This window comes from Haliotis rufescens, unplaced genomic scaffold (assembly GCF_023055435.1).
Source record: "Haliotis rufescens isolate VD_foot unplaced genomic scaffold, xgHalRufe1.0.p SCAF_14, whole genome shotgun sequence".
NCBI classification, from domain to species: Eukaryota; Metazoa; Mollusca; class Gastropoda; order Lepetellida; family Haliotidae; genus Haliotis; species Haliotis rufescens.
Genome location: NW_025963824.1, coordinates 19,178,394 through 19,466,751, shown reverse-complemented (window position 1 = coordinate 19,466,751; position 288,358 = coordinate 19,178,394). Strand labels below are relative to the sequence as shown.

The following is a 288,358-nucleotide window of genomic DNA, read 5'->3' as shown; positions in this document are numbered from 1 at the left end:
CACTCACAAAATGTGAAGTTGAAAAAATATATACTATTTTTGGTTTGATTTTGTTTGGGAGAGATGGAACGCAGACCCAGACATAAATGAAGTGCACACCAGTCCACACGATTGCATGATCAGGTAAGTTTACAACCACTAATAATTTTAAGTACTAATAACAGCTGGCACTTCAACACAAGCAGGTGTCTTGTAAACTTGAATTCATCCGTATAAATTCCACTTTAGTTGAAACATGAAAATAGTTGACTGTGTGTATGACACTAGACTATGGCCTTCACTTTGTGGAATAATTATTAACAATTAAAACGCGATAGAAATGAAATTATTTACAATTTAGTGTGCTCATCGAGGACAAGGGAGACAACTTTCAAGAAAACACTCACAAAATGTGAAGTTGAGAAAATATATTGTATTTTTGGTTTGATTTTGTAGGGGAGAGATGGAACGCAGACCCAGACACAAATGAAGTGCAACACCAGTCCACACGATTGCATGATCAGGTAAGTTTACAACCACTAATAATTTTAAGTACTAATATCAGCTGGCACTTCAACACAAGCAGGTGTCTTGTAAACTTGAATTCATCCGTATAAATTCCACTTTAGTTGAAACATGAAAATAGTTGACTGCGTGTATGACACTAGACTATGGCCTTCACTTTGTGGAATAATTATTAACAATTAAAACGCGATAGAAATGAGATTATTTACATTTTAGTGTGCTCATCGAGGACAAGGGAGACAACTTTCAAGAAAACACTCACAAAATGTGAAGTTGAGAAAATATATTGTATTTTTGGTTTGATTTTGTTTGGGAGAGATGGAACGCAGACCCAGACACACATGAAGTGCAACACCAGTCCACACGATGCATGATCAGGTAAGTTTACAACCACTAATAATTGTAAGTACTAATATCAGCTGGCACTTCAACACAAGCAGGTGTCTTGTAAACTTGAATTCATCCGTATAAATTCCACTTTAGTTGAAACATGAAAATAGTTGACTGTGTGTATGACACTAGACTATGGCCTTCACTTTGTGGAATAATTATTAACAATGAAAACGCGATAGAAATGAGATTATTTACATTTTAGTGTGCTCATCGAGGACAAGGGAGACAACTTTCAAGAAAACACTCACAAAATGTGAAGTTGAAAAAATATATACTATTTTTGGTTTGATTTTGTTTGGGAGAGATGGAACGCAGACCCAGACATAAATGAAGTGCACACCAGTCCACACGATTGCATGATCAGGTAAGTTTACAACCACTAATAATTTTAAGTACTAATAACAGCTGGCACTTCAACACAAGCAGGTGTCTTGTAAACTTGAATTCATCCGTATAAATTCCACTTTAGTTGAAACATGAAAATAGTTGACTGTGTGTATGACACTAGACTATGGCCTTCACTTTGTGGAATAATTATTAATAATTAAAACGCGATAGAAATGAGATTATTTACATTTTAGTGTGCTCATCGAGGACAAGGGAGACAACTTTCAAGAAAACACTCACAAAATGTGAAGTTGAGAAAATATATTGTATTTTTGGTTTGATTTTGTTGGGGAGAGATGGAACGCAGACCCAGACATACATGAAGTGCAACACCAGTCCATACGATGCATGATCAGGTAAGTTTACAACCACTAATAATTTTAAGTACTAATATCAGCTGGCACTTCAACACAAGCAGGTGTCTTGTAAACTTGAATTCATCCGTATAAATTCCACTTTAGTTGAAACATGAAAATAGTTGACTGTGTGTATGACACTAGACTATGGCCTTCACTTTGTGGAATAATTATTAACAATTAAAACGCTATAGAAATGAGATTATTTACATTTTAGTGTGCTCATCGAGGACAAGGGAGACAACTTTCAAGAAAACACTCACAAAATGTGAAGTTGAAAAAATATATACTATTTTTGGTTTGATTTTGTTTGGGAGATGTGGAACGCAGACCCAGACATACATGAAGTGCACACCAGTCCACACGATTGCATGATCAGGTAAGTTTACAACCACTAATAATTGTAAGTACTAATATCAGCTGGCACTTCAACACAAGCAGGTGTCTTGTAAACTTGAATTCATCCGTATAAATTCCACTTTAGTTGAAACATGAAAATAGTTGACTGTGTGTATGACACTAGACTATGGCCTTCACTTTGTGGAATAATTATTAACAATTAAAACGCGATAGAAATGAGATTATTTACATTTTAGTGTGCTCATCGAGGACAAGGGAGACAACTTTCAAGAAACCACTCACAAAATGTGAAGTTGAAAAAATATATACTATTTTTGGTTTGATTTTGTTTGGGAGCTGTGGAACGCAGACCCAGACATATATGAAGTGCACACCAGTCCACACGATTGCATGATCAGGTAAGTTTACAACCACTAATAATTTTAGTACTAATATCAGCTGGCACTTCAACACAAGCAGGTGTCTTGTAAACTTGAATTCATCCGTATAAATTCCACTTTAGTTGAAACATGAAAATAGTTGACTGTGTGTATGACACTAGACTATGGCCTTCACTTTGTGGAATAATTATTAACAATTAAAACGCCATAGAAATGAGATTATTTACATTTTAGTGTGCTCATCGAGGACAAGGGAGACAACTTTCAAGAAAACACTCACAAAATGTGAAGTTGAGAAAATATATTGTATTTTTGGTTTGATTTTGTAGGGGAGAGATGGAACGCAGACCCAGACACAAATGAAGTGCACACCAGTCCACACGATGCATGATCAGGTAAGTTTACAACCACTAATAATTTTAAGTACTAATATCAGCTGGCACTTCAACACAAGCAGGTGTCTTGTAAACTTGAATTCATCCGTATAAATTCCACTTTAGTTGAAACATGAAAATAGTTGACTGTGTGTATGACACTAGACTATGGCCTTCACTTTGTGGAATAATTATTAACAATAAAAACGCGATAGAAATGAGATTATTTACATTTTAGTGTGCTCATCGAGGACAAGGGAGACAACTTTCAAGAAAACACTCACAAAATGTGAAGTTGAAAAAATATATACTATTTTTGGTTTGATTTTGTTTGGGAGAGATGGAACGCAGACCCAGACATACATGAAGTGCACACCAGTCCACACGATTGCATGATCAGGTAAGTTTACAACCACTAATAATTTTAAGTACTAATATCAGCTGGCACTTCAACACAAGCAGGTGTCTTGTAAACTTGAATTCATCCGTATAAATTCAACTTTAGTTGAAACATGAAAATAGTTGACTGTGTGTATGACACTAGACTATGGCCTTCACTTTGTGGAATAATTATTAACAATTAAAACGCGATAGAAATGAAATTATTTACATTTTAGTGTGCTCATCGAGGACAAGGGAGACAACTTTCAAGAAAACACTCACAAAATGTGAAGTTGAGAAAATATATTGTATTTTTGGTTTGATTTTGTAGGGGAGAGATGGAACGCAGACCCAGACACAAATGAAGTGCAACACCAGTCCACACGACGCATAATCAGGTAAGTTTACAACCACTTACTTACTTACTTACTTACTTTGGAGATTTAACGTGCGCTTTCCGACTGATGCGTATTTCGCACACGGGCCCGGCCAGGCCATTTAATGTGTTTCCGAAAGGGGCGAAGGTGGTCTGTGGAACCCAAGAGGGGGGTTTTAGGGGTTGCTTATATAGAATTTGGGAATTTTGAGATTTGGAATAGATGCCGATGGGATTGGGGAGGAGAACTAAGGGAGCTGGGTATGGTGGATGTTTGTTTGTTTATGTGATTTTGATTTGGTGAGTTATTGTGTTTTTAGATGCGTTTTATTAGTTCCGTTTTGATTAAGAATACGCCTAAGGCCTTGAAGTTTTCTAGTTTATTTTGTGGGTTTAGAATTGCTTCTAGAGTTAGAGCCTTGTTTAGATTGAGGGTGGTTTGTAATGCGTTTCGATGTGTTAGGTAGTGTGTGCAGTGGATGAGTGCGTGTTCTGGGGTTTCTGGTTGTTTGCAGTGTGGGCAGTTACCTGTAGTGTGTTTTTTGAAATTTTTTTGGTGGTTATTTAGGTTGGTGTGTCCTGTTTGGAGTTTAGTGATTACTCTGTCGATTTTTTTGGATGGATGGAGAATTTTTGGTTTGGTTAGTGGTTTGCTGAGCACTTTTTTGATTTGGCTATTTGAGTTTAGATATAGGTTATGCCATTTTTTGGTGATTTTTTGCTTGTTTACACTTTTAATTTCTGATTTTGAGATGGGTAAGTTTAAGCTTATTTCTGGGATTTTGAGGGATAGTTTAGTTGCTTTATCGGCGTTTTCATTACCGTATATTCCTACGTGGGCGGGTATCCACAAGAAGGTTATTTGTTTGCCTGCCTTAGTTAGGTCGTTGGAGCTTTTAAGTATTTGATTTATTAATTTAGGTCGGTTTTTGGTATTTTTGTTTTGGATGGCTTGCAGTCCACTTAGGGAGTCGGTAAGTATTAGGATTTTTTTGTGGTTTTTGGATTCTTGATTATGGAGGGCTGAGGCCATGCCCATTAGTTCTGCCGTGAATATTGATTGGTTGTTTGGGAGTCGGAAGGATTGTGTAGTTTTAGTTGGTTGTGTGGTATGGACTCCGAAACCTGTGTGTTTGGAGGTCGGATCTGAGGATCCGTCCGTGTAAATGTGACACCAATTTGGCCAATTTTCGTGTATGTATGCTAGTGTGGTAGTTTTAGCTATGTTTGGGTCGGTTTGTTTATTTATTTGGCTAGCTAGTGTTGTGTCTATTTTGGGTATTTTAAGTTTAGGGGTGAAGATATTTGATTGTTTGCAGTTTTGTTTAAGATTTTTAATTTGGTGTTCATTTAGGTAGTTTGTTATTCTTTGGGATATTGGGGTAAGTAAGGGGTGTTTACGAGCTAGAGCTTGGTTTTTGGGGCTGATGTTTTGGTTTATTAAGTTTTGGATGAGAGGGTTTGATTGGGACGCGGCCCAGAAATTTAAGCTTAGCTGTTCCCTGCGTAGACTTAGTGGCATTTCTCCTGTTAAGGCCTGAAGTGAGGTGTAGGAGGTGCCATGTTGGGTGCGTGTAATTAGTTTGAGAGCCTGATATTGTATTGAGTCAAGTTTTTTAGATAGAGAGTTGTTTAGGGTGTTGTATATGGCGCAGCCGTAGTCTAGTTTTGATCTAATTAGTGATATGTAGAGAGAGAGGAGGGTATCTTTGGATGCTCCCCAGTTAGAAGCAGTTAGGCATCTTAGGGTGTTTAGGTCTTTACTGCATTTAGTTGTTAGGTTTTGGATGTGAGCATCCCAGGTGAGATGTTCATCGAAAATAAGTCCTAGGAATTTGGTTTGTTTTTGAAATTTGATTGTTTGATTGTTTAGCTGGAGGATTGGGGAGGCGGGTTTCATGTTTTTATGTTTGAATACTATTCCTGTTGTTTTTTCTGAGTTAAGGGAGAAGCCCCATTTGTCAGCCCACTGTTGTATTTTATTAAGAGATTTTTGGAGTAAATTTTGGACCATGTTCATGCTTTTAGTGCGAATTTTGATGTGTTTACTTTAGGGGATAGGCCCTCGAATAGATCGTTTATCATTATATTGAAGAGGGTGGGGCTGAGGATACTGCCCTGTGGAGTACCATTTTCTAGGGGACATTGGTCCGATAGAGTTTGGTCTATACCCACGGTTATTTTACGATTGTTTAGGAAGTCCTGGATGTAGTTTATTATCTGACCTTTGAGTCCTATTTTTTTAAGTTTTTGTATTAGCCCATCGTGCCATACCATGTCGAAAGCTTTAGAGAAGTCTAAGAAGATGCCTGTGGTATATTGTTTATTTAGCTGTCCTGTCTTAATATCTTGTTCTAGTCGGGTAAGGTTATCTAGGGTTGAGCGGCCAGGAGTGAAACCGCTTTGATCTGGGTTTATGATGTTATTTTGGGTTAAGTAATGTTGTAATCTATTTTTAGCCATTGATTCCATTACTTTACATAAGTTTGAAGTTAGGGATATTGGTCTATATGAGTTAGCTTGATTAGCTGGTTTATTAGGTTTAGGGATTGGTATGACTAGGGCCTGTTTCCAGGGAGTAGGAACCTGTCCGTTTAGGTAGATGAGATTGTATAGTTTGAGTAGTGCCTGGAGTAGTTTTAGGGGGAGTTTTTTAATTATTTGGTAAGAAGTTAGGTCTAATCCTGGGGCTGTGCCCTTTTTTTTTTTTGGATTACGTAGAGGAGCTCCTCCATTGTGTAGGGTTGATTTATTTCTAGATTGTTATTGTTTGGTTCTTTTGTGGGTTTGTTTTCTGTTTTAAGTTTATCTTGGAATTTTTTACTGAAGTTGGTGTTACTGCTAACGGCCGAAAAGTGGTTGGCGAGATTATTTGCTTTTTGGGCGGGGTTGGTTGAGTTGTCAATGTTAGGGTTTTTTTTATGTCGTTTTAAGCCTCTGATGGCGTGGATTTTGCGCCAGACCGTTCTGGCATCTGTACGGTTATTTATACCTTCGCAGAATTTTTTCCAGTCTCTACTTTTGGCTATTTGGACTAGTTTTTGAACCTGGTGGTTTAGTTCGTGGGCTATGTTTAAATATTTGTAGTCGCGTTTTGCTTTATTGAAGGCTGATTTACGTTTTCGTCTAGTCTGTTCTATTTCCTCATTCCACCATGGTACCGTCGGTTTGCCTGTCTTAGATGTTTTGAAGGGGATGGAGGTTTTGGCTGCGTTTATTATATAGTCTGTTAGGTTTTTACAATAGGTTTCTGGATCATTATTTTCTATTTCGTTTAGGTTAGCTTCGTTGCAGATATCTTGGAATTGGTCCCAGTTAGCTTTATTGTAATGGAATTTTGGTTCTTGGTTTTCTGTTTGGATTGGTACGTTTGTATTTCCTATGGTTATGTTTATGGGGAAGTGGTCACTACCTAGCGGGACGTCGTGCACTTCCCATTGAGTACTTTGGGCTAGATCTGCGGTGCATATGGTTAGGTCGATAGCCGACATTTTTTGGTTTATCTTATCGTACCTCGTGGGTTGGTTGCTATTAAGGAGTACTAGGTCGTTTGTTTCTATCCATTCGGAGATTAATTTGCCATGATTATCTATTTTATCATCTATGCTCCATGTAGGATGGTGAGCGTTAAAGTCTCCTAGGAATATAGTAGATTTATCGCTTATTTGGAGTAGTTTGTTTAGATCCTCAGGATGGACTTTTTGTTCCGCCCAGTGGTAAATATTTATGATGTTTATGTTTCGGTTATTTAATGTGATTTTAATGCCGTTGGCTTCTAGGTTTGGCGTGTCTATTTTTATTTCTTCGTAATTTATATCTTCCCTGATAAATATGATTAGTCCTCCTGCGGCTCTTCTTGTTTTCGGTTTAGCTCTGTCAGTTCTAACTGAGTTGTAGTTAGGTAGTGTGAATTTGGATTTTTTTGAGAATTTGGTTTCCTGTATACAAGCAATGTGAGGGCCTTTATTTAGTTTAAATTTAGTTTTTAGTTCATGGCCGTGGGAGGTGAGTCCGTTGGCGTTCCACTGAAAAATATTTAGTCCTTCGAATATTGGGTTCGGGTGATTGGTGATTTATTTTTTATTTTTTATTTTATTCGGTGAGTTCTTTTAGATGGAGGTTAAAGAGGAAGAAGGGAAGATCGGTTAATTTTAGATTGAAAGCTACTTTGTAGAAGGATTTCATGCTAGCTTTTGGTGAGTTTTGACTATGCATGTATGCTAGGAGTAAGGTGAGGTTGTTTAGGTTTTGGGTGTTGGCTGGTTGGGGAGTTTGGTTTGTTTTAGTTGGAGTAGTGTCTATTGTTTCCTCAGTAGTGGACAAATCTTCGTCATCGGTTAGATTAGGTTTAGCTGATTGAGTTTCCATGGGGGAGGCATGTGATGTGGAGGATTGTGAAGGTGTTTGTGGGATGGGTGTAGCTGATGATTTCATAGTGTTTGTGTTTTGTTGTTGTGCTTGCTTGTGGGAGAGCGTTGTTACCATATTGGCTGTAGGGTGCTTGGATGAGGGTCGTGTTGTGGTGGTCATTTTGAGGTTTGTTTTGCATGCGGGGGTTGATGTTTTGGCTATGTGAGATGTGGGAGGGTTCGTGGTTGGTTGAGTGGCTGCTTGTATGTGTGAGGTGGGTGCGGTTTCTCGGTAGGGGCCCCAGACAGAGCTGTCGGTTATGGGTGTGGTGTTTGTTTGTGGGATGGTGTTTGGGTGTGGTGTAGGGAGGAGTGGTTTAGATGCAGGTGTAGCAAATTTTCGTGTTTGGATTTTAGCCGTGTCTATGTTTATGTGTTTGTTGGCCTGCTGGGTGAGTGTGTGTCTGTATGGGCATTGGTTTGAGAGTGAAGTGTGTTGGGTGGATTTGCAGTGGATGCACCAGGGTGTGCATGTGCCTGGGCAGACTGTTTGTGCGCATTTTTTACATTTAGTTTTACGGTATGTGCATTGGGAGGCAGTGTGGTTGTATTTGAGGCACTTTGTACATTGCTTAACCTGCTTTATATAGGGTTTGACTTCTAAGTTGGTGTGGGCTCCGAAGGATATGTGTTTGGGGGCTTCAGGGAATTTAGCGGTCTTTTTGAAGTTGATTATGACAATGGAGGTTGGGACCGTTTTTCCGTTTCTAGTTGAGGTTATTCTACGCGTGCTGGTGATTAGGGGTTGAGGGTTTTGGTCTTGGTTTATGTTAGCTTCTAGAGAGTATAATTGTAAGTCCTCAGTTGTTTCCCTTGGGTTAACCCTAATTACGCCTCGTGTATATTGTTGCCAATTAGGTGTTTGTTTCATTACTGTGACGTGGAATATTTGAGTTATTTTATTTGCTGCGTTGTAAGATACAACCACTAATAATTTTAAGTACTAATATCAGCTGGCACTTCAACACAAGCAGGTGTCTTGTAAACTTGAATTCATCCGTATAAATTCCACTTTAGTTGAAACATGAAAATAGTTGACTGTGTGTATGACACTAGACTATGGCCTTCACTTTGTGGAATAATTATTAATAATTAAAACGCGATAGAAATGAGATTATTTACATTTTAGTGTGCTCATCGAGGACAAGGGAGACAACTTTCAAGAAAACACTCACAAAATGTGAAGTTGAGAAAATATATTGTATTTTTGGTTTGATTTTGTTGGGGAGAGATGGAACGCAGACCCAGACATACATGAAGTGCAACACCAGTCCATACGATGCATGATCAGGTAAGTTTACAACCACTAATAATTTTAAATACTAATATCAGCTGGCACTTCAACACAAGCAGGTGTCTTGTAAACTTGAATTCATCCGTATAAATTCCACTTTAGTTGAAACATGAAAATAGTTGACTGTGTATGACACTAGACTATGGCCTTCACTTTGTGGAATAATTATTAACAATTAAATCGCTATAGAAATGAGATTATTTACATTTTAGTGTGCTCATCGAGGACAAGGGAGACAACTTTCAAGAAAACACTCACAAAATGTGAAGTTGAAAAAATATATACTATTTTTGGTTTGATTTTGTTTGGGAGATGTGGAACGCAGACCCAGACACACATGAAGTGCACACCAGTCCACACGATTGCATGATCAGGTAAGTTTACAACCACTAATAATTGTAAGTACTAATATCAGCTGGCACTTCAACACAAGCAGGTGTCTTGTAAACTTGAATTCATCCGTATAAATTCCACTTTAGTTGAAACATGAAAATAGTTGACTGTGTGTATGACACTAGACTATGGCCTTCACTTTGTGGAATAATTATTAACAATTAAAACGCGATAGAAATGAGATTATTTACATTTTAGTGTGCTCATCGAGGACAAGGGAGACAACTTTCAAGAAAACACTCACAAAATGTGAAGTTGAGAAAATATATTGTATTTTTGGTTTGATTTTGTTGGGGAGAGATGGAACGCAGACCCAGACACAAATTAAGTGCAACGACAGTCAACACGATGCATGATCAGGTAAGTTTACAACCACTAATAATTTTAAGTACTAATATCAGCTGGCACTTCAACACAAGCAGGTGTCTTGTAAACTTGAATTCATCCTTTTAAATTCCACTTTAGTTGAAACATGAAAATAGTTGACTGTGTGTATGACACTAGACTATGGCCTTCACTTTGTGGAATAATTATTAACAATTAAAACGCGATAGAAATGAGATTATTTACATTTTAGTGTGCTCATCGAGGACAAGGCAGACAACTTTCAAGAAAACACTCACAAAATGTGAAGTTGAGAAAATATATTGTATTTTTGGTTTGATTTTGTTGGGGAGAGATAGAACGCAGACCCAGACATACATGAAGTGCAACACCAGTCCATACGATGCATGATCAGGTAAGTTTACAACCACTAATAATTGTAAGTACTAATATCAGCTGGCACTTCAACACAAGCAGGTGTCTTGTAAACTTGAATTCATCTGTATAAATTCCACTTTAGTTGAAACATGAAAATAGTTGACTGTGTGTATGACACTAGACTATGGCCTTCACTTTGTGGAATAATTATTAACAATTAAAACGCTATAGAAATGAGATTATTTACATTTTAGTGTGCTCATCGAGGACAAGGGAGACAACTTTCAAGAAAACACTCACAAAATGTGAAGTTGAAAAAATATATACTATTTTTGGTTTGATTTTGTTTGGGAGATGTGGAACGCAGACCCAGACACAAATGAAGTGCACACCAGTCCACACGATTGCATGATCAGGTAAGTTTACAACCACTAATAATTTTAAGTACTAATATCAGAAGGCCCTTCAACACAAGCAGGTGTCTTGTAAACTTGAATTCATCCGTAGAAATTCCACTTTAGTTGAAACATGAAAATAATTGACTGTGTGTATGACACTAGACTATGGCCTTCACTTTGTGGAATAATTATTAACAATAAAAACGCGACAGAAATGAGATTATTTACATTTTAGTGTGCTCATCGAGGACAAGGGAGACAACTTTCAAGAAAACACTCACAAAATGTGAAGTTGAAAAAATATATACTATTTTTGGTTTGATTTTGTTTGGGAGATGTGGAACGCAGACCCAGACATACATGAAGTGCACACCAGTCCACACGATTGCATGATCAGGTAAGTTTACAACCACTTACTTACTTACTTATATTAGGGGATTTTACGTGCGCTTTCCGACTGGAGCGTATTTCGCACACGGGCCCGGCCGGGCCATTTAGTGATATAAAAGGGGAAGCGAGAAGAGTGCAACCAAGGAGGGGGGTTTAGTGGTTGCTTATATAAAATTTTGAAATTTTGAGTTTTTTGAAGACATGCCTTGGGGGAGTGGTTGGGACTAAGGGAGTGTGTGGGGGTGAGTTGTTGTTTTTAGATGTTTAGTGTTGGTGGTTTAGTGAATTTTTAGATACGGTTTATTAGGTCTGTTTTGGTTAGGTAAATGCCTAGGGCTTTGAAGTTTTCTATTTCATTTTGGGGGTTAAGGATAGCTTCTAAGGTAAGAGCTTTATTTGGATTTAGGTTGGTTTGTAATGTTGTACGTTGGGTGAGGTAGTGGGTGCAATGTAGTAGTACGTGTTCTATTGTTTCTGGGTGAGTGCAGTGTGGGCACTTCCCGTTTGCGTGTTTTTTTAGTTTTAGAAGGTGGTTATTTAGTTTGGTGTGTCCTGTTTGGAGTTTGGTGATTATTCTATCGATTTTTTTGGAGGGATGGAGGATTTTTGGTTTGGTAAGGGTTTTTTTGAGGATTTTTAAGATTTGGGTTTTTGTGTTTTGATAGAGGTTATGCCATTTTTGGGTGATTTTACGTTTGTTTATACTTTTGATCTCTGCTTTAGATATTGGTAGCTTAAGGCTTATGTCTGGTATTTTTAGGGATTGTTTTGCGGCTTTGTCTGCGTTTTCATTCCCGTATATTCCTACGTTAGCTGGTATCCAGATAAGTATCCAGATAAGTATGTCTGTGCCTGCCTCTGTTAGTTTGTTTGCGCTTTTGAGAATTTGGTTTATTAATTTGGGGCGGTTTTTGGTGTTTTTGTTTTGGAGGGCCTGAAGTCCACTTAGTGAGTCTGAGAGTATTAAGATTTTTTTTTGGTTTTTAGTGTGATAGCTGTGGAGCGCCGTGGCGATACCCATGAGTTCTGCGGTGAAGATGGATTGGTTGTTTGGGAGTCGGAAGGATTGAGTATTTTTAACTGGTTGGGCTATGTGGACTCCGAAACCTGTGTGATTTGTGATCGGATCAGCGGATCCGTCTGTGTATATGTGACACCAATTTGGCCAGTTTTGATGAATGTAAGCTAGTGAGGTGGTTTTAGCTAGGTTTGGGTCAGTTTGTTTGTTTATTGTGTTGGCTAAGGATGTGTCTATTTTGGGGATTTTAAGTTTTGGGGTGAATACGTTTGATTGTTTGCAGTTTTGTTGTTGGTTTCCTATTTGGTGTTCGTTATGGTAGTTTATTATTCGTTGGGATATTGGAGTGAGTCGAGGGTGTTTCCTAGTTAGTGCCTGGTTTTGGGGACGTATGTTTTGGTTTAGCATGTTTTGGAGAAGGGGGTTTGAGTGAGATGCTGCCCAGAAGTTTAGTGTTAAGTGTTGTCTACGTAAATTTAGTGGCATTTCTCCTGTAAGGGCCTGCAGTGATGTGAGGGAGGTGCCATGTTGGGTTCGTGTTACTAGTTTGAGGGCTTGATATTGTATTGAATCTAGTTTTTTGGTTAGGGTTTCGTTTAGGGTATCGTATATGGCACAGCCGTAGTCTAGTTTAGATCTGATTAGGGATGTGTAGAGGCTGAGGAGGGTATCTTTAGAGGCTCCCCAGTTGGAGCCGGTTAGGCATCTTAGTGTGTTTAGATCTTTGCTACATCTGGTGGTTAGGTTTTGGACGTGAGCATCCCAGGAGAGATGCTCGTCGAAAATTAGTCCTAGGAATTTAGTTTGCTTTTGAAAATTGATTGGTTTATTGTTTAGTTTGAGGATAGGGGTGGCCTGTCTCATACTTTTGTGTTTGAATACTATTCCTGTAGTTTTTTCGGAGTTTAGGGAGAAGCCCCATTTGTCTGCCCATTTTTGTATTTTGTTTAGGGATTTTTGTAGTAAGTCCTGAGATGTTAAGATACTTTTGGAGCGGATCCAGAGGGCTCCGTCATCCGCAAATTTTGAGGTGTTTATTTTGGGGGATAAGCCATCAAATAGGTCGTTTATCATTATGTTAAAAAGTGTGGGGCTAAGAATGCTGCCTTGTGGGGTGCCGTTTTCTAGGGGACACTGCTCCGACAAGGCCTGGTCTATACCCACTGTAATTTTGCGGTTTTGGAGGAAGCTTTGGATGTAGTTAACGATTTGACCTTTAAGTCCTATTTTTTTAAGTTTTTGGATTAATCCGTTATGCCATACCATATCAAAGGCTTTAGAGAAATCCAGAAAGATGCCTGTTGTGTATTGTTTGTTTAGTTGACCGGTTTTAATATCCTGTTCGAGACGAGCGAGGTTATCTAGGGTGGAGCGGCCAGGAGTGAAACCGCTTTGATCTGAGTTTATTATGTTATTTTGAGATAGATAGTGTTGAAGTCTATTTTTGGCCATGGATTCCATTACTTTGCAAAGGTTTGAAGTAAGAGAAATTGGTCTATAAGAGTTAGCTTGGTTGGTTGGTTTACCGGGTTTCGGGATAGGTATGATTAGCGCCTCCTTCCAGGGGGTTGGTACATGGCCTTTTATGTAGATTAGATTATATAGTTTGAGTAGTGTCTGGAGTAGTTTAGGGGGGAGTTTTTTTAATATTTGGTAGGAGGTTAGGTCTAGTCCTGGGGCTGTTCCCTTTTTCCTATTTAGGAGTACATAGTTGAGTTCTTCTATTGTGTACGGCTGATTTATTTCTAGGGCGTCATTATTTGGGTCTTGGCTAGGTTTGGTTTCTGTTTTAAGTTTTAGTTGGAATTTGTCACTGAAATTGTTATTACTGCTTGTGGCCGAAAAGTGGTTTGCTAGGTTGTCTGCTTTTTCGCTAGGAGTTGTTGAGTTATTTATGTTAGGTGTCTTTTTGTGACGTTTTAGGCCTCTAACGGCGTGGATTTTACGCCAGACCGTTCTGGCGTCTGTGCGGTTGTTTAATCCCTCACAGAATTTTTTCCAGTCTCTAGTTTTTGCTATTTTAACTAGTTTTTGTACCTGGTGGTTTAGTTGGTGAGCTACTGGTATGTGGTTATGGTCGCGTTTGGCTTTGTTGAAGGCTGTTTTACGTTTTTGTCTAGTTAGTTCTATTTCCTCGTTCCACCAGGGTACAGAGGGCCTACCCGATTTATTGGTTTTTTTAAAGGGGATTGCGCTTTTGGCTGCGTTTATTATGAAGTCCGTTAGGTTTTGGCAATATATTTCTGGGTCACTATTTTCTAGTTCTACTAGGTTAGCTTGGTTGCATATGTCTTGGAATTTATCCCAGTTAGCCTGGTTGTAGTTAAATTTGGGTTCTGAACTTTCGGATTGATTTGGGACGTTAGTGTTTCCTATGGTTATGTTTATGGGGAAGTGATCACTTCCTAGGGGGGCGTCGTGAACTTCCCATTGGGTACTTTGAGCTAAGTCTGCTGTACATATGGTTAGGTCGATAGCCGACATGTCTTTATTGTTTTTATCGTATCTGGTAGGTTGGTTGTTATTTAATAGTACTAAATTGTTTGTTTCTATCCATTCTGATATTAGTTTGCCGTGATTATCTAGTTTATCTCCCGTGCCCCAGGAAGGGTGGTGGGCGTTGAAGTCTCCTAGAAAGATGGTAGATTTGTTGCCTATCTTTTTGAGTATGTTTAGATCCTCCGGTTGGATTTTCTGTTGTTGCCAGTGGTAAATGTTTATGATGTTTATTTTTTGGTTTTTAAGGGTGATTTGGATACCATTGGCTTCTAGGTTTGGGGTGTTTATTTTGATTTCCTCGTAACTTATGTCTTCTCTAATTAGTATTAGTAGACCACCTGATGCTCTAGTTGTTTTGGTTTTAGGTCGATCATGTCTGACTATGTTGTAGTTTGGTAGGTAGAATTTGGATTTATTGCTGAATTTGGTTTCCTGGATGCACGCTATATGGGGGTCCTTGTTTTAGTTTAAATCTAGCTTTTAGTTCGTGGCTGTGGGAGTTAAGCCCGTCCGCATTCCACTGAAAGATATTTAGGCCTGTCATTATTTGGGCTTTTAGTGTTTGGAGATTATGGTTTTATTGTTTGTTTTGATTGTCTATAGTCCTGCGGTTGCTGTTGAGTAGTTTGTTAGAAATTCCTTGTAACTTTGAGTGGTCAGTTTTAGGTTTAGGGCTACTTTGTGAAGATTTTTGGAGCTAGCCTCTGGGTTTATTTGTTTGAGCATATAGGCCAGTAAGATTGTGATGTTGTTTAGTTTGGAAGTTATGGGGGTTTGGGGTTGAGATTGGATTTTGCGTTTGCGGTTTTTAAATTTTTTAGGTGCTGATCGGGTAATTTCAATTTCGTTTGCATTATCTTCAGAATCGTATTCGTCTTCGTCTATATTGCTTTGGTTTACCTCCTCACTCTCCATGGGGGTTGTTTGTGTGTTTGGTGGTGCTTGCGTGTGCGTGCTGGGTATGTCCATGGGTTGAGTGCTGTTTGTGTCTTCGGGTAGTGCTTGCTCGTGTGTGGTTGTTGTTGCCCTGGTGGCTGAGGGTTGTATGGTGTTGGGTAGGGTTGAGGCGTGTGAGGTGCGGTTGGTTTTGCTTGCGGGTGTGGATGCAGCGAGTGGCTGCGGTGTGGCGAAAGTTTGGGGGTTGCGTGGGTGGTGGTTGAGTGTGGTTGTTGCTTGGGGGATTTCCTTGGTGATGCCATCACATGGGGTTTGTAGGTGTCGGTCGTTGTTTGGTTGCGGTGTGGGTAAGAGTGGATTGTTTGTATGCTGTGTTTGTTTTCTTGTTTGGAGTTTGGCCGAGTCAATGTCGATGTGTTTGTTGGCCTGTTGGGTGAGGGTGTGTCTGTGGGGGCATTTGTTGGAGAGAGAGGAGTGGTTAGTCGTTTTACAATGTATGCACCAGGGAGCGCAGGCTCCTGGGCATTGGGTTTGAGCACAAGTCCTACATTTGTTTTTTTTTAATGTACAGGCGTTAGCAGTATGATTGTATTGTAAACAGTTTGAGCATTGTTTTACTTGCTTAATGTAGGGTTTAACCTCTAGTTTAGTAGAAGCGCCGAAAGAGATGAAGTTTGGGGCTTGAGGGTATTTTTCTGATTTCTGAAAGTTTATGATAACAATTGGTGTGTTTGTAGTTTTGCCGTTTCTGTTTGAAGTTATTCTCCTTTACAACCACTAATAATTGTAAGTACTAATATCAGCTGGCACTTCAACACAAGCAGGTGTCTTGTAAACTTGAATTCATCCGTATAAATTCCACTTTAGTTGAAACATGAAAATAGTTGACTGTGTGTATGACACTAGACTATGGCCTTCACTTTGTGGAATAATTTTTAACAATTAAAACGCGATAGAAATGAGATTATTTACATTTTAGTGTGCTCATCGAGGACATGGGAGACAACTTTCAAGAAAACGCTCACAAAATGTGAAGTTGAGAAAATATATTGTATTTTTGGTTCGATTTTGTTTGGGAGAGATGGAACGCAGACCCAGACACACATGAAGTGCAACACCAGTCCACACGATGCATGATCAGGTAAGTTTACAACCACTAATAATTTTAAGTACTAATATCAGCTGGCACTTCAACACAAGCAGGTGTCTTGTAAACTTGAATTCATCCGTATAAATTCCACTTTAGTTGAAACATGAAAATAGTTGACTGTGTGTATGACACTAGACTATGGCCTTCACTTTGTGGAAAAATTATTAACAATTAAAACGCGATAGAAATGAGATTATTTACATTTTAGTGTGCTCATCGAGGACAAGGGAGACAACTTTCAAGAAAACACTCACAAAATGTGAAGTTGAGAAAATATATTGTATTTTTGGTTTGATTTTGTTGGGGAGAGATGGAACGCAGACCCAGACACACATGAAGTGCAACACCAGTCCACACGATTGCATGATCAGGTAAGTTTACAACCACTAATAATTTTAAGTACTAATATCAGCTGACACTTCAACACAAGCAGGTGTCTTGTAAACTTGAATTCATCCGTATAAATTCCACTTTAGTTGAAACATGAAAATAGTTGACTGTGTGTATGACACTAGACTATGGCCTTCACTTTGTGGAATAATTATTAACAATTAAAACGCGATAGAATTGAGATTATTTACATTTTAGTGTGCTCATCGAGGACATGGGAGACAACTTTCAAGAAAACGCTCACAAAATGTGAAGTTGAGAAAATATATTGTATTTTTGGTTTGATTTAGTTTGGGAGAGATGGAACGCAGACCCAGACATAAATGAAGTGCACACCAGTCCACACGATTGCATGATCAGGTAAGTTTACAACCACTAATAATTTTAAGTACTAATATCAGCTGGCACTTCAACACAAGCAGGTGTCTTGTAAACTTGAATTCATCCGTATAAATTCCACTTTAGTTGAAACATGAAAATAGTTGACTGTGTGTATGACACTAGACTATGGCCTTCACTTTGTGGAATAATTATTAACAATAAAAACGCGATAGAAATGAGATTATTTACATTTTAGTGTGCTCATCGAAGACAAGGGAGACAACTTTCAAGAAAACACTCACAAAATGTGAAGTTGAAAAAATATATACTATTTTTGGTTTGATTTTGTTTGGGAGATGTGGAACGCAGACCCAGACATACATGAAGTGCACACCAGTCCACACGATTGCATGATCAGGTAAGTTTACAACCACTAATAATTTTAAGTACTAATATCAGCTGGCACTTCAACACAAGCAGGTGTCTTGTAAACTTGAATTCATCCGTATAAATTCCACTTTAGTTGAAACATGAAAATAGTTGACTGTGTGTATGACACTAGACTATGGCCTTCACTTTGTGGAATAATTATTAACAATTAAAACGCGATAGAAATGAGATTATTTACATTTTAGTGTGCTCATCGAGGACAAGGGAGACAACTTTCAAGAAAACGCTCACAAAATGTGAAGTTGAGAAAATATATTGTATTTTTGGTTTGATTTTGTTTGGGAGAGATGGAACGCAGACCCAGACACACATGAAGTGCAACACCAGTCCACACGATGCATGATCAGGTAAGTTTACAACCACTAATAATTTTAAGTACTAATATCAGCTGGCACTTCAACACAAGCAGGTGTCTTGTAAACTTGAATTCATCCGTATAAATTCCACTTTAGTTGAAACATGAAAATAGTTGACTGTGTGTATGACACTAGACTATGGCCTTCACTTTGTGGAAAAATTATTAACAATTAAAACGCGATAGAATTGAGATTATTTACATTTTAGTGTGCTCATCGAGGACAAGGGAGACAACTTTCAAGAAAACACTCACAAAATGTGAAGTTGAGAAAATATATTGTATTTTTGGTTTGATTTTGTTGGGGAGAGATGGAACGCAGACCCAGACACACATGAAGTGCAACACCAGTCCACACGATTGCATGATCAGGTAAGTTTACAACCACTAATAATTTTAAATACTAATATCAGCTGGCACTTCAACACAAGCAGGTGTCTTGTAAACTTGAATTCATCCGTATAAATTCCACTTTAGTTGAAACATGAAAATAGTTGACTGTGTGTATGACACTAGACTATGGCCTTCACTTTGTGGAATAATTATTAACGATAAAAACGCGATAGAAATGAGATTATTTACATTTTAGTGTGCTCATCGAAGACAAGGGAGACAACTTTCAAGAAAACACTCACAAAATGTGAAGTTGAAAAAATATATACTATTTTCGGTTTGATTTTGTTTGGGAGATGTGGAACGCAGACCCAGACATAAATGAAGTGCACACCAGTCCACACGATTGCATGATCAGGTAACTTTACAACCACTAATAATTTTAAGTACTAATATCAGCTGGCACTTCAACACAAGCAGGTGTTTTGTTAACTTGAATTCATCCGTATCAATTCCACTTTAGTTGAAACATGAAAATAGTTGACTGTGTGTATGACACTAGACTATGGCCTTCACTTTGTGGAATAATTATTAACAATAAAAACGCGATAGAAATGAGATTATTTACATTTTAGTGTGCTCATCGAAGACAAGGGAGACAACTTTCAAGAAAACACTCACAAAATGTGAAGTTGAGAAAATATATTGTATTTTTGGTTTGATTTTGTTTGGGAGAGATGGAACGCAGACCCAGACACACATGAAGTGCAACACCAGTCCACACGATGCATGATCAGGTAAGTTTACAACCACTAATAATTTTAAGTACTAATATCAGCTGGCACTTCAACACAAGCAGGTGTCTTGTAAACTTGAATTCATCCGTATAAATTCCACTTTAGTTGAAACATGAAAATAGTTGACTGTGTGTATGACACTAGACTATGGCCTTCACTTTGTGGAAAAATTATTAACAATTAAAACGCGATAGAATTGAGATTATTTACATTTTAGTGTGCTCATCGAGGACAAGGGAGACAACTTTCAAGAAAACACTCACAAAATGTGAAGTTGAGAAAATATATTGTATTTTTGGTTTGATTTTGTTGGGGAGAGATGGAACGCAGACCCAGACACACATGAAGTGCAACACCAGTCCACACGATTGCATGATCAGGTAAGTTTACAACCACTAATAATTTTAAATACTAATATCAGCTGGCACTTCAACACAAGCAGGTGTCTTGTAAACTTGAATTCATCCTTTTAAATTCCACTTTAGTTGAAACATGAAAATAGTTGACTGTGTGTATGACACTAGACTATGGCCTTCACTTTGTGGAATAATTATTAACGATAAAAACGCGATAGAAATGAGATTATTTACATTTTAGTGTGCTCATCGAAGACAAGGGAGACAACTTTCAAGAAAACACTCACAAAATGTGAAGTTGAAAAAATATATACTATTTTCGGTTTGATTTTGTTTGGGAGATGTGGAACGCAGACCCAGACATAAATGAAGTGCACACCAGTCCACACGATTGCATGATCAGGTAACTTTACAACCACTAATAATTTTAAGTACTAATATCAGCTGGCACTTCAACACAAGCAGGTGTTTTGTTAACTTGAATTCATCCGTATCAATTCCACTTTAGTTGAAACATGAAAATAGTTGACTGTGTGTATGACACTAGACTATGGCCTTCACTTTGTGGAATAATTATTAACAATAAAAACGCGATAGAAATGAGATTATTTACATTTTAGTGTGCTCATCGAAGACAAGGGAGACAACTTTCAAGAAAACACTCACAAAATGTGAAGTTGAGAAAATATATACTATTTTTGGTTTGATTTTGTTTGGGAGATGTGGAACGCAGACCCAGACATACATGAAGTGCACACCAGTCCACACGATTGCATGATCAGGTAAGTTTACAACCACTAATAATTTTAAGTACTAATATCAGCTGGCACTTCAACACAAGCAGGTGTCTTGTAAACTTGAATTCATCCGTATAAATTCCACTTTAGTTGAAACATGAAAATAGTTGACTGTGTGTATGACACTAGACTATGGCCTTCACTTTGTGGAATAATTATTAACAATTAAAACGCGATAGAAATGAGATTATTTACATTTTAGTGTGCTCATCGAGGACAAGGGAGACAACTTTCAAGAAAACACTCACAAAATGTGAAGTTGAAAAAATATATACTATTTTTGATTTGATTTTGTTTGGGAGATGTGGAACGCAGACCCAGACACACATGAAGTGCACACCAGTCCACACGATTGCATGATCAGGTAAGTTTACAACCACTAATAATTTTAAGTACTAATATCAGCTGGCCCTTCAACACAAGCAGGTGTCTTGTAAACTTGAATTCATCCGTATAAATTCCACTTTAGTTGAAACATGAAAATAGTTGACTGTGTGTATGACACTAGACTATGGCCTTCACTTTGTGGAATAATTATTAATAATTAAAACGCGATAGAAATGAGATTATTTACATTTTAGTGTGCTCATCGAGGACAAGGGAGACAACTTTCAAGAAAACACTCACAAAATGTGAAGTTGAAAAAATATATACTATTTTTGGTTTGATTTTGTTTGGGAGATGTGGAACGCAGACCCAGACATACATGAAGTGCACACCAATCCACACGATTGCATGATCAGGTAAGTTTACAACCACTTACTTACTTACTTATATTAGGAGATTTTACGTGCGCTTTCCGACTGGATCGTATTTCGCACACGGGCCCCGCCGGGCCATTTAGTGAGATAAAAAGGGAAGCGAGATGGGTGCAACCAAGGAGGGGGGTTTAGTGGTTGCTTATATAAAAATTTGAAATTTTGAGATTTGGAAGACATGCCTTGGGGGAGTGGTTGGGACTAAGGGAGTGTGTGGGGGTGAGTTGTTGTTTTTAGATGTTAGTGTTGGTGGTTTAATGAAGTTTTAGATACGATTAATTAGGTCTGATTTGGTTAGGTAAATGCCTAGGGCTTTGAAGTTTTCTATTTTATTTTGAGGGTTTAGGATTGCTTCTAAGGTAAGAGCTTTATTTGGATTTAGGTTGGTTTGTAATGTTGTACGGTGGGTGTGGTAGTGGGTGCAATGTAGGAGTACGTGTTCTATTGTTTCTGGGTGAGTGCAGTGTGGACACTTCCCGTTTGCGTGTTTTTTTAGTTTTAGAAGATGGTTATTTAGTTTGGTGTGTCCTGTTTGGAGATTGGTGATTATTCTATCGATTTTTTTGGAGGGATGGAGGATTTTTGGTTTGGTAAGGTTTTTTTTGAGGACTTTTATGATTTGGGTGTTTGTGTTTTGATAGAGTCTATGCCATTTTTGGGTGATTTTGCGTTTGTTGATGCTTTTGATCTCTGCTTTACTTATTGGTAGCTTTAGGCTTATCTCTGGTATTTTTAGGGACTGTTTAGCGGCTTTGTCGGCGTTTTCATTTCCGTATATTCCTACGTGGGCTGGTATCCAGGTGAGTACTATGTTTTTGCCTGCCTCTGTTAATTTATCTATACTTTTGAGAATTTGGTTTATTAATTTGGGGCGTTTTTTGGTGTTTTTGCTTTGGAGGGCCTGGAGTCCACTTAGTGAGTCTGAGAGTATTAGGATTTTATTTTGGTTTTTAGTGTGTTGGCTGTGAAGGGCCGTGGCGATACCCATGAGTTCTGCGGTGAAGATGGATTGGTTGTTTGGGAGTCGGAAAGATTGCGTATTTCTTATTGGTTGGGCTATGTGGACTCCGAAACCTGTGTGATTTGTGATCGGATCAGCAGATCCATCTGTGTAGATGTGACACCAATTTGGCCAGTTTTGATGAATGTAGGCTAGTGAGGTGGATTTAGCTATGTTAGGGTCAGTTTGTTTGTTTATTGTTTTGGCTAAGGATGTGTCTATTTTGGGGATTTTAAGTTTTGGGGTGAATACGTTGGATTTTTTGCAGTTTTTGTTGTTGGTTCCCTATTTGGTGTTCGTTGCGGTAGTTTATAATACGTTGGGAAATTGGAGTGAGTAGAGGGTGTTTCCTAGTTAGTGCCTGGTTTTGCGGACGTATGTTTTGGTTTAGGAGATTTTGGAGAAGAGGGTTTGATTGAGAAGCTGCCCAGAAGTTAAGTGTTAAGTGTTGCCTACGTAGGTTTAGTGGCATTTCTCCTGTGAGGGCCTGAAGTGACGTAAGGGAGGTGCCTTGTTGGGTACGTGTGACTAATTTGAGGGCTTGGTATTGTATTGAATCTAGTTTTTTGGTTAAGGTTTCGTTTAAGGTATCGTATATGGCACAGCCATAGTCTAGTTTGGATCTGATTAGGGATGTATAGAGGCTGAGGAGGGTATCTTTAGAGGCACCCCAGTTTGAGCCGGTTAGACATCTTAGTGTGTTTAAATCTTTGCTACATCTGGTGGTTAGGTTTTGGACGTGGGCATCCCAGGAGAGATGTTCGTCGAATATTAGTCCTAAGAATTTAGTTTGTTTCTGAAATTGGATTGGTTTATTGTTTAGTTTAAGGGTAGGGGTGGCCCGTCTCATACTTTTATGTTTAAATACTATTCCTGTGGTTTTTTCAGAGTTTAGGGAGAAACCCCATTTATCGGCCCATTGTTGTATTTTGTTTAGTGATTTCTGTAGTAAGTCCTGGGATGTTAAAATACTTTTGGAGCGGATCCAGAGGGCTCCGTCATCTGCAAATTTGGAAGTATTTAATTTAGGGGATAAGCCATCAAAGAGATCGTTTATCATTATGTTGAATAGTGTGGGGCTAAGAATGCTGCCTTGGGGCGTGCCGTTTTCTAGTGGACACTGGTCCGACAAGGCCTGGTCTATACCCACTGTGATTTTACGGTTTTTAAGGAAGCTTTGGATGTAGTTTATGATTTGACCTTTTAGTCCTATTTTTTTAAGTTTTTGGATTAGCCCGTTGTGCCATACCATGTCGAAGGCTTTGGAAAAGTCCAGAAAGATGCCTGTAGTATATTGTTTATTTAGTTGTCCTGTTTTAATATCCTGTTCTAGACGTGCTAGGTTGTCTAAGGTTGAGCGGCCGGGAGTAAAACCGCTTTGGTCTGAAATAATTATATTGTTTTGGGTTAAGTAGTGTTGGAGTCTATTTTTTGCCATGGATTCCATTACTTTGCATAGGTTAGAGGTGAGCGATATTGGCCTATAGGAATTTGCTTGGTTGGTTGGTTTACCGGGTTTAGGGATGGGGATAATAAGAGCTTCTTTCCAAGGGTTTGGAACCTGGCCGTTTAGATAAATTAGATTATAGAGTTTTAGTAGTGACTGGAGTAGTTTGGGGGGGAGTTTTTTGATTATTTGGTAGGAAGTTAAGTCTAGACCTGGGGCTGTACCTTTTTTCCTATTTTCAAGTACGTGGTTTAGTTCTTCTATTGTGTAAGGTTGGTTTATTTCTAGGTTGTTATTGTTTGGTTCTTGGATAGGTTTGGTTTCTGCCTGGAGTTTTTGTTTGAATTTATGGCTGAAATTGTTATTGCTACTTGTGGCCGAAAAGTGGTTTGCCAGGTTATTTGCTTTTTCGCTGGGAGTATTTGAGTTGTTTATGCTAGGCGTTTTTTTTTGTTTTTTTAAGCCTCTGACGGCGTGGATTTTGCGCCAGACTGTTCTGGCATCTGTGCGATTATTTAGTCCCTCGCAGAATTTTTTCCAATCTCTGGTTTTTGCTATTTTGACTAGTGTTTGGACTTGGTGGTTTAGTTGGTGAGCTACTGGTATGTGATTATGGTCGCGTTTGGCTTTATTGAAGGCTGATTTACGTTTTTGTCTAGTTTGTTCTATTTCCTCGTTCCACCAAGGTACAGAGGGCCTACCTGATTTATTTGTTTTTTTAAAAGGGATTGCGCTTTTGGCTGTGTTAATTATGAAGTTGGTTATGTTTTGGCAATATATTTCTGGGTCATCATTTTCTATGTTTTGTAGGCTTACTTGATTGCAAATATCTTGGAATTTGTCCCAGTTAGCTTTGTTGTAATTAAATTTGGGCTCTGAGCTTTCGGTTTGGTGGGGGACGTTAGTATTGCCTATGGTTATATTTATTGGGAAGTGGTCACTTCCTAGGGGGGCGTCGTGAACTTCCCATTGTGTGCTTTGAGCTAGATCTGCTGTGCAGATTGTTAGGTCGATAGCCGACATGTTATTATTGCTTTTATCGTACCTAGTGGGTTGATTATTATTTAGAAGTACTAGATCGTTAGCCTCTATCCATTCTGAAATTAGTTTGCCGTCGTTATCTAATTTATCCCCCGTGCCCCAGGAGGGGTGGTGGGCGTTAAAGTCTCCTAGGAAGATGGTTGATTTGGTGCTTATTTGTTTGAGAGTATTTAGATCCTCCGGTTGGATTTTTTGTTGTAGCCAGTGGTAGATATTTACGATGTTTATTTTTTTGTTTTTTAAGGTGATTTGGACGCCATTGGCTTCTAGGTTTGGGGTATTGACTAGGATTTCTTCGTAGTTTATGTCCTCTCTGATTAGTATAATTAGGCCTCCCGATGCTCTTAGTACTTTTGATTTAGGTCGGTCTAGTCTGACTGTGTTATAGTTTGGAAGATTGAATTTTGATTTGCTTGAAAATTTGGTTTCCTGGATACACGCTACATGTGGTCCCTGTTTAAGTTTAAATCTAGCTTTAAGTTCGTGGCTGTGGGAGTTAAGCCCGTCCGCATTCCACTGGAAGATATTTAGGCCTGTCATTATTTGGGCTTTTAGTGATTGGAGATTATGATTTTGGTTTTGGTTTTAATTTATAGTCCTGCGGTTGCTAGGGAGTAGCTTGCATAGAATTCTGGGTAGGTTTGGGTTGTAAGATTTAGTCTACGTGCTACTTGGTGTAGGTTAGTGGCTTTAATGCTTGGTTTGATTTCTTTCAGCATGTAGACTAGTAGGAGTGTAAAGTTATTTAGTTGGGTAGTTAAGGGTGTTTCGGGTTCAGGTTGAGTTTGAGGTCTGCGTTTGCGATTTTTGAGATTTTTGGGGGCTGATCGTGTTATATCATTTATGTTATGCTGAGTTTCGGTTTGGGAGTCATCTAAGTTAATTAGATTAGTGTCCTCACCATCCATGGGGGTTGTTTGAGTGTTTGGTTGTGTTGGAATGAGCGTGCTGGGTATTTCAATGGGTTGAGTTATGTTTGTGTTTTCGGGTGTTGCTTGCTCGTGTCTGGTTGTTGTTGCCCTGGTGGCTGTAGATTGTATGGTGTTGGGGTGGGATATGGCAGGTATGGTGAGTTTTGGTTTGCGTGCGGGAGTAGATGCAGAGAGTGGTTTAGGTGTGGCGAATGTTGGCGGGTAGTGTGGGGTTTGGGTGTTTGTGGCTGTTGCTTGTGGTATTTTCATGGGGATGCCGTCAAACGGGCTCTGTAGATGTGGTTCGTTGTTTGGTTGTGGTGTGGGTAGCAAGGGTGTTCTTGGATGCGGTGTCAGTTTTCGTGTTTGTAATTTGGCCGAGTCGATTTCTATGTGTCTGTTGGCCTGTTGGGTGAGGGTGTGTTTGTGGGGGCATTTGTTGGATAGTGAGGAGTGGTTTGTTGTTTTGCAGTCAATGCACCAGGGAGTGCAGGATCCTGGACATTGAGGTTGAGCGCAAGTTCTACATTTACAACCACTAATAATTTGAAGTACTAATATCAGCTGGCACTTCAACACAAGCAGGTGTCTTGTAAACTTGAATTCATCCGTATAAATTCCACTTTAGTTGAAACATGAAAATAGTTGACTGTGTGTATGACACTAGACTATGGCCTTCACTTTGTGGAATAATTATTAATAATTAAAACGCGATAGAAATGAGATTATTTACATTTTAGTGTGCTCATCGAGGACAAGGCAGACAACTTTCAAGAAAACACTCACAAAATGTGAAGTTGAAAAAATATATACTATTTTTGGTTTGATTTTGTTTGGGAGATGTGGAACGCAGACCCAGACATACATGAAGTGCACACCAGTCCACACGATTGCATGATCAGGTAAGTTTACAACCACTAATAATTTTAAGTACTAATATCAGCTGGCACTTCAACACAAGCAGGTGTCTTGTAAACTTGAATTCATCCGTATAAATTCCACTTTAGTTGAAACATGAAAATAGTTGACTGTGTGTATGACACTAGACTATGGCCTTCACTTTGTGGAATAATTATTAACAATTAAAACGCGATAGAAATGAGATTATTTACATTTTAGTGTGCTCATCGAGGACAAGGGAGACAACTTTCAAGAAAACACTCACAAAATGTGAAGTTGAGAAAATATATACTATTTTTGGTTTGATTTTGTTTGGGAGAGATGGAACGCAGACCCAGACACACATGAAGTGCAACACCAGTCCACACAATGCATGATCAGGTAAGTTTACAACCACTAATAATTTTAAGTACTAATATCAGCTGGCACTTCAACACAAGCAGGTGTGTTGTAAACTTGAATTCATCCGTATAAATTCCACTTTAGTTGAAACATGAAAATAGTTGACTGTGTGTATGACACTAGACTATGGCCTTCACTTTGTGGAATAATTATTAACAATTAAAACGCGATAGAAATGAGATTATTTACATTTTAGTGTGCTCATCGAGGACAAGGGAGACAACTTTCAAGAAAACACTCACAAAATGTGAAGTTGAGAAAATATATTGTATTTTTGGTTTGATTTTGTTGGGGAGAGATGGAACGCAGACCCAGACACACATGAAGTGCAACACCAGTCCACACGATGCATGATCAGGTAAGTTTACAACCACTAATAATTTTAAGTACTAATATCAGCTGGCACTTCAACACAAGCAGGTGTCTTGTAAACTTGAATTCATCCGTAGAAATTCCACTTTAGTTGAAACATGAAAATAGTTGACTGTGTGTATGACACTAGACTATGGCCTTCACTTTGTGGAATAATTATTAATAATTAAAACGCGATAGAAATGAGATTATTTACATTTTAGTGTGCTCATCGAGGACAAGGGAGACAACTTTCAAGAAAACACTCACAAAATGTGAAGTTGAGAAAATATATTGTATTTTTGGTTTGATTTTGTAGGTGAGAGATGGAACGCAGACCCAGACACACATGAAGTGCAACACCAGTCCACACGATGCATGATCAGGTAAGTTTACAACCACTAATAATTTTAAGTACTAATATCAGCTGGCACTTCAACACAAGCAGGTGTCTTGTAAACTTGAATTCATCCGTATAAATTCCACTTTAGTTGAAACATGAAAATAGTTGACTGTGTGTATGACACTAGACTATGGCCTTCACTTTGTGGAATAATTATTAACAATTAAAACGCGATAGAAATGAGATTATTTACATTTTAGTGTGCTCATCGACGACAAGGGAGACAACTTTCAAGAAAACACTCACAAAATGTGAAGTTGAGAAAATATATACTATTTTTGGTTTGATTTTGTTTGGGAGATGGAACGCAGACCCAGACATACATGAAGTGCACACCAGTCCACACGATTGCATGATCAGGTAAGTTTACAACCACTAATAATTTTAAGTACTAATATCAGCTGGCACTTCAACACAAGCAGGTGTCTTGTAAACTTGAATTCATCCGTAGAAATTCCACTTTAGTTGAAACATGAACAAAGTTGACTGTGTGTATGACACTAGACTATGGCCTTCACTTTGTGGAATAATTATTAATAATTAAAACGCGATAGAAATGAGATTATTTACATTTTAGTGTGCTCATCGAGGACAAGGCAGACAACTTTCAAGAAAACACTCACAAAATGTGAAGTTGAAAAAATATATACTATTTTTGGTTTGATTTTGTTTGGGAGATGTGGAACGCAGACCCAGACATACATGAAGTGCAACACCAGTCCACACGATTGCATGATCAGGTAAGTTTACAACCACTAATAATTTTAAGTACTAATATCAGCTGGCACTTCAACACAAGCAGGTGTCTTGTAAACTTGAATTCATCCGTATAAATTCCAATTTAGTTGAAACATGAAAATAGTTGACTGTGTGTATGACACTAGACTATGGCCTTCACTTTGTGGAATAATTATTAACAATTAAAACGCGATAGAAATGAGATTATTTTCATTTTAGTGTGCTCATCGAGGACAAGGGAGACAACTTTCAAGAAAACACTCACAAAATGTGAAGTTGAGAAAATATATTGTATTTTTGGTTTGATTTTGTTTGGGAGAGATGGAACGCAGACCCAGACACACATGAAGTGCAACACCAGTCCACACGATGCATGATCAGGTAAGTTTACAACCACTAATAATTTTAAATACTAATATCAGCTGGCACTTCAACACAAGCAGGTGTCTTGTAAACTTGAATTCATCCGTATAAATTCCACTTTAGTTGAAACATGAAAATAGTTGACTGTGTGTATGACACTAGACTATGGCCTTCACTTTGTGGAATAATTATTAACAATAAAAACGCGATAGAAATGAGATTATTTACATTTTAGTGTGCTCATCGAGGACAAGGGAGACAACTTTCAAGAAAACACTCACAAAATGTGAAGTTGAGAAAATATATACTATTTTTGGTTTCATTTTGTTTGGGAGATGTGGAACGCAGACCCAGACATACATGAAGTGCACACCAGTCCACACGATTGCATGATCAGGTAAGTTTACAACCACTGACTGACTGACTGATATAGAAGATTTAACGTGCGCTTTCCGACTGCAGCGTATTTCGCACACGGGCCTGGCCAGACCATTTAGTGTATTCCGAGAAGGGTGAAAGTGGTGTGTGCAACACAAGAGGGGGGCTTTTAGGGGTTGCTTATATCGATTTTTGAAATTTTAAAATTTGGAATAAATGCCGAGGTGGATGGAGGAGGGAACTAAGGGAGCTGGGTGAGGTGGGTATTTGTATGTTTATTGGATTTTGGGTTGGTAGATTAATTAGTTTTTAGATGCGCTTTATTAGGCCTGTTTTGATTAGGAATACGCCTAGGGCCTTGAAGTTTTCTAGTTTATTTTGAGGGTTTAGTATTTCATCTAGAGTAGGAACCTTATTTAGATTGAGGTTGGTTTGTAGTGTGGTTCTGTGTGTTTGGTAGTGGGTGCAGTGGATGAGTGCGTGTTCTGTGGTTTTGGGTTGTTTGCAGTGGGGGCAGTTGCCTGTGGTGTGTCTTTTAAGTTGTTTTAGGTGGTTATTTAGGTTCGTGTGTCCTGTTTGGTGTTTTTACAACCACTAATAATTTTAAGTACTAATATCAGCTGGCACTTCAACACAAGCAGGTGTCTTGTAAACTTGAATTCATCCGTATCAATTCCACTTTAGTTGAAACATGAAAAAAGTTGACTGTGTGTATGACACTAGACTATGGCCTTCACTTTGTGGAATAATTATTAATAATTAAAACGCGATAGAAATGAGATTATTTACATTTTAGTGTGCTCATCGAGGACAAGGGAGACAACTTTCAAGAAAACACTCACAAAATGTGAAGTTGAGAAAATATATTGTATTTTTGGTTTGATTTTGTTTGGGAGAGATGGAACGCAGACCCAGACACACATGAAGTGCAACACCAGTCCACACGATGCATGATCAGGTAAGTTTACAACCACTAATAATTTTAAATACTAATATCAGCTGGCACTTCAACACAAGCAGGTGTCTTGTAAACTTGAATTCATCCGTATAAATTCCACTTTAGTTGAAACATGAAAATAGTTGACTGTGTGTATGACACTAGACTATGGCCTTCACTTTGTGGAATAATTATTAACAATAAAAACGCGATAGAAATGAGATTATTTACATTTTAGTGTGCTCATCGAGGACAAGGGAGACAACTTTCAAGAAAACACTCACAAAATGTGAATTTGAGAAAATATATACTATTTTTGGTTTGATTTTGTTTGGGAGAGGTGGAACGCAGACCCAGACATATATGAAGTGCACACCAGTCCACACGATTGCATGATCAGGTAAGTTTACAACCACTAATAATTTTAAATACTAATATCAGCTGGCACTTCAACACAAGCAGGTGTCTTGTAAACTTGAATTCATCCGTATAAATTCCACTTTAGTTGAAACATGAAAATAGTTGACTGTGTGTATGACACTAGACTATGGCCTTCACTTTGTGGAATAATTATTAACAATAAAAACGCGATAGAAATGAGATTATTTACATTTTAGTGTGCTCATCGAGGACAAGGGAGACAACTTTCAAGAAAACACTCACAAAATGTGAAGTTGAGAAAATATATACTATTTTTGGTTTGATTTTGTTGGGGAGATGTGGAACGCAGACCCAGACATACATGAAGTGCACACCAGTCCACACGATTGCATGATCAGGTAAGTTTACAACCACTAATAATTTTAAGTACTAATATCAGCTGGCACTACAACACAAGCAGGTGTCTTGTAAACTTGAATTCATCCGTAGAAATTCCACTTTAGTTGAAACATGAAAAAAGTTGACTGTGTCTATGACACTAGACTATGGCCTTCACTTTGTGGAATAATTATTAATAATTAAAACGCGATAGAAATGAGATTATTTACATTTTAGTGTGCTCATCGAGGACAAGGGAGACAACTTTCAAGAAAACACTCACAAAATGTGAAGTTGAAAAAATATATACTATTTTTGATTTGATTTTGTTTGGGAGATGTGGAACGCAGACCCAGACATACATGAAGTGCACACCAGTCCACACGATTGCATGATCAGGTAAGTTTACAACCACTAATAATTTTAAGTACTAATATCAGCTGGCACTTCAACACAAGCAGGTGTCTTGTAAACTTGAATTCATCCGTATAAATTCCACTTTAGTTGAAACATGAAAATAGTTGACTGTGTGTATGACACTAGACTATGGCCTTCACTTTGTGGAATAATTATTAACAATTAAAACGCGATAGAAATGAGATTATTTACATTTTAGTGTGCTCATCGAGGACAAGGGAGACAACTTTCAAGAAAACACTCACAAAATGTGAAGTTGAGAAAATATATTGTATTTTTGGTTTGATTTTGTTTGGGAGAGATGGAACGCAGACCCAGACACACATGAAGTGCAACACCAGTCCACACGATGCATGATCAGGTAAGTTTACAACCACTAATAATTTTAAATACTAATATCAGCTGGCACTTCAACACAAGCAGGTGTCTTGTAAACTTGAATTCATCCGTATAAATTCCACTTTAGTTGAAACATGAAAATAGTTGACTGTGTGTATGACTCTAGACTATGGCCTTCACTTTGTGGAATAATTATTAACAATAAAAACGCGATAGAAATGAGATTATTTACATTTTAGTGTGCTCATCGAGGACAAGGGAGACAACTTTCAAGAAAACACTCACAAAATGTGAAGTTGAGAAAATATATACTATTTTTGGTTTGATTTTGTTGGGGAGAGGTGGAACGCAGACCCAGACATATATGAAGTGCACACCAGTCCACACGATTGCATGATCAGGTAAGTTTACAACCACTAATAATTTTAAATACTAATATCAGCTGGCACTTCAACACAAGCAGGTGTCTTGTAAACTTGAATTCATCCGTATCAATTCCACTTTAGTTGAAACATGAAAATAGTTGACTGTGTGTATGACACTAGACTATGGCCTTCACTTTGTGGAATAATTATTAACAATAAAAACGCGATAGAAATGAGATTATTTACATTTTAGTGTGCTCATCGAGGACAAGGGAGACAACTTTCAAGAAAACACTCACAAAATGTGAAGTTGAGAAAATATATACTATTTTTGGTTTGATTTTGTTTGGGAGATGTGGAACGCAGACCCAGACATACATGAAGTGCACACCAGTCCACACGATTGCATGATCAGGTAAGTTTACAACCACTGACTGACTGACTGATATAGAAGATTTAACGTGCTCTTTCCGACTGCAGCGTATTTCGCACACGGGCCTGGCCAGACCATTTAGTGTATTCCGAGAAGGGTGAAAGTGGTGTGTGCAACACAAGAGGGGGGCTTTTAGGGGTTGCTTATATCGATTTTTGAAATTTTAAAATTTGGAATAAATGCCGAGGTGGATGGAGGAGGGAACTAAGGGAGCTGGGTGAGGTGGGTATTTGTATGTTTATTGGATTTTGGGTTGGTAGATTAATTAGTTTTTAGATGCGCTTTATTAGGCCTGTTTTGATTAGGAATACGCCTAGGGCCTTGAAGTTTTCTAGTTTATTTTGAGGGTTTAGTATTTCATCTAGAGTAGGAACCTTATTTAGATTGAGGTTGGTTTGTAGTGTGGTTCTGTGTGTTTGGTAGTGGGTGCAGTGGATGAGTGCGTGTTCTGTGGTTTCGGGTTGTTTGCAGTGGGGGCAGTTGCCTGTGGTGTGTCTTTTAAGTTGTTTTAGGTGGTTATTTAGGTTCGTGTGTCCTGTTTGGTGTTTTTACAACCACTAATAATTTTAAGTACTAATATCAGCTGGCACTTCAACACAAGCAGGTGTCTTGTAAACTTGAATTCATCCGTAGAAATTCCACTTTAGTTGAAACATGAAAATAGTTGACTGTGTGTATGACACTAGACTATGGCCTTCACTTTGTGGAATAATTATTAACAATTAAAACGCGATAGAAATGAGATTATTTACATTTTAGTGTGCTCATCGAGGACAAGGGAGACAACTTTCAAGAAAACACTCACAAAATGTGAAGTTGAGAAAATATATTGTATTTTTGGTTTGATTTTGTTTGGGAGAGATGGAACGCAGACCCAGACACACATGAAGTGCAACACCAGTCCACACGATGCATGATCAGGTAAGTTTACAACCACTAATAATTTTAAGTACTAATATCAGCTGGCACTTCAACACAAGCAGGTGTCTTGTAAACTTGAATTCATCCGTATCAATTCCACTTTAGTTGAAACATGAAAATAGTTGACTGTGTGTATGACACTAGACTATGGCCTTCACTTTGTGGAATAATTATTAACAATAAAAACGCGATAGAAATGAGATTATTTACATTTTAGTGTGCTCATCGAGGACAAGGGAGACAACTTTCAAGAAAACACTCACAAAATGTGAAGTTGAGAAAATATATACTATTTTTGGTTTGATTTTGTTGGGGAGAGGTGGAACGCAGACCCAGACATATATGAAGTGCACACCAGTCCACACGATTGCATGATCAGGTAAGTTTACAACCACTAATAATTTTAAGTACTAATATCAGCTGGCACTTCAACACAAGCAGGTGTCTTGTAAACTTGAATTCATCCGTATAAATTCCACTTTAGTTGAAACATGAAAATAGTTGACTGTGTGTATGACACTAGACTATGGCCTTCACTTTGTGGAATAATTATTAACAATTAAAACGCGATAGAAATGAGATTATTTACATTTTAGTGTGCTCATCGAGGACAAGGGAGACAACTTTCAAGAAAACACTCACAAAATGTGAAGTTGAGAAAATATATACTATTTTTGGTTTGATTTTGTTTGGGAGATGTGGAACGCAGACCCAGACATACATGAAGTGCACACCAGTCCACACGATTGCATGATCAGGTAAGTTTACAACCACTAATAATTTTAAGTACTAATATCAGCTGGCACTACAACACAAGCAGGTGTCTTGTAAACTTGAATTCATCCGTATAAATTCCACTTTAGTTGAAACATGAAAAAAGTTGACTGTGTGTATGACACTAGACTATGGCCTTCACTTTGTGGAATAATTATTAATAATTAAAACGCGATAGAAATGAGATTATTTACATTTTAGTGTGCTCATCGAGGACAAGGGAGACAACTTTCAAGAAAACACTCACAAAATGTGAAGTTGAAAAAATATATACTATTTTTGGTTTGATTTTGTTTGGGAGATGTGGAACGCAGACCCAGACATACATGAAGTGCACACCAGTCCACACGATTGCATGATCAGGTAAGTTTACAACCACTAATAATTTTAAGTACTAATATCAGCTGGCACTTCAACACAAGCAGGTGTCTTGTAAACTTGAATTCATCCGTATAAATTCCAATTTAGTTGAAACATGAAAATAGTTGACTGTGTGTATGACACTAGACTATGGCCTTCACTTTGTGGAATAATTATTAACAATTAAAACGCGATAGAAATGAGATTATTTACATTTTAGTGTGCTCATCGAGGACAAGGGAGACAACTTTCAAGAAAACACTCACAAAATGTGAAGTTGAGAAAATATATTGTATTTTTGGTTTGATTTTGTTTGGGAGAGATGGAACGCAGACCCAGACACACATGAAGTGCAACACCAGTCCACACGATGCATGATCAGGTAAGTTTACAACCACTAATAATTTTAAATACTAATATCAGCTGGCACTTCAACACAAGCAGGTGTCTTGTAAACTTGAATTCATCCGTATAAATTCCACTTTAGTTGAAACATGAAAATAGTTGACTGTGTGTATGACACTAGACTATGGCCTTCACTTTGTGGAATAATTATTAATAATTAAAACGCGATAGAAATGAGATTATTTACATTTTAGTGTGCTCATCGAGGACAAGGGAGACAACTTTCAAGAAAACACTCACAAAATGTGAAGTTGAGAAAATATATTGTATTTTTGGTTTGATTTTGTTGGGGAGAGATGGAACGCAGACCCAGACACACATGAAGTGCAACACCAGTCCACACGATGCATGATCAGGTAAGTTTACAACCACTAATAATTTTAAATACTAATATCAGCTGGCACTTCAACACAAGCAGGTGTCTTGTAAACTTGAATTCATCCGTATAAATTCCACTTTAGTTGAAACATGAAAATAGTTGACTGTGTGTATGACTCTAGACTATGGCCTTCACTTTGTGGAATAATTATTAACAATAAAAACGCGATAGAAATGAGATTATTTACATTTTAGTGTGCTCATCGAGGACAAGGGAGACAACTTTCAAGAAAACACTCACAAAATGTGAAGTTGAGAAAATATATACTATTTTTGGTTTGATTTTGTTGGGGAGAGGTGGAACGCAGACCCAGACATATATGAAGTGCACACCAGTCCACACGATTGCATGATCAGGTAAGTTTACAACCACTAATAATTTTAAATACTAATATCAGCTGGCACTTCAACACAAGCAGGTGTCTTGTAAACTTGAATTCATCCGTATAAATTCCACTTTAGTTGAAACATGAAAATAGTTGACTGTGTGTATGACACTAGACTATGGCCTTCACTTTGTGGAATAATTATTAACAATTAAAACGCGATAGAAATGAGATTATTTACATTTAAGTGTGCTCATCGAGGACAAGGGAGACAACTTTCAAGAAAACACTCACAAAATGTGAAGTTGAGAAAATATATACTATTTTTGGTTTGATTTTGTTGGGGAGAGGTGGAACGCAGACCCAGACATATATGAAGTGCACACCAGTCCACACGATTGCATGATCAGGTAAGTTTACAACCACTAATAATTTTAAATACTAATATCAGCTGGCACTTCAACACAAGCAGGTGTCTTGTAAACTTGAATTCATCCGTATCAATTCCACTTTAGTTGAAACATGAAAATAGTTGACTGTGTGTATGACTCTAGACTATGGCCTTCACTTTGTGGAATAATTATTAACAATAAAAACGCGATAGAAATGAGATTATTTACATTTTAGTGTGCTCATCGAGGACAAGGGAGACAACTTTCAAGAAAACACTCACAAAATGTGAAGTTGAGAAAATATATACTATTTTTGGTTTGATTTTGTTGGGGAGAGGTGGAACGCAGACCCAGACATATATGAAGTGCAACACCAGTCCACACGATTGCATGATCAGGTAAGTTTACAACCACTAATAATTTTAAATACTAATATCAGCTGGCACTTCAACACAAGCAGGTGTCTTGTAAACTTGAATTCATCCGTATCAATTCCACTTTAGTTGAAACATGAAAATAGTTGACTGTGTGTATGACACTAGACTATGGCCTTCACTTTGTGGAATAATTATTAACAATAAAAACGCGATAGAAATGAGATTATTTACATTTTAGTGTGCTCATCGAGGACAAGGGAGACAACTTTCAAGAAAACACTCACAAAATGTGAAGTTGAGAAAATATATACTATTTTTGGTTTGATTTTGTTGGGGAGAGGTGGAACGCAGACCCAGACATATATGAAGTGCACACCAGTCCACACGATTGCATGATCAGGTAAGTTTACAACCACTAATAATTTTAAATACTAATATCAGCTGGCACTTCAACACAAGCAGGTGTCTTGTAAACTTGAATTCATCCGTATAAATTCCACTTTAGTTGAAACATGAAAATAGTTGACTGTGTGTATGACACTAGACTATGGCCTTCACTTTGTGGAATAATTATTAACAATTAAAACGCGATAGAAATGAGATTATTTACATTTTAGTGTGCTCATCGAGGACAAGGGAGACAACTTTCAAGAAAACACTCACAAAATGTGAAGTTGAGAAAATATATTGTATTTTTGGTTTGATTTTGTTTGGGAGAGATGGAACGCAGACCCAGACACACATGAAGTGCAACACCAGTCCACACGATGCATGATCAGGTAAGTTTACAACCACTAATAATTTTAAATACTAATATCAGCTGGCACTTCAACACAAGCAGGTGTCTTGTAAACTTGAATTCATCCGTATAAATTCCACTTTAGTTGAAACATGAAAATAGTTGACTGTGTGTATGACTCTAGACTATGGCCTTCACCTTGTGGAATAATTATTAACAATAAAAACGCGATAGAAATGAGATTATTTACATTTTAGTGTGCTCATCGAGGACAAGGGAGACAACTTTCAAGAAAACACTCACAAAATGTGAAGTTGAGAAAATATATACTATTTTTGGTTTGATTTTGTTGGGGAGAGGTGGAACGCAGACCCAGAAATATATGAAGTGCACACCAGTCCACACGATTGCATGATCAGGTAAGTTTACAACCACTAATAATTTTAAATACTAATATCAGCTGGCACTTCAACACAAGCAGGTGTCTTGTAAACTTGAATTCATCCGTATCAATTCCACTTTAGTTGAAACATGAAAATAGTTGACTGTGTGTATGACACTAGACTATGGCCTTCACTTTGTGGAATAATTATTAACAATAAAAACGCGATAGAAATGAGATTATTTACATTTTAGTGTGCTCATCGAGGACAAGGGAGACAACTTTCAAGAAAACACTCACAAAATGTGAAGTTGAGAAAATATATACTATTTTTGGTTTGATTTTGTTTGGGAGATGTGGAACGCAGACCCAGACATACATGAAGTGCACACCAGTCCACACGATTGCATGATCAGGTAAGTTTACAACCACTAATAATTTTAAGTACTAATATCAGCTGGCACTTCAACACAAGCAGGTGTCTTGTAAACTTGAATTCATCCGTAGAAATTCCACTTTAGTTGAAACATGAAAAAAGTTGACTGTGTGTATGACACTAGACTATGGCCTTCACTTTGTGGAATAATTATTAATAATTAAAACGCGATAGAAATGAGATTATTTACATTTTAGTGTGCTCATCGAGGACAAGGGAGACAACTTTCAAGAAAACACTCACAAAATGTGAAGTTGAAAAAATATATACTATTTTTGGTTTGATTTTGTTTGGGAGATGTGGAACGCAGACCCAGACATACATGAAGTGCACACCAGTCCACACGATTGCATGATCAGGTAAGTTTACAACCACTAATAATTTTAAGTACTAATATCAGCTGGCACTTCAACACAAGCAGGTGTCTTGTAAACTTGAATTCATCCGTATAAATTCCAATTTAGTTGAAACATGAAAATAGTTGACTGTGTGTATGACACTAGACTATGGCCTTCACTTTGTGGAATAATTATTAACAATTAAAACGCGATAGAAATGAGATTATTTACATTTTAGTGTGCTCATCGAGGACAAGGGAGACAACTTTCAAGAAAACACTCACAAAATGTGAAGTTGAGAAAATATATTGTATTTTTGGTTTGATTTTGTTTGGGAGAGATGGAACGCAGACCCAGACACACATGAAGTGCAACACCAGTCCACACGATGCATGATCAGGTAAGTTTACAACCACTAATAATTTTAAATACTAATATCAGCTGGCACTTCAACACAAGCAGGTGTCTTGTAAACTTGAATTCATCCGTATAAATTCCACTTTAGTTGAAACATGAAAATAGTTGACTGTGTGTATGACACTAGACTATGGCCTTCACTTTGTGGAATAATTATTAATAATTAACACGCGATAGAAATGAGATTATTTACATTTTAGTGTGCTCATCGAGGACAAGGGAGACAACTTTCAAGAAAACACTCACAAAATGTGAAGTTGAGAAAATATATTGTATTTTTGGTTTGATTTTGTTGGGGAGAGATGGAACGCAGACCCAGACACACATGAAGTGCAACACCAGTCCACACGATGCATGATCAGGTAAGTTTACAACCACTAATAATTTTAAATACTAATATCAGCTGGCACTTCAACACAAGCAGGTGTCTTGTAAACTTGAATTCATCCGTATAAATTCCACTTTAGTTGAAACATGAAAATAGTTGACTGTGTGTATGACTCTAGACTATGGCCTTCACTTTGTGGAATAATTATTAACAATAAAAACGCGATAGAAATGAGATTATTTACATTTTAGTGTGCTCATCGAGGACAAGGGAGACAACTTTCAAGAAAACACTCACAAAATGTGAAGTTGAGAAAATATATACTATTTTTGGTTTGATTTTGTTGGGGAGAGGTGGAACGCAGACCCAGACATATATGAAGTGCAACACCAGTCCACACGATTGCATGATCAGGTAAGTTTACAACCACTAATAATTTTAAATACTAATATCAGCTGGCACTTCAACACAAGCAGGTGTCTTGTAAACTTGAATTCATCCGTATCAATTCCACTTTAGTTGAAACATGAAAATAGTTGACTGTGTGTATGACACTAGACTATGGCCTTCACTTTGTGGAATAATTATTAACAATTAAAACGCGATAGAAATGAGATTATTTACATTTTAGTGTGCTCATCGAGGACAAGGGAGACAACTTTCAAGAAAACACTCACAAAATGTGAATTTGAGAAAATATATACTATTTTTGGTTTGATTTTGTTGGGGAGAGGTGGAACGCAGACCCAGACATATATGAAGTGCACACCAGTCCACACGATTGCATGATCAGGTAAGTTTACAACCACTAATAATTTTAAATACTAATATCAGCTGGCACTTCAACACAAGCAGGTGTCTTGTAAACTTGAATTCATCCGTATAAATTCCACTTTAGTTGAAACATGAAAATAGTTGACTGTGTGTATGACACTAGACTATGGCCTTCACTTTGTGGAATAATTATTAACAATTAAAACGCGATAGAAATGAGATTATTTACATTTTAGTGTGCTCATCGAGGACAAGGGAGACAACTTTCAAGAAAACACTCACAAAATGTGAAGTTGAGAAAATATATTGTATTTTTGGTTTGATTTTGTTTGGGAGAGATGGAACGCAGACCCAGACACACATGAAGTGCAACACCAGTCCACACGATGCATGATCAGGTAAGTTTACAACCACTAATAATTTTAAATACTAATATCAGCTGGCACTTCAACACAAGCAGGTGTCTTGTAAACTTGAATTCATCCGTATAAATTCCACTTTAGTTGAAACATGAAAATAGTTGACTGTGTGTATGACTCTAGACTATGGCCTTCACTTTGTGGAATAATTATTAACAATAAAAACGCGATAGAAATGAGATTATTTACATTTTAGTGTGCTCATCGAGGACAAGGGAGACAACTTTCAAGAAAACACTCACAAAATGTGAAGTTGAGAAAATATATACTATTTTTGGTTTGATTTTGTTTGGGAGATGTGGAACGCAGACCCAGACATACATGAAGTGCACACCAGTCCACACGATTGCATGATCAGGTAAGTTTACAACCACTAATAATTTTAAGTACTAATATCAGCTGGCACTTCAACACAAGCAGGTGTCTTGTAAACTTGAATTCATCCGTAGAAATTCCACTTTAGTTGAAACATGAAAAAAGTTGACTGTGTGTATGACACTAGACTATGGCCTTCACTTTGTGGAATAATTATTAATAATTAAAACGCGATAGAAATGAGATTATTTACATTTTAGTGTGCTCATCGAGGACAAGGGAGACAACTTTCAAGAAAACACTCACAAAATGTGAATTTGAGAAAATATATACTATTTTTGGTTTGATTTTGTTGGGGAGAGGTGGAACGCAGACCCAGACATATATGAAGTGCACACCAGTCCACACGATTGCATGATCAGGTAAGTTTACAACCACTAATAATTTTAAATACTAATATCAGCTGGCACTTCAACACAAGCAGGTGTCTTGTAAACTTGAATTCATCCGTATCAATTCCACTTTAGTTGAAACATGAAAATAGTTGACTGTGTGTATGACTCTAGACTATGGCCTTCACTTTGTGGAATAATTATTAACAATAAAAACGCGATAGAAATGAGATTATTTACATTTTAGTGTGCTCATCGAGGACAAGGGAGACAACTTTCAAGAAAACACTCACAAAATGTGAAGTTGAGAAAATATATACTATTTTTGGTTTGATTTTGTTTGGGAGATGTGGAACGCAGACCCAGACATACATGAAGTGCACACCAGTCCACACGATTGCATGATCAGGTAAGTTTACAACCACTAATAATTTTAAGTACTAATATCAGCTGGCACTTCAACACAAGCAGGTGTCTTGTAAACTTGAATTCATCCGTAGAAATTCCACTTTAGTTGAAACATGAAAAAAGTTGACTGTGTGTATGACACTAGACTATGGCCTTCACTTTGTGGAATAATTATTAATAATTAAAACGCGATAGAAATGAGATTATTTACATTTTAGTGTGCTCATCGAGGACAAGGGAGACAACTTTCAAGAAAACACTCACAAAATGTGAAGTTGAAAAAATATATACTATTTTTGGTTTGATTTTGTTTGGGAGATGTGGAACGCAGACCCAGACATACATGAAGTGCACACCAGTCCACACGATTGCATGATCAGGTAAGTTTACAACCACTAATAATTTTAAGTACTAATATCAGCTGGCACTTCAACACAAGCAGGTGTCTTGTAAACTTGAATTCATCCGTATAAATTCCACTTTAGTTGAAACATGAAAATAGTTGACTGTGTGTATGACACTAGACTATGGCCTTCACTTTGTGGAATAATTATTAACAATTAAAACGCGATAGAAATGAGATTATTTACATTTTAGTGTGCTCATCGAGGACAAGGGAGACAACTTTCAAGAAAACACTCACAAAATGTGAAGTTGAGAAAATATATACTATTTTTGGTTTGATTTTGTTTGGGAGATGTGGAACGCAGACCCAGACATACATGAAGTGCACACCAGTCCACACGATTGCATGATCAGGTAAGTTTACAACCACTAATAATTTTAAGTACTAATATCAGCTGGCACTTCAACACAAGCAGGTGTCTTGTAAACTTGAATTCATCCGTAGAAATTCCACTTTAGTTGAAACATGAAAAAAGTTGACTGTGTGTATGACACTAGACTATGGCCTTCACTTTGTGGAATAATTATTAATAATTAAAACGCGATAGAAATGAGATTATTTACATTTTAGTGTGCTCATCGAGGACAAGGGAGACAACTTTCAAGAAAACACTCACAAAATGTGAATTTGAGAAAATATATACTATTTTTGGTTTGATTTTGTTGGGGAGAGGTGGAACGCAGACCCAGACATATATGAAGTGCACACCAGTCCACACGATTGCATGATCAGGTAAGTTTACAACCACTAATAATTTTAAATACTAATATCAGCTGGCACTTCAACACAAGCAGGTGTCTTGTAAACTTGAATTCATCCGTATCAATTCCACTTTAGTTGAAACATGAAAATAGTTGACTGTGTGTATGACACTAGACTATGGCCTTCACTTTGTGGAATAATTATTAACAATAAAAACGCGATAGAAATGAGATTATTAACATTTTAGTGTGCTCATCGAGGACAAGGGAGACAACTTTCAAGAAAACACTCACAAAATGTGAAGTTGAGAAAATATATACTATTTTTGGTTTGATTTTGTTGGGGAGAGGTGGAACGCAGACCCAGACATATATGAAGTGCACACCAGTCCACACGATTGCATGATCAGGTAAGTTTACAACCACTAATAATTTTAAATACTAATATCAGCTGGCACTTCAACACAAGCAGGTGTCTTGTAAACTTGAATTCATCCGTATCAATTCCACTTTAGTTGAAACATGAAAATAGTTGACTGTGTGTATGACTCTAGACTATGGCCTTCACTTTGTGGAATAATTATTAACAATAAAAACGTGATAGAAATGAGATTATTTACATTTTAGTGTGCTCATCGAGGACAAGGGAGACAACTTTCAAGAAAACACTCACAAAATGTGAAGTTGAGAAAATATATACTATTTTTGGTTTGATTTTGTTTGGGAGATGTGGAACGCAGACCCAGACATACATGAAGTGCACACCAGTCCACACGATTGCATGATCAGGTAAGTTTACAACCACTAATAATTTTAAGTACTAATATCAGCTGGCACTTCAACACAAGCAGGTGTCTTGTAAACTTGAATTCATCCGTAGAAATTCCACTTTAGTTGAAACATGAAAAAAGTTGACTGTGTGTATGACACTAGACTATGGCCTTCACTTTGTGGAATAATTATTAATAATTAAAACGCGATAGAAATGAGATTATTTACATTTTAGTGTGCTCATCGAGGACAAGGGAGACAACTTTCAAGAAAACACTCACAAAATGTGAAGTTGAGAAAATATATTGTATTTTTGGTTTGATTTTGTTTGGGAGAGATGGAACGCAGACCCAGACACACATGAAGTGCAACACCAGTCCACACGATGCATGATCAGGTAAGTTTACAACCACTAATAATTTTAAATACTAATATCAGCTGGCACTTCAACACAAGCAGGTGTCTTGTAAACTTGAATTCATCCGTATAAATTCCACTTTAGTTGAAACATGAAAATAGTTGACTGTGTGTATGACTCTAGACTATGGCCTTCACTTTGTGGAATAATTATTAACAATAAAAACGCGATAGAAATGAGATTATTTACATTTTAGTGTGCTCATCGAGGACAAAGGAGACAACTTTCAAGAAAACACTCACAAAATGTGAAGTTGAGAAAATATATACTATTTTTGGTTTGATTTTGTTGGGGAGAGGTGGAACGCAGACCCAGACATATATGAAGTGCACACCAGTCCACACGATTGCATGATCAGGTAAGTTTACAACCACTAATAATTTTAAATACTAATATCAGCTGGCACTTCAACACAAGCAGGTGTCTTGTAAACTTGAATTCATCCGTATAAATTCCACTTTAGTTGAAACATGAAAATAGTTGACTGTGTGTATGACACTAGACTATGGCCTTCACTTTGTGGAATAATTATTAACAATAAAAACGCGATAGAAATGAGATTATTTACATTTTAGTGTGCTCATCGAGGACAAAGGAGACAACTTTCAAGAAAACACTCACAAAATGTGAAGTTGAGAAAATATATTGTATTTTTGGTTTGATTTTGTTTGGGAGAGATGGAACGCAGACCCAGACACACATGAAGTGCAACACCAGTCCACACGATGCATGATCAGGTAAGTTTACAACCACTAATAATTTTAAATACTAATATCAGCTGGCACTTCAACACAAGCAGGTGTCTTGTAAACTTGAATTCATCCGTAGAAATTCCACTTTAGTTGAAACATGAAAATAGTTGACTGTGTGTATGACTCTAGACTATGGCCTTCACTTTGTGGAATAATTATTAACAATAAAAACGCGATAGAAATGAGATTATTTACATTTTAGTGTGCTCATCGAGGACAAGGGAGACAACTTTCAAGAAAACACTCACAAAATGTGAAGTTGAGAAAATATATACTATTTTTGGTTTGATTTTGTTTGGGAGATGTGGAACGCAGACCCAGACATACATGAAGTGCACACCAGTCCACACGATTGCATGATCAGGTAAGTTTACAACCACTAATAATTTTAAGTACTAATATCAGCTGGCACTTCAACACAAGCAGGTGTCTTGTAAACTTGAATTCATCCGTAGAAATTCCACTTTAGTTGAAACATGAAAAAAGTTGACTGTGTGTATGACACTAGACTATGGCCTTCACTTTGTGGAATAATTATTAATAATTAAAACGCGATAGAAATGAGATTATTTACATTTTAGTGTGCTCATCGAGGACAAGGGAGACAACTTTCAAGAAAACACTCACAAAATGTGAATTTGAGAAAATATATACTATTTTTGGTTTGATTTTGTTGGGGAGAGGTGGAACGCAGACCCAGACATATATGAAGTGCACACCAGTCCACACGATTGCATGATCAGGTAAGTTTACAACCACTAATAATTTTAAATACTAATATCAGCTGGCACTTCAACACAAGCAGGTGTCTTGTAAACTTGAATTCATCCGTATCAATTCCACTTTAGTTGAAACATGAAAATAGTTGACTGTGTGTATGACACTAGACTATGGCCTTCACTTTGTGGAATAATTATTAACAATAAAAACGCGATAGAAATGAGATTATTTACATTTTAGTGTGCTCATCGAGGACAAGGGAGACAACTTTCAAGAAAACACTCACAAAATGTGAAGTTGAGAAAATATATTGTATTTTTGGTTTGATTTTGTTGGGGAGAGGTGGAACGCAGACCCAGACATATATGAAGTGCACACCAGTCCACACGATTGCATGATCAGGTAAGTTTACAACCACTAATAATTTTAAATACTAATATCAGCTGGCACTTCAACACAAGCAGGTGTCTTGTAAACTTGAATTCATCCGTATCAATTCCACTTTAGTTGAAACATGAAAATAGTTGACTGTGTGTATGACTCTAGACTATGGCCTTCACTTTGTGGAATAATTATTAACAATAAAAACGCGATAGAAATGAGATTATTTACATTTTAGTGTGCTCATCGAGGACAAGGGAGACAACTTTCAAGAAAACACTCACAAAATGTGAAGTTGAGAAAATATATACTATTTTTGGTTTGATTTTGTTTGGGAGATGTGGAACGCAGACCCAGACATACATGAAGTGCACACCAGTCCACACGATTGCATGATCAGGTAAGTTTACAACCACTAATAATTTTAAGTACTAATATCAGCTGGCACTTCAACACAAGCAGGTGTCTTGTAAACTTGAATTCATCCGTAGAAATTCCACTTTAGTTGAAACATGAAAAAAGTTGACTGTGTGTATGACACTAGACTATGGCCTTCACTTTGTGGAATAATTATTAATAATTAAAACGCGATAGAAATGAGATTATTTACATTTTAGTGTGCTCATCGAGGACAAGGGAGACAACTTTCAAGAAAACACTCACAAAATGTGAAGTTGAAAAAATATATACTATTTTTGGTTTGATTTTGTTTGGGAGATGTGGAACGCAGACCCAGACATACATGAAGTGCACACCAGTCCACACGATTGCATGATCAGGTAAGTTTACAACCACTAATAATTTTAAGTACTAATATCAGCTGGCACTTCAACACAAGCAGGTGTCTTGTAAACTTGAATTCATCCGTATAAATTCCACTTTAGTTGAAACATGAAAATAGTTGACTGTGTGTATGACACTAGACTATGGCCTTCACTTTGTGGAATAATTATTAACAATTAAAACGCGATAGAAATGAGATTATTTACATTTTAGTGTGCTCATCGAGGACAAGGGAGACAACTTTCAAGAAAACACTCACAAAATGTGAAGTTGAGAAAATATATTGTATTTTTGGTTTGATTTTGTTTGGGAGAGATGGAACGCAGACCCAGACACACATGAAGTGCAACACCAGTCCACACGATGCATGATCAGGTAAGTTTACAATCACTAATAATTTTAAATACTGATATCAGCTGGCACTTCAACACAAGCAGGTGTCTTGTAAACTTGAATTCATCCGTATAAATTCCACTTTAGTTGAAACATGAAAATAGTTGACTGTGTGTATGACTCTAGACTATGGCCTTCACTTTGTGGAATAATTATTAACAATAAAAACGCGATAGAAATGAGATTATTTACATTTTAGTGTGCTCATCGAGGACAAGGGAGACAACTTTCAAGAAAACACTCACAAAATGTGAAGTTGAGAAAATATATACTATTTTTGGTTTGATTTTGTTGGGGAGAGGTGGAACGCAGACCCAGACATATATGAAGTGCACACCAGTCCACACGATTGCATGATCAGGTAAGTTTACAACCACTAATAATTTTAAATACTAATATCAGCTGGCACTTCAACACAAGCAGGTGTCTTGTAAACTTGAATTCATCCGTATCAATTCCACTTTAGTTGAAACATGAAAATAGTTGACTGTGTGTATGACTCTAGACTATGGCCTTCACTTTGTGGAATAATTATTAACAATAAAAACGCGATAGAAATGAGATTATTTACATTTTAGTGTGCTCATCGAGGACAAGGGAGACAACTTTCAAGAAAACACTCACAAAATGTGAAGTTGAGAAAATATATACTATTTTTGGTTTGATTTTGTTTGGGAGATGTGGAACGCAGACCCAGACATACATGAAGTGCACACCAGTCCACACGATTGCATGATCAGGTAAGTTTACAACCACTAATAATTTTAAGTACTCATATCAGCTGGCACTTCAACACAAGCAGGTGTCTTGTAAACTTGAATTCATCCGTAGAAATTCCACTTTAGTTGAAACATGAAAAAAGTTGACTGTGTGTATGACACTAGACTATGGCCTTCACTTTGTGGAATAATTATTAATAATTAAAACGCGATAGAAATGAGATTATTTACATTTGAGTGTGCTCATCGAGGACAAGGGAGACAACTTTCAAGAAAACACTCACAAAATGTGAAGTTGAAAAAATATATACTATTTTTGGTTTGATTTTGTTTGGGAGATGTGGAACGCAGACCCAGACATACATGAAGTGCACACCAGTCCACACGATTGCATGATCAGGTAAGTTTACAACCACTAATAATTTTAAGTACTAATATCAGCTGGCACTTCAACACAAGCAGGTGTCTTGTAAACTTGAATTCATCCGTATAAATTCCACTTTAGTTGAAACATGAAAATAGTTGACTGTGTGTATGACACTAGACTATGGCCTTCACTTTGTGGAATAATTATTAACAATTAAAACGCGATAGAAATGAGATTATTTACATTTTAGTGTGCTCATCGAGGACAAGGGAGACAACTTTCAAGAAAACACTCACAAAATGTGAAGTTGAGAAAATATATTGTATTTTTGGTTTGATTTTGTTTGGGAGAGATGGAACGCAGACCCAGACACACATGAAGTGCAACACCAGTCCACACGATGCATGATCAGGTAAGTTTACAACCACTAATAATTTTAAATACTAATATCAGCTGGCACTTCAACACAAGCAGGTGTCTTGTAAACTTGAATTCATCCGTATAAATTCCACTTTAGTTGAAACATGAAAATAGTTGACTGTGTGTATGACTCTAGACTATGGCCTTCACTTTGTGGAATAATTATTAACAATAAAAACGCGATAGAAATGAGATTATTTACATTTTAGTGTGCTCATCGAGGACAAGGGAGACAACTTTCAAGAAAACACTCACAAAATGTGAAGTTGAGAAAATATATACTATTTTTGGTTTGATTTTGTTGGGGAGAGGTGGAACGCAGACCCAGACATATATGAAGTGCACACCAGTCCACACGATTGCATGATCAGGTAAGTTTACAACCACTAATAATTTTAAATACTAATATCAGCTGGCACTTCAACACAAGCAGGTGTCTTGTAAACTTGAATTCATCCGTATAAATTCCACTTTAGTTGAAACATGAAAATAGTTGACTGTGTGTATGACACTAGACTATGGCCTTCACTTTGTGGAATAATTATTAACAATAAAAACGCGATAGAAATGAGATTATTTACATTTTAGTGTGCTCATCGAGGACAAGGGAGACAACTTTCAAGAAAACACTCACAAAATGTGAAGTTGAGAAAATATATTGTATTTTTGGTTTGATTTTGTTTGGGAGAGATGGAACGCAGACCCAGACACACATGAAGTGCAACACCAGTCCACACGATGCATGATCAGGTAAGTTTACAACCACTAATAATTTTAAATACTAATATCAGCTGGCACTTCAACACAAGCAGGTGTCTTGTAAACTTGAATTCATCCGTATAAATTCCACTTTAGTTGAAACATGAAAATAGTTGACTGTGTGTATGACTCTAGACTATGGCCTTCACTTTGTGGAATAATTATTAACAATAAAAACGCGATAGAAATGAGATTATTTACATTTTAGTGTGCTCATCGAGGACAAGGGAGACAACTTTCAAGAAAACACTCACAAAATGTGAAGTTGAAAAAATATATACTATTTTTGGTTTGATTTTGTTGGGGAGAGGTGGAACGCAGACCCAGACATATATGAAGTGCACACCAGTCCACACGATTGCATGATCAGGTAAGTTTACAACCACTAATAATTTTAAATACTAATATCAGCTGGCACTTCAACACAAGCAGGTGTCTTGTAAACTTGAATTCATCCGTATCAATTCCACTTTAGTTGAAACATGAAAATAGTTGACTGTGTGTATGACACTAGACTATGGCCTTCACTTTGTGGAATAATTATTAATAATTAAAACGCGATAGAAATGAGATTATTTACATTTTAGTGTGCTCATCGAGGACAAGGGAGACAACTTTCAAGAAAACACTCACAAAATGTGAAGTTGAAAAAATATATACTATTTTTGGTTTGATTTTGTTTGGGAGATGTGGAACGCAGACCCAGACATACATGAAGTGCACACCAGTCCACACGATTGCATGATCAGGTAAGTTTACAACCACTAATAATTTTAAGTACTAATATCAGCTGGCACTTCAACACAAGCAGGTGTCTTGTAAACTTGAATTCATCCGTAGAAATTCCACTTTAGTTGAAACATGAAAATAGTTGACTGTGTGTATGACACTAGACTATGGCCTTCACTTTGTGGAATAATTATTAACAATTAAAACGCGATAGAAATGAGATTATTTACATTTTAGTGTGCTCATCGAGGACAAGGGAGACAACTTTCAAGAAAACACTCACAAAATGTGAAGTTGAGAAAATATATACTATTTTTGGTTTGATTTTGTTTGGGAGATGTGGAACGCAGACCCAGACATACATGAAGTGCACACCAGTCCACACGATTGCATGATCAGGTAAGTTTACAACCACTAATAATTTTAAGTACTAATATCAGCTGGCACTTCAACACAAGCAGGTGTCTTGTAAACTTGAATTCATCCGTAGAAATTCCACTTTAGTTGAAACATGAAAAAAGTTGACTGTGTGTATGACACTAGACTATGGCCTTCACTTTGTGGAATAATTATTAATAATTAAAACGCGATAGAAATGAGATTATTTACATTTTAGTGTGCTCATCGAGGACAAGGGAGACAACTTTCAAGAAAACACTCACAAAATGTGAATTTGAGAAAATATATACTATTTTTGGTTTGATTTTGTTTGGGAGATGTGGAACGCAGACCCAGACATATATGAAGTGCACACCAGTCCACACGATTGCATGATCAGGTAAGTTTACAACCACTAATAATTTTAAATACTAATATCAGCTGGCACTTCAACACAAGCAGGTGTCTTGTAAACTTGAATTCATCCGTATCAATTCCACTTTAGTTGAAACATGAAAATAGTTGACTGTATGTATGACACTAGACTATGGCCTTCACTTTGTGGAATAATTATTAACAATAAAAACGCGATAGAAATGAGATTATTTACATTTTAGTGTGCTCATCGAGGACAAGGGAGACAACTTTCAAGAAAACACTCACAAAATGTGAAGTTGAGAAAATATATACTATTTTTGGTTTGATTTTGTTGGGGAGAGGTGGAACGCAGACCCAGACATATATGAAGTGCACACCAGTCCACACGATTGCATGATCAGGTAAGTTTACAACCACTAATAATTTTAAATACTAATATCAGCTGGCACTTCAACACAAGCAGGTGTCTTGTAAACTTGAATTCATCCGTATCAATTCCACTTTAGTTGAAACATGAAAATAGTTGACTGTGTGTATGACTCTAGACTATGGCCTTCACTTTGTGGAATAATTATTAACAATAAAAACGCGATAGAAATGAGATTATTTACATTTTAGTGTGCTCATCGAGGACAAGGGAGACAACTTTCAAGAAAACACTCACAAAATGTGAAGTTGAGAAAATATATACTATTTTTGGTTTGATTTTGTTTGGGAGATGTGGAACGCAGACCCAGACATACATGAAGTGCACACCAGTCCACACGATTGCATGATCAGGTAAGTTTACAACCACTAATAATTTTAAGTACTAATATCAGCTGGCACTTCAACACAAGCAGGTGTCTTGTAAACTTGAATTCATCCGTAGAAATTCCACTTTAGTTGAAACATGAAAAAAGTTGACTGTGTGTATGACACTAGACTATGGCCTTCACTTTGTGGAATAATTATTAATAATTAAAACGCGATAGAAATGAGATTATTTACATTTTAGTGTGCTCATCGAGGACAAGGGAGACAACTTTCAAGAAAACACTCACAAAATGTGAAGTTGAAAAAATATATACTATTTTTGGTTTGATTTTGTTTGGGAGATGTGGAACGCAGACCCAGACATACATGAAGTGCACACCAGTCCACACGATTGCATGATCAGGTAAGTTTACAACCACTAATAATTTTAAGTACTAATATCAGCTGGCACTTCAACACAAGCAGGTGTCTTGTAAACTTGAATTCATCCGTAGAAATTCCACTTTAGTTGAAACATGAAAATAGTTGACTGTGTGTATGACACTAGACTATGGCCTTCACTTTGTGGAATAATTATTAACAATTAAAACGCGATAGAAATGAGATTATTTACATTTTAGTGTGCTCATCGAGGACAAGGGAGACAACTTTCAAGAAAACACTCACAAAATGTGAAGTTGAGAAAATATATTGTATTTTTGGTTTGATTTTGTTTGGGAGAGATGGAACGCAGACCCAGACATACATGAAGTGCAACACCAGTCCACACGATGCATATATCAGGTAAGTTTACAACCACTAATAATTTTAAATACTAATATCAGCTGGCACTTCAACACAAGCAGGTGTCTTGTAAACTTGAATTCATCCGTATAAATTCCACTTTAGTTGAAACATGAAAATAGTTGACTGTGTGTATGACTCTAGACTATGGCCTTCACTTTGTGGAATAATTATTAACAATAAAAACGCGATAGAAATGAGATTATTTACATTTTAGTGTGCTCATCGAGGACAAGGGAGACAACTTTCAAGAAAACACTCACAAAATGTGAAGTTGAGAAAATATATACTATTTTTGGTTTGATTTTGTTGGGGAGAGGTGGAACGCAGACCCAGACATATATGAAGTGCACACCAGTCCACACGATTGCATGATCAGGTAAGTTTACAACCACTAATAATTTTAAATACTAATATTAGCTGGCACTTCAACACAAGCAGGTGTCTTGTAAACTTGAATTCATCCGTATAAATTCCACTTTAGTTGAAACATGAAAATAGTTGACTGTGTGTATGACACTAGACTATGGCCTTCACTTTGTGGAATAATTATTAACAATAAAAACGCGATAGAAATGAGATTATTTACATTTTAGTGTGCTCATCGAGGACAAGGGAGACAACTTTCAAGAAAACACTCACAAAATGTGAAGTTGAGAAAATATATTGTATTTTTGGTTTGATTTTGTTTGGGAGAGATGGAACACAGACCCAGACACACATGAAGTGCAACACCAGTCCACACGATGCATGATCAGGTAAGTTTACAACCACTAATAATTTTAAATACTAATATCAGCTGGCACTTCAACACAAGCAGGTGTCTTGTAAACTTGAATTCATCCGTATCAATTCCACTTTAGTTGAAACATGAAAATAGTTGACTGTGTGTATGACTCTAGACTATGGCCTTCACTTTGTGGAATAATTATTAACAATAAAAACGCGATAGAAATGAGATTATTTACATTTTAGTGTGCTCATCGAGGACAAGGGAGACAACTTTCAAGAAAACACTCACAAAATGTGAAGTTGAAAAAATATATACTATTTTTGGTTTGATTTTGTTTGGGAGATGTGGAACGCAGACCCAGACATACATGAAGTGCACACCAGTCCACACGATTGCATGATCAGGTAAGTTTACAACCACTAATAATTTTAAGTACTAATATCAGCTGGCACTTCAACACAAGCAGGTGTCTTGTAAACTTGAATTCATCCGTAGAAATTCCACTTAGTTGAAACATGAAAATAGTTGACTGTGTGTATGACACTAGACTATGGCCTTCACTTTGTGGAATAATTATTAACAATTAAAACGCGATAGAAATGAGATTATTTACATTTTAGTGTGCTCATCGAGGACAAGGGAGACAACTTTCAAGAAAACACTCACAAAATGTGAAGTTGAGAAAATATATTGTATTTTTGGTTTGATTTTGTTTGGGAGAGATGGAACGCAGACCCAGACACACATGAAGTGCAACACCAGTCCACACGATGCATGATCAGGTAAGTTTACAACCACTAATAATTTTAAATACTAATATCAGCTGGCACTTCAACACAAGCAGGTGTCTTGTAAACTTGAATTCATCCGTATAAATTCCACTTTAGTTGAAACATGAAAATAGTTGACTGTGTGTATGACTCTAGACTATGGCCTTCACTTTGTGGAATAATTATTAACAATAAAAACGCGATAGAAATGAGATTATTTACATTTTAGTGTGCTCATCGAGGACAAGGGAGACAACTTTCAAGAAAACACTCACAAAATGTGAAGTTGAGAAAATATATACTATTTTTGGTTTGATTTTGTTTGGGAGAGGTGGAACGCAGACCCAGACATATATGAAGTGCACACCAGTCCACACGATTGCATGATCAGGTAAGTTTACAACCACTAATAATTTTAAATACTAATATCAGCTGGCACTTCAACACAAGCAGGTGTCTTGTAAACTTGAATTCATCCGTATAAATTCCACTTTAGTTGAAACATGAAAATAGTTGACTGTGTGTATGACACTAGACTATGGCCTTCACTTTGTGGAATAATTATTAACAATAAAAACGCGATAGAAATGAGATTATTTACATTTTAGTGTGCTCATCGAGGACAAGGGAGACAACTTTCAAGAAAACACTCACAAAATGTGAAGTTGAGAAAATATATACTATTTTTGGTTTGATTTTGTTTGGGAGAGGTGGAACGCAGACCCAGACATATATGAAGTGCACACCAGTCCACACGATTGCATGATCAGGTAAGTTTACAACCACTAATAATTTTAAATACTAATATCAGCTGGCACTTCAACACAAGCAGGTGTCTTGTAAACTTGAATTCATCCGTATAAATTCCACTTTAGTTGAAACATGAAAATAGTTGACTGTGTGTATGACACTAGACTATGGCCTTCACTTTGTGGAATAATTATTAACAATAAAAACGCGATAGAAATGAGATTATTTACATTTTAGTGTGCTCATCGAGGACAAGGGAGACAACTTTCAAGAAAACACTCACAAAATGTGAAGTTGAGAAAATATATACTATTTTTGGTTTGATTTTGTTTGGGAGATGTGGAACGCAGACCCAGACATACATGAAGTGCACACCAGTCCACACGATTGCATGATCAGGTAAGTTTACAACCACTAATAATTTTAAGTACTAATATCAGCTGGCACTTCAACACAAGCAGGTGTCTTGTAAACTTGAATTCATCCGTATAAATTCCACTTTACTTGAAACATGAAAAAAGTTGACTGTGTGTATGACACTAGACTATGGCCTTCACTTTGTGGAATAATTATTAATAATTAAAACGCGATAGAAATGAGATTATTTACATTTTAGTGTGCTCATCGAGGACAAGGGAGACAACTTTCAAGAAAACACTCACAAAATGTGAAGTTGAAAAAATATATCCTATTTTTGGTTTGATTTTGTTGGGGAGAGGTGGAACGCAGACCCAGACATATATGAAGTGCACACCAGTCCACACGATTGCATGATCAGGTAAGTTTACAACCACTAATAATTTTAAATACTAATATCAGCTGGCACTTCAACACAAGCAGGTGTCTTGTAAACTTGAATTCATCCGTATCAATTCCACTTTAGTTGAAACATGAAAATAGTTGACTGTGTGTATGACACTAGACTATGGCCTTCACTTTGTGGAATAATTATTAACAATTAAAACGCGATAGAAATGAGATTATTTACATTTTAGTGTGCTCATCGAGGACAAGGGAGACAACTTTCAAGAAAACACTCACAAAATGTGAAGTTGAGAAAATATATACTATTTTTGGTTTGATTTTGTTTGGGAGATGTGGAACGCAGACCCAGACATACATGAAGTGCACACCAGTCCACACGATTGCATGATCAGGTAAGTTTACAACCACTAATAATTTTAAATACTAATATCAGCTGGCACTTCAACACAAGCAGGTGTCTTGTAAACTTGAATTCATCCGTAGAAATTCCACTTTAGTTGAAACATGAAAAAAGTTGACTGTGTGTATGACACTAGACTATGGCCTTCACTTTGTGGAATAATTATTAATAATTAAAACGCGATAGAAATGAGATTATTTACATTTTAGTGTGCTCATCGAGGACAAGGGAGACAACTTTCAAGAAAACACTCACAAAATGTGAATTTGAGAAAATATATACTATTTTTGGTTTGATTTTGTTTGGGAGATGTGGAACGCAGACCCAGACATATATGAAGTGCACACCAGTCCACACGATTGCATGATCAGGTAAGTTTACAACCACTAATAATTTTAAATACTAATATCAGCTGGCACTTCAACACAAGCAGGTGTCTTGTAAACTTGAATTCATCCGTATCAATTCCACTTTAGTTGAAACATGAAAATAGTTGACTGTATGTATGACACTAGACTATGGCCTTCACTTTGTGGAATAATTATTAACAATAAAAACGCGATAGAAATGAGATTATTTACATTTTAGTGTGCTCATCGAGGACAAGGGAGACAACTTTCAAGAAAACACTCACAAAATGTGAAGTTGAGAAAATATATACTATTTTTGGTTTGATTTTGTTGGGGAGAGGTGGAACGCAGACCCAGACATATATGAAGTGCACACCAGTCCACACGATTGCATGATCAGGTAAGTTTACAACCACTAATAATTTTAAATACTAATATCAGCTGGCACTTCAACACAAGCAGGTGTCTTGTAAACTTGAATTCATCCGTATCAATTCCACTTTAGTTGAAACATGAAAATAGTTGACTGTGTGTATGACTCTAGACTATGGCCTTCACTTTGTGGAATAATTATTAACAATAAAAACGCGATAGAAATGAGATTATTTACATTTTAGTGTGCTCATCGAGGACAAGGGAGACAACTTTCAAGAAAACACTCACAAAATGTGAAGTTGAGAAAATATATACTATTTTTGGTTTGATTTTGTTTGGGAGATGTGGAACGCAGACCCAGACATACATGAAGTGCACACCAGTCCACACGATTGCATGATCAGGTAAGTTTACAACCACTAATAATTTTAAGTACTAATATCAGCTGGCACTTCAACACAAGCAGGTGTCTTGTAAACTTGAATTCATCCGTAGAAATTCCACTTTAGTTGAAACATGAAAAAAGTTGACTGTGTGTATGACACTAGACTATGGCCTTCACTTTGTGGAATAATTATTAATAATTAAAACGCGATAGAAATGAGATTATTTACATTTTAGTGTGCTCATCGAGGACAAGGGAGACAACTTTCAAGAAAACACTCACAAAATGTGAAGTTGAAAAAATATATACTATTTTTGGTTTGATTTTGTTTGGGAGATGTGGAACGCAGACCCAGACATACATGAAGTGCACACCAGTCCACACGATTGCATGATCAGGTAAGTTTACAACCACTAATAATTTTAAGTACTAATATCAGCTGGCACTTCAACACAAGCAGGTGTCTTGTAAACTTGAATTCATCCGTAGAAATTCCACTTTAGTTGAAACATGAAAATAGTTGACTGTGTGTATGACACTAGACTATGGCCTTCACTTTGTGGAATAATTATTAACAATTAAAACGCGATAGAAATGAGATTATTTACATTTTAGTGTGCTCATCGAGGACAAGGGAGACAACTTTCAAGAAAACACTCACAAAATGTGAAGTTGAGAAAATATATTGTATTTTTGGTTTGATTTTGTTTGGGAGAGATGGAACGCAGACCCAGACATACATGAAGTGCAACACCAGTCCACACGATGCATATATCAGGTAAGTTTACAACCACTAATAATTTTAAATACTAATATCAGCTGGCACTTCAACACAAGCAGGTGTCTTGTAAACTTGAATTCATCCGTATAAATTCCACTTTAGTTGAAACATGAAAATAGTTGACTGTGTGTATGACTCTAGACTATGGCCTTCACTTTGTGGAATAATTATTAACAATAAAAACGCGATAGAAATGAGATTATTTACATTTTAGTGTGCTCATCGAGGACAAGGGAGACAACTTTCAAGAAAACACTCACAAAATGTGAAGTTGAGAAAATATATACTATTTTTGGTTTGATTTTGTTGGGGAGAGGTGGAACGCAGACCCAGACATATATGAAGTGCACACCAGTCCACACGATTGCATGATCAGGTAAGTTTACAACCACTAATAATTTTAAATACTAATATTAGCTGGCACTTCAACACAAGCAGGTGTCTTGTAAACTTGAATTCATCCGTATAAATTCCACTTTAGTTGAAACATGAAAATAGTTGACTGTGTGTATGACACTAGACTATGGCCTTCACTTTGTGGAATAATTATTAACAATAAAAACGCGATAGAAATGAGATTATTTACATTTTAGTGTGCTCATCGAGGACAAGGGAGACAACTTTCAAGAAAACACTCACAAAATGTGAAGTTGAGAAAATATATTGTATTTTTGGTTTGATTTTGTTTGGGAGAGATGGAACGCAGACCCAGACACACATGAAGTGCAACACCAGTCCACACGATGCATGATCAGGTAAGTTTACAACCACTAATAATTTTAAATACTAATATCAGCTGGCACTTCAACACAAGCAGGTGTCTTGTAAACTTGAATTCATCCGTATCAATTCCACTTTAGTTGAAACATGAAAATAGTTGACTGTGTGTATGACTCTAGACTATGGCCTTCACTTTGTGGAATAATTATTAACAATAAAAACGCGATAGAAATGAGATTATTTACATTTTAGTGTGCTCATCGAGGACAAGGGAGACAACTTTCAAGAAAACACTCACAAAATGTGAAGTTGAAAAAATATATACTATTTTTGGTTTGATTTTGTTTGGGAGATGTGGAACGCAGACCCAGACATACATGAAGTGCACACCAGTCCACACGATTGCATGATCAGGTAAGTTTACAACCACTAATAATTTTAAGTACTAATATCAGCTGGCACTTCAACACAAGCAGGTGTCTTGTAAACTTGAATTCATCCGTAGAAATTCCACTTAGTTGAAACATGAAAATAGTTGACTGTGTGTATGACACTAGACTATGGCCTTCACTTTGTGGAATAATTATTAACAATTAAAACGCGATAGAAATGAGATTATTTACATTTTAGTGTGCTCATCGAGGACAAGGGAGACAACTTTCAAGAAAACACTCACAAAATGTGAAGTTGAGAAAATATATTGTATTTTTGGTTTGATTTTGTTTGGGAGAGATGGAACGCAGACCCAGACACACATGAAGTGCAACACCAGTCCACACGATGCATGATCAGGTAAGTTTACAACCACTAATAATTTTAAATACTAATATCAGCTGGCACTTCAACACAAGCAGGTGTCTTGTAAACTTGAATTCATCCGTATAAATTCCACTTTAGTTGAAACATGAAAATAGTTGACTGTGTGTATGACTCTAGACTATGGCCTTCACTTTGTGGAATAATTATTAACAATAAAAACGCGATAGAAATGAGATTATTTACATTTTAGTGTGCTCATCGAGGACAAGGGAGACAACTTTCAAGAAAACACTCACAAAATGTGAAGTTGAGAAAATATGTACTATTTTTGGTTTGATTTTGTTTGGGAGAGGTGGAACGCAGACCCAGACATATATGAAGTGCACACCAGTCCACACGATTGCATGATCAGGTAAGTTTACAACCACTAATAATTTTAAATACTAATATCAGCTGGCACTTCAACACAAGCAGGTGTCTTGTAAACTTGAATTCATCCGTATAAATTCCACTTTAGTTGAAACATGAAAATAGTTGACTGTGTGTATGACACTAGACTATGGCCTTCACTTTGTGGAATAATTATTAACAATAAAAACGCGATAGAAATGAGATTATTTACATTTTAGTGTGCTCATCGAGGACAAGGGAGACAACTTTCAAGAAAACACTCACAAAATGTGAAGTTGAGAAAATATATTGTATTTTTGGTTTGATTTTGTTTGGGAGAGATGGAACGCAGACCCAGACACACATGAAGTGCAACACCAGTCCACACGATGCATGATCAGGTAAGTTTACAACCACTAATAATTTTAAATACTAATATCAGCTGGCACTTCAACACAAGCAGGTGTCTTGTAAACTTGAATTCATCCGTATCAATTCCACTTTAGTTGAAACATGAAAATAGTTGACTGTGTGTATGACTCTAGACTATGGCCTTCACTTTGTGGAATAATTATTAACAATAAAAACGCGATAGAAATGAGATTATTTACATTTTAGTGTGCTCATCGAGGACAAGGGAGACAACTTTCAAGAAAACACTCACAAAATGTGAAGTTGAGAAAATATATACTATTTTTGGTTTGATTTTGTTTGGGAGATGTGGAACGCAGACCCAGACATACATGAAGTGCACACCAGTCCACACGATTGCATGATCAGGTAAGTTTACAACCACTAATAATTTTAAGTACTAATATCAGCTGGCACTTCAACACAAGCAGGTGTCTTGTAAACTTGAATTCATCCGTATAAATTCCACTTTACTTGAAACATGAAAAAAGTTGACTGTGTGTATGACACTAGACTATGGCCTTCACTTTGTGGAATAATTATTAATAATTAAAACGCGATAGAAATGAGATTATTTACATTTTAGTGTGCTCATCGAGGACAAGGGAGACAACTTTCAAGAAAACACTCACAAAATGTGAAGTTGAAAAAATATATCCTATTTTTGGTTTGATTTTGTTGGGGAGAGGTGGAACGCAGACCCAGACATATATGAAGTGCACACCAGTCCACACGATTGCATGATCAGGTAAGTTTACAACCACTAATAATTTTAAATACTAATATCAGCTGGCACTTCAACACAAGCAGGTGTCTTGTAAACTTGAATTCATCCGTATCAATTCCACTTTAGTTGAAACATGAAAATAGTTGACTGTGTGTATGACACTAGACTATGGCCTTCACTTTGTGGAATAATTATTAACAATTAAAACGCGATAGAAATGAGATTATTTACATTTTAGTGTGCTCATCGAGGACAAGGGAGACAACTTTCAAGAAAACACTCACAAAATGTGAAGTTGAGAAAATATATACTATTTTTGGTTTGATTTTGTTTGGGAGATGTGGAACGCAGACCCAGACATACATGAAGTGCACACCAGTCCACACGATTGCATGATCAGGTAAGTTTACAACCACTAATAATTTTAAATACTAATATCAGCTGGCACTTCAACACAAGCAGGTGTCTTGTAAACTTGAATTCATCCGTAGAAATTCCACTTTAGTTGAAACATGAAAAAAGTTGACTGTGTGTATGACACTAGACTATGGCCTTCACTTTGTGGAATAATTATTAATAATTAAAACGCGATAGAAATGAGATTATTTACATTTTAGTGTGCTCATCGAGGACAAGGGAGACAACTTTCAAGAAAACACTCACAAAATGTGAAGTTGAAAAAATATATACTATTTTTGGTTTGATTTTGTTTGGGAGATGTGGAACGCAGACCCAGACATACATGAAGTGCACACCAGTCCACACGATTGCATGATCAGGTAAGTTTACAACCACTAATAATTTTAAGTACTAATATCAGCTGGCACTTCAACACAAGCAGGTGTCTTGTAAACTTGAATTCATCCGTATAAATTCCACTTTAGTTGAAACATGAAAATAGTTGACGGTGTGTATGACACTAGACTATGGCCTTCACTTTGTGGAATAATTATTAACAATTAAAACGCGATAGAAATGAGATTATTTACATTTTAGTGTGCTCATCGAGGACAAAGGAGACAACTTTCAAGAAAACACTCACAAAATGTGAAGTTGAGAAAATATATACTATTTTTGGTTTGATTTTGTTTGGGAGATGTGGAACGCAGACCCAGACATATATGAAGTGCACACCAGTCCACACGATTGCATGATCAGGTAAGTTTACAACCACTAATAATTTTAAATACTAATATCAGCTGGCACTTCAACACAAGCAGGTGTCTTGTAAACTTGAATTCATCCGTATAAATTCCACTTTACTTGAAACATGAAAAAAGTTGACTGTGTGTATGACACTAGACTATGGCCTTCACTTTGTGGAATAATTATTAATAATTAAAACGCGATAGAAATGAGATTATTTACATTTTAGTGTGCTCATCGAGGACAAGGGAGACAACTTTCAAGAAAACACTCACAAAATGTGAAGTTGAAAAAATATATACTATTTTTGGTTTGATTTTGTTTGGGAGATGTGGAACGCAGACCCAGACATACATGAAGTGCACACCAGTCCACACGATTGCATGATCAGGTAAGTTTACAACCACTAATAATTTTAAGTACTAATATCAGCTGGCACTTCAACACAAGCAGGTGTCTTGTAAACTTGAATTCATCCGTATAAATTCCACTTTAGTTGAAACATGAAAATAGTTGACTGTGTGTATGACACTAGACTATGGCCTTCACTTTGTGGAATAATTATTAACAATTAAAACGCGATAGAAATGAGATTATTTACATTTTAGTGTGCTCATCGAGGACAAGGGAGACAACTTTCAAGAAAACACTCACAAAATGTGAAGTTGAGAAAATATATTGTATTTTTGGTTTGATTTTGTTTGGGAGAGATGGAACGCAGACCCAGACACACATGAAGTGCAACACCAGTCCACACGATGCATGATCAGGTAAGTTTACAACCACTAATAATTTTAAATACTAATATCAGCTGGCACTTCAACACAAGCAGGTGTCTTGTAAACTTGAATTCATCCGTATAAATTCCACTTTAGTTGAAACATGAAAATAGTTGACTGTGTGTATGACACTAGACTATGGCCTTCACTTTGTGGAATAATTATTAACGATAAAAACGCGATAGAAATGAGATTATTTACATTTTAGTGTGCTCATCGAAGACAAGGGAGACAACTTTCAAGAAAACACTCACAAAATGTGAATTTGAGAAAATATATACTATTTTTGGTTTGATTTTGTTGGGGAGAGGTGGAACGCAGACCCAGACATATATGAAGTGCACACCAGTCCACACGATTGCATGATCAGGTAAGTTTACAACCACTAATAATTTTAAATACTAATATCAGCTGGCACTTCAACACAAGCAGGTGTCTTGTAAACTTGAATTCATCCGTATAAATTCCACTTTAGTTGAAACATGAAAATAGTTGACTGTGTGTATGACACTAGACTATGGCCTTCACTTTGTGGAATAATTATTAACAATAAAAACGCGATAGAAATGAGATTATTTACATTTTAGTGTGCTCATCGAGGACAAGGGAGACAACTTTCAAGAAAACACTCACAAAATGTGAAGTTGAGAAAATATATTGTATTTTTGGTTTGATTTTGTTTGGGAGAGATGGAACGCAGACCCAGACACACATGAAGTGCAACACCAGTCCACACGATGCATGATCAGGTAAGTTTACAACCACTAATAATTTTAAATACTAATATCAGCTGGCACTTCAACACAAGCAGGTGTCTTGTAAACTTGAATTCATCCGTATAAATTCCACTTTAGTTGAAACATGAAAATAGTTGACTGTGTGTATGACTCTAGACTATGGCCTTCACTTTGTGGAATAATTATTAACAATAAAAACGCGATAGAAATGAGATTATTTACATTTTAGTGTGCTCATCGAGGACAAGGGAGACAACTTTCAAGAAAACACTCACAAAATGTGAAGTTGAGAAAATATATACTATTTTTGGTTTGATTTTGTTTGGGAGATGTGGAACGCAGACCCAGACATACATGAAGTGCACACCAGTCCACACGATTGCATGATCAGGTAAGTTTACAACCACTAATAATTTTAAGTACTAATATCAGCTGGCACTTCAACACAAGCAGGTGTCTTGTAAACTTGAATTCATCCGTATAAATTCCACTTTAGTTGAAACATGAAAAAAGTTGACTGTGTGTATGACACTAGACTATGGCCTTCACTTTGTGGAATAATTATTAATAATTAAAACGCGATAGAAATGAGATTATTTACATTTTAGTGTGCTCATCGAGGACAAGGGAGACAACTTTCAAGAAAACACTCACAAAATGTGAAGTTGAAAAAATATATCCTATTTTTGGTTTGATTTTGTTGGGGAGAGGTGGAACGCAGACCCAGACATATATGAAGTGCACACCAGTCCACACGATTGCATGATCAGGTAAGTTTACAACCACTAATAATTTTAAATACTAATATCAGCTGGCACTTCAACACAAGCAGGTGTCTTGTAAACTTGAATTCATCCGTATCAATTCCACTTTAGTTGAAACATGAAAATAGTTGACTGTGTGTATGACTCTAGACTATGGCCTTCACTTTGTGGAATAATTATTAACAATTAAAACGCGATAGAAATGAGATTATTTACATTTTAGTGTGCTCATCGAGGACAAGGGAGACAACTTTCAAGAAAACACTCACAAAATGTGAAGTTGAGAAAATATATACTATTTTTGGTTTGATTTTGTTTGGGAGATGTGGAACGCAGACCCAGACATACATGAAGTGCACACCAGTCCACACGATTGCATGATCAGGTAAGTTTACAACCACTAATAATTTTAAATACTAATATCAGCTGGCACTTCAACACAAGCAGGTGTCTTGTAAACTTGAATTCATCCGTAGAAATTCCACTTTAGTTGAAACATGAAAAAAGTTGACTGTGTGTATGACACTAGACTATGGCCTTCACTTTGTGGAATAATTATTAATAATTAAAACGCGATAGAAATGAGATTATTTACATTTTAGTGTGCTCATCGAGGACAAGGGAGACAACTTTCAAGAAAACACTCACAAAATGTGAAGTTGAAAAAATATATACTATTTTTGGTTTGATTTTGTTTGGGAGATGTGGAACGCAGACCCAGACATACATGAAGTGCACACCAGTCCACACGATTGCATGATCAGGTAAGTTTACAACCACTAATAATTTTAAGTACTAATATCAGCTGGCACTTCAACACAAGCAGGTGTCTTGTAAACTTGAATTCATCCGTAGAAATTCCACTTTAGTTGAAACATGAAAATAGTTGACGGTGTGTATGACACTAGACTATGGCCTTCACTTTGTGGAATAATTATTAACAATTAAAACGCGATAGAAATGAGATTATTTCCATTTTAGTGTGCTCATCGAGGACAAAGGAGACAACTTTCAAGAAAACACTCACAAAATGTGAAGTTGAGAAAATATATACTATTTTTGGTTTGATTTTGTTTGGGAGATGTGGAACGCAGACCCAGACATACATGAAGTGCACACCAGTCCACACGATTGCATGATCAGGTAAGTTTACAACCACTAATAATTTTAAGTACTAATATCAGCTGGCACTTCAACACAAGCAGGTGTCTTGTAAACTTGAATTCATCCGTAGAAATTCCACTTTAGTTGAAACATGAGAAAAGTTGACTGTGTGTATGACACTAGACTATGGCCTTCACTTTGTGGAATAATTATTAATAATTAAAACGCGATAGAAATGAGATTATTTACATTTTAGTGTGCTCATCGAGGACAAGGGAGACAACTTTCAAGAAAACACTCACAAAATGTGAAGTTGAAAAAATATATACTATTTTTGGTTTGATTTTGTTTGGGAGATGTGGAACGCAGACCCAGACATACATGAAGTGCACACCAGTCCACACGATTGCATGATCAGGTAAGTTTACAACCACTAATAATTTTAAGTACTAATATCAGCTGGCACTTCAACACGAGCAGGTGTCTTGTAAACTTGAATTCATCCGTATAAATTCCACTTTAGTTGAAACATGAAAATAGTTGACTGTGTGTATGACACTAGACTATGGCCTTCACTTTGTGGAATAATTATTAACAATTAAAACGCGATAGAAATGAGATTATTTACATTTTAGTGTGCTCATCGAGGACAAGGGAGACAACTTTCAAGAAAACACTCACAAAATGTGAAGTTGAGAAAATATATTGTATTTTTGGTTTGATTTTGTTTGGGAGAGATGGAACGCAGACCCAGACACACATGAAGTGCAACACCAGTCCACACGATGCATGATCAGGTAAGTTTACAACCACTAATAATTTTAAGTACTAATATCAGCTGGCACTTCAACACAAGCAGGTGTCTTGTAAACTTGAATTCATCCGTAGAAATTCCACTTTAGTTGAAACATGAAAAAAGTTGACTGTGTGTATGACACTAGACTATGGCCTTCACTTTGTGGAATAATTATTAATAATTAAAACGCGATAGAAATGAGATTATTTACATTTTAGTGTGCTCATCGAAGACAAGGGAGACAACTTTCAAGAAAACACTCACAAAATGTGAATTTGAGAAAATATATACTATTTTTGGTTTGATTTTGTTGGGGAGAGGTGGAACGCAGACCCAGACATATATGAAGTGCACACCAGTCCACACGATTGCATGATCAGGTAAGTTTACAACCACTAATAATTTTAAATACTAATATCAGCTGGCACTTCAACACAAGCAGGTGTCTTGTAAACTTGAATTCATCCGTATAAATTCCACTTTAGTTGAAACATGAAAATAGTTGACTGTGTGTATGACACTAGACTATGGCCTTCACTTTGTGGAATAATTATTAACAATAAAAACGCGATAGAAATGAGATTATTTACATTTTAGTGTGCTCATCGAGGACAAGGGAGACAACTTTCAAGAAAACACTCACAAAATGTGAAGTTGAGAAAATATATACTATTTTTGGTTTGATTTTGTTTGGGAGATGTGGAACGCAGACCCAGACATACATGAAGTGCACACCAGTCCACACGATTGCATGATCAGGTAAGTTTACAACCACTAATAATTTTAAGTACTAATATCAGCTGGCACTTCAACACAAGCAGGTGTCTTGTAAACTTGAATTCATCCGTAGAAATTCCACTTTAGTTGAAACATGAAAAAAGTTGACTGTGTGTATGACACTAGACTATGGCCTTCACTTTGTGGAATAATTATTAATAATTAAAACGCGATAGAAATGAGATTATTTACATTTTAGTGTGCTCATCGAGGACAAGGGAGACAACTTTCAAGAAAACACTCACAAAATGTGAAGTTGAAAAAATATATACTATTTTTGGTTTGATTTTGTTTGGGAGATGTGGAACGCAGACCCAGACATACATGAAGTGCACACCAGTCCACACGATTGCATGATCAGGTAAGTTTACAACCACTAATAATTTTAAGTACTAATATCAGCTGGCACTTCAACACATGCAGGTGTCTTGTAAACTTGAATTCATCCGTAGAAATTCCACTTTAGTTGAAACATGAAAATAGTTGACGGTGTGTATGACACTAGACTATGGCCTTCACTTTGTGGAATAATTATTAACAATTAAAACGCGATAGAAATGAGATTATTTACATTTTAGTGTGCTCATCGAGGACAAAGGAGACAACTTTCAAGAAAACACTCACAAAATGTGAAGTTGAGAAAATATATACTATTTTTGGTTTGATTTTGTTTGGGAGATGTGGAACGCAGACCCAGACATACATGAAGTGCACACCAGTCCACACGATTGCATGATCAGGTAAGTTTACAACCACTAATAATTTTAAGTACTAATATCAGCTGGCACTTCAACACAAGCAGGTGTCTTGTAAACTTGAATTCATCCGTAGAAATTCCACTTTAGTTGAAACATGAGAAAAGTTGACTGTGTGTATGACACTAGACTATGGCCTTCACTTTGTGGAATAATTATTAATAATTAAAACGCGATAGAAATGAGATTATTTACATTTTAGTGTGCTCATCGAGGACAAGGGAGACAACTTTCAAGAAAACACTCACAAAATGTGAAGTTGAAAAAATATATACTATTTTTGGTTTGATTTTGTTTGGGAGATGTGGAACGCAGACCCAGACATACATGAAGTGCACACCAGTCCACACGATTGCATGATCAGGTAAGTTTACAACCACTAATAATTTTAAGTACTAATATCAGCTGGCACTTCAACACGAGCAGGTGTCTTGTAAACTTGAATTCATCCGTATAAATTCCACTTTAGTTGAAACATGAAAATAGTTGACTGTGTGTATGACACTAGACTATGGCCTTCACTTTGTGGAATAATTATTAACAATTAAAACGCGATAGAAATGAGATTATTTACATTTTAGTGTGCTCATCGAGGACAAGGGAGACAACTTTCAAGAAAACACTCACAAAATGTGAAGTTGAGAAAATATATTGTATTTTTGGTTTGATTTTGTTTGGGAGAGATGGAACGCAGACCCAGACACACATGAAGTGCAACACCAGTCCACACGATGCATGATCAGGTAAGTTTACAACCACTAATAATTTTAAGTACTAATATCAGCTGGCACTTCAACACAAGCAGGTGTCTTGTAAACTTGAATTCATCCGTAGAAATTCCACTTTAGTTGAAACATGAAAAAAGTTGACTGTGTGTATGACACTAGACTATGGCCTTCACTTTGTGGAATAATTATTAATAATTAAAACGCGATAGAAATGAGATTATTTACATTTTAGTGTGCTCATCGAAGACAAGGGAGACAACTTTCAAGAAAACACTCACAAAATGTGAATTTGAGAAAATATATACTATTTTTGGTTTGATTTTGTTGGGGAGAGGTGGAACGCAGACCCAGACATATATGAAGTGCACACCAGTCCACACGATTGCATGATCAGGTAAGTTTACAACCACTAATAATTTTAAATACTAATATCAGCTGGCACTTCAACACAAGCAGGTGTCTTGTAAACTTGAATTCATCCGTATAAATTCCACTTTAGTTGAAACATGAAAATAGTTGACTGTGTGTATGACACTAGACTATGGCCTTCACTTTGTGGAATAATTATTAACAATAAAAACGCGATAGAAATGAGATTATTTACATTTTAGTGTGCTCATCGAGGACAAGGGAGACAACTTTCAAGAAAACACTCACAAAATGTGAAGTTGAGAAAATATATACTATTTTTGGTTTGATTTTGTTTGGGAGATGTGGAACGCAGACCCAGACATACATGAAGTGCACACCAGTCCACACGATTGCATGATCAGGTAAGTTTACAACCACTAATAATTTTAAGTACTAATATCAGCTGGCACTTCAACACAAGCAGGTGTCTTGTAAACTTGAATTCATCCGTAGAAATTCCACTTTAGTTGAAACATGAAAAAAGTTGACTGTGTGTATGACACTAGACTATGGCCTTCACTTTGTGGAATAATTATTAATAATTAAAACGCGATAGAAATGAGATTATTTACATTTTAGTGTGCTCATCGAGGACAAGGGAGACAACTTTCAAGAAAACACTCACAAAATGTGAAGTTGAAAAAATATATACTATTTTTGGTTTGATTTTGTTTGGGAGATGTGGAACGCAGACCCAGACATACATGAAGTGCACACCAGTCCACACGATTGCATGATCAGGTAAGTTTACAACCACTAATAATTTTAAGTACTAATATCAGCTGGCACTTCAACACATGCAGGTGTCTTGTAAACTTGAATTCATCCGTAGAAATTCCACTTTAGTTGAAACATGAAAATAGTTGACTGTGTGTATGACACTAGACTATGGCCTTCACTTTGTGGAATAATTATTAACAATTAAAACGCGATAGAAATGAGATTATTTACATTTTAGTGTGCTCATCGAAGACAAGGGAGACAACTTTCAAGAAAACACTCACAAAATGTGAAGTTGAGAAAATATATTGTATTTTTGGTTTGATTTTGTTTGGGAGAGATGTGGAACGCAGACCCAGACACACATGAAGTGCAACACCAGTCCACACGATGCATGATCAGGTAAGTTTACAACCACTAATAATTTTAAATACTAATATCAGCTGGCACTTCAACACAAGCAGGTGTCTTGTAAACTTGAATTCATCCGTATAAATTCCACTTTAGTTGAAACATGAAAATAGTTGACTGTGTGTATGACTCTAGACTATGGCCTTCACTTTGTGGAATAATTATTAACAATAAAAACGCGATAGAAATGAGATTATTTACATTTTAGTGTGCTCATCGAGGACAAGGGAGACAACTTTCAAGAAAACACTCACAAAATATGAAGTTGAGAAAATATATACTATTTTTGGTTTGATTTTGTTTGGGAGAGGTGGAACGCAGACCCAGACATATATGAAGTGCACACCAGTCCACACGATTGCATGATCAGGTAAGTTTACAACCACTAATAATTTTAAATACTAATATCAGCTAGCACTTCAACACAAGCAGGTGTCTTGTAAACTTGAATTCATCCGTATAAATTCCACTTTAGTTGAAACATGAAAATAGTTGACTGTGTGTATGACACTAGACTATGGCCTTCACTTTGTGGAATAATTATTAACAATAAAAACGCGATAGAAATGAGATTATTTACATTTTAGTGTGCTCATCGAGGACAAGGGAGACAACTTTCAAGAAAACACTCACAAAATGTGAAGTTGAGAAAATATATTGTATTTTTGGTTTGATTTTGTTTGGGAGAGATGGAACGCAGACCCAGACACACATGAAGTGCAACACCAGTCCACACGATGCATGATCAGGTAAGTTTACAACCACTAATAATTTTAAATACTAATATCAGCTGGCACTTCAACACAAGCAGGTGTCTTGTAAACTTGAATTCATCCGTATAAATTCCACTTTAGTTGAAACATGAAAATAGTTGACTGTGTGTATGACTCTAGACTATGGCCTTCACTTTGTGGAATAATTATTAACAATAAAAACGCGATAGAAATGAGATTATTTACATTTTAGTGTGCTCATCGAGGACAAGGGAGACAACTTTCAAGAAAACACTCACAAAATGTGAAGTTGAGAAAATATATACTATTTTTGGTTTGATTTTGTTGGGGAGAGGTGGAACGCAGACCCAGACATATATGAAGTGCAACACCAGTCCACACGATTGCATGATCAGGTAAGTTTACAACCACTAATAATTTTAAATACTAATATCAGCTGGCACTTCAACACAAGCAGGTGTCTTGTAAACTTGAATTCATCCGTATCAATTCCACTTTAGTTGAAACATGAAAATAGTTGACTGTGTGTATGACACTAGACTATGGCCTTCACTTTGTGGAATAATAATAAACAATAAAAACGCGATAGAAATGAGATTATTTACATTTTAGTGTGCTCATCGAGGACAAGGGAGACAACTTTCAAGAAAACACTCACAAAATGTGAAGTTGAGAAAATATATACTCTTTTTGGTTTGATTTTGTTTGGGAGATGTGGAACGCAGACCCAGACATACATGAAGTGCACACCAGTCCACACGATTGCATGATCAGGTAAGTTTACAACCACTAATAATTTTAAGTATTAATATCAGCTGGCACTTCAACACAAGCAGGTGTCTTGTAAACTTGAATTCATCCGTATAAATTCCACTTTAGTTGAAACATGAAAAAAGTTGACTGTGTGTATGACACTAGACTATGGCCTTCACTTTGTGGAATAATTATTAATAATTAAAACGCGATAGAAATGAGATTATTTACATTTTAGTGTGCTCATCGAGGACAAGGGAGACAACTTTCAAGAAAACACTCACAAAATGTGAAGTTGAAAAAATATATACTATTTTTGGTTTGATTTTGTTTGGGAGATGTGGAACGGAGACCCAGACATACATGAAGTGCAACACCAGTCCACACGATTGCATGATCAGGTAAGTTTACAACCACTAATAATTTTAAGTACTAATATCAGCTGGCACTTCAACACAAGCAGGTGTCTTGTAAACTTGAATTCATCCGTATAAATTCCAATTTAGTTGAAACATGAAAATAGTTGACTGTGTGTATGACACTAGACTATGGCCTTCACTTTGTGGAATAATTATTAATAATTAAAACGCGATAGAAATGAGATTATTTACATTTTAGTGTGCTCATCGAGGACAAGGGAGACAACTTTCAAGAAAACACTCACAAAATGTGAAGTTGAGAAAATATATTGTATTTTTGGTTTGATTTTGTTGGGGAGAGATGGAACGCAGACCCAGACACACATGAAGTGCAACACCAGTCCACACGATGCATGATCAGGTAAGTTTACAACCACTAATAATTTTAAGTACTAATATCAGCTGGCACTTCAACACAAGCAGGTGTCTTGTAAACTTGAATTCATCCGTATCAATTCCACTTTAGTTGAAACATGAAAATAGTTGACTGTGTGTATGACACTAGACTATGGCCTTCACTTTGTGGAATAATTATTAACAATTAACACGCGATAGAAATGAGATTATTTACATTTTAGTGTGCTCATCGAGGACAAGGGAGACAACTTTCAAGAAAACACTCACAAAATGTGAAGTTGAGAAAATATATACTATTTTTGGTTTGATTTTGTTTGGGAGATGTGGAACGCAGACCCAGACATATATGAAGTGCACACCAGTCCACACGATGCATGATCAGGTAAGTTTAAAACCACTTATAATTTTAAGTACTAATATCAGCTGGCACTTCAACACAAGCAGGTGTCTTGTAAACTTGAATTCATCCGTATAAATTCCACTTTAGTTGAAACATGAAAATAGTTGACTGTGTATAACACTAGACTATGGCCTTCACTTTGTGGAATAATTATTAACAATTAAAACGCGATAGAAATGAGATTATTTACATTTTAGTGTGCTCATCGAGGACAAGGGAGACAACTTTCAAGAAAACACTCACAAAATGTGAAGTTGAGAAAATATATACTATTTTTAGTTTGATTTTGTTGGGGAGAGGTGGAACGCAGACCCAGACATACATGAAGTGCACACCAGTCCACACGATGCATGATCAGGTAAGTTTACAACCACTAATAATTTTAAGTACTAATATCAGCTGGCACTTCAACACAAGCAGGTGTCTTGTAAACTTGAATTCATCCGTATAAATTCCACTTTAGTTGAAACATGAAAATAGTTGACTGTGTGTATGACACTAGATTATGGCCTTCACTTTGTGGAATAATTATTAACAATTAACACGCGATAGAAATGGGATTATTTACATTTTAGTGTGCTCATCGAGAACAAGGGAGACAACTTTCAAGAAAACACTCACAAAATGTGAATTTGAGAAAATATATTGTATTTTTGGTTTGATTTTGTTTGGGAGATGTGGAACGCAGACCCAGACATACATGAAGTGCACACCAGTCCACACGATGCATGATCAGGTAAGTATACAACCACTAATAATTTTAAGTACTAATATCAGCTGGCACTTCAACACAAGCAGGTGTCTTGTAAACTTGAATTCATCCGTATAAATTCCACTTTAGTTGAAACATGAAAATAGTTGACTGTGTGTATGACACTAGACTATGGCCTTCACTTTGTGGAATAATTATAAGTAATTTACACGAGATAGAAATGAGATTATTTACATTTTAGTGTGCTCATCGAGGACAAGGGAGACAACTTTCAAGAAAACACTCACAAAATGTGAAGTTAAAAAAATATATACTATTTTTGGTTTGATTTTGTTTGGGGAGATGTGGAACGCAGACCCAGACATACATGAAGTGCACACCAGTCCACACGATGCATGATCAGGTAAGTTTACAACCACTAATAATTTTAAGTACTAATATCAGCTGGCACTTCAACACAAGCAGGTGTCTTGTAAACTTGAATTCATCCGTATAAATTCCACTTTAGTTGAAACATGAAAATAGTTGACTGTGTATAACACTAGACTATGGCCTTCACTTTGTGGAATAATTATTAACAATTAAAACGCGATAGAAATGAGATTATTTACATTTTAGTGTGCTCATCGACGACAAGGGAGACAACTTTCAAGAAAACACTCACAAAATGTGAAGTTGAGAAAATATATTCTATTTTTGGTTTGATTTTGTTTGGGAGATGTGGAACGCAGACCCAGACATACATGAAGTGCACACCAGTCCACACGATGCATGATCAGGTAAGTTTACAACCACTAATAATTTTAAGTACTAATATCAGCTGGCACTTCAACACAAGCAGGTGTCTTGTAAACTTGAATTCATCCGTATAAATTCCACTTTAGTTGAAACATGAAAATAGTTGACTGTGTATAACACTAGACTATGACCTTCACTTTGTGGAATAATTATTAACAATTAAAACGCGATAGAAATGAGATTATTTACATTTTAGTGTGCTCATCGAGGACAAGGGAGACAACTTTCAAGAAAACACTCACAAAATGTGAAGTTGAGAAAATATATTGTATTTTTGGTTTGATTTTGTTTGGGAGATGTGGAACGCAGACCCAGACATATATGAAGTGCACACCAGTCCACACGATTGCATGATCAGGTAAGTTTAAAACCACTTATAATTTTAAGTACTAATATCAGCTGGCACTTCAACACAAGCAGGTGTCTTGTAAACTTGAATTCATCCGTATAAATTCCACTTTAGTTGAAACATGAAAATAGTTGACTGTGTGTATAACACTAGACTATGGCCTTCACTTTGTGGAATAATTATTAACAATTAAAACGCGATAGAAATGAGATTATTTACATTTTAGTGTGCTCATCGAGGACAAGGGAGACAACTTTCAAGAAAACACTCACAAAATGTGAAGTTGAGAAAATATATACTATTTTTAGTTTGATTTTGTTGGGGAGAGGTGGAACGCAGACCCAGACATACATGAAGTGCACACCAGTCCACACGATGCATGATCAGGTAAGTTTACAACCACTAATAATTTTAAGTACTAATATCAGCTGGCACTTCAACACAAGCAGGTGTCTTGTAAACTTGAATTCATCCGTATAAATTCCACTTTAGTTGAAACATGAAAATAGTTGACTGTGTGTATGACACTAGATTATGGCCTTCACTTTGTGGAATAATTATTAACAATTAACACGCGATAGAAATGGGATTATTTACATTTTAGTGTGCTCATCGAGAACAAGGGAGACAACTTTCAAGAAAACACTCACAAAATGTGAATTTGAGAAAATATATTGTATCTTTGGTTTGATTTTGTTTGGGAGATGTGGAACGCAGACCCAGACATACATGAAGTGCACACCAGTCCACACGATGCATGATCAGGTAAGTATACAACCACTAATAATTTTAAGTACTAATATCAGCTGGCACTTCAACACAAGCAGGTGTCTTGTAAACTTGAATTCATCCGTATAAATTCCACTTTAGTTGAAACATGAAAATAGTTGACTGTGTGTATGACACTAGACTATGGCCTTCACTTTGTGGAATAATTATAAGTAATTTACACGAGATAGAAATGAGATTATTTACATTTTAGTGTGCTCATCGAGGACAAGGGAGACAACTTTCAAGAAAACACTCACAAAATGTGAAGTTAAAAAAATATATACTATTTTTGGTTTGATTTTGTTTGGGGAGATGTGGAACGCAGACCCAGACATACATGAAGTGCACACCAGTCCACACGATGCATGATCAGGTAAGTTTACAACCACTAATAATTTTAAGTACTAATATCAGCTGGCACTTCAACACAAGCAGGTGTCTTGTAAACTTGAATTCATCCGTATAAATTCCACTTTAGTTGAAACATGAAAATAGTTGACTGTGTATAACACTAGACTATGGCCTTCACTTTGTGGAATAATTATTAACAATTAAAACGCGATAGAAATGAGATTATTTACATTTTAGTGTGCTCATCGACGACAAGGGAGACAACTTTCAAGAAAACACTCACAAAATGTGAAGTTGAGAAAATATATTCTATTTTTGGTTTGATTTTGTTTGGGAGATGTGGAACGCAGACCCAGACATACATGAAGTGCACACCAGTCCACACGATGCATGATCAGGTAAGTTTACAACCACTAATAATTTTAAGTACTAATATCAGCTGGCACTTCAACACAAGCAGGTGTCTTGTAAACTTGAATTCATCCGTATCAATTCCACTTTAGTTGAAACATGAAAATAGTTGACTGTGTGTATGACACTAGACTATGGCCTTCACTTTGTGGAATAATTATTAACAATTAAAACGCGATAGAAATGAGATTATTTACATTTTAGTGTGCTCATCGAGGACAAGGGAGACAACTTTCAAGAAAACACTCACAAAATGTGAATTTGAGAAAATATATACTATTTTTAGTTTGATTTTGTTGGGGAGAGGTGGAACGCAGACCCAGACATACATGAAGTGCACACCAGTCCACACGATGCATGATCAGGTAAGTTTACAACCACTAATAATTTTAAGTACTAATATCAGCTGGCACTTCAACACAAGCAGGTGTCTTGTAAACTTGAATTCATCCGTATCAATTCCACTTTAGTTGAAACATGAAAATAGTTGACTGTGTGTATGACACTAGATTATGGCCTTCACTTTGTGGAATAATTATTAACAATTAACACGCGATAGAAATGGGATTATTTACATTTTAGTGTGCTCATCGAGAACAAGGGAGACAACTTTCAAGAAAACACTCACAAAATGTGAATTTGAGAAAATATATTGTATTTTTGGTTTGATTTTGTTTGGGAGATGTGGAACGCAGACCCAGACATACATGAAGTGCACACCAGTCCACACGATGCATGATCAGGTAAGTTTACAACCACTAATAATTTTAAGTACTAATATCAGCTGGCACTTCAACACAAGCAGGTGTCTTGTAAACTTGAATTCATCCGTATAAATTCCACTTTAGTTGAAACATGAAAATAGTTGACTGTGTGTATGACACTAGACTATGGCCTTCACTTTGTGGAATAATTATAAGTAATTTACACGCGATAGAAATGAGATTATTTACATTTTAGTGTGATCATCGAGGACAAGGGAGACAACTTTCAAGAAAACACTCACAAAATGTGAAGTTAAAAAAATATATACTATTTTTGGTTTGATTTTGTTGGGGAGATGTGGAACGCAGACCCAGACATACATGAAGTGCAACACCAGTCCACACGATGCATGATCAGGTAAGTTTACAACCACTAATAATTTTAAGTACTAATATCAGCTGGCACTTCAACACAAGCAGGTGTCTTGTAAACTTGAATTCATCCGTATAAATTCCACTTTAGTTGAAACATGAAAATAGTTGACTGTGTGTATGACACTAGACTATGGCCTTCACTTTGTGGAATAATTATTAACAATTAAAACGCGATAGAAATGAGATTATTTACATTTTAGTGTGCTCATCGAGGACAAGGGAGACAACTTTCAAGAAAACACTCACAAAATGTGAAGTTGAAAAAATATATACTATTTTTGGTTTGATTTTGTTTGGGAGATGTGGAACGCAGACCCAGACACACATGAAGTGCACACCAGTCCACACGATGCATGATCAGGTAAGTTTACAACCACTAATAATTTTAAGTACTAATATCAGCTGGCACTTCAACACAAGCAGGTGTCTTGTAAACTTGAATTCATCCGTATAAATTCCACTTTAGTTGAAACATGAAAATAGTTGACTGTGTGTATGACACTAGACTATGGCCTTCACTTTGTGGAATAATTATTAATAATTAACACGCGATAGAAATGAGATTATTTACATTTTAGTGTGCTCATCGAGGACAAGGGAGACAACTTTCAAGAAAACACTACAAAATGTGAAGTTGAGAAAATATATTGTATTTTTGGTTTGATTTTGTTGGGGAGAGATGGAACGCAGACCCAGACACACATGAAGTGCAACACCAGTCCACACGATGCATGATCAGGTAAGTTTACAACCACTAATAATTTTAAGTACTAATATCAGCTGGCACTTCAACACAAGCAGGTGTCTTGTAAACTTGAATTCATCCGTATCAATTCCACTTTAGTTGAAACATGAAAATAGTTGACTGTGTGTATGACACTAGACTATGGCCTTCACTTTGTGGTATAATTATTAACAATTAACACGCGATAGAAATGAGATTATTTACATTTTAGTGTGCTCATCGAGGACAAGGGAGACAACTTTCAAGAAAACACTCACAAAATGTGAAGTTGAAAAAATATATACTATTTTTGGTTTGATTTTTTTGGGAGATGTGGAACGCAGACCCAGACACACATGAAGTGCACACCAGTCCACACGATGCATGATCAGGTAAGTTTACAACCACTAATAATTTTAAGTACTAATATCAGCTAGCACTTCAACACAAGCAGGTGTCTTGTAAACTTGAATTCATCCGTATAAATTTCACTTTAGTTGAAACATGAAAATAGTTGACTGTGTATAACACTAGACTATGACCTTCACTTTGTGGAATAATTATTAACAATTAAAACGCGATAGAAATGAGATTATTTACATTTTAGTGTGCTCATCGAGGACAAGGGAGACAACTTTCAAGAAAACACTCACAAAATGTGAAGTTGAGAAAATATATTGTATTTTTGGTTTGATTTTGTTTGGGAGATGTGGAACGCAGACCCAGACATATATGAAGTGCACACCAGTCCACACGATGCATGATCAGGTAAGTTTAAAACCACTTATAATTTTAAGTACTAATATCAGCTGGCACTTCAACACAAGCAGGTGTCTTGTAAACTTGAATTCATCCGTATAAATTCCACTTTAGTTGAAACATGAAAATAGTTGACTGTGTATAACACTAGACTATGGCCTTCACTTTGTGGAATAATTATTAACAATTAAAACGCGATAGAAATGAGATTATTTACATTTTAGTGTGCTCATCGAGGACAAGGGAGACAACTTTCAAGAAAACACTCACAAAATGTGAAGTTGAGAAAATATATACTATTTTTAGTTTGATTTTGTTGGGGAGAGGTGGAACGCAGACCCAGACATACATGAAGTGCACACCAGTCCACACGATGCATGATCAGGTAAGTTTACAACCACTAATAATTTTAAGTACTAATATCAGCTGGCACTTCAACACAAGCAGGTATCTGGTAAACTTGAATTCATCCGTATAAATTCCACTTTAGTTGAAACATGAAAATAGTTGACTGTGTGTATGACACTAGATTATGGCCTTCACTTTGTGGAATAATTATTAACAATTAACACGCGATAGAAATGGGATTATTTACATTTTAGTGTGCTCATCGAGAACAAGGGAGACAACTTTCAAGAAAACACTCACAAAATGTGAATTTGAGAAAATATATTGTATTTTTGGTTTGATTTTGTTGGGGAGATGTGGAACGCAGACCCAGACATACATGAAGTGCACACCAGTCCACACGATGCATGATCAGGTAAGTTTACAACCACTAATAATTTTAAGTACTAATATCAGCTGGCACTTCAACACAAGCAGGTGTCTTGTAAACTTGAATTCATCCGTATAAATTCCACTTTAGTTGAAACATGAAAATAGTTGACTGTGTGTATGACACTAGACTATGGCCTTCACTTTGTGGAATAATTATAAGTAATTTACACGAGATAGAAATGAGATTATTTACATTTTAGTGTGCTCATCGAGGACAAGGGAGACAACTTTCAAGAAAACACTCACAAAATGTGAAGTTAAAAAAATATATACTATTTTTGGTTTGATTTTGTTTGGGGAGATGTGGAACGCAGACCCAGACATACATGAAGTGCACACCAGTCCACACGATGCATGATCAGGTAAGTTTACAACCACTAATAATTTTAAGTACTAATATCAGCTGGCACTTCAACACAAGCAGGTGTCTTGTAAACTTGAATTCATCCGTATAAATTCCACTTTAGTTGAAACATGAAAATAGTTGACTGTGTATAACACTAGACTATGGCCTTCACTTTGTGGAATAATTATTAACAATTAAAACGCGATAGAAATGAGATTATTTACATTTTAGTGTGCTCATCGACGACAAGGGAGACAACTTTCAAGAAAACACTCACAAAATGTGAAGTTGAGAAAATATATTCTATTTTTGGTTTGATTTTGTTTGGGAGATGTGGAACGCAGACCCAGACATACATGAAGTGCACACCAGTCCACACGATGCATGATCAGGTAAGTTTACAACCACTAATAATTTTTAGGACTAATATCAGCTGGCACTTCAACACAAGCAGGTGTCTTGTAAACTTGAATTCATCCGTATAAATTCCACTTTAGTTGAAACATGAAAATAGTTGACTGTGTGTATGACACTAGACTATGGCCTTCACTTTGTGGAATAATTATTAACAATTAAAACGCGATAGAAATGAGATTATTTACATTTTAGTGTGCTCATCGAGGACAAGGGAGACAACTTTCAAGAAAACACTCACAAAATGTGAAGTTGAAAAAATATATACTATTTTTGGTTTGATTTTGTTTGGGAGATGTGGAACGCAGACCCAGACACACATGAAGTGCACACCAGTCCACACGATTGCATGATCAGGTAAGTTTACAACCACTAATAATTTTAAGTACTAATATCAGCTGGCACTTCAACACAAGCAGGTGTCTTGTAAACTTGAATTCATCCGTATAAATTCCACTTTAGTTGAAACATGAAAATAGTTGACTGTGTGTATGACACTAGACTATGGCCTTCACTTTGTGGAATAATTATTAATAATTAACACGCGATAGAAATGAGATTATTTACATTTTAGTGTGCTCATCGAGGACAAGGGAGACAACTTTCAAGAAAACACTACAAAATGTGAAGTTGAGAAAATATATTGTATTTTTGGTTTGATTTTGTTGGGGAGAGATGGAACGCAGACCCAGACACACATGAAGTGCAACACCAGTCCACACGATGCATGATCAGGTAAGTTTACAACCACTAATAATTTTAAGTACTAATATCAGCTGGCACTTCAACACAAGCAGGTGTCTTGTAAACTTGAATTCATCCGTATCAATTCCACTTTAGTTGAAACATGAAAATAGTTGACTGTGTGTATGACACTAGACTATGGCCTTCACTTTGTGGTATAATTATTAACAATTAACACGCGATAGAAATGAGATTATTTACATTTTAGTGTGCTCATCGAGGACAAGGGAGACAACTTTCAAGAAAACACTCACAAAATGTGAAGTTGAAAAAATATATACTATTTTTGGTTTGATTTTTTTGGGAGATGTGGAACGCAGACCCAGACACACATGAAGTGCACACCAGTCCACACGATGCATGATCAGGTAAGTTTACAACCACTAATAATTTTAAGTACTAATATCAGCTAGCACTTCAACACAAGCAGGTGTCTTGTAAACTTGAATTCATCCGTATAAATTCCACTTTAGTTGAAACATGAAAATAGTTGACTGTGTATAACACTAGACTATGACCTTCACTTTGTGGAATAATTATTAACAATTAAAACGCGATAGAAATGAGATTATTTACATTTTAGTGTGCTCATCGAGGACAAGGGAGACAACTTTCAAGAAAACACTCACAAAATGTGAAGTTGAGAAAATATATTGTATTTTTGGTTTGATTTTGTTTGGGAGATGTGGAACGCAGACCCAGACATATATGAAGTGCACACCAGTCCACACGATGCATGATCAGGTAAGTTTAAAACCACTTATAATTTTAAGTACTAATATCAGCTGGCACTTCAACACAAGCAGGTGTCTTGTAGACTTGAATTCATCCGTATAAATTCCACTTTAGTTGAAACATGAAAATAGTTGACTGTGTATAACACTAGACTATGGCCTTCACTTTGTGGAATAATTATTAACAATTAAAACGCGATAGAAATGAGATTATTTACATTTTAGTGTGCTCATCGAGGACAAGGGAGACAACTTTCAAGAAAACACTCACAAAATGTGAAGTTGAGAAAATATATACTATTTTTAGTTTGATTTTGTTGGGGAGAGGTGGAACGCAGACCCAGACATACATGAAGTGCACACCAGTCCACACGATGCATGATCAGGTAAGTTTACAACCACTAATAATTTTAAGTACTAATATCAGCTGGCACTTCAACACAAGCAGGTATCTGGTAAACTTGAATTCATCCGTATAAATTCCACTTTAGTTGAAACATGAAAATAGTTGACTGTGTGTATGACACTAGATTATGGCCTTCACTTTGTGGAATAATTATTAACAATTAACACGCGATAGAAATGGGATTATTTACATTTTAGTGTGCTCATCGAGAACAAGGGAGACAACTTTCAAGAAAACACTCACAAAATGTGAATTTGAGAAAATATATTGTATTTTTGGTTTGATTTTGTTGGGGAGATGTGGAACGCAGACCCAGACATACATGAAGTGCACACCAGTCCACACGATGCATGATCAGGTAAGTTTACAACCACTAATAATTGTAAGTACTAATAACAGCTGGCACTTCAACACAAGCAGGTGTCTTGTAAACTTGAATTCATCCGTATAAATTCCACTTTAGTTGAAACATGAAAATAGTTGACTGTGTGTATGACACTAGACTATGGCCTTCACTTTGTGGAATAATTATAAGTAATTTACACGAGATAGAAATGAGATTATTTACATTTTAGTGTGCTCATCGAGGACAAGGGAGACAACTTTCAAGAAAACACTCACAAAATGTGAAGTTAAAAAAATATATACTATTTTTGGTTTGATTTTGTTTGGGGAGATGTGGAACGCAGACCCAGACATACATGAAGTGCACACCAGTCCACACGATGCATGATCAGGTAAGTTTACAACCACTAATAATTTTAAGTACTAATATCAGCTGGCACTTCAACACAAGCAGGTGTCTTGTAAACTTGAATTCATCCGTATAAATTCCACTTTAGTTGAAACATGAAAATAGTTGACTGTGTATAACACTAGACTATGGCCTTCACTTTGTGGAATAATTATTAACAATTAAAACGCGATAGAAATGAGATTATTTACATTTTAGTGTGCTCATCGACGACAAGGGAGACAACTTTCAAGAAAACACTCACAAAATGTGAAGTTGAGAAAATATATTCTATTTTTGGTTTGATTTTGTTTGGGAGATGTGGAACGCAGACCCAGACATACATGAAGTGCACACCAGTCCACACGATGCATGATCAGGTAAGTTTACAACCACTAATAATTTGAAGTACTAATATCAGCTGGCACTTCAACACAAGCAGGTGTCTTGTAAACTTGAATTCATCCGTATCAATTCCACTTTAGTTGAAACATGAAAATAGTTGACTGTGTGTATGACACTAGACTATGGCCTTCACTTTGTGGAATAATTATTAACAATTAACACGCGATAGAAATGAGATTATTTACATTTTAGTGTGCTCATCGAGGACAAGGGAGACAACTTTCAAGAAAACACTCACAAAATGTGAAGTTGAGAAAATATATTCTATTTTTGGTTTGATTTTGTTTGGGAGATGTTGAACGCAGACCCAGACATACATGAAGTGCACACCAGTCCACACAATGCATGATCAGGTAAGTTTACAACCACTAATAATTTCTAAGTATTAATATCAGCTGGCACTTCAACACAAGCAGGTGTCTTGTAAACTTGAATTCATCCGTATAAATTCCACTTTAGTTGAAACATGAAAATAGTTGACTGTGTATAACACTAGACTATGGCCTTCACTTTGTGGAATAATTATTAACAATTAACACGCGATAGAAATGGGATTATTTACATTTTAGTGTGCTCATCGAGAACAAGGGAGACAACTTTCAAGAAAACACTCACAAAATGTGAAGTTGAGAAAATATATTGTATTTTTGGTTTGATTTTGTTGGGGAGAGATGGAACGCAGACCCAGACACACATGAAGTGCAACACCAGTCCACACGATGCATGATCAGGTAAGTTTACAACCACTAATAATTTTAAGTACTAATATCAGCTGGCACTTCAACACAAGCAGGTGTCTTGTAAACTTGAATTCATCCGTATAAATTCCACTTTAGTTGAAACATGAAAATAGTTGACTGTGTGTATGACACTAGACTATGGCCTTCACTTTGTGGAATAATTATTAACAATTAACACACGATAGAAATGAGATTATTTACATTTTAGTGCGCACATCAACGACAAGGGAGACAACTTTCAAGAAAACACTCACAAAATATGAAGTTGAGAAAATATATACTATTTTTGGTTTGATTTTGTTTGGGAGATGTGGAACGCAGACCCAGACATACATGAAGTGCACACTAGTCCACACGATGCATGATCAGGTAAGTTTACAACCACTAATAATTTTAAGTACTAATATCAGCTGGCACTTCAACACAAGCAGGTGTCTTGTAAACTTGAATTCATCCGTATAAATTCCACTTTAGTTGAAACATGAAAATAGTTGACTGTGTGTATGACACTAGACTATGGCCTTCACTTTGTGGAATAATTATTAATAATTAACACGCGATAGAAATGAGATTATTTACATTTTAGTGTGCTCATCGAGGACAAGGGAGACAACTTTCAAGAAAACACTCACAAAATGTGAAGTTGAGAAAATATATTGTATTTTTGGTTTGATTTTGTTGGGGAGAGATGGAACGCAGACCCAGACACACATGAAGTGCAACACCAGTCCACACAATGCATGATCAGGTAAGTTTACAACCACTAATAATTTTAAGTACTAATATCAGCTGGCACTTCAACACAAGCAGGTGTCTTGTAAACTTGAATTCATCCGTATCAATTCCACTTTAGTTGAAACATGAAAATAGTTGACTGTGTGTATGACACTAGACTATGGCCTTCACTTTGTGGAATAATTATTAATAATTAACACGCGATAGAAATGAGATTATTTACATTTTAGTGTGATCATCGAGGACAAGGGAGACAACTTTCAAGAAAACACTCACAAAATGTGAAGTTAAAAAAATATATACTATTTTTGGTTTGATTTTGTTGGGGAGATGTGGAACGCAGACCCAGACATACATGAAGTGCAACACCAGTCCACACGATGCATGATCAGGTAAGTTTACAACCACTAATAATTTTAAGTACTAATATCAGCTGGCACTTCAACACAAGCAGGTGTCTTGTAAACTTGAATTCATCCGTATCAATTCCACTTTAGTTGAAACATGAAAATAGTTGACTGTGTGTATGACACTAGATTATGGCCTTCACTTTGTGGAATAATTATTAACAATTAACACGCGATAGAAATGGGATTATTTACATTTTAGTGTGCTCATCGAGAACAAGGGAGACAACTTTCAAGAAAACACTCACAAAATGTGAATTTGAGAAAATATATTGTATTTTTGGTTTGATTTTGTTTGGGAGATGTGGAACGCAGACCCAGACATACATGAAGTGCACACCAGTCCACACGATGCATGATCAGGTAAGTTTACAACCACTAATAATTTTAAGTACTAATATCAGCTGGCACTTCAACACAAGCAGGTGTCTTGTAAACTTGAATTCATCCGTAGAAATTCCACTTTAGTTGAAACATGAAAATAGTTGACTGTGTGTATGACACTAGACTATGGCCTTCACTTTGTGGAATAATTATAAGTAATTTACACGCGATAGAAATGAGATTATTTACATTTTAGTGTGATCATCGAGGACAAGGGAGACAACTTTCAAGAAAACACTCACAAAATGTGAAGTTAAAAAAATATATACTATTTTTGGTTTGATTTTGTTGGGGAGATGTGGAACGCAGACCCAGACATACATGAAGTGCAACACCAGTCCACACGATGCATGATCAGGTAAGTTTACAACCACTAATAATTTTAAGTACTAATATCAGCTGGCACTTCAACACAAGCAGGTGTCTTGTAAACTTGAATTCATCCGTATAAATTCCACTTTAGTTGAAACATGAAAATAGTTGACTGTGTGTATGACACTAGACTATGGCCTTCACTTTGTGGAATAATTATAAGTAATTTACACGAGATAGAAATGAGATTATTTACATTTTAGTGTGCTCATCGAGGACAAGGGAGACAACTTTCAAGAAAACACTCACAAAATGTGAAGTTAAAAAAATATATACTATTTTTGGTTTGATTTTGTTTGGGGAGATGTGGAACGCAGACCCAGACATACATGAAGTGCACACCAGTCCACACGATGCATGATCAGGTAAGTTTACAACCACTAATAATTTTAAGTACTAATATCAGCTGGCACTTCAACACAAGCAGGTGTCTTGTAAACTTGAATTCATCCGTATAAATTCCACTTTAGTTGAAACATGAAAATAGTTGACTGTGTATAACACTAGACTATGGCCTTCACTTTGTGGAATAATTATTAACAATTAAAACGCGATAGAAATGAGATTATTTACATTTTAGTGTGCTCATCGACGACAAGGGAGACAACTTTCAAGAAAACACTCACAAAATGTGAAGTTGAGAAAATATATTCTATTTTTGGTTTGATTTTGTTTGGGAGATGTGGAACGCAGACCCAGACATACATGAAGTGCACACCAGTCCACACGATGCATGATCAGGTAAGTTTACAACCACTAATAATTTCTAAGTATTAATATCAGCTGGCACTTCAACACAAGCAGGTGTCTTGTAAACTTGAATTCATCCGTATAAATTCCACTTTAGTTGAAACATGAAAATAGTTGACTGTGTATAACACTAGACTATGGCCTTCACTTTGTGGAATAATTATTAACAATTAACACGCGATAGAAATGGGATTATTTACATTTTAGTGTGCTCATCGAGAACAAGGGAGACAACTTTCAAGAAAACACTCACAAAATGTGAAGTTGAGAAAATATATTGTATTTTTGGTTTGATTTTGTTGGGGAGAGATGGAACGCAGACCCAGACACACATGAAGTGCAACACCAGTCCACACGATGCATGATCAGGTAAGTTTACAACCACTAATAATTTTAAGTACTTATATCAGCTGGCACTTCAACACAAGCAGGTGTCTTGTAAACTTGAATTCATCCGTATAAATTCCACTTTAGTTGAAACATGAAAATAGTTGACTGTGTGTATGACACTAGACTATGGCCTTCACTTTGTGGAATAATTATTAACAATTAACACGCGATAGAAATGAGATTATTTACATTTTAGTGCGCACATCGACGACAAGGGAGACAACTTTCAAGAAAACACTCACAAAATATGAAGTTGAGAAAATATATACTATTTTTGGTTTGATTTTGTTTGGGAGATGTGGAACGCAGACCCAGACATACATGAAGTGCACACTAGTCCACACGATGCATGATCAGGTAAGTTTACAACCACTAATAATTTTAAGTACTAATATCAGCTGGCACTTCAACACAAGCAGGTGTCTTGTAAACTTGAATTCATCCGTATAAATTCCACTTTAGTTGAAACATGAAAATAGTTGACTGTGTGTATGACACTAGACTATGGCCTTCACTTTGTGGAATAATTATTAATAATTAACACGCGATAGAAATGAGATTATTTACATTTTAGTGTGCTCATCGAGGACAAGGGAGACAACTTTCAAGAAAACACTCACAAAATGTGAAGTTGAGAAAATATATTGTATTTTTGGTTTGATTTTGTTGGGGAGAGATGGAACGCAGACCCAGACACACATGAAGTGCAACACCAGTCCACACAATGCATGATCAGGTAAGTTTACAACCACTAATAATTTTAAGTACTAATATCAGCTGGCACTTCAACACAAGCAGGTGTCTTGTAAACTTGAATTCATCCGTATCAATTCCACTTTAGTTGAAACATGAAAATAGTTGACTGTGTGTATGACACTAGACTATGGCCTTCACTTTGTGGAATAATTATTAATAATTAACACGCGATAGAAATGAGATTATTTACATTTTAGTGTGATCATCGAGGACAAGGGAGACAACTTTCAAGAAAACACTCACAAAATGTGAAGTTAAAAAAATATATACTATTTTTGGTTTGATTTTGTTGGGGAGATGTGGAACGCAGACCCAGACATACATGAAGTGCAACACCAGTCCACACGATGCATGATCAGGTAAGTTTACAACCACTAATAATTTTAAGTACTAATATCAGCTGGCACTTCAACACAAGCAGGTGTCTTGTAAACTTGAATTCATCCGTATAAATTCCACTTTAGTTGAAACATGAAAATAGTTGACTGTGTGTATGACACTAGACTATGGCCTTCACTTTGTGGAATAATTATTAACAATTAACACGCGATAGAAATGAGATTATTTACATTTTAGTGCGCACATCGACGACAAGGGAGACAACTTTCAAGAAAACACTCACAAAATATGAAGTTGAGAAAATATATACTATTTTTGGTTTGATTTTGTTTGGGAGATGTGGAACGCAGACCCAGACATACATGAAGTGCACACTAGTCCACACGATGCATGATCAGGTAAGTTTACAACCACTAATAATTTTAAGTACTAATATCAGCTGGCACTTCAACACAAGCAGGTGTCTTGTAAACTTGAATTCATCCGTATAAATTCCACTTTAGTTGAAACATGAAAATAGTTGACTGTGTGTATGACACTAGACTATGGCCTTCACTTTGTGGAATAATTATTAATAATTAACACGCGATAGAAATGAGATTATTTACATTTTAGTGTGCTCATCGAGGACAAGGGAGACAACTTTCAAGAAAACACTCACAAAATGTGAAGTTGAGAAAATATATTGTATTTTTGGTTTGATTTTGTTTGGGAGAGATGGAACGCAGACCCAGACACACATGAAGTGCAACACCAGTCCACACAATGCATGATCAGGTAAGTTTACAACCACTAATAATTTTAAGTACTAATATCAGCTGGCACTTCAACACAAGCAGGTGTCTTGTAAACTTGAATTCATCCGTATCAATTCCACTTTAGTTGAAACATGAAAATAGTTGACTGTGTATAACACTAGACTATGGCCTTCACTTTGTGGAATAATTATTAACAATTAAAACGCAATAGAAATGAGATTATTTACATTTTAGTGTGCTCATCGAGGACAAGGGAGACAACTTTCAAGAAAACACTCACAAAATGTGAATTTGAGAAAATATATACTATTTTTAGTTTGATTTTGTTGGGGAGAGGTGGAACGCAGACCCAGACATACATGAAGTGCACACCAGTCCACACGATGCATGATCAGGTAAGTTTACAACCACTAATAATTTTAAGTACTAATATCAGCTGGCACTTCAACACAAGCAGGTGTCTTGTAAACTTGAATTCATCCGTATAAATTCCACTTTAGTTGAAACATGAAAATAGTTGACTGTGTGTATGACACTAGATTATGGCCTTCACTTTGTGGAATAATTATTAACAATTAACACGCGATAGAAATGGGATTATTTACATTTTAGTGTGCTCATCGAGAACAAGGGAGACAACTTTCAAGAAAACACTCACAAAATGTGAATTTGAGAAAATATATTGTATTTTTGGTTTGATTTTGTTTGGGAGATGTGGAACGCAGACCCAGACATACATGAAGTGCACACCAGTCCACACGATGCATGATCAGGTAAGTTTACAACCACTAATAATTTTAAGTACTAATATCAGCTGGCACTTCAACACAAGCAGGTGTCTTGTAAACTTGAATTCATCCGTAGAAATTCCACTTTAGTTGAAACATGAAAATAGTTGACTGTGTGTATGACACTAGACTATGGCCTTCACTTTGTGGAATAATTATAAGTAATTTACACGCGATAGAAATGAGATTATTTACATTTTAGTGTGATCATCGAGGACAAGGGAGACAACTTTCAAGAAAACACTCACAAAATGTGAAGTTAAAAAAATATATACTATTTTTGGTTTGATTTTGTTGGGGAGATGTGGAACGCAGACCCAGACATACATGAAGTGCAACACCAGTCCACACGATGCATGATCAGGTAAGTTTACAACCACTAATAATTTTAAGTACTAATATCAGCTGGCACTTCAACACAAGCAGGTGTCTTGTAAACTTGAATTCATCCGTATAAATTCCACTTTAGTTGAAACATGAAAATAGTTGACTGTGTGTATGACACTAGACTATGGCCTTCACTTTGTGGAATAATTATAAGTAATTTACACGAGATAGAAATGAGATTATTTACATTTTAGTGTGCTCATCGAGGACAAGGGAGACAACTTTCAAGAAAACACTCACAAAATGTGAAGTTAAAAAAATATATACTATTTTTGGTTTGATTTTGTTTGGGGAGATGTGGAACGCAGACCCAGACATACATGAAGTGCACACCAGTCCACACGATGCATGATCAGGTAAGTTTACAACCACTAATAATTTTAAGTACTAATATCAGCTGGCACTTCAACACAAGCAGGTGTCTTGTAAACTTGAATTCATCCGTATAAATTCCACTTTAGTTGAAACATGAAAATAGTTGACTGTGTATAACACTAGACTATGGCCTTCACTTTGTGGAATAATTATTAACAATTAAAACGCGATAGAAATGAGATTATTTACATTTTAGTGTGCTCATCGAGGACAAGGGAGACAACTTTCAAGAAAACACTCACAAAATGTGAAGTTGAGAAAATATATTCTATTTTTGGTTTGATTTTGTTTGGGAGATGTGGAACGCAGACCCAGACATACATGAAGTGCACACCAGTCCACACGATGCATGATCAGGTAAGTTTACAACCACTAATAATTTGAAGTACTAATATCAGCTGGCACTTCAACACAAGCAGGTGTCTTGTAAACTTGAATTCATCCGTATACATTCCATTTTAGTTGAAACATGAAAATAGTTGACTGTGTGTATGACACTAGACTATGGCCTTCACTTTGTGGAATAATTATTAACAATTAACACGCGATAGAAATGAGATTATTTACATTTTAGTGTGCTCATCGAGGACAAGGGAGACAACTTTCAAGAAAACACTCACAAAATGTGAAGTTGAGAAAATATATTCTATTTTTGGTTTGATTTTGTTTGGGAGATGTTGAACGCAGACCCAGACATACATGAAGTGCACACCAGTCCACACGATGCATGATCAGGTAAGTTTACAACCACTAATAATTTCTAAGTACTAATATCAGCTGGCACTTCAACACAAGCAGGTGTCTTGTAAACTTGAATTCATCCGTATAAATTCCACTTTAGTTGAAACATGAAAATAGTTGACTGTGTATAACACTAGACTATGGCCTTCACTTTGTGGAATAATTATTAACAATTAAAACGCGATAGAAATGGGATTATTTACATTTTAGTGTGCTCATCGAGAACAAGGGAGACAACTTTCAAGAAAACACTCACAAAATGTGAATTTGAGAAAATATATTGTATTTTTGGTTTGATTTTGTTGGGGAGAGATGGAACGCAGACCCAGACACACATGAAGTGCAACACCAGTCCACACGTTGCATGATCAGGTAAGTTTACAACCACTAATAATTTTAAGTACTAATATCAGCTGGCACTTCAACACAAGCAGGTGTCTTGTAAACTTGAATTCATCCGTATAAATTCCACTTTAGTTGAAACATGAAAATAGTTGACTGTGTGTATGACACTAGACTATGGCCTTCACTTTGTGGAATAATTATTAACAATTAACACGCGATAGAAATGAGATTATTTACATTTTAGTGTGCACATCGAGGACAAGGGAGACAACTTTCAAGAAAACACTCACAAAATGTGAAGTTGAGAAAATATATACTATTTTTGGTTTGATTTTGTTTGGGGAGATGTGGAACGCAGACCCAGACATACATGAAGTGCACACTAGTCCACACGATGCATGATCAGGTAAGTTTACAACCACTAATAATTTTAAGTACTAATATCAGCTGGCACTTCAACACAAGCAGGTGTCTTGTAAACTTGAATTCATCCGTATAAATTCCACTTTAGTTGAAACATGAAAATAGTTGACTGTGTGTATGACACTAGACTATGGCCTTCACTTTGTGGAATAATTATTAATAATTAACACGCGATAGAAATGAGATTATTTACATTTTAGTGTGCTCATCGAGGACAAGGGAGACAACTTTCAAGAAAACACTCACAAAATGTGAAGTTGAGAAAATATATTGTATTTTTGGTTTGATTTTGTTGGGGAGAGATGGAACGCAGACCCAGACACACATGAAGTGCAACACCAGTCCACACAATGCATGATCAGGTAAGTTTACAACCACTAATAATTTTAAGTACTAATATCAGCTGGCACTTCAACACAAGCAGGTGTCTTGTAAACTTGAATTCATCCGTATCAATTCCACTTTAGTTGAAACATGAAAATAGTTGACTGTGTGTATGACACTAGACTATGGCCTTCACTTTGTGGAATAATTATAAGTAATTTACACGAGATAGAAATGAGATTATTTACATTTTAGTGTGCTCATCGAGGACAAGGGAGACAACTTTCAAGAAAACACGCACAAAATGTGAAGTTAAAAAAATATATACTATTTTTGGTTTGATTTTGTTTGGGGAGATGTGGAACGCAGACCCAGACATACATGAAGTGCACACCAGTCCACACGATTGCATGATCAGGAAAGTTTACAACCACTAATAATTTTAAGTACTAATATCAGCTGGCACTTCAACACAAGCAGGTGTCTTGTAAACTTGAATTCATCCGTATAAATTCCTCTTTAGTTGAAACATGAAAATAGTTCACTGTGTATAACACTAGACTATGGCCTTCACTTTGTGGAATAATTATTAACAATTAAAACGCGATAGAAATGAGATTATTTACATTTTAGTGTGCTCATCGAGGACAAGGGAGACAACTTTCAAGAAAACACTCACAAAATGTGAAGTTGAGAAAATATATTCTATTTTTGGTTTGATTTTGTTTGGGAGATGTGGAACGCAGACCCAGACATACATGAAGTGCACACCAGTCCACACGATGCATGATCAGGTAAGTTTACAACCACTAATAATTTTAAGTACTAATATCAGCTGGCACTTCAACACAAGCAGGTGTCTTGTAAACTTGAATTCATCCGTATAAATTCCACTTTAGTTGAAACATGAAAATAGTTGACTGTGTATAACACTAGACTATGGCCTTCACTTTGTGGAATAATTATTAACAATTAAAACGCGATAGAAATGAGATTATTTACATTTTAGTGTGCTCATCGAGGACAAGGGAGACAACTTTCAAGAAAACACTCACAAAATGTGAATTTGAGAAAATATATACTATTTTTAGTTTGATTTTGTTGGGGAGAGGTGGAACGCAGACCCAGACATACATGAAGTGCACACCAGTCCACACGATGCATGATCAGGTAAGTTTACAACCACTAATAATTTTAAGTACTAATATCAGCTGGCACTTCAACACAAGCAGGTGTCTTGTAAACTTGAATTCATCCGTATAAATTCCACTTTAGTTGAAACATGAAAATAGTTGACTGTGTATGACACTAGACTATGACCTTCACTTTGTGGAATAATTATTAACAATTAACACGCGATAGAAATGAGATTATTTACATTTTAGTGTGATCATCGAGGACAAGGGAGACAACTTTCAAGAAAACACTCACAAAATGTGAAGTTGAGAAAATATATACTATTTTTGGTTTGATTTTGTTTGGGAGATGTGGAACGCAGACCCAGACAAACATGAAGTGCACACCAGTCCACACGATGCATGATCAGGTAAGTTTACAACCACTAATCATTTTAAGTACTAATATCAGCTGGCACTTCAACACAGGCAGGTGTCTTGTAAACTTGAATTCATCCGTATAAATTCCACTTTAGTTGAAACATGAAAATAGTTGACTGTGTGTATGACACTAGACTATGACCTTCACTTTGTTGAATAATTATAAGTAATTTACACGCGATAGAAATGAGATTATTTACATTTTAGTGTGCTCATCGAGGACAAGGGAGACAACTTTCAAGAAAACACTCACAAAATGTGAAGTGTAAAAAATATATACTATTTTTGGTTTGATTTTGTTTGGGGAGATGTGGAACGCAGACCCAGACATACATGAAGTGCAACACCAGTCCACACGATGCATGATCAGGTAAGTTTACAACCACTAATAATTTTAAGTACTAATATCAGCTGGCACTTCAACACAAGCAGGTGTCTTGTAAACTTGAATTCATCCGTATAAATTCCACTTTAGTTGAAACATGAAAATAGTTGACTGTGTGTATGACACTAGACTATGGCCTTCACTTTGTGGAATAATTATTAACAATTAAAACGCGATAGAAATGAGATTATTTACATTTTAGTGTGCTCATCGAGGACAAGGGAGACAACTTTCAAGAAAACACTCACAAAATGTGAAGTTAAAAAAATATATACTATTTTTGGTTTGATTTTGTTGGGGAGATGTGGAACGCAGACCCAGACATACATGAAGTGCAACACCAGTCCACACGATGCATGATCAGGAAAGTTTACAACCACTAATAATTTTAAGTACTAATATCAGCTGGCACTTCAACACAAGCAGGTGTCTTGTAAACTTGAATTCATCCGTATAAATTCCACTTTAGTTGAAACATGAAAATAGTTGACTGTGTATGACACTAGACTATGGCCTTCACTTTGTGGAATAATTATTAACAATTAACACGCGATAGGAATGGTATTATTTACATTTTAGTGTGCTCATCGAGGACAAGGGAGACAACTTTCAAGAAAACACTCACAAAATGTGAATTTGAGAAAATATATTCTATTTTTGGTTTGATTTTGTTTGGGAGATGTGGAACGCAGATCCAGACATACATGAAGTGCACACCAGTCCACACGATGCATGATCAGGTAAGTTTACAACCACTAATAATTTTTAGGACTAATATCAGCTGGCACTTCAACACAAGCAGGTGTCTTGTAAACTTGAATTCATCCGTATAAATTCCACTTTAGTTGAAACATGAAAATAGTTGACTGTGTGTATGACACTAGACTATGGCCTTCACTTTGTGGAATAATTATTAACAATTAAAACGCGATAGAAATGAGATTATTTACATTTTAGTGTGCTCATCGAGAACAAGGGAGACAACTTTCAAGAAAACACTCACAAAATGTGAAGTTGAGAAAATATATTGTATTTTTGGTTTGATTTTGTTTGGGAGAGATGGAACGCAGACCCAGACACACATGAAGTGCAACACCAGTCCACACGATGCATGATCAGGTAAGTTTACAACCACTAATAATTTTAAGTACTAATATCAGCTGGCACTTCAACACAAGCAGGTGTCTTGTAAACTTGAATTCATCCGTATAAATTCCACTTTAGTTGAAACATGAAAATAGTTGACTGTGTGTATGACACTAGACTATGGCCTTCACTTTGTGGAATAATTATTAACAATTAAAACGCGATAGAAATGAGATTATTTACATTTTAGTGTGCTCATCGAGGACAAGGGAGACAACTTTCAAGAAAACACTCACAAAATGTGAAGTTAAAAAAATATATACTATTTTTGGTTTGATTTTGTTGGGGAGATGTGGAACGCAGACCCAGACATACATGAAGTGCAACACCAGTCCACACGATGCATGATCAGGTAAGTTTACAACCACTAATAATTTTAAGTACTAATATCAGCTGGCACTTCAACACAAGCAGGTGTCTTGTAAACTTGAATTCATCCGTATAAATTCCACTTTAGTTGAAACATGAAAATAGTTGACTGTGTGTATGACACTAGACTATGGCCTTCACTTTGTGGAATAATTATAAGTAATTTACACGCGATAGAAATGAGATTATTTACATTTTAGTGTGCTCATCGAGGACAAGGGAGACAACTTTCAAGAAAACACTCACAAAATGTGAAGTTAAAAAAATATATTCTATTTTTGGTTTGATTTTGTTTGGGGAGATGTGGAACGCAGACCCAGACATACATGAAGTGCAACACCAGTCCACACGATGCATGATCAGGAAAGTTTACAACCACTGATAATTTTAAGTACTAATATCAGCTGGCACTTCAACACAAGCAGGTGTCTTGTAAACTTGAATTCATCCGTATAAATTCCACTTTAGTTGAAACATGAAAATAGTTGACTGTGTATGACACTAGACTATGGCCTTCACTTTGTGGAATAATCATTAACAATTAACACGCGATAGGAATGGGATTATTTACATTTTAGTGTGCTCATCGAGGACAAGGGAGACAACTTTCAAGAAAACACTCACAAAATGTGAATTTGAGAAAATATATTCTATTTTTGGTTTGATTTTGTTTGGGAGATGTGGAACGCAGATCCAGACATACATGAAGTGCACACCAGTCCACACGATGCATGATCAGGTAAGTTTACAACCACTAATAATTTTTAGGACTAATATCAGCTGGCACTTCAACACAAGCAGGTGTCTTGTAAACTTGAATTCATCCGTATAAATTCCACTTTAGTTGAAACATGAAAATAGTTGACTGTGTGTATGACACTAGACTATGGCCTTCACTTTGTGGAATAATTATTAATAATTAAAACGCGATAGAAATGAGATTATTTACATTTTAGTGTGCTCATCGAGAACAAGGGAGACAACTTTCAAGAAAACACTCACAAAATGTGAAGTTGAGAAAATATATTGTTTTTTTGGTTTGATTTTGTTGGGGAGAGATGGAACGCAGACCCAGACACACATGAAGTGCAACACCAGTCCACACGATGCATGATCAGGTAAGTTTACAACCACTAATAATTTTAAGTACTAATATCAGCTGGCACTTCAACACAAGCAGGTGTCTTGTAAACTTGAATTCATCCGTATAAATTCCACTTTAGTTGAAACATGAAAATAGTTGACTGTGTGTATGACACTAGATTATGGCCTTCACTTTGTGGAATAATTATTAACAATTAACACGCGATAGAAATGAGATTATTTACATTTTAGTGTGCTCATCGAGGACAAGGGAGACAACTTTCAAGAAAACACTCACAAAATGTGAAGTTGAAAAAATATATACTATTTTTGGTTTGATTTTGTTTGGGAGATGTGGAACGCAGACCCAGACATACATGAAGTGCACACTAGTCCACACGATGCATGATCAGGTAAGTTTACAACCACTAATAATTTGAAGTACTAATATCAGCTGGCACTTCAACACAAGCAGGTGTCTTGTAAACTTGAATTCATCCGTAGAAATTCCACTTTAGTTGAAACATGAAAATAGTTGACTGTGTGTATGACACTAGACTATGGCCTTCACTTTGTGGAATAATTATTAATAATTAACACGCGATAGAAATGAGATTATTTACATTTTAGTGTGCTCATCGAGGACAAGGGAGACAACTTTCAAGAAAACACTCACAAAATGTGAAGTTGAGAAAATATATTGTATTTTTGGTTTGATTTTGTTTGGGAGAGATCGAACGCAGACCCAGACACACATGAAGTGCAACACCAGTCCACAAGATGCATGATCAGGTAAGTTTACAACCACTAATAATTTTAAGTACTAATATCAGCTGGCACTTCAACACAAGCAGGTGTCTTGTAAACTTGAATTCATCCGTATCAATTCCACTTTAGTTGAAACATGAAAATAGTTGACTGTGTGTATGACACTAGACTATGGCCTTCACTTTGTGGAATAATTATAAGTAATTTACACGCGATAGAAATGAGATTATTTACATTTTAGTGTGCTCATCGAGGACAAGGGAGACAACTTTCAAGAAAACACTCACAAAATGTGAAGTTAAAAAAATATATTCTATTTTTGGTTTGATTTTGTTTGGGAGATGTGGAACGCAGACCCAGACATACATGAAGTGCACACCAGTCCACACGATGCATGATCAGGTAAGTTTACAACCACTAATAATTTTAAGTACTAATATCAGCTGGCACTTCAACACAAGCAGGTGTCTTGTAAACTTGAATTCATCCGTATAAATTCCACTTTAGTTGAAACATGAAAATAGTTGACTGTGTATGACACTAGACTATGGCCTTCACTTTGTGGAATAATTATTAACAATTAAGACGCGATAGGAATGGGATTATTTACATTTTAGTGTGCTCATCGAGGACAAGGGAGACAACTTTCAAGAAAACACTCACAAAATGTGAAGTTAAGAAAATATATTGTATTTTTGGTTTGATTTTGTTTGGGAGAGATGGAACGCAGATCCAGACATACATGAAGTGCACACCAGTCCACACGATGCATGATCAGGTAAGTTGACAACCACTAATAATTTTTAGTACTAATATCAGCTGGCACTTCAACACAAGCAGGTGTCTTGTAAACTTGAATTCATCCGTATAAATTCCACTTTAGTTGAAACATGAAAATAGTTGACTGTGTGTATGACACTAGACTATGGCCTTCACTTTGTGGAATAATTATTAATAATTAAAACGCGATAGAAATGAGATTATTTACATTTTAGTGTGCTCATCGAGAACAAGGGAGACAACTTTCAAGAAAACACTCACAAAATGTGAAGTTGAGAAAATATATTGTATTTTTGGTTTGATTTTGTTGGGGAGAGATGGAACGCAGACCCAGACACACATGAAGTGCAACACCAGTCCACACGATGCATGATCAGGTAAGTTTACAACCACTAATAATTTTAAGTACTAATATCAGCTGGCACTTCAACACAAGCAGGTGTCTTGTAAACTTGAATTCATCCGTATAAATTCCACTTTAGTTGAAACATGAAAATAGTTGACTGTGTGTATGACACTAGACTATGGCCTTCACTTTGTGGAATAATTATTAACAATTAACACGCGATAGAAATGAGATTATTTACATTTTAGTGTGCTCATCGACGACAAGGGAGACAACTTTCAAGAAAACACTCACAAAATGTGAAGTTGAGAAAATATATACTATTTTTGGTTTGATTTTGTTTGGGAGATGTGGAACGCAGACCCAGACATACATGAAGTGCACACTAGTCCACACGATGCATGATCAGGTAAGTTTACAACCACTAATAATTTTAAGTACTAATATCAGCTGGCACTTCAACACAAGCAGGTGTCTTGTAAACTTGAATTCATCCGTATAAATTCCACTTTAGTTGAAACATGAAAATAGTTGACTGTGTGTATGACACTAGACTATGGCCTTCACTTTGTGGAATAATTATTAACAATTAACACGCGATAGAAATGAGATTATTTACATTTTAGTGTGCTCATCGACGACAAGGGAGACAACTTTCAAGAAAACACTCACAAAATGTGAAGTTGAAAAAATATATACTATTTTTGGTTTGATTTTGTTTGGGAGATGTGGAACGCAGACCCAGACATACATGAAGTGCACACTAGTCCACACGATGCATGATCAGGTAAGTTTACAACCACTAATAATTTTAAGTACTAATATCAGCTGGCACTTCAACACAAGCAGGTGTCTTGTAAACTTGAATTCATCCGTATAAATTCCACTTTAGTTGAAACATGAAAATAGTTGACTGTGTGTATGACACTAGACTATGGCCTTCACTTTGTGGAATAATTATTAATAATTAACACGCGATAGAAATGAGATTATTTACATTTTAGTGTGCTCATCGAGGACAAGGGAGACAACTTTCAAGAAAACACTCACAAAATGTGAAGTTGAGAAAATATATTGTATTTTTGGTTTGATTTTGTTGGGGAGAGATGGAACGCAGACCCAGACACACATGAAGTGCAACACCAGTCCACACGATGCATGATCAGGTAAGTTTACAACCACTAATAATTTTAAGTACTAATATCAGCTGGCACTTCAACACAAGCAGGTGTCTTGTAAACTTGAATTCATCCGTATAAATTCCACTTTAGTTGAAACATGAAAATAGTTGACTGTGTATGACACTAGACTATGGCCTTCACTTTGTGGAATAATTATTAACAATTAACACGCAATAGAAATGGGATTATTTACATTTTAGTGTGCTCATCGAGGACAAGGGAGACAAATTTCATGAAAACACTCACAAAATGTGAAGTTGAGAAAATATATTCTATTTTTGGTTTTCTTTTGTTGGGGAGAAGTGGAACGCAGACCCAGACATACACAAGACCAAGGAGCGTCCATTCCAATTTGGAATGAACGTTGGATTGCTTTGGAAAGATCGTTCATTCCAACCTTTCCAAAGCTTGGAGGATCGATCTTTACAGAAAATCCAAAATTGGATTGGCATCATTTCCACACATATTTCCAACACAGGAAATGTTTGGAATGACTTGGAATTGTTTGGAATTGTTTGGAATTGTTTGGAAGTATGTTTAGAAGGAAGAAGTTTGGAATTGTTTGGAATTGTTTGGAAGTATGTTTAGAAGGAAGAAGTTAAAATATGTTTTATTCGTAATTTAAACAATAAAAAGACTATGAATTATCTATTGAGTTTAAACTATATATAATAAATAATAAACTTATCTCAAACATTCACTACTTGTCTGTCTAGCGCGGGGCTTTTATAGTCGCATTCTCCCTTGGGCGAGAGAGAGACCCGCACTTGACTCGACAAGACAATAATAGGTCTCAAGAATAAGTATTCGGCTGGATGGCAGCTGCCATTTAATAATAAAACAGACAGACGTCTAGACGGCTCACATGTAAGTGCGCCGACATGTGCCTAAGATCATAGAATGGACAATCTTTGGTAACATCTAATTTATTGTTGTCTCACGCCAGAGCTTTGAATAATTCTGTTCATTGAACAATTGGAATTCAGGAAGTTATCAATAATTGTTTTACTTAACATAAGATAAGATAAGTTGTTTACAACATAATATTATCATGTCAGGACGTACTACAGTCAAAACCATATATTTTAAAATCAATTTAATGACAGACTATGATTTCCAAGTCCCGATTATCAAATCAATGAGGTATCAGTTTCACTACATTCGCACAGACTGCCTATACTTATATATAATAACTATTCATAACTATTCTCCAGTTAAAGTCGCATCCTCTTATGAAATAATCTGTGAGAGTGATCATCATTAAGAGAGTGATCATCATTAACGAAACTCATTCTCATCAAAGAATACAGAATAAATGAAGAATCACATGCATACATGTATTGCCATGCTTCATTCATCATGAAGCAGATTTACATAATTTGTGAATAGCACTTAAGCTGTGATAATGAATTTTACCATTGTCCATGTTAACATAATAATGTATATATATATACAAAACAGGACATGCATTTAATATTTACCATAATATGGATTTCCGAATATATAAACGACTTCAACGTTGATATTTCAGACAAAAACAAGGACTCCTGTCTTTTAACGTTCAGGGGAAAAGGGTTTTTGCTTTCACAATTGAACATTTGTTTTCACCAAAGGACAATCAAATCAAGCCAAAAACACGAAAAATACATATATATGGTTAGCGACCGTCATTATACAGCGAAGGGGGGAATTCGTCTGCTCTAACTGCCTTCACAAAAACATTCCAGCCCTTAATTACCGAGGCAGCTGTGACGTAGTAGCATTACATTCGCTGCATTTGCAGCATATAAGATGTGTAATATGTGGAGTAACTAAAGTAATAGTACGGCTGAAATCTTACTTGCATGATTGTTTTAATAGAAAACTTACGTTTTAAAAACTCAATTGTTCTTATATAATGTTTTTAGGTTTGGTTTATAAATACTAGAGAAGATTTTTTTATACATATAAAACTGCTCGAAAATACAGCTGAACAATAGAAAAATCAAAATAGGAGTTGTGAATAGTGACAAATTTCAATTACATCACTGTGTCAATAATTATTGACTGATTCCGTCAAACAACTGTCAATCCATTTATTGCCATGTACGTACATGTACACAGAAAGTCGGCGCTGTCTGAGGCTCCAGGTAAAAAAAGATCGTGGTTTTATGACGGGAGATCTGACGAACGGTGAACCCAGGGCATGCGACGTAATTACACCTACAGGTGGTAGAACCAGGGTATTGTCTCTTGAACTGGCTAATTGACCCTACATAAAATTGGTAACTATATTGGTTTTGACACCTGTTTTTCATGCGCATCCCGGCTCATAAACAGAATACAGACAATTGAGACCCCGTGATCAGCGGAGCGTGAACAACATGGATGCCACCTTTCGGCCGTACCGAACAGTCAAGCTGCGATCTCGGAACTGCTCGCCCGATTGAATCCAATTGTAAGCGGAGACAAGATTACTTCCCTTACCCAAACATGATCGTTGCTCAGAAATGTTCAAATCTGTCTTCAGTAAATCATAAAATTAATGCGAGCATGACATTAATGCGAAAAATGCGATCGTCAGTCCCTCTGATTATTTTAATATGTTTCATTTCATCATGATAAAAAAGTTAGTCACTTATAAGCTTACCACAAAACAACAAAATGTATTCTCTCATCACTCAGCCTAACAGTGATATATTAGTACTTAAATATTTTAGTATAGTTTATGGCATCCTCTGGTCGGACAAGGTCCCTTCATGTACATAGCATACAATTTATACCTCATACGCGTATCTCCAACCTGGTTTTAATAACCTTACATCGCATCACAACGGTACGATCACTTTCCGTTTCATATATTCCTATTTTGTTAAAACTATGGGAATACACAGCGGCTGCAATCACTGTTCATAAAATATAAGTCCTATTTGTATGACAGAACTTAATTATCCTAATGCACCACTATAATCAAGTACGTGTATCAGTCCGTAATTGGTAGTTTTTAACTATGTAATATGCGTATGCAGTTCAACCACGGTTCGTTTATCAATCCATATTTTGGTATTAGCCAGGTAAACATAGGTCAGGCGCATGCACAACTTTTCCCTTTGTTGTACCCAGTCAGCCATTAATCGTGTCTCGTGTAATTTTAAGTGCAAACGTTATCCGACATCGAAGTCCAATGTTTCAACATCGCCGCGTTTGTGTGACATACAGACAGTCGTGCCTTCGGAAGTAACCTTGCATTGATCACAGGCACGTGGCTCAGAATGGCAAGCCGAGGCAGTCGACGACGATCCACCAGATCAAGATCGCAGACCGCAGGTGCCGATCCAAACAATGGCGCAGACGATGGCGACTTTGTCAACAGAAATCGAGCCGCTCGCCATAGATATGCGGGAGTCGTTCCAGCCAGTGCGCCGGATGAGAATCCTCTCAATTGGACGATAGCGACAGTGCAAAAGCGTATCAAACAGGATCTTGGCATTTCCAAAATACCTGGGAATTGCAAACTGCCGCACCTCATTCGTTTCTATATGGAGAACATGGAAGCTAAACAGGCGACCTCCCCAGGGACAAGGGAAGTGGATAATTCCGTTGTCGATTACCGAAGGGACACTAGTGGACCCGCTTCAACAGTCAACTCACCTATCAACACCGGAGGACAGTCATCCGTTTCTAACATAGCTGCCCTGATGCTAGAATCCGAACCTGACAGGGACTTCCATTCACTGGCACAGAACATGTTTCCCAATACCAAGGTAACTCACCTAATACCAGTTCATATTCGTCTTTGATGGATGTCGAGGTTGTGTCGGCTTCCCTTCGGAAACAAATAATTGAAGGGAAAGATGTGAATCTGGCATGTCTCTTGATGCCAGACGATATTTCTTCGCATCCGAGAGTGATTGAGGTGGGCAACCATGAACTCCACCTAAAATCCCCAACTGACAACAGACTACAAAACGTCTTGACCATTCAAGAGTTTATTGTAGCATTCACCCAGTATAGGAACATAATGGTGCAGAAATGGCCAGGCCGAAAAGACTCTTTGGACCGGTATCAACGGTTGATTGTAGAAATGCATGCCAGGTTTGGAGATATACTTTTCTACCAATACCACAAAACATTCTCATCTAAAGCAGCAGCAGCTCTAGCACTTACCAATCATTTACCACCATGGGATCGACATGATGAACACTTGTATTTTACTATGGTAGCTGGGCACCGTGTCAATGCCTGTGAACTGTGCTTCTTGTCCGACCACAGCACAGACTTCTGTCCACTAGTCAGCAGCCGCAGACCGTCATCTTCGCACAAGACTCCCAATCTGGCACGAACCAGTCCACAAGCAACGGCAACAAGGACCGGCCCTCAAGCTGGTTCAATGGGTAGAACCATCAGATTCCACAATGGACGCGCACTATGTAACAACTTCAATGAGGGCAAGTGCATCTATCCATCGTGCAGGTATCTACACATATGTAAACACTGCAGGAAGCCACATCCGGGTCATAAGTGCGAGGAGGTCTTGGACAAGCCGTCCCAGTCTTCTGCCAGGAAAAGCAAGAAACAGTGACTGTATTCGACTACTTCACCGATTAACGTGCCTACCTTGCAACAACTGCTCCGACAACATCCAGATCAACAGTTTGTTAACCAACTGATATCAGGCCTCGAAGCAGGTTTCCACACAGGTGTGCAGTATTGTCCGTCTAATTCTATTAAATGCAAGAATCTGCGCTCAGCTCTACACGACACTGAAATCACGACCAATCTCATCCTCAGTGAAGTGCAGAAAGGCTACGTCATAGGACCCTTCAACGCCCCACCCTTTCCAAGCTACAGAATCAACCCAGTTGGTGTCGTCCAAGGGAAGTACTCAAAGAAAAACAGACTAATAGTTGACTTATCAGCCCCGCACAATGATCAAGACAATCCCAGTTTGAACTCTCTCATTGACAAGAGGACTATTCATTATCATATGTGCGCGTGGACGATGATATCAACATCATCAAAGCCCTAGGCCACTTACATGTGTAAAACTGATATTACTGATGCATTCAAGTTAATCCCTATACATCCAAATTTGTGGTATCTCCATGGCATTTATTGGCAGGACAAGTACTACTTTTACACCAGGTTAGTTTTTGGCTCTCGATCTAGCCCCAAGATATTTGACCTCCTATCACAGGCTGTTTGCTGGGTAGCAACCTAACACTATGGCATTCAAAACATTCTACATCTCCTGGATGATTTTATATGCTTCGAGAACTGCCTACACAAAGGTGTAAAGACTATGGCAGCTTTGATGCAACTCTTCAAAGACCTAAACATTCCACTGTCGGCAAAGAAAACCGTAGGTCCTTCCCAGCGCGTGGATTATCTAGGCATTACCCTTGACACTATCAGAATGGAATCCCATCTTCCCTACGAGGAAGTTGATAGACTGATTCAAGTCATGGATTCCATTGAAGGGAAGACGAAAGTGTGCAAGAGACAACTCCTAGTACTCCTTGGACACATGAACTAAGTTATTCGCCCGGGCAGGTCCTTCATGAGTTACCTGTTGCGAAAAGCGCATTCAGTCAAAGAACTACATCATATGGTCTCTCTTAACAAACAGTGTTCACAGGACCTTAAAATGTGGAGATTCTTTCTCCAACATTGCAATGGAGTCACAATGTTTATGGACCATTTTATCAGTGCCCCAGACTTTAGCCTATTCACAGATGCCTCGAGACAATCATCAAGGCTATCAAAAAGCTGCAGGGCAGTTCCTCCAGGACCAGACTGCCAATCTCAATTACAGTACTTTCAGATATGTGCATCAAGCTAAACCAAGGTGTGTTTAACCCATATATTGATCTACTCATGAAGACGGCCTGTTGTATGGCTTTCTTCGCTTTCATGAGATGTGGCGAATTCACCTGTGACGCTTATAACCCAACAATATACACTTGTCTATCAACTCTGTTTCATTTAACAATGAGCTTTCTACAGCGTTTGTGTGTCTTAAGGCTTCAAAGACAGATCCATTCCGGAAAGGCGTCATCATCACCTTACACAGGCTGTACGAGGCCCCGTTATGCTGCCTAGTTAGGACCCTCCTGCAATACCTTGTTCTTCGCAACCAGAGGACGTCAAATCCTTTAGATCCGCTGTTCCTCATGCCTAATGATGTAGCAATGGACAGGAAGTTTTTCATTGACCTTCTAAAACTTGTGTTGCACAGATCCGGGTATGACCACACAAATGACAATGGACATTCATTTAGAATTGGTGCAGCCACCACTGCAGCAACGGCAGGCATTCCAGATCATATGATCAAAACCTTGGGACGTTGGTCGTCGGACTGCTACAACCGCTACATACGCACAGAACAACGGAGCATCTATCAAGCCCAGCTGGCCATGGCACGGTTGTAACCTCACATGGTAATTAGTTTCCTGATGCATTGTGTGCCAGAGACATGTGTTATGTTATTGAACAATGACTGCAGAGACTTTCATGGATATGTTCACACACCTTTTCTAGTGTTGGCAAGACCTGTACTTGTCACGATAGGGTGTGCAGACCGTACACCCCCTATGTGCCACATTTCACTTCCAGTCAACCATGTTTATATGTTATCACCCCCTTTTGTTTGTTATATCTGTTTCATCATTTTGGGGATTCTCAGTTATTTCATAACTTCCTTTTGGGCATGTATTACCCCAAAATTATCTTCAACAATTCACAGTTGCTTTGGTAGGGCATACACCTTCAGTCGGCTACACCCGCCGGGGTATTGTCGGTTGGCTACACAGTATGTAGCTAGGGGTATCGTTGACCAGCTACACTGTCATCTGTAGCAAGTTATACCCGTCGGGGTATCGGTTGTCTGGCGTCAGACTACAGCCGACTGAAGGCATATCTCAATTCTGTCACGTAGCACACCCTTAGTTAGCTTACCCATCGGGGTAAAGCAGTACCGTTCTATTTTGTCAATAAACAGGGTGCTACCGGCTCTACGGGAATCCCCAATCAACCCAAAAACAATAAATATTTTATTTTATCAGTTGCCTTATGTTGTCTTGTCCGAATCCGAGGAAATAAAACTGCAAATAAAACAATCAAGTGCGCTAAAGTATTACACATGGTTGGTGGAGGACTAGAGGCACTTTGAGTTGACAGGTGTCATCAACTGGTCAGTAACATCACGGTTTGTATATTCACGTTGATTGGACAGTCTAGACTGGCGCCAACTAATCATGACCGCATCTTCAGAACAGAATAGAACTTTATTTATATACTTTCCTTGATTGATTATATGACTGCGGTCGTAGATCCGGATGTATCTAAATATGCTCAGTAAATACACAGGATTTATTGTTATACTATAAGGATTAATAGATACAATTGAGTATTTATACCCTTGATCATAAAGTTAGTCACTACTTTTATTTTCACATGTTCGATTTGTATGATTTGGGTTATGATTAAATTGACCAAATAAGAAATCATTCCGTGTATATGTGTATTATATATTGTACCCCAATACGTAATTAAATTGTGTATTAATAAGGACACTAGGTTAATTACTGTAATTGATTATTTGATAAACATATTCACCTTTAGTTGCGTAATATGTCACAGAGGTAAAGCTAATTCATAACAACTAATTGTCCCATTTATTTGGCTTCTATCTTTTATATGAAACAAATGCTATAACATGGGGTGATAAACTTCATTGGCAATAGACGTAGCATACAACTGTCTGCATGAACAGTCTACTCTGTTCCACATATGTTTATTCATTTTGTCAGCATTTAAATCGTTGCATTCCTGGCTCAATGATTCATTTGACGAAATCTTGTTCCCTGTTTTGAATTTCCGTCAGATTGTTCCAGACCAATTATAAAATTTTCAGCCCTATGTGTTGCGCATAATTCCGAGATAATTCGAAGTTCATATTCTTGTACGAACACTTATCAAAATTCATTTATACCTAGTACTATTATGTACATATGTATATTAGTTCAAATTATAATAATGAGGCCCTCTATTCTGGAAACGGTCTTTGTTCTACGACAACCGTAAGTCGGTATGGGAAAACAAAATATTTGTTTAATTGTTCAAAGTTCATAGTCAATGACATATGATTATAGACAAGGAAGATAAAAAATTGAATATAAAGTGTAGCCACTTTAAATGACAGAATTTCTTTTAGTTAAATTTGCTCATGATTTGTTCTTTTCGTGGTAAATAGTACCAAAATACTCTTAATTATTTACTTTCATGTCATTACTAATCTCACATAAAGTCAAAAGTTGTACAACGTTTAACAGATATGATTATGACATGTTTCCAACCATATCCAAACAAATCCAAGCTTGGAAATATGACCTTGACAAATTTTGGAATGGTCATATTTCCATTTGGAATGGTGGTATTTCCAAGTTTTGGATTGTTTAGAATGGATGATATTTTGTCCAGTGTGATGATGGATTTCTTGGCAAAGGGTACCACAATTACAGGAGCTTATTATGCTTCACTGCTGCGGAAATTGCGGGACGCTTAAGAGGCGTGGCATGCTGACCAAGGGTGTCCGTCTCCTGCAAGACAATGCTCCAGTACACAACTCTCATGTTGCCCAGACAGAAGCGCGGTCCTGTGGCTATGAAATCCTTCCACATCCTCCTTACTCTCCTGACCTTGCACCATCTGACATCCACCTCTTTCCAACCATGAAGTCATTTTTGAAGGGAAAACGTTTCACAGATGATGAAACGCTGATTTCTGAAGTCAAGTCCTGGTTTGAGATGCAAAATGAGGGCTTTTACAAGCGAGGTCTCCATAGTTGCATAAAACGATGGGAGAAGTGTGTAACTCTTGGTGGTTCCTATGTGGAGAAAGACTAATACCTATGCCAAGTTTCATTCCACTAGGTCCACCGGAAGTGGCCATGGGTCAGGGGACATCTTTAATGAACACCCCTCGTATCTTAAAAAATATCAGAATCGGTTTATGAACATTGCAGCGTGTTTAGACCTTCGCTAAGCCAAACGTTTTGCTGTGGTACTCAGAGAAATGATGGTGTTTATAATTTTATTGAAAACAGAAAGGATTTAAACTTTTTCCAATGCTATCATTGAACATATCTCAAATTGATTATGAAAATTGCATTGTGATTGGACCTTCGCTAGGCCGACATTTGCCAAAAAATTGATGTTGTACTGAGAGAAGTGATGGTGTTAGCCTTGTTTATAGCTTCACTGAAAACAGAAGGGATTTGAACATTTTCCAATGTATGGCGTTTTACAACGTGAAAGAAATCATTGAACATATCAGTTTTTTATAATGAAAATTACAGTGCTTTTGGACTAAATTTTGCTGTTTTACTCATTTTCAAAAGTATGGCGTTTTACAGATTGGACGTTATCATTGAAATTTTCACCTGGCCATTGTACCTGGCCAATCTTCATGTTAAATTTGGTTTAACTACCCCCGGCAAAATGACAACGCGAGCCTCACATTTAGCATCACTGCAACACACCAACGATTTGAACCTATTCACATGTGCCTTCAGTGTAGACGATAGCATTATAACTGCCAGTGAATTTGTAATGAAAATTGCAGTGAAGGTGTGTCTGCACATGACGGAGCTTAAATCGTTTTAATTTTTTTAGGATCCCTGAAAAATGATAACGCCAGGTTAGCTTTTAGCGTCATTGAAAATAATCAGCGATTTGAACAGTTTTACACGTATGACGTTCACAGCTGGAGAATATCATAAAAAAACTATTAAAAATTTTGTGATGCAGTGTGGATATATCTGCACATGAGTGTTGTCTTTAATTTTGTCAAGACATAACCCCTACTGTACTCTACCGATAAAATGTTTCGTCGTTATTTTTGGAATGACAGACGATCACTGATAAGAATGATAAGCAGCTGTGTGGAGTGATTCGCTTAAATATTGCCTTCTTCGTCGTCAATCATGTTGAGCGCAAAGCTTTCTGTAATAGTTATGGTAACTTTCGTGACAACCGCAAAGACAGATACTCCATGCTGCACCCCTCCTCAATTCTCAGGAGTTGGTCGGATCCTGACAGGGTCAATCAACAGAGAAAACGACCGGAGCACAGAGGTTAGTAGTTTGAAACATATAGAGACTGGCACAAGCCAGACACGTGTTGACACGTAGTAAGTATTCTCTTCTGGTGGAATCATGATTTCCCAGGTTTAAAATTCCCTACTGCATGGTTATTAGTATAGGTTATTTCCTTAATAAGACGAGTTCATTCAGCAAGAATGACGAGGGTCATCCAGTAAACACGATTGAAATTTGTATACAATTGGTAATATACTCTTTAAAAAACGCATACATTTATACAAGGAACCGTACGAGGTATTGAGCCAAAATGTTGCGGAGAGAACACTTGGTGATTGTAGTCATCTCACTTATCGGTATATAGGAAAGGTCCAAGGTCAGCTACAATCAAAAACAGGTATGTCCCCTGTTGGAATCGATAGCGGGCTGACATCTCCTGCCCATGGAAAAAGACGAGTAAGCGAATCACATCCTGGTGAATGATAGCCCACTCGGCCTTCAACGGCGTAGCTGTCTATCCAAATCATCCCACAGGTGCTCTATCGGGTTTAAATCCGGGGACCTGGAGGGCCAGGAGAGAACATCAACGTTGTTGTTGTGTAGACAGGCTCTTGTGATTCGTGTTGTATGCGGTCGAGCGTTGTCATGCTGGAATACACCGTTGCCGTTGGCTGCATTTGGGAGGACGTGTGGTAGGAGAATTTCGTTGATGTTTCGTTGAGCCGTAAGATTGCCTTGGATATGGACCAAACCTATCCTGCCATGATGAGAGATATCCGCCCACATCATAACGCTACCCCCACTAAACCTTTCCACTTCCTGTAAGCATTTCCCGGCGTAACGTTCTCCCCGACGTCTGTAGATCCGTGCTCTTCCATCCCCTCGAGGAGAAATGTTGTTTTGTCGCTGAACCAGACATCTCTCCATACCCTATGTTGACGACACCAAGACAGTCGTTGTTGACGATGTTGTCGACTCAGGACGCGTCGAACAGGACGTCTTGCTCGTATACCTGGTGCTCTTAAACGATTTCATACGGTCTGGTAGAACGTTCTGCGCAGTCCTGGCATTTGGGATTCGGTTGAGGTGGCTGTGATCGTCCTTTCACGTAGGTGGCGCAGTCGGATGTAGCGATCTTCGGCGGGGTGGTTACTCTTGGTCGTCCCGACATTGCCCGATCACGTGTTGACCCATGCTATTGAAACCGACCCCATAGCCCTGTGATGGTGCTGGTCGCTACATTGTTCCACCCCTTAATGTAAAAATTACCCGTTATGTACATTTTTAAGGGTGACGTATTGACTCTTAATGTTAAACTTTTTATACATAAAACTAAAGATAACCTCATACCTTATTAAGTTTAACAAAGTTTGCACTGAATACAGATAACTGTGTGGAATCAAGAAGGACCAGTTTGCACAATGTAAAAAGAGTGACCTAGAAAATGCAGCAGCGGTAGACTCTAAACGATTCTGGGACATCATAAAGCGTGTGTCTGGACGACCGCAACGACCCAATCCTATTGATATACGAGACTGGGGGAACTATTTCTCGTCGCTGAATTCTGAACCAATGGGTATTCAGGATAATGTTGGTGAAGTGGAGGACATAGAGACATTTAAAGGTTATGTGCAAGAACTGATGATTGACATATTAAAATCCCCAATAACCAGATCCGAAGTTTTTGAGAGTATCAGTGCCAAGAAACAATTAATCAGCTGGCCTTGGCGACATCTGTGGAAGCCAATGTACAATCATGGTTTGAGTGCTTTAATGGATTAAATGTTACAATCCATGTACAGTAATATAAATGCTTGTGTTCATTGTCTACAACGAACAAATGATGTTGAATATCTTGCATGATGACTGTTGTAAATGGGAAATGCCAGTCAATCTATCGAAAACAACAATAGTTGTTTTTCAAAGATAGGGGAGGGCTATCACGTTATCAAAAAATGGTATTATGATGGAAATACGTATGAAGTAGTTATTGGATACAGTTATCTTGGCTTGTATTTTAGCAATAGATTACTGAGGTCGAATGCTTAAATAATAGTGCAATTCGGGCAAGAAAGGTGTTCATGGTCCTGTTAATTAGTAACTATACATTCCTTGAAACCATACTCGCCTCACTTTTACTTCAAATGTTTTGATATAAAGATAACACCAATACTTTTGTACGGGCCTGATATTTGGGGGTTCAGTGAACCGAGTCTGGCAGATGGTCTATTCAGTCGCTCGCTGTTGTGAAATGTGTCAAACATTGGCTGTCTCTTTATAATATGCAGAAATCTCGTTCACCCCCAAAAATGTCACAATATGTTGCGGTTTTTCGATAAACAAAGCCACGTTAATTGGGTAACGAAACTTAAAACTGTTATTTTCAGATTAGGATGAGGTGATGTCTGGTACTTTCAAACATGTGGTAATTAAACCATATTTTTAGATATGTTACGTCAGCGGTTAATTTTTTTTTCTTCAGATTTGTGATAGTGATTTATATGAAAGCCTCAAATGGCTTATTATGCACAATTTAAAACATCCATTTCATGTGACCACTATTTGAGTAGTATAACTGAAAATAGACTGAGGACCACATTGACTAGTTTTCGGCTCAGTTCTCAGAATTTAGAAATTGAACGTGGACGACATTTCAATATTCCTCGTGAATTTAGAAAATATAAAGTTTGTAACCTAAACCATATCGAAAATGAATTTCACTTTTTGTTAGTTTTACGATGTTACAGCCATCTGAGGCAAAGTTTTTCCATCTTTTCAAATATTCTTAAGTTTAATACACTACTGTCATCTCAAGACTCTATTATCAATATGAATACAGAAACGTACTTGCTTTACGCCAATGCTGTAAGAACACATATAATCTAACTTTGATAATATGCCGAATGTGGTGTATTATATACTGTTTGCACGTAAATTGTATTTCGTTTTTACAAATAGGCCCCATCTCCTACAAGAATTGAATAAAGTGAAGACTAATTATTCGTAATAGAATATATTCTTCCTTCAGGAACAACAAAAACTAGAGGGATGGAACTTGTGTAAGTGCACTGCACCTTTCATATTCCATCAACCTCTCAAAAGCGACAACCTGGTCGTTATTTGTAGGTTTTCTTTATGGGTCATTACTGACGAATTTGTTACATCTTGGTACAAAGGTGTATCTAGAGACACTATACAATATGACTGTATTTACGTTACCAACTTGCTTCCATGGAAACGGTTAGGGTATCTGCAGAGCTGATTAATCGATATTCAGAGATTTCATTCAAATTTGGTTTTATTGTAGACCTTATGTGTAACCCTTAGTCGTCAAGTGATTACAGTCCACGAGGTTGTGAGAATATCAGTTTATTCAGCAAAGGCATAAAGAAGACACTCCTGAAACAATTTAAAATCACAAAATATCAGAATCGATGCACATTAACACATTAAATGTTAAGTGTTGATCTCCTTCTTAAGAACTCATTACATCATTACAGTAGATACACAAATATATTTCTGCCTCGATACTAAATCTAATCAGTGCAGATGTAAAATCATTAAATCATATTATGCATAATGAATGCACGACATGAACATATTATATAGATAAACTATATGCAAAACATACCCTGTGTGTGACACGAGAGTGTAACATGCTTTCTGCCAGTCGTCTCATTCGACAGTCACATGACCCTTAATACAGATACAATATTAATTATAATATTGTAAATAACATATAAATAATCACAGCATACACATGCATCACTGAAATACTACTTCAGTCATTCATACAACTATCAATAAATACGTGCATACCTCCAGATAGATATGTACAAAGTCTGGAAATAGACCAGATTTGCTAAATAATAGCATCAAATACCAAAATACACAAAATACCAAATAACCAATGCATTGAAATATAAAATATATGTATAGATAAGCAATACTCATGAATCAGACCCTAATCTCATCACACTCACCTCATTCACTCAACCTATCGTTGTTTATGTTTACAAGTTATTTAAAACCTATTTTATTAGTTATGTACTTGATTATAACTATGATTGAAAGCATTATGTTTAGATTGATATAGATTCATTATGATTACTAACTTTGATTACTTCAATCCATTATGACTTGCTGTGCAGTGCAGGTGTGTGTGCAGCATACGATTACCAATGGCAGGTGAGAAAGCGATTTGAATTGAAAGGTATACTAATTGGCTACCAATAGGTAAACCTAATGACGACTAAACAATAGAACAAAACACCTTTAGAAGTAAAATAGACTGGACCATTGACCTTTGACCCAATAGAAGCTTATCAGTAGCAAATACTGATAAGGACACAACTGATGATGGACAGGAAACCAGGAACTGACACAACCCTCTGTTGAATCAACAAGCTGAAATCTACATTAAAAATACTTACATATTTACAAGTTGCAGAATTAACACCTACTACATACTTCCTCCCCCCAGCAAAATGATGTCCTAATCATTTGTCATGGGACAGGGACAGCAGCATACTCTTGGCTGTGACGTCATGTACAACTCATGTACCTAATAAGTGAAAGCAGCTCGACTTCTCCAGTCCTCTGGAACATCACTTCTACAGTATTTAGGTACAATGAATTTCAGGACTCACCCGAATATGTTTTCTTACCATCATGGCAATATAACTGAACATCTGAGTGGTCGAAATCTGGTTGTTCGATTTCGTTAAAAGGGATATTTAAATATATTTTTTGCACACAAAGAACATTTTATTACAATACCAATGGAATGGAGTCCCCTGATCGGTCGAAATTTTGATAGTTATTTAAGACGATTGTACCATACTAAGCAGTGCTCTTTATGAAACTAGGTGTGGATGGTCAGCACAACATACATTAATTTAACCTTATTCAAAAATTCCAAGATTGCCTCACAGTCGCCATTTCATAATTTACAGGTCTCAAACATCCAAATGAGTAAATATCTATTGATGAATTCCTTCTGAAAACCCTCATCAATATCTTTTCATTAGATTATTTGTTTATTGTAGCCCCGCAACGAAGTTAGGGTGTATGATGAAAGGCCGTCTGTCGATCTGTCCGCAGAAAATAACTTTCCAAACAATTTCTTCCAAACTAATTGACTGATTTCAATTAAACTTTGTACACGTGGCCACTTTAACATGTTGTTGGGCACATTGCGATTGTTTTGTGTTTTTTTATTTGGGCGGAGTTATTGTCTTTTATTACTTTGTCTGGACAACTTCTAAACTACTACATCGATTTCTTTCATGTATGTACGTAGGTGAAGCTACGGACACTGTACGACATGCCTTTGTTTAATTCCCTATAGGACAGTTCTAGTTAGCTTAATTTTTATCCATACATGCAAGATGTCCGAAAGGCTTATGTGACGCATTGCCATCCGTCTTTGTATGGCGTGCGTCATCCGTCATGCGAAATCTATTCACAATCCAAAAATATTTATTCATAAAAAATAACGAAACGTGAGCATTTACAGCTCACCTGGTACATGTACGAAGTTCCGTGGAGAGCTTATGTCAGCTCCCCCAGAAGATCGAATGGACGGTTCCTAACTGACATGAAATACCATATAGGCCGTATGCCTAATGTTCATTTTCGTTTCTTTCGATCGACAATGGTCTTACTACAGGAAATGCTAAACTGCTATAGAAAAGGTATAGATATATAAATTGTAAGTGGCTGTAGTTGACTTTACACTGTACGTGGGAAACCTACGGGTTTTTTAAATCCAAAAATCATTGTATTGGAATTCTTGTCGATTGTAATAGCTTATGATTCTGGTGTATGCTTACCTGTCACATCCGTAATACTGCAACAAAATGTCCATCATTTTATGCTTAAAACTCTGATAATGGACCATTCTAACAACCATCCACCAACTTGGTCTCAATTGAGTTTTATCTTGTAATATGCTTAAATATTTTTCTGGTTGTAACAATGATTTAATACCAGCATAATGCTTGAGAAAGTGTGAAGAGGAAACTTGTTGGTGCCAGTTTTGCTGAAATATGTCTAATAATCTTTGTTTAAATTTGAGCAAAAATAGTTTTTCATTACCAGTGTCTTGTGAGATCCATACAAAAGAAAATCCAGTATTAAATAATATGCTCTTTACACCAGACACCCAATTCGTTTTCCCTTCATCGTCTAATTGTTTTAACATATTGTAACATTGAAATGGTACCTGTGAGCTTTCATTTTTAATACTTTCATCCAATATTTAACAACAGCAGCTGGCTATGTACGTATATACTACAGCGACCAGTTTCACCAAGTACTGCCTTATTTAAAGCATATTTATCAATGCATAAAAACTGCTTAAAATACAAAGTGTGAACTTTCTCAATGGATTCAAAATATTTAATGCCCCATATTTCCGAGCCGAACAACAAAATGGGTAGAATTTTACCATCAAATATCGAATTTGCTGTTGAAAATGAGATATATTTATTTTCCTTGAATAATTTATAAATAGGAAACATTGCCTTAGATGCCTGTAGCGCTAATGTCTTACAAGCCTTGGACCAATTTAATCTTGAGGACATTAATAGTCCTAAATATTTATAATAACTTGCAACTTTTAAATGTTTATCACCATATATCCAATTTTCATGCTTCGATACAATTCCACCATTTCTAAAAACAATAACATTGGTTTTGTCAAGGTTTACTTCTAAACCCCACTTAATACAAAAGGACTGCAATACATTAAGCTGTTTCTGCAAGCCTACCACATAGTAGGCCACCAGAGCAACATCATCCGCGAACAACAATAGCATAATATCCATAATATCTTGTGTCACAAACCCACCATGATGACATTCTTTGTAAATTTCAGAAACAAGTTCGTTTTTAAAAAAGATGAATAAGACTGGACTCAAGATGCATCCTTGACGAACACCATTGGAAGTAGTAAAACAAGGAGTTGTACACGAGTCAGTTTTGGTACATGCTTTGACCCAGGAATACATATTCTTAAAAACTATTGACAGTTTTCCACGACATCCTTTAGTGATCAATAGGTACAGCAGTTTTTTTCTATCAACGTAATCAAAAGCTTTGTGGAAATCAACAAAGGCGCAATAAAACGACCTCTACATGTAGGTTTACATAAATATTTTGAGCAAAGTGACTGTAGAACAATGATATTGTCAACTGTAGAATACCCAGAGCGAAACCCTGCTTGAGCTTCAGATATCATATTATTTATTTCAAGCCAAATTCTAAGTCGTTTTTCAATAATAAATGCAAATAGTTTTCCCATGACATTTAAAAGAGATATACCTCTGTAATTGTTTGGTTGGCTGAAATTTCCTGATTTGTATAAATACATTATCATTCCAATATTCCATGCATCGGGGAAAATACCTGTATCAAGGATTTTATTGAATAAAAGCAACAAATATGGTATTAAAAAATCTCCTGATATTTTGTAAAATTCTGGTGGGACTCAATCAACGCCGGACGCCTTACCATTTTTAAGACTTTGTAATGCTTCCCTCACTTCTTGTTCTGTGATCTCACCAGATAACAATTCTTCCGTGAATGGAAAATCATTACATTCATTACACATATGAGTATCTAAAAAATCAGATATTAATAGATCAAATTCTGTTTTGGCCGTCATGCACATCGGATTTAATAAATTCTGAAAATATGAAAGCCATACATAAGGAGTGGCGAAACCGCATTATCGGTGGTTCGAGAAGGGAGCTAACTCCGTTTGCCTAATCGAAAGTTCGAGGTGGGCCCACATTCGAAACTAAACGCACTTGTTTTTGAGAATATATACTACATAAACAAACCCGCATAACGAACTCATGAAGGTCTATCTAAAATAAGTATTATGACTTATAATTGGATTAAAATGTACAAATAAGATGGCAATACAGCAGAACTCACTTCTACGAACATCGCCAAACTAGGTCGTGGGGTCATTAATATTCATGAGTTATTCCTTTTATGGAACAAGTTCTCGGAAACGTTTGAGGCTTGTATCATGTCCGAGATCAATTCAAGTGTAGACATATTTTCAGGCTTATATCGCCACCAACACTTAATTATGATTAGATTGATGTGTTATATTGGAAAAAGTAGAATGAGTGGTATTGCCTCTGTAAATTTAATTTGAAGTAGATTTAAGTTTCTTGCTTGGTAGCTATTTTTGTAAAACTAGTGTGGTCAGCTATGACGCAGTTATTCAAACTTCAAAGACTTGTGTGCCTTTCATGGAATTTATGTCACACGAAATCATTTATAAAGATATTTCTCATCAATATTACAAAATATGAATAATATATAATGTCACATAATGACAAACGTGAGCCCACTAGCCTAAATGACTTCGTCAACCTAATGAAACCCAGCGATTTAAAAATGTGGGCCCACCTGTTTCGATCACTATAAGACGGGAACAATGTGGGCCCACATTTTAGAAAATGGTTATCGGCACTAAACCAATCTAAGAAGATGCACGGATGGAAACATAAATATATAATGTATTCAAACACTTAATAAAGAATACATTTACCTTAGGGATAAGCTGGGCATTTAATAGCTGGACCAACAACGTACAGCGTGGGTGACGCCATTACTCGCAAATACGAAAACAACGGAGATAGCTCCCGTTTGAAATTAGAGTGACCTCCCTTTCCCAATATGAACCACTGATAATGCGGTTTCGCCTAAGGAGTTATATAACTGTTTTTTTACGTAACGACTTTTTTAAGTATTTTCCAGAACGTTTTACAATCTCCATAATGCGCTGCTAACTTAATTTCTTCACTCACTTTTATGTCATACAGTTTCTTCTTACGTTCACACATCTTTTTAAATTCTGCTTTTGCACTTATATATCTGTGCAGGTTCAAATCACACTTTCTAAAGTTGTTAAGGTTGGATGTGAGGGTCAACCTCAATTTACCAGATACACGAACCATCGGGGTACTCATTTAAGGTTGTAAGTTCCAATCCTGGCTACAGCAAACCTGCTGTAACATACAGAGGCCCGCACTGTATCCAACAGTTCATTCAATGCCTTGTGGAGGAAGAAATGGATATTGATAAAATACTAGATAATGTTGTTCCAATGAACTTCATGAAAGAAGAAGAAGAACAATTTGAAATGGCTACTGTTTGCCAGATTTGTAAAGAGGACCTTGGTCTTGACCGCGTTCGTGACCATTGTCACATCACAGGTCAATATCGTGGACCAGCATATCAACTGTGTAATTTACAATTGCAGTTTAGAAAGGTCAAAGGTCAAAACTTCAAAATGTTTCAACGTTTCTCTATTCCCGTCGTTTTTCATAATTTGACAGGTTACGACTCTCATCATATAATTAAACATTTAGACAACACCTATCATGTAAGGATTGATTGTATAGCAAACAGTTTGGAGAAATACATATCTTTCTCACTAGGGAGTCTGAGATTTATTGACTCTCTCCAGTTTCTGAGTGATCCCTTAGACAAACTAGTCAAAAACATGAACAATGATTGCAGGGATGAGTCTGGAATTCTCGACATGGTGAAGGCCAAATCTAAATTCAAACATCTAAAACAGGAAACATCTGATAATTGAAAATTTGAACTTCTACTGAGCAAAGGGGTATACCCGTATGACTTCATGGCTGATGAAAGCAAATTCAACTTGGCTGAACTTCCAAAGAAGGAAGACTTTTTTAGTGCATTGACAGATAGTCATATATCCGATGCTGGCTATGATCATGACAACAAGGTGTGGTCAACTTTTCATGTGAAAAACATGGGAGAGTATCATGACTTGTATATGAAAACTGATGTTTTGCTTTTGGCTGATGTATTTGAGAATTTTAGGGCCACCTCCATGGAATTCTATGACCTAGACCCTGCTTATTATTACACTTTACCCGGAATGGGATGGGATGGGATGCTATGCTTAAAATGGGAAATGTCGAGTTGGAATTGTTAACAGACTACGACATGCATCTCATGATAGAAAAAGGGTCTCAGAGGAGGGATTTCAATGATTTCCAAGAAATATGCTGAAGCCAATAATCCTGAGTTGAAAACATTAGAACATAAATCAGAAGAACCCACAAGTTATCTCATGAATTGGGATGCCAATAACCTCTATGGGTGGGCAATGTCACAACCACTGCCCGAGCGCGATTTTCAGTGGGTGTTTGCCGATGACTTAGAGACATTAGACATTATGAATGTAGATGAAAATGCAGATGTGTGATACATTTTAGAGGTAGATCTGGAGTATCCCCAAAACCTCCATGACACTCATAGTGATTATCCCCTTGCCCCTGAACCCATGGCAGTCAGTCATGAAATGCTCTCCCCTCACTCTCAAAACTTGAAAAAGGAATTGAAAATCAAAGGGAAACCTTGCAAAAAGCTAGTCCCCAATCTATTTGATAAAGAAAAGTATGTCACTCACTATAGAAATTTACAGTTTTTTATATCTCAAGGATTAAAGCTCGTCAAAATTCACAGAGCCATTCAATTCACTCAATCTCCCTGGTTGAAACCGTTCATTGAGTTTAATACACAGAAAAGAAAAGAAGCTAAGAATGAAACGGATAAAGCATTTTTTAAACTGCTCAACAATTCTTGTTTTGGCCGTAGCATGATGAATGTGCGCAAACATGTCAATGTTGAGCTGGTGAACTCGGCCGATTGTCTCAAGAAACTGTGTGCTAAAACCTACTTTTGAGGCTTTCAAAATTTTCAACTCTGATTTGGCTGCTGTGCATTTGAAAAAGGCTACATTAAAATTAAATCAACCACTGTATGCAGGCTTTTCTTTTTTACACATGTATGATTTTCATTATAACTTTATCATACCAAAGTACGGGGACAAGGCCAAACTCTGTTTCAATGACACAGACTCATTGTGTTACCACATTGAGACAGAGAATGTTTATTCTGACATGGGAGAACATATAGAGTTGTTTGATACTTCAAACTATCATAAAACCCACCCTCTCCACTCAGAGTCTAACAAAATAGTCCTAGTTAAGTTTAAAGATGAAGCTGAAGGTTACCCCATGGTTTCATTTTGCGGCCTTCGACCTAAATTATATTCTTATGATGTTAAAGCCCCAGAGAAAGATGAGAAAACTGATGAAATATTAGCTAATGCCATTAATGAGGAACAAAGAGCCATGGGAATTTCTAAAACTGTGATTAAGAGACAATTAAGACATAAACTGTATAAACATTGTCTCATGAAACATACTCAATTTAGACACCAGATGACCCAAATTCAAAGTCGTAACCATCAGCTTTATACTGTTCAAATCAATAAAATTAGCCTTTCCCCCTTTGATGACAAAAGGTATGTCTTGGAAGATGGGTTAAACACATTAGCTCATGGACACTATAGAATCAAGTCTTAGAAACCATTTCATTCCTTGTGTGTATGATGTATTAAGATAAATTGACACAGCCATGTCCATGTTATGATGTAAAAGCTTCTGTTTGAATATGATGCTACATGACTCATGAAAATACCCAAATATATCATCTCAATGATTTATGTTTGTTCATTATGTATTATACAGCTATATATGTCTTATTGCATTGTAAGTCAATGGTTAGATTTCCATATGGCTTTTGGACAGCTGATTCATATGCTGACATGAACCTATCAGAATTATTAGGATAGATGCGTCTGGCAAACAACTGAACTTGATATCGATCCACAGGAGAGCTAAATAAAGTCACGTAATGAGAATTTAGAGCAATGTCACGTGATTCCTTCCCTCTAGGAGACAAATTTTGTAATAACAAGAAGATAATAACATTCTTGTGATGAGAGGTTCGTGTGAACAGCTGTGAGATACGTTTGTCATCTTTAGCCTCGGCCATTAGGTCATCCAAAAAAATCATATTGTTGTTTCTAGCATCCAAGAAGTCATCGTCGGTAATATTGTATGGAATTCTCTTCACAATCTTGACATGAGGTAACTGTTCACTGATTAGTTGATAGAGGGGCTGCCATTGAGTATAACACCAGATGATATTGGTAGGCTTAGGTTGAATTAACCCTTGCAATAACGTATTATATACAAATACACTCTTGCCACTTGGACCAACGATCACTGCATTAGACGGGATTGTAAACGTGAACGCTTCATTTGAACTTTGCTGCTGCTGATGCGGCGGCGGCGGCGGTGTCACAGGTCACAAACCATGAATATGTCTTTTATGACGAAGTAAGACATCTCTTCTTGAAAATGTCTTGTCACATTCTGAACATGATGTTGACTCCATGACAGTCTATATCCAACTGACACTGTTATTAAACAAAGTTTTGTTTTATATAACAGGTTAATCTGCTGCAGAGAATATGTACACTATCATTGTAGTTCTTCTGTTTGTTTTGTACAAGATGGGACCGTTATCCATATTGGGGGCAGCTTAATCTCCAGCTCATTGACGGAACGATGGTCTTGCTCCAAATGAGTGACGTATGGCATTGTCTGTTCCTTATATAGCTTGCAGGTCAGCCTCTGGGATTCAGCTGTTAAACTTTTTTGGGTAGCCCATCCATTTGACTAATACCTCCTTTCTGCCCGTTCTCTTCCTCTTTTTCAATACTTTCTCTACCCGCCACATAGCATCTTCAGGTTTATGCACTTTTTGTAACTCATTCCCATAGAAACTCCCTGACACAGGGTCATCTGCCATATCTTTCACACGATATACAGGTATACCCCCTCTATAATAGTGTCCGTATACAATAAAAATCTCCTCTGTCCATTTCTTTTGATAATCCCTTTGAAATACATGTTTCAAATGAGACAGTCTCACTTGATCACCTAGTTTGAACTTGAATGGTTTCTGTCTTTGCCTTGGGTGATATTTAGGTTTTACAGATTTTTTCTATGGGTCAATATATTGTTCTGTCCATACCTAAGCTTCATTCTCTAATGTTATGTCAGTAGGCGCACGCTCTTTCAATGATCTGTGAGGTCTATTGTTGAAGTCGCTTACCAAATCTTGTAAAATGTTTAAATAATGATAGGTCTGTTGGTAAGTAAAATACCTATACATGGTTGTCTTAAGAGTTCGAATAACCCGCTCAGCATAAGAAGCTTTGGTTTCATTCTGTGTCACATAATAAGGATGCCTTTTTGTTTAAAAAAGGATTTCACTTTCCTGTTGTTAAACGCACCCCCTTTATCTGATCGAATAATATTAGGTAAATCTGCCTGAACACATATCTTTTTCAAAGCTTTAATGACACTATCAGGGGTTTTATTTTGCATTGGTTCAACCCACAAATACCGAGTAAAAATGTTAATTACAATGACAAAATATTTAAACCCATCATTGTCTGCAGGATATTAGATACATTTGCTAAGTCTATGTCCCATATGTCATTCAGTCCAGTAGCCACGACCCTATTCAGTGTTCGAAATACCTGCCTGCCCGACCGTCCGAGACGGGTTGATTTCAACTCTGGCTGCCAGATTTTCAAATCCCCCTGCCCGACGGTCGGGTTATATTTTATATGTGAAAATATTCAAAATATTTCCCGATGATAAGCATTAATTCACATGTAAAGATGAATGATAAAATGTAACCAAAAATAAACCCCGTTAGCTTATCCTGAGAAACATATGATGACAGTGGGCAGGCAGGTTTTGGTCAGGGCTGGCAAGTATTTCAGCTAGCCAGTCCTGTGGTCTGGCTGAAATTTTTGGGAGTTTCATACCCTGCTCTTTTCCTTTTGAATTTAGATCTCAATGGTCGCTGTAACGTGTAAGCGTCTTGAGAAGCAAGATACTTCTTAATGTGATGTAAGCTGATATCAAATTTTCCCTCTTTCTTGACAATATGATAAAGCTTAGTTGGTCCGGAAAAGGAGCCTGGGTGTTTCGGGTCATAATAGATGTTAGACAAATACACTTTCCAACCGTCTGCTGGCATGGTTACGCTTGTACTGAACCCAATTCAATGCACACACCACTTATGTATAGTCAACTTATGTCTCGCATTCAGAGGATACGCGAAGTTGATACAACTGGTACATACTCCCGGCTATCTATCTGGAAGAGATCATTCTAACCCACTCCACTTACAACGCGTATAATAACACTGCTTTGCACTGATCCCCATAGAAAGGGGTGACAGGTTGTTGAATGACATATAGTGTCCTATAGCTATTGTCGCGATTATAGTGAATTACCCCCTACGCGATAAACCAGTCCACTCAAGCGCGCTTTCATTGGCTGCAGGCGTGACATGTTGAGACACGCACGGCTAGGACTAACTCGTTTTATACACAAGGCGAGGTTCCCTTGTTAAGAGTTATATGGTTAGCCTCGTTTAACTATATCTTTCGTTAAATTCATGATCATTTCCACGCTTATTATTGTTTTCCCTTACACATATACATTTGATATATTGACTCAAGCAAAAACAGTTCAAGATTATGCTGATACACGATCGACACGTCACACATCTATTTTTAGCACGAGGGCATTTCCCTGTTACTATAAATAATGAAAATCCCCCAACTCCCCCGACTTCCGGTCCAGAACGCCCTTTTTACTATCATCACAAAGCAACGTTCTCACAATCCACAAAGTATGAGATAAATAACTAAATTTATCCATAGTTGCACGACATTGACAAAATTATATTAAGTCAAATTCAAAAGTGCCGACTTAACGGTTTTGGAGTGACTCTGCACAATTCCCGATAAAAACAGCACTTTGTTTTGACTAAGAAAACGTAGACAGATCCGGAAAAGGATATTTATAAGAACATAGACAATAGTTGTCGGGTAAATGATTAAAGCATACACCTTTATTATCTGATAAATGATAAAAGTATATATATATTGATTGACACTAACACGATGAACATTAGTTATCAAGAGGATAACATACATCCTAGCTATACATTTCCTTAAATGTGATTCTTAGGCAGTGACCATTATGTGTGTCATGGTTTTAACACACTTATATTAGATACAGACTAACTTGGTCACCAGATTCTGGTATTCAGTGGTTTGGCATTCAACACGAAGGTAATTATCTCTGTCTGAAAACGATCCTGATATGACATACGTTGTAACAATCTCTATTCCTGTTTGCATTGTTCATATTGTCCACATGTACTGTTTATAATAACAATAGTAAAAAAAATTCATAAATTATCCATTTGACCAATCAAAAGTAATTGATTTTCTTCATCATCAATCTTCGATACAACTTTGGAGTGACTCAAGATGAAACATGCATACTGATCATCAACGCGAACACTGCTCAACAATTCCAACATTTCTTCACCAATGTCCAGCGCTAGAGAATCTGTATCATGACGACCATGCACAAATTGGATGGATGCCAAAGATGCCGACGCTATTGCGGCTGCTGTATTGTCTAAGCTCATTTTTCTCTATATCTTTTTTTCTCAGCTTCAGATTCAACTCACTTTCTTTAGCTTTAATATCAGACTGACTAAGGTTTTTGATAATCGGGTGCGTAAGATATTCTTGAACCTGCGGCTATGTTGGACCTCAATAAGGTCTGATTTATCTGACAATTTTTCATTTTTCACTGTTGATACTGGTGAGAAAAAGTTAAGTGTCATAATATAAAAAAGTGTGTATTCAAACGTGTATTTTGTCAATACATTCGACAATACTATTTTTTTAAATAATGAATTATGAAGGTACCACTTTGAATTTGGCGTAACTCTCCGAAAGTCTTGATATTCTTATCTTCAAGTTCACATCCGTCATATTGTCATAATTGTTGTACTGTCTCTTTGGTGTTTTTTTAAACATGCATAATTTGCACTATACAACATGTCATGCTTTAATGTAATTTACTGTTTGCTTTGCAGGTGAACTTCGTGCTTCAGTTTGACAGCCTAAACAAACTGGTTGGAACTGAGAATGCTGTACAGCAGGGAGATCATGTCTCCAGTTACAAGTTAATTTTGGATTATCGCAAGGTAAGTTTGGGCGTTCTCAAAATTTGATTATTACTGTAAATCATTAAATTAATGCACGTGTCGCCCCCTGGTCTAAAATGCGTCAGGAAATTAATGCGAATAACAATACCTTTAAAACTTTAAAACCTAATCAGCAAACGGTAACACGAAATCTGTAAACTTAATTTCAGCATGGTGAGCAGTGTTTAGCTTGTGATTATCTGAATATTTGACATGTTACAAAGAATAAAAACGCTGTCAGATACGGTTGGCTCCTGTCATAACTGGGTTTGAGTTAGTTGGTACCTGTTCCCCTGTCTGCTTATCGCAGACTTTGAAACACTGAATGTATTGGTCATTGCTAGACGCGCATGTTGAAGTGTAGTACTCATGTGCTTATACTTCTTGAATAGGAATATCATACAGATATAATTTCGGCCTATTTTCGGGATCGACTTTAAGGGCGAACGTTATGCTTTCAGTCTTATCGGGAGTGTATCCTACTTTCCATTTGTTGACCCAGTTTGAAATTTTAACAAAATCACTATTACTAGTAATACATTGGACTGCCGCAACTGGTTAATCTTTGATGACCTATGAGGATTGACGTATCGTCAGCAAATACGCGTATGTGTTTTAAACTTATTCATATCACAATGAAATGGATTACTAAAAAAAGCCAAAGACTTATCTTGATGCTGATTCAATACATAGACATGAAAACATTTTGCATAACATTTAATGTTTTATAAATATATTTGCTGATTATTGCTAAGTAAGTTATAATATGACCACTAGATTATAAGTAGATTATTGAAATGTAAGACCGTATCGATTAATTATATCTACCAGATTCTGAGAAAAATGTAAGTACAGATTGAATTATATCTCTGTTTCATGTACATATTTTTTACGCATTCCCATATAAACGTGTTTTATGGCTTCTGTTTTTTTTCTGGGGGCACGGTTGGCCCAGCCGTCTGAAGGCGCCGCGATTCGCTGTACAGAGTTGCGTCCCTTGGGCACGCCAGAAACCTGCGATTGTGGGTTCGAATCTCGGTTAGCCCCGATTATGCTTCAAGGTTTGTCAGCACCATACCCGTGCTCGTGGGCTTCACCGAAGTTGTAAACATCTGCGAAGCGGCATCACTTCGGGCTTTCCTCCAATATTTAGATGACAACTCACTCACTGAATCTGCTTTTTCTGGAGTAAACTTATTGCGCTTGTTACAAAATCATTATTCAGGCCTGTTGCTGTTTACTTGGGTGATCACTTATTGGGTATAGTGATGTATAATCCGCGACAAATCGCACATTATAATCTATATTATTAGGAATGTCATTTTCGTATACAAGAATACACAATAGTTCCAACACCGATCCTTTAGGGACGACTGCCATCAGGGAAAAATATTCACGAATTGTATCCGTTCATAAATACTTTTTTTGTATTGATCATGTTGATTATGAAGATAACTATTAAACCAGATCATTAAATTACAACTAACTATGGGAGCAAGTTATTCAAAAGTACCCAATGCCATACTTTATGAAATGACTTGCTAACATCGCAGAATACTGCACCCCAACTTCTTTGCCTTTATCTTTAAACGAGCTTGAAATACAATTATAGAAATCCCTCAGCTGGTACCCTGTCGAATGTCCCGGGGTAACACCCGAATGCATGTTTAAATGACATTGTACTCTTTGAAGAAGCTGAATACATATTCATGAACACATTTTTCACACACGTTCCATAAACAACTTGTAAGCGCAAAATACATTCAATTACACTACCCTTTTTTGTGTTTCGGAATAATTGATGCTGTTTTCCACATCGATAGAAATATGTAAGTTTGAAGTGACTGATTGATAGTTTCTTAAAGGGGATACAATATGTTTCAGCTGTTAATCTAAGGAAAATATATGCAAATTCCATTTCGGCCATTGGCTTTACTTACATCAAACTGAGAGAAGTATACCTTGGACGTCAGCGCCGCGAGATACGTGTCCTGCTGTCAAGATTGTTTTCGTTTATAATACTTGGAGGAGGTTGTGGCCGTTACGACTGTTCGATTGTGGACTGATTCACGAAAACATTACTCTAGCTATAGATACTGAATCATCATATCTCATACTATTATATGAGAGGTACCTGGGAAGAATACAGATTATTCATTTCTCTTTTGGTATATTTCAGTAAATGCTACCACAATTGTCATTAACCTTTGAATCTCGTTTTGAGTAAGAATACGTTTCATTGGCTTTCTTGCAGGGTCTAGAAGACCCGGAGAACATACATTACTATAATTTGAAACAAATATTAAATCTATATTTCGGAATGTTCAGCAATCCTTGTGGTTTCAGTAGTAATTTGACAAAGGATATACGTTGCTTGCAAATTGTCTAGTCGTTCTTTATGAATGCTATGGTAATCAATGTCAAGAAATCCTGCTACTATAATACCGATATCTAGATCATCCGCTTCACCTATTGACATACCATTCAAGTCCCAAATTGAGTACTTTTATCAGCTCGATAGAACGTAGGCATGTACCAGGTAACAGGTGATCAGCCTCACCAGTAACTTTACACGAACTGCCTCGAGTCCTAGTTATCTATATGTTTAGTACTTAAGTTGTCCTTTATGTAAATTGCAACCCTCCTTCCCTTCTACCTCTACCTTTTATTGACAGACACTCGGGATATGAAAAGTAATCTGTCAAGATACTAGTAGCTTCTGTATGGTATATAGGTGTTGTTATATCTATAGCAGTATGCACAGCATATGCCACAAGCAGCATAATTATGCTTTATTTTCCAGTCATGTATGAAATGTGGATTTAATATAGCTTTTTCAGTGTCGAAAACAAACAAATAAATAACGAAAAAACAAGGGGATGATAATAATGATAAAGAAAAAGAAAAGGTTTCTCAACATCGATATCTGATGGGAATGGTAAGGAAAAATGGCATACTGGACTTACAAAATGTTATCTATCCTTAAAATAAGCGCATATTCATAGAGAGAAAGTTCCAAAATAAAACAACAAACCATACATTTCTACTTTGTTAAAGCCTTTAACAAAAACGCGATAATATGCTTTTCACACAAATCACAAAACAGTGCAACATTTCCCCCTATAACAAAAAATATACACGTTTGATAACGTTATTCAAACCGATGGACAGTGGAATGGCCTTTGTGGGAGCCTGACTGGTATTTGTATTCATTTTATTGTCATTATATGTTATTAAGATGATGAAATACAACTCTCTCGAAAGCTTTACCAATCCCTCCAATGAGTGATATTGGACTGTAGGTTGACACAACCGAATGATCTCCTTTCTAATACAAAGGCATAATATGTGCTCTGTTTTCATTTTAATTGATATGCATTTAAAGTCAAAGAAGGATTAAACAATAAACGCAACAATACTAATACTGTTTACTGTTTTCTTTAGTTGGTTATGGCGTGTCTGGATCACATGAAGACATTTCATTGTATCAGATATTGTATTATCTGTCTCATTCCCAGTTGAAGTTAAGTCAGGCACAGTCAATACCAAGAATTAGTGAGTTCAATATGCGGGAATCTAAGATAATCTGCACCTCTCCTTTCGTCATTATGAGTCATGGGATTGGCATGAAAACCGGTCGTTTAGAATGCAGACTAAAACAAATCCTCTTTCGCTGAGGTCTGTGTGAGGAATGAGTTGATTCGGCATAACTGTGAACAGTATTCCAGTTACATCATGGCATGTCAGATTAATGTGGGAAGAAAGGCCGAAGTGATGCAGGGCTGAAACATTTATTCCTTTAGTGTAACGCAGAAGCACGGTTGTGGTGCTGACAAACCTAGAAACCTAGGCTTCTGGGGTGCCCAAGGAACCCAAAACCGCACAGCGAATTGCGGCACCTTACACGACTTGGCCTCCGTTCCCCTTGTAGAGATCTGAACATCAATAGTCTTACTTGGATTACGGTCTCGAGGGGGCCATGGGTTGATGTACCCTCTATGTTTAATTATGTTCCCCGACCCCGAAGGGTATATATAAAGGGTGCAATGTCACCCATATCAACCGTGGACCACGAATCTATGTACCGCACGCCTAATTATGTTGGTGGGATGTCTTAAGCATTGGTCCACATGGGTAAGAATACTACAGTTTGACATTTTTCTCATTTATCGAAGCGCTAGACGACATAGAACACACTATTTACCAGCTATTCCCACCAGATCTATTTATTTCGGAAACTATAGCAAATACCCGGAGGATGGAGTATTGAATAATTACTTCGAGTCACAAAACTGCGGATGATATGATGCGAATGTAGTTTCAGCGGGGCTACAATGAAATTTATATAATGGGTCTCAGCCAATCAGAATCCGAACTTCATGAGTAAGTTGAGATACATTTACACATATTTAAAATGGTAGTAGTTGCAAAGAGTCATTTTCTGGAATCCATTATTGGCCCCGTGGCATCGAGAAGGCTAAAGGTCATACACACTGAAGATGTACAAAGGTAAGACGAAGCAAAGATTTGTCAGAAAAGTTAAAATATTGAATGTTTTTTTTATACCTGATGCTTTTCAATTTGTTGTAATTTCTTTCAAGTGTAAATGTAATGATGGATGCCCATTTTCCGGTGTCCCCGGCGGTGATATTGCTGGAATATTGCTAAAAGCGGCGTTAAACCATACTCACTTACTCACGCACTCCCCCATGACAGCGTCATGGTGTGTGTGACCGCATACTGCACGTGCCACTGTTGACTATATAGGGAACGAGAACAGTTATCCAATTGCCTTCCACGTCGCCTGCTCTTACCCTATTAGAACGTTTGTGGAATGACCTTGATGGACATCTCGATGGACATCAACGTCGAGCACAACCCCAGACGCTTCAGAAACTGTTTACCCATATTGCTGGACGTGTGGTCTAGGATTCCACAAGAAAATGCAGAGCAATTTTAGAAGCACATACTTGTCACAATATGTGTTATTTACTTACTAACATTCCTACTTTAGTAGTATAGGTCATGATGGTTCTGGACCACTTCCACTGGAGCCAGATTCATATACCTATACTGCTACTAAAGGGGTAATTTTTTATGCCAAAATGACTATGCGATTCAATGATAGTCATGAGATTAAGTTAAATTGACTCCAGCTCACCAATACCTGGGGCCAATCATTGCTTTAATGAGCCTAAATGTTAATAAAAATATTCTTTATTATTTTTATCAATATAGCGATATTCAACATTTTTATTAAGGTTTTCGTTCATTTTACTAGGAGACCAGACTATATAATTACACTCTTCTTGTAAATTGATAAGAAACAATTGATGACCGTATTTGGTTGGTTTGACATCACTGATATAATAAAAACCTTGTGGTAATTCTCTCTTTTTAATAGCTTTCTCCATTATTATATATATTTTTGTAAGCATTTGTCTAAATGTGATCTAACGATAGTAAACAATCTATTTTTAATCTCCAACCAGTTCTTTGGTTTTGGCACGGAATAATTAACACGCGCTTGTTGCCTCCCCTGTTCTATGAACTTTTTTTTCTCGTTTTTCTTGATGATTTCTTGAGTATTCTTATTACTCCATCTATAAATCCAAGTGTAACTGCTAAGTTCGTTAAAATCTTTGCATTATTTTCTCCAGAGTCGAATTTCAGTCTCCCAGTCGCCTCATTTTGTGTGATACTAACTCCATGAGGCTTAAAAACTTCATCATTGAGTGAGCATACGCTGTAATACCCATCAGGTACATTAATGAATTTTCTAACAATATTATAGTCGTTTTTATCTAATATCAATATATTATGATTATTTCTCGCAGCACTTATATTGGTCCACAGCGGGTAATACGTTACATCGCATAGGGCTACTTCGAGCTGACCATCCGAGTTATCGATAGTATGAAGCAGTTGAATAGACTGACCATTTGTTATTCCCGGGAGTGTAACATACATATTAAATATACAATGATAGTATATCATAACTTAAATATGAAATCGAGACACATTACTAATCTATCGATTATGGTAAATTCCTGTGGTGATGATTTTTTCATAAAATTCCCTGATATCTTTGAAAAGTACAGGGTCACGGCAACTAGCGATAAAATGGTGCACGATTGGTTTCATAATCCGATGCAATTTTTGCAGAATCAGTTAAACTTTGCCATATGGTGTGCCACAACGGGATGTGGTGTATCTGTTAATGCCCCAGGATATATGCTAAATAAGTCTGTTTTATTATTTCACGTGTACTATCAGATTAGACGTATACTTAAAGAAATTAGTGCTCCATTACCGCAGGATAGAGCATGGAATTCCACAAATAATCCGTACAATAGGTCTGCGTATGAGCGTATTTGTAATGGATTTAATGTTTCTATGAGTAAAGATTGGCACATTAAAGGAGCAAACCATGGTCTAGGTGTTCCGTACAGCGAACAAAGAACTGTTAAAGAAGTCAGCGATGATTTACTGAAAAGGGGTCGGCTTCTTCCGAGCTTTGCCCTCTCGAGTAACGAGTGGAGAGATGATCGTATGAACTTTAAGGGTGGTGTTGCTTTCACCATCCAAAAGGTTGAGCAACCACCTGGAGACGCTTGGAATGAATTTCTTAATGATAAAACGGAAAATAATTTTACTAACCCAGGATTTGAAAGAGTTAATGAATCGATAAGAACTTATGTATGGGGAATTCTTGGTGCACAATCGCAAACACGAACGTCCATTATCGGTAATGGGACGGCGTTCGATGCACAAAAACAGTTTGTCGCAAACGTGGAGGACGCCATTAATTCACCAGTTGACATACCATCGTCTATAAAACGTTTTCAAGATGTATTACAGTACGCTCAATCCAAAGTGGACTACGTTTATGCGCCGGGATTATACATGTCTCCGAGTAATATGGAACTTAAGATCGGTCAAGTGATAGGCTATAATAATAAAATTGTTATCGCTACTGATCAACAAAAACCAGGTATAAATTCAGATATTAACGTCGAATTAATAACGTAAACAATCACAGGCGAAACGGGAATAGTCAAGCCACAGTTATCTGCTATCGCTCCTACTGCAAACAACCACAAGTGCCACCGCATATTGCGGCTAAAAATCAACAACATATCGATGAAAAAACTGCGCTTGTAGTGGGTGCAGTCGTGGCTGGTTTACTCATGATTTGATTTACTCATGATTTGGTTAAATAGTTCTTAGCGGATACGTACAACAGCCCTGCAATTGCTACGATCAGTGCCCACAAGTTTTGACTAAGCCAAGTGGAGGTCTTAGCTAATAAATTCAAGAGCCAGGAAACAACACTCCCTATTATACCGGGAAGTGCAGACACTAATGCAGTGCAGTGCTGAACCTAATGCTTTTAAATGCTTTTTTATCCACTCTTTTATACCATCCGCTGCTACCACCTGTACAACCTGTGCCACCAGTTAACGCGAGAGTCAAAGTCGATATAATAAATCCCAACGCGTTTAAAATACTGGCAATTGTTATTCCCTGTTCTCTGAACAATGTTTTAATTTTATCGGCCTGTGTAGTGTCATCGTTGAGGACTCGATCGATAGTTTCTCGAATTCGACTGATTTGCCTCTCTATTAGTGGAAGCAGCCTCGAGGTGGGCCGATCTTTCGTCTTCTAAGTTACGCAATCTTTCCGCTACGCAGCGTCTACTGAATTCATCGCCCGCCTGTTCAAGTTTTTTTTTCTCGTAAACTATATGCTTATCGATTTCGGATATATTGGCCATATTATTGGTGAGTTCTCCCTGCATTGTTCGCATTGCCTTGTCAAGACCTCGTAGTTCCCTCATACTGAACTCCGAATATGGTGATACACTGACCGTGGAATTATCGTAGTAGGTACCAAAGATTTCTTCGAGTCCGTCCAAGGCCACCTTCGAGGAAGCTTCCAAATTATCTGTGTTACTGAGTTCAGTACGAACAGTCCTAAGAACCTTAGTAGTCTTCGCGGAAAGTCGTGAGTAGTCTACAAAACCTAATTTATCACGAACAGTGCTGATTCCGTGTTTAGTGGCTATCGTAGACAAGGCTAGGGGCTTACGAGTACGAGAATGCATAAGGTCAATATCCGGAGAGCCACGCAGTCGCAATATTCCTTTACTATCTATCTCAAACTTTGAATAATCACGAACAATAGGACTATCATCTTTAAAGGTATCGTAATAATCATTGACGGCTGGTTTCAAAAGTTCATCATTTACGGTTGGGTTCAAAAGTTCATCGTTAAGATTCATAAAGCTGGTTTCATCAGTACCCTCTTCTATTGGATTCGGGTTATCTAAATAATCTAGATCAAAATCGGTCATTTTTATATTAAACATATGGTTATATAATTTCAATATAACATTGTCTTCGCAATACGGACGCAAGTTAAACCCACAACGTAGACTTCGAGATCCATTAGGGGTCAAAGCAATTCGTCAGTCTGTAACTATAACTAATAACCCTAGTACCTTCGATCAGAATCAAACGCTTCTGGTTCGCTTTCCTAATCTCGGCGCACACGATGTGTTCCGACTAGCATTTACGATTATTTTGACTTCTACCGACGTTAACAGGGAGCCCGTTCAGAACATAGGTCGTGCTATCGTTAAGAAATTCGCCATTAAAATTAGCGGTAATGAGGTTTTGAGTATCGACGATAGTGATGTATACTATTGTTACATGGATCTCTGGAGAACGAATAAAGAGCGGGAAAACTTACAGTACCAAGGTATTTGTAATCGGAACACATTGAGACTGCGCGTAGGTGCTGAAAATGGTGATGATACCGTCGTAAAAGATAAGGCCGTTGCCGACGCATTAGGTAACCGATTCTATATTCCCCTAGACTTTGAATTACTAGATTCCCACATGCCCTTTTATCAAGCATCCCTAGGCGATAGGTTAGAATACGAACTCACTTTTAATGACAACGGTAGAGTAATCAGAACCGGTGGTGAAGATGCTAGCTATTCCATTGACAATATCTCGCTGGAGTACGATATGATAATGGATCCCGAATTAGCCAGACAAATTGGTAACCATTATACGGGAAGTTTAGCCATTTTGTACGATCGCGTGCTGCGACATCGAAAGATCACGAGGGACAAAAAAGATACGATGTGGAATATCAATCTAAACATTCCCACGAGGTCATTGAAGGGTATTTTAATGTTGTTCGAGGACCCCTCCGATGCGTTTAAAAGAAATACCGAGAAGTTTTACAATCCCAAGACTACAAAAGTAGAATTGACTATCGAGGGCGTTCCTAATCAACTATATAGTCAAGGAATGCTAGCAAACACCATTGGGATGAGATTAAAAAACTCCCTTCTATAAAACGAAGCCCGGAAGTTATGGCGGTCGTGAAAGATCTGTCTCTCGGGAGTGTATCAATGGGTGAATACCTCACCCCGAAGTACGCGCTATGGCTCGACATGCGAACAACGGACGATGACCAACTACACGGCAGTGGGAGGAGAATAGAAAATGCTAGCGAGGGTGTCACCATACAGATAACGAAGCTCCAGGAATTGGCCGGTAAATTGAACATATATTTGTACGTGATTATGGATGCGCAACTTAATATACAGAATGGACGATTCGTGCAAGCAATCTATTAATAATCTTTTACCTAAAGATCCGCACTGGGCTATCATATGCGGGCAAACGGGCTGTGGAAAAACAACTTTTATTCTAGATATTTTACAAAGTCATTATCGGGACGTTTTTGATCATATTATTATTTTGTGCCCGACTATAAGCGTTAATAAAACATACCTATCGAGAAATTGGGTAATGAATGACGATGGGGTACACAGAGTCGATCCGGGCAATCGTTTACAAGACTGTTTACGAGTATGTCACGAAAAATACAAAGGAGAATCAACCCTTTTCGTAAGAGACGACTGCAGTGCGAGTAAAGAACTCACAAAAAAGAAAGATATGCTCCTTCGTATTTAGCATTCTCCGGTCGGTATAATCAGCATAGCGTTTGGGTACTTACTCAAAAATACAACTCTGTCCTGAAAGATCTCAGAGAGCAGACCAAATGGGTAGCACTCTTTCATTGCAAAGATCGAGATTCATTCGAGGAATGTTTACGCGAAAATAATGTCATTTATACCAAGCTCGAACGAGATAAAGTCAGAAAACTGTAAGCGGCAACGAAGCACTGTAAACTCGTATTAAAAACCGATCAACCAGCTGCTTATGCAATTGCTTAGCAAAATGTGGCAAAATTATAGCAAAATTATAGCAAAATTATAGGAAATGTAGCAAAAATGTAGCAAATTGAACATTAGCGGTTAATATGACATAAAATGTGGTTCGAAATCATCATTCTTTCGCAACAGTTCATTATTACGGGATGTATTGCATATGCCATGTAGGTATTACATTATGGAATGCGACGAACTCATCGAACAAATGCTCAAAGAATCTGAGCCTGATCAACATGTAGATAAATCTTTAGATAAACATAGAGAAAGACTCGCAGCTTTGGTAGCCGGTGGAAAATGTTCCCAATATTTGGGGGAAAATTATACCATCGAAAAAATTGATAACATGACTGACGAAGAGATTAAAAAAATGTACGCGCGTTACGAGTCTAGACTGGGAGCTACCTTGACTAAAACGATAGGGTCGGCTATGTTACAACTATACACAGTCGTAGCTAGTACGTTTCTCCCTATCCCGGCAGAACATCGCATGTATTTATGCGAATCTCTCGAGAAAGACCCATTCATTGAACACGCTATAAGTGCAGTGAGCTGTGAGTTTTATCATAGATACGGAATGTTCTTAGCTCCGTTCACCACAACGGCTAGGTATTGTCAATTTAAACATACGTGCCCACTTAATAATATAAAGAACGAAGTTCAAATAAATAATGGAGACTCAGGTGACACCACAACAGATTGCGGAAACCCAACAACAAGTGAACGAGGAACAACGAGTGAATGAGGAACCACCACATGTGAATGAGGAACCACCACATGTGAATGAGAAAATACTAAAACCCAGAGTGACAAAGAATCCTTTGAAAATAGCCGCAGGAAGAAAGGGAGGACTGGTGAGGAAAGCGAAATTAATAAATAATTCAAATATTAATCCGATTAAAACATGGGCACTAGTAGGAGTTGCTGGTATAGCGGCTTTATGGTTGTTTTATAAGACCGGAGAAGAGAAAACGTCACCCCCAATGCAACAACAAGTTCAATTAGAGGTTAGCCCGCAGATAATGCTATAAGAAGCATGACTACTCCAGTTACAGACGGTAAAATGTTGGTAAACGCAACGTATCATTCAGCGGTGGTCACCGGCTTGGCCATTGGCTATGCCCATATAGCTAAAATGATTACAAAAGCCACACCTCCCAAGCTAGATTTTAATGGATATGATATCTGAATGATGGTTCTGGATATTGGATTATCTATGGCAACGAAGGATATACTCATCAAACAAGGGCTTATCCCGGAAGACATAATGAAGTAATTAATTAAACATTTGAATATTTTATATTATTAAACATATGGCAACAATTGAGATGAAGGTCGGTGGAGCTATTGTTAATGCTCTAGCTTTTTCGGGGAGTAATTTTTTTATTTTCTAGTATGAGGGAATCAAACGCTAAAGAAGTTGAAGAGGAGCGTAAACGACATAACAAAGCTTTAGAACAACTCCAAGCAGCTCAGTCACAATATACGCGGCAGAGAATGAAGAGATTAGATTTTATTCATGAAGAAATGCGTAAGGAAGGACATTCAATTCAAACGTTTAAGGATGTCGAATCTGCCATGCACGAATACTTCCTCGTTTATGGGAAAAAACTTGACCCAATACCGAGACCAACAATGAGTCAGTTTTATACACTGTCAGAGGCTCAGAAAAACCGCGAGGTCGCATTTGTGATAATGGGGTTATCTGCTGTATTGATTTTCAGCTATACCATGACCACGCATAAACCATGACCTAGTTAGAGTGACAGCTAATCTATAAATAGCGTTGGCTGACTGCCTAATCAATATCTCACCAGTGTAGATGTGATTTGCATTTAGACAAATGATATGATAGATGTATAAACAATAAATCATTGCAGATTTACACTCATGGGTAAAAAAACTCTATGTAACCGACGCTGTGTTGAAATTTACTGCGGCATACACAATTATTACATCAGGCGCGGAAACATAAACTATACGTGTTCTGAATGCGGGATAGGGGTCACAGGTCATTATTGTTTATGTAAGGAACACGGTGCTGATAGGGTCAGGAACCAGATTATTTATGCTAGGAAGAGAGATTACATCAATGAGAGGAATAGGTTGGGGAGAATACGTATTAAGATATATGAAAAACAAACAATTAGACATTTGTCTCATTTTGCATATACCATTCAACCACAATGGTTTTTGTCAGAGAGTTGAAGGCTATGGTAAAGCAAAGTGGTCTACGTGGATATTCTCGAATGAGAAAAGCTGAATTGTTTACCTTACTCGGTTTGGAATACAACAAACCCCAGACTGTTAGAGAACTCAAAGCTCAAGTGAGAAACAGTGGGCTGAGAGGTTATTCTCGAATAAGAAGAGCTGAATTGATCGCTTTACTAGATAAGAATCAACCTAATGATGATGATGTTGATATTCAACATAATGATGATGATAATGATGATGTTGATAATAATCAACAACAACAAGAATTAATATTTGTACCCATATCCGCCGGCGTTGGTAAATATCTAGGAGGTTGGAAGATGGATATTAATTCCAACATGGATGTTAACGATATTAAGCCCATCATATCGAGTAAAATTAACGAGGAGTAAGATGATTTACATAGTATAAAATACCAGCTGACGATTAAAATGTTATTGAGTAAAAGTAACACAGACGATAGCACCGAATATACCGAACCATATTTCCGTAGCAATCAAGAAGTTATAACCGAATCCGATACTAAAAAGGCATCATTAGATACATCAATTCAGAGGATACAGGAAACTTTAGAACGCTGGACTAATAGAGGCTCGGGTTGGGGTGTGGATAAAATCGATAGTTTATATTTAGATATAGCAAATTATATGCCCTTCAAAGGTGGATCTTATATAGATTTACCCCCGTATTATAAGAAGAAAAAAGCCATAATTAACGTAAAAAATAAATCCGATGATTGTTTAAGAATGATGATAAGATCTGCATTGTTCCCCATAGACAAGCAACCGGATAGACCTTCTAGCTATCCTCAAAACGATGGACTCAACTTTGATGGTATAGATGAACCTACACCAATTTCACAAATTGATAAGGTGGAAAAGCAAAATAATTTAGCTATAAATGTTTTCGGACATTCTTAAGGAATCGTTGTACACAGGATAAGCTCCGCTCGGGAACATATCCCCAGAATCAATTCATTTCTGATCGAAAAAGATGGAAAATATCATTATACATGGATAAAGAGTTTAAACAGGCTATTATACGATCAAACAAAACATGCTAGAAAGAAATATTTCTGCGAAAGATGTCTACATGGGTACAGCAGACAAGATCTATTAGAAGCGCATAAAGAAGACTGTAGAGGTGTTGGACAGACCGCTATCAGGATGGATATGCCTAAAGAGGGAAAAAATATATTAAAATTTGAACATTATTGTAATCAAATGTCAGTACCATACATAATTTATGCCGACTTCAAACCCATAGAAAATACCAACCGTAGCAATCAAGATAGTTTTACATACAAAACTCAAGAACATATTCCTTGTGGGTTTGGATATATAGTTGTAAAGTATGATGGGAAAACAAACCAGCCCGTGATTTACAGAGGTCCCAATGCAGCGGGAAAGTTCCTAGAATATCTACAAAATGAAGAGAGAATGATCAGGGAAAAATTATCGTGTAAGAAACCCATGTGTATGACGAGGGATGATTGGAGGGTCCATAAGAAGTCAACGAGTTGTCATGTTTGTAATAAACCCCTGGATGGGGATTCCGTAAGAGATCATTGCCACGTCACGGGTAATTATCGGGGAGCCGCGCATAACGAGTGTAACTTGAAACTAAAAATGAATTCTCAAACAATACCCATCCCCGTTGTGTTTCATAACCTTAGGGGATACAATTCACATCTCATTATGCAAGCTATCTCAAAGACCGACGGCGGTTTAACGTGCATTCCTAATAATATGTAAAAATACATATCGTTCTCGTTGACTAAACCTATACATTATACGGACAAGGATGGGAAATCCAGAATAAAGCAAAGTAATAGGCTTAGATTCATAGACTCCGTACAGTTTCTGTTATCTTCCCTGGACAATTTAGCTAATGCGAACAATCCCGATGACTTTGCGATAACAAATAAATATACCGATAAGATAACTCGTCATTTGTTGCTGAGAAAAGGTGTATATCCTTACGAATATATGGATGATTGGTCTAGATTCGAAGAAACTGAATTACCACCCCTTGAATCATTCTATAGTAACTTAACTGAATCTAAAATAGCAGATGCCGATTATGAACACGCTCTGACGGTCTGGGATAAATTAGGTTGTAAGAATTTAGGCGATTATCACGATCTGTACTTAAAAACCGATGTACTGTTACTCGCCGATATATTCGAGATATTTAGAAAGACATGTTTAAAACAATACAGCTTGGACCCGGCATGGTACTATTCCAGTCCTGGACTATCGTGGGATGCATTGTTGAAGAAGACCGGCGTAGAACTAAAACTACTCACAGATTACGATATGCACTTGTTTATTGAGAAAGGATTAAAAGGTGGTATATTGATGGCAGCTAAAAGGTATTCTAAGGCCAATAATAAATTAGTGGAAGGATACGATCCGAGTAAACCCGACACGCATATATTATATCTCGACGCTAACAATTTGTACGGATGGGCTATGAGTCAACCTTTACCCACGAGTGGTTTTGAGTGGGTCAATGATATCCATAATATCCATAATAATGATGCGAATAAAGGGTACATACTAGAAGTTGACTTGGAATATCCAAGTTCGTTACATAAAGATCATAACAGTTATCCGCTAGCTCCCGAAAGATTAATGGTTAATAAAGATTGGATGTCGGAATATCAACGCTCCTTGATGGGTAATAGTAAATTAGCTAACATAGAAAAACTCGTACCCAATTTGATGGATAAGACAAAATATATAGTTCACTACAGAAATCTCCAGTTGTATCTATCGTTAGGTATGAAACTAAAGAAAATACACAGAGTTCTAAAGTTTGATCAAAGCCCTTGGATGGAGCCCTATATAAGGTTGAACACAGATTTAAGAAAGATAGCTACCAGCGATTTCGAAAAGAATCTGTATAAGCTCATGAATAACTCAGTATTTGGTAAAACTATGGAGAAGCGTGTTGATGTTAAATTAGTCAGATCTAATGAGGAAGAAAGACTCAGGAAACTTATAGCCAGTCCGGCTTTTAACAGAAGCAAGATATTCGATAACGACTTAGCCGCGTTGCATATGCAGAAGAGTAATATAAAATTCAACAGATCGCTGTACGTCGGTATGAGTTTTCTCGACTTGTCAAAACACTTAATGTATGACTTTTATTACAACGAACTTAAGAAGCAATACGGCGATAGATACGAGGTGTTATATACCAACACAGATTCTTTGTTGATGGAAATACAAACCGAGGATGTGTATAAAGATATGGCAGAAAAAATAGATATGTACGACACGAGCGATTACCCAAAAGATAATCCACTGCACAGCGTAGTAAATAAAAAGGTGTTAGGTAAGATGAAGGATGAATGTGCTGGGACCCCTATAGCGGAGTATGTCGGATTAAGACCTAAGATGTATTCTATAAAAAAGGACCGCCTCCGTCGTCTAGTGGTAGAGCGTCCGCCCGGAGAGCGGAAGGTCCGGGGTTCGATCCCTGACCGCGTCACACCAAAAGACGTTAAAAGAAGGTACTTGTTGTTACCCTGTCTGGCGCTCAGCATCAAGGGGCTAAAACAAGGACTGGTCGGCTCGGAGTCAGTATACTGTGTCTGAGTGGGGTATTCATGTTGAACTGCGGCATGGTATCTCAGTGAGCTAGCACTATAAATCGGCATCAGTCCGGACTAGTACAAGCAGCCACACAAACACACACACGTACTTGCACGTCGCAAAATAAGTGCAATAATCTTGGACGCAACGTTAAACCCCATTTCACCTCACCTCACCTCACCTATAAAAAATTCCGATAATGGGGAGATAAAAAAGGCCAAGGGTGTTAAGAAGTATGTGGTAAAAAAGCATATCAAACACGAACAGTATAAAGAATCATTATTCAACGGTAGAACGTTCAAACACGAGATGAACTCTTTAAGAAGTTACAATCATAGGATATATGGATTAAGAATGAACAAGACATCATTATCCCCCTTAGATACAAAGAGATGGATTGATAATGATGGTGTAACTACCTATGCTTATGGTTATTGTGGTAATACCGTACCGTCGGGAACTATGAACAACTCTTCTCGTACAAATGCCCTACCCGGTCCATCTTGAAGATAATAAAGAATAGGCTCTCCTTCTTTTGTAACCAATCGACTAATGTTATATGTCTTAAGGGACCATATGGGATCGGTTGCGCGACGTAGGCCTCCTTCAAGTTCACCTGCCTGGTATAAATATCTTACCCTTACTCTATCAGGAAGTTTTCGTTCTTTGCCTCGCCTCGGTGCTGAAGATTCGGAAGTCACGGATTTCATTTTAATAGCATCGGATGGTTTCTTCCCTATTAATCTCGTTACTTCATTATTCAGCGCTGATACAACAGCTGATAATCGTGTCACCCATTCGGTTGATCTCAATCGTTCGGATTTCATTTCGATCCCATACTGATAGCCAAACAAACGTTCCGCTAATGTCCGGTTAAATCTTTCAACGATAGCTTGACTGCGGTGGGCCTCTCTTTCACCACGCCTGATTTCGACATCGTGCTTTGTTAACAGTTTAGTTACCGATCCCATAAACTGACGACCGGGATCTACTTGAAATAGCTTAGGCCATTTTAGCGGTCCGCGTTTATATATGCGACTCAGTGCATTAGCTACTTCTGTTGAATCTTTCGAGGTTAATGGCTCAGCCTTTTTGTATCGACTAGCCACATCCACTACCGTTAAAGCGTATTTATACGTTTTGCGTTTTACCTTATCGTGGGGAAGAAACAAGAGGTCAGCCTGATGAACTTCATTTGTTGTAAAAATATCCAACTGTTTCCTCGGTATATAACGCGGTGCCGGTAAATATATTTGCCACATCGCTTGTTTCTTTAACCAATCCTTGGCTACATCTTTAGATACCTTAGCCGCGGTGGCTAATTTTTTTATTGCTCCTACACCTTTCCAATATCCTCGTGGGCTATAGTAAATTTTATTCATTATTAATTAATATTGATGTTTCGTTTAATACAACTCATGACTATCGTTTAATCGCATAATCATTTTGGCATAAAAAATGCCACCTGTAGTAGCAGTATAGGTATATGAATCTGGCGCCAGTTGAAGTGGTCAAGAACCATCATTACCTATACTACTTCTTTCGTATTGTGTAATTTGGCTGCAAATGCTATTGTACTGAATAGGTTGTCGTACTTTGAACATATCGGATTAAATATGAATGTACATACACTTATTCGCTTCATTTGTGGACATATTTACGCTGTTTTCAATAAAGGCCACAAACAAAAAAACAACACTGAAACACTTTCACTTTCATGTGCACTGCAGGGTGTCCAGTATCTCATTGAAGGCAGAGAGTGCATCAAGTCCACACTTCAACAGAAGGACAAGATCGGTTGTGTACCAGGTAAGGATACTGTGTCAATCTGTGACACTCATTTCCTACTAGCTTACACTTTGTTTGAAGGGCGATGTCAATGATTTAGACAATGTTTAAAAAATAAACTTGGCTCTATCCCCATGTATGGTGTAATAAAGTGTAGTTTTGCCCTGAACTATTATAGTTAAAGCACGAAGAAATGTGCGGTGCGCTAATTTGAAAATCCACGAACCGGGCTAACTGACGTGCTGTTAAACCTAATTACCATACGTTTCATTACATTATGTTTACTTATAGCTAGGTTGCGCTTGAATTACTGTCTGTTATTTGATCAAAGTAATAGATCCATCTGCACAGAGAGTTGTGTTGCTTGTGTCGTGTTGCATAATGTAATTATACCAGACTGCAATATGATTACTACTTGTATAGTCCCAAAGCAAGTTTATCTTGTGTTCCAAAAGAATATGAGCAGAAAGGAATTTTACCGAAGACCAGAAATTGAAGGATTAGAAAACATTGAAAAACTTTTTTTGTCACGTAACTGATCATGATATCAGCAGACCATATAAGGTGTCACATAGACACCGTAGGGAGTGCAGAGTCTATTGCAAGACAGAAACGTCAGAAACGTGTTTATGATCCACGGACATTGACCACAGTTCAAACCCTATGCCTCATACTCATTACAAGTCGTTGAATGCTTCTCTGAGGCAAACGGATCCATTCTTCATGAAAAGCGGCTTCAAGTCCAGCGAGATTTGAACTGGGGGATCACGATGTCTAATTTTCCGGCCAAGAATGTCCCAGAGATGCTCAATTGGATTAAGATCCGGACTACAGGCTGGCAATAGCTTCTTGACGCAAATAAGCCAAAACTGCCCAAGATCTGTTTGGTCTAGTATTGTCGTCCATATAAACAGGTCTTGTCTGAAGAGGATGGTTGTCAAAATGAGCGACTACCACTGGCCGAAGAACGGCATCTTGGTATTGTTGGCCATTCAGGTTTCCACGAATTGTCACCAGCGGAAGTTTGCAGCCGAAGGAAACACAACCCCTTATCACGACAGACCCCCCGCCACATGCTAAGGTCTTCTGGATGTTCCTTGGTGCAAAACGAGTGTTACGTTGCCTCCAAACACGTATTCGACCATCAACAGTTCGTAGCAGCATTCGACACTCGTCAGACCAATGGATCCTTCTCCAATTGGTCAAGTTCCATCGACTACGGGCACAAAACCATATCAGACGATTACGCATGTGCCTCCCAGTCAGTTGAGGACGTTTTACGTTCATCGTCGAGACTCTGATGGGTCTTAAATCTGTTGAAGTGGCAAATGGATTTCGTCTGACTATCCTGAAAAGAGGTCTATCCTCTCTGTTAGAGGTCTTTCTTGGCCTACCAGACCTATGCCTGTCATTGACATAATTGGTTTGACCATGTTTGACAACCAAACGAGTGATAACACTGTGATGACGACCGATTTGTCTTGCAATGGCCCTGCATGACATGCCAGCATTTTTCATGCAAATCACTTGCCATCTTTCAGCGTTCGTTTACTTTCTCCTCACCATGGCTGATTTTCAACCTCTTTTGGAAGGGGAATCTCACACAGGAGCAAAATGCAACCACGTGTCTGAAACTTGAATTTCACTATTGATAGGGTAGGGGAACTGCAGCAACACGTAAAGCACGCTTTCCTTGTGGTATCTGGACAAATTTGGGTTTATGAAACTATGGAAGCCTAATTCAGTCATACATCATCATATTTCGTATTTCTGATTCCCACACGTGAAATCAAGAGACTATGAATATGGTGGCGCTTAACTTTTGTGCATGTGTATACATACATGCTTCATAATGAATGGCACAGGTATGTAGTTCATAGAATCTGACTACACAATAACATCCGGTATATAAATTGGATATTTGTTATTGGAAAATGTTGGTGGCCTGATATTCGAAACCGGTGCGTCAAAACGCAGCCATTGTCGATTTGCAGTTTCTTAAACGGGATTGTTTTCACACTTGTTCAAAAATGTCATGGAGGAACACAGTAAAGCAAAATGCACCTGCATGTTAAGGTATTCCTAACTCGTGGTAGTGGCTATAAAAAGGCAAGCATAAGCCAATAATTTGTCATTCAATTTTCAACATTCGAAAATGCCGAGACTCGGAGCATCGCCATAGGACGGATCCAGAGAGGGGAATCGCAGTCTTCTGTTGCACGCCACTTCAACGTCCACCACAGCACCATTTGACGCCTTTGGGGCCGATACACACAGCTCAATTCCAATGCAGACTGTCCGAGAACCGGCCGACCAAGTTAACACCCCTGCACAGAATGTTACATTCAACTGTTCCACCTACGTCATCGCAATGCCACAGCTACGTAGACTGCAGGACGCATCCCTGGTTTGAGAAGGATATCGAACCAGACTGTCACAACCCATCTTCACGAGGCTGGAATCCGACCCAGAAGACCAGTTATCGTCCCTGTTTTGCAAGCGAGGCTTGCGTTGGTGCCATACCTTACAGCCTTGGAATTTGAGAAACAGGAGACAAGTGTGGTTGAACGATGAATCACGATTTCTTCTTCACCGACGAGATTGAAGACAACGTGTTTATCGTCGTCGAAATGAGCGTTTTGCCTCACAACTAATTTTACAGTGAATAATTTAATAAGTAAAATGATCATTATTTCATGTCATCTTTTTTTTCTTGGTTTTGTTCCTGAACATGGTGAGTACATGTGTTTTTATTATGAAAAAATAATAATTACAAATTCAGCAGACAGATTTCTTTTGAACATAATATTTAACATAATAACACCAACAATGTTACTAAATGAGTGATCTAATTTTCACATATTTGTGAATGACAATGAACAACGTGAATTTGACAAGCACAATACTTTATTGTGTGTGAAACACAAATACATAGGATATATGTAAACAATAAATTATCATTTCAATAGTTATACAAATATTTACAACATTTTCATTCTCTTGTAATATTACGTTGTTATTTTACTGCTACAGTTACATCCCAAAAACTTTTCTTTCTATCAGACTAGAAATTAAAAATTACTGATAATAGGTAATTAAAAATTAATATTTTATCATCAGACATATATTTCAGAGACCATTTTTGTGTGAAAAGGATTAAAATAAAAATTTGACATAGTTATGTTAAGAAATGAGGTTTATGGTAAAATGTTAGAAATACCTCATTTATCAGCTCACCTGGTTGAAATGTGGTTAATGTGGTATGCTGTTTGTCCGTTGTCCGTGGTAAACATATTTTATTCGGAAACCAAAGGACCAATTTTGCCAGACCTTCAAAGCTTGTTCCCACGAATGGTGACAACACCAATCTGATCAGTTTCGAATAGGATTGAAAAATGGTCGCTATACTTGAATAGCTGTTTATGTTTAGTGGAGGGAAATTTGGTACGCAAGTATCTTTATCATATTGCATTTTACAAATATTCTGTAGTTATTTAGTCAAGTCATTTATTCCGTATAAATGGCCATGAGGCCAACAGTACACCAAGTGTAAAATATGCGACAATATAATGATACGGCGCCTCTAACATGATTCTATTTTCTTTCACAATACATTCATATTATTTCTTATTTTAAAGATTTTATCGAGGAAAATACAGAGCTTATGTAACTTATCATAATCAACCATGTTCAACAAGTTGATAAAATTTGTACATATTTGGTTGATAATAATAATAAGTTGGAAGATATTTAACACGTAAATGGATATAAGCCGGACATACCAACACGACATGGAGTTCATCTTCAACTTGTGTGTTACAATATGACTTTTATTCACTTTATTCAGATGTATTGTAGGCCATTGGCCCATGATACAATGGTTACAATGTGATGATGGGAGCTGGAGATCCCAACACACTTTGCCTTAGATTCATAGCTTTTAGAATATACATGACTAGTTTCTTAACAGTAAATGGGTTGGTAGATGACATTAAAATATTGTACTCATGTCTTGTCGGGAACTCATAATTATTCAAAAATATATATTCTGAAGTCAAAACTTGATAACAATCACAAATTAAAATAAAGTGATACTCATCTTCGATATAATCATGTGTTACAATAATGACAAAATGTATCTGGTGTTTGGTACTTTCTATAAGAATTTACACTGAAACCATGAATAATACTACGTAGCTTTGTCAGGCATCTCCGTAAACCTGCATTAATGATAAATAAGTATTTCTCGGGATTGTAGTCATGTTTAATCATTGAGTAGAATTTTAAGTATCTTGATATGGATATTTCATGGCTCCACTCTTGGAAATATACATCTTTACATCGTAGCTGAAATAATTCTAAGAAGTGGTTTCTGTTATCAATTGACTGGGCTACCCACACATAACTGGGTCACGTGCCCTAGCAGTGTCGAACGATAAATTTACAGTTATCGGAAGATGATCTGATTCAGTTGCGGTTAAAATATCAACGTTAATTACTTTTCCAAACAAAGAGGTAGAAACTATACAATAATCTATGACACTATTTCCTTGAGTACCAATATAAGTATAATCTCCATTTTTATCATTATCTACCCTTCCATTTAAGACATGCACATAGAAGTTTCGACATAGAAACAACAGTTGTCTCCCTTCATCATTTATAACTTCATCTTTGGATATTCTCTGTATATCAAAATAATCATTATCATATTCAAATTCATCAAGTGGAAGTTGAGACACGTCATCATTTTCATTGTAACACTGTTTCATGTACTTCTCATTTGTAAATATTATCAGTTTCTTAGAAATAGATACCTCCCTATGATTTTAACTATGTACAAGGATGAACAACCGATGAGAAATTTGTTGAACTCCTGCAATGCAAATACAATATCATCTCTGTCAATATTCCTGAAGAAATTTTTGAAATTAGACGTTAATATTTTATGTAAACTTATTATTACCTACACGTGACTGTACAATGTTGATACAAAAAAACAACACTACTGTACTATAGGTCATATGGCCTTAAATATTGAATAAACTTCAGTCTGTCTGTCTGTAACACTCTTCTAAACCTATTCTAGCGTTCATATCCCCCAGCAGTACAAATGAGGTTCCTGGGTGTTCTGCTAGTAAGATATGTAATCTACTATGTGACAAGTCCATACCCTTGAGGTGTTCACTCTGAGAAGCAGATGCTTCAGAGTTGGTGACGTACACAAAACCAAATATAACTGGTGAGGAGTAGACACTTACTCAAGTAAAAGATAGAGTCTGTCCAGTCAGCATGTAGTCTGGTGAACGTGTTGACAATCGACTTAGCGATGTATACGGCAACACCTCCGCTGTATCTACCCTGATGAAAGCGACAGTTTCTAATACACTGAAAACATTGCTGTTCTGAAAATAAAGTTTCAAAGTCGGAAGCGTTTTTTGCCAAAGTCTCCAAGAAACATATCATATCATAATTTGAACAAAATTTCAATGCATTTTTATCTGATTTTAGTTTCGAGTATAACCCATTTACATTCCATGTAAACAATTTCAATCATCTCAATACATTTACTGGATGTGCATCATCAGGTATGGCTATTTGTACTTAACTTTGATTTAGTGAAACTATTTGCTCGGCCTCGGGCCCCCTGCTAAGTCTCCCGCTCACTGTCACTCGCTACATCCGGAGTAGAAGAGTCATGTTGTCTGCTACCACCAGCCCTGTGGTCTCCAACTCTGTGGTCTCCAGTGAGAATGAAGTTATTTATATAATATACCAAGGCACAGTTAAATTCTTATTTGGACACGGAAAGGGATACTTTCCAGGTCTGCATCAATCAACATAACAAAGCATGGGCGAGTAGGATTAAGTCCTGTCTGGTTCTAGTGTGTTGATCAGCTCGAGTGATGTCAGGGCAAAACCATGTTGATGAGTGACAACTTTGACAGTCCTGATGTCAGGTATTCATGATATTTACCCGAAGCCTTAATGGCGAAGAAGTGACATTTCGATAGTGTCTGAATGGATTGAATTCAAGGGAGACTTGGAATAGTCATTTCTTTCACACCTCTGCATAAAACACACGAGAATAGAGTTGAATTCCTCAATATGATTCATGTCAAAGTCTTTTGGGTCGTTGTTACTGAAGCCATTATGAAAGTACCATGTGTTTGGGATGACTTCACTAAAGTTGGGTAATGGGGCAGGAGTGTTGATTAAATGACAAACATAGCTAGGGGGTACTTTTCTTTGTTCAAGTAAAAGGAACTATCATGGCCTGTTCCCTTTATATACATGTACACTACCGACAAAGGGTAAGGGAGCTAATGATTTGAATGTAGCTGTCATTCAGGTGTACATTAACATACCGTGGCGCTGAAACTGAACGCAACATCAAATCACAACCAAGTTTCACATTTTGTGATGCACGTACACATAGAAGCCAAAGTGTGTGCGCCTTTAAGGAAACTTATGCAGTTGAGCTTAGCACACGCTTGTAAATGCCTCCGAGAACTGTGGGTACAATAGCGGCTGCGGGGGATGGGGTTGGGTGGGAAGTCAATATCCCGCGTTGTCCGACTAACTGTCAAAGAAACAACTGTCATTTATCAAGGGTGGGACGAGTACTGTCAAACAGTTGGGGTTGCAAGGGGACCAGGGCTGAGAATGAATTAAAACACGACGCCCAGACCAGATAAATTGTACTAGCAATAGATTTAAATCTGCTCCTTATCACTACACAATTCTGTACACTTACAGAACATCGCATTTCAACATCTACTGATAAAAACTGACTCTATGCAGCCCGCCTGTCATGGACGTTGCGTTTCAGCAAGCCGTAGCATTGCGGAAGAATTTTATGAGCATGTAGAAGCTAAATAATGATGCTGTTCACTTTCGAAAACCACATGCTTGGGTATCATGCTTCCAACAAACACGCAAACATATAAAAGTGCATCATGCGTAGACATGCACGTGCAAATTGAGAATCACGACCTTAAAATCGAGGAGATTTCTTCATGAATATGTATTGAAAGATGCATTATTAAATTTCAGGATCATACTGTTTTTATTTGACTCTGTACGAAGCATAGTTACTTTTTCCGCCATAGATGCAAATATAGTCCTCGATTGTTTTTCATGTTCAAGTCTGAAGAAAACAATTCTCAAATATTCTTTCTCTGGAAGAAAAACTAAATGATCAAGAAAAGTAGGCAACATGAAGAGGCTGACAGACATTTGTTGGTGAGACGCTGGCCTTCAAGCATGGCTGACATAATCGTGTCCAGGTCGGAAGGGATCGTGTCTATCATATCTCTGTGTATATAGCAGCCGTGGCAGTCTTAACAGAATGTCCCTGGTTTCGTGCAAGAAGAACGTTGAACCCATTATACTCGAGGGTGCAACCAGGATTGTCTAGTACCTCATGTAAGAACCGAAGGTCAACGGCATGTGCCCTTGAGAGATACTGCCTGAGATTCAAACACTTTCAATGGTGGCACTATCCGTCTGAAACAGTTCTCTGGCATGTCGGTTTTTTGGGGTCCATTATACCGGTGTACACTTACTGGTGGTACAATTTGTTCTTTCATCTCATCCCTAGAGATGCGTCTGATTACAGGAAGTGTTGGAGGATGCTCTTCTATCTCGGACATAACGTCTGCAGTCGTTTATGTCAAAAGGAGGGCCAGAGCATGGGTGGAACGAAGCCCATTCGGGGAGGATACATTGACATCATAATTGTATGCTACCGCTTGAATTAAGCCACTGTTGCTGTTAAACAACCCTCTCAGTTCTGCTTTGTTGGATGAAGCATGTGCGGCTGATGACTTGAAGCGGAATATTTCGTCATATGATGCACAAATGCCGAAGGCGTGGCAGTCGTCTATCAGCTGTTTCTCTCTGGGCAACACCCCAAGAGCGATCTGAAGAGTTGTTGGTTTATTGGTGACACAACCTGTGACAATGTTTCCAATGAGAAGGGCTTGGTTGATATCAGTTCAGGTGAAATTGCTGCCAAAAGGTCCGCCAGTGTTGGACTTAATGCTTTTGCTGCAATAGCATTTGAAATACAGGTTGAGTACATGTCCCTTGAAGCCAAGTAGACTGGCATATCCATTTTCTGACAATTTAATGAGTTCTGATCCAAAATGTGTTGTTACACTGTCCACAAGATAATGTCGTGACAGTTTTTCACCACCAAATGAATTGTACATAACTTGAAGATCCACCAAATTCCAAAGGTGACCCTTCTCTTGTTCCATCTCCAGGACAACCTGCAAGAAGGCTGTGTCAACATCTGCAAAGGTGTTTTTCCTTTTAGTGGCAACTTCTATAGCCCATGGTGACATAAAGGAATTATAGCAATCAAGATGGTATTGCGCATCAGCAGCGTGTAAATCAGAAACTGCCTCTTGGATTCGAAGACGTACATCGTTAGCGTGGATGTCGTCGCGTTGGTCACAAAGTGTCAAAATACTTAGCTTAAATGGCATGTGATTCTTCCCGCGATCGACTGTTCTACATTGTATTACCTTTCTCCATCGTTAAAGGATTTCGAGGATCAAGCTGTTCACGTTGATTGCCACAGAAGATACAGTGCTTTGTGAAAACAAATTCACCAGAATCAGAATGTCGAGGTTTTCTTAGGAGAAGATCTTCATGGTTGTCTAATTTTTCATGCCTCTTTATATGATGATCAGATGTACGAGGGGTGTTAATTAAAGATTTCCCCTTAACCACTTGGGGTTATCATATTTGGTTGAAATTTCACATGTGTAATTGTACATGTATCTGTGGATTATGTCTGAATTTACAGCACCGAACTATTAATCTTACCACTTTTATAGGTGTTATGATCGAGTAGGGTGTGACAATGGAGCCAGTAGAATACTGAGCAGAGATTAGGTTTTTTATATTTGAAAGGTCACACACCAAAAGAAACTTTCTATGAAATGAAAGCAACTTATGGGGAAAATGCCCCATCATATGACGTTGCTAAACACTGGCATCGCCAGTTCAAGTGTGGTCGGACATCTGTGGAAACAGCTGCCATTCCTGGTCGCCCCCTTTCAGCCATTGATGAGGACACTATCTATCCATGAAGTGGAGACCGACATTTTGGCAGACCGACGTATATCTGTTCACCAGTTAGCACAAGATGTCAAGATCAGTGTAGGGTTTGTGGAAAAAATCATCCATGACAATTTGAACATGCAAAAGGTGTCTGCACAATGGATTCCCAGGTTGCTCACATCTTTCCAAAAGCAGGAACGAGTCAACTGCTCAAAGGATCTTCTGGACATGTGCCAAAAAAACAGGCAAAAGTTTTTGATAGACTTATCACACAGGATGAAACATGGGTCCATCACTATGATCCTGAGACTAAAATTCAGTCGATGCAATGGAAGCATGTGGAATCACCACCCCCAAAGAAGGCACGTGTCCAACCCTCTGCAGGCAAGGTCATGCTCACGGTGTTTTGGGACCAGCACAGAGAAGGGATGATGGATTTCTTGGCAAAGGGTACCACAATTACAGGAGCTTATTATGCTTCACTGCTGCGGAAATTGCGGGACGCTATCAAGCCTAAGAGGCGTGGCATGCTGACCAAGGGTGTCCGTCTCCTGCAAGACAATGCTCCAGTACACAACTCTCATGTTGCCCAGACAGAAGCGCGGTCCTGTGGCTATGAAATCCTTCCACATCCTCCTTACTCTCCTGACCTTGCACCATCCACTTCTTTCCAACCATGAAGTCATTTTTGAAGGGAAAACGTTTCACAGATGATGAAACACTGATTTCTGAAGTCAAGTCCTGGTTTGAGACGCATAATGAAGGCTTTTACAAGCGAGGTCTCCATTGTTGCATAAAACGATGGGAGAAGTGTGTAACTCTTGGTGGTTCCTATGTGGAGAAAGACTAATACCTATGCCAAGTTTCATTCCACTAGGTTCATCGGAAGTGGGTCAGGGGAATTCTTTAGTGAACACCCCTCGTATATGTGGATACACAACTTTGTGACACAGAATAGACTGTGAATTAATTCATGAAGCAAATCACCTCGACGGATACTACATTTAATGTAAGTGCATTAGAGGTGAAGATATTATCTCAAACAGAATTAATCAAAAATCGGGGACGGCCATCTTGTTTTTCGCCTCTAAACAAAATTCCTCAATTGTGACAGTCTGGTTCTGGATAGCTCAGAGATGATGAATCAACCAATAAACTTCATTATGACGCCAAAACATGCTTTTTCACAATTCCGCTGGACTATAATGTTTGACTTGGTCTAAATCTGGAACCCTGGAGGACCTGGATGTTGTGATTCCTGAAAAAGGCCGTTGTCAGTCTTGCCGTGTGATGTCGGGCGTTGTCTTGCTGGAAAATGACGTTGGGAGAAGTGTGTAACTCTTGGTGGTTCCTATGTGGAGAAAGACTAATACCTATGCCAAGTTTCATTCCACTAGGTTCATCGGAAGTGGGTCAGGGGAATTCTTTAGTGAACACCCCTCGTATACGTGGATACACAACTTTGTGACACAGAATAGACTGTGAATTAATTCATGAAGCAAATTACCTCGACGGATACTACATTTAATGTAAGTGCATTAGAGGTGAAGATATTATCTCAAACAGAATTAATCAAAAATCGGGGACGGCCATCTTGTTTTTCGCCTCTAAACAAAATTCCTCAATTGTGACAGTCTGGTTCTGGATAGCTCAGAGATGATGAATCAACCAATAAACTTCATTATGACGCCAAAACATGCTTTTTCACAATTCCGCTGGACTATAATGTTTGACTGGGTCTAAATCTGGAACCCTGGAGGACCTGGATGTTGTGATTCCTGAAAAAGGCCGTTGTCAGTCTTGCCGTGTGATGTCGGGCGTTGTCTTGCTGGAAAATGACGTTCGCTTGTTGGGAAGGATGTGTGACTAACGAATCTCATCCGTGTTATGTTGTGCCGTTAAAGTCCCGAGAACTTGCACCAAGTCTGTTCTACAGGGGACAGCTCCTCACATCATCCTCACCACCAAATCTGTCCACAGCCTGTTTGCAGTTTGGTGCATAAGGTTCCCCACGACGCCTGTAAACACGACGTGTACAATACATACTGAGAAGTATAAAAACACGTGACTCGTCACTCAACCAAACTGGTCTCTATCGCAGTTGTGGCCATACTCTGTGACCTTGACACCATTGACGTCGCGGCCGACGATGCAGGTCCGTCAAAATGACAACTCGAACTGGTCGTCAAAAGCGCTAATAGCTTCAGCGAGTAAACGATTCCTCACTGCTGATATACTACGCAATCCTTATATTGCCGTAGTTGTAGAGGTGATTGTGGTGGTTCCTTCGCGTTAGTGACGTAACCGTATGAATCTGTCCTTTGCTCTAGCATTGATACGTCGACCTGATCTGGGAAGGTCATATGTTATCCCGTGTGTCTGATAACGGTTCCACAGTCTTGTAATGGCGATTGGTGCTACGTGGAAAAACCTTTCTACGGTTGAAGATGATTGTTTCAGTCAGTCGTATTATTTTCGCTGTACACTGGCTGTAAGAATGTGATGGCATGCAAATGGAAACAGAACCTCATTCTTTCCACACAAATCAATCCAAATCCACAGCGAAGTGACAAATTCATTTTTCGTATTTTTTTTGTATGGATGTCGACAACACAACACAACACTTAGATATATACGTTTTTAGTACTATTTTGTGCAGTGTATCAGCCTAAATATTTAAACTTAGATGCATTTTTACCTCCATGCGATTTGGACATACTGGCAGACTTCCAACATTTACGAAAATCTTATCGTCATTTGTGTCGCGTTAAGAAGTAAATGTTTGTGGGAGATATTGGTAAATACAATATCACAGAACTGTAAAATCATTCTGGAATCAAATCAAACAACTCACTAAAAGTAAAGGCATTTGCACAAATTCTCTATCAGCTATGGAATGGGTACGGTTACGGTAGTGAAAATCCTTGATAAATGTTGACATGTGTTATGTTTTGCAAGCACGATGATGTCAATATTGTTCTAAACTGTGAAATAACTAACACTGAAATTATAGAAGCCATTGATTATCTGGACCCATGAAGATTCCGGGATAGAATAGGTCTTCAGCAACCAATGCTTGCCGTAAAAGGCGACTATGCTTGTCCTAAAAGGCACCTAATGGGATCGGGTGGTCAGGCCCGCTGACTTGGTTGATACATGTCATCGATCCCAATTGCCTGGATCGATGCTCATGATATCAACCACTGGATTGTCTGGTCCAGACTCGATTATTTACAGATCGCCGTAATATAGCTGGAATATTGCTGAGTGCGACAAACAACAAACCAACCAACCATGGATAATCTGAGGGAGGGCAAAACGCCAGGGTCATGGGGTCACACCAGAGATAGTTAAATGATGTAAAGCTGAACTTTTATAATTTTCCAATGCATTATTAAATTTAATCCTGAATAGTGGAAATTTTCCTGGGGAATGGGCGAAAAGACTACTTACACCATTAAGACAAGACAACATAGATTTATAAGCACAGAGGTATGTTATGAGTAAAATATTTACTGATATTTTAAACAAAAGATCAGCTAGTTTTCACGACGTATATGACTGGATGCAGAGCTGGTTACAGTACTGTTGATAATACATTTATGTTACAGTGTAAAATACAAAAGTAGAAAAATTGATAGAAAATTGCTCTGGTATACCATATTAAAAATTAAGATATCCATTCTAAAATCTTTAATGCTGTATTTGACCTGTATTATGAGGTACATTCTGCTGTAAAACTCTCAAATAGTTCTATTTCTCATTACTTTGAGACTTGTAGTGGTGGAAAACAGGGAAGTGATATTAGTCCTTTTTTTATTTTCACTCTTTGGTGTTAAATGAGACGCATGTTAAATTAGATCAAAGTAAGCAACTGCCCCTTCAGTGCCTCATCAAAGCAACGTCTGGATCTTTGTAAGCATCTGCCTCTTCCGTGCCTCATCAAACGAGTGAGTGAGTGAGTTAGGTTTAACGCTGCTTTTAACAGTATTCCAGTTATATCGCAGAGTGTCAGCTTAATGTGGGAGGAAAGCCTGAGGTGATACAGGTCTCAGACGTTTACCAATTCGGTGAAACCCACGAAACCCCACGAACTGCCTCTTCTGTGCCTCATCAAAGAAACGTCTGGATCACAGTAAGCAACTGCCCCTTCCGTGCCTCATCAAAGCAACGTCTGGATTTTAGTAAGCAACTGTCTCTTCCTTGCCTCATCAAAGCAACGTCTGGATCACACAAAGAAACTGCCCCTTCTGTGTCTCATCAAAGCAACGTCTGGATCTTAGTAAGCAACTGTATCTTCCGTGCCTCCTCAATACAACGTCTGGATCACAGTGAGCAACTGCCTCTTCCGTGCCTCATCAAACGAGTGAGTGAGTGAGTTGGGTTTAACTCCGCTTTTAACAGTATTCCAGTGATATCGCGGCATGTCAGCTTAATGTAAGAGAAAAGCCTGAAGTGATACAGGTCTCAGACGTTTACCACTTCGGTGAAACCCACGAAACCCACGAACTGCCTCTTCTGTGCCTCATCAAAGAAACGTCTGGATCACAGTAAGCAACTGCATCTTCCGAGCCTCATCAACGCAACGTCAGGATCATAGTAAGCAACTGCCTCTTCCGTGCCTCATCAAAGTAACGTCTGGATCACAGTAATCAACTGCCCCTTCCGTGCCTCATCAAAGCAACGTCTGGATCTTAGTAAGCAACTGTCTCTTCCTTGCCTCATCAAAGCAACGTCTGGATCACAGTAAGCAACTGCCCATTCCGTGTCTCATCAAAGCAACGTCTGGATCTTAGTAAGCAACTGCCTCTTCCGTGCCTCCTCAAAGCAACGTCTGGATCACAGTAAGCAACTGCCCCTTTCGTGCCTCATCAAAGCAACGTCTGGATCATTGTATGCAACTGCCTCTTCCGTGCCTCATCAAACGAGTGAGTGAGTGAGTTGGGTTTAACGCTGCTTTTAACAGTATTCCAGTTATATCGCAGAGTGTCAGCTTAATGTGGGAGGAAAGCCTGAAGTGATACAGGTCTCAGAAGTTTACCACTTCGGTGAAACCCACGAAACCCACGAACTGCCTCTTCTGTGCCTCATCAAAGCAACGTCTGGATCACAGTAAGCAAATGCATCTTCCGAGCCTCATCAAAGCAACGTCAGGATCATAGTAAGCAACTGCCTCTTCCGTGCCTTATCAAACGAGTGAGTGAGTGAGTTGGGTTTAACTCCGCTTTTAACAGTATTCGAGTTATATTGCGGCGTGTCAGCTTAATGTGGGAGAAAAGCCTGAAGTGATACAGGTCTCAGACGTTTACCACTTCTGTGAAACCCACGAACTGCCCCTTCCGTGCCTCATCAAATCAACGTCTGGATCACAGTAAGCAACTGCCCCTTCCGTGCCTCATGAAAGCAACGCCTGGATCATAGTAAGCAACTGCCTCTTCCGTGCCTCATCAAACGAGTGAGTTAGCGAGTTGGGTTTAATACCGCTTTTAACAGTATATTGTGGCGTGTCAGCTTAATGTGGGAGGAAAGCCCGGAGTGATACCGGTCTCAGACGTTTACCACTGCGGTAAAACCCACGAGCACGGGTATGGTGCTGACAAACCTAGAAAAATAATCGGGGCGAACTGGGATTCGAACTCACAATCATAGGTTTCTGGCGTGCCCAACTCTGCACAGCGAATCGCGGCGCCTTGGACGACTGGGCCACCCGTGCCCCCTCATCATACGAAGTGAGGCACACCATAATAGAGTTAGGCTGAAGAACGTCCAGGTGTACAGCACTCAAGACATTTTGTGCCTTTGTCAGAGGGTGGAATCGACCAGAATGCCGTGTGGGCGACTAGCATTGAATTTGTTGAAGCAGCGCCTCTTATTATCAGACATGTTTGTAATTTGGAGATAAACAATGTATGTCTATATGTTTCATATAATGGCATTGAAGGTGATTCTCGGATATCTCCGAAATAGAATGCCTCTGTAAACGCTCTTTCAAAATATAAGGAAACAGGGAATATTAACATCTTTCATAATTTACATTTTTCAAGCTTAGATCTTAAAAAACAATGTATACTCAGTAAAAAGCGTTAAGCGCCAATAAGATTAGATGTGTGAAGAGGTTGGGTTTGAAAGGGAAATTTACAACTGACTAACCTGATGTCACAAGCACTATTCCATTGCCATCGTCAAGTATACTGCATGGGGACAGTTGTCTCGCGGTCCGTCGCAGTTGGTTCTTTAACCGAACACAAGGTTTTCATTTGAAATTGTTTCGAGAACAATGTCAGAGTACGCCAGTTGCATACTTCATAATGATTTAACTGCTATAATAGAATCATTTGGTTATTTTGATATTCGGTTAAATCTTTATGAATATCAAGTCGACGGATACAACGTCATCGTCATCCGTCCTTCTAGTATAATAACAGTACTGTCGGAAATGCTACTGAAATGCTATTGTATTGTTACATGATCACTGTCCCCACTAAATATATACCCCCTTTTCGTCAAACGGAAAATATGGCATTACAACCAGGGTGGCATTATAAAAAGGGTGTCATTACAACCAGGATGGCATTAAAACCTGGGTGGCTTTATAACCAGGGTGGCATTACAGCCGGGATGGCATTATACAAAGGGTGGCATTATAACCAGGGTGGCATTACAGCCGGGGTGGCATTACAACCAGGATGGCATTATAACCAGGGAGATGAAAAACAGAACTTGCTGACTTGACTATGGAAGATTACATAAGAACCAAGACACTTCAATTCATTCCACGATATTTATTCTGATATCAGTCGTGAATTGATGATGATAACTACTCTGTTAGGTGTGTTTTTGTTGCTGGACAATTAAGGGCACCTTGCTAGACTGTGATTTATCTTGTAAAGTATGCTTTAACTACTATTGTTTATGTTAATGTGCGGGTTACATCGTATCACAGGTGTAGAAAATACATGCCCATCGTTAACACTACAGTACCATCATGTATTTTGTATATAAGAGGTATGCTTTTGTAGCATGGCTTCACAAGACCTATTGTCTGGTGATCAATACAAGGAGACGGTTAGGTATTTAAACAGAATACCTGGCAATTGGCGTAGATGAAATTTAACACTAACAGGGAAAATCACAGTTATAAAAAAACCTTGTACGTATTTTCTCTGCACGTCCTAAACAATCAAAAAATATCAATAGAAGAAATCAAAACAATTTTATATAAATATCATGTGAGCATACAGTAATGGGGGTCTTAATATCGATGACATTGAATCGTTTAGCCCTTTAGCTGTCCTCCTTCAAACGTCATTTAAAAACATACAAGCAACAATCTTTACACAAGATATTTATTCTCACTTGGTTCCAATATGTGAGACCGTTTCTGTCATAGGGACAATCCTTGTTGTAGAGATGTTTTGACTGTGAGGGGTACATTTTATAGAATACATGAGTTTTATAAGGAGATGTTTTAGGTCATAGGTCAGCCACTTTGGGTTAATCTACAAATATTATAAAGCATTGGATTAACATTGGTATTTGCAATGAAAATGGTTTTCTAACTTTTCAAGATGTTAAGAGCAGATACAAAATAGAGGAACAGTTTGGGGCTATCAAAATTTGTTATTCCCAATATTCCTAAAGATGTTTTTTTCATACTAAAGAAATTTACTTTGGACGGTAAGTTGTTGGATTTTCAGTATAGATTAATTTATAGAACAGTCTACACAGAGAATTACTATTGATGAATTTAGTTGATGATAATATTTGTACATTCTGTAAATGCTGTGGAGAAGATTTTTGACATATCTATTATGATTGTGAACACGTGAAGGACTTCACAGGTTGAAACATTTATCAACATAAATCTTAATATTGATTTGGAATTCACAAAATATAATGACCTGTTTGGATATTTGAAGTACAACCATGTAGTTAACCATGTTAGGCCCTCGGTTAACTATTCATTTATATGTCAGCTCCCTGGTAGAACTAATGTCATTTAGAAGAAGGGCCAAGAGAAATGGCGATAATAGCGAAGTAGGTACTATAAGGAAATTTCGCTATTCCGGGCCATCACACACTTTCAACATTTTAACTTGTACACTAGACAGTGGAATTTTAGTAATTCGTTTAAAAATGGGCACCCTCAGAATAGGAAAAACAACAGTATTCCCTTATTATGTATTGCATATTGTTATGGTTCATGTGCAGTTTATCATGTAAAATACTTAAAGTGAGGTCATCAGTCAAAAGCCATGTGAATGCATAAGTCTTAAGAGGACGGTAAAGTATACCAACAACTGGAAGAGCTACCAAACATGAGATTTTCGAGTACTTTGACTCACCAAGGAAAAGTATACATTCTAAACATAATAACGAATGAAATTTTCCAAACTGGTTACCGACGCAACGGTAATGTTCTCACATACCCAAGAACAATTGGTTTAAGTTAAGGATATGTTAATTTTATAGACCTTTAACATATTTCTATAAAACACTTTGGACATTTTGGATGACGGTCAGATAACTGTAGACATCAAATAGTGATCGAGTTAGTATGGGTTTAGGGGGTTTTATCAATATTCCGGCAATGTCATTGTGGCATCGAATCCGACCTGGCCCCAAATAGAAAATGGGACGTACCATTACAGTTTTAAGTAACATGTGGTGGACACATATCTTGTGAAGAAATCGCCGTGTCCCCGATGGCTTGTTGATATGTATGATATTCTTTATCAAAATGCTTTCTTATGCCAGATTGTTGTCAACGGTCTGCAAAAGAATTGCCTTCTGGGCGGCATGTGTCACAAATAGTCTTCCATGAACCCATGCCAGGCCTTGTTAGACGGACAGAAAATACGGTTATAGTCGTTGTTGCCAAACACAGAATGTGCCAACAGTTTAAACACAGTGCCGCAGCGAATAAAATCACGAGTATTTCCTCTTGGGCGGAGAATATTTTTTAGAATATGCAGACCACGATGCCATAAAAAGTTAAGCATTGTTGTTTCAGACAACTCAACTCTGATGTCCCATTACTGGTTTGGCTCTATGGAAAAGTTTGGGGAACACATGTTTGCGAAATCTTTCCAGGTTGCTGATCAGGGACTCACGGGATTTCTGTCCGTCACAGAGAAGGACTGTGCCTTGATATCAGAAACAGTGTATGGCTCTGTAAATACAGGTAGGTGACATTGTATGGCTCTGTTGTTGCAGTTAAGATAACAGCTTGCGTACGAATGTGTAGAATATGTAAGAATACCATGTACGGATCTATCAATGTAGTGAGGTGATAGCGTCCGCGCATACGTTAGGGTAATTGGCTGTTGCTTCAAGTGCCTGTGAAATACATCAAATCAAGGTAAATATCAGTCAATAGCCATAGGAGAAGCATGGAGGTCCCGAATAGGTACACAAGATAGATATATATGTAACTCCAAGAGGACACTGACACGTCTCCCCTGCACCTCGAGGTGGGAGTGAAGAGTGGGACCGCCATGGCCTACTGTCTGATGGTGTGTACAACACTACTTCTCACAATCCCGTTTTTGTGATCAGTGGCACTGGTAAAAGCGTTAGCTCCTCACGCCGAAGACGCCGGTTCGATTTCCCACATGAGTACAATGATTGAGTTGGTGTGTTTTTACGCTGCTTTTATCAATATTCCAAGAATATCATGACGGGGGTCACCAGAAATGGGCTTCACATATTGTACCCATGTACCCCCGTAATCACTTACTAACGAAACCTGAGTTTCGAGTGACCACCCAGTAACAAATCGACCCGTAAATGGCCGAACGAGTCATGGGGGTGAAGACACAAGATCTTGACAAAGGCTTTAATACTGGTGCACGGACCTCGGAGCATATAACCTCTTCTGGTCAGCCGGGCAATATGATAGCCGGTCCGCTCAACAAAGGTTTGAACAAACATGGGAGAACCAAGAATAGCAAACTAACTACTATATCCACATCGAAGCTATCCTGATCAAAAGCTATCCAAAGGTATAATTAAAGATTTAAAACAAGCTATGTACAATTTATGAGGGTACAATAATGATAACAAATACATAAAAATATCTGTGAGTACATAGATAATTCCCCTAATGTTCCAAAATTATAGTCACAAAAACATGAATATGGCAGCATGAGATAACATACATCAAGTCAATACATGGAAAGAGTATGCCATTAAATCACAAGAGAATGAAATAAAGTTGGGTCACTAAATTTTTAATTAAGAACGACACTGAACAACGACGACCGCCAGACTTTGCCGAACGAAATCCCACCTGCCAAATTCTGACGTTGGTGGTTAACGGAGGAGGCAAAAAAAAAAGGGTTTTTATACAACATGTTGTCATGAATAAAATTTGGAAAACACCATCAAACATAATTGTGTTTATAAACCGTTAATTGTGAAACCTAGGTATTACAAGGTATTACAGTTAAAATGTAAAACCTCAATGCAGGTTTACAAGTGATCTATTTCAAAACCCAGGTTTGGAAGAGAACCGCTTCAAAACCTTGGCTGTTAAGATGAGCTGGTCACTAGGTTGTCAGGAACCCATTGCAATATAGGGTGGTAGGTTTATAATTTACTTTTAATGTCGTATGTTTCAATGAGGAAATTACCGAACGTGTCTCCGAGAGTTTTAAAGACGTAATCATTTGTATGCTATATACATGCCTTCGTTAGTGTTGTGGTTATGGCCTTGGACGTCAAAGTCGTAGTAAAAAAAATATCACATGTACCGTATTTCCTCTATTAGACATCCGGGAGTCATTCATTTCGCGCGAGCCGTTGAGCCGGTGTCTATTCTGTTAATGCTAGCACAGTGGCAACTAACTACCTTATACAATGCAGCCATGTTTATGGATTGATATGCAGACTATCGACTATTCATGTGCACCGTTTTTGTGTGAAAATGCAAAATATCTAAAGGGGTTTCGGTAGGAAAAAGAATACCTCTTTTTTACCAATCAGAATCAAGCATTGGAGATTATATTTGTCGGCGGCCTGTGACGTTGACGCACACGACTCTTATGATGTCCAAGGTCTTGGCTCATTGCTGGACATGGCATGCTATGGATGTTGTAGCTTCTGGAGGTGGTGAGCATTGACGATTCGTGCACGGTGAGCACGGGTGCTGTCGTCCTGAAGGACAAGACGTCGACCACACCCCTTCTAAGCGAGACAACAAAGGTTGTGAGAATGTTGTCCCGATGGTACTGTACAGTGACGCTTTCTTGTACAATACGGCTAGGGGCTCGCTCAGTCAGAGTGATGCCATCCCACACCATAACCTATCCACCGCCAAAGTCATGAGGTCTCAGGTAATTGGCTTGACGTACATTTCGACGTCGCCAGACACGAACACGCCTACCAAGGAAGCGAAAATACGACACGTGACCAGGGAAGATAACCCATATTTCCACGTCTTGTACTCCATTGACGTCTGTTGGCAATGTGATGATTTGGCACAACACGTGGCCGTCGAGTATGGAGACGAGCTGCATGTAGACGATTTCCATCTGACCCATAATCGTATTCAGTAGGGTGATGAAAGTGTGCGGCAATTTGATTTGTCGTTTGATCTCGATTTCGTAGAGCATGGTTTACGATCATTGAATCCTGTACTATTGTCGTAAACCTCGGGCGCCGTCAACATTTTGGGTTTGTTAGTAACTCTTCCATAGTCAGCTAATAACACGGTCAAACACTGAACGTATTTGCCGCTGCACGCTGACCTCTGCCAGATTACAGCATGCCAATAGTCCATAGACGCTCCGTGCGTTGCACACGCCGCATTGCTAGTCCGTACACAACAATGAATTAAGTCAAGTAAATCACAACTAGACCTTCCTTTAAAGTATTAAAATCAGAAATGCCACATCTGTGGCTCGGCTGCGCGCACACTACATGTGTTTTTGTGTTATGTTTTACAGACATTAACGTTCTTGAATAGGCCATTTGTCAACACTTTTGTTTTAATACTTGGTATTAACATTTATACGTTATGATCCCTTACTTTTTTGTGATGAGTATACAAGCATTTCACATTGCAGTTGTGACGTTTTCAGTAGGTACTTAAATTTTATGAATGAAAAAAGTGTGAATGAAAGCGGTGCACAGGTCATTATCTGCCCATTATTGTTTGGAAAATCTTTAGCCTTGATATTTTTTACCTTGAAGGTAATGATTTTTTAAATATATTTCTTCATTGTTTGTGTGCATTTTAGCGTTGTTCGTGTGTTTTATGTTTATAGTTGGTTCATGTTGTAGTCTGCAATATTTCAGCTATATCATGACGACTCATGGATATATTGCTATGTCAACCGTTGGTTGATAGCATGTAAACCATTATTTTTGTTGATGACAGAAAATAAAAATTAGGGATTATTTGTTCCCATCCCGGGTTCAGACGACAAAAGTTCATAAGAAAACAAAAACAGGAATTGTAGTGGAGGCAATCGAAAATTTATAAACCTGAAGAATATTTTAATTTCTGTCAATTAATTAGGAGATAAACATACTGTGTTTTCAATGTAGAGCTAGGTTACCTGCAGATTTAACCCACCTCAATTGAATTTGGAACCGAACGCGCAGCGCGTTAGCGCGTTCGTTCCAAATTCAATTTAGCGGGGTTAATTTCCATGAACAAAGAATGTTGTATGGTGTTAACGTGCTGTTTTCAGTGCCAATGATGAGATCAACAGTCTTGGTGAATCAGACAAACTGGGTCGATCAGGACTTCTTCAAAGTTCCAGAAAGTTGCATTCTGAAACCCGTGAGTATCACTGGAGTTTGTTTCAAATAGAAGACGAATGTTGTTTACTTTGCAGGCAACAATTGTTCAGCTTCTTCTGTGCCAGCAACCAAGTAGTGGTCGCTAACATTAGTAATGACCCCGGGTTGTAGTCATCTCCTATGAAACTATGGAGGTATGTTTTTGGTACATATGCCGACAATGGCCCCATAATGCTCTCTGCATGCTACCACTGTCGTGTCTTTGCGATCAGCACTGAGTGGTAACATCGCCCAGACAGTTTATGTGCATTGGCCTGTCCTATACTATCCTGATCGGCCAATACTAACTCGTCGACATACCCATGTAGTCTTACTAACTATTGATGAGCAAACCGGATCACGGGTAACCTTGTAAACCTGGTGAATGGAGCAATTGATATGCCGTACGGTAGAAAGGTAGATAATGTCAGAAACTTTGGGGCGTTAATGAATGGGGACGTGAAGGCGTCCTCCAAGTCTAAGTTTATCATCCAAATCCATCCAACTCCTTGTTTGAAGGTGTTCCTTTAATTCTGGACCGACTCCATTTGCAACTTGGGAGTACGTGCAAGAAAATCCCTTTTTTTAGTACCTTCAAGTCGATTATCATGCGTATATATTTTTCTTCCTTCGGGACAATAATGCTCTTATGGCTCCCTTGTCTAGAAGCTCGTGTGTGGCCAAGATTTCGGTGGCAAGCTTGGTCCCTGCCAGATGGAACCGGCACCTCGGGATGAATCACCAATCAAATCAGATCTTAGTTCTCGCTGCCGCTAAACTAAGATCTGAGGACATCCCATTACGGGTCACGTCAGAACGACCTTTCGCGAACTTTGACCGAGCACTGAAACGACTGACAAGAAGTCGGCATCAGCCAATTAGAAAGCAGCTTTCTCGAGCTTTACGGCACTCGGTGATCATCCATACACATACGTGTGCGTATCGTGTGCTGTTATTCCCACGATATCGTGCATATTATGGTAAATGTTTCATTATTTACACGATATATCGTACATATTATGGTTTAAGTTCTGTTATTTACACGATGTCGTGCATATTGTGATAAATTGTCTGTTATTTACACGATGTCGTGCATATTGTGATAAATTGTCTGTTATTTACACGATATCGTGCATATTATGGTAAATGTTTCATTATTTATGCGATATATCGTGCATATTATGGTTAAAGTTCTGTTATTTACACGATGTCGTGCATATTGTGATAAATTATCTGTTATTTACACTATATCGTGCACATTGTGGACTATGTACTCTTTATGTACACGACAACTTTCACACAAAGATAAATTTATTCTTTGTGCGAGAGAACTTAACGATCTACTCAGCTAATAAATGATATCACTGGTTATCTATTATCAAAGTGAAATATGTTAAAACTTCACAGTGTGATATGATTTGAAACTTTGTTTAAGAATTAAATCCTCTACTTTATGCGTTTATGGAGGTATAAACGTAAAATCAAGTGTGCATACTGTGTAAAACCGCACAGCAAAAAAGGAAAACTATGCTGAAGTCAATTCTTATCAATACATACACTATGGCAAAAGTCTTTCACTTTATTTCGCAAAATTTCCGCGAAGCCTACGCAGAAACTCGACGGGAATTTAGTAATATTTCTGCTGAGCTACGCAGAAACTCCGCGGGAATTTAGTAAAATATCTTCTTAGCTACGCAGTTATTCCGCAAAATGTTTGATAAATGTCAGAGTATGTACACAAACACTCCATGGAGCTACTATAGGGAGTATCCGCGTATACTAATTGGGACTTTTATGGGAACCAGTCAATTTTTACGATCCCCGGACGGTATATTCCATAAGGCTTTATCATGGTATTTTGGGGTCGGTCGTCACGCCGAAAACCCGGGTTCGCTTCCCGACATGGGAACGATGTGTGAAGCCCATTTCTAGTGTCCCCCGCCGTGATATTGCCGGAATATTGCTAAAAGTGGAGTAAAACCATACTCACTCACTTAATTTTCATTGTCTTTGATTAACTTTTTTTTCACTTTTCTTATTCTAATTTCATTCACACCACCACACCATTCCTCATTGAACCTTATAATTGAAACTTTAAAATGACGTCTTATTGTAAGAACAGTAGATTAAACGAGAAAAAACAATGAATATTATTCAAACAAACTCATACCCGATTAAGAACAGATTGTAGTAACAGTGCTATGATATGACCATTGAAAAATGTAATTAGCAGAGGAATGGGAGACGTTGGCTACGTAATACCTAAAATGAAAATGTCAATAAGCTGTCAATCATCAATCCGAGACAACAATTTGAGTAACGTCAACAATCATTACTTCACAGACAAAAGTAACTTTTGTTATTCATTATAACAAAAGCTGAAAACAACAATATAAAATGAGTGACATCGTGAAGCATAATACTGCAATTCAAGTAAACACTAGTCCATGACGTGCGGGACGTAAAGTATATTTCTGTTTAAGGAAACATAAACGCAAACAATGCCAAGGAAATGCCACGGGATCACATGCAATTGTTTTATGTAATAGTATGTACAGTTACAATTACTTTGATAGAAAAAACAACTTGTATACGTCCACCCCACTTGTAAAAATATTCATAACAAACGTATTCACATTAAACAAAGCGGATTTACTTAATGTTTTCCGTATCCTGAACAATAAACACACCAAAGAAGATGCAAGTCAAGTGTTAGATAAAGGAAGATCTTCATTTACAGCATTCATAATCGGCAATGCATTGTGCCATGACTTGGTGAATACTCAGTTCTGATCGTGATTGGCTAATGACCAGACCAAGAAACCTGTACATTCACCTTTCATTAACTGAATACATCATATCCACCCTTCTGTTGGGCTTACAGAATTGAAAATTGGAAAGCTAATTCGTTCCTCAAGTACTGCGTCATTTCACGGCGGAATTCCTGAAATGAGGAATACAGCACACTTATTTCTATCAGATTTGAGCATGTGTGTACAATGGGTCTCCTTAATTCCCCAGCCAGTTTTGTGAAGGATACCTTTAGTCCCCCTACTGGCATGTGGATTGACCCTGTAACGAAATGCAGAAAGGAGAGGAGGTCTTCCTGATCAAGGCCTCTCACAAACTGTTTCAAGAAGTACAGAACTTTTTCCTCTTCTGGTCTGATGAATTCCTCCGACGACAATATACAGTCTACCACCTTCTTAGGGGTAGGACGCTGGGAGATGATGAGAGCTGAAATTTCGTCAATCGTTAACTGCGCCCAGAATGATGACAAGTGTAAACTTGGAATACCACGTCTCATGGCATCGTAAAGAGGACGTTGGGTATCACACAACTTCTTCTTGGCAATCTCTGCGATTTGATCTGAGATTTCCCTCCAGTTTGGCATTTCAAAGTAACCATTGATACTAAAGAAAATTATCAATGAGTCCATTTCTTGATCATCAAGACTTTGGAAATGCGCCATTGCCTTTTGAAGCAGGTGTTGCTCTGCTGTGGTACAAAAGAGCAAAAAGTCTTCTAAAAGGCATTTTCTGTCTACCTCTGATGCAAAGACAATTGCTATGAGAGAACTTCTCGCAATCATAGATGGCAGACATCTTGTCAGTGCCACTGAGTGAGTTAGGATGGAACCGATTGATTGATACTTCCAGTAGTATAGGTAATAGGGGTTCTGGCTCACTTCCACTGGAGCCGGATTCATATACCTATACCATCACTATAGAGGGAATTTTTTATGCCAAAATGACTATGTGATTCAACGATAGTCATAAGATTCAGCTAAATTGACTCCAGCTCACCACCACCTGGAGTCTATGATACAAATTCTTATAGGTAATAGGGGTTCTGGCTCACTTCCACTGGAGCCAGATTTATTACCTATACTGCTACTACAGGGGGGATTTTTTATGCCAAAATGATTATGCGATTTAACGATAGTCATGAGATTGGCTCTAGCTCACCAATACCTGGGGCCAATCAATGCTTTAGATGAGTCTAAATGGTAATAAAAATATTCTTCATTATTTTTATCGATAAAGCGATATTCAACATTTTTATTAAGTTCTTCGTTCATTTTACTAGGAGACCAGACTATATAACTACACTCTTTTTGTAAATTGATAAGAAACAATTGATAACCGTACTTAGTTGGTTTGACATCACTGATATAATAAAAACCTTGTGGTAATTCTTTCCATTTAATAGTTTTTTCCATTATTATATATATTTATGTAAGCATTTGTCTAAATGTGATCAAACGATGGTAAGTAATCTATTTTTAATCTCCAACCAGTTCTTTGGTTTTGGCACGGAATAATTGACGCGCTTGTTGCCTCCCCTGTTCTATGAACTTTTTTTTCTCGTCTTCGCTAATACCACTGGTCTTAAGAGATTTTGATCGAATCTCCTGCTTCATTTCATTGTATTTGGTGAGTTCCGACAGCACTAAACGAAACTCATCCTCGGATATCTTACAATCGGCCATTGCTGTCGAAATATGATCCTCAATGCTGTTCAACTTTGCTTCGGCGAGTATTCGAATACTATCGTGTTTTAATGCTTTCTTTTGTAACCTACGAGAAATGAATTTTATCGCTATTCCTGCCAGTCCCGAGACTCCAGCGGTTATTTCCATGCCGAGCACGATAGGCGCAGCGATTATAGTTGATAGTAAACCGATACCCGCTACACCGAGTCCCATGCCAGATACTACAAGAGCGGTGTCAACTCCGTCCAGAGCATTCACGGCTCTGCGATACTTTTTATACAATCCAAGTCTCAACTCCCTATCCTTCCCTATTCGATGTTTTATGTCGCTTATTTGATGTAATCGAAATCCATCAACAGTTTCCATCTTTTCAAATGCTTCACCGAGCGCCGGATATAAACTCATAGTGTATATAACGATCATATAATAGTCTTTAATTGGTCTTGCTTAAATGTTTTGAGACTATACATCAACCTTATCAAATGTATATTATACGGCAAGAATATCTTAGAAAGAGAAATGCTGTCACTTTTAATAATTTGGACCCCCTCGAGGGTTGCAACGGGCGATGCTCCGATATGAATAATACTGCAACGTTGACGCTCGTGTTTCTTGAGCCATTTAATCGATAGACCTGGTAATATTTCGAAGGCATCTACCGGTGCATCTCCGAACAAGACTTCAATAATAAGAGTAGAAATAATAGGTATTGCACTCAGGTTAACTTTAATATCTTCGAATTCAGTAATCAAATTTAAACTAACGTTTTTTAAGGCCGGACGACTATATAACATATGACGTGGGTTTTCTGGCAGGGGGGTAACTAACACACTTTTTCGTTTTGATGGGCCGCGAGTACGATGCCACTATTTATTATCTTAGTTAAATTATGTCCCTTACCCATCATCACATAAGGTGGGGTAATGACGATATTCAGGAGCCACTCGATGTTTGCTTCGATCATAGTCCATTTATTATCGTCGTTGCGAGTAATATTGTACGAAGTGTTTTTAATTAGTCTACTAACGTCGACATCGCTTAAATCTTCTAGATTACCCGTGAATGTGACTTCTTTCCGCTTGTATACATTATCGTGTAAGTGTAAAGCGTATAACTTACCATTGTTACCAGGTTTATCAAATCCTTCTGTGTCTCCGAGATCGGAAAGCGCAATTGTATTACATTGTCTTAGTGTTCCAGGGCCTGATGCATCAACCATTATTTTTAATATGGAGTGTTACACTTAAGTATCCTATATGTACTGGTTGATGTTTTACATCTAATACAGAAATTTTGAGGTCTGAAATAATACCACGCTTCAATTTTTTATATTGTAATGATGAGAAAGATTCCGTTCTGCCGCTATTGTATTTTTCATTTTTCACTGGAACACTTCTGAGCAGAGTTGAAGGACTTTCTAGTTGAATATTATCCGTCATGCTTATTTGATCAAGATGGATGAACAACTCTTTATAGGGAACTAAATCGGGTAATTTAACATCCTGATGTGTGCCAATTAAGCGACTAAATTCCTCTCTACCTGATTGGTCCAATACAATTATATTTGCATGGTTCCATTTCACTGTCCCAGTCGCCTCATTTTGTGTGAGACTAGCTCCATTAGGCTTTAAAATTTCATCATTGAGTGAGCTTACGCTGTAATACCAATCAGGTATAGTAATGGATTTGCTAGTACCATATGAAGTTAATGTAATTATCCTATTATTATTTTTTATAGCATTTATATTGGTCCACCTCGGGTAATACGTTACATCGCATAGGGCGACTTCGAGTTGACCATCCGAGTTATCGATAGTACGAAGCAGTTCAATAGACTGACCATTTGTTATTCCCAGGAGTGTAACATACATATCAAATATACAATGATACTATATCATAACTTAAATATGGAATCAACCATTATTTATAATATGGAGTGTTACACTTAAGTATCCTATATGTACTGGTTGATGTTTTACATCTAATACAGAAATTTTGAGGTCTGAAATAATACCACGCTTCAATTTTTTATATTGTAATGTTGACAAAGATTCCGTTCTACCGCTATTATATTTTTCATTTTTCACTGGAACACATCTGAGTAGAGTTGAAGGACTTTCTTGTTGAATATTATCCGTCGTACTGATCTGATCAAGATGGATACACAACTCTTTATAGGGAACTAAATCGGGTAATGCATATACAGTCACTGTTTTTTTGGGTGGTAATGTTACTGACTGTCCAAGTCCAAGTGTAATTGCTAAGTACTCGTAAATAATTACACCTTTTTCTCCAGTGTATATTTTCACTGTCCCATTCGACTCATTTTGTGTGATACTCATTCCATTAGACTTAAAAAATTCATCATTGAGTGAGCATACGCTGTAATACCCATCAGGTATAATGAGTTCTTTTTCAATACCATTGTTTTCACCTGGTATACTCATATTATTATTTCTTTTTATAGCATTTATACTGGTCCACAGCGGGTAATATGTTACGTCGCATAAGGCGACTTCGAGTTGTCCATCCGAGTTATCGATAGTATGAAGCAGTTCAATAGACTGACCATTTGTTATTCCAGGTAGTGTAACATACATATTAAATATACAATGATACTATATCATAACTTAAATATGAAATCGACTTACATTACTAATCAATCGATTATAGTAACTGCCTCCGGTGCTGAGTTTACCGTTAAATTCCACGATATCTTTGAAAAATACAGTTTCACGGCAACTAACGATAAAATGATTGACGATTGGTTTAACCGTCTGATGCAATTTTGGCAGAATCAGTTAAACTTTGCCGTATGGTGTGCCACAACGGGATGTGGCGTATCTGTTAATGCCCCGGGATTTAAACTATTTAAGTCTGTTATATTATTTCACGTGTACTATCAGATTAGACGTATACTTAAAGAAATTAGTGCTCCATTACCGATGGATCCAGCATGGAATCACGCAAATAATCATTATAATAAGAGGGCCTTCGAACGTATTTGTAATGAATTTAATGTCTCTATGAGTAAAGATTGGCGCATTAAAGGACCTAGCCATGGTCTAGGTATTCCGTACAATGGACAAAGAACTATTAAATATAAAAGCGATTATTTAATTAAAGAGGGTGTGATCCCTTCAGGCTTTGCTCTCTCGAGTAAACAGTTTAGAGCAGATCGTATGAACTTTGAGAGTGGCATTCCTTATATTATAACAAAGTTTGTGCATCCAAACGATACAACAGACGCTTGGAACGAATTTCTTAATGATAAAACGTATAATAATTTTACTAACCCAGGATTTGAAAGAGTTAATGAATCGATAAGAACTTATGTATGGGCAATTCTCGGAGCGCAATCGCAAACACGAACGTCCATTATCAGTACTGGGACGGCGTTCGATGCGCAAAAACAGTTTGTCTCAAACGTGGAGGACGCCATTAATTCACCAGTTGACATACCATCGTCTATAAAGCGTTTTCAAGATGTATTACAGTACGCTCAATCCAAAGTAGACTTCGTTTATGCGCCGGGACTATACATGTCTCCGAGTAATATGGAACTTAAGATCGGTCAAGTGATAGGCTATAATAATAAAATTGTTATCGCTACCGATCAACAAAAACCAGGTATAAATTCAGATATTAATAACGCAAACGATCACTGGCGAAAAGGGAATAGTCAAGCCACAGTTATCTACTAAAACATCTTTTAATGCTCAACCATCTACTAGCGCACAAGTAGCACCGCATATTGAGGCTAAAAATCAACAACATATCGATGAAAAAACAGCGCTTGTAGTGGGTGGAGTCACGGTTGGTTTACTCATGATTTGGTGGTTAAATAGTTCTTAGCGAATACATACAACAGCCCTGCAATTGCTACGATCAGCCCCCACAAGTTTTGACTAAGCCAAGTGGTGGTCTTAGCTAATAAATTCAATAGCCAGGAAACAACACTCCCTATTATACCGGGAAGTGCGGCCGCGGCTTTCTCAGCGAGCTTTCCCAGTGCTGAACCTAATGCTTTTAAATGCTTTTTTATCCACTCTTTAATACCATTTTTATCGTTAGGCGGTGTACCACCACCTGTACTGCCACCTGTTAACGAGAGAGTCAAAGTCGATATAATAAAACCCAATGCAGTTAAAATACTGGCAATTGTTATTCCCTGTTCTCTGAACAATGTTTTAATTTTATCGGCCAGTGTAGTGTCATCATTGAGGACTTGATCGATAGTTTCTCGAATTCAACTGATTTGCGAACGAAGTGCCTTTCTATTACTGGAAGCTGCTTCGAGGCGGGCCGATCTTTCGTCTTCTAAGTTACGCAATCTTTCCGCTACGCGGCGTCTACTGAACTCATCGCCCGCCTGTTCGAGTTTTGTTTTCTCTTGAGCTATATGCTTGTCGATTTCGGATATCTTGGCTATATTATTGATGAGTTCTCCCCGCATTGTTCGCATTGCCCTGTCAAGACCTCGTAATTCCCTAATACTAAACTCCGATACCTGTTACGTGGAATTATCGTAATAGGTATCTAAGATTTCTCCGAGTCCGTCCGAGGCCACCTTCGAGGAAGCCTCCAAATCATCTGTATTACCGAGTTCAGTACGCACAGTCCTAAGAACCTTAGTAGTCTTCGCGGAAAGTCGTCGGTAGTCCACAAAACCTAATTTATCACGAACAGTGCCGATGCTGTGTTTAGTGGCTATCGTAGACAAGGCTAGGGGCTTACGAGTACGAGAATGCATAAGATCAATATCCGGAGCGCCACGCAGTCGCAATATTACTTTACTATCTATCGTAAACTTTGAATAGTCACGGCCTATTGGGGTATCTTCTTTTAAGGCATCGTAATAATCATTGACGGACGATTGTAAAAGTTCATCGTTAAGATTCGTGCCACCAAAGTTGGTTTCATCAGTACCCTCTTCGTTTGGGTTATCAAAGTCATCAAAGGTACTTAGATCTAAGTCATTATGTTCAAAATTAGCCATTTTTATATTAAACATAGGGTACATAATTTCAATATAAACAATGTCTTCGCAATACGGACGCAAGTTAAACCCACAACGTAGACTTCGAGATCCATTAGGGGTCAAAGCAATTCGTCAGTCTGTAACTATAACTAATAACCCTAGTACCATCAATCAGAATCAAACGCTTCTGGTTCACTTTCCTAATCTCGGCGCACACGATGTGTTAGTTCCGGGAACTGTCTGACTAGCATTTACGATTAGTTTGACTTCTACAGACGTTAACAGAGAGCCCGTTCAGAACATAGGTCGTGCTATCGTTAAGAAAATCGCGATTAAAATTAGCGGTAATGAGGTTTTGAGTATCGACGATAGCGATGTATACTATTGTTACATGGATCTCTGGAGAACGGATAAAGAGCGGGAAAACTTACAGTACCAAGGTATTTGTAATAAGAACACATTGAGACTGCGCGTAGGTGCTGAAAATGGTGTTGTTACCAACGAAAAAGATAAGGCCATTGCCGACGCATTAGGTAACAGATTCTATATTCCCCTAGACTTTGAATTACTAGATTCCCACATGCCCTTTTATCAAGCATCCCTAGGCAATAGGTTAGAATACGAACTCACTTTTAATGACTACGGTAGAGTAATCAGAGCTGCTGATGAAGGTGCTAGCTATTCCATTGACAATATCTCGCTGGAGTACGATATGATAACGGATCCCGAATTAGCCAGACAAATTCGTAGCCAGTATACCGGAAGTTTAGCCATTTTGTACGATCGCGTGCTGCGACATCGAAATATCACGAGGGACAAAAAAGATACGATGTGGAATATAAATCTAAACGTCCCCACGAGGTCGTTGAAGGGAATTTTAATGTTGTTCGAGGACCCCTCCGATGCGTTTAAAAGAAATACCAAGAAGTTCTACAATCCCAAGATTACAAAAGTAGAATTGACTATCGAGGGCGTTCCTAATCAACTATATAGCCAAGGAATGCTAGCGTATCACCAGTGGGATGAGATTAAAAAACTTCCCTCTATAAAACGTTCTCCGGAAGTTAACGCAGTCGTGAAAGATCTGTCTCTAGGGAGTGTATCGATGGGTGAATACCTCACCACGAAGTACGCGCTATGGCTCGACATGCGAACAACGGACGATGACCAATTACACGGCAGTGGGAGGAGAATAGAAAATGTTAGCGAGGGTGTCACCATACAGATAACGAAGCTCCAGGAAGCGGCTGGTAAATTAAACATATATTTGTACGTGATTATGGATGCGCAACTTAATATACAGAATGGGAGATTCGTGCAAGCAATCTATTGATAATCTTTTACCTAAAGATCCGCACTGCGCTATCGTATGCGGGCAAACGGGCTGCAGAAAAACAACTTTTATTCTAGATATTTTAGAAAGTCATTATAGGGATGTTTTCGATCATATTTTTATTTTGTGCCCGACTATAAGCGTTTATAAAACATACTTATCTAGAGATTGGGTAATGAATGACGACGGGGTACACAGAGTCGATCCGGGCGATCGTTTACAAGACTGCCTCCGAGTATGTCACGAAAAATACAAAGGAGAATCAACCCTTTTCGTAATAGACGATTGCAGCGCGAGTAAAGAACTCACCAAAAAGAAAGATATGCTTTTGTATTTAGCATTCTCCGGTCGGCATACTCAACGTTTGGGTACTTACTCAAAAATACAACTCTGTCCTGAAAGATCTCAGAGAGCAGACCAAATGGGTAGCGCTGTTTCATTGCAAACACCGAGATTCATTCGAGGAATGTTTACGCGAAAATGATGTCATTTATACCAAGCCCGAATGAGATAAAGTCAGAAAAGTGTTAGCGGCAACGAAGCACTGTAAACTCGTATTAAAAACCGATCAACTAGCTGCTTATGCAATTGCTTAGCAAAATGTAGCAAAATGTAGCAAAATTATAGCAAAATTATAGCAAAAATATAGTAAAATTATAGCAAATCAAGCAAAAATGTAGCAAAATTATAGCAAAATGTAGCAAATTGAACATTAGCGGCTAATATGACATAAAATGTGGTTTGAAATCCTCATTCTTTCGCAACAGTTCATTATTACGGGATGTATTGGATATGCCATATTATATTATGTTAGACTTAAATATCTCCTTAGGTATTACATTATGGAATGCGACGAACTCATCGAACAAAGAATCTGATGTTGATCAACAAGTTACAGATAAATCTTTAGACAAACATAGAGAAAGACTCGCGGCTTTGGTAGCCGGTGGAAAATGTTCCCAATATTTGGGAGAAAATTATACCATCGAAAAAATTGATAACATGACCGACGAAGAGATTAAAAAACTGTACGCGCGTTACGAGTCTAGACTGGGAGCTACCATGACTAAAACGATAGGGTCTTCTATATTACAACTATACACAGCCGTAGCTAGTACGTTTCTCCCCATCCCGGCAGAACATCGCATGTATTTATGCGAATCTCTAGAGAAAGACCCATTCATCAAAGACGCTATAAGCGCAGTGAGCTGTGAGTTTTATCATAGATTCGGAATGTTCTTAGCTCCGTTCACCACAGCTTTAATAACGGCTAGGTATTGTCAATTTAAACATACGTGGCCACTTAATAATAATGGAGACACAATCACAACAGGTGACACCACAGATTGTGAACGAGGAACAACAGATTGTGGAACAACAAGTGAACACAACAACAAGTGAACGAGGAACCACCAGTGAATGAGAATGTGAATGCACCACAAACACAAAAACAAGCTAGAGTTACTAAGAACCCAAAAAAAATAGCCGCAGGAAGAAAGGGAGGGCTGGCGCGCAAAGCGAAATTAATAAATAATTCAAATATTAATCCGATTAAAACATGGGCACTAGTAGGAGTTGCTGGTATAGCGGCTGTATGGTTCTTTTATAAGACCGGAGAAGAGAAAACATCACCCCCGCCGCAACAACAAGTTCAATTAGAGGTTAGTCCTCATATAATGCTATAAGAAGCATGACTACTCCAGTTACAGACGGTAAAATGTTGGTTAACGCAACGTATCATTCAGCGGTGGTCACCGGCTTGGCCATTGGCTATGCCCGTATGGCTAAAATGATTACTAAAGCCACACCTCCCAAGCTAGATTTTAATGGATTTGACATAGGTATGGCCATTCTTGATATTGGATTGGCTATGGCAACGAAGGATATGCTCATCAAACAAGGACTTATCCCGGAAGACATAATGAAGTAATTAAACATTTGAATATTTTATATTATTAAACATGGCAACAATTGCGATGATGGTCGGTGGAGCTGTTGTTAATGCTCTAGCTTTTTCGGGGAGTAATTATTTATTTTCCAGTATGAGGGAATCAAACGCTAAAGAAGTTGAAGAGGAGCGTAAACGACATAATGAAGCTTTAGAACAATACCAAGCAGCCCAGTTGCAATATACACAGCAGAGAATGAAGATATTAGACTTTATTCATGAACAACTGATTAAGGAAGGACATTCAATTCAAACGTTTAAGGATGTCGAATATGCCATGCACGAATACTTCCTCGTTTTTGGGAAAAAACTAGACCCAATACCGAGACCAACAATGAGTCAGTTTTATACACCGTCAGAGGAACAAAAGAACCGAGAGGTAAAATTTATCATGTTGGGATTGACTGCTGTATTGATTTTCAGCTATACCATGAATACGCAGTGACAGCTGTGGCTATGCATAAGTCAGAGTGACAGCTGTGGCTATGACCTAGTTTAGAGCGATCTATAAATAGCCTAATCAATATCTCGCCTAGTGTAGATGTGATTTGCATTTAGACAAATGATATGATAGATGTATATACCATGAATAACTGCAAGTTTACACTCATGGGTAAGACTACTCTTTGTAACCGACGCTGTGTTCAAATTTACTGCGGTATACACAATTATTACATCAGGCGCGGACACATAAACTATAAGTGTTCTGAATGCGGGATAGGGGTCAAAGGTCATTATTGTTTATGCAAGAAACACGGTGCTGATAGGGTCAGGAACCAGATTATTTATGCTAGGAAGAGAGATGACATCAATGAGAGGAATAGGTTGGGGAGAATACGTATTTAGATATATGAAAACAACCAATTAGACATTTGTCTCATTTTGCATATACCATTCAACCACAATGGTTTTTGGCAGAGAGTTAAAAGCTATGGCAAAGCAAAGTGGACTGCGTGGATATTCTCGTATGAGAAAAGCTGAATTGATTGATTTACTCGGTTTGGAATACAACAAACCCCAGACTGTTAGAGAACTCAAAGTTCGAGCGAGAAACAGTGGGCTGAGAGGTTATTCTCGAATGAGAAGAGCTGAATTGATTGCTTTACTAGATAATAATCAACCTAATGATTATGATGATATTGATAATGATGATAATGATAATGATGTTGAGAATAAACAACAAGAATTAATATTTGTACCCACATCCGCCGGCGTTGGTAAATATCTAAGAGGTTGGAAGTTGGATATTAATTCCAACATGAATGTTAACGATATTAAGCCCATCATATCGAGTAAAATTAACGAGGAATTAGATGATTTACATAGTATAAAATACCAGCTGACGATTAAAATGACATTGAGTAAAAGTAACACAGATGATAGCACCGAATATACCGAACCATATTTCCGTAGCAATCAAGAAGTTATAACCGAATCCGATACTATAAACTCATCATTAGATACATCAATTCAGAGAATACAGGAAACTTTAGAACGCTGGACTAATAGAGGTTCGGGTTGGGGTGTGGATAAAATCGATAGTTTATATTTAGATATAGCAAATTATATGCCCTTCAAAGGTGGATCTTATATAGATTTACCCCCGTATTATAAGAAGAAAAAAGCCATAATTAACGTAAAAAATAAATCCGATGACTGTTTAAGAATGATGATAAGATCTGCATTGTTCCCCGGATAGACCTTCTAGCTATCCCCAAAACGATGGACTCAACTTCGATGGTATAGACGAACCTACACCAATATCACAAATTGATAAGGTGGAAAAGCAAAATAATTTAGCTATAAATGTTTTCGGACATTCTAAAGGAATTGTTGTACACAGGATAAGCTCCGCTCCGGACATATTCCCAGAATCAATTCATTTCTGATCGAAAAAGATGGTAAATATCATTATACGTGGATAAAGAGTTTAAACAGGCTATTATACGATCAAACTAAATATAAGGGAAAGAAATATTTCTGCGAAAGATGCCTACATGGGTACAGCAGACAAGATCTATTAGAAGCGCATAAAGAAGACTGTAGAGGTGTTGGACAGAATGCTATCAGGATCGATATGCCTAAAGAGGGAAAAAATATATTAAAATTTGAACATTATTGTAATCAAATGCCAGTACCGTACGTAATTTACGCCGACTTCAAAGCGCTTATCAAACCCATAGAAAATACCAACCATAATAATCAAGATAGTAGTTTTACGTACAAAACTCAAGAACATATTCCTTGTGGGTTTGGATATATAGTTGTAAGGTATGATGGGAAAACAAACCCGCCCGTGATTTACAGAGGTCCCGATGCAGCGGGAAAGTTCCTAGAATATCTACAAAATGAAGAGAGAATAATCAGGGAAAATTTATCGTGTAAGATACCCATGCGTATGACGAGGGATGATTGGAGGGCTTATAAGAAGTCAACGAGTTGTCACGTTTGTAATAAACCCCTTGATGGGGATTCTGTAAGAGATCATTGTCACGTCACGGGTAATTATCGGGGAGCCGCTCATAACGAGTGTAACTTGAAACTAAAAATACCCATCCCCGTTGTGTTTCATAACCTTAGGGGATACGATTCACATCTCATTATGCAAGCTATCTCAAAGACCGACGGCGGTTTAACGTGCATTCCTAATAATATGTAAAAATACATATCGTTCTCGTTGACTAAACCTATACATTATAGGGACAAGGATGGGAAATCTAGAATAAAGCAAAGTAATGGGCTTAGATTCATAGACTCCGTACAGTTTCTGTTATCTTCCCTGGACAATTTAGCTAATGCGAACAATCCCGATGACTTTGCGATAACAAATAAATATACCGATAAGATAACTCGTCATTTGTTGCTGAGAAAAGGTGTATATCCTTACGAATATATGGATGATTGGTCTAGATTCGAAGAAACTGAATTACCACCCCTCGAATCATTCTATAGTAACTTAACATAATCTAGAATAACAGATGCCGATTATGAACACGCTCTGACGGTCTGGGATAAATTAGGTTGTAAGAATTTAGGCGATTATCACGATCTGTACTTAAAAACCGATGTATTGGTACTCGCCGATATATTCGAGATATTTAGAAAGACATGTTTCAAACAATATGGCTTGGACCCGGCATGGTACTATTCCAGTCCCGGACTATCGTGGGATGCATTGTTGAAGAAGACCGGTGTAGAACTAAAACTACTCACAGATTACGATATGCACTTGTTTATTGAGAAAGGATTAAGAGGGGGTATATCGATGGCAGCTAAAAGGTATTCTAAGGCTAATAATAAATTAGTGGAAGGAAACGATCCGATTACACCCGATACGCACATATTATATCTCGACGCCAACAATTTGTACGGATGGGCTATGAGTCAACCTTTACCCACGGGTGGTTTTGAATGGGTCGATAATATTAATGTGAATGATATCAATAATATCCATAATAATGATGCGAATAAAGGGTACATACTAGAAGTTGACTTGGAATATCCAAGTTCGTTACATAAAGATCATAACAGTTATCCCCTAGCTCCCGAAAGATTAATGGTTAATAAAGATTGGATGTCGGAATATCAACGCTCCTTGATGGGTAATAGTAGGTTAGCTAACGTAGAAAAACTCGTACCAAATTTGATGGATAAAACAAAATATATAGTTCACTACAGAAATCTCCAGTTGTATCTATCGTTAGGTATGAAACTTAAGAAAATACACAGAGTTCTAAAGTTTGATCAAAGCCCTTGGATGGAGCCCTATATAAGGCTGAACACAGATTTACGAAAGATAGCTACCAGCGATTTCGAAAAGAATCTATATAAGCTCATGAATAACTCGGTATTTGGTAAAACTATGGAGAATCTAAGGAAGCGTGTTGATGTTAAATTAGTCAGATCTAATGAGGAAGAAAGACTCAGGAAACTTATAGCCAGTCCGGCTTTTAACAGAAGCAAGATATTCGATAACGACTCAGCCGCGTGGCATATGCAGAAGAGTAATATAAAATTCAACAGACCGGTGTATGTCGGTATGAGTATTCTCGACTTGTCAAAACACTTAATGTATGACTTTTATTACAACGAACTTAAGAAGCAATACGGCGATAGATGCGAGGTGTTATATACCGACACAGATTCTTTGTTGATGGAAATACAAACCGAGGATGTGTATAAAGATATGGCAGAAAAAATAGATATGTACGACACGAGCGATTACCCTAAAGATAATCCACTGCACAGCGTAGTAAATAAAAAGGTGTTAGGTAAGATGAAGGATGAATGTGCTGGGACCCCTATAGCGGAGTATGTGGGATTAAGACCTAAGATGTATTCTATAAAGAAGTCCGATAATGGAGAGATAAGAAAAGCTAAGGGTGTTAAGAAGTATGTTGTAAAAAAGCATATCAAACACGAACAGTATAAAGAATCATTATTCAATGGTAGAACTTTCAAACACGAGATGAACTCTTTAAGAAGTTACAATCATAGGATATATGGATTAAGAATGAACAAGACATCATTATCCCCCTTAGATACAAAGAGATGGATTGATAATGATGGTGTAACTACCTATGCTTAAGGTTATGGTGGTAATACCGTACCGTCGGGAACTATGAACAACTCTTCTCGTACAAATGCCCTACCCGGTCCATCTTGAAGATAATAAAGAATAGGCTCTCCTTCTTTCGTAACCAATCGACTAATGTTATATGTCTTAAGGGACCATATGGGATCGGTTGCGCGACGTAGGCCTCCTTCGAGTTCACCTGCCTGGTATAAATATCTTACCCTTACTCTATCCGGAAGTTTTCGTTCTTTGCCTCTCCTCGGTGCTGAAGATTCGGAAGTCACGGATTTCATTTTAATAGCATCGGATGGTTTCTTCCCTATTAATCTCGTTACTTCATTATTCAGCGCTGATACAACGGCTGATAATCGTGTCACCCATTCGGTTGATCTCAATCGTTCGGATTTCATTTCGATCCCATACTGATAGCCAAACAAACGTTCCGCTAATGTCCGGTTAAATCTTTCGACGATAGCTTGACTGCGGTGGGCCTCTCTTTCACCACGGACGATTTCGACATCGTGCTTTGTTAACAGTTAAGTTACCGATCCCATAAACTCGCGACCGGGATCTACTTGAAATAGCTTAGGCCATTTTAGTGGTCCACGTTTATATATATGGCTCAGTGCATTAGCTACTTCTGTTGATTCTTTCGAGGTTAATGGCTCAGCCTTTTTGTATCGACTAGCCACATCCACTACCGTTAAAGCGTATTTATACGTTTTGCGTTTTACCTTATCGTGGGGAAGAAACAAGAGGTCAGCCTGATGAACTTCATTCGTTGTAAAAATATCAAACTTCTTCCTCGGTATATAACGCGGTGCCGGTAAATATATCTGCCACATCGCTTGTTTCTTTAACCAATCCTTGGCCACATCTTTAGATACCTTAGCCGCGGTGGCTAATTTTTTTATTGCTCCTACACCTTTCCAATATCCTCGTGGGCTATAGTAAATTTTATCCATTATTAATTAATATTGATATTTCTTTTAAAACGACTTTCGTTGAATCGCATCATAATTTTTATACTAATAGAAGCAATGATTGGCCCCAGGTATTGGTGAGCTAGAGCCAATCTCATGACTATCGTTAAATTGCATAATCATTTTGGCATAAAAAATCCCCCCTGTAGTAGCAGTATAGGTAATAAATCTGGCTCCAGTGGAAGTGAGCCAGAACCCCTATTACCTATAAGAATTTGTATCATAGACTCCAGGTGGTGGTGAGCTGGAGTCAATTTAGCTGAATCTTATGACTATCGTTGAATCGCATAGTCATTTTGGCATAAAAAATTCCCTCTATAGTGATGGTATAGGTATATGAATCCGGCTCCAGTGGAAGTGAACCAGAACCCCTATTACCTATACTACTCTTCCATATCTCCCGCCTAAGTCTGTGCAAGGGTAGGCTTGGGACTTTACAGTGCTTTTCAATGAAATAGGATTCAAACACTCCTGTCAAAAAAGCCGTGAACATATCTTTGCTCAACCCGCCAAAATCATCTCCCTATTCACCAGTGAAAGAAACATTGAGTCGTGATTGTAGAATTGAGGGATCATCCTTGTAATGCTGCAATAACGACTCGACCACATCTGAACGTAAAACTGTCATCTTCCTCTCTGCCTCCAGATCGAGTAAGCTTTCGAGAGTTGACAGTGCTGAAAATAAATTTCGGAAATATTCATTAAAATCACAGATGTCAATGATAGGTTTGTGATGATTGAAGTGCGTGCTATGACTATACACATCTGTGAGAGTTGTGAACGTAGTGCATGCTATGACTTAATATATATGTGAGAGTGATGGACGTAGTGCATGCTATGACTAAACACATCTGTGAGAGTGATGGACGTAGTGCATGCTATGACTAAACACATCTGTGAGAGTGATGGACGCAGTGCATGCTATGACTTAATATATATGTGAGAGTGATGGACGTAGTGCAGTCTATGACTAAACACATCTGTGAGAGTGATGGACGTAGTGCATGCTATGAGTAAATATATATGTGAGAGTGATGGACGTAGTGCATGCTATGACTTAATATATATGTGAGAGTGATGGACGTAGTGCATGCTATGACTTAATATATATGTGAGAGTGATGGACGTAGTGCATGCTATGACTAAATATATATGTGAGAGTGATGGACGTAGTGCATGCTATGAATAAATATATATGTGAGAGTGATGGACGTAGTGCATGCTATGACTTAATATATATGTGTGAGAGTGATGGACGTAGTGCATGCTATGACTCATCACATCTGTGAGAGTGATGATTGTAGTGCATGCTGTGACTTAATATACATGTGAGAGTGATGGACGTAGTGCATGCTATGACTAAACACTTCAGTGAGAGTGATGGACGTAGTGCATGCTATGACTAAACACATCTGTGAGAGTGATGGACGTAGTGCATGCTATGACTAAACACATCTGTGAGAGTGATGGACGTAGTGCATGCTATGACTAAACACATCTGTTAGAGTGATGATCGTAGTGCATGCTATGACTAAACACATCTGTGAGAGTGATGGACGTAGTGCATGCTATGACTTAACACATCTGTGAGAGTGATGGACGTAGTGCATGCTATGACTTAATATATATGTGAGAGTGATGGACGTAGTGCCTGCTATGACTTAATATATATGTGAGAGTGATGGACGTAGTGCATGCTATGACTTAATATATATGTGAGAGTGATGGACGTAGTGCATGCTATGACAAAACACATCTGTGAGAGTGATGGACGTAGTGCATGCTATGACTGAACACATCTGTGAGAGTGATGGACGTAGTGCATGCTATGACTTAATATATATGTGAGAGTGATGGACGTAGTGCCTGCTATGACTTAATATATATGTGAGAGTGATGGACGTAGTGCATGCTATGACTGAACACATCTGTGAGAGTGATGGACGTAGTGCATGCTATGACTAAACACATCTGTGAGAGTGATGGACGTAGTGCCTGCTATGACTAAACACATCTGTGAGAGTGATGGACGTAGTGCATGCTATGACTAAACATATCTGTAAGAGTGATGATCGTAGTGCATGCTATGACTAAACATATCTGTGAGAGTGATGAACGTAGTGGATGCTATGACTGAACACATCTGTGAGAGTGATGAACGTAGTGCATGCTATGACTAAGCACATCTGTTAGAGTGATGATCGTAGTGCATGCTATGACTAAACACATCTGTGAGAGTGATGGACGTAGTGCATGCTATGACTAAACCCATCTGTGAGAGTGATGGACGTAGTGCATGCTATGACTAAACACATCTGAGTGATGGACGTAGTGCATGCTATGACTAAATACATCTGTTAGAGTGATGGACGTAGTGCATGCTATGACTAAATACATCTGTGAGAGTGATGGACGTAGTGCATGCTGTGACCAAACACATCTGTGAGAGTGATGGACGTAGTGCATGCTATGACTAAACACATCTGTGAGAGTGATGGACGCAGTGCATGCTATGACTTAACACATCTGAGAGAGTGATGGACGTAGTGCATGCTATGAATAAATATATATGTGAGAGTGATGGACGTAGTGCATGCTATGACTTAATATATATGTGTGAGAGTGATGGACGTAGTGCATGCTATGACTAAACACATCTGTGAGAGTGATGGACGTAGTGCATGCTATGACTAAACACATCTGTGAGAGTGATGGACGTAGTGCATGCTATGACTAAACACATCTGAGAGTGATGGACATAGTGCATGCTATGACTAAACACATCTGTTAGAGTGATGATCTTAGTGCATGCTATGACTAAACACATCTGTTAGAGTGATCAACGTAGTGCATGCTATGACTAAATACATCTGTGAGAGTGATGGACGTAGTGCATTTTATGACTAAATACATCTGTGAGAGTGATCAACGTAGTGCATGCTATGACTAAACACATCTGTGAGAGTGATGGACGTAGTGCATGCTATGACTAAACACATCTGTGAGAGTGATGGACGTAGTGCATGCTATGACTAAACACATCTGTGAGAGTGATGGACGTAGTACATTCTATGACTTAATATATATGTGAGAGTGATGGACGTACTGCATGCTATGACTTAATATATATGTGAGAGTGATGATCGTAGTGCATGCTATGACTAAACATATCTGTGAGAGTGATGGACGTAGTGCATGCTATGACAAAACACATCTGTGAGAGTGATGGACGTAGTGCATGCTATGACTAAACACATCTGTGAGAGTGATGGACGCAGTGCATGCTATGACTTAACACATCACTCTGGAGTGATGGACGTAGTGCATGCTATGACTAAACACATCTGTGAGAGTGATGGACGCAGTGCATGCTATGACTTAACACATCTGTTAGACTGATGGACGCAGTGCATGCTATGACTAAACACATCTGTGAGAGTGATGGACGTAGTGCATGCTATGACTTAATATATATGTGAGAGTGATGGACGTAGTGCCTGCTATGACTAAAGACATCTGTGAGAGTGATGATCGTAGTGCATGCTATGACTAAACACATCTGTGAGAGTGATGAACGTAGTGCATGCTATGACTAAACACATCTTTAAGAGTGATGATCGTAGTGCATGCTATGACTAAACACATCTGTGAGAGTGATGGACGTAGTGCATGCTATGACTAAACACATCTGTGAGAGTGATGGACGTAGTACATTCTATGACTTAATATATATGTGAGAGTGATGGACGTAGTGCATGCTATGACTTAATATATATGTGAGAGTGATGATCGTAGTGCATGCTATGACTAAACATATCTGTGAGAGTGATGGACGTAGTGCATGCTATGACTAAACACATCTGTGAGAGTGATGGACGTAGTGCATGCTATGACTTAATATATATGTGTGAGTGATGGACGTAGTGCATGCTATGACTTAATATATATGTGAGAGTGATGATCGTAGTGCATGCTATGACTAAACATATCTGTGAGAGTGATGGACGTAGTGCATGCTATGACAAAACACATCTGTGAGAGTGATGGACGTAGTGCATGCTATGACTAAACACATCTGTGAGAGTGATGGACGCAGTGCATGCTATGACTTAACACATCTGTTAGAGTGATGGACGTAGTGCATGCTATGACTAAACACATCTGTGAGAGTGATGGACGCAGTGCATGCTATGACTAAACACATCTGTGAGAGTGATGGACGTAGTGCATGCTATGACTTAATATATATGTGAGAGTGATGGACGTAGTGCCTGCTATGACTAAAGACATCTGTGAGAGTGATGATCGTAGTGCATGCTATGACTAAACACATCTGTTAGAGTGATGATCGTAGTGCATGCTATGACTAAGCACATCTGTGAGAGTGATGGACGTAGTGCATGCTATGACTAAACACATCTGTGAGAGTGATGAACGTAGTGCATGCTATGACTAAACACATCTGTGAGAGTGATGGACGCAGTGCATGCTATGACTTAACACATCACTCTGGAGTGATGGACGTAGTGCATGCTATGACTAAACACATCTGTGAGAGTGATGGACGCAGTGCATGCTATGACTTAACACATCTGTTAGACTGATGGACGCAGTGCATGCTATGACTAAACACATCTGTGAGAGTGATGGACGTAGTGCATGCTATGACTTAATATATATGTGAGAGTGATGGACGTAGTGCCTGCTATGACTAAAGACATCTGTGAGAGTGATGATCGTAGTGCATGCTATGACTTAATATATATGTGAGAGTGATGGACGTAGTGCCTGCTATGACTAAAGACATCTGTGAGAGTGATGGACGTAGTGCATGCTATGACTTAATATATATGTGAGAGTGATGATCGTAGTGCATGCTATGACTAAACACATCTGTGAGAGTGATGAACGTAGTGCATGCTATGACTAAACACATCTTTAAGAGTGATGATCGTAGTGCATGCTATGACTAAACACATCTGTGAGAGTGATGGACGTAGTGCATGCTATGACTAAACACATCTGTGAGAGTGATGGACGTAGTACATTCTATGACTTAATATATATGTGAGAGTGATGGACGTAGTGCATGCTATGACTTAATATATATGTGAGAGTGATGATCGTAGTGCATGCTATGACTAAACATATCTGTGAGAGTGATGGACGTAGTGCATGCTATGACAAAACACATCTGTGAGAGTGATGGACGTAGTGCATGCTATGACTAAACACATCTGTGAGAGTGATGGACGTAGTGCATGCTATGACTTAATATATATGTGTGAGTGATGGACGTAGTGCATGCTATGACTTAATATATATGTGAGAGTGATGATCGTAGTGCATGCTATGACTAAAGACATCTGTGAGAGTGATGGACGTAGTGCATGCTATGGCTAAACACATCTGTGAGAGTGATGATCGTAGTGCATGCTATGACTAAACACATATGTGAAAATGATGGACGTAGTGCATGCTATGACTAAACACATCTGTGAGAGTGATGGACGTAGTGCATGCTATGACTAAACACATCTGTGAGAGTGATGGACGTAGTGCATGCTATGACTTATATATATGTGAGAGTGATGGACGTAGTGCATGCTATGACTTATATATATGTGAGAGTGATGGACGTAGTGCATGGTGACTAAATAGATCTGTGAGAATGATGATCTTAGTGCATGCTATGACTAAGCACATATGTGAGAGTGATGGACGTAGTGCATGCTATGACTAAACACATATGTGAGAGTGATGGACGTAGTGCATGCTATGACCAAACACATCTGTGAGAGTGATGGACGTAGTGCATGCTATGACTAAACACATCTGTGAAAGTGATGGACGTAGTGCATGCTATGACTAAATACATCTGTGAGAGTGATGGACGTAGTGCATGCTATGACTAAACACATCTGTGAGAGTGATGGACGTAGTGCATGCTATGACTAAGCACATCTGTGAGAGTGATGGACGTAGTGCATGCTATGACTAAACACATCTGTGAGAGTGATGGACGTAGTGCATGCTATGACTAAACACATCTGTAAGAGTGATGGACGTAGTGCATGCTATGACTAAGCACATCTGTGAGAGTGATGGACGTAGTGCATGCTATGACTAAATACATCTGTGAGAGTGATGGACGTAGTGCATGCTATGACTAAACACATCTGTGAGAGTGATGGACGTAGTGCATGCTATGACTAAACACATCTGTGAGAGTGATCAACGTAGTGCATGCTATGACTAAACACATATGTGAGAGTGATGGACGTAGTGCATGCTATGACTAAACACATCTGTGAGAGTGATGGACGTAGTGCATGCTATGACTAAACAGATATGTGAGAGTGATGGACGTAGTGCATGCTATGACTAAAAACATATGTGAGAGTGATGGACGTAGTGTATGCTATGACTTAATATATATGTGAGAGTGATGAACCGATCAGACGCCAGGTCTCCGATAGAGGTCAGCTCCATCATTTGATAATTTGTATGACTTAAGACTTTGGGATTCGGTAAGGTATTTAATGAATTGCTACTGTGCCAGCATTAAACGGAATAGACTCCGGGTCAACGGCTTGGGCGAAATTAATAGACGCCCGGGAGTCTAATTGAGGAAATACGTTACAAAGGAATAGTTTATTCTCACTCACCATGTTCCAGATGGGCGGTAACTTCAATAGATACTGCACTGTTGTTTTCCTCTTCAGCTATAAACCAAGATTTTTTTCAAGTAAATATTCATCTATGTGGTAATGAAAAAGCGTTTCAAGTGCATATTCAATATGAATTATTTATGGTGCCGCATATCCTTTTTATATACAGAGGTATCCTAATGATATTGCGTATTAGATAAAAGCCACAAAACCCTTTCCATATTCATAAGAAATCTCAAAGCTAAATAGCAGTGTCCACTGTACGATGCCGACTATATCATAAAGCCTTCATTTTAAGAATTCATGTTGTGTCCTTTGCCTCCATCTGTTAAATTGGGCATGTGAACATGACCGTTCTGAAGGACCGTGACCCCCGGTTGTCTTAAAACCTTTGTAACCGACCTAAAAGGATAAACTAGTCATAATGTCGGTTGGTAATAATAACTTATTTCTTCAGATTTGGGTTTACCTGTCATGCGGAACTGCACTGTGGGAGTCCCCGCCATCACCCATCCCGTGTCTTGCGTTTGCTGCAAGGCCTGGTCGCTCAGTTGCGCCTGGTCGCTCAGTGGCTGCTGCAGTGACGCCTGGTCGCTCAGTGACGCCTGGTCGCTCGGTGGCTCTTGCTGGTTGCTTGGTGGTTCTTGCAGTAAAGTGTGTTCATTCGATGGCTCTTGCAATAAATCTTGGCTGCCCTGTGGTTCTTGCAATAAAGCTGGTTCTTGTTGTTCCATCTCATTCTGTCAAAATGAAATGAAACAACCTTGACATTGTACCATAAAAAAATATTCACGATGTGATTTATTAGAAGATACTTCACTGAAATAGGTCTCATGGTTTCTTACCATTGGGATGTCCCTGTTTGGGACAATAATAATTGTGGCCTTTCCAACTTTGCGCTCGAGATCAAGGAGGGATTGCGGATCAATTTGTTTGACTCTCCTGCCCTTGTCGCAACGGGCATGCGTAAAGCCCACAAGGGACAGCGGGACTCTGCGAGACAGCGCATAAATGTGGGCTTCCAATGTTCCCAGAGTCCATGTCCTCAAGAGGCGTATTGTTCCTGAATCCTGAAAAACAGCTTCCCCTGGAACAAATGTTCACAAATAAATTAATTTCAGTTTTTAATCCAGTGCATCATTATCCAGACATCTCTGCTTAAATTAGGACATTCTTCAACTTAACACCTTAATACATCCCTTTCGTCAATATCTATTTTGAAGTCTGGATAATCGGGTGCATTATTGTTTATATGATTTTATCAAATATTTTCAATTGTTAACACCTCTTCTGAGGGCAAAGGTACAAAGTCGGTTTCTTAATACAACGCACCAATATATACCTAATAACATGTAACTTTGCATCAAACGGGCAAATACTTTCGTGTCGTTTTCTTGCAAATTGTAAAATTTAATATCCTAAATATAGCCGGTTTCTGATATTAAAAAGCTTACCAAATCCGTTCCTGGTGAGAAATCTACATTCCGCTGGGAACTTCTTCTCAGCAGACAGATTTTTGTCTTCCACTCAATTCGCCTCTTCCTTCCTCTGTGCCTCCCTTGGTCTGTAAAAGTTCATTAATGCTGCAATTGCATATGCTAAATATATGCAGACCTATACGTTTCGTTTTGTTTTGGTTTTGAATACGTTGTGTCAAAACCTTCGAAAAACATAAATGTGTGAAGTTTCTCTTACGTTGTCAACGTTTTTAGAGAAACATTACTTATACATTATTAACATAAATGATTAACACGTAGTTTCAGACAACCCTCTCCCTTCTATTCGGCTGGTCTGAAGTGAAGGTTGTGCGAGAATAGCGCTCACGCAGCACTGGATCTATCTCCGGCGTGAAAATTACGCAGAGATATAGAATATTAACTTTCCTATCTGATGGTGTAAATTTAAATGCAAATGTCAAACCAGTTTGAAAAAAGACACTGCTAAGTGTTGTCCGAGAATTTATTCTGCGTCGAAAAACAGTAAATTTCTCCGGTTTTTATCGTACACTGATAAAAGTACTCTGCGACGGGTTTTTTATAAAAAATGTATAACCTTTACGGAAACTGTGAGCGAACAAAATACTGCCTGATATCTGAACGCCATAACTACATATCAAATAGAGTTATATGCGTATGTCTAACGACATACATTCAATGCCAAAAATAGCATGCCGTAAATGACGATAACTGATTTTTCTCTATGACGACAAAAGGCGACAGAGACTTTACACACGTACAAAGAAAAGGGGGCTTAGCACTAGTTTATTGTAACTCATGTCACTTGATGAGAATTAGCTGTGGGTAAGGACAATATATTTTCGTGGTGTTTCGTTCCTGAGGAACCAAATTATTCCAACACAAATATTGATATTGAAACTGATTACGTTTAGTTTTATAAAACAAACCATAAGAAATGATGAAAATTGTACTAGATCTACATAAAAAAAAGGTAAACAGGGTAAACAGGGTGCAGGCTAAAACGGCACCTCAGCAAAACGTCACCGATTTCTCTGGCGAAAACGGCACCGCATTTGGCGAAAACGGCTACTATGTGATAGGCGAAAACGGCACCTCTATTTACCAGGAGGGTATTCTCTTGGCCTCAAAAACAATGTCCTGGACAGTAGGGGGCTAATTTCTACTGTAAACTTGTTTAAACATTTCACTATTATTAGTGTTTGTAAGAGGCGATGTGAGTTTAATTTCATTATTTTACTTCAAGGCATGTTATGTTTTCACAATAAGTTGAGTTGCGTATTGGCTAAGTTGGAAAATAGTTGGAGTAGAGGCTAAATTCTAATGTAAACTAGTTGTAACATTTCACAATTATTGGTGTTTGCAAGCGACCATGTTAGTTTTATATCATTTATTTTATCAAGGTTAAAAAAACATAAGGTGCCGTTTTCGCCAGGCATTAGTAGCCGTTTTCGCCTGAGGCGAGGTGACGTTTTCACCAATCGGTGCCGTTTTGCTGAGGTGCCGTTTTAGCTATAACCCATAGAGAAATGGATGGCCCTATGTAACCTAGCTATAACTTAGTCCTTAGATTCCAACACTCTCCTGATTGTGTAGGTGTAATCTGACTAATGTTTCACAATTATTAATGGAGTAGTATAGCTTTATCATCAAATGTAATGAAATACCAAAAGAAATACATCCATTCTATTTAACGAAAAATAGTATCCATTTAAATATAAAGTAATATATTCAGTTTTAGTTTAAAATAAAATGAAACGGCTATTCATGGACATTGGTTATATTGACTATTACACATCCCAAGAAATACGTACATGCTGCAGTTACATTTACACTTCATCTTGAAACACTTGTCCAAAGGAAAAAAATATCGTATTTGACACTATAAATTTAATTCTTATGTAAACAATGTTCAAACAAGCAGTTCATCGTTCATACATGCTGTGGCCTATATTTACGTATGATTTCATTTTGAACATTGACAAATATCCAAAGTGAAATTACTTGTGTGAAAAAATGTATATGCCAAATCTACATCATAACTGAAACTGTAAACAGTGCACTCTCATTCAAGGACCTTCACCTCAAAGAAATTACCAAATATGTACAACAATGTTGACGTATGACATTACTACCCGTGACCGACTTTACAAAATGGCGTGTTCACTGTCACCAGTGCGCGGGATTTTACGAGGGGACTTTCGTTGATTCAGGGGTCGTATATACATAAATGTGACATGTAAGTAATCAGACACATTCTGACAATCTTTGTGCTGTTATTTGTTGTTATATGATTCTTTGAGAACAACGGAAATAGTCAGAAAGTCCGATAAATACCGTTGTCGTTTTGCGTGATTTTGCGTCAGTCATGGCGTCATACATGATGGTAACTTTGACAATGTCTGTGCAATGCAATGTATCTGTTTTAAATTCCCTAATTCTTCCCACAAGTCTCTCCCCATGCATATTCCGAAAATGTTGAGCCAATATCTTGAATGAATAGACGAATGGATAGCTCAAAATAGGAGAAAATGCTACACTGTGTACAATCTGAATTTTGCTTTGTTGCAGTTTTTCGAGCACAGCATTCGTTTTACACCTAACTTATTTTGCTTAAATTTCCTCTAGGCACTTTATATTGGTGACAAAGATCATAAGACATTTGATTCTAAAATGTATGAGCAATTCAAAGATGTATGTATCGCAGCTAAGTTTGAAATATACTGATGTTACAGGCGTCTCATAACGGGTGTACCTGAAACGTGATTTTGTAAACCCTATCCAATATGGCGGAAAGTTCACTTCGGCGTTCGTGTTTGGGTATTTTCCAAAACATTCGAAACGATTCTAGGGTTGGAATGATCATTGGTGATTTCATAAAAGTCAGAATAATACCCGTGGTCACTGATATGCTATTTTTGAAATCCATTTCTCCGAGTAAATATCCGAAATTTACATTTCAAAACATGCTGTAAATAACGCCGTGACTGTTGATTTATAATGTGTAAAAAAATGGCGACATTTACGATGTACCTAATTTTCAGAGGTTATTTTCAGTACTTTTGCTTGGCCTAAAGTGTCAGTGGATGATATCACAGAACAGGGAATTTCCCACATTATTCCAAACTGTGAAGTGTAACTGTGTGGGTGATGTATTTTCAATGATGTGGAATCAGCTGCAAATGCTGTACCCTGCTGCTGTACCCTGATGATGACAGTTCCAACAATGATTTACTCCTATTTCAGATGTAGATGGAACCTGCAGTCTTTACACTTTGCTCTCTTAGCCAGTTGTTTGCTTTGAGAAAAAACTAGGAACATGTCAAGAACTGTACACAGTTTATTTTCAAAACATAATACATTTTGCAGTGATGTTTTGCACCATGTAAGTTGATAAAAGTGCCTTTGTTTCAGAGTCTTCCTTTGCTGGCTCCCTGGTCTGAACTCAGCTTCATGAACTGGTAACTAAATGTGGCAGTGTTAACTCTTCCCAGAATAAAAGCCTTCTCACATCAGCAGATGTGTAGACAACCCCATCAGGTGTTCAGTTTCCCCATTCAAGAGCCTTCACAAATTCTTCCTCTGAGAATTGGAGCATCTTTGCTGCCTCAATGTGCATCTGAAAGACAACACACATTTCTTCACACACCTGGGGTTTAATGCACACTGGGGTTACCTATGGCAACATCAAACATTAACATGACATCATGATTTTGTATTATACAAAGAAAGTGCTATGACACCATATGGTCATATTCAACAGGAAAGCTTTCGATTTAATCCCCATATGAAACAAAAGTTATCATTGTGTATAATTCTAAGAATACTACTTCTATTACAACACTCGTTCTCGTTTTTCTCACACCATAAGAATCTTTAGATTTTTCAACATACGTCCTTTTCACTGCCACTACATAATGAGTAGTTGCGTAGGAAAATGGTATAAAAAATTATCTATTGCAGCAGCAAAAGGTGGGAATATGTCACATCTTACCAATAATCAACATCCTAGATGTCAGATAAATGGGGAGGTGTGAGGGATTAATCCTGATGCAAGGGAGGTTGTATTCTTAGAATTATACACAATAACTATTGTCTGATAATTCCTTCAAATACAAAACCTCTATTACATCTTAGCCAGAATACACCACATGTAAAGGTGCGATCTGGCATCCAGTAATCCCATATTGCTGACAGCAGTGAACATAAAGAAATGGTAAGTAAAATGCACAATACATTATATTTTCTTATTTCTTGTGATACCCTGACATCACTTCTGGTATCTTTGAAGTCACATCCGACATTATGATGTCACTTCCTGTTATGACATCACTTCTGTATTATCCTACTCTTGAATGATGTCTCTTCTGAAATATATCATGTCACTTCCAGTTGTATGATGACACATCCATTCTTCTGGTGATTCATTTCTAATTTCATCACTTTGGGTTGATATTGCGTTCTGCTGTACTGCCAACCAGGCATCCAGACACGCATTCCCAGTATCGCACTGACATAAACTGGAAGCTTTGAACAAGTCTCGAACAGGTGGATGTGTGAGGTGGATGTACAAAACCCTCTAGCACACATTGGCACCCTGGTTGTATACTCTCCAGGGAGTTGAGAAAGATAACTTGAATGCACACAAATCCACTGGTTGGGGAACAAATAAACCCACTTTTTAGCAGATACCAGTACCTAGATAAGTTAACAATATTCATGAATTCTATATAATAATAATAATAATAATAAAATAGATCATAAAACAGATCAATGAGTGAGGTGGAACACCTTGATGTCGTAACCCCTCCGAATACCTCCGCGTGAAAGAGTTGAATAAAAGGACACAAACATAGCCTTCCTCTGAAAGTAAGGTCTTCCAGTGATGTGATGATTTACCATCGGTGGGTTCTGCTGGGTAGATCTATCCCTCTGTTATCATATCACCTTGATAAACCTGTCCGGTGGCGGAGCCACTAAACCTTTCTCTGGTTTCACTTGTGACTTGATTGGAAGGACAAGGAATCAAAAGAATTGAATTCTGTTCAGTTGATGTTTGTCCTGGTTCGCTGATGTAACCGTAAAGTTTTACCAGAAATAGGTGGGCAAATCTGTGGATCTGGTTCGTTATACTCGTAAATAGCATATGGTGCCATGTTATATATGGTAGCCCTCCATAGGGCTTCAATGACAGCATGTGGAGCCATACAACCAATGTCAACAAAGGATAACTACTCAAATGGAAATAGTTCTCCACGTTTTAGGATATTTTTCAATGAAAGTTAACCATTTCATGACGTGTTTATCTAAATGAGTAGAGTTTTCAAAAATATAAAGAATTATTTGTTTCTTTGGTTGCGTGTTTAACTCTGAGCTCAGCAATATTCCAGTCTGGGCCAGATAATCCGGTCATTGACATTATGAGCATCGATCTATGTACTTGAGATACAATGACATGCATCAACCAAGTCAGCGAGCCTGACCACCCGATCCCATTAGTTGCCTCTTTCGACAAAGCATGGTTTGCTGAAGACCAATTCCAACCCTGAATCTTCGTGGATGAAAAACATATGTATCATAATTTGTGGAATAGATTGTGTAAGATGTGACACTGTCACATTTCACTGACATGTGGCAGAAGTCTGGCCTTAACTTGAACCTCACCCATGTGTAATCAGTTATCAATCCATGAACGTATACTTCTGGTGACTGACTCGTTATGGAGAAACATGTATTGACTGGATACAGTGTTGATAATGGGCATTACTGTACAGCTCAAGCTCTATAACTTGGTAGATGCATGTCATAGTAAACCAATGTGTAGAATGATCCTGATGAAGTAAATCACTGGATAGTCTGGCCCAGATTCGAAATAATCCAGATTAAACTTGCCACAGGTGTAACTCCTGTGCATCAGTGAGTGATGCAATTCCCCCCAGAAGGTGAGGAATAGAGTGGGTAAACCAGACACATGGTAATCCCTTTCATCTGAGCACACCGTAAGAGACAAATCTACTAAAGTCATAGTCGCAGAGTGAGCGAGTGAGCTGTGTTTAACTCCACTTTTTCATTTTACAGCATGTCAGCTTCATGAGGTAGGAAAACCTGAAGTGGAGCAGGTCTTAGATGTTTACCACTTTGGTGAAACCCACACACATGGATATGGTGCCAAGAAACATAATTGGGGCAAACCTGGATTCGAATCCACAATCATAGGAACAATAGTTATCATTTTTTAATAATTGTAAGAATACTACCTCTATTACATCATAGCCAAATTCCTGTATTTTGGCTGCAATCACACCAAAACTACTCTTCAGATTTTTCAACAGAAGTCCACTTCACTGTCAACCACACACAACTAGTTGTCTCCACAATAGTACCACCAATCAGCATCCAGCTCTTTAGCTTGCTAAGGCGGATCATTTCAGGTTTTGTGACGTCACTTCTGATCTGTCATACTTCCAGGTTGGAAGTCACTTTCAGTTTTCGTTTCAATGACATTATTTTCTGATGACATTTCCAGTTTCCCCAGGTTATTATGTCACTTCAGTCCTATGATGTGACGTCTGGTTATCTCCGGTCTATAATGTCACTTCGTGTCAATGATGTCACTTCCATTTGTCACTTCTGGTCACTTCAGACCAAGATATTACTTCCGGCTCTGACATCACTTACAGTCATCATCTACCATGACGTCACTTCAAGTTAATCTGCCTCTTATGTGTCCTGTTTAGCTCCCTATTCTAGCCTCCCCACTCACTCCCCCTTTTTCCATATAACTATTGGCTGCTGATTGACTGAGCTGCAAATATGGGACCTTTGAAATGTTGCCCTCCCAGGTCTGGATGAACATCTGCAAGTTAAAGTTGGTGAAGGTTGACAGCTGGATACAGGTTGTTCTAAGGATACTACTGTATTCCAAGACGCAAGACTTGATGCCAAAGTCGTGGGCACAGCAAAATGTGAGTATAGGTGATGAGTCTTGGGCTCTGCAATAACTTTCGGTTATTGTCAATTTGAGCCACTGGTTCAAGGGATGTTGATTAATTCTTGGCGACAAAATCTGGTATTGATCTGACTGTAATATTACACCCATTCTCCGCATGCATAAATGTTGAAAAGTATAGAGCAGGAATTTCAGATACTCTGGCTGCCGTGGCCGTAGATATCCTTGATATTTGGATTAAAGTAGCTTTGGTGAGAGGTTCAAATGGTTCTGTTAGGAGTGCTATAGAACCACTGAAAGATTCTATTTTGGGAAGATCCTCGGTGCTTGGACTTTTTCCACAAGAAATGATCTCATTACTCTATTGATGGTAGCATAATGTCCTATGGTGAGTCTGTCAAGATGTAGTACAGAATGATCTATACACTTCTATTGAACCATGGTGGAGGCTTTATCTTGACATAGATGTAGTAAACAATCTGCTACCATCGCAATAGTAAGAGTTCTATCTCCTAGGTCTTGTTGTCGTCTACACTGGACAAACAACAAAATCGTTTTTTGTAGTAAGGACATGGATGTGGTACTGGACTGACATAGACTGGAAGTCGGTTGTACAGTCATGCCCCGCTTATACGGACTTCAGATATCCGGAAACCTCGGTTCCTTGACGATTTTCATTCAAAACGAAATAATTACTATATAAATTTACCCGTATATGGGTCATTCTATAAAAAAGTAACATTTTGGCCTATGAAAAATCAACAAATCAGAATTCATTTTTGAAATGTTTTTGTTGAGCAGATAAACAACATAACAATTACTGAATATAAGTGTAAAGTGTGCAGGCTTAATATGTCTTATTTTCCTTTTTGCAGAAAACTATTTTTGGCATCTCTGTACCAAATGTCTGTGCTGTTACCGTGCATAAAATTCAGTTTTTGTCACCGAACATAAATCTAAAATGAATTTAATTTATGATATGGTTGCATTTTGGCACAGTTCAAATACCAACAGCTATAAAAATTCATTTATTGGCTTTACTTAATTATTAGACTGTAAATATATGCATACAATGGAATTATTTGCAAAAAGATGTACGATAAACTTGTCTACTGCTTACACTGAAATGGAACTACCATTATTCTATGAGGTAATAATAGTTATTACACTCATTTTATGAATTATATATATTTTTGTCAGCAGAGTTGAACCAATTATAACTTTTGAGATGGCAGAAACCTGGTGACAGGAAAGTCATTCATGGTAACAGGACAGACAACATGGTAACAGGAAAGACAAAATATTTTGTAATTGCCTAAACTATAATAACTATTTCTGTGTTCTGTGTTTCAGAAGCAAAGGTAGTCAAAAAAAAGGAAACTCAATGAATGTGCATATCAAAGTGTTAGGTGTATTTTGTATGTGACATTAATTAGATAAAAATGTGAGGTTTGGTAAAGGCACAGACAAGCAAAAATTCATAAACAAATCTTATGTGGAATTGCTCATCTCAAAAATAGAACTTGATCAGAAACTCTACCAACAACCTTAATGGCACTTTTTGAGGTTATTGTTGCTTATTCCAAGCAAAAAGCTGTAAGGAAATGAGAATAGTCAACTTTCAAAACTTCAACAGTAACAGCACAGACAAAGTCTGATAACATATTTGCACTTTTACCAAATGATAGCATTATATGATAACATTCAGTAAATCATTCTTGACCTCATTCATGTGCACATATAAACACAGGTTATTGTTTGCCATGAACTGTTTCCAACATATCTTCCCACAAAGAGGACTCAACACAATAGTCAGAGGACAGTGACATTTTGGACGGCTCTGGTACAAAGCTAACTATGTCCTCAAATTGGTACCAGCATTTGTCTTTAAGTTTGCTTGCCAGAAGAAACAATTTGCATTCCCGTGCTTTTCCACTTTATGCATACATTCCACAAAAACTTCACCTAGCTCTATATCTTCAACATAATCAGGATATGATATGTTATACATAATGACAACATATTTCCCCAGGCATTCATTTGTATCAACTGGCTGGTGTATTTCCTTTTGTCTTTCCATCTTATCATCGTCTGAACTTTGTACCATTTCCTTACTTGTCTTTTGGTGAATCTCATCATCATTCGGACTCTCCATTCTGTCAGCACACACCTCCACTTCTCTCTTTCCCCCACTCATACACTCCATTCTGTCAGCACACACCTCAACTTCTCTCTTTCCCCCACTCATACACTCCATTCTGTCAGCACACACCTCCACTTCTCTCTTTCCCCCACTCATACACTCCATTCTGTCAGCACACACCTCCACTTCTCTCTTTCCCTCACTCATACACTCCATTCTGTCAGCACACACCTCCACTTCTCTTTCCCTCACTCATACACTCCATTCTGTCAGCACACACCTCCACTTCTCTCTTTCCCTCACGCATAGACACAGTGTTTGAAGTGATTATGTAAAATTACTTTCATTTAAATTTGCTAAATATGTTACATTTCTTAATCATGTACAACAGTAGGGCGAGTAAATGAATAATTGTTCATTATTTGTGTCAACATGATAAAAAAAATCCTAAAATGTCTTTGCTGTCACTGAAATGTGTCTCTGCTGTCACTATTAAAAGTCTGTGCTGTTACCAAAGATCTACTGTGCAGTGTAGTCAGTGTTTATTGACCCAAATGTTAATAATATTCAGATTTTCATGCAACAAGCAAAACAAGCAAAACTAACATACAAAATACATTACCATTCATGTTTTCTTTGTCTTTTAATATATATATATGTTGAAACATTTATTGAACACTCTATGTCTGTCCTGTCACTTTTTTTAAGGTGACAGCAGAGACAGTGACAGGAGAGACAAACTATGACATAATGCCAGCTTAGGGCAATGACTTCTCTCTTGCACTAAAAAAAGCACACTGGTTGAGTTCCATTCTGACAGTCAAATATACTCATTATATTTGATTTTTTTAATAACAATTTTGGAATCCAAAATGCATGGTGACAGCACAGACACCTACAAAAAGTACACATCAAAAGACAACATTTACCAGTTATTTTGAAGACGCTGCACCAATATAAATTGCTTAAGCATATGGTGCCATGATAGTACTGGAAAGGAAGAGACCTGCAAAGACCTTAGCCTTCTGGCTTACCAAAGGAGCAAATATTATTTGTATTTGTACTATCTGGTGACAGGACAGACACTATTACTCTGGACAAGATTACTATTGCCAAAAATAATGAATCCAAGTGGAAAACCAATAGCTTTTCTGCTGTTATCAACCTTTCATGATGTCATGCTACATAAATCACCAGGGCTTTGGGAAGTATTTGTTCCCAGAGACTTTAGATAATTTGAGAAAGTTTGATTTTTTATTTATGGACAACAAATTTCTGCACATTTCTGCACATTTAAGGTATTTTACTGGCTAACATAAGGTTATAGAAGTAATTTGATCAGAATATTGCATACATCTAATAAATATCATCATTGTCAAGTAATCTGAAAACAGAATTATGAGTTGTTTTCAAGAAAATTCATTTGGACAGGAAATGTTACTTTTTTAGAGAATGACCCATAATATATATGGAAATTCAGTTTCCGGAACCGGATGGTCATTTTCATACATAAAACACTGAAATGCACACAAAATTGTCTCACTAACCCGGACAATACACTTCCACTGGTGGTAATCCTTCAGCTGGTGGTAATCCTTTGATTCGTGAGAAGTCAATTAACCAAGTGACACTGAGTTACGTTTGAGACGAGCTTGTTTATTGTACATGTAATCCCATTCGATAAATATGGCATCTGTGGAGGTCAGAGGTCAAAGTTGTGACTTCAAACTGTGAGTATGGCCTGTCAACCAGCGAAACGTAAGCGACACACAGTTACAGCACGCGGAAAAAGGGAAATTTGTCTGTTTAAGGAAATACACCCGTCAGCAAGTTTGGAAACCATCAGTAAGCATTATGGCACTGAATTTGGACATACCATAGGAAAATAGACAAATGGTGACATTTTAAAGTTCAAACTTCCATGACAGGTTTTTTGAAACGTTTATGTCTTGAATAAAGATTGAGTGGATGTATCTATTTGCTCTGTCATCTGTCATGAGTTGCATAATTGAAGGAAGTAACTCTTCCAGTAAGAAGCTGGTTTCAGTTATACGGAAATTCATTTATACGGACGAATTGCGAAATGATGCAAGTGTCCGTATAAACGAGGCATGACTGTATTGACAAGTCGCAAAGAGATCCAGATGTTGGGTATCCCATAATGACGTTATCCAGTTGAGTACTTCTGGATGCAGTAACCATTATGTTGCAACTACTTTTCCTCGGTGAGAATGACTGTTCACCAGGATATTCAGTTACGGGGGCTGTATGCTACCACTGTGGTATTGTCCGTGGCTATGAGGACTGAGGATCAAACATAGATGAGCTTTCCAGTTCTGGAGAGCGCAGAATACTGCCTTCATTTTTAGGCAGTTTATGTGAATATCCTTCTCTGACGTTTTTAAAAGGTCTGGGAACTTGAGATTGTCCATGCATATGATAGAGTCTAGCAGGTTGTGAATTAAACCAGCTTGATCCATTCTGATAGAACATGCCGTATATGCAGTAACTCATTCAAACTCAGTGTTTGTTTGCAGGTCCCAAATCCTTTAGCCTTGTTGAAAGTAAGTTGTCCCTGGTGTTCGGGGAACATACAGCTTTAGCAATTCATCATCCAACACCTGAAACTCAGGGATCAGACAGTCATGTACTCTCAGGGACGTTGCTGGCTTGTGGCAGCCACAGTATTCAGGTATCTCTAGTAATTCAATACCCAGGGGTGACAGAGACTGAGGTTCGTAGTTGTAGCCATCATGGGGTTGACCTGATCTTCAAATGTGTCATCGTCCAAAGGCAACCACAATTCTGGGATGACCAGGGTCCGTGGAGTGTACGAATCCAGGCCATATGTAACAGCTCCCAGATGGTCGGCTTTGTCCTGATTGTCTTTCATAAGGCTTGTATCCCGCCTGGTTGCCTGGTAACTATTGCAGATACTGTGTGAATCTGGGAAGCCCGAGAATCTGTTGGCATGTGTCTTGAAGAACATGTGCAGGATCCGTGTGGTGACCGGGAGCATTTGGTTACAGTCACTGTCTTTGAAGAGTTTGTTTGGTTAACCTTATGATGACTGGGAAGACCTTTTGTGATCAGATGGCTTGGTGCCTGTCTGGTCTGTGTGTGAAGAAAGCAGTGCTCTGGTGGGAGGGGTGGGAGGATGGTTTTCATTGCAACAGTCCTGACCACCCTGCGATAACTGCCGGCCGTTGTTCTTGAGAAGTTAAAGCTAGCTGGCTTCTACCTACGCAGCCAGCAGGTGACAAAACGGGGTGGTCCCTCAGATGGCTGAATGGCCTTGGTGGTGGACAGGTTAGGCTGGTCTCGAGTCTGGCTCCCATGTGGCTTCTTGGCCATGGGATTTCTTCTTAGCCTGGTCTAGTTGGTGTTGTCTTAGCTGCTCCAACACAGTGGAAATGGCTGCCAGGCCAGAATCAACAGCTGTTCTGCAAGGTCAAATAAAGAGCCAGGAGTCATCACAGATGAGGAAGGAACCTTAGGTGTTCCAAGGTTAGTGGGTGTTTCAGCTTGAGTAGCAGTTGAGTTGTTCCTCCTAGCCTTCTTGATGGATTCTAGGAATTTGTTGAAAGCTGACATCGACAAGGAGGTGCACAACTCAGAATTAGTTTTTTCTGTGCTGGAGTCATCTCTGCATTTCCAGCAAGCTTGATGAGGGTCTCCCGAAATCATGATCCTTCCACAATCTGTGTGAGATCGGGTATGCCATTTTGGACTGGCACCAACACCACTAATATGTGAGTATCTTTTAATACGACCCCTTACTGGACGGATTTTTTTAAAAAGTGAACAAAACAACTAATAACTGAAGCTAACTAGTATCACTACACAACCTCACAACTGTACAGTGAAAAGCTAATGTTGATTCTAGCACAAAGACAGAAGTGAGGAATTTCCCACTTAGCAAGCTTAAAGGGCAAGTACACACGGAAATGAACCTAATTTTCTTGTACTTTTTCCACAATAAAAGTGTTAACCTAGAAGTGTCATAGACAAAAATATAAAAATATCACAATTAATTAACGTATGTTTTGCATTAAAACGATTTATATTTTTCACATTTACTAAGTGTTCTATTTCCATAACAAAAACACCATGGCTTATGCCCCTTGCAATATGACGTCATTGGTGCCAATTGATAAACATTATGACGTCATCATGCTTTGTTAGAGCCGCTTCACGTGGTGTAGGTACAGGTGTGTGATTCTAGCGTCTCAGATGCCAGCCAGCATAGTGTTATGCTGAGTCACCACTGCGCCGGAGTGTGTCATAGGCCATGTTGTTTTACCGAAAACTTGTACTTGATATCTTTTGCGTTCAGAATAGACAGGGACCCAGTTGAATTGGCACCAATTACGTCATAATCTAAGGGGGATAACTCAGGCCTGTTTAGCTCGAAAAACGAAGGCCTCATAACGGCATATCATTTTCACACTATTGTGAGCTTCCTACTTTCACTGTGAAAAAAATGAGTGTATATGTTCCAAAACAGATACTTACTATTTCCAAAATTGCGTTTTGTTTAGAAAAAGAAAGAAAGTGATTTTTGCGTGTACACTTCCCCTTTAAGAGCTTAATGCTGACTGGTGGTACTATTGTGGTGACAACTGGTTGTGTGTGGTTGACAGTGAAGTGGACTTCTGTTGAAAAATCTGAAGAGTAGTTTTGGTGTGATTGCAGCCAAAATACAGGAATTTGGCTATGATGTAATAGAAGTAGAGTAGACTAGTTTTTAGACTGTTTCCTGCATGACTTTTCATTAGATAACTGATAGTGAAGAGGATGTCTGATGAAAAACCCGAATATTTTTAGGGTGTGAGAGAACCGCCATATCCGAACTTATGGGCATGATTTAATAGAGGCAAAGTATTCGAAGGATTGGTGAAAGAGTTCATTTCCCCACCTTTCCCTGAATACCCCAAAACTTCCCGCCAGAAACATGTTCATGAACCATTTGGACTTCACCAAATCAGGTGCAAGATGACCTCAGTAATTTCTATCCATATTCAACTTTGATGCAGTACAACAAAAGAAAGTTTTATGATCTTCTGATCTTTCGAACATGCTCAATTCATAACAGCTTTAAAACAGAGCTTCAAGCTACATAAATGATAAAGCTGTACACACTTCCCAGAAGAGAGACCGCCTCCGTGGTCTAGTGGTAGAGATTCAATCCCCGGCCGTGTCAACCCAAAAGACATTAAAAAGATGGTACTTGTTGTTACCCTGTCTGGTGCTCGGCATTAAGGGGCTTAAACAAGGACAGGTCAGCTCGGAGTCAGTATACTGTGTCTGAGTTGGGTATTCAGGTTAAATTGCGGCATGGTATCTCAGTGGGCTAGCACTGAAAAGTGACATCAGTCTGGACTAGTACAAGCAGCCACACACAAGCACATCGCTACATAAGTGCAATGATCTTGAATCTGACGTCAAACCCCATCTCACCACAATTCCCAGAAGAGGATCCAGGATGTCACGAGATGACCACAAACACATGATGGAGGGACTAAAACAGGTTTAAATGTAAAGTGTGCAACCCTTAAAAACAATCTCCTGAAACACTTCTTGATGTGAGTGAGGGAATATGGCTTTATGCTGCTTTTAGCAATATTCCAGGAATATCACAGAAATGAACAGTTTAGGAAATACATTTCCAAAATTTGTATTGTGTATAAAAAACAACTACCCTTATAAGAAGCACATACCCAATGCAAAGCAGCCATCATACAGGTCTATTAACTTTGACAGTCAATTTCAGCCATTTTCTGCCAGACATTTCAGTTTCAAACATATAGGGTGGTGTTAGGTATTGTGTAGAGAGGGCTGCTTGATGTGTTGTGTAGAGAGGGCTGCTGGATGTATTGTGTAGAGAGGGCTGCTGGATGTATTGTGTAGAGAGGGCTGCTGGATGTATTGTGTAGAGAGGGCTGCTGGATGTGTTTGCTGAAATGTGACAGCAATTAGTTTTCTCAATATATGAACAGATGATCTCAATGTGTAGATACTTTCTGTGATTGGAATTTCAGGAATGTTTTGTTTTGGAGTAAAGGTCACATCAGGAAACATGACTAAAACACCATGAAAGTTTGGTTTTATGCATGACAGAGAGTCAAAAAGTTCTTCAATTAGTGAAGATGAGCTACAAATAACTAAATCATGTCATGTGTCATAGTTGTATTAGATAGCAAGGACACTTTAAATGCCATTTCATTCACAAAATGATTTGTGAACAGTTTAATTGTGAAAGTATGGAGACAACACTATATATCAAGAAACATAAGCAGCTAGAATTTTTTTAAAGTTCATGGTCAAAAGTGTTGACAATAGTTTGATGTCATAGGTTGCAGGTCATTGTTCAGTGTGTGATCCCATAAGTAATTATTGCTATTAATCATTTATGCCCTGTGTCATGTCAAATGTCATTCACATATCTGGAATGTTTTAATACTGGGCCACAAACATGTGACAATGACTTTTCACTTGAGTCAAACAAAATATATCCAATGGGAGAACTTATTCAACAATTAAACCACAAGTTCTTGGGGTCATAAGTTGTCTTAATTCAGAAGTAGTGACCTTCACATTAAACACCAGCCAAACATTTGCTAGAAAGATCATCTGAACATATATGGAGCCTGTTTAAAAAATAAATGGTAAAAGTATGCAGTGGACATGTGGTTGACAAATTTGGATATTTAACTGATTTTAAAGACCCCATTTTCTGTTTTTGATCAGTTCATTACAATGCTGTTATACATGTATTACATTGGTGACCCAGAACAACCAAGACCTTGTGCCATGTTAATTGAATGTGGCATGTGAATTCAACAATTTACTATTTTCCCTCTGAATTTGTTCATAGTCATTTGATTATCCTCAGATACACCTTTCTGCAGGATGTGTAAACATTGTCTTGTTGTGTGGCAGTGTTGTATATGTGTATTTTCTGTATTTTATATATTTGTATATATATAATGTTTTGTTATGAAATGATGTTTTAACCTTTTATTGTGTTGCATTAAATTTGATAATGAGTGAGTGAGTGAGTGAGTGAGTATGGTTTTACGCCGCTTTTAGCAATATTCCAGCAATATCACGGCGGGGGACACCAGAAATGGGCTTCACACATTGTACCCATGTCGGGAATCGAACCCGGGTCTTCGGCGTGACGAGCGAACGCTTTAACCACTAGGCTACCCGACCGCCCCTTAAATTTGATAAACCTTTATAGCTGTTGTATTCTACGGTCGCTGCAGCAGCATAATGACTTGATCTCTGCCTGGAGTTTTCTTTTATTTAACTTCTACTGCTTGTGTGGTAGGGTAGGTAGCTTGGGTCGGTCCTTTGTCTAACCTCAGCTTACGCCTGATTGGCATTGTTTAAAATACTAACACCCAGCATGTAACCAGCACACCAGCCACTACACCTTAACCATGCTCACAAATAACATTTGCTTTGTGTAGTATTTTCACCTGAGATCGTTCTAACAGATGCAGGCATCATAATCCTGTCAGTTTGTGTTTGGGGAACGCAATTCGCGCACCAGTTTCACCTACAGGGGCGTTTGTTCTGACCGACAAATCCTCTTGACATAGAACGACCAGTGTTTATGAATACCCTGGTTACATACAAAAGAGGCATTATCAGTGTGGCACATATCAGGGCTTTACCATGCACATCATCTTGCCTCCTATGAGATACAAATGTAGACCCCAGAACCCTATGCCTAGGACAAGCAGCTGGACCCAAGTAAATCCCTACATATTCAGCAGGTATCTGGGATATTTTGCACTACCTTCTGTCTCTTCAGTATATCTATAAGTTTGAGTTGCTTCTTGAAGCCTGCCATCAGTTCACTCTTCTGTTTCTCCAGCTTCTTGTTGTCAGCCAAAAGGTGCTCAACACGCTTCTTGTCACTGTCACTAGCATCCTGACAAGAAACAACCCAACAAAACATGATGAAAAATATACAACCAAGGTGATGGATGTGTCTCATCTTAACAAGAGGTGAGGTGAAATTGGGTTTAACGTCGCGTCCAAGATTATTGCACTTATATAGCAACGTGTGTGTGTGTGTGTGTGTGTGTGTGTGTGATGTTACTGAAACATGTAGATCAATAATTTGTGTGATGTGGTTATTTTCTGAATTTATATACAATTATATGTGCTACTGTTCACTGGATATATATAGCCTGAATCAAACCTGTGTCATTTCGGGGGAGTAAGATGACTAAAATAACTGATCTATAACTGAAAAAGAAACTACAAAAATCAGAACAATTTGAGCAAACCATAGGCTCATCATTGTTTCATGTTCAGACTAAAGGAAGTGGCTCAGAGACGCCACACAGAGATTTGTTAACATGAATAATATATAAAGGTTGCTTGCAAACATGTTGCGCAAAAATGGTGAACAAACAATAGACATCCCGGGGACTGAGCATGTTCCTGGGAAGGCAAGAGGAAGTTATAGTTATAATATGTTTTAATACATCATTTCGTTTTTATTGACACATGTATCCTAATGAAATTGTCAATTTTGAAAATTCTAGTCCTCCTCCAGTTTTGTCTTTGATCCATTTTACAAGGTTGTTCCAGGCCTGTTTTACAATTTCACACTAAGGTGCACTAAGGTTTGTTTTTCTCGTTTACAAAAATTTCAAAGAAATGATTCTTTACAGTAACTCATTTGTTGGTATAATTCTGTGAGTAATACTGTATTGGTACCATTTTTGTTTCAAGGACACATTATATCTGTGGGGGATATGATTAATCATTTGCCAATCTTTTTCGGTCATGTTAAGGCCAAGATCTAGTTCCAATCTTTGAATGTATTTTTTGGATATCATGTTGTTGGAACCCTTATTTAATATATAGTAAAATTTTCTACATCTCCCCCTCTCCACTAAGTTTTCAAGGTAATATGGTATTAAGGGCAGATGTGAGTGAGTTCGTGAATATGGTTTTACGCTGCTTTTAGCAATATTCCAGCAATATCACGGGGGACACCAGAAATGGGCTTCACACATTGAACCCATGTCGGGAATCGAGCCCGGATCTTCGGCGTGACGAGTGAACGCTTTAACCACTAGGCTACCCGACCGCCCTAAGGGCAGATGTAACTTAGATGTTAGGGATATATTCTTACGCTTGAGATATTGTTTTATTGCTTGGATAAGACTAGAATATTCCAGAAAATGTGTTTTACAGTCGTATATATGTTTTAGGTCTAAAAGATCTAGAAAATTTCCACTCTCATCTATCAAATCATTTATAAGATTAATACCTTTTCCTGCGTAATGTTTATAATATACTGGAGTGTTGCCGATTCTTATATTCGTATTTTGCCATAAAGGTTGTGATAAGATATCTTTTTCCTTTTTTTTCTCATAAGCTTCCCAATGCACACAGAACATCTTTCCAGAATGCATTGGTCCTATCATTAATAACCTTTTCCCAAATATAGAATTGTCATTTGTGCCTACATGTGACCGACTTGGTACAAGGAAACCCTTTGAGGAAATTGAACATGGACGTTTGTGCAGTGTAACTTGGAGCCCGCCATTGCTGCTTGGCAGCTATATTTCCTACTGTTTTTATGTTATTTATTTCTTCCAGTTCAGTATTTGCCTCTTAAAGTTTCTTTAGTCTTTCATTTTTATGTTCTATATCAGTGGAGGTATCTAAATTGATTTGCAATTCTTCTATGTTTTTGTAAGTCGTTTTCTTTCTATTCTCGCTTTCGTTTCCTTTTAGAGGAGTATTTTAAAGTTTGACCTCTTATCATCAACATTAGAGTTTTGAAAAAAAGTTAGGAATCTATATTAAATCTGTCATTTCCTTATTCATCAACACCTGTTTTATATTGTTTTATTGTATTTTTAATTACTTCTTTAGTTTTTCAACAAAAGTTTTGTCATTTCATAGGGAATGATTAAACTTCTAATAGCCTCTTCCTCTCTCGATACTACTTAGTTTTAACAAAATCCAATGTAAAGAGTGATCTGATCTGCAAGCAGGGTCTATACCAACTTTACCTACAGATTTTTCAAGGTCTCTTGACAACAAGAAGTAATCTAATCTAGCTTGTTTTATGGTTTTGGTTTATCTGTTTGTTGTTGTTGATATAAGTGTTTGCGAGGTCGCCTTCTGCCTCAGCAATTTCGGGTGACCTGTTCCTGGGGCCAATGTATTTTTTCACATATTTCAGTACTGGTAAGATTTCTGTTTTTGTATTGATAAGATTTCATTTTTTATCTTTGGCTGCTCTGTTTATGTACATTCAAGTTGCTGTCCATCTCTCAGAAATAGAGTTAGTTTGGCCTTCACTATTGCATCTCTTGGCTTTAGGAGATCTACGACAGATAGCAGATCTAACTGCAATTCTTGTTTTTAACTGAGCCAGGGCTGGGGTATGGTCTTGACATTCCAGTAACATGTGAGCAATGGATTCAGGCTGATTGCAAGATGGGCATGCCTTGTCATTGTGCTTCTTGTGACCAAGTCTAAGGCATGAGATGGCGACTTCAACTTTCCTTTTATTTGAGTATAAGCATGGCTTTGGTGGATCTGGGGTTGAATTTTGTACAGCCATCTGCCGATCTTACTTGCGCCCCTTTGGGCTATGAAGCTTTTGATTTTTCTTTTTATCTCTAGTTTACTGAAGGGAGTATGCTCTATCTCCACTTTGTCTAGAGCTAGCTTCGCCAGTGTGTCTGCTTTTCCCTTTCCATGAACATCTATGTGTGACAGGATCCAACACATCTACACTTGTTGCCCTTGGTCCGATAGTTTTGTATATTTGTATAAAATTGTATTGACTGAGTTTGGTCTCGAGTTTGAGTTTCTGCCACTGATAGCTTGTGGTGCACTTAATGAGTCTGATAGGATGACTGCCTTTTTTCCTGGTAGTTCGGTATGACTGACTGACTGATCGTAAGGCAGGTGGACCGTGTGTGCTTGGGGCTTGGAGCTGTAGATATGGATCCTGTAGCAGCAGGATTCTTGGATCCATTAGTGTATATATATATGGGCCCAGCTGTCCCAGGTAGTTTGAATTATAGCTACAGTTTGTAGTAGGGTCGGGTTTTCTTTTTCAGTGACTTTTGATGTTAAAGCAGTGTAAACTTTGGGAGTTCTTAAAGTCCAGGGAGGGTATAATAACCCTTTGTAGTGACTTTCTGGTGGCTGAATGTCATCACAATTGTGACATCGAATGAGGTCAAGTACTAATATCCCAGATGGCTTTAGTGAGTGATTTTGTCTGAGCTAGGGCTTCTTTCTGTCTTGCCATATCTTTTTCACCAAAAAGGTTTGATGTTCGTCCCCACAACGATATTACCTGCTCCCTTCTTAGTTTAAATGGGTGTTCCCCTGTTTCTACTGGTGCGTCTAGTGTCGTACCTGTTGCTGCACCTGTGGCTAGCATTACGGCTTTGTATTATATTTTGTTGAGGTGGCTCAAGATACTGTTTGATGCTGAGTAAAAAGCCTCACAACCAGAGTGTAGTTTGTATCTGATTAGTGATTTGTAGGGGGGCAGCTGAGTGTCCTCAGAGGTACGCCCAAGATGTGCCTGAATTGCCCACAATACATTCAGGTCATTATGACATCTTTTTTCACATATTCTATATGTTTGTTCCAAGAAAGGAGTTGATCTAGGATCACCTCTAAAAGTTTTGCGGATTTTTCAAATTTGATTGGTTTGCCTTTCATGGAGAGACAGGGTATCATAGCATCTTTCCCCCTGCATTTTGGATCGAACTCCCACAGTTTTTTCACTTGAAAGGGTGATCCCCATTTATTGCACACTCGTCTACTCCATCCTGGAGTTGTTGTTTTTTTTACAGATATTTGTGAAATAACGAAAAATAGTTATCATTGTTAATAATTCTAAAAATACTACTTCTATTACATCTCTGCCATAAATTCTGTATTTTGGCAATGTTCACACTAACTAACATTTTCAGATTTTCAACAGATGTCCTCTTCACTGTCATTTACACACACAACTAGTTGTTGCCAAGTAGCATTGTAACTACCCAAGCTATGACGTAAGGTGCATCTAATCCAGCATACACCTAATAGACAGAATAATCAAGGGTGTACTCATTCTCTGAGGCTGCTTGTGTCGGTAAAGTTCCATTAAAAGTGCCAATAGTACAACAGATAAATTTCACTTGGGGAAGATACGAGGTGTATAAACATCTTCTAGTAGAAAGGATCTCATTAGTCTGTTTAGAATGGGACGGTTTCCGATTGAGAGTCTGTCATGTTGTAGTACAGAGTGAAGAGCTGATCAATAACCTTCTATCGTCCCATGTCGGAACTTTTTTTCCTGACGTAGATGTAGTTGAAAAAAATGGCTATTAGGGATGGATATTGTATCAGTTACAATGCCTTGTCATCTTCTCCACTGGATGAACTTATCCCATCAGTTGTGATATATATGGGAGGATGAAGGTCTCCATGAACTTGCCACAGTTTCCAAAGCAAGATCAGAGTACCCTGATATCTGCATTTTGCGTGATAACTTCCAGGCGACGGAGAGGTAACTGGCGAGGTTCTTCCATCAGTAGACTTAATAATCTGGGGAACCCCGTTCTGCTGGTCTATTCGTCTCCTCCACCTTGTGGATGACCTTGTCTAAGAGAGACCATGGTGGGAATGTGTATGCAAATAGATCCGTCCAATCCATCAATAGCACATCGATCTGGTGAGCCATTGGACAGGAACTGGGCTGACATAAACTGGAGTTGATGTTTCTTGTAGGTGACAAAGAGATCTAGGTGCGGTGTGTCCCATAACGTGGTTATCCAAGCAAAAATCTGGGGATGTAAGAACCATTCTGTTGCCACTATTCTCCCATGGTGGGAAAGCTGTCGGCAAGGATGTTCAGTTTCCCGGGAATATGTCTGGCTTCCATCTGACAACTGATGGAGTCAGCTCGACCACTTCAGTTGATTCTCCGCTCGTGTCGGGACATGACGAAATGTGAAAACTGTGTTGTCAGCGAACCAATGCCAAATCCCTGGTAGACACCCATTCAGTATTGAGGAGCAGTTGTGGGAAGAATTCAACAATGTATTGCTTACGACTGGTTGAATATAAACAATTACTTGGTCTGAAAGATTGTACCGTACGAATTGTTTCCATCTCTTGGGTTTCTCATAAGCATTCCCACTGTTATATCGGGGGATGATGATGCGTGGTGTCTCGTTCACTGTGTGTGTAGGCATCGGATGTCTGCTGTAGTTGTGAGTCGGGGTCTGGTCGAGTGGTTCCAATGTTACGCATAAGCGATCATGCAAGTCAGTCTGTACAAATATACAGCACGGATCCCACTAAGTCAGTTGACCTGATTACGGTAAAAATGTTTACAGTCAGTCTAGACACGTGACATGTAATTCTTCCCCCTCAGTAAACTGTAATCCTGTATGTTGTGTTGAATAGTTTCAAGCTCTACACACGGCAGACCAGTGAAGTTTCCGAGTTCTGAGTAGGAACTGTGATGTTGCCGGTATAAGAGCAAGTTGATCCCCATGAAAAAAGTTACGACTGGTTCAGTGTTGTGAACTTAGACCCAGTTGAGGGTCTTTAGGTCGATTCTCATTCTCATGCCGGTTGTATTCTTCTTCGGAACTATGAATACTGGAGAATAAAACCTTGGTGTTATTGGTCTCTGCTAGTCTCCGAATGGCTTGCTTCTTTAGTAGCTTCCTGACAGCCAGATCTGCTGCCTCTAGCTTGGCTCTAACTAGATGAAATCTGCATCCAACAGCTTGAGATTTCAAGATAGGATGTTTCTTGAAATGCAGTTGATTCCTGAAAAGTTTAAACACTTGTCGTATCCCCGCCTCGGTTGGTACGATTCCTGCTCGGTTGTGGGGGGGACAAACTTCTTCTTTGGAGGCTTGTTTATATGACGAGTCCTGATCCCCAGTACGTTTTGGGGGGGGGGGGGAAGATCCGTGTGTCTTGACACCTAGACCGATGGTTGTTGCTTGGAATCATTCCTTGTATCTTGTCTCACTTTGCCTATGATATGTCCCAATTTGCCGTTGAATGTCTTGGGAGCAGAAATTGTGACATTATCAACCTCTTGTTAAGACATCCAGACTTGGGAATAATCGGGTCTGGACCAGACAATCCAGTGATTGATGTCACGAGCATCAGGCTTGGGTCGCAAGTGGCTTACTAGCTTCATAAAGTCTTCGTCCAAACTTAAAGGGAGCATCATGTATTCTATACTGAACAACAAAAGTTCCTGTGACATTGATTAAGATTTAATGCAAAGTTATGTTTTTCACCAAATCTGAAACAATTTCGGTTTGCAACGGATAAAAGACTCCTGTAAGTGTTCAAATGGTTTAACTTGCCATACTGACTTCAGAAAATGTGTAATTTCATAATAAACATGAACATGCCAAAATGTCAATTTACAAATCAATAGCGTGTGTGTCCACCTCTGGTTGCGATGCAAGCAACACATCTTTGTCTCATGGAATGGACCAGGCGTCGTACAAAGTCCTGTGGGATATCTGTCCATATCTGCTGGAGCATGTTTCGAAGTTCCTGGAGTGTCTGTGGAACCATGGTTGACGTCGAAGGCACCGATCCATCTCATCCCACATGTGCTCAACTGGTGAGAGATCAGGGGAGCGAGCCGGCCAGGGGATGACATTCACGTTGTTTTGTTGAAGAGAATCCTGAACAAGTCGAGCAATATCAGGCCGGGCGTTGTCATGTTGAAAGGTAATGCCTGGGCCATGATGACGCAAAAACGGTAGAACAACAGGGCCGATGATCTTGTTGCGGTAGTGCTGTCCATTGAGATTTCCCTCTACCACTATCAAACGGGTCCTCTGTCTTGCTGTAATCCCACCCCATACCATAACGCTGCCGCCCTTGAACCGATCTTCTTCCATGACACAATGATTGACGTAACGTTCACCTCGACTTCGGTACACTCGAATCTGTCCATCGCTGTGGCTGAGGTGAAAATGAGACTCGTCAGTGAATAGAACTTGTCTCCACTGCATGGCCGTCCAGCATAGACACTGTCTGCACCAGTGTAGACATGCTTAACGGTGGTTTCCTGTCAAAATGGGAGGTCTGGCAGGTCTTCTGGCGACAGTCCCTGCACATCTGGGGCGAGGACGTACGGTTTGTAAAGATATTCGTCGAAGGCCAGGGATGCTTCTTGCAGTCACTGTTGCTGGCTGGAATGGATTTCATAGGTGTGTGGTCGAATCCAGTTGTCTTAACGATTATTGGCTACGCGTGGCCTGCCACTCCGAGGATGGTCTCTGACTGCATTCGTCTGTTGCCAACGTTGCCATAAACACCAAATGGTCTTGCAACATCACATTGACTTGATCCTGCTTCAAGCATACCAATGGCTCGCAGACGCTCATTTTCGGACAGGCGTGGCATTTTGTAATGTTGAATAATTGCGTAATTTGGTTGTTTTTCTGAGTGGTTGTTGTCAGCACGATGCTAAACAATGTATATGGAATCCCGTTAACACACGTTTTTATACCCATCCCCCGCCGTGATATTGCTGGACTATGGCTAAAAGCGGCGTAAAATTAAACTCACTCACTCACTCTTTGACTGTTTTGGCATTGGCTAACATGAAATTTTTTTACAGGTTTATGCTTACTACCCCTGATTGCTTGTACTTGTTGACCAATAATTTTATGGATTAACATATATGTGAAAGTTATTTATAAATATTTGGAACCTTAAGATGTGTATCCTTTGACACTACCTAGGTGGCAGGTGACATCTATTGTTTTCGATGATTAAACCTATGTACTTAGGGTGCTGTCTCGACTTAGTGAATATAGAGGTACAGGTAAGTGGTTTATACAGTTGGAGTTTGGGGATTAAAGTTTGTTTACATGGATACTTACATACCATTTAGATGGCATTTAGATTAAACATTGTTAAAAATAGGATAATTATTGAGTGTTTTGGTTTGAATGACAAGCAATTTATGGCTTAATACATATCTTATTTAGAAAATTGCAGTGATATTTTGATTTAATACTTTTTGTATTATGCATAAAGTATATTTAATGAATAACTACCCTTTAGGTTAGGTCAGCTTTTCTAACAGTGATTCTAAATTTAAGTCTATAGCATCATTGCACAACTTAAGTTCACATCTAATGCCCATGATAATTGGAACCACCTTAGGCTCAGACAGCTTCTGATCAGAACGTGTTTACAAAGTGCAAACTGAATTGTTTGAAAAGTGGTCAAAGTGCAAAGGTATGTGGAAGAAACCAACTCACCATATATGTTGACAACAATGCTTAAATGATGATAAAAAATGGATTTTCCATAGTGGAAAAGCAGCAATACACACTTGTCACCACTCGCATGTTTCCGTAACCTACAACAAAGCTTGTCCCCCTCTTGAAGGCCGCCATGATCAAAACAGCACATGCCAATTAGAAGGCGTGTCAGGATATGGGTACTATGAACACGTGTGGTTGTTTACATTCAAGAAACGTCTCCTTTGACTTCGACATCCGTTCATTTGAGCCATCACCTGTCTTGGCTTTCCAAAACTACATTCAGTGTAATATCCATTTTGAAGGTACACCAAGAGATTAACAATGTATTAAAGTGATTAACTAATCACCTCTTTTTTGAATGACTTGCCAAATATCTTTTTGTACAAAAGAATATATTAGTATTTTTATCAGAGAGGTTCAATACTTTTACAACAGGAATAAGCCAGATGTCAATTTTACTAGAAAAAGGGGGTAGAATAAAAGTAATCGTTCTTGTTTGAAGTAGTTCTCGTACGCCAATATGGAAACCTTCGAGAGGGGCATGAGTCTACATTCGGCTTGTCCCGGAATGGGACAAGTTGGTTGCGAATGAAGGCCACACACTAACTTGGGCTTTGTCCAGGTAATCTCGAAATGAATAATTAACAAGGAACAAGAACAACATGAGCAGGCTGACTGTTTGGGTTGAATCATTATCTGCCCATAATGTTACAGTTCTGGACTGTTCATCTTGGAATGTGAAAATATGACATTACCTTGGAGAGAGACTTTGATTTTTGCAGTTGCTCCTTATATCTCTCCACCTCCTCCAGGGCCCTGTTGAGACGCACCTCTGTAGCACTGTGACTACTGGCTGCCTGCTTCTGACTGCGCTTCAGCTGTTCAACTTCCTGTCAAACAAAACTTCTTAACTTGATTTAAGAATTAACTTTAGCTTTGTGTGAGCTGATTGGCTAAACTGTACTTGGAGCTTGTTCGGCCATCACTCGATGAAGGTTCATACTCCAATGTTTCAATGAACAGTGAAAATCGATTCTTATAATTTTCATATCACTATTTTATACCGTTTCATCATGTAACACGGAATATAACTGTTCATCAGAAGGAGGGGTCACCCAACCAGCCTGACAGCCATACAACCACCAGCTGTATCACGGAATATAACTGTTCATCAGAAGGAGGGGTCACCCAACCAGCCTGACAGCCATACAACCACCAGCTGTATCATGGAATATAACTGTTCATCAAAAGGAGGGGTCACCCAACCAATCTGACAGCCATACAACCACCAGCTGTATCATGGAATATAACTGTTCATCAAAAGGAGGGGTCACCCAACCAGCCTGACAGCCATACAACCACCAGCTGTATCATGAAATATAACTGTTCATCAAAAGGAGGGGTCACCCAACCAATCTGACAGCCATACAACCACCAGCTGTATCATGGAATATAACTGCTCATCAAAAGGAGGGGTCACCCAACCAGCCTGACAGCCATACAACCTCCAGCTGTATCATGGAATATAACTGTTCATCAAAAGGAGGGGTCACCCAACCAGCCTGACGGCCATACAACCACCAGCTGTATCACGGAATATAACTGTTCATCAAAAGGAGAGGTCACCCAACCAGCCTGACGGCCATACAACCACCAGCTGTATCATGGAATATAACTGTTCATCAAAAGGAGGGGTCACCCAGCCAGTCTGACAGCCATACAACCACCAGCTGTATCACGGAATATAACTGTTCATCAAAAGGAGAGGTCATCCGACCAAGATTTATGTTGTTTAACAATTCCTAGGTCAGTGAAGGGAGCTCTCAGGTAGACTAGTAGCATTTTGAAAATGCACTGTACAAGCTTCGCTTTACAACTTGGTACCAGTCTTTAGATTAATTTATGGGATAGATTGAGTCACTTTGCATCGGAAATTAATGTTAAATATAAATTGCTGAAGAAAGATCAAGGTGACCTGGGTTTTTTAAGAGTGTGGAAAGAATTATTTGTTTTTATTACCCACGTGGTGAAGATACAGGTGGTAAGTTACTAAATCCATACGTCACACGTGTGTTGTACAAGGTTGACCTTATTTTTTTTCGCTTTGACTGGATAACTGTGACCTCTGTCACACCGGGGCTACTTTTTTACATTCATAAAAATTGCGAGACGTCATTCATTTTGTAACTACAAGGCAAAAACTGAAGCAATCTCATGAGAGCGAGAGATGTTTACAAACACTTTATCAAACCAAACAAGATAGTCACACACATCAAATTTGGTTGGCATTCTATATAAGTTATGCATGTAGAGCTTCTACAGACATTATATAATCACGCTATATCCATTTACAACGTACGACTACCGATCAATAGATCGAGGGTCCCCATGAGCGTGACGCACCCGGCCACTTTCAATTTGATTTAACGTAAAAGGATGAGCATGGTGGAATGAAGTTAGTTTAAACTATCTGGACAGATATCTAGACTTACTTCTATCTCAGTGGGTTTGCACTATAAATCAGCATCAGTCTTGACGCCTGCCCACATTCATGCACGCAAGGAATAATATATAATTAAAATAATAATAACAATAAGCATAGCATGCTGGTACAGCTGATTGCTATCATGGTAATAGTGGTTCAAAGTCATTAAGCCATGCATTATGCTCAGTCCCTCCACACAGCTGTGAAAAACAAAGTGTGCAATACTCAGGAAAATATGGTGGTCAAGATGTTCAATGTGTCTAAACCTGCGATTTGCAGACACTGGAACAGGCCACAGTAGTTCAAAAACACAAATCCAGGATCAATAAATCAGAAACAACACTTTAAGAAATTGAGCCCATACAGCCAATCAAATTGCTGTTTATGTAAGGAAGTGAAATAAGGTAATTTTTGTGGTCAAAGGGAAGTAACTCTTTGGGTGGGTGCGCTACCACCCAAAGGTCAACTGACCAATCAGAATTGGCTGTTTACTTTGGGCTGTATGCCGTTGGAAAATCTGTAGGTTGTATTTTCCATTTATCGAGCCAAGCAGAAACCTCGTGGTTAGCGTGAGACATTCCGTCATTGACAGATTGTGTTTCACAGGCTTTTTGACTAATAATGTTTATGGGAATAGGATTCTAATAGATTTGGTTCAGTAATAGAATAGTTGTTTTGATCTTATAACATTAAATATTCGCCAACTCTGTTTAAAATCTGGTTGTCACCTATTTTCGGAGGTCACGTGACCACATTAGCTAGATTCAGGGGAAGTAACCCTCATCTAGTTACGTTCCTGAAAGCACATGTCTTAGTCATTAAGGAACATGTTTGTTATTGTTTTAATTTTGAATTATGACCGTTCAATGTAATCGTTTCCATTGGTTTCAGTTAGTATCTACTGCTGTATTATATATGTAATAAGTTGGCATTGTTGAACTATTATTCTATTTACATGTAATAGACTTGAATGTCCAAATATGTGAATATCCAAGTATCACTGATAGGTCAAATTATGCATATTGTTGCATTAAATATACAATCCGGAACTAATTATTTCCATTATGATAATCATTTTTATTTGCTAAAACTTGTCATAGAAATATTAATATTTGTGTAATATGTATGAAGGCTGTTTATGCATGTAGTATTCTAAAATCTGTATTCCTGTTACAGGTGTGTATTATGATTATTGTTACATTGAAGTTCACAAGTTGCTTTAAGTATGTATACCCGGTAAGTCATTATGTTTCCTGGAAAAGTGTCACTAGGTAAACTATTTCTGATATGTGTTCAGATGCATTCCATTGCACATTGTGGTTGAGACTTGGGGCTGTATGCCGTTGGAAAATAAATGGGGACCTGACATCTCTCTCTGTTTTAGGGGTATATTGTTGTGTGGCTAACATTTACTTCTGACAGGCCATCAGAATTAGAAATCATCTGCAAGCAGTTGTCCTGCATATTGTCCATGCTGGTCCACATTCAAGACAAAATGCTGTGACCCACTGTGACAGTACCGTAACTGACTACCTCCCGCAACAACACATGACCAGAATGCAATGACCAGCCATGATTCCTGACCTTGTCACTTCAGCATGTCTGGGACATGACGGGAAGACATGTAGTGGACATGATAGGCCACCTGCTACATCAGCTGAATGAGGCCAGGTGCTGCAAGAGGAATGAACAAGACTCCCTCAAACTGCCATCGGGTGTTTATACAGAGTGGCATGGGCCAGATCACACAGTATATGGTCTGTTACTGTACACATACATCCCAGTAAATACTTCATTAAAATATACGGCAACAGCTGCAAAGAGAAGAGTTTTAAAACATCGTCCATCAACCATCATTTTGGCACACAATTATTTTCCATTAAACACATATCATGCAATGAAAGTTGGTTAATAATAATCACTGACCTAAATACCAGTTTTGTAACATTTCATGTCTGAATAAAAATATCTTCGTCATTGTTATCATGCTAGTTTGAAATGGACATATATCCCTTTGCTTTGTTTAAAGCTGGAAAACCTCATATCTTAAAAAAAGAACAGCCTTACTGGCAACCTCTTGGTGGCAGCCAATCAGAATTTAGTTTCAATACTTGCCTAGTTGTCTCGAGTTGGATGCTGTCAGTCACTGTCAACAATCAGTTTCACCACATTTTGTAAAGTCATCGTCATATTATGTATTAAGTAATCTTTCAACCTCATTCAACTAAGAGTGAGTGAGTGAGTGAGTTGGGTTTAATGCTGCTTTTAACAGTATTACAGTTATATCACAGCGTGTCAGCTGAATGTGGGAGGAAAGCCCCAAGTAATGCAGGTCTCAGACATTTACCACTTCGGTGAAACCCACGAGCACTTAAAAAAAGAGGGCAGAGGTACATCTGTAGATGTTTGAATTGTTCTTGTTCTGTTTTGTAGTTAAAATAACGGGCCTAGTATAGACGTCGTTGACACTTTACTGAGTCTGTGAGTTCCATAATCATGTAAACAGTTATAATATCATATCACAGTTGCCTAATCAATCTTTTATCTGCAAAAATAATAAATATTAGACATTATCGCTTAATTAGATTACCAACTGCATAGAGAGTAGATAAAAACCTAAAACATGGTTTAAACAGGATTAGAGCAGCAAGATATAGTTTCTAAATTAAAAATTAAACTTATTACAAAATCCAACATGAATTAATATTTGATTGAAATGACCCCCTACAAAAGAGCTATGACTCCCTGTATATCTAATGAGTCATAATCAACCCCGATTTCCAGATGCGAGGGCAAATCCTGCCTTGGTAGAGATATTATATCACTCTAAAATGCCATGAAGTCAACAACACCACCAACAATGAATAGCATCACCACAATGGCATACCTCCACAATACACCCAGCACAGCCCATGTGCACCCTGAATTCCACCCCTATTAATACCCTGGAAAACCATGCCCAGCAGGAACTTTTGTAAGTCTCTGTCACCTTTTCAACCCAACCCAATGTGTTTCTGTTCAGTTCCGTAACATCTTCGGCATGACAAGGTAAATTTGCACTCACTTTTACAATGTGGATGTAGCTCACTCAGTTAGCTGTTGGGCTAACAATCCAAAGGTCACAAGTTTGTGTCCAATGGATTCTCACAAAAAGTGACATATGACATACAGACAGAGATCGTCCTCATGAGACGTTGTGGTACTGTACTGATCCTGTAAAACACTCCAATGTTCACATAATTATTTTCTGTGATGATTGCCTTTTTCACAAGAGTCAACCAAACCCTATCCAACTGCAGACCTTGTCAAGGAGGCTACATAAAGAACCCTATCATAAAATAAAAAATTAAAATTGGCATTCAGTTGCAAGATTATATAATAAGTAGTGACAATGACCTTCAAAATCAAGCAATCATTTGGCAGAATGATCCACTAAACACAGACAGGGTTTATTTTAAGTATGTAATTACTTTCAAATGCAGTAAGCATGTGGTAGACAACGTTGGCCATGTAAGCTATCAAAAGCAATCCATTTCTGATAACTTTAAACTTAATTCCTATAAAAGCAAGGTCGAATAAGCATCTTCTGAATAAATGCTTAAAACCATAAATGTATGCATATTCCTGTTAGCAACACTGAAAATTGACAGTAAAAGAACAAATAACATGGATTGAAAATGGCTACAAACATGAAGTCTGTGCCATGGCTGTGACATAGTGATTTTGTGGCTATATACAAATATGTCATCTGAACCTGGACAACAATTAATCATGTCAAGGCTAAAGGCCAATGGTTTCATTTCTGTAGGTGTGATAATAAGATGAGAGAAAAGTAATTCTTATCACAATGAATCCTACTCATGATCATATTTCTTAATTGCAAGATTTATAAAATCGTTATACCTTCCTCACTGTACTCAGTTGATTCTCCGCACTGTCAGATTTTGTTCGGGCATCTTCCGCCACTTTCTTGTACTTGTCAATCTGTGTCTGTTGTGTGGCAACCGTCCTCATGTGTCGCCCACGGTCCTCCTCCACTTCCCGCACATGGCTACTCAGCTGTCTCAACTCTTCATCCTGAATCACATACACACATGGCTACTCAGCTGGCTCAACTCTTCATCCTGCATCACATACACACATGGCTACTCAGCTGTCTCAACTCTTCATCCTGAATCACACACACACATGGCTACTCAGCTGTCTCAACTCTTCATCCTGAATCACATACACACATGGCTACTCAGCTGTCTCAACTCTTCATCCTGAATCACATACACACATGGCTACTCAGCTGTCTCAACTCTTCATCCTGCATCACATACACACATGGCTACTAAGCTGTCTCAACTCTTCATCCTGAATCACATACACACATGGCTACTCAGCTGTCTCAACTCTTCATCCTGAATCACATACACACATGGCTACTCAGCTGTCTCAACTCTTCATCCTGCATCACATACACACATGGCTACTAAGCTGTCTCAACTCTTCATCCTGAATCACATACACACATGGCTACTCAGCTGTCTCAACTCTTCATCCTGAATCACATACACACATGGCTACTCAGCTGTCTCAACTCTTCATCCTGCATCACACACACACTCAGCTGTCTCAACTCTTCATCCTGAATCACACATACACATGGCTACTCAGCTGTCTCAACTCTTCATCCTGAATCACATACACACATGGCTACTCAGCTGTCTCAACTCTTCATCCTGCATCACACACACACTCAGTTGGCTCAACTCTTCATCCTGCATCACACACACACATGGCTGCTCAGCTGTCTCAACTCTTCATCCTGAATCACACACACACATGGCTACTCAGCTGTCTCAACTCTTCATCCTGAATCACATACACACATGGCTACTCAGCTGTCTCAACTCTTCATCCTGAATCACATACACACATGGCTACTCAGCTGTCTCAACTCTTCATCCTGAATTACACACACACACATGGCTGCTCAGCCGTCTCAACTCTTCATCCTGAATCACATACACACATCGCTACTCAGCTGTCTCAACTCTTCATCCTGAATCACATACACACATGGCTACTCAGCTGTCTCAACTCTTCATCCTGCACCACATACACACATGGCTACTCAGCTGTCTCAACTCTTCATCCTGCATCACACACACACATGGCTACTCAGCTGTCTCAACTCTTCATCCTGCATCACACACACACTCAGTTGGCTCAACTCTTCATCCTGCATCACACACACACATGGCTACTCATCTGTCTCAACTCTTCATCCTGAATCACACACACACATGGCTACTCAGCTGTCTCAACTCTTCATCCTGAATCACATACACACATGGCTACTCAGCTGTCTCAACTCTTCATCCTGAATCACATACACACATGGCTACTCAGCTGTCTCAACTCTTCATCCTGAATTACACACACACACATGGCTGCTCAGCCGTCTCAACTCTTCATCCTGAATCACATACACACATCGCTACTCAGCTGTCTCAACTCTTCATCCTGAATCACATACACACATGGCTACTCAGCTGTCTCAACTCTTCATCCTGCATCACATACACACATGGCTACTCAGCTGTCTCAACTCTTCATCCTGCATCACATACACACATGGCTACTCAGCTGTCTCAACTCTTCATCCTGCATGATATACACACATGGCTACTCAGCTGTCTCAACTCTTCATCCTGAATCACACACACACATGGCTACTCAGCTGTCTCAACTCTTCATCCTGAATCACATACATACATGGCTACTCAGCTGTCTCAACTCTTCATCCTGAATCACATACATACATGGCTACTCAGCTGGCTCAACTCTTCATCCTGCACCACATACACACATGGCTACTCAGCTGTCTCAACTCTTCATCCTGAATCACATACACACATGGCTACTCAGCTGTCTCAACTCTTCATCCTGCACCACATACACACATGGCTACTAAGCTGTCTCAACTCTTCATCCTGAATCACATACACACATGGCTACTCAGCTGTCTCAACTCTTCATCCTGAATCACATACACACATGGCTACTCAGCTGGCTCAACTCTTCATCCTGGATCACATACACACATGGCTACTCAGCTGGCTCAACTCTTCATCCTGCACCACATACACACATGGCTACTCAGCTGTCTCAACTCTTCATCACATACACACATGGCTACTCAGCGGTCTCAACTCTTCATCCTGGATCACATACACACATGGCTACTCAGCTGTCTCAACTCTTCATCCTGAATCACATACACACATGACTACTCAGCTGTCTCAACTCTTCATCCTGCATCACATACACACATGACTACTCAGCTGTCTCAACTCTTCATCCTGAATCACATACACACATGGCTACTCAGCGGTCTCAACTCTTCATCCTGCATCACATACACACATGACTACTCAGCTGTCTCAACTCTTCATCCTGGATCACATACACACATGACTACTCAGCTGTCTCAACTCTTCATCCTGAATCACATACACACATGACTACTCAGCTGTCTCAACTCTTCATCCTGCATCACATACACACATGACTACTCAGCTGTCTCAACTCTTCATCCTGCACCACATACACACATGGCTACTCAGCTGTCTCAACTCTTTATCCTGCATCACATACACACATGGCTACTCAGCTGGCTCATGGAATTACTTTCACTTCACCAGCTGAGAACATAACCTAGGGTCATCAGGAGATGACCCATCCCCCTGGTTTTGTGCAATTAGGGAATGGAGTTTGGCTACTTATACCTAACTTTTGGTTCATTGAATGTCTTCAGTTTAGCTCAGTATTTTTCAAAATCCCAAATCATCAAAATGCACCAGTTTACCACTAGACTGATCTGTTTAGCAAGTTTCATCTCGAAATATTCAATGGTTTTGGAGTTCTGCTCCAGAAACAAGCACTACTTACATGTTCAGTAAAGTCCATCTTATCGCCATGAAAACATCAAAAAAAAATTATAATAGAAATCCCACATCATCAAAAGGCACTATTTCACCACTAGACTAACTTTTTTTCGCAAATTTCCACAAGAACTATTTAACAGTTTTGGAGTTCTGCTCCGGAAACAGAAAACAGATGGACAGACAAACTGTTTGCTACATCCCCCAATTTTTCAAACTTAGGGGATTAAAAAGGACTATTTTGTCTTGCTTGAAAATGGTATGAGGATCTATAACGAAACGTCGCCTTTACACTAATTAAAGAAATTGTTATCCATTAATTGTGTCTACTTTGACTTTTTTCTGATCAAATGCTTCACTGTCATGTTCAGAAATCCTGAAATAATATATTCTGTACAGATAATTTCAATTATTTTCATGTTATATTCTGATTCTTCAAGTCAAAGATTTCACAACACAATAATCATAAATGTTCTCTCTTACTGGTATGTTATGAACTAAATATTGAGTGTAACAAATATGAAGTTATTTGACTGCTGAGACTATTGTACAACCATTAGATCAAATATATATAACATATATACTAGCCACATAAAGAAACTGTGCACGGAGAAAATATATTCTGGATTGAAATACAACACAGCAAGAACAAAATGATGCAGACGCTGTAGCAGCTGAATGATCGGACCATAAGAAAATGCCAACGGGACCTGAACAACATTTGTTACGATGACGTCAGAAGATCAAAATGGAGTAGGGGGTCAAACGACAAAGTCACAAAGTCAATAACAGAGTCCACCAAATGGGCAAGGAAGGCCTGGGGAATGGCCTGCCATATCCTCCTCAAATCCTGTGCCAAGTCACGGACGTTATCTGGAGGATGTGGAAGATGACGCGGACGTCACTCCATTTCATCCCACACATGCTCTATTGGGGAGAGATCTGGAGAAATTGCAGGCCATGGCAGTAACATGACATTGTTATGGTGAAGGAAATCCATTGCGACCCTAGCCGTGTGAGGACGAGCGTTGTCCTGTTCAAATGTCAATCCCGGGCCATGACGTTGCAGGATAGGAATGACCACAGGCCTCAGAATCTGATCTCTGTAGCCAACACCGGTGAGATTGCCCTGAACAACCACCAAAGGGGTTCGGTGCCGTGCTGTTATCCCACCCCAAATCATCACAGAGCCACCTCCAAAACGATTCCTCTCCACAATACAGTTGCGTGCATAACGTTCTCCCAAACGCCGGTAGACACGTTGGCGCCCGTCACTGTGGGAAATGTTGAACCTCGATTCATCTGTAAAGACAACATTTCTCCACCATATTCGAGGTTGGTGAACATGATTTCAACACCATCTTAGACGGTTGACTCGATAAGGTGTGTCAGGATGGGACGTATGGCAGGGCGTCGTGGTCGAATGCCGTACTGACGTAAGCGATTCCTGACAGTGTTGGGATGGATACGGCGCAGTCCAGGAATTGTCTGGGATGTCGTTACTGCCGTTTAGAACCTGTGTTGGATATGTGTAACTCAAATCCATCTGTCCTGTCTTGGTGTCGTTACTCGGGGACGTCCTGAACGTGGGTGGTCGGCAACGTCATTTGTGTTCTGATAACGCCTCACCAATGCCGATATCGTGTTACGATGGCATAGGAAATGTGTTGCCACCTGTTGTTGCCTCATTCCCGCTCGCATCATTCCAATGGCTTCATGACGCTGTGCAGCTGTCAATCTTGGCATGATTTGCTTGTCATATGCTTGTGTCTGCGCCTGAGAAGTTTTGAATTTTTGAATGACCACAGATCATGCTTTTCAAAGTGACAGCGAATTTTGAGTTGCACATGCTGTGTACAGCTGCACAGGATACACGTGCAGTAACACATTGCACGTCCATAGGCCCCCATCAATGACGTCATATCGCATGGCACATGCATGAGCGTTTGAATGTCTCCAATAATTGCTGTGTTCAAACCTATCTTTCATATATGGACGGTGTGCCCTTATATCTATATTTTCTCCGTGCACAGTTTCTTTATGTGGCTAGTATAGTTTTCACTGAGTTGTTATTTCCTGATTTCTGTCCTTTACATTTACAATGTAACAAACTGAATCAATGCCTTTAAATCATTTTGTTATCAAACATGATGACAACAGTTCTTAACAGTGACTTTGGCTGTTAAAGAATTGTGTGCGAGAACTGGAGTAGGAAAGCAATATTAAGTAGAAAATTACATCACTTTACACACCACTTCAAGGTCAATACATTTTTCAAAGGATGACATCCTGAATTCCTTGAAGTCCACATGATCAGAGAGGTTAACCTTATCCAAGGTTGACACCTCATCCAGATGACCAGAGAGGTTAATCCTGCTGTGACACCTACCTTGTTTCGTGTCTCTTGCGACAGTCGGTCCAGTTCCTCTTGCATTACCCTCAGCTTGGCTTTCAGGAAGCGGATCGTGGCTTCTGTATCACAAGTAGCAATTCAGAAGCAGCATACAGCAATTTGAAATAACAACAGATGCTCATTTTATTAGATTTTATAAAAACAGAAAACTTTAGAAGTGAAGATAACATTAAAGCATTCACTCTTCACGCAAAAGGCCAAGGTTTTCAATTCCCCACATGGATGAAGTCAATTTCTGGTGTCCTCCGACGTGATATTGCTGGAGTATTGCTAAAAGCGGCATAAAACTCTACTCACTTAATCAATCACTCAAAACCTTATTACCCAACACTTGTATACAATGTTTCATTGATTTTTCATTAGAAATTTCAACTTTTAAAACATTGTCAACAATTCACAGAATAAAACCTCTATTACATCAGTAGTTCTGTAGTTCGGTTCAGACCATATAGTCTATAGATTTTTCAACAGATGTGCTCTTCACTGTCAACTAACCATAATAAGTTGTGCATATAATAGTATTTTGCCTCATAATTCTTTTGTGCACGTGCTAAATGGGAAAACCTCACTGATGTGTACGTGAAGGAAATGAAAGTAATCACACAACCAAGTGAGTGAATTCTAGATTTATTCCAGAGCCAACTGAATCCTTACAAAACCCCTATAGGTTTATGAAACGGAGAATGCACATAAATGGAATGCGATTTTACATTATATTTAGAACACCACACTCCATCTTCCCAACACCAGTCATCCTGGGTGCACAGTATTGAGGAGTTGGGAGGAATTACTCCTGATGTATTGGAGGTGGTATTGTTTTAATCATTGACAATGATAACTATTGTTTGATGATTCTTACGAATATATAAACCCCTATAACATAAGTGCCAGAATATAGCCGATGCAAAATGTTGGTTCTGACATCTGACACCCTGTGTTACGTTCCCCAAAGCAATCATAGCGCTAAGACCAACGATAACTCCTATTCTTTAACATAGACTGACGACTGTCGTAGCGCTTAGATCGGTTTTTTAAATGGGGCCTCATCCATCAATTTTGGTGTCCCCTCTTACATTCAATCCAGCATCTTGGGGGTGCCTAACTGTTCCAAACAACATCCTTGGTCATTTTGACTAACACAGGAGCACATAACATGAAACCACCTCATCAGGCCTGTTTTCACAATAATGCCAAGGAGGTATGCAATAATGTGATCAATTTCCATAACTATATTTGTGTCCAAATAACACAGTCTGTGACATCATCACTACTTAAAAAGACTTGGGTGAGCGAGTTTGGTTCAACACTGCTTTTAACAGTGATGTAGGTCTCAGACATTTTGGTTAAACTTATGTGCACAGGAATGGTGTTAACAAATCTAGAAACATAATCAGGGCGAACTGGGATTCAAGCCCGCAATCACAGGTTTCTTGGGTACCCAAGGGATGGACCTTTGCACAGTGAACTGCAGTGTCTAAGACAACTAGACCCCCCTGCGCCCTCCTTAAAAGGACTTACATCCATATGACCCTCCCAGTTGAGATGTTCATGATGTCACTTCCAGTTCTAATCCATTCCTGCTTTTAACTTATGACCTGCCTGATCCCTACCTGTAGCTGCAGAAAATTACACCCCTCTGAGCCCTCTCCCCTTTTCCCAGTCCAGTTGGGGGGAACTATTGGGTGACGATGGCTTGCAAAAGTTAACGCAAGTATATGTCCCTGTGTCTGCAGCAGTACACTGCAACATTCAAGTCACAAACCTGTCCCCATGTCTGCAGCAGTATGTGGTAAGATGTCATTATCAGGATCATCATCTTCTGTAAGTGTTTGCTCCATCTGGTGTATCCGTTTGGTGAGAGACAGGTCCACAAAGTCGGTTAAGAAAGCACTTTCATCCATGGTGTTTGTTTTGCAGGATTCCTTTGGCTTTGATCTGAATCAGAGTAAAAGTAGTATATCTGAACACTACCATGGGAAACACAATCAATTTGCTGTGTCTGGCTGAACACTGCCATGGGAAACACCATCAGTCTGCTGTGTCTGTCTGAACACTACCATGGGAAACACCATCAATATGCTGTGTCTGTCTGTACACTACCATGGGAAACACCATCAGTCTGCTGTGTCTGTCTGAACACTACCATGGGAAACACAATCAATATGCTGTGTCTGTCTGTACACTACCATGGGAAACACCATCAACATGCTGTGTCTGTCTGAACACTACTATGGGAAACACCATCAGTCTCCTGTGTCTGTCTGAACACTACCATGGGAAACACAATCAGTCTGCTGTGTCTGTCTGAACACTACCATGGGAAACACAATCAATTTGCTGTGTCTGTCTGAACACTACCATGGGAGACACCATCAACATGCTGTGTCTGTCTGCACACTACCATGGGAAACACCATCAACAAGCTGTGTCTGTCTGAACACTACCATGGTAAAGACCATCAATTTGCTGTGTCTGTCTGTACACTACCATGGGAAACACCATCAGTATGCTGTGTCTGTCTGTACACTACCATGGGAAACACCATCAGTTTGCTGTGTCTGTCTGAACACTACCATGGGAAACACCATCAATATGCTGTTTCTGCCTGTACGCTACCATGGAAACACCATCAATATGCTGTGTCTGTCTGTACGCTACCATGGAAACACCATCAGTCTGCTGTCTCTGTCTGTACAATACCATGGGAAACACCATGAACATGCTGTGTCTGTCTGAACACTACCATGGGAAACACCATCAGACTGCTGTGTCTGTCTGAACACTACCATGGGAAACACCATCAGTTTGCTGCATCTGTCTGAACACTACCATGGGAAACACCATGAACATGCTGTGTCTGTCTGAACACTACCAAGGGAAACACCATCAGTTTGCTGTGTCTGTCTGAACACTACCATGGAAACACCGTCATTTCACAAACAAATGGGTTTTTTTGTCTCAAGCTGAAGTTTTTAACATCATAATAGTACTGTGTTAGAATATCAATAATATCTTTCAAACATGAACAGACATGACATAAACAAAACACCAAAACAGAAAGCAGGCCCATCACAATCTTTTCCCGAATGACAAAATTCTATCTCACCAGATACATGTATCCTGGTCATAAAATCAGTGACAAGTGACCAGTATCTACCATTATCATATACTGAGAAGGTTTCGTGGCAGGATAGAACCAACAAATAAAAACACCTTAATGGTATCTGGAAGGGTCATTTACTGATAAATATGCAAATTTTAAAGGTCAGGCAGGTAATAATAATAACAATAATAAATATAGCTGCAAAGCAGCAATGGCGGGCTCCAAGTTATACTGTGCACAAACGTCCATGTTCGAATCCTTAAAGGGTTTCCTTGTACCAAATCCGTGACATGTAGGCACAACTTGCAGGGTATCGTTGAGCACTACGAAATTTGCGTGTGCTAAGTCTGTTCTTAACCCATGTCCGACATCCAAAATGTTCGAATCCTCAAAGGGTTTGTTTGTACCAACTCTGTCAAAAGATAGTCACCGTTTGCAGGACATTGGCGTGTTCCAGGGGTGTCCCAAATTTTAATCAAATATTACCACCAAGTGTTGTTACTTTTTCCATGCACCCAAGAACAGAAAATAAGATGCATATGATACACTAACTTCATGTAAACTTGCAATAGTTTCTGTCAACAAGCTAACAAGATATGATCGTTTAAGTAAAATTTCGGTAATTTTTTATATCAAAATCGAAATCCAATATAACATCAACTAAAACAGATATCCAAAAACGGTTATTAGAGTTTGCTGTGTTGTGAGTGGAGACAATTCTCAGAAAGTTTGGAAGCATTTCATGCAGTGGACTCGGAGTTGTTTGCGTTTGAAGATAGGTACCCAAAAGACACTGTGAAAACCTTAAATCCAATATGGCTGCCAAACCATGTGACCAATGACCAAAGTCAAAGAACAAAAAATGTCAAGCAGCTCAAGCAGCAAGTACATGCAAGTTTTCAAAGTAATCGGATAAGAGGTTGTGGAGAAATAGGGCGAAATACATCTTTAAAAAAGTCTTGTTTTTTAGTTATCTTCCCTTGGTCTTTGGGCTTAGGGCCTTGGGTTTTTGGCGGGCACTAGTACCCAACGGTCTTTATACACATACAAAATTTGAACAAAATTGAGCCAGTGGTTATTTTGCTAGCTCTGGTACAAAAAACGGCGGAATAATAATAATATTAAATCAAACGATAACACTGGGGCTCTTCAGCCTTTCGTGACCTTGGTGACTCTTTAACAGGCTGTAACTTCTTTGTCAGTTGGGCTCCAGTCAAACGGATATAGCGTTCTGCGTTCGTCCGGGCCCCGGGTTCCTGTCGCATTGCTGAGAGTGCTAAACTTGTTTCCGACCTCGTTCATATTCGAATCCTCAAAGAGTTTACCTGTACCAACGCCGTCAAATGTACGGAACCTCTTGTGAGACATCACCACTACTAAATTGACATGTGCCTGGGTGTCCCATGATGTTTAAACCAATTTCCAACTTCGACCATGTTCGAATCCTCAAATGGTTGCTTGTACCAACGCCATCAAATGTAATGAACTGCTTGTGAGACATCACCACACGTGTCCCAGTGTGTTCTTAACCCACGTTTGACTTCGACCATGTTCGAATCCCCAAATGGTTTGGTTGTACCAACGCCGTTAAATGTAATAAACCGCTTGTGAGACATCATGACATGTGTCCCAGTGTATTCTTAACCCATGTTTGACTTCGACCATGTTCGAATCCGTACATGGTTTGCTTGTACCAACTCCGTCAAAAGATAGTCACCGTTCGCAGGACATTGCCGCTACCAAATTGGCGTGTGCCACAGTTTCCCAGAGTGGACTAAATGCCGACCTCCATATTCTAATCCGCAAATGGTTTGCAAATGGTTTGCTTTTAACAACGCTGTCAAAAAAAAGGTACCATAGCAATTGGCAATTGAGAAATGAAGAATCGAGTCTGACCACCCGATCCGATTAGTCGCCTCCTGTGACAAGCATAGTTGCCTCTTAAGACAAGCATCGGTTGAAAAAGGCCAATTCTAAATCTGGTCGTCAAGGGTAGTACACATAATATTGAACAAGGCTGTGGAGAACGCTAGGGTATCTGCAAAGCCAGTGAATGGGGGTTTGTAGAAGATTTATGAGGCGCTTCCTTCAGTATTTGTACTTGGGTGAAAAAAATTATCAAAATCAAAATCCAATATGGCCGCAACTAAAAAAGATATCGAAAAACGGCAACGCTAATTTGTTGTGTTCTGTATGGAGACAATTCTCAGAAAGTTTGAAAGCATTTCATGCAGTGGATTCAGAGGAGATAGTATTTGAAGACAGGTGCCCAAAAAACCCTGTGAAAACATTGAATCCAATATGGCTGCCAAACCACGTGACCAATGACCAAAGTCAAAGAACAAAATATGTCAAGCAGCTCAAGCATCAGATACATGCAAGGTTTCAAAGTAAACGGACAAACGGTTGTGGAGCAACAGGGCAAAATATATCGTCAAAAAATACTTGTTTTTCAGTTATCTGCCCTTGGCCTTTGGGCCTACTGCCTTGGCACTTGGCACTAGTACCCAACGGTCTTCAAACACACACAAAATTTGAACAAAATCGAGCCAGTGGTTATTTTGCTAGGGCAGGTACAAAAATCGGCGGAATAATAAATAATAATAATAAATAATAATAATAATAATAATAAATCGAACGATTACAATAGGGCTCTACAGCCTTTCGGCTTGGAGCCCTAATAATAGGACATTTAATAGGGCATACTCAAAGTGCTATTATTAGCACTCATGGTCATGGTGTGCACTCAATAATCATTCTCAGCTCCCTGAGGAGTAAACAACCCAAGCTGCCTGAGAAGGCGCTAGAGGGTTAACAACCATATGATCCTACCAGGTACCCATACACTGCTGGATGAATAGAGGCACTGTTCAAACAAAGTCAATTGCTCAAGGACACGCGACATGTGCTACATGTGCATCAGTGTGGGGCATGACCGAAGCCCAAGAAACTCTTAAGAGCCAAGCTGAAAAAAACCAGTCACTGACCCAAGGACTCTCCATGACCGACGTTGCTTAACTACACCTGATTTGTGCGCTGTGCACAGGACAACATGCGACCACTATTTTACATACATGGCGTCGTCCTTGTCTTCCGTTGATCGAGTCACAATTGATCATCCAGGTTCAGGACAAATTAATTGGATAATTGCTCTCAAAATTGTTGTCTGAGATACCAAAAATCAGTATCAAACTAGGGCAGAGCTGAGGCCTTTCACAAGTACAGGCAGCTTTGGAAACATATTGTTAGGGAGGACGCTAATGAAATCCATGCTCAATTTCTATATCCATTCTTGTAGACCTACACAGGTTTTGTGTTCTTTTCCAAAAAGCTGGAATTGGCTGAAATATTCATTTTAACATTTTGTCTCTGTGTGGGACTGCATGTCATAATGTCCTGACACGCCAGGCAGACTCTACACGATGTCTTGACAAAGGGTGGACGGTTTGCCGCAAAAGTTTATGACTGACATTGAAATAATAAAGTAATGACCTCATTACTGATCATGAATAAATATGCACTTTTCAGTACAGTCTCAATACAAAAGTAAACAAATTACATTTTACTTTATGCAATAATGGCATGAGTCTAATAGTGTAGCTACAAATCATACAAATGTTTCAGCTTCTTAATAATTTTCACAATCAAATTGTCCAGAACAATTCCATGTCCTAACATGTTGGTCGACCTCCTCGAAAGTTTACATGTCTGCTGCAGAGAAGAATTCCATAATGGTCTGACAATGGACAATGAGCTGTGCCATTTACTCACTTGAGCCTGTATCCATCATACTCTTCAGTTAAACACCAGTTTTTAGTTTTCTTTAAACTCAGGCCTGCTTTCATCATTGTCATTGTCACTTTAGTAGTATAGGTAATGGGGGTTCTGCCGCAACTCCACTGGAGCCGGATTCATGTACCTATACTGCTACTACAGGTGGCATTTTTTATGCGTAAATGATGATGCGATTCAATGATAGTCATGAGATTAAGTTAAATTGGCTCTAGCTCACCAATACCTGGGGCCAATCATTGCTTTAGATGAGTCTAAATGGTAATAAAAATATTCTTTATTATTTTTATCAATAAAGCGATATTCAACATTTTTATTAAGTTCTTCGTTCATTTTACTAGGAGACCAGACTATATAACTACACTCTTCTTGTAAATTGATAAGAAACAATTGATAACCGTATTTGGTCGGTTTGACATCACTGATATAATAAAAACCTTGTGGTAATTCTCTCCATTTAATAGCTTTTTCGATCTCCATTATTATATATATTTATGTAAGCATTTGTCTAAATGTGATCAAACGATAGTTAGCAATCTATTTTTAATCTCCAACCAGTTCTTTGGTTTTGGCACGGAATAATTGACGCGCTTGTTGCCTCCCCTGTTCTATGAACTTTTTTTTCTCATCTTCGCTAATACCACTGGTCTTATGAGATTTTGATCGAATCTCCTGCTTCATTTCATTGTATTTGGTGAGTTCCGACAGCACTTAACAAAACTCATCCTCAGATATCTTACAATCGACCATTGCTGTTGAAATATGATCCTCAATGCTGTTCAACTTTGCTTCGGCGAGTATCCGAATACTATCGTGTTTTAATGCTTTCTTTTGTAACCTACGAGAAATGAATTTTATCGATATTCCTGCCAGTCCCGAGACTCCAGCGGCTATTTCCATACCGAGCACGATAGGCGCGGCGATTATAGTTGATAATAAACCGACACCGGCTACACCCAGTCCCATGCCAGATACTAAAAGCGCGGTGTCAACTCCGTCCAGAGCATTTACGGCTCTGCGATACTTTTTATACAATCCAAGTCTCAACTCCCTATCCTTCTCTATTCGATGTTTTATGTCGCTTATTTGATGTAATCGAAATCCATCAACAGTATCCATCTTTTCAAATGCTTCATTGAGCGCTCGATATAAACTCATAGTGTATATTACAGTCATATAATAGTCTTTAATTGATCTTGCTTAAATGTTTTGAGAGTATACATCAACCTTATCAAATGAATATTATACGGCAAGAATATCTTAGTAAGAGAAATGCTGTCACTTTTAATAATTTGGACCCCCTCGAGGGTTGCAACGGGTGATGCTCCGATATGAATAATACTGCAACGTCGACGTTGGTGTTTCTTTAGCCATTTAATCGATAGAACTGGTAATATTTCGAAGGCATTTTCCGGTGCATCTCCGAACAAGACTTCAATAATAAGCGTAGAAATATTAGGTATTGCACTCAAGTTAACTTTAATATCATCGAATTCAGTGACCAAATTTAAACTAACGTTTTGGATTGCCGGACGACTATATAACATATGACCTGGGTTCTCTGGCACGGGAGTGACTAACACACTTTTTCGTTTTGACGGGATATAAGCCGCGAGTACGATGCCACTATTTATTATCTTAGTTAAATTATGTCCCTTACCCATCATCACATAAGGTGGGGTAATGACGATATTCAGTAGCCACTCGATGTTTGCTTCGACCATAGTCCATTTATTCTCGCCGTTGAGAATAATATTGTACGAAGTGTTTTTAATGAGTCTACTAACGTCGACATCGCTTAAATCTTCTAGATTACCTGTGAATGTAACTTCTCTCCGCTTGTATACATTATCGTGTAAGTGTAAAGCGTATAACTTACCATTGTTACCGGGTTTATCGAATCCTTCCGTGTCTCCAAAATCGGAAAGTGCAATTGTATTACATTGTCTGAGCGTTCCAGGGCCTGATGAATCAACCATTATTTTTAATATGGAGTGTTACACTTAAGTATCCTATATGTACAGGTTGGTGTTTTACATCTAATACAGAAATTTTGAGGTCTGAAATAATACCACGCTTCAATTTTTTATATTGTAATGACGAGAAAGATTCCGTTCTACCGCTATTATATTTTTCATTTTTCACTGGAACACATCTGAGCAGAGTTGAAGGACTTTCTAGTTGAATATTATTTGTTGTGCTTATTTGATCAAGATGGATACACAACTCTTTATAGGGAACTAAATCGGGTAATTTAACATCCCGATGTATGCCAATTAAGCGACTAAATTCCCATGTAGCTGATTGTTCCAATAAAATTATATTTGGATTTCCAGTGTCTAATTTCACTGTCCCAGTCGCCTCATTTTGTGTGAGACTACCTCCATTAGGCTTAAAAATTTCATCATTGAGTGAGCTTACGCTGTAATACCCATCAGGTATAGTAATGGATTTGACAGTACCAGATGTAGTTAATAACCATATCTTTGTAGCATTTATATTGGTCCACCGTGGGTAATATGTTACATCGCATAGGGCGACTTCGAGCTGACCATCCGAGTTATTTGTTATTCCCAGGAGTGTAACATACATATCAAATATACAATGATACTATATCATAACTTAAATATGGAATCAACCATTATTTATAATATGGAGTGTTACACTTAAGTATCCTATATGTACAGGTTGGTGTTTTACATCTAATACAGAAATTTTGAGGTCTGAAATAATACCCCGCTTTAATTTTTTATATTGTAATGTTGAGAAAGATTCCGTTCTACCGCTATTGTATTTTTCCTCTTTAACTGGAACACATCTGAGTAGAGTTGAAGGACTTTCTTGTTGAATATTATCCGTCGTACTGATCTGATCAAGATGGATGCACAACTCTTTATAGGGAATGAAATCAGGTAAATCGAGTCCCTGATCTGATGTCTTGAGTACTGTTATTTCTCCTCTCCATCCAAGTGTGTATGCTAAGTTCTCGTAAAGCTTTACATTCTTTTTTCCAGCGTTTAAAATCAGTAACCCATTCGACTCATTTTGTGTTAGACTAACTCCATTAGGCTTAAAAAATTCATCATTGAGTGAGCATACGCTGTAATACCCATCAGGTATAATGTATTTTTCACCATTTATTTCTGTCTCATTATTATTACCTCTCGCAGTATTTATATTGGTCCACCGTGGGTAATACGTTATATCGCATAGAGCTACTTCGAGTTGTCCATCCGAGTTATCGATAGTATGAAGCAGTTGAATAGACTGACCATTTGTTATTCCAGGGAGTGTAACATACATATTAAATATACAATGATACTATATCATAACTTAAATATGAAATCAACTTACAATACTAATCAATCGATTATAGTAACTGCCTCTGGTGCTGAGTTTACCGTTAAATTCCACGATATCTTTGAAAAATACAGTTTCACGGCAACTAACGATACAATGGTGGACGATTGGTTTAACCGTCCGATGCAATTTTGGCAGAATCAGTTAAACTTTGCCGTATGGTGTGCCACAACGGGATGTGGCGTATCTGTTAATGCCCCAGGATTTAAACTATATAAGTCTGTTATATTATTTCACGTGTACTATCAGATTAGACGTATACTTAAAGAAATTAGTGCTCCATTACCGCTGGATCCAGCATGGAATCACGCAAATAATCATTATAATAAGAGGGCCTTCGAACGTATTTGTAATGAATTTAATGTTTCTATGAGTAAAGATTGGCGCATTAAAGGACCTAGCCATGGTCTAGGTATTCCGTAAAATGGACAAAGAACTATTAAAGATAAAAGCGATTATTTAATTAAAGAGGGTGTGATCCCTTCAGGCTTTGCTCTCTCGAGTAAACAGTTTAGAGCAGATCGTATGAACTTTGAGAGTGGCATTCCTTATATTATAACAAAGTTTGTGCATCCAAACGATACAACAGACGCTTGGAATGAATTTCTTAATGATAAAACGGAAAATAATTTTACTAACCCAGGATTTGAAAGAGTTAATGAATCGATAAGAACTTATGTAAGGGCAATTCTCGGTGCACAATGGCAAACACGAACGGGAATCATCGGTACTGGGACGGCGTTCGATGCACAAAAACAGTTTGTCGCAAACGTGGAGGACGCCATTTATTCACCAGTTGACATACCATCGTCTATAAAGCGTTTTCAAGATGTATTACAGTACGCTCAATCCAAAGTAGACTTCGTTTATGCGCCGGGACTATACATGTCTCCGAGTAATATGGAACTTAAGATCAGTCAAGTGATAGGCTATAATAATAAAATTGTTATCGCTACCGATCAACAAAAACCAGGTATAAATTCAGATATTAACGTCGAATTAATAACGCAAACAATCACGGGCGAAAAAGGGAATAGTCAAGCCACAAACACCACATGTTTCACAAACCTCTACTGACACACAAGTGCCACCGCATATTGCGGCTAAAAATCAACAACATATCGATGAAAAAACAGCGCTTGTATTAGGTGGAGTCGCGGTTGGTTTACTCATGATTTGGATAAATAGTTCTTAGCGAACTGATTTGGATAAATAGTTCTTAGCGAATACGTACAACAGCCCTGCAATTGCTACGATCAGTGCCCACAAGTTTTGACTAAGCCAAGTGGAGGTCTTAGCTAATAAATTCAAGAGCCAGGAAACAACACTCCCTATTATACCGGGAAGTGCGGCCGCGGCTTTCTCAGCGAGCTTTCCCAGTGCTGAACCTAATGCTTTTAAATGCTTTTTTATCCACTCTTTTATACCGTTTTTATCACTAGGCGGTGATCCTCCACCACCTGTACCACCACCTGTACCGCCACCGGTTAACGCGAGAGTCAAAGTCGATATAATAAATCCAAATGCGGTTAAAATACTGGCAATTGTTATTCCCTGTTCTCTGAACAATGTTTTAATTTTATCGGCCAGTGTAGTGTCATCGTTGAGGACTCGATCGATAGTTTCTCGAATACGACTGATTTGCGAACGAAGTGCCTCTTTATTACTGGAAGCAGCCTCGAGGTGGGCCGATCTTTCGTCTTCTAAGTTACGCAATCTTTTCGCTATGATGCGTCTACTGAACTCATCGCCCGCCTGTTCAAGTTTTGTTTTCTCGTAAACTATATGCTTGTCGATTTCGGAAATCTTGGCCATATTATTGTTGAGTTCTCCCCGCATTGTTTTCATTGCCTTGTCAAGACCTCGTAATTCCCTAATGCTGGACTCTAAGTATGGTGATACCTGTAACGGGGGATCATCAATGGTGGCTAAGATTTCTCCGAGTCCGTTCGAGACCACCATCAAGGAAGCCTCCAAATTATCTGTGTTACTGAGTTCAGTACGCACAGTCCGAAAAACCTTAGTAGTCTTCGCGGAAAGTTTTGCTCGTCCGTAGTCCACAAAACCTAATTCATCACGAACAAATTTGGTGCCGTGTTTAGTGGCTATCGTTGACAAGGCTACGGGCTTACGAGTACGAGAATGCATAAGATCAATATCCGGAGCGCCACGCAGTCGCAATATTCCTTTACTATCTATCTCAAACTTTGAATATTCACGAACAATAGGACTATCATCTTTAAAGGAATCGTAATAATCATTGACGGTTGATTGTAAAATTTCATCGTTAACATTCGTGCCACCAAAGTTGGTTTCATCAGTTTCTTTGATTGGATTCTGGTTATCAAAGTCATCAAAGGTATCTAGATCATAATCATCCATTTTTATATTAAACATAGGGCACATGTTTTCAATATAACAATGTCTTCGCAATACGGATGCAAGTTAAACCCACAACGTAGACTTCGAGATCCATTAGGGGTCAAAGCAATTCGTCAGTCTGTAACTATAACTAATAACCCTAGTACCATCGATCAGAATCAAACGCTTCTGGTTCGCTTTCCTAATCTCGGCGCACACGATGTGTTAGTTCCGGGAACTGTCCGACTAGCATTTACGATTGCTTTGACTTCTACAGACGTTAACAGGGAGCCCGTTCAGAACATAGGTCGTGCTATCGTTAAGAAAATCGCTATTAAAATTAGCGGTAATGAGGTTTTGAGTATCGACGATAGCGATGTATACTATTGTTACATGGATCTCTGGAGAACGGATAAAGAGCGGGAAAACTTACAGTACCAAGGTATTTGTAATAGAACACATTGAGACTGCGCGTGGGTGCTGAAAATGGTGTTGATACCAACAAAGAAGATAAGGCCGTTGCCGACGCATTAGGTAACCGATTCTATATTCCCCTAGACTTTGAATTACTAGATTCCCACATGCCCTTTTATCAAGCATCCCTAGGCGATAGGTTAGAATACGAACTCACTTTTAATGACTACGGCAGAGTAATCAGAACCGGTGGTGAAGATGCTAGCTATTCCATTGACAATATCTTGCTGGAGTACGATATGATAACGGATCCCGAATTAGCCAGACAAATTTGTAACCATTATACGGGAAGTTTAGCCATTTTGTACGATCGCGTGCTGCGACATCGAAAGATCACGAGGGACAAAAAAGATACGATGTGGAATATCAATCTCAACGTCCCCACGAGGTCGTTGAAGGGTATTTTAATGTTGTTCGAGGACCCCTCCGATGCGTTTAAAAGCAATACCGAGAAGTTCTACAATCCCAAGATTACAAAAGTAGAATTGACTATCGAGGGCGTTCCTAATCAACTATATAGCCAAGGAATGCTAGCGTATCACCAGTGGGATGAGATTAAAAAACTTCCTGCTATAAAACGATCCCCGGAAGTTATCGCGGTCGTGAAAGATCTGTCTCTTGGGAGTGTATCGATGGGTGAATACCTCACCACTAAGTACGCGCTATGGGTCGACATGCGAACAACGGACGATGATCAACTACACGGCAGTGGGAGGAGAATAGAAAATGTTAGCGAGGGTGTCACAATACAGATAACGAAGCTCCAGGAAGCGGCTGATAAATTAAACATATATTTGTACGTGATTATGGATGCGCAACTTAATATACAGAATGGAAGATTCGTGCAAGCAATCTATTGATAATCTTTTACCTAAAGATCCGCACTGCGCTATCATATGCGGGCAAACGGGCTGCGGAAAAACAACTTTTATTCTAGATATTTTAGAAAGTCATTATAGGGACGTTTTCGATCATATTATTATTCTGTGCCCGACTATAAGCGTTAATAAAACATACTTATCGAGAGATTGGATAATGAATGACGACGGGGTACACAGAGTCGATCCGGGCGATCGTTGCCTATGAGTATGTCACGAAAGATACAAAGGAGAATCGACCCTTTTCGTAATAGACGACTGCAGCGCGAGTAAAGAACTAACAAAAAAGAAAGATATGCTTTCGTATTTAGCATTCTCCGGTCCGCATACTCAACATAGCATTTGGGTACTTACTCAAAAATACAACTCTGTCCTGAAAGATCTCAGAGAGCAGACCAAATGGGTAGCACTCTTTCATTGCAAAGATCGAGATTCATTCGAGGAATGTTTACGCGAAAATGATGTCATTTATACCAAGATTGAACGAGATAAAGTCAGAAAACTGTTAGCGACAACGAAGCACTGTAAACTCGTATTAAAAACTGATCAACCAGCTGCTTATGCAATTGCTTAGCAAAATGTAGCAAAATTATAGCAAAAATGTAGCAAAATGTAGCAAATTGAATATTAGCGGTTAATATTACATAAAATGTGGTTCGAAATCCTCATTCTTTCACAACAGTTCATTATTACGGGATGTATTGGATATGTCATATTATATTATGTTAGACTTAAATATCTCCTTAGGTATTACATTATGGAATGCGATGAACTCATCGAACAAATGCTCAAAGAATCTGAGCCTGATCAACATGTAGATAAATCTTTAGATAAACATAGAGAAAGACTCGCGGCTTTGGTAGCCGGTGGAAAATGTTCCCAATATTTGGGGGAAAATTATACCATCTAAAAAATTGATAACATGACCGACGAAGAGATTAAAAAACTGTACGTGCGTAACGAGTCTAGACTGGGAGCTACCATGACTAAAACGATAGGGTCTTCTATGTTACAACTATACACTGTCGTAGCTAGTACGTTTCTCCCTATCCCGGCAGAACATCGCATGTATTTATGCGAATCTCTTGAGAAAGACCCATTCATCGAACACGCTATAAGCTCAGTGAGCTGTGAGTTTTATCATAGATACGGAATGTTCTCAGCTCCACTCACCACAGCTTTAATAACGGCTAGGTATTGTCAATTTAAACATACATGCCCACTTAATAATAATGGAGACTCAACAGGTGACACCACAACAGATTGTGAACACACAACAACAAGTGAACGAGGAACAACAGATTGCGGAACAACGAGTGAATGAGGATGTGAATGAGAAAATACCACAAACACAAAAACAAGCTAGAGTTACTAAGAACCCCCAAAAAATAGCCGCAGGAAGAAAGGGAGGACTGGCGAGGAAAGCGAAATTTATAAATAATTCAAATATTAATCCGATTAAAACATGGGCACTAGTAGGAGTTGCTGGTACAGCGGCTGTATGGTTCTTTTATAAGACCGGAGAAGAGAAAACGTCACCCCCAATACAACAAGAAGTTCAACTAGAGGTTAGCCCGCATATAATGCTATATTAAGCATGACTACTCCAGTTACAGACGGTAAAATGTTGGTAAACGCCACATATCATTCAGCGGTGGTCACCGGCTTGGCCATTGGCTATGCCCGTATGGCTAAAATGATTACTAAAGCCACACCTCCCAAGCTAGATTTTAATAGTTATGATATAGGTATGATGGTTCTGGATATTGGATTAGCAATGGCAACAAAGGATATGCTCATCAAACAAGGGCTTATCCCGGAAGACATAATGAAGTAATTAATTAAACATTTGAATATATAATATTCATATAAAGATTTGAATATTTTATATTCATATACTATGGCAACAATTGGGATGATGGTCGGTGGAGCTATTGTTAATGCTCTAGCTTTTTCGGGGAGTAATTTTTTATTTTCTAGTATGAGGGAATCAAACGCTAAAGAAGTTGAAGAGGAACGTAAATGACATAACAAAGCTTTAGAACAACTCCAAGCAGCTCAGTCACAATATACGCGGCAGAGAATGAAGAGATTAGACTTTATTCATGAAAAACTGCTTAAGGAAGGACATTCAATTCACACGTTTAAGGATGTCGAATCTGCCATGCACGAATACTACCTCGTTTATGGGAAAAAACTCGACCCAATACCGAGACCAACAATGAATCAGTTTTATACAACCTCAGAGGCTAAAAAGAACCGCGAGGTCGCATTTGTGATTATGGGATTGACTTCTGTATTGATTTTCAGCTATACAATTATGCATAAGTCACTAGTGTAGATGTGATTTGCATTTAGACAAATGATATGATAGATGTATAACCATGAATAATTGCATATTTACACTCATGGGTAAGACGACTCTATGTAACCGACGCTGTGTTGAAATTTACTGCGGCATACACAATTATTACATCAGGCGCGGAAACATAAACTATACGTGTTCTGTATGCAGGATAGGGGTCAAAGGTCATTATTGTTTATGTAAGGAACACGGTGCTGATAGGGTCAGGAACCAGATTATTTATGCTAGGAAGAGAGATTACATCAATGAGAGGAATAGGTTGGGGAGAATACGTATTTAGATATATGAAAACAACCAATTAGACATTTGTCTCATTTTGCATATACCATTCAACCACAATGGTTTTTGTCAGAGAGTTGAAGGCTATGGCAAAGCAAAGTGGCCTACGTGGATATTCTCGAATGAGAAAAGCTGAATTGATTACCTTACTCGGTTTGGAATATACAACAAACCCCAGACTGTTAGGGAACTCAAAGCTCAAGCGAGAAACAGTGGGCTGAGAGGTTATTCTAGAATGAGAAGAGCTGAATTGATCGCTTTACTAGATAATAATCAACCTGATGATGATGTTGATATTCAACATAATGACGATGATGAGAATAAACAACAAGAATTAATATTTGTACCCACATCCTCCGACGTTGGTAAATATCTAACAGGTTGGAAGATGGATATTAATTCCAACATGGATGTTAACAATATTAAGCCCATCATATCGAGTAAAATTAACGAGGAGTTAGATGATTTACATAGTATAAAATACCAGCTGACGATTAAAATGTTATTGAGTAAAAGTAACACAGACGATAGCACCTAATATACCGAACCATATTTCCGTAGCAATCAAGAAGTTATAACCGAATCCGATACTATAAACGCATCATTAGATACATCAATTCAGAGAATACAGGAAACTTTAGAACGTTGGACTTATAGAGGTTTGGGTTGGGGTGTGGATAAAATCGATAGTTTATATTTAGATATAGCAAATTATATGCCCTTCAAAGGTGGATCTTATATAGATTTACCCCCGTATTATAAGAAGAAAAAAGCCATAATTAACGTAAAAAATAAATCCGAGGACTGTTTAAGAATGATGATAAGATCTGCATTTTTTCCCGTAGATTCTAAAATTGCAAATAGACCTTCTAGCTATCCCCAAAACAACTCAACTTCGATGGTATAGGCGAACCTACACCAATATCACAAATTGATAAGGTGGAAAAGCAAAATAATTTAGCTATAAATGGTTTCGGACATTCTAAAGGAATTGTTGTACACAGGATAAGCTCTGCTCCGGAACATATCCCCAGAATCAATTCATTTATGATCGAAAAGATGGAAAATATCATTATACGTGGATAAAGAGTTTAAACAGGCTATTATACGATCAAACAAAACATAAAGAAAAGAAATATTTCTGCGAAAGATGCCTACATGGGTACAGCAGACAAGATCTATAAGAAGCGCATAAAGAAGACTGCAGAGGTGTTGGACAGAATGCTATCAGGATTGATATGCCTAAAGAGGGAAAAAATATATTAAAATTTGAACATTATTGTAATCAAATGCCAGTACCGTACGTAATTTACGCCGACTTCGAAGAGCTTATCAAACCCATAGAAAATACCAACCATAGCAATCAAGATAGTAGTTTTACGTACAAAACTCAAGAACATATTCCTTGTGGGTTTGGATATATAGTTGTAAGGTATGATGGGAAAACAAACACGCCCGTGATTTACAGAGGTCCCGATGCAGCGGGAAAGTTCCTAGAATATCTACAAAACGAAGAGAGAATAATAAGGGAAAATTTATTGTGTAAGAAACCCATGTGTATGACGAGGGATGATTGGAGGGCCCATAAGAAGTCAACGAGTTGTCACGTTTGTAATAAACCCCTGGATGGGGATTCCGTAAGAGATCATTGCCACGTCACGGGTAATTATCGGGGAGCCGCGCATAACGAGTGTAACTTGAAACTAAAAATGAATTCTCAAACAATACCCATCCCCGTTGTGTTTCACAACCTTAGGGGATACGATTCACATCTCATTATGCAAGCTATCTCAAAGACCGACAGCGGTTTAACGTGCATTCCTAACAATATGGAAAAATACATATCGTTCTCGTTGACTAAACCTATACATTATAGGGACAAGGATGGGAAATCTAGAATAAAGCAAAGTAATGGGCTTAGATTCATAGACTCCGTACAGTTTCTGTTATCTTCCCTGGACAATTTAGCTAATGCAAACAATCCCGATGACTTTGTGATAACAAATCAATATACCGTTAAGATAACTCGTCATTTGTTGCTGAGAAAAGATATATATCCTTACGAATATATGGATGATTGGTCTAGATTCGAAGAAACTGAATTACCACCCCTCGAATCATTCTATAGTAACTTAACAGAATCTAAAATAACAGATGCCGATTATGAACACGCTCTGACGGTCTGGGATAAATTAGGTTGTAAGAATTTAGGTGATTATCATGATCTGTACTTAAAAACCGATGTGCTGTTACTCGCCGATATATTCGAGATATTTAGAAAAACATGTTTAAAACAATACGGCTTGGACCCGGCATGGTACTATTCCAGTCCCGGACTATCGTGGGATGCATTGTTGAAGAAGACCGGCGTAGAACTAAAACTACTCACAGATTACGATATGCACTTGTTTATTGAGAAAAGATTAAGAGGTGATATATTGATGGCAGCTAAAAGGTATTCTAAGGCTAATAATAAATTAGTGGAAGGATACGATCCTAGTAAACCCGACACGCACATATTATATCTCGACGCTAACAATTTGTACGGATGGGCTATGAGTCAACCTTTACCCACGGGTGGTTTTGAGTGGGTCGATGATATCGAAGTGAATGATATCCATAATAATGATGCGAATATCCAAGTTCGTTACATAAAGATCATAACAGTTATCCCCTAGCTCCCGAAAGATTAATGGTTAATAAAGATTGGATGTTGGAATATCAACGCTCCTTAATGGGTAATAGTAGGTTAGCTAACGTAGAAAAACTCGTACCCAATTTGATGGATAAGACAAAATATATAGTTCACTACAGAAATCTCCAGTTGTATCTATCGTTAGGTAAGAAACTTAAGAAAATACACAGAGTTCTAAAGTTTGATCAAAGCCCTTGGATGGAGCCCTATATAAGGTTGAACACAGATTTAAGAAAGATAGCTACAAGCTCATGAATAACTCAGTATTTGGTAAAACTATGGAGAATCTAAGGAAGCGTGTTGATGTTAAATTAGTCAGATCTAAAGAGGAAGAAAGACTCAGGAAACTTATAGCCAGCCCGTCTTTTAACAGAAGCAAGATATTCGATAACGACTTAGCCGCGTTGCATATGCAGAAGAGTAATATAAAATTCAACAGACCGGTGTACGTCGGTATGAGTATTCTCGACTTGTCAAAACACTTAATGTATGACTTTTATTACAACGAACTTAAGAAGCAATACGGCGATAGATGTGAGGTGTTATATACCGACACAGATTCTTTATTGATGGAAATACAAACCGAGGATGTGTATAAAGATATGGCAGAAAAAATAGATATGTCCGACACGAGCGATTACCCAATAGATAATCCACTGCACAGCGTTGTAAATAAAAAGGTATTAGGTAAGATGAAGGATGAATGTGCTGGGACCCCTATAGCGGAGTATGTGGGATTAAGACCTAAGATGTATTCTATAAAAAAGTCTGATAATGGAGAGATAAGAAAAGCCAAGGGTGTTAAGAAGTATGTTGTAAAAAAGCATATCAAACACGAACAGTATAAAGAATCATTATTTAACGGTAGAACGTTCAAACACGAGATGAACTCTTTAAGATGTTACAATCATAGGATATATGGATTAAGAATGAACAAGACATCATTATCCCCCTCAGATACAAAGAGATGGATTGATAATGATGGTGTCACTACCTATGCTTATGGTTATGGTGGTAATACCGTACCGTCGGGAACTATGATCAACTCTTCTCGTACAAATGCCCTACCCGGGTCCATCTTGAAGATAATAAAGAATAGGCTCTCCTTCTTTCGTAACCAATCGACTAATGTTATATGTCTTAAGGGACCATATGGGATCGGTTGCGCGACGTAGGCCTCCTTCGAGTTCACCTGCCTGGTATAAATATCTTACCCTTACTCTATCCGGAAGTTTTCGTTCTTTGCCTCTCCTCGGTGCTGAAGATTCGGAAGTCACGGATTTCATTTTAATAGCATCGGATGGTTTCTTCCCTATTAATCTCGTTACTTCATTATTCAGCGCTGATACAACGGCTGATAATCGTGTCACCCATTCGGTTGATCTCAATCATTCCGATTTCATTTCGATCCCATACTGATAGCCAAACAAACGTTCTGCTAATGTCCTGTTAAATCCTTCGACGATAGTTTGACTGCGGTGGGCCTCTCTTTCACCACGCCTGATTTCGACATAGTGCTTTGTTAACAGTTTAGTTACCGATCCCATAAACTCGCGACCGGGATCTACTTGAAATAGCTTAGGCCATTTTAGTGGTCCGCGTTTATATATGCGACTCAGTGCATTAGCTACTTCTGTTGAATCTTTCGAGGTTAATGGCTCAGCCTCTTTGTATCGACTAGCCACATCCACTACTGTTAAAGCGTATTTATACGTTTTGCGTTTTACCTTATCGTGGGGAAGCAACAAGAGGTCAGCCTGAAGAACTTCATTCGTTGTAAAAATATCAAACTTCTTCCTCGGTATATAACGCTGTGCCGGTAAATATATCTGCCACATCGCTTGTTTCTTTAACCAATCCTTGGCCACATCTTTAGATACCTTAGACGCGGTGGCTAATTTTTTTATTGCTCCTACACCTTTCCAATATCCTTGTGGGCTATAGTAAATTTTATCCATTATTAATTAATATTGATGTTTCTTTTAAAACGACTTTCGTTGAATCTCATCATCATTTTTATACTAATAGAAGCAATGATTGGCCCCAGGTATTGGTGAGCTAGACCCAATTTAACTTAATCTTATGACTATCATTGAATCGCATAATCATTTTGGCATAAAAAATGCCACCTGTAGTAGCAGTATAGGTATATGAATCCGGCTCCAGTGGAGTTGCGGCAGAACCCCCATTACCTATACTACTACTTTGGCCATGTACATACTGACCCATTTGGCTGGGTACCATGCATAACATGCATGATATTAAAGATTCCTAAACATGGTCTGTCTTTGTGAGAGATGGTCCATATATAAATCAATAACCTTTCACGTTATTGTCTTAACCAGAACATGAACGTGGCCAGTGGGACAGACTATAGGTCATTGCAGACGATCAAACTACAATTTGATCAAACAGTTTATGACAAGTTGAACAACTATAACATGATGGTGAGAGGTGATTCACTGTATACGATCAAACAGTTGACAAATGGCAGTGTATTTATTGTTGAGCAGTGATTGTGACTGTTACATTGTATCTGTTGAGATTCAGTGGGCGCTCATTGCATTGTGTTTGGACAGTGATCAGTTGTCAGTAGTGTTATTTAATAAAAGCAGTTTTTAGGAAGTGAATATATTTAGATGCTAGTGTGATATGTAAAGTTCCAGTATACTGTGGACTGATGTGGAATATTCTGTAATGTTCTTGTGCCCCTAGACTGGTGAGGGCACTGTGTATAAATTTCCAGTAGCTGGTTAGACCCCTTGGTATATAAAGGGACAAGAGCTTAACTCTCAAATCTCACACACAATTCATCCCATCAAGACCAGCTTTCGTGTGGAGATCACTTACCACCCCGGATTCCCTGCCTAGGCAATCTCGGAAGTTTGACCACCATTGCTGCTGGGTGAATATATATTATTATCACTGACTTTTGCTGTCACCACTTTGTATTGGATACTGACCACTGCCATCACATCATATATTGCCATTGAATATTGTACTGCCATTGAATATTGTGCTGCCATTGTGGTGGCTGTGCAGTAATTTGTGTTGATTTGTAAACCTAGTTAATTTTGTAATACCATTTGTTGGTTGGTTGTTGGTTTCACACTAATGTAAGCAGGTGCAATCAATATTTTGATATTTTCCCCATTCCGTTAAGTTGTGCATTTTGATTGTTATTGCCTGGCCCAGTTTTGCATAAACACCCATCAACATGCACGCTGCCTAACTTTGGTTACATTCCGACTCAAAAATATTCCTTAAATAAATATTCTACCATGAATTTGGAATTTACTCGATTCTGATTGGTCAATCAGAGGCTATTAAATCACAATAAATCCTCTCTGATTGAAACAGCTGGTTTGACGGCCGCATCACCGCGGACACTAATATTCATAGAATAGTACTATTTTCAGTCATTGTCGGTAGGCATATTTAAATAATTATATCTACAATTACAGGTTACAAAATGCACAGATGCGGTTACTACAATATTCAAAGGATGTGTGGCAATACATTTCGTGCAGAAAAACACGACAGAAATCAACAAAGGGAATGTATTTACGTTTTGGAGACAACAGAAAGCTTGGAATTTTGGCGCTTTTCTATATACGACTGTGACATCATATCTTTTGCGTCACAATGAGCGAAATGATGTCATAATGGTGACGTGCGATGTAGAGCGAAAGCCTTGCACAGCTTGCTTTGTTTTCTTTAGGGATGCCTACCTCATGTTAGCTTACCAAGTTGCCGTGCTTATATGCTTTCAATGCCTGTCATATGTTCGAGTGAAGTATTACGGTGTCAACAAACTGCTTGAGTATATATATATACGGCACCATATTTTGTTCGGTGATTCCGTAATTCAGATCGATAACCCACTCAAAAAAACTGAACTCAACCCATGCCGCTTCACTCAGTATATTTGCTAACACCAAAGAGTTCGCATTATATTTAGTCATGGTAGAATGGAGATAAACATACTGTGTTTTCAATGTAAAGCTAGGTTACCTGTAGATTTAACCGCGCTACATTTAACATTTGAAACCTCACGCTGCGCGTTCGGTTCCAAATTCAATTTAGCGGGGTTTAATCTACAGGTAACCTAGCTCTACATTGAAAACACAGTATGTTTATCTCCTAATTTTATTATACATTCCGCCTCAAATATATTCCTTAAATATATATTATATTATACATTCCGCCTCAAATATATATTTTAAGTAAGTATTTTAATAATCACAATAGTTATTCCTCTGCTAAATAATGATGTGTTGTGACCTTGTACATACCGGTAGGTATTTAGCTTTGTCGCAGGATAGTCTGGTGTTTAATATAAAGTTAGACTTTAGTGTACCACAAAGTCAAGTTTTCCGCACTTCGCTAGCGGTATTTGTATGTTTACGAGTTGATTGATAATGTCAAACACTGTAAGATACTGTCTATATTGTTATTGGCACAAGTTTACTGCACCATGTAAGACATAAGGCTGACCAGCGTACTGCTGTGTTGCCGGTAAATGAAGCCTCGTACATTATGTTTAGCTAGCATGATTAGAGTTAAATGTCTGTAGCAAGATGGCATTTAATTTTTGTGAGTGAATGTTGATGTATATTATCAGGTAGCATCCTTAAGTCAGTGGTAGTCGTGGTAGTATTGTCGGGTATTTTATAGAAGTTATAGGCCTTAACTTTCATGTAGGTGAATAGCAGCACCAGAGGTCAAAGGTCAGATGTCATAGAGGTTATGGCGTTATGCTCTGTATCAATATTTGGCAGGTTTTTTTAACCAGCATGTAATGTTTACTGGTATTATCATGATTATGTAGCTGGTACTTTGAATTGTATTGTCATTAATATCACAATATTACACTATTGTTTATCATTACATCAAGTTGATACTTTTAGATATGGTTTGTTTTGTCAGTATTGTTACTTCAGGCAGATAACGGTAACACCATTGATACATATATCAGTATTATTGTATTCTGAGTATCATAGAGTACTATGTCAGAATTTATTTGTCAGTTATTTGATGCTCAGGCATTATCAAATTGTTTTTATGTTTTCAGGTTTTTGAGGCAGAGGCAACCCTGTAATTCACCAACCCTCCTTGTCTTTAAACTAATAAACAGACATTAAGTGGAAGTGATGTGTGTATAAGGTATAAGGTGGACCTGGCTACACTAAGTTCATCTACGTACAGATTTCTGCGTTAACATATTGTTTCAATTAAGGAATCTACACGTTACACAGTTTAGGACAAGTTGACCTCATAACATGATGGTGGGGCGGTGAGTCACTGTACACGATCAAACTGTTTAGGACAAGTTGACCTCATAACATGATGGTGAGGCGGTGAGTCACTGTACACGATCAAAATGTTTAGGACAAGTTGACCTCATAACATGATGGTGGGGCGGTGAGTCATTGTACATGATCAAACTGTTTAGGACAAGTTGACCTCATAACATGATGGTGAGGCGGTGAGTCACTGTACACGATCAAAATGTTTAGGACAAGTTGACCTCATAACATGATGGTGGGTCGGTGAGTCACTGTACACGATCAAACTGTTTAGGACAAGTTGAGCTTACAACAACATGGTGGGACGGTGAGTCACTGTGAGTCAACAAACGGAAACTTATTTTCTTATACCTGGCTGAGGACTTGTTTCGTGATGCTGACCGACTGTCCTTGTTGCTCAGCTTTGAATCGGGACGGCTTGAAGGCTGCAACATTTGCAAGAAGTCAATCAACAAACTTCATACAACATGTGGACATGTCTTGTCTAAACCCTATCATTCTGTCTTGCAACTGCAGGTCATATTGAGTGAATATTGCATTTCTGTTTTCGTAAACAGTACTTGAGGTATAGAAACTCAGTGATTCTTTTTTTGGCTGTTACCTCATAAGCAGTTTGTCTTCTATGATAATAAACATAATAACTACTGTAGTATGTCATGTTCCATTGTCATATTTCCCTGATATGAGTGATTTCCAATTAAATGACACTCAGAAATATATATACCACTTAAAGATTGCTAAGGATCAAGTTTTGATGACATAAAAAAATCATCCAATGAAATAATAAGGATTGAAATATTTTGGAACACAATTCTTGTTATGGACCTCAATTTCATGATGAACAGACAGGCACATGCAGTCATGGCAGCAAAGTACACATGGTGCTTGAAAATCTGTGTTTGGATGTATCATCACAGAATCATTGCACATCATTATCAGAGAGGGCAAAAACATTTGCAACTGAGGATTGCAACAACTGAATGCACTTGTGCCCCTTCAGGTTCAACGACCAAAGAAATAGACAGATGCATGATCATGCTTGAAAACGTCTTTGGTGTCAGGAATGTATACCAGGGGCTTCTTGTTATCAGTTACCCAGCTACATTGTACATGCAGGTGGTCAACAGGGTTCAACCACTCAGCAGGAAGACAGATTTCTCCTGATTACAGCAAGACATCATCACTTCGTCACTGCCACCACACTCCTTGCAGAATGCCCAGGCTGGTCTCCGGTAAAGGAGGGCATGCATTCACATCCAACTGACCCGACATCTCAGGCTGGTCTCCGGTAAAGGAGGCCATGCATTCACATCCAACTGACCCGACATTTCAGGCTGGTCTCCGGTACAGGACGGCATGCATTTGCATCGAACTGACCCAACATCTCAGGCTGGTCTCCGGTAAAGGAGGGCATGCATTCACATCCAACTGACCCAACATTTCAGGCTGGTCTCTGGTAAAGGACGGCATGCATTCACATCCAACTGACCCGACATCTCAGGCTGGTCTCCGGTAAAGGAGGCCATGCATTCACATCCAACTGACCCGACATTTCAGGCTGGTCTCCGGTACAGGACGGCATGCATTTGCATCGAACTGACCCGACATCTCAGGCTGGTCTCCGGTAAAGGAGGGCATGCATTCACATCCAACTGACCCGACATCTCAGGCTGGTCTCCGGTGAAGGAGGGCATGCATTCACATCCAACTGACCCGACATCTCAGGCTGGTCTCCGGTAAAGGAGGCCATGCATTCACATCCAACTGACCCGACATCTCAGGCTGGTCTCCGGTAAAGGAGGCCATGCATTCACATCCAACTGACCCGACATCTCAGGCTGGTCTCCGGTAAAGGAGGCCATGCATTCACATCCAACTGACCCGACATCTCAGGCTGGTCTCCGGTGAAGGAGGGCATGCATTCACATCCAACTGACCCGACATCTCAGGCTGGTCTCCGGTAAAGGAGGGCATGCATTCACATCCAACTGACCCGACATCTCAGGCTGGTCTCCGGTGAAGGAGGGCATGCATTCACATCCAACTGACCCGACATCTCAGGCTGGTCTCCGGTAAAGGAGGCCATGCATTCACATCCAACTGACCCGACATCTCAGGCTGGTCACCGGTAAAGGAGGCCATGCATTCACATCCAACTGACCCGACATCTCAGGCTGGTCTCCGGTAAAGGAGGCCATGCATTCACATCCAACTGACCCGACATCTCAGGCTGGTCTCCGGTGAAGGAGGGCATGCATTCACATCCAACTGACCCGACATCTCAGGCTGGTCTCCGGTGAATGAGGGCATGCATTCACATCCAACTGACCTGACATCTCTGTTTAGAACTGGTTGTAGTTGGATTAACGAATTTGATCACCATTGCACTCAACAAACCTAATAAAATTAATAAATTAAAAGTAAATTGACACACTTGCTTGTGTATTATCTCGGTATTCATCTTTACAAGTTCCCTTATGTGTCTTCTATGGAAAAGGCTGATCTTACCTCTGGTAACACAGCGTCACGTCATACTAGAGTAGAAGGGCTGATCTTAAATTTGTAACACAGCGTCATGTCCTACTAGAGTAGAAGGGATGATCTTACCTCTTGCAACACAGTGTCATGTCCTACTAGAGTAGAAGGGCGGATCTTACCTCTTGCAACACAGCGTCACGTCATACTAGAGTAGAAGGGCTGATCTTACCCCTTGTATCACAGTGTCACATCATACTAGAGTAGAAAGGGCTGATCTTACCCCTTGTATCACAGTGTCACATCATACTAGAGTAGAAAGGGCTGATCTTACCCCTTGTATCACAGCGTCATGTCATACTAGAGTAGAAAGGGCTGATCTTACCCCTTGTATCACAGTGTCACATCATACTAGAGTAGAAAGGGGTAAAAAACCTACCTTCCTTTGTGTATCTTCATTTTGACCGGTAAGGTCTTCATCAAATTCCCTGTGGAGAATATAAATCTCACTGTATTATTAAAGTTTATATAAGAAAAGATATAAAGTAAACAAAATAGCATCTAAAACCAGTGTTGCGAAAGTTTTTTTGCCATTTTGTGCAAAATCTTTTAAAATCTTATGAGTGCACTTTTGTCCAAGACAAAGGGGTATCGAGTATAGAGTGCACCTTTCTCCAACAATTACAGCTGTGTAGAAGGGTGTGTCAATATGAACGCCCACATGCTTTTGATGTCTTTTCCCCAACACAAAGACTTACCGTGAGCACCTAAAACCAGAAATACCATGTCAACAAACCTGTACTGAAGTAATGCAATATAATCCTGTTATAACACTAATACAATATATCTGGTTATTAAAAGTGTTCGATGTACATCTGGACTTGTGATTGTAATCTATTCTATTTTTTTCTTTGATTACAAAATTCATTCAATGTTGTTAACATTAATTTCTGCGCTATTAAGTGTCTAAACTGACCCAAATGACTGATATTTACAGCAACCATTATTGGATTATTGCTATTGCCACCTTGAAACCAAGTTCCGGTGACAGGATGGCTTTACACGGACTAGTTACAAACGGTATGACCAGTAAATAAGCCTGACCACCTACCTACCTCTAGTAAGTATATGTCAACAACACGCAGCCAAGATGGAACCTCAGAAAGGTTGTTATTTTACAATCAACAACAAGACAACATTAAACCACGGATTAATCAATGGCTCGCATAGATTTCATTATTTTTCCCCAAAACACACATTCTCATCATGATTATTGTTACACTTTCTGTCAATGAAGTATTTATTGCAGAAAGTGTTCATTCTGCTTATGATCATTATTATTTTCATTATATAAAAGCTGCAATCAAAATAACACAACATTAGAATATATTCTTATGGTAAAATAATAGTATCAATTACTATTTCTTCTGATCCTTGAATCAAAATTCTTTTCAGTCACATTATCAAAATCTGGCTTTTCTTCAGACATGCACGGTATGTCATAACCAGAATATACAAGAGGGACTGGAGGGATCTAACATCTCGTAATCTTTGGACAGTTAACAGTTGTTTGTGGGTGCCTAATAAATCTAAAGCCTTTACCAACCTAAAAATTAAGTAAACATTGTAACCGAATCAACTTAAAAGGACAAATTCAGAAGACGTCAGGGACATGAGCAAATGTGTGATAACCTTCCACTGAATTACCATTATATTTGCATCCTGTTTCCGCTTGTGGAGTCACCAGATGACCTTTCAAATTATCTTTCGGACCTGACATCAGTTGATGAAGATTTGAATTATGAACACTGTTAACTTAAAAGCACCTGTTCCACGGACAGGAATGCGTTCCAGGATGCTAGGCTGGTAGACAGAACCCCTATCTCATGGCCCATACAGGATCCAAACATGGGAGTAGACAGCTGTGCATGACGGTAGCTGTCTGTGATGGTGGACTTCAACCATCCACGGACCATGGCTTTGTGATATCAGTTACTGTCATGCAAGACATAAAAAGCCATCTCCTCTGTCTGCTGTGAGGTTCCATACTGTTAGACAGAACTGAAGAGCTTGGATCTGGATGAGGTGACAAATTTGGAGTACCTGGAAGTTTGCATCTCATGAACAAGAACTTCCAGGCATGATGATGGACACTGTGTAGACTGCCGTAAATGACATCTGATCTGGGTTGGTGGAGATGGTCTTCACATCCCGACAGTTTGAAAAGTTGTCCAGAAGTAGTGGAAAACTTTTTGGGAAACCCATGTGCAAGCTGGCCATACTGGTGCTATGACCATGACCATGTTGTCCATGCCTTCTAAAAACTCTGTTTATGAGCAAAGGAGGGAAAGGCGTACACAATATCGGAGGTCTGACTTGTTGTTCAGACGTGTCCCACACTAATGTTATCCAATGCAAAATATGTAAGTGAAGAGACTAATGCCCTGCAGATGAGCTACTACCATGACGAGCTTCCAACCTGCAGCTGTTTAAGTCTGTCCAGTCAAACAAACATGAAGTCCCGCTCATTAAATCAATCAATCTGGTTAACCTTCCTCTTACCTCTGGATCGTGTGTGGTCACAAAAATCAAGAATAGGGATAAGAGGTGCTAAAAACATTAAATACCCTTCAACAAGTTTTCCTGACAGGCCCATCAGGGCAACTTATGGCGGTGAGATTTTTACGATAGAAAGAAAAGCCGTATTCTTGTGGTGTCAACCTCGTGTTGTTTATGGGCGGGACATAAATGATGTAAAACGTCACTTGTCTGATCATGTGACTTTCCATATATGGATGTAGTACAAAATCCGCTACCATAGGGATGGATATAGCATTAGTTATAATCCCTTGTCCTCTTCTCAACTGGACAAACTTGTCCCATCTCTTGTCATATATAAGGGAGTATGAAGGTCTCCATGATCTTGCCACAGCTACTGAGGCAAGCTCAGAGTATTCGGATGTCTGCATTTTCTGCGTGATAACTTCCAAGCAGTTAGATGTAGGCTGGACAGATTGTTGTGGAAAATGCTGGACTTGAGTTGTCGTAACAGATCTCGACGGAGAGGTAATGTGATAGGTTCTTCCATTAGTAGTCTTAGTAATCTGGGGAACCACACTCTCCATATTGGTGCTATCAGGATTATCATGCAATCCGTCTCATCCACATTGTGGTGACTTTGTCTAGGAGAGACCCCAGTGGGAATGCGTATGCAAACAGATCCGTCCAATACATCGATAATGTGTCGATCTGGTGAGCTCTTGGGTCAGGAACTGGACTGACATAAACAGGAAGTTGGTTGTTCTGGCATTTCGCAAATAGATCCATGTGTGGCGTGTCCCATAATGTGGTTATCCAAGCAAAGATCTGGGGATGTAAGGTCCATTCTGTTGCCACTATTCCGGGAAGATCCATGGGCCTTGGCAGCTAGGCTGATAGTTGATGTTTGGAATCTTTCCGTAGTGTCTTGTCTGACTTCATCCGTTACACGTCCCAATTTCCCGTTGAATGTTGTCAAAGCCGATATTGGTTGTGACATTATCAACCTCTTGGTTTGGTTAGAAACAGCTTTAGAACAGATCTGAGATAGCAGTTGTTGACGCTGTAGCCATAATAGTTGTGAAGACATCCTTGAGAGGAGAGTAAGTCTTCTTGCATCCTGACTATAGTGTCTAGTAGGCTGTGAATGAGTACGACTTGATCAGTCTTAATAGTCATAGGCGTGTCTCTGGTTATGCCTTCATAAGATGACCATAATGGTGGAATCATCTGTCTGATTTCTACAACAAACCAGTTGATATAAGTGCCAATGTCCATTGAGTATCTGGAAACAGATGACAGATCGTTAATCTGTGAAGCAGGTGACGTGACTTTAGTACTAGTCTTGTGAAATCTTCGTCCATACTTGGAAAATCCGGAAGTGGAGCATCGTGCATCCTGTATAACATCCGCTTCAATGGAGGTAAGGGTAGTCATTCATCATGTCTGAGCTTGTGTAGACTTTACAACATCTGGTCTACTACCTTGCCTGCATAGCTCAGCCAAGGCAATGTCTGGTGGATGTGTTGATACAATGTAGGAGCATGACATCCCCCACATTCCGGCATCTGGGGTAGCGAATTCTCTGTCACAGGAGGTTGGAGTATAGGCATGAGGTGGTATATGACCTCTCTGAGTTCCACGAAAGTATAACGCTCCGAATAATCCGGCTGGGGTGAGTCATGAGTCTGGTCTTCAAAACACTCTGTTTCTGACTCTGAGTGTCAGAGGGTAGCTCCCGTGGGGGGTTGGATAAACGTAGTAGTCCACAGCGTCTACCCCGTTGGGTCCGTCCTCTTCCGGTGTCTAGGACTCCGGTATGATTAAAGTCAGTACAGCTTGCGATGGTGTGTGTGTTGCCGTGGATGGCTGGGTTTGCCGTGGACGGCTGGGCCATGGATACTGTGCGGTGCCCGTACAGTGTTGTCTCACAGTAGGGAAAAGACTGCTGGCTTATATCCGGCTGGTTGATTGGCTGGTTAGTACGGTCGGCTGATGAAGGCCCTACGGCTGTGTGCATTGAATTACAGATGGCAGTCCCCATGTGGTCTCGTGACCAGGAGACTTATCTTCGCCAGAGCTATCTCGTTTGCACTCTTCATATTCTCCAGTTCTTTGTCTAGGGCTGAGGATCTAGCCTCAAGCATAGTCTTCATCATCTCCTGCTGTTCACTAAAAATTTTTTGGATTAGACTCATAGAGAGTGCAGGAGATGGTTGATCAACTGGAGTTGGAGGACCTGGGGTGGAGGCAGATGTGTTGGCTGTGATGACCTCCACATTCTTCTTGGCTGCCTTGCGCCTCTTAGCCTTGGTCATAGCCTCGGCTATTTAGATGAAGGTTTTTTGGATGTGTTGGCGCACTGCTCACATCTCTTATCCTCCATGCAAGTCGTCCCTCTGCACTTAGTGCAGTTACCATGAGGATTTCCCGTGATCATGACTCGACCACACTTCTTGCACCTGGGAGTAGAGAGAGATTCCATTACGACCTCACAAACACCTAGCACCAATTATACACATGTGCGTGCGATCGTCACTCCAGAAGCAGCTATCAATATCTACTTATGTGTCTGTTATTATAGAAAACTATTAGAATAGTCTTAGAGTAATGTGACTTACTACCAAGGGCTACATCGTTACTACTATTACAATAGGTGTTGACTCTAGCACACACAGGAAAAAAGTGAGGGTCCCCCCATTGCATACTCATAGCTTGGGTGGTTACGATGCTACTTGGAAACAACTAATAGTGAGTGATTGACAGTGAGGAGGACGTCTGTTGAAAATCGGAAAATTTTAGTTAGTGTGACTGAAGCCAAAATACAGGATTTCTGGCAGAGATGTAGTAGAGGTAGAGATTTCGTAAAATTATATCTGTCGATGCCCAGTTGACAGGACACATGCTTTGCAAATCCTGCACGTTGAAATCGAAGTTGTTTACAAACCAGATGTCTAGTTAGTTGCCCGATTTTGATTGGATTTTGCATAAACTCATGAGTCCAGCCAAAATGTACTCTAGAATTCAATCCTAGTTGGGTAAGGTTGGAAACTGGACTTTTACAGTCAGTTAACGCCCTTGCCTTGGCAAGATGGTTGATGACATCATAATACACTTTGCAGTCAAACATATGGTGAAGAGAAAACATGTTTTGACATTGTGTACAAGAAATTAGTGTTCAAGTTCAAATGAAGGATAGTATTGACATAGTTGTGTTCATGCTGTTTATCATAAATCCTAGGGCTGTTACAATTCACTTGCATATTCGGTGAACCAAACTGTATCCGTTCATCAACTGAATTTGTTATTCGTTGTCAGTAGAATCAAATATATATATACGAAAAAAAATATAAAAGAGTGTTTTTTACATGAAGTTGTCTGTTATTTATTGAAGCAATATATGCCAAATGGAATACATACAAGCCACGCAGTAGTCTGTTGTGTGGGCCATCTACACCTCAACCTCAGTTAAAAGGCTGATTTTCTATAATGCTCATAAATTATTTAGGACCCCAAAGCTAGCGTTGTAGCGAACAATCACTGTATTTTTCACAGACTATTATAAATAATACATCAGCTGCTGACTTGTTGTATTCATGAATATGTATCTCTGTATTCGTAATACCTCGTATTTGCCTCATAGTATATTCGTTGCAGCCCTAATAAAAACACTTTCCTTCTAAAAGTAAACCAATTAGCGACGTCTGTTAAGTTGTGTTATAGCTAAAATCTAACAAAACATTATGTAACATATTCACATGCTTTGCTTCATGGTGGTGTAGGTTAGGTAGGGCAGTTCCTATACAAAGCCACCACAGAAGGTACCACATCTCTGGTTTGCATGTACGTGTAACTTTGTAAAAGGGCAAGTAAACACAACATAGCAACTTTGCAGAATTTAATGCTTTCAGGCATACTTTTTTAACATACATTTCAACAATAGTAAGCTCATTATTAAAAGAAACATAATTTCCAGATGTGTAAAGCTAACAACGACACCAACCCTTGTTTCACCATAGGACCACCTCTCCAGTGGCTGTACTCGCCACCTTTTCTTAACACAACAATGTTTGTTTTATGGGTGTTAACTTCCACGCCCCTTGATTTTGAAAAACAAGAGTTGTCAGAAGAAGATAAATCCCGCCGGCCCCCACAAATTCAAAAGAACAAATCATCTGACTGTTACTTTAAGTCCAACTTGATGAGAGAATTTCTATCTAATCTGTCTGTCTGTATACAAGAGACGCTATTGATCTATCTAAACTATTCCATGGAACTGGGATTTGGAACTTTGTATTCCTATGTCAGGTACACACCACTATGAACAGAGTCAAAATCAAACTTGTCGTCATGGACACAGAAAATAACTAAAATAAAAAATTCCATAATAGCAAGAGGCACCAGTTGCCGATCTGGTCCTGGTGTGTGCACACAAACACACAACTATGGACAGAGTCAAAGTCAAACTTGTTGCCATAAAAAGTGAATTAAAATATAAATTCTAAACACACCCATGTAGCAAAAGGCACCATTTGACAACCTGGTCTGTGTGTGTGTAAAGTGTCATGAAAAAATACCTATTAGTTTTAGAGATATAGTCCGAACAAACACACAACTATGAACAAGAGTCATTGTCAAACATGTTGCCTTGGATTGGATATTGAAATAATATATTTTTATTGAATTCCTAAATAGCAAAAGGCACACTTCAAACCTTGATTGATACATGTAGCAAGTTTAGATGAAAAATGTTGACTTGTATTTTAATTCTGCCCCGTTTCATCTAAGTCTAACTTGTTTCAATGGAAACAGGAAAAAATCAAATTTTGAAAAATTCCTAAAGAATAAAAGTCACCACTTCAGCCGTTGGTGAATACATGTACAAGGTTTGGATGAAAAGTCTTTCACAGTTTCCATGTTGGGCTCTTGAAACGACACATGTGAAGTGTTTGAAACAATTTTAAAACCCAAGAAGACAGTCGTGCAGGTGACCCATAAGTGTTGCCTGCCCATCTTCAAAGTTACCTGCCGATATTCAGACATTATAAATATTTTAAAAAAAGATTTAGATGAAATAATGCAAACAATTACCAGAGTCTTAAAATTATCTGCTAGACAGTCGGGTAGGCAGAGAAATTTCATGCAGCCTGACAGAAAAGTTACCAGCAACGGGCAGGCAGGTTTTTTTGACACTGCATGTGTGTCATCGTACCTTGATGGCTTATTGCACATACTAACCATAAACAGTTTGTCTCACATGGGACAAAACTACTCCAGCCTACATATCTTGGAGAAGTTTCAATGCATGTGTCACTTACTTGAGGAAATCCTCTGTGTTAATGTTATCCAGCAGACGCGACTTGGACAAGGCAGCTTCCTGATCTCGCTGCAAGGAACAAACATGGGGCACCTTCAATCCATTATTTCATGTGGCAGAACTGAAACGTTCAATATGACTAGGCTTTTCAAAACCATTCAAACATAATGCAGCACTCCTGGGATGAAACGGTATAGCATCCCTCTGGAGAACCGGGAGGTGACTGGGGTATAAGGGTATAACATCCCTCTGGGGAACCGGGAGGTGACTGGGGTATAAGGGTATAACATCCCTCTGGGGAACTGGGAGGTGACTGGGGTATAAGGGTATAACATCCCTCTAGGGAACTGGGAGGTGACTGGGGTATAAGGGTATAACATCCCTCTGGGGAACCGGGAGGTGACTGGGGTATAAGAGTATAGCATCCCTCTGGGGTACCAGGAGGTGACTGGGGTATAAGGCTATAACATCCCTCTGGGGAACTGGGAGGTGACTGGGGTATAAGGATATAGCATCCCTCTGGGGTACCAGGAGGTGACTGGGGTATAAGGGTATAACATCCCTCTGGGGAACTGGGAGGCGACTGGGGTATAAGGATATAGCATCCCTCTGGGGTACCAGGAGGTGACTTGGGTATAAGGGTATAACATCCCTCTTGGGAACTTGGAGGTGACTGGGGTATAAGGGTATAACATCCCTCTGGGGAACTGGGAGGTGACTGGGGTATAAGGCTATAACATCCCTCTGGGGAACCGGGAGGTGACTGGGGTATAAGGCTATAACATCCCTCTGGGGAACTTGGAGGTGACTGGGGTAAAAGGATATAGCATCCCTCTGGGAAACCAGGAGGTGACTGGGGTATAAGAGTATGACATTCTTCAGAGGAACCAGGAGGTGACTTGGGTATAAGGGTATAACATCCCTCTGGGGAACTGGGAGGTGACTGGGGTATAAGGGTATAGCATCCCTCTGGGGAACTAGGAGGTGACTGGGGTATAAGGCTATAGCATCCCTCTGGGGAACCGGGAGGTGACTGGGGTATAAGGCTATAGCATCCCTCTGGGGAAATGGGAGGTGACTGGGGTATAAGGATATAGCATCCCTCTGGGGAACCGGGAGGTGACTGAGGCATAAGGATATGGCATCCCTCCTGGGGCTGCACTCACATAGGTTGTGCCACTCTTGTTGGCACCCACAGTTTCAGTGGACAGATCAATTATATGGTCTTCCACCATTATTTCATGCTTAACTTTAATGAAACTGTGTATCTGGGTTATCTGTATCAATAATTACATGCACTTGGGTGATGCCATATTGTAAAGCACATGTATCAGCAAGTGAGGACCAGAGTAGTTTCCCTTGCCCCATGAAACTGGATAGCTATTTCAGTTTTGAAAGTCACTTGTTTTGTACAGAAATGGCTTTAAATGTACAGGATAGAAAGTTTTTTTATGTTGTTTTTTTCTTTCTGTATTTTTCAACAAAATATCAGAAGTTAAAAAATAATCTGAAATTTGATTTTAATGTTTTTCTTATTTTCTTTTTTTTGAAAGTGCAGCGTATCATTAAAGGGATAGTACCTTGACAATTCTGTGTGTTTTTTAATCAAGCATGAAATAATTTTTAAAGTGTGATGTCACGTGCCCGATACATTTCTCAAACCAAAACAATAGAGCTCCACACACAGAAGCCGACAATGTAAGCAGAGTAAACTGGCTTCATTCTTGGTTTATTAATAGAGGGAAATTGGAGAGAAAGCTTGTGTGTTGTTCTTACGACTGAGCTATAAAATACTAATAGCCAGCTTGATTACATTAGAAGCCAGTGTTTGTCAAAGCCTAGATTACAATATACGAGTAAATATGCCTCAGTGATATGAAGCCAATCACTCTCCTACCCAGTGTTCCTTGTGGCCAGCCGAGTACCTCGGTCACATCTTACATAGTCCATTCATGTATTTCTCAACTGTTTCATTTTGGATGAGTCTACACAATCAGGTAAATAAACATCATGAAACATTAAATTTCATTGAGAAAATATCCTAAAACAAATTTTGTTTATTTCCATTTGCTCATTTATCCTCCGCGTCCTGTCATGGAAGCTCTATGGAGAGCTAGCGATATGGTTACGTTGAGGTGAATTGTAATGCACCTCACTGTAGAGTTGTAGAAGCATATCTATATAATTATGCAAACAATATGTATAGCGCACCAAAAAGCTTGCGTTAATGCCTGTCTGTTCTTATTTCAGACTAAGTGGGTTTGTTTACAAACAAGAGAAAGGTTTGGTCACGTGATAAGGCTACACCTGCAGTGTGGTCACCGGAGCAGGAACGGAATAAGGCAAGCAGAGCCGAGTAGGCTTGGGGGTTATTGGCTACTGTTTACAAACAAAGCTGCAGAATGGTCGATGTACTGTCCCTTTAAGCTAAGACATAACAAAATCGTCGCCTCAGTGCTATTTTGTCTGTCTGTGATACTCTTGCTTTCCTTGTTGTACCTTGCTGGTATTCAGAATTAGTATTCAGTATTAAAATAATTATACTTTGACAAATCTAGATCAGTAACAGCATGACAATGCATTGAATTTTTGTATTTGACAAAATGTAATGCAAATAACCAGTGCATTGCCATAGCACTTCACTCTTGTTCCAAATCTACATACAGTTGTGGATAATAGCCATTTTGTTTTTGATTTTTTATTGTAATTAAAATTTTGAAGCTATCAAGTCCTTATGTCAACTATTGACATTTTATCTGGATATATTGCCTCATGCCACAGACAACTGCAATGCATGGATAGGAGACTCAAACCTTATACCCTGACCACTTACCATGACTTGCTCTGCTTCACGTACTAGGGTAGCAGTCTTGGCTTCAAGTTCCTCATTTAGTCGTCTGCAACAAAGTGTACGACTTTAAGTTTAGATCAACTGAAATTCCAGAAATCCTCCCAGACTGTTTCTGAGGCCAGAACATCCTGGATAATGCTTGACCTGTGATCATGGTAATACTGGCTTTTGATATACATGTATGTACATGTAGGGGAGACCGGGGTGCTTTGGGACACGGTGTGCATTGGGACACCCCCCAAAACTGCTGTTTATAGGTGTACAATCACATGATCATTGACACTAAAGGAAGTGACATCATACACCGTGGCACTTTTTGTAGCAGGGGTGGATTATAGCTTATACTTTCACTGCAGACATTACTGCACAACTTGTTAGTTCCTGATTTTCCAAAGGTGTCAAAATGATGAGCTATCACTTTAACCACTATGCTACCCCACACACCCATTGCACTAATGGTTAAAGTCTTAAACTACAAGGAAAAGTCACCAGTCTTTCCTGAATGTTCCTGATCTTATGTTAAATTCGAACCCTCTAACCATCAAATTTTGGCACAATATATACCAGTTTAATTAGTTTTTGAAATTTTAGTCACTGTCATTTGACTACTGACTACTTGATAGTGATAATTTTTTATGATAATCAAATGTAACCTGGGTTTTATGGAGGACTATCTAAATCTGCTGAGCATTTAACAAACAATATGACATGAAATTGTCACAATTAGCATTAGTGCCTACCGGTATTTTTTTTCACACATATCTAGAAGAGGAACTGGGGTATGTATTTGAGACAGGAATAGTCTCCCCTGTCAAAGTTTATGTTTATGGTATTGCCTTTTATTGGCACAATATTTAAAAAAGCAGCTGGGTTGAGGGCAGACAACTCTCCCTTACAACATGAAGGTCGTTGTGAGATACACTCTTGCTGATGCTCTAACAGAGAAATGTGACTGTGATAAAATTATGCTTCATATGCGGTATATCTTATGACCTTGAGCTTTCAATTTTTCATGAAATGTGCCAAAAGAATTTGAGGCCATTTGGAGTGAGTGAGTGAGTATGGTTTTACGCCGCTTTTAGCAATATTCCAGCAATATCACGGCGGGGGACACCAGAAATGGGCTTTACACATTGTGCCCATGTCGGGAATCGAAACCGGGTCTTCGGCGTGACGAGCGAACACTTTAACCACTAGGCTACCTGACCGCCCCGAGGCCATTTGGAAGAAGTCCATACAAGAATAATATCTAATGTCATTAATCTTTGTGCAGTCAGTCTCAGAGAGATCACTGGTGGCAGAGAGGGCAGCCCCAGTCAAAGTCCAACAAAACCTTCAAGCATTCCTGTTTCAGATATGTAGGTTGACTCTGATGACTTTATATATTATTAATACCAGCGGCAGGGAAGCCATGTTTCATTTCTCAGAACTCAGCGTACAAAATGTGACGTCAAAACATGATGACATCACTATGTGTGTACATATAATAGTGCGGGTTATCGTGTCACACTGACTTGTGACGTAAACACTGAAGAGTACAAGACACATGCCAAAGCCACTTTGGAATCCTAGAAAAGTCAGTGAGTGATATCATGTTTGCCATCAAGTACATGTTTGGTATCATAGATTCATAACAGAGGTGACTGTCAGGTGAATACCTAACACCATAAATATCGTTTGATTCACTGTTTATTAAACTTTGAGAAACTTACTTTTCTTAAATTATTGCTTTCATAAAGTTATTTTTTATAAATCTTCACCAATAATGCGAATACTGGTATCTAAAAACTGTAGAAAGTACACAGTCGTGTAGCGGATTTACACAAAGTGAGCACACTCCGAAATCACAAATGTACATATTAAAGTGAATTCTTTATTTTAACAATAACTTCAAATAAAAACAGTATCAACAACAGTGCGAAATTACTGCAATAATGCTAAATAAGCCCCGCCCATTCTATTATCAGCCAATCAGGAAACAGTAGTTTATTAGTGGGCATGGTATGGTTTTACGCCGCTTTTAGCAATATTCAAGGAATATCACGGCAGGGGACACCAGAAATAGGCTTCACACATTGTACCCATGTGGGGAATCGAACCCACGTCATCGACAAGACAAGCGAACACTTTAACCACTAGGCTACACCACCGCCCAAAATAGAGAGTAAGTGAGCAAATTGTGTTTTATGCCAATATTACCAATATTCCAGCAATATCACGACAGGGACACCAGAAATGAGCTTCACACATTGTACCCATTTATTGAAATATATTTACTATAGTTTGAAAAATATAAACTGCTTGCTTGGGAGACTTGATGCCGTTATGCACACCCAGGTGCACACATGTTTTATCACTCCTTGTATGACTGCTCACGCTGAACTAATATCATACTGCTTTCTTTTTCTTTGTCTTTGTAATAGAAATTTTGCAATTTTACCAAAAGTGTGCCTTGAAATAGCCCAACCTTTTGACAATATACTCTCTCAAAGATGGGCAAACACAAAGATACCATCATACATGCTTGGGGACTGCCAAAAGAGCGTGATCCACAGGTGCCAACAACACGTGACAAAACTAATTCTGGAGCTAATTCTCACCTTGTTTACTTGCAGCTATGTTTTGTGAAATGTATCCAGGTTGTCGGAATGTGCAGTGAACCTTACATGACAGTAAACTCCAGAATGCATGAATAAGAATATATCACTTGTAAATGCAATCAAGGCCCTGTACTCACTATTTTGGCAACAGTTTTATGCGCACATTGACCCTTGAGGTGAAATGAAGTTAATCAACTTTAATCGTTCTTATGAAAATCATACTTGTCCTATTGGAAAAAGATATTTGTTTTGAAATATGTTTAGAGTATTTTATCTACAGTCAGTTGATGTTATCAGGTGTGTGTCAACCAAAGATAAATGAATAACTTGTAAAGTTGTTTAGTCTGGTTTCTCACTGTAGAAACAAAATCTTATATTGCATCTGGATTTTCTGAAATACAACCGAGATATCTTCCACATCATCCAAGACATAAAACCACCATGACATAAAACACAAAGTATTCATTTTACCTGCATTCTATTGATAAGTATTATCTTTGATAAGGCATTAACTCAATTCATAATTGGGCAACGTAACTAAAATCACATTGATGTAATAAGGCTGTCGTGGGGGGATATCATGCTAAATTTATTTATTTAATGAAATACAAAGGCACAAAAAATTATGCTGAAATACAGTAATGCAAAATACTTAAATAGAGAATACTACACTCATTCTCGTTAAATACCATTTTTTTACGAAACGAGTGGACTTTTGGTATCTGACCGAGGGAAAGCAAAATCTGGTTGCGTATGAATATTGATATATGCCCAAATATGGGCATTGTTGACATTTCTATGCATACGCATTAACAACATGCACCTGCAGTTGTGTTTGCAAAGAAAACAGCACCGACGCTCAAGATCTTTTTGGGAGAAATTCTTCAACTTATGGTAATTCAAGCGCCATGTTGTTAGTACGAAGGACACCTAAAAATTGAAAAGTCACATAAGCGCTGCGCTTTGAATATCGGACCAACAGTCGGTCACTCGCACTGCCGGTGTCCCGTCTGTGCAATTAAAATGATTCGGTTTCCTTGATCTATCAGCTGAATTTATATCATGTTCGTACCATTTTGGAAGAGGGAAATCAGAGTGTCTGCCAAAGACATTCATGTTAACTGTACCACCCTATACTGAAGACGTGAAAATCAACAAACTCAAGTCTGCTTGCATGTCAGTGACAGCTTCGAACGATCGAAGGGCAAGGTCACCATCGGAATAAGAAAAGACAACCGTGGTCTACTCAAAGATTTTTACGCTAGAGATAGGGAATGTTATTGTTCACATTTGGGATGTTTGGGGCCACAAAATCAGAAGTCAGGCACACGGATTTTTCGAAAGATTTGTATCTGGTCGTGCAGTCGTGTACGTAAATTCATGAACAACACCTCCCGAAACAGCGCCACAAAATACGCTTCGAAGGGGACACTGATGGCACAACCGGATCATCCCAAGAAAATCTAGATATCTGTCCTGATAGTTAAACAGACTTCATTTCACCACGCTTACCTTTTTACGTGAAATCAAATTGTAAGTTGCGAAAGTGGTCGGGTGCGTCACGCTCATGGGGGACCCTTGTTCTATTGATCGGTAGTCGTAAAATTGATATAACTCAATTATATGTAATGTCTGTAGAAGCTCTATGCATAACTTATATAGAATGCAAACCGAATTTGATGCGTGTGACTATTTTGCTAGGTTTAATAAAGTGTTTGTAAATATCTCTCGTTCTCATTATTAATTTCTTCAGTTCTGTCTTGTAGTTGCAAAATGACTGACGTCTCGCGATTTTTTATGAATGAAAAAAGTAGTCCTGGTGTGACAGAGGTCACGGTTATCCAATCAAAACGAATAAAACAAGGTCAACCTTGTACGACACACGTGTGACGTACGGATTTAGTATCTTACCACCTGTATCTTCACCAAGTTGGTAATAAATCTTACATTTATCTGATGTCCTGATTACCTCCGAGCCCCAACATTCAACTGTTGCAGCAGAATGCCCTTACTTTACAGACTATATTTTCACTTCACAGAGCAAATTCAAATTTCACGACAGCCATGCAAGCTATTTTGTGTCACCATGTATGTTACTTCCACATAACCATATATGACTTTTACATGCCATATGATGTCAAATATTAGATAGTATTCTGTTAACTCATAGTTTACACAAAGTTATTTAATATCAGTGTGTGATGTTTGATAAGCAGCTTAAATGGTGCCTTTTAAGTAAAACAAAATTTTGTTGGATGATTAGCACAGTTTGCTTTCCTTGTATTTCAAATCAGTTTTTTTTAATGATATATGAGTTTAATATTCCGTATCCATAGAGGTTGTAGGTTGTAGGGTTGTAGGGTTGTAGGGTTGTAGGGTGTAGGACAACATTTCTTCCTCAACAAGGGTAAAAGAAGACAGGTGTCCTACTTGTATTGCTCTTCTTTAGTGCGGATGTCATCAGCAGACGTCTGCTTGGTCCTTGCTCCGGCCAACCTTGGTCTTCCCGGTGCCGGTGAATGCTCACCACCCTGTCACCACAAAAGGACACCACTTGTTACATTTCAACATTAATTGTTTTCACGGCCATTATCACATTCATTAGGAATGGTTAGAATACTCAAAATATTCTGAAACATTACCTTGACCTTCTTATGGCATGTGACCTTAGAATTCCATAGTTTCCTGTTAAATAATCTCTTCTAAGCACTCAAAAGAAAGTATGATACAACTACATTTCACAATTACCTCAAAAGTGACCTCGACCTTTGAAATAAAAGCATTTAACATGCATGTCATGTGGTAGGATTATAAACGAATACCTCAAAAGTACACAAATCATACTAAAACCTGAAAGTTGACCTTTGACCTTTAACTAAAACTTTAACCTTTCTTTGCCCAAACCCAGTTTAATGACAATGCTATTGTGAGAGGTTTTTTACATCTTGTGACCTTTATCTATGACCTTTTTTTGACATATGCCCAGGGCCATGTGGAAGAAGTCCATGGAAGCATAATATTTAATGTCAATAATCTTAGTGCCGTAGGCCTCTAAGTGAAATCTCTGGAGGCAGTGATCAAAGCCCAAGAAAACCTTAAAGTTGTCACCATTCCAGAGTAGTAATTCATATCAAATTGTCCCTGAAGATTTTCACCAAATGCACTACAGCCATGTCTATCCCTGCACAGAGCTGCCAAAAATAGTGCCTCTGGCACTGTAGCTCACCTGGTCATGTAGTCAATACTAAATCTATAGATTTGAACAAAATATCTAGTCATTAAAACATAAATTTGGTCTCCGCGAACTGATGATGTATTTCCATTTGAAACTTGCAGTGCACCTCCTCCAAACAAGCTAAAGCTATTTTTAGGTGCCAGATCAGTACACCTATCACTAGTTCATGACGGTTAGGAAATATCTTGACACAGGAATGCATTACGTGCTACATACAATGTCACGTATTTGTGTAATCAGAAGGACGAACCATTTGTGGAGCACTGCTAAAAGCAGTTAGAGAAAAAAGATGACAGAAGCTTACTGAAAATAGATGAGTTATACACAGTGCATGTGTAATGAGGTTAATTACCATGCCTCATGTTACAAGCATTATAGCCTGTGAAGATCAGGGGTGGAATAGGTCTTCAGCAACCCATGTTTCTCCAAAAAGGCAACAATGCTTGTCTTAAGAGGCGACTAACGGGATCGGGTGGTCTGGCTCACTGACTTGGTTGATGCATGTCATCGAATCCCAATCGCGTAGATCGATGCTCATGATGTTAATCACTGGATTGTCTGGTACAGATTTGTTTATTTACAGACTGACGTCATATAGCTGGAATATTGCTGCATGTGGCGTTAAACAACAAACAAACAAATACAAGCAGTATACCAATTGTGTGTATATGGTTGGGAAGCACTTGATGACCTTGCCAATTCATATGATATTCATTTTATAAAGAAGTGATTGAAGACAGAATTATTTCAAAAGGGCAGGTCATTAATATAAGTACTCCCACTAAACTTTACATCATCACAGTTAAGAATATTGCGGGTGTTGACATCAGCAACAATTTTAAGTTCCTGTTAAAATATCTCCAGATTAATGGGTACAGATGTTGTTCTGCCTACAACAACAACTGATGAACTTGTACAAAAAGGAATGATACAAAAATACCATCATCAATATTTCTCCCAGTTATCATGGATCTGAAGTCCACATGAGAGGAATGGTGTGAGGTTTTGACACGTTTTCATGGCAAAAGGAATGACAGATGAAGACAAGCAGAAAAGCATATTGTTTGCATCATGTTGAACTGAGACTTACCAGAGCGTTGGTTCAGCCCAAAACTTTGGGAGAAAACATTGTACCAGCTTGTAGTTTGATTGAAAGAAGATTTCATGGCGAAACTATCGGAAATAGGTCTGAGATTCAAATTCCATTCACAGAATTGGAAGCTGGTGAAAATATAGCTGTAGTGAGCAAGGGAACCCTCGTGGACTAGGTCACAGCAATCCTAGGGGTGGAAGACTTGTTTGAGTCCTCACTATTTCATGGTAGCACTCAGCCTTCAGCTATGAGGTGACCCTAACTACCCAAACCCTACTTCATTACAGTGGATGTTGAGGGCACCCCAGTGACTTTTGACTTCAATAAGGGAAGCCCAGTGATCATTGGAATGAGCAGACAGACCAGGAATTGGTATTCAGTCATCCAGTGGTAGAAACTAACAGTTTTAGTCCACTAGTCCTTATAATGCTAACAAATAGCAAAACTCTTATAAATGGCAAATTTCCACGAGTCCTTATGATACCTTCACCATTGGGCAGTTTGGCAAAGACTGGTGCCAATTTCTAACGCTCATCATCGATGTTGAACACATCACAAGTATGTGAAGTTATAGCTGGGACAATCAGTAAAGAGTAAAATCTCTCCTGGCAAGATACTTCCACTGTAGTATAACCGGTCAAATCAACTTCCTGTTCTGTATGACACATACCTTCTTGGTCATGCATGGATACAGTCTTTGAACTTTGACCTGCGGGATGTTTCGGTGAACCTTATAAAACCTACAGATTGACACTCAACTGACATTAAAGATCCTCGAACACTTAAGGGATTCTAAGCTTATATCTATGTGGATCAAGAAGCAACTTCAAGGTTTTTCATGCAGACACATTAAGTAGATAGCCAGCGCCTGACTCAGAGAATCCAGAGTTGAGTCTTAATGCTTCAGGAATAGAACACATTACCCCTAAGTCTGCAGACATAAGTATCCAGACTGGGAAGGACTGAACATTATCTATTGTTTGAGAATATGTGAGCCGAGGTTGGCCGCAGTGTGACAAGTTGGATGACCTCTTTGAGCCGTACTACAGTGTCTGTTCTGAATAGATGCTTATTCAGAGGTTTGAGGGTCATAGTCTACCCGAAACTCAGGTCTGTCATATTGTTGGGGTTGTCCAAATGTCCCTCCTCTACACGCAAGGGAGTGTCCCTCTCATCCTTAGCCAAGATTACTCATGGTTTACACTGGTCCATTCATGGCTAACACATTTCTTAGAGTGATTGACGCCTACTCCAAGTGGATTGAATGTGTACCTATGTCATTATCAACCGCACAGGGTACCATGAACCAGCTCCGCCGGATGTAGATGACGGCATACCAGAAACTATTGTAACTTATAATGCTACAGCTCTTGTTGGGGAAGAATTTGTTACATTCATGTCCAGGAATGGAGTTAAACATGTGACAACATACCCTCATCACCTGGCTGGTAATGGCTTAGCAGAAAGGACAGTTCCAATAATAAATTAAAGCTGCAAGCAGCAATGGCGGGCTCCAAGTTACACTGTGCACAAACGTCCATGTTCGAATCTTTAAAGGGTTCCCTTGTACCAAATCCGTCACATGTAGGCACAAATTGCAGGGTATTGCCGCTACGAAATTGGCGTGTGCTAAGTCTGTTTTAAACCCATTTCCGACATCAAACATGTTCGAATCCTCAAAGGGTGTGTTTGTACCGACGCCGTCAAAAGTAAGGAAACACTTGCGAGACATCCCCGCTACGACATCGACGTGTCCCAGAACGTCCCGGGATGTTCTACACCCATTTCAGACGCCGTCCATGTTCGAATCCTCAAAGGGTTTGTTTGTACCAACTCTGTCAAAAGATAGTCACCGTTTGCAGGACATTGGCGTGTTCCAGGGGTGTCCCAAATTTTAATCAAATATTACCACCAAGTGTTGTTACTTTTTCCATACACCCAAGAACAGAAAATAAGATGCATATGATACACTAACTTCATGTAAACTTGCAATAGTTTCTGTGAAAACCTTCAATCCAATATGGCTGCCAAACCATTTGACCAATGACCAAAGTCAAAGAACAAAATATGTCAAGCAGCTCAAACAGCAGATACATGCAAGTTTTCAAAATAATCGGATAAGCGGTTGCGGAGCAATAGGGCGAAATACTTCTTTAAAAACGTCTTGATTTTTAGTTATCTGCCCTTGGCTTTTGGGGCTACGGCCTTGGCGGGCACTAGTACCCAACGGTCTTCATACACATACAAAATTTGAACAAAATCGAGCCAGTGGTTATTTTGCTAGCTCTGGTACAAAAATCGGTGGAATAATAATAATATTAAATCAAACGCTAACACTGGGTCTCTTCAGCCTTTCGGCTTGGGGACTCTTTAACAGGCTGTAACTTCTTTGTCAGTTGGGCTCCAGTCAAACGGATTAGCGTTCTGCGTTCGTCCGGACCCCGGGTTCCTGTCGCATTGCTGAGATAAAGTGCTAAACTTGTTTCCGACATCGTTCATATTCGAATCCTCAAAGAGTTTACCTGTACCAACGCCGTCAAATGTAAGGAACCTCTTGTGAGACATCACCACTACTAAATTGACATGTGCTTGGGTGTCCCAGGATGTTTTAACCAATTTCCAACTTCGACCATGTTCGAATCCTCAAATGGTTTGCTTGTACCAACGCCATCATATTTAAGGAACCGCTTGCGAGACATCACCAGACGTGTCCTTGTGTGTTCTTAACCCATGTTTGACTTCGACCATGTTCGAATCCGCATATGGTTTGCTTGTACCAACGCCATCAAATGTAATGAACCGCTTGTGAGACATCACCACACGTGTCCCAGTGTGTTCTTAACCCACGTTTGACTTCGACCATGTTCGAATCTTCAAATGGTTTGGTTGTACCAACGCCGTTAAATGTAATAAACCGCTTGTGAGACATCATGACATGTGTCCCAGTGTATTCTTAACCCATGTTTGACTACAACCATGTTCGAATCCCGAAATGGTTTGCTTGTACCAACGCCGTTAAATGTAATAAACCGCTTGTGAGACATCATGACATGTGTCCCAGTGTATTCTTAACCAATGTTTGACTTCGACCATGTTCGAATCCGCACATGGTTTGCTTGTACCAACTCCATCAAAAGATAGTCCACGTTTGCAGGACATTGCCGCTACCAAATTGGCGTGTGCCACAGTTTCCCAGAGTGGACTAAATGCCGACCTCCATATTCTAATCCGCAAATGGTTTGCAAATGGTTTGCTTTTAACAACGCTGTCAAAAATAAGGTACCGTAGCAATTGGCAATTGAGAAATGAAGAACCAAGTCAGCGAGTCTGACCACCCGATCCGATTAGTCGCCTCCTGTGACAAGCATAGTTGCCTCTTGAGACAAGCATCGGTTGAAAAAGGCCAATTCTAACTCTGGTCGTCAAGGGTAGTACACATAATATTGAACAAGGCTGTGGAGAACGCTTGCAAAGCCAGTGAATGGGGGTGTTTGGTAGATTTATGAGGCGCTTCCATCAGTATTTGTACTCAAGTCTGATTTTTAACTTAAATCAAATAATACTACACCAAGCAGTGGTGCTTTCAGTATGCAACCCAGAACAAAATGAGCTACATATAGTCTCAAAGCTTCATGCAAACTTTCAATAGTTTCTGTTAAGAACCTTACAAGTTATGATCTTAAAAGTAACATTTCGGTGAAAAAAATGATCAAAATCAAAATCCAATATGACCGCAACTAAAAAAGATATCCAAAAACGGCTATGCTTATTTGTTGTGTTCTGTATGGAGACAATTCTCAGAAAGTTTGAAAGCATTTCATGAAGTGGATTCAGAGGAGATAGTATTTGAAGACAGGTACCCCCAAAACCCTGTGAAAACCTTGAATCCAATATGGCTGCCAAACCACGTGATCAATGACCAAAGTCAAAGAACAAAAAATATCAAAGAACTAAAGCAGCAGATACATGCAAGGTTTCAAAGTAATCGGATAAGCGGTTGCGGAGCAATAGGGCGAAATACATCTTCAAAAAATACTTGTTTTTCAGTTATCTGCCCTTGGCCTTTCGGCCTACGCCCTAGGGTTTTTGGCGGGCACTAGTACCCAACGGTCTACAAACACCCACAAAATTTGAACAAAATCGAGCCGGTGGTTATTTTGCTAGGGCAGGTACAAAAATCGGCGGAATAATAAATAATAATAATAATAATAAATAATAATAATAATAAATCGAACGATTACAATAGGGCTCTACAGCCTTTCGGCTTGGAGCCCTAATAAATAATAATAAATCGAACGATTACAATAGGGCTCTACAGCCTTTCGGCTTGGAGCCCTAATAAATCGAAAGATATCAACAGGACAACAGGATTACAATAATAAACTGGACAATCCCAATCTACACAGGAAATTTGGTCGAAATCGGACCAGTAGTTTCCGAGTTACAAGTGTTCAGAGGTCTGCCATTCAGAGGTCTGCTGTACGGCAGCTTGTGGCAGGGTGACAGGCAGGGTGGGTGGCAGGGTGACAGGCCGACAGGCCGGGTGGCACTTTGTGACAGGGGGTCAAATAGTCCGGGAGAAGAATGAGCGTAGCTCCTTTGTCCATTGAGCTACAGACAAACGGATCAGCGTTCCGAGCTCGCCAGCACCCCGGCTTTCTGTCGCACTGCTCGGATAAAGTGCCGAACCCGAACCTGTTTCCGACTTCGTCCGTGTTCGAATCCCCAGATGGTTTGGTTGTACCGACGCCGTCAAAAGCAAGGAAACGCTTGCGAGACATCGCCGCTACGAAACGGACGTGTCCCGGAATGTCCCGCGATGTTCTACGCCCATTTCAGACGTCGCGCATGTTCGAATCCGCATAAGGTTTGCCTGTACCAACGCCGTCAAACGCAAGGAACCGTTTGCGAGACATTACCGCATGTGTCCCAGTGAGTTCTTAACCCATTTCCGACCTCGAATCCTCATGTTCGAATCCTGAAAGGGTTTGCTTGTCCCTACTCATGCAAAAGATGGTCACCGTTTGCAGGACATCACCGCTACAAAATTGGCGTGTGCCAGAGTCAACCAGAATGTTCTAAACCCATTTACCACCCAGACAATGTTCGAATCTCGATAATCGCCTCTAAAGACAAGCATGGGTTGCTGAAGACCAATTCTAACCCTCATCTTCAAGGGCAGCATACATACTGCAAAAGACACTTGACGGTCAAAGGGAAGTAACCCTAGGTTTTCTGAGCGATGTATTCGGTATTTTGTCCATATTACCACCAAGCGGTGTTACTTTTAGCATGCAGCCAAGAACAAAAGATGAGCTACATGTGTCCGACTAACTTCATGTAAACTTTCAATAGTTTCTGTGGAGAACCTTACAAGATGTGATCTTTATATAAAGGAAAAATTCGGTGAAAGAAATCATCAAAATCAAAATCAAACAGAGCCGTCACTGAGACAGATATCCAAAAACGGCTAACAGAGTTTGGTGTGTTATGTGTGGAGACAATTCTCAGAAAGTTTGAAAGCATTTCATGCAGTGGATTCAGAGGAGATAGTATTTGAAAACAGGTACCCAAAAAACCCTGTGAAAACCTTGAATCCAATATGGCAGCAACTAAAAAAGATATCCAAAATCGGCTAACAGAGTTTGATGTGATATGTATGGAGACAGTACTCGGAAAGTTTGGATGCATTTCATGCATTGGATTCAGAGGAGATAGGATTTGAAGACAGGTACCCCCAAAACCCCGTAAAAACGTTGAATCCAATATGGCTGCCAAACCACGTGACCAGTGGCCAAGATCAAAGAACAGAAAATGTTAAGCACCCTAAACAGCAGACATGTGTAAAGTTTGAAAGTAATCGGACAAGCGGTTGCGGAGCAATAAGGCGAAATATATCTTCAAAAAATACTTGTTTTTCAGTTATCTGCCCTTGGCCATTGGGCCTACGGCCTTGGAATTTTTGTGGTATTTGGTACCTAACACCCTGCACACACACACAAAATTTGAACAAAATCGAGCCAGTGGTTAAACTGCTATCTCTGGAACAAAAAACGGCGGAATAATAAATAATAATAATAATAATAATAATAATAATAATAATAAATAATAATAAATCGAACGATTACAATAGGGCTCTACAGCCTTTCGGCTTGGAGCCCTAAAGATGGATTAAAGTAGACAACAGGTAACACGCTGGCTACTTAACTACACAGGTTACTGTTTTCTTATCAATTTACACCAGTGTTACGCCTTCAACTTTGTTTCACAGACACACATTGCTTTCGCGATTGGTCTTGATTTTCAAACCTGACGTCTTAGGGGAAAAAAAGCCACAGAAAACTTGTGGATTAGTCAGCTTCTACCGAAATGTAGGACATGTCAAGTGAATGAATTGTTGTGGGTTAAAACTTTGCTTCAGGCAAGAAATGGATTAGTGGACAAGTCGACAGTGTAACCGTTCAATCATCAAACATCAAGTTCGGTAAATTGGTTAGAAGGCATGTGGATCATGTCCGAAGCAGGATGTCTATATCTGCACTGCAAAGTGACAAGACTGAACGTTCAGATACTCCGCTAGAATCGCAGTCTTCACCAAGGGAGGAGTATAAATCAGCATTACCTAACACATGACAAGCAGATTCCCATGATTAGAGTATCTCAGGGGATATCTCAAGTGTAGCCTGTAGCGCCCATGCTTTGTCCTTCAACCAGAGTGAAGCAGCAACCATCATGTCTCAGAGACCTTGTGTCAAAGTGATATTTGAGTTAACTGTGACTATATGTCAACATGACACTAATATATATATATATATATATATACTAAAGAGAGAAGCTGACCTCCTTCCCCTACAGTGTAGTATGTGACTTGTTCAGATAAATTCAGATTTAGTGGAACAAATTGCAGCTTAAGAGTTTGGAATTATTTCCCTTTTGGGCACCGAGTTACCTCCCTTCCAGGCATCACTTGTTCTTGAGTGAGCACTACCTCAGTAGTATTGTCTATATATATTGTTAAGCAAAATCATTGTCATTAAGTAATTTGCCGAAGTGATTGGGGAACGAGAAGCATGATGGAGCAACAAGAAGCATGATGGAGCAACAAGAAGCATGATGGAGCAACAAGAAGCATGATGGAGCAACAAGAAGCATGATGGAGCAACGAGAAGCATGATGGAGCATCAAGAAGCATGATGGAGCAACGAGAAGCATGATGGAGCAACAAGAAGCATGATGGAGCAACAAGAAGCATGATGGAGCAACGAGAAGCATGATGGAGCAACGAGAAGCATGATGGAGCATCAAGAAGCATGATGGAGCAACAAGAAGCATGATGGAGCAACGAGAAGCATGATGGAGCATCGAGAAGCATGATGGAGCAACAAGAAGCATGATGGAGCAACAAGAAGCATGATAGAGCAACGAGAAGCATGATGGAGCAACAAGAAGCATGATGGAGCAACGAGAAGCATGATGGAGCAACAAGAAGCATGATGGAGCAACAAGAAGCATGATGGAGCAACAAGAAGCATGATAGAGCAACGAGAAGCATGATGGAGCAATAAGAAGCATGATGGAGCAACAAGAAGCATGATGGAGCAACGAGAAGCATGATGGAGCAATAAAAAGCATGATGGAGCAACAAGAAGCATGATGGAGCATCAAGAAGCATGATGGAGCAATAAGAAGCATGATGGAGCATCAAGAAGCATGATGGACCAACGAGAAGCATGATGGAGCAACGAGAAGCATGATGGAGCAATAAGAAGCATGATGGAGCAACAAGAAGCATGATGGAGCAATAAGAAGCATGATGGAGCATCAAGAAGCATGATGGAGCAATAAGAAGCATGATGGAGCATCAAGAAGCATGATGGAGCAATAAGAAGCATGATGGAGCAACGAGAAGCATGATGGAGCAAGGAGAAGCATGATGGAGCAAGGAGAAGGATGTGTGAAGCCATTGAAAGTCTGAAGTCCCACAAACAAGAATGGCAAGGCGGCACATGCGACATCGCTCTTGACAAGCATCGCCCGTTTTGAGACAACTTGATTGCAATGCCAGCTATTGATAGTAGTGTTGGCTATATTTGGATGAATCGCCTGAATGGTTCACAAAATTAAGATGTTCAGCTAACTTAAGAATATTGGATGAATTGATTGAAGAGGGAGTCTCTATTCAGACGGTACACCTATCAATACATTAGAGACATTTTTGTGAGAATGTAGCAGGAATGTATGGACAAGTAGTACAGAGATGGCCAATGTAGGGATGGTTTAAGAAGGGGTACACCATTCGTAAAAGACCAAACCACTGTGAAATATTCTCACAAGGGCAATCTAGAGCTCTACAAAAGACAGCGTCAGGGGTGTTACAATTTCCATTTGGATGCCAAGAGCTTGCGGAAGGTGTAACAGTGTGAAGTCATGCCACCGTACTGTACAGATTGTAAGTTACAGAGTTCTGCCCAGGACCTGGTTACAGGTAAGGCTTGGTCTGAAATTATGTTGCAACTGGAGGTTCTTGAAAGGTAGGATCTTACAGAGTGTAATGCAATCATTCTGTAGAAAGAAAGAACAAACATGCAGGCGTACCGATATGGGCGTCCAGAATGACGAGTTGCTGAGTGAAGACAAGAGGACCCAGCTGGTGGACTCCCTCGACATCCCGAACAGACAGATCTCGGAGGTACAAGATGGGAAAAGTTGGAAAGAGTTGGTTCATCAAAAGCTGTTTGTGTGTTGTGCTATTGCGGACATCCATGCCTGAATTTCATGTGGATAGGAAGCTCTAGACGGATCCAATCCAGAGCGTCTGGTAACGGTGATGCATACTTCTGAAGCTGGTGGTTGTAACATGTGGCAAACAAGTGGCCAAAGGTCTGGCACATCGTCTGGAAAACATCTGGGTGCAACTGCCACTCCATGGGGGCTGACTGACTGAGGCGAGATTGGGCACAGGAGAGAATGTTGGAAATGCCCAGAATGTGATGAGCTAGCTCTCACGTCTATGAGACGATAGATTGTGAACATGAGAAGTTCTTACACAAGACATAACATTAGAGATGAATGTGGACATCTTTCCATTTTTGTACTTTTTAAGGTTATTGCATTTGTGTCTGAAAGTTTTCTAGCGCTCAAATACTGCCTCCATTTTGAAAGTACACCATGGGTTACCTCCCTTGCCTTGTGATGTGAATGCACCTTGTAATTTGAAGGCAATCACAGAAATCTCAAGGAAAAGGGGCCCATAAAAGAATTACCTTCCTTTGAGGAAGACTGACATACCGTTCCCGCATTTCAAATAAACCTCAAAACAACCAGTAATCTGAGTGCAAGAATTGAAATTTGCATGCGCCTTGAGATCTGTTGTTGTATCCCTACATGGCTGTTCCACGAGTAGGCCTAGGCCTATTCCGCCAGCAAAAGTTTGTTGGCCAACTGGACGAACGACAAAACAGGGACACAAAGGAGGTTGTGACAAGTATATCTAGACTCTAGGCCAACTTCGAAACTGTCAAAGATATGTGAATCTGAAGATCTGACCACAAGCCAGCTTATCAGGGAGGTTGCAGGAATAAAAGGACCTGCGATTCAGCTACTAGGCTTAGCCCTATGTGGGAAAAGTGTTCAGCTTTGTGTTTATATTGTGCTTAGTGCTTGTACGTGACTGCACATAGAGTGAGATTGGGTGACAAGAAAGAATCTGACGAGAATTTGAAGTATCCCGTACGAGATAGCCTCGCCATTTTCGTTGCGTACGAAACATACAACATACATGCAATACTATAAATATAATGATATGCTGAAATATATAGTATTTTCTTTTCTTCAGTACAATATAGTCTTTGGGTAAAAAATCACTTGGGTACACATTTGTTTTGGCACCACCTAGATCCAGATCTATATCCTAATTACTGATTTGCCTCAGGGCGCTGTTAGAGATTGAGAACCACACACATACACACAATAATTCCGAATTCTACACCACACGTGAAAATTAAATAATCAAATACTTTACCAAATTCACTCTTGAGTTTCCACTCTCTGACATCGTTGCGGTTGCGAATGTAAACATGTATCGTACCAACTCGGGTGCAAGTGAAAACGGACCTGCGCTAAACGGACGAGGCAATTTGGTCAAAACGCCCTAAGTTTTCTGGTGAAAAATAAATCATTTGTTAAAACGATCCAGCGAAATTGTTAATTGTTTGGTTTCTTGTGTATTACATGTACTACATCCAAGTGCTAACAGTCAAAACCAATCATGAAACTCGTATTTTATATAAGAAAGAAAATATATGATTAGATCTAGGCATTGTTCTGTATATTAGATTACATTGTTCTAGTTGTGATGATTGGTTCACTAGGCATGTACTGTTGACCACAACTGTGTTAAGCTATGCAATCTTATGTTTTAACCAGCATCTAATAAACCATAGCGTAAACATATCCTTTCATTAATTATACTGGGATGAAATCTGCTGACAACTAATAAGAAAACAGGTGAGGCACGCATGCCAAGTACTGCCAACGTTATTGGTAGGGAGTGGGGAATAACAAAAATGGATTGAAGCATATTAAAACGAAACATGCGTGGGCAAATAGTTATTATATACTTAAGTGTGAAAGACTGTGCTTTCCGAAGTTGAGAAAAGTGATATTTTAATTGCAGCGAAGATAACACTTTCACGGAACTATTGTCATACGATAGTGGCCTCCCCTCAAAGTGTCTGGCCCGTTCACAAACTGTTGACGTCCTTTTTACGTTGACGCAATTTTCTGATTTTGTGTTTTAAAAACTGGAAATCTAAAACAAAGTGCTGGTATTCTACTAAGTTTGCTACTATTCTACATTAATCGTAATCGGGAAGGACCTGAAAGTTTAAAGAGAGCGCCCTATGTTGAAATCTAGATGAACATTACGAAGATAGACATATCACATTTTTGTCAAAGTATACATTCATTGAGACATGGCTGATTTTTAGTGTTTTTACGTCAAAAGTAAATCCCTAGAAGTGTTACTTATTTTTTCATATGCAGACTGTTTCATACTGAATACTTTTTACATCAAAACGACATGCCACTTACAATGAACACATTATGCCAATCAGAAATCAGTGTTATTTATATAGTGTGTAACTAATATTACTATTTATGTTATTGAACCGTTCGAAATTAATACTTGTATATGTGACGAAAATAGGGGATCTTATATAAAACAATAATTATGCTTCAGACCGTTGACAAAAAAAATCCTGCCACAAAAATCACATTGTTGTGAGGTGTTTCTCTTCAAAACAAGTCAGGCTCATATAGGTCTAGTCGTGAATCACAAAATATCTGGGTGTGTAGCTGTACATGCAGCTGAACCCCCGTGATATGATGTACAACGTTGTCATAATCGAGATGAACTGCGTTCTAGTTCAGTCAAAGAGAATAATATTATACTACGACATGGATCAGCTGTATGACATGACGTCATCAACACCACAATAGTTGAGCTCAGATTACACGCGCATTTGACAATGTCAATGAAAGTGTTATTCAATACTTTTCAACTTTAAAACTTCATTTATCTAACATACCTAATTGTTTCAATAAGTTTCAAGAGTACGTAGACATTCTATTTCCTGTCTGTTATCCCCTCTAAAAGATGGCGGAAAAACGAAGATGAAGACACACAGCAGCCCAGCCTACCCGATCGCAGTAACGAGACAGCAGCCCAGCCTACCCGACCGTCAGCAATATGACAGTAGCCCAGCCTACCCGATCGCTGTAACAAGACAGCAGCCCAGCCTACCCGATCGTCAGCAATATGACAGTAGCCCAGCCTACCCGATAGCAGTTACAAGACAGCAGCCCAGCCTACCCGATCGTCAGCAATATGACAGTAGCCCAGCCTACCCGATAGCAGTAACAAGACAGCAGCCCAGCCTACCCGATCGTCAGCAATATGACAGTAGCCCAGCCTACCCGATAGCAGTAACAAGACAGCAGCCCAGCCTACCCGATCGTCAGCAATATGACAGTAGCCCAGCCTACCCGATCGCAGTAACAAGTCAGCAGCCCAGCCTACCCGATAGCAGTAACAAGACAGCAGCCCAATCGTCAGCAATATGACAGTAGCCAGGCCTACCCGATCGCAGTAACAAGACAGCAGCCCAGCCTACCCGATCGTCAGCAACATGACACCAGCCCTGCCTACCCGATCGCAGTAACAAGACAGCAGCCCAGCCTACCCGATAGCAGTAACAACGCTCTAAACCCAAGTGTTCTACTTCTGAACACTAGACAGAACACATGGATGTAACTCTTTTAGAACGCGTCCATGTGTTCTGAAAATATTCTGAACGTTGATGTTCTCGACCTAGAACAGGAGTGTTCTACAAACATATTTAGAACGCTTCAACGTGTTCTGACGATGTAACACTTTTAGAACGCCTGTAAAGTGTTCTGGACCGAGATTCAGAACTCTACACGTTCTCGGACACGTACTTCCACAGTACTGAAATGACAACTCATCGTGTGTTGTCGAATACAATTTACCCGATGATTTTTCAAGGCGTAAGAATATGAACCATACACCCATACATATTCTCTGGCATAAAATCACACGGACGAAATTCTGAACTACAACCATGAATTCTTTATTACATTTATTTGTCATGATCATGGATATTCAAGTCACTTAAAATATGAGAGTCAGAGTTCTTCATGGAACATTACAAACTGTCATGTAGCAAATTGAAGCATACTTCCATACCTAAGATAGCTTAAGTTTCAAGTCTTTCACGAAGCGCAAGTACTTCGCAGATGTTTCTTGTGGGTAAATATCCCCAAGGACGATGTTCGTAACAGCGACATGACCATCGCATGCTTCAGGAAACTTCATGTCAAATACGACTCCGCAACATCATACAACACCAAACATTTATTTTGTCATAGTCATATATTTATCAAACTCGTACATATTACATAAGGCATTATTTTAACAAATGTTCGTTAGTAAACGCAAGATTACCGTGACATTTGTTTCATTAGTTATAGGTTGCAAAATGTTTTGCTCAAAATGTTATTTGACTAACAAAGTTATCACTTACTTGGATAAAGACTAGAGGAAAATATACACAAGTACCTTCTTATTTGATCTGCAAAACCTTGTTTCTTTTCCTCCTTTGCGTAGACGTGTGCTGTGTGCAATAATTTCCAAGGATGGTAATGATTATCTGCAATGCACCCTGTAATAGAAACAACAAGACTCTTTGAAAATATTTCACATAAAATAGCCCAAATCATGTCCTGTCAAGGTTTAGTTCTTTTTGTTCATTACATACTTACCCTACTCTCTGCTGATTTCGATGCATTGTCGATGCATGCTGATCATGCCCTCGGATCCCAAATTTAGATGTTCAGAGAGTTGTTGCATGTAGCCCGCTTCGCACTTTCAGGCGATTCATATAGAACCTGAAATATATATTCATTTTATTTGAACATCATTCAAATAAACGGAAACTTTCAAAATGTCACAAGTGCAGTTTGGATTGGGATTTCATCTCACAATTTGCGAATAATGCTTGTGGAACAATGGCAGAAATGACGGTCAAAATGGCGGGGAATATGTCGTCTGCTGTGAGTTTCATAAGGGGCCGGTTTTACTTCGCATGCAATCAGCATATGAATATATCGCCGAAATATTACACAATTTTAGGTAAGGATTAAATATGAAACAAAATTATTCCTAGATGGATACTTACCACAGATACCCCTCAGATGATAGGAAATTGTAGCGCCAAATAAATGCTACGTCACGTCAGTTTCATATAACGGATGTGGTTCACAGGACATGGGCAGCTTCGAATGCTAGTTAGAAAAATAGAACCCCTATGTTCTATGAATGGAACACGTGTTCTCGCCTGTAACATTAGTGTGCTGCTTATCACTATAGAACATAGCAGAACACATGCGTTCTAGGAGAGAACGCATGTGTTCAGCAAATAGACCGTATATGTTCCATAGCCCCCATAAAATATCCAGGTAAAATTAGCCATCAGAATGCCAGTGTTCTGATACACGTAAATGTCCCATAATGCAAGTAAGTTATTTCCAGGTATTAGCAATGAGTTGTATTTCAGTAATGTTTTTTGTTGTATTTAGTCAGGCTACATATGAGTTGGTATTAACACAAAGTATGCCATGTTTATAAACTATTTATCATTCATCAAACTCAAAATATGACAAATTTTCTGTTTGACTTACCAATCTACCAGCCTCTCTTCTTCTCAAAAATAAATATTCCGAAAACACAAATATATTGTCGAATTTAAATTTGTCTAACAATATTCAGTACTTCTCCCAGGTGAGAACACACGCGTTCTACAACAGATCACAGGCGTTCAGCAATAGAACATGTGCTCCCCGAATAAGAACATTCGTATTCTGTGGCAGAACGTATGGACGCGTCCAGAGTTCTATATTAGAATACATAGATTTAGAGTGAAGACAGCAGCCCAGCCTACCCGATCGTCAGCAATATGACAATAGCCCAGCCTACCCGATCGCAGTAACAAGACAGCAGCCGAGCCTACCCAATAGTCAGCAACAAGACAGCAGCCCAGCCTACCCGATCGTCAGCAACACGACAGCAGCCCTGCCTACCCGATCGTCAGCAATATGACAGTAGCCCAGCCCACCCGATCGCAGTAACAAGACAGCTGCCGAGCCTACCCGATCATCAGCAACACGACAGCAGCCCAGCCTACCCGATCGTCAGCAATATGGCAGTAGCCGAGCCTACCCGATCGTCAGCAATATGACAGTAGCCGAGCCTACCCGATCGTCAGCAATATGACAGTAGCCGAGCCTACCCGATCGCAGTAACAAGACAGCAGCCCAGCCTACCCGATCATC

General features: G+C 38.5%; 2 protein-coding genes across 2 annotated transcripts; one reads left to right on the top strand and one right to left on the bottom strand.

The window, feature by feature from the left end:
* Nucleotides 1-109,107: 109,107 nt before the first annotated feature.
* LOC125379140 lies at nucleotides 109,108-195,012 on the top strand. Its single transcript, XM_048395107.1, has 6 exons — nucleotides 109,108-109,322; nucleotides 125,184-125,294; nucleotides 143,093-143,171; nucleotides 161,239-161,409; nucleotides 164,924-165,015; nucleotides 194,891-195,012. The coding sequence occupies exons 1-6, from the start codon at nucleotides 109,173-109,175 to the stop codon at nucleotides 194,939-194,941; spliced, it is 654 nt and encodes a 217-aa protein (XP_048251064.1). The 5' UTR covers nucleotides 109,108-109,172; the 3' UTR covers nucleotides 194,942-195,012.
* LOC124123079 (testis-expressed protein 9-like) lies at nucleotides 194,804-283,570 on the bottom strand. The gene is made up of 12 exons (XM_046486341.1): nucleotides 283,470-283,570; nucleotides 271,551-271,651; nucleotides 266,503-266,566; nucleotides 263,671-263,738; nucleotides 256,254-256,302; nucleotides 253,691-253,764; nucleotides 230,486-230,658; nucleotides 228,700-228,782; nucleotides 223,279-223,452; nucleotides 217,646-217,780; nucleotides 208,379-208,513; nucleotides 194,804-195,095 (listed from the first exon to the last, which is right to left on the bottom strand). The coding sequence occupies exons 1-12, from the start codon at nucleotides 283,524-283,526 to the stop codon at nucleotides 195,021-195,023; spliced, it is 1,188 nt and encodes a 395-aa protein (XP_046342297.1). The 5' UTR covers nucleotides 283,527-283,570; the 3' UTR covers nucleotides 194,804-195,020.
* Between the last annotated feature and the right edge of the window lie 4,788 nt (nucleotides 283,571-288,358).

Excerpts from the sequence above, each read along its gene's own strand:
- LOC125379140 (XM_048395107.1), top strand. The coding sequence starts at position 109,173 with ATGTTGAGCGCAAAGCTTTCTGTAATAGTTATGGTAACTTTCGTGACA. Across the intron at positions 109,323-125,183 it reads AAAACGACCGGAGCACAGAG|GTGAACTTCGTGCTTCAGTT; the intron begins GTTAGTAGTTTG and ends TTTGCTTTGCAG. Across the intron at positions 125,295-143,092 it reads TAATTTTGGATTATCGCAAG|GGTGTCCAGTATCTCATTGA; the intron begins GTAAGTTTGGGC and ends TGTGCACTGCAG.
- LOC124123079 (XM_046486341.1), bottom strand. The coding sequence starts at position 283,526 with ATGTTTACATTCGCAACCGCAACGATGTCAGAGAGTGGAAACTCAAGA. Across the intron at positions 266,567-271,550 it reads ACTAAAGAAGAGCAATACAA|ACGACTAAATGAGGAACTTG; the intron begins GTAGGACACCTG and ends ACTTTGTTGCAG. Across the intron at positions 195,096-208,378 it reads ATATACTGAAGAGACAGAAG|ATGCACATTGAGGCAGCAAA; the intron begins GTAGTGCAAAAT and ends GTTGTCTTTCAG.